This window comes from Canis lupus, chromosome 6 (assembly GCF_003254725.2).
Source record: "Canis lupus dingo isolate Sandy chromosome 6, ASM325472v2, whole genome shotgun sequence".
NCBI classification, from domain to species: domain Eukaryota; kingdom Metazoa; phylum Chordata; class Mammalia; order Carnivora; family Canidae; genus Canis; species Canis lupus.
In genome coordinates, this window is record NC_064248.1 from 6239246 (window position 1) to 6444361 (window position 205116).

At 51.4% G+C, this 205116-nt stretch overlaps 12 protein-coding genes, 3 long non-coding RNA genes, 1 other non-coding gene and 2 pseudogenes across 29 annotated transcripts in view; 10 read left to right on the forward strand and 8 right to left on the reverse strand.

Annotated features, from left to right (window-relative positions):
* TMEM270 (transmembrane protein 270) overlaps positions 1-548 on the reverse strand; it is a 2574-nt gene extending 2026 nt beyond the window's left edge. The window contains exon 1 of the mRNA XM_025425802.3: positions 395-548. Within this exon, the coding sequence (XP_025281587.3) occupies positions 395-466 (72 nt within the window). The 5' untranslated portion in view covers positions 467-548. The remainder of the gene's footprint in view (positions 1-394) is intronic.
* Positions 545-4194, forward strand: LOC112646145 (uncharacterized). Its single transcript, XR_003127496.2, has 3 exons — positions 545-615; positions 2637-2773; positions 3978-4194. It is a non-coding gene; the product is annotated as an uncharacterized LOC112646145 (long non-coding RNA).
* A 995-nt stretch (positions 4195-5189) lies between these two features.
* LOC112646048 (prefoldin subunit 5-like) lies at positions 5190-5609 on the forward strand (annotated as a pseudogene).
* Positions 5610-13512: 7903 nt separating this feature from the next.
* METTL27 (methyltransferase like 27) lies at positions 13513-17432 on the forward strand. Its single transcript, XM_025425803.3, is given in 7 exon segments — positions 13513-13595; positions 13861-13987; positions 14557-14685; positions 14902-15037; positions 15334-15426; positions 17022-17142; positions 17144-17432. Coding segments are annotated over 6 exon segments (870 nt in total). The 5' UTR covers positions 13513-13595; positions 13861-13864; the 3' UTR covers positions 17412-17432.
* A 790-nt stretch (positions 17433-18222) lies between these two features.
* Positions 18223-21670, reverse strand: CLDN4 (claudin 4). The gene has a single exon (XM_025425804.3). The coding sequence runs from the start codon at positions 19660-19662 to the stop codon at positions 19030-19032; it is 633 nt and encodes a 210-aa protein (XP_025281589.1). The 5' UTR covers positions 19663-21670; the 3' UTR covers positions 18223-19029.
* Positions 21671-59397: 37727 nt separating this feature from the next.
* On the forward strand, positions 59398-60777 carry CLDN3 (claudin 3). The gene has a single exon (XM_025425806.3). The coding sequence runs from the start codon at positions 59731-59733 to the stop codon at positions 60385-60387; it is 657 nt and encodes a 218-aa protein (XP_025281591.1). The 5' UTR covers positions 59398-59730; the 3' UTR covers positions 60388-60777.
* Positions 60778-61566: 789 nt separating this feature from the next.
* Positions 61567-73367, reverse strand: LOC112646149 (uncharacterized). The gene is made up of 2 exons (XR_003127497.3): positions 73149-73367; positions 61567-62203 (listed from the first exon to the last, which is right to left on the reverse strand). It is a non-coding gene; the product is annotated as an uncharacterized LOC112646149 (long non-coding RNA).
* A 1138-nt stretch (positions 73368-74505) lies between these two features.
* LOC118355069 (uncharacterized) lies at positions 74506-76061 on the reverse strand. The gene is made up of 2 exons (XR_004816753.2): positions 75412-76061; positions 74506-75004 (listed from the first exon to the last, which is right to left on the reverse strand). It is a non-coding gene; the product is annotated as an uncharacterized LOC118355069 (long non-coding RNA).
* Positions 76062-76096: 35 nt separating this feature from the next.
* On the forward strand, positions 76097-78681 carry ABHD11 (abhydrolase domain containing 11). 2 transcript variants are annotated; one of them, XM_025425807.3, is made up of 6 exons: positions 76097-76396; positions 76564-76699; positions 77364-77537; positions 77710-77880; positions 78004-78185; positions 78418-78681. In XM_025425807.3, the coding sequence occupies exons 1-6, from the start codon at positions 76278-76280 to the stop codon at positions 78548-78550; spliced, it is 915 nt and encodes a 304-aa protein (XP_025281592.1). In that variant the 5' UTR covers positions 76097-76277; the 3' UTR covers positions 78551-78681. The 2 variants fall into 2 exon arrangements, with proteins under 2 accessions (XP_025281592.1, XP_048967018.1); XM_049111061.1 differs by lacking the exons at positions 78004-78185; positions 78418-78681 and having other exon boundaries at positions 76201-76396; positions 77714-77866.
* Positions 78682-78905: 224 nt separating this feature from the next.
* LOC112646049 (BICD family-like cargo adapter 1) lies at positions 78906-80342 on the reverse strand. The gene is made up of 5 exons (XM_049111031.1): positions 80330-80342; positions 79994-80211; positions 79563-79657; positions 79195-79315; positions 78906-79111 (listed from the first exon to the last, which is right to left on the reverse strand). The coding sequence occupies exons 1-5, from the start codon at positions 80340-80342 to the stop codon at positions 78965-78967; spliced, it is 594 nt and encodes a 197-aa protein (XP_048966988.1). The 3' UTR covers positions 78906-78964.
* Positions 80343-91643: 11301 nt separating this feature from the next.
* On the forward strand, positions 91644-108458 carry STX1A (syntaxin 1A). 2 transcript variants are annotated; one of them, XR_003127498.3, is made up of 10 exons: positions 91644-91763; positions 100179-100256; positions 100416-100515; positions 103177-103251; positions 103941-104014; positions 104115-104223; positions 104320-104393; positions 105071-105208; positions 106613-106788; positions 107074-107112. XR_003127498.3 is itself a non-coding variant. In XM_025425813.3 (10 exons), exons 1-10 carry the CDS (start codon positions 91734-91736, stop codon positions 107149-107151), a joined length of 867 nt encoding a protein of 288 aa, XP_025281598.1. In that variant the 5' UTR covers positions 91644-91733; the 3' UTR covers positions 107152-108458. The 2 variants fall into 2 exon arrangements, 1 of the variants encoding a protein (XP_025281598.1); XM_025425813.3 differs by having other exon boundaries at positions 106678-106788; positions 107074-108458.
* Positions 108459-109079: 621 nt separating this feature from the next.
* BUD23 (BUD23 rRNA methyltransferase and ribosome maturation factor) lies at positions 109080-121991 on the reverse strand. 2 transcript variants are annotated; one of them, XM_025425811.3, is made up of 12 exons: positions 121899-121991; positions 120360-120397; positions 118937-119032; positions 118766-118848; positions 118578-118674; positions 115781-115877; positions 114678-114728; positions 113870-113955; positions 113605-113650; positions 113375-113442; positions 109415-109504; positions 109080-109322 (listed from the first exon to the last, which is right to left on the reverse strand). In XM_025425811.3, exons 1-12 carry the CDS (start codon positions 121974-121976, stop codon positions 109268-109270), a joined length of 885 nt encoding a protein of 294 aa, XP_025281596.3. In that variant the 5' UTR covers positions 121977-121991; the 3' UTR covers positions 109080-109267. The 2 variants fall into 2 exon arrangements, with proteins under 2 accessions (XP_025281596.3, XP_025281595.2); XM_025425810.3 differs by lacking the exon at positions 121899-121991 and adding an exon at positions 120496-120738.
* Positions 109997-110127, reverse strand: LOC112646407 (small Cajal body-specific RNA 20). The gene has a single exon (XR_003127636.1). It is a non-coding gene; the product is annotated as a small Cajal body-specific RNA 20 (non-coding RNA).
* On the forward strand, positions 120751-123404 carry DNAJC30 (DnaJ heat shock protein family (Hsp40) member C30). The gene has a single exon (XM_025425814.3). The coding sequence runs from the start codon at positions 120751-120753 to the stop codon at positions 121429-121431; it is 681 nt and encodes a 226-aa protein (XP_025281599.1). The 3' UTR covers positions 121432-123404.
* Positions 123405-128361: 4957 nt separating this feature from the next.
* On the reverse strand, positions 128362-132244 carry VPS37D (VPS37D subunit of ESCRT-I). Its single transcript, XM_025425823.3, has 4 exons — positions 132049-132244; positions 130545-130716; positions 130015-130097; positions 128362-129445 (listed from the first exon to the last, which is right to left on the reverse strand). The coding sequence occupies exons 1-4, from the start codon at positions 132184-132186 to the stop codon at positions 129083-129085; spliced, it is 756 nt and encodes a 251-aa protein (XP_025281608.1). The 5' UTR covers positions 132187-132244; the 3' UTR covers positions 128362-129082.
* Positions 132245-142867: 10623 nt separating this feature from the next.
* On the forward strand, positions 142868-177657 carry MLXIPL (MLX interacting protein like). 10 transcript variants are annotated; one of them, XM_025425820.3, is made up of 17 exons: positions 159207-159553; positions 163483-163589; positions 167630-167712; positions 167874-167963; positions 168276-168320; positions 168820-169021; positions 169147-169227; positions 172489-172658; positions 173945-174491; positions 174769-174836; positions 174916-175066; positions 175223-175338; positions 175430-175549; positions 175736-175863; positions 175945-176068; positions 176470-176599; positions 176872-177657. In XM_025425820.3, the coding sequence occupies exons 1-17, from the start codon at positions 159261-159263 to the stop codon at positions 176988-176990; spliced, it is 2574 nt and encodes an 857-aa protein (XP_025281605.1). In that variant the 5' UTR covers positions 159207-159260; the 3' UTR covers positions 176991-177657. The 10 variants fall into 10 exon arrangements, with proteins under 10 accessions (XP_025281603.1, XP_035573977.1, XP_035573975.1 ...); XM_035718081.2 differs by having other exon boundaries at positions 174919-175066; XM_025425818.3 differs by lacking the exon at positions 159207-159553 and adding an exon at positions 142868-143174 and having other exon boundaries at positions 174916-175338.
* Positions 177658-181622: 3965 nt separating this feature from the next.
* On the forward strand, positions 181623-186357 carry TBL2 (transducin beta like 2). 2 transcript variants are annotated; one of them, XM_025425824.3, is made up of 7 exons: positions 181623-181811; positions 183291-183421; positions 183672-183856; positions 184330-184481; positions 184842-184968; positions 185346-185498; positions 185726-186357. In XM_025425824.3, exons 1-7 carry the CDS (start codon positions 181682-181684, stop codon positions 186186-186188), a joined length of 1341 nt encoding a protein of 446 aa, XP_025281609.1. In that variant the 5' UTR covers positions 181623-181681; the 3' UTR covers positions 186189-186357. The 2 variants fall into 2 exon arrangements, with proteins under 2 accessions (XP_025281609.1, XP_025281610.1); XM_025425825.3 differs by lacking the exons at positions 181623-181811; positions 183291-183421 and having other exon boundaries at positions 183694-183833.
* Positions 186358-190429: 4072 nt separating this feature from the next.
* LOC125755223 (ATPase inhibitor, mitochondrial-like) lies at positions 190430-198552 on the forward strand (annotated as a pseudogene).
* Positions 198553-205116: the final 6564 nt, after the last annotated feature.

Below are 205116 nucleotides of genomic sequence, written 5' to 3' on the forward strand. Positions count from 1 at the left end.
GAGTGGGACCCAAGATCTCCAGGCTTCTGTCCTGGGTGACAGGGTGGATATGATGCTTCCCATCTAATGGAAGAAAAGTGCAAGCTTGAGTGGGGAAAGAGACTATAACGGGAAAGTTCCACCATTCCTGGGGCTGAACGGGCCCTCATCAGAGCCCTAAAGCACCCCATCTAGACCCCACACACCTTTGTCCAGAGGACCACCTGGAGCCCTAGGGGGCGGCATGGGAGACGGCCATCTGGGACTGGCTATGTACCCCACTACGGGCACTGTGGCTTGTGGGTGAGGCTTCTGAGGGAGGCAGTCACCTAGTTCCACCGGATGGGACAGGTCCATGGGGTCCAACAGCTCTGAGGTAACTGGGAAGGCCTGGGGGCCCCCATTTCCCACTCACCAGCACTGAAAGCTTCACTACCAGCAGCAGAATTTCCAAGAGGCTGGATCTGACCGGAGGGACGGCCTCCATATCTGCCCCTTCTCCCCCTCCTCCAGCTGGGAGAGGAAGGGTGACCTCACAGATACTGCAGGGTGGGGCTGAGTTACCGTGGTGACCCGGTTGCCATAAAAGACCCCCTTCTACCTGCCTCCCCCACCCTGCAATGTGCAAAAACTAAGGTATTTGTCTTCTACATCCTGTCCCCTTCCTGGTTGGAGACTGCCCAGACACCCACACAAGCGCCAGAGAAGGTTCTCAGAGGGACAGCCTCGGGGCCTGCAGTGGGAACTGAGGCAGTCCTTGTGTACAGAAACTGTGGCTGAGGGTGGCTGGGGGCTGCACCTGCCCACGTCTGTGGAAATCCCAAAGAATCAAAGGCCCAGGAAATAGATATCTTGACACCATCCCAGGGCCACAGGGGACACTGTATTTGGAGACAGATAGGAGCCTCAGCTGCCCAAACCTGCAGACCCCTACCTAAGCCCCTCTATGCATCCCCACATACGCACACACCCCACCACAAAGCAGAGAAATGAAGTTGCTAGTTTTCCCCTCAGATCTTAGTGACACCTAAGACTCCGTTACAGCAAAGCAGGGGAGACAGAGTGTGCTGACCTGAACGCTCCAGAGAGTTCTGGAGAGAGGCAGGGGGAATGAAAGAAAGGCAACAATTTGCTGAACTCGCCCACTCCAAGGAGGCCACAGGCTGCCTGGAGCATCTTGCAAAGCTTGCCGGAGGCTGCAATTAGGGTCAAAGGCTTAGGATTTTCTGGGAGAATCCAGAACTTTTAGTACAGAGTGCCTCAGATTGCTTTCCTGTCTGGGTCCCCCCCCCCCCGCCCCTCCCCCCTCCCCCCTCCCTCCCCCCCCCCCCCCCCCCCCCCCCGCAGGTGCTCCAGGAGGCCACAAGAGGAGGCTCTCACAGCCTTTTAGAAATTTTTAGAAGCACGCCCTCTTCTGGAAAGGCTACTGTAATGCGGGGCTCGGTGACTAGAGGGCACCCTGGTGCAGGTTGGAAAGGGTGGTTGCCACCCCAGCGCTCGCCCACACCATGTCTTCAGTCCTCATTTGCCACCTCGGCCAGGCACCCTTGTGCAGGATGTAACCTGCCCAACTGGACGTGGGAACCCAGTCCCTGCAACATCAAGGATGACCTCAGCCCAGTCTGTCCACCAATTCCTTTCCTCTCCTGGGACAACAGCTGGGGTCTGGAGGGTGAAGTGTGCAAAGTCCCTCCACTCTGTCCTCTGCCTTTCCTATCACCCACCCTCCCTCTGTACCCGCGACATTGTGGCACTAAGGGGTCACCAGGGCTTCGAAAAGGCCTCCTTGCATTAAGTTTTGAAGGATGGCTAGGAACTTCCCATAGAAACTGTGAAGGACGGTCCGGACAGGGAAAGCAGCATGATTTGAACACTTCTGAGAGCAGAAAGCGGGAGGCAGGGAGGAGCACAAGGCAAGTGGTGAGGTCGGCAAACGCCAAATCTTTAAAATAATAAAAAGATTTTATTTATTTATTCATAAGGCACAAAGAGAGAGGGGCATAGGCAGTGGGAGTAGAAGCAGGCTCTATGCAGGGAGCCCGATGTGGGACTTGATCATCAGGACCTTGGGATCATGACCTGAGCCAAACGCAGACACTCAACCACTGAGCCACCCAGGCGTCCAGCCACAGAATATTCTATCACACAATGAAAGCCGTAGAAGAGCTGAGGCAGCAAGGAGATTCCTGTGTGCTCTAGGACTGTCCCTCCTCGGGAGGAGGAGAGACTGGGGAGAAGGGGTCTGGGCTGGCGAGGGTGGGGAGGAGGTGGGGCAGGGGACGGATCAGCTAGGAATCCACAACAATAAACCCCGGGAATGGAGAGAAGTGGACAGATGCCAAAGACACGTAGAATGTAGAGCAACATGGTGGGAAGCAGTCATGTACCAGGAAAGGTCCAAGGTGGTACCCTACCTGCAGGTTGACCAGCCAGCCTCCCCGAGTGCCTTGGCTGCTGGCAGAAGCATGAGATTCCTGGGTCAGAGAGGAAGGACCATCTACTGCTCACAGCACTAGCTGCCAAGGGTTTAGCATTGATTCCTCAGAGTCCCAAATCCCACAGGGGGATGTGGACAGGACCATGTGACACTTGTCCACTCAGCAGGTATATTGTGAGAGAATAAATCTAAGCTTACAGAACCCAAATCTTTTTAATAGGCAGTAAGCAAGCCAGCCCTTTGCTCCTGGGATAGACATCATCTTCATCACGCTGGAGCACACCTGTGCTTTGCCCCAGAGGGGGACACCATATATTTATTCCAAGGTTGTCTGACACACAGATATCCTGAAGAGAGGTAAAGCAAAGCAGGGGTCAAGGGACCCCTCAGAAGGTTTGAATGAAGGGTGGTTGGTGATGCTGTCCACCAATGTGGCGGTGGAGAGGAATGGTGGGTTTGGGGAAGGGCCTGACAGGTTGCTGGGAATCACATGGTAGGGACAGAAATTAGGATTTGTGAGTCTTTTTCCCCTCTTTTGTCTCCTCCCCTTCTTGGCTTGCTCCCCTCCTCCAAGCTATCACCCAGCACCTCCATACCAAGAATTCTACTATCACTAAGCTGAGTTGATGGTCTTCAATCTCACATCAACCAAACTCCCTGGTCATGTGGTCCAGGCAGGAGACGGGATCACAAGGACCTCACTCTGCCCCAGTGCTGCCAGGGCAGCCCCTCGGGGTATCTCTCAAGACCAAGCTGGGTCTCAGTCCCAGCTCCATCAGCTGTGCCCTCCTCCCTCCAGAGCTTGGCCCCCAAGCAAAATTTCGGGAAGTCTTCTTTGTGGCTCTGTACTTGCTAACACAGTCCCCCCATAGCCTAGCCTCAGCCATGCAGTACCAGTTACCAGAAGCCCCAGAGTCACCCCTGTCATCTTCCTTCCTTACCTTCCTGCCACGCCACCTCTGAAGGCCAGGACCAAGAGCCTTGCTCACGACAGTGCTCCATGCCTGGAACAGTGCCAGGTGCACAGCAGGAGCTCCAGAAGTATTTGTTGAATTAACCAATGAATAAGGGAGTAACTGCCTGGAGATTCAGCCCCTTGCCAGGCCAAGCTGCTGCATAAGGAGCCCCTAGATGTGGGTTCTTAGGCTAGGAACCCTCCATCCTCTTTTCTTTCCTACTCAACACCTAAGCTCAAGGCCATCCGTGCACTATCGTGTATGTGGCCTTGGGCAATAACCACCTCCCCTCCCTGGCCCTGTCTACACCTTGCAGGTAACAGGGAGGACCAGGTGGGTTAACCCAGTTATCAGTGGCCCCGCTGCGCAGACTCCTTCCCCAGCCCAGGACCCAGCGCTAGAGGAGGGCAGGCAGTCTACCTCGGCCTTGCTCCCATTGCCGGCAGCCCAACGGCTCTCAGGTGCGCACAGGTGCGCTACCCTGCAGGTGCAGGACAGCAGTGCGGCCGCGCGGGGGAGCACACACCGGGGGTGCAGAGCCCAGCGCACCTGCGCTCGCTGCTGGACTTGGAAAACTTTTCATTTGCTATTTTGTCCCCTGCCAGTCTGGGAGGCTGGTTTCCCCGTGACAACAACCGTGCGTCATCCAGAGGAGCTGGCCTGGTGCGAGTCATGTCATGTCTGGGTTACTGGAGGCGAAACCACGGGGAATGATCCAGACCACTTTTCTCCTTTCACATACCAGTGTTAAAATCTCACTTTATTTCAAATCATTATATTCCCCCCCGCAGAAGTACATAAAAATGATAAATATCCCTTTCATATGTATTGTGATTTGTATTTTTGACTTTCCAAAAATGGCTTTATCGGAGCCACTTAAATACAAAAGTAATAATTAAGAACTGATGGATGCAAGAGGAGCCTATCCTGGTTAAAGGAAAACATTTTGCCCTCGGTTTGAACTGACCTATGACATTTAATCACAGGTCCTTGTTTCGGCCCCAAGTTCCCTCATCTGGAAAACTGGGATACATTTTGTAGAGTCAAATGGGTGAGGTTATGGGGAGAAGTCATTCCAACAGGGTCTGGGAAGTGCTTGGAGCAGCACCCGGCCCCACACCAATGCTTCGGGGTTGATGAGTCAATGAAGCCAACCCCTGTGGATTGGAAAGTTAACTCAAGAATTTTTAAAAACAAGGGGCACCTGGGTGGCTCAGTGGTTGACCGTCTGCCTTCGGCTCAGGTCATGATCCCAGGGTCCTGGGATCGAGTCCGACATCAGGCTCCCCAAGGGTAGCCTGCTTCTCCCTCTGCCTCTATCTCTGTTTCTCTGATGAATGAATAAAATCTTTTTTAAAAAAAGAATTCTTAGGGATCCCTGGGTGGCTCAGGGGTTTAGCGCCTGCCTTCGGGCCAGGGCGTGGTCCTGGGGATCAAGTCCCATGTTGGGCTCCTTGCATGGAGCCTGCTTCTCCCTCTGCCTGTGTCTCTGCCTCTCTCTCTGTGGGTCTCTCATGAAAAAATAAATAATTTTTTTAAATAAAAAAAGAATTTTTAAAAACAAAATAAGCTACAGGCTAGGCAAAAATGCTTTAAAACATGCACAAATGTGTAAAAAGAAATGGCCTCCAAGTGCACAAATTGTATTGATTCATAAGGCAATATGTGGAAATTTTTCATCTCAACCAAACCACTTTCTGGCGATTTACTTGGAGGCTGAGACTACATTTTGAAATTCCAGAACAATCTGACTAAAGAAGGGTCCTTGATACCTTAAAATTAACTAAAAAAAAAAAAAAAAAAAATGCCTCCTTCCCAACATGGTGCAGTCAGTTAACATCACCGAGCTGAACCTGCCACAGCTAGAAATGCTCAAGAACCAGCTGGACCAGGAAGTGGAGCTCCTGTCCACGGGTCCATTGCCCAGCTCAAGGTGGTACAGACCAAGTCCATGGGAGCAAGGACTGTCTGAACGTGCTGAACAAGAACAACAAGGGGAAAGAGATACTCGTCCCACTGACGACTTCTATGTGTGTCCTGGGAAGCTACATGATGTGGAACAAGTACTCATCAATGTGGGAACAGGCTACTATGTAGAAAAGACAGCTGAGGATGCCAAGGACCTCTTAAACCATGTTGTTGAAATAAATTCTGCAGACATCTTACTGCCACCACCAGCCACTGGCCATCTAGCTTCTGCCCTTACACCCCCACCACCACTGTCCTGGTCCAAGTGACTGATAAGCTCTTTACTGCTGAACCTGGTATGGAGACACCATGAGCAAAGCCAGAAGGTAGCATCAGCCTAGGAGAAATGTTTGCAACTCATGAAACAGTCCAAGAATCAGTATCCAGAATACACAAAACATTTAAGGAACTCCTACAAACATAAAGATAAATAAGACCAAATCAAGTGACTCAATAGAACACATAGGCAAAGACAATTCACAGAGGAAACCCAAAAAGCCAATAAACTTATGAAAACTTGTGCACCTTCATTAGTAATCAAGGGAAATGCAAATTAAAATGAAATACTCTCTCCTACTCATTTGCAAAAACCAAAAAGTCTGATAAAGTGTGTGAGTCCATGGAGGCAACCAGAGCATCTGATGTGATGTGTGCCCCCACCTGGCACTTTCATGTTAGTTCTCAGACTCTGAGAGCCAACCATGCTAAGAAAGGTATTATTCACAACTGCCCGTTGCACACATATGTGAAACTGAAATGAGCTCACGACAATAATTGCCCTTACTATGTGCAACGTGAATTTTCTATTCATTCTCTTTTACAATGAACTAAATTGTTTTCGTTACCCCATACCAGGAAGCAAACACCATTCTGTAAAGCACTACTTCCAGAAGTATTCATTTGTGAACAACAATAACACACAAAAAAAAAATATGCAAGGCTATTTGTGGCAGCATCATTTTCCATCAGTAGGAAAATGAATAAATGAATTGGGTGTATCTGTTTGAGGGATGACTAAGCAGTGGTTACCATCAATGCAACCTGTACACACCAATGTGGAAAGATCTCAAAAACATAGTAAATAGAGAGGAAGTTAAGTAAAAGAGGGAATTTTCAGAGTAATAGCTATAAAGCGATAGCGATCATATACATGTTCTTAAATCCATTAAGCAATATTATACGTTCCAGACATATATAGTAAAAATATAAAAACAAGACCTGGAAGGTCCCAGCCATTCAGGGTGGTAGCTGGGTCCCTGCAGCAGCAGAGAGAGGAGGGAGGAATTCAGAAGGAATTTCAGTTTAATCTGTTATCTTGTCTTTTTCTACATTCACATATTCTGAAGCAATAATGACAAAATGCTAATATTTGTTCATTCTAGGTAGAGGATGCCTTGTTCTCAACCAAGCCAATCAAGCAGAGATCTGAAGGAAGAGTGATCTGGGCCCAAAAACAGAAGTGCAAAGGCCCTGAGGTAACCATGGCATGTTCTAGGAACAGCAGAGACAAGGATGGTGGAGTGAGGAGAGAGGTTAGGGATGAGGTTGGTAAGGAATTTGGATTTTTTTTTAAGATTTTATTTATTTATTCATGAGAGACACAGATAGAGGGGTGGGGCAGAAATATAGGCAGAGGGAGACACAGGCTCCATGCAGGGAGCCCGATATGGGACTCGATCCCAGGACTCCAGGACCATGCCCTGGGCCAAAAGCAGGCACCAAACCGCTGAGCCACCCAGGGAGCCCAGGAATTTGGACTTTAAGCAGGGGAGTAAGCTCAACAAATTTGTACTGTAAAAACATCATTCTGGTTGGGTGTATTTTGTTAACTAAAACTTTGAAACTGAGTGATGAACCAAAACATGGGGCTAATCTCTTATGTGTTTGGAATTTTCCATTAAAGTTTTGAAAAACAATAATCAATACTACCTCTGGCTACTCTGAGGAAAATGGACTGTGGGTGGGCCCAGAAGGGTGGCAGGGAGGCCAGTGAGGAGGCTGCAGCAGGGGTCAGAGTGAGAAGAAAGGGTAAACAGGACCAGAGTAGCAGAGGCCCAAGTAGAGGGATGAGGCCACGGGATTTGCAGACACAACAGAAAGTGGGATGGGAAAAAGCTGGCTTGGGCTTAGCCTCTGGGTGCACAGTGGTTCTGGAGGATGAGGAGGAGGAGAACAAGGAAAACTGGATTTGGAAGCGATGCCAGAGAGAGGCTCATGGCCTCCATGGGGAGATAGCAGGGGCACAAGTCCAGAGTTCAGGGGAGAGTCGCGGCTTGGAGTCACCTCTTTGGGGATCACTGACATATAAAAAGTATTTGAAACCACAGGACAAGATGAGATCACATAGGAAGTGCGTGGAGCTAGATGCGGAGAAAGGGCCCAGGACTGAGTCAGGGGTGCTCCCTGACTGGAGGAGGAAGAGGAGAGAAGAAGGAAGAGGCAGCAAAGGAGACAGGAGACCAGAAGAAGGGAAGTTGCTCTCTTGTCCCCAACCACCCTCCGACCTGTCAATCCCATGGCAGCCTCAGCTCTTACCCGGATCATTACAACAGGCTGGGAACCCAGGACGCACTTCCTAGGCTGCCTTCTGGGTGCCTTTTGAAACACAGATCTGACGCTATAACTCCCCGCAGCCCCATGCAGGGTTAGAAAGCCAGTCCCAGCCTGGTGACCTCGGGCCCTGAGGCCCGGGCCCTGCACACGTACCCTGGGGATGTTCCCACCCATCAGACTCAGATGCAGGTGGAAGCGCACGTGTTTGCACACACCCGTGAGCAGGGTCTTCACTTTGCACCAGCAGCCACACCCCCACCCCCCGCCAGACCACCACCCTGGCCTGCCCTCTCCCTGTTTCCCACAGACAGGGCTTCGCTTCCCACGCCCGAGCCTGGAAGTACCAGGCTTTCCCAACCTCTGGGGCTTCTGGGAAAGCGTCCTCCCTCCAAAGAAAGAAAATGAGAGAGAATCAAGGAGACAGGGCCCAGCCTGCCTTGGGGTTTGTATGTGAGGACACACGAATGTCAGAGCTGCTGCCACCATCCTGTGACCGGAAGGAACCCTCGTGGCAAACACACAAATAGGACACCAGAGCCTAGGTCCCTGGTGAAATCAGTGGGCCACGGGGCGCCTGAGGGGCTCAGTCGGTTGAGCATCCAACTCTTGCTTTCAGCTCAGGTCATGATCTCAGGGTCGTGAGATTGAGCCCTCATCAGGCTCCATGCTCCGTGAGGAGACTGCTTGAGATTCTCTCCCTCTCCTTCTGCCCTTCCCCCTGCTCCCTTGATCTCTCTCAAATAAATAAATAAATCATTAAAAAAGAAAAATCAGTGGGCCCCAGGGCCAGCCTTGTACTGTGGACCACCAGACTTCTCATATGACTAAACAACAAACCCCAATTATTTAAACCATCTGGGGGCAGCCCCGGTGGCTCAGTGGTTTAGCACCGCCTTCAGCCCAGGGCCTGATCCTGGAGACCCGGGATCGAGTCCTACATCAGGCTCCCAGCATGGAGCCTGCTTCTCCCTCTGCCTGTGTCTCTGCCTCTCTCTCTCTCTCTCTCTCTCTCTCTCTCCCTCTCTCTGTGTCTCTCATGAATGAATAAATAAAAATTTTTTAAAAAATTTTTTGGGATTAGGATTGGGATTTCAATCCCAGTCCAGCACTTGCATCTAGAAGCATCCCAACTGACCCGCACATCCTCACGCATGTAAACATCCCACCCTCCCACACCTGGCTCCCAAAAGTCATGCCATCCCCCTCAGAACTCTTGCCCATTGGCATCCCTATGTCTTGCCTGTGGGCCATCTTGACGTAACATGGCCTCACCTTTGTCCACTTGACCCTTTCCTGTCACTCACTCTGGCCACAGGGTGACTCACTTGGCCTCAGCCACCTGCAGTCCTTGACCTCTGGCTTGCCCATCTATGAGGTCATGCAATAGTTTTGAAAAATAAACTGCTCCTTTTCACACCCTGGTTTTTGGAGCAGACTGGATGGTGTCCAGTGTTTCGGGGGAGGGTCTTTGTCAGCAAAAGACACAGGAAAGGCTTTGGGGTTCCAAAGTTTAGGATTTAAGGGGGCTGATAACAGGAAAAAGAAAATGTCAATAGGTCAGAAAAATACCTCCTTCCATGAGGATAGTTTCCTGGGGCTCTGGAGAGGAAGAAATGGAGTGGGTTCTGTGGCAAGAAGTCAGTGGGGCTTGGGGTCCATGCTTGGGAGTAGCAGAGCACATCCTGAGACCACCAGCTCCCACCAGGACCCCGCATGGCAAGTCTCATTCTCCACCAGGGCCTAGGAGCCATTGTTACAGGAGCCATGTTGGTGTCCACAGACCATGCAGCACCCCATCAGTGAGTGGGGTACCACTGAGCAGAGGCACTGAGGGACTCTGGGGACAGATATGCAGTCCCTCCAGGGCCTCCCCTAGGTTCTATCCTGGAGCCAGACAGGCCACCCTCTGATGATCCAGCAGGACATCCTTTAGGGCTATCCACTTTACATAAAGGGTCAATCCTGGCATGCCTGGGTGGCTCAGTGGTTGAGTGTCTGCCTTCGGCTCAGATCATAATCCTGGGGTCCTGGGATCATGAGATCAAGTCACATATCAGGCTCCCCACAGGGAGCCTGCTTCTCCCTCTGCCTATGTCTCTGCCTCTCTCTGTATGTCTCTTATGAATAAATAAATAAAAATCTTTAAAAATAAAAAAGAGTCAATCCTTCCAATAACATCTTTCAACACCACAGCCCCTACCACCAGACAAAAGAGGGGTCCTGGACACCAGAGAGGGGGCAAGTGACTTAGAAGGAAAATCCTGCATTCAGATACTGAGGAGATAGTGACTAGAGCCTGAAGAGGAGAAGACACCCATCTCCCCCACCCCACTAGACCAGGGTAGAGTGGGGGCTGTTTCTGACTCATCTCTGACTCCAAGTGCCCTGCCCAGGGCCTGATAAACAGTAGGTACACAATAAATATTTATGGGCCTAAACAGAACAGGAGGCTGTAGAGATGGGGCCCACACTGTCAGCTGACTGAGCCAGTCCCCATTCCCAACCTCTCCCTCCCGACTCACCTGCTAGTGATGGCTCAGGGGCAGCCATGTGACCCAGAGTGGCCAATAGGATGAAGTAGATTCACGATCCTGTGTTTCCAATAAAGCTTTTGTGATGATGTGTAGTCTGAGCTGGCCTAGCTTTCTGCCCTTTCCTCTGCCTCCTGTCCTGTCGGGAGGTGCAACAGCCATGAGATGACAGTCATGAGCACAAAGGCTTCTGTGCAAAAGGTGGCAGAGAAGGAAGATGACAAGAGTGTGGGTCCCTGATGGCATAACTGAGCCTCTGATTAGACTGCCCAGTCTCAGCTTCCTTGATGAACCCAGTCAATCTCTCTCTGTGTGTTTCAGCTGTAGCTGTGCCCACGCTCTGTTATTTGCAGCTGAACACATGGATTCACAACACACTCACTGTACACTTTTGGACTGAAACAGATCTGGGTTTGGATCTTGGGAGGTGACAGCTGAAATTTGGGTTTCCTCCACTACCTCCACTCCCCCAAAACTGCTCTTGCCAATGTCACTGTATTAATTGAGAGAAATGACAAGTTATTGTCACCGACAATCCTGAAATCTCCATGGCTCAACACAATGAAATTGATTTCTTGCTCATGTTACAGTCCGATGTAGGTTGGTGGGGAGGGCACGGCTATGCACAGTCCTTTAGGGTCCCAGATTCTGTTATCTGGGAATGGGTGCTTGGCGCCCCTCCACAGAGGATCAGATAGGGGATGTTTATGGTCCATGTCTGGAAATAGAGCATTTCATCACCATCTGCCTTTAATTGGCCAGAATTCAGCCATACGGCCACACCTACAGATAAGGGAGGCTGGGACACGATGTCTAACTAGGGAAGAGAAGGTAAATAGTGTACACTTACAAGGTCTCTCTCGGCCCCAAAGACCTCCACATCCCTATAGCCAGTGCTCACTTCCAAAGCCTCATTTTAACCACCTCGGTTGGCCATTCCTCGTCTTTTTGAAACACTCTGTTCTTGGCATCCTTCCTAACTTTGCTGGGTTTTCTCCAGCTCTCCCAGACACTCCTCTTCTTCCCTGAAAGGTTGGGAGTTCTCAAGCTGGACCCTGAGCCCTATCTTCTTCTCTTTCTCTTCTCTCCCTGCACATCTCACCTTTACCGGCTGCCTCAATCATCACCGGTTTTACTCATGACCCTGAATCTATCTCCGGCTTGATCTCTCTCCTGAGCCCACGACTGGCATCAAACAGCCTCCTGGACATCTTCACGTAGACACCTCAAATTCAACACCCCCAAACTGTTATTATCCTCTTTACCCCAAATCTGCTCCTCCTCTCCGGCTTCCCTTGTGAATGGCACCACATCAACCCAAAGGCTCAACTCCCCACAGCTTGCTTCCCCTCCCCACACCACTCACTCAATCACCAAAGCCCTGCTACTTCTACCACCAAAACATCTCTGAACTCCATCCACTCTTCTCTACAGCCATGACCACTGCCCAAGGTCATGCGACCATCGCCTCCCTCCTGGACAACTGCAACAGGCTCCCAGACTCCGCCTGCCCAAACTTTGATCCCCAAGGGTTCTTTAACCTAGTGCTTCTGAACCTAGAGGCACAGAAATCATGAGAGGGGCATGTAGATGGCTCAGTCAATTAGACATGTGCCTTTGGCTCAAGTGATGATCCCAGGGTCCTGGGATAGAGTCTTCCGTTGGGCTCCCTGCTCAGTGGGGAGTCTACTTCTCCCTCCCCCTTTGCAGCTCCCCCTGCTCATGCTGTCTTTCTCCATCAAATAAATAAACAAAATTAAAAAAAAATTTTTTTTTTTAAAGAGGGGCACCTGGGTGGCTCAGTTGGTTTCTCATCTGTCTTAGGCTCAGGTCATGATCTTGGGGCCCAGGATGGAGCCTGCATTGGGCTCCCCGCTCAGCAGGGAGTCTGCTGCTCCCTCTCTGTCTGCCTTTCCCCCTCTCCATCGTGCCTGTGTGCTATCTCAAATAAATAAATAAAATCTTTTTTTTTAAGATTTTATTTATTTATTCATAGAGATGAAGAGAGAGGGAGAGGCAGAGACACAGGCAGAGGGAGAAGCAGGCTCCATGCAGAGAGCCTGACTTGGGACTCGATCCAAGGTCTCCAGGATCACGCCCTGGGCTGCAGGCGGCACTAAACCACTGCGCCACCGGGGCTGCCCATAAATAAAATCTTTAAAAAAAAAAAAATTTGAAAAAGAGAAATCACCTCACCTGGTGAATCTGTTTCAAGAGGATTTTCTGGGGCCTCCCTACCCCCTTACAATCTGATTCTGATCCACTTGGTCTGGGGTTGGGCTCATTAATTTGCATGTCTAACAAGCTCACCTCAGGACATCCCCTGGAGCAACCCAAGCTAAAGATGCTGGGACAGAGGCTGCAAGTGTTTGGACTGACTTTAGGTAACAAGAATCCCCAAACTGTCCGATATGGAGGCCACTAGCCACAGATGGCTATTTAAACTATTAAAACAAAACTTAAAATTCAGTTCCTCAGGAGCACTGGCCACATTTCAGATGTCCAACTGCCACATGTAGCTAGTGGCTACTATATCAAACAGCGTCGAGTATAGAACATTTCCATGGCCACAGAAAGTTCTACTGGATCGTGTTGCCCAGACCAAGGTGACTGTTCAAAAAATGAAGGCCGATCTTAGGTCCCCCTCTTGTCCATAAGATTTCAGAGGCTCGGGGCACCTGGGTGGCTCAGTGGTTGAGCGTCTACCTTCAGTTCAGGTGGTGATCCTAGGGTCCCGGGATCTAGTTCCGGATCAGGATGCCCATGGGGAGCCTGCTTCTTTTCTCCCTCTGCCTATGTCTCTGCCTCTCTCTGTGTGTCTCTCATGAATAAATACATAAAAGCTTTAAAAAAAATTTTTTTTTCCAGAGGCTCTCACTTCCTAAAAGTAAAGGCATACAAAGGACCTCGAGAGGGAGCCACAGAGATGCTCCTAAAAGTGGAAACCCTGCAAGTGCGTCTGAGTCTGATCTTCCCGGGCTAGAGAAAGGCCAAGAACTTTGAGCTCATTGGCTGGTGGCGGAGGGGCGGCTGCCAGCGCTTTCCTTTGATTGGGTAGTTGCTCATAGCGGAGAGCCAATCACCGTGGGCGGTGGGGGAGGGGCCAGGCTCGCTCTGCAGGCCCCGCCCCACTTCCGGGGCTCCCAGCCCTGCAGGCGAGTGGGATCCGCGGTGAGTTCTGACTCCCTCGACCTTCTTAGATCCCGTGGGTGATGGAATCCGGCTCACTGCGTCAGGCTCGCGGCCTCGGGAGCGGGCAGGTGCGGGCAGGTCCTCCCTCCCGCTGCAGGGAGCACCCCCCCGCCCAGCCCTGAGCCCCACGTGTCCCGTCTCGCCCTGTGTGTGCTGTGGCCGCCCATGCAGTGGCCTTGCAGGTGTCGGGCGGGAATGGGAGAGACCGCAGTGGGCCTCGAGACACCAGGCTATGTATCCGCAGGAGGATGGCTCAGGCGGAGGCCGGGAACCTGGCCGAGGCGCGGGCTCGGGTGGGGGCCTTACACGGCATCACCGACCTGGACCACAAACTGCACTTCTATGAGCGCTGGGCTCCGGACTATGACCAGGTAAACTGGCCAGGCTCCTCACTTCCACCTCGTCGGCTCGCGCAGCCCCAACTTTCCTATCTGCAAAGTAGGAACAGTTAGCCTCCCGCCACCCGAGGGTGGCTTGTAAGAATGAGGTGAGCCCTTGCGGTCCTGCCCCCTCAAGGACTAGCCCCTCCTCTGCTCGCCCACAGCAGCCCTGCCCTCTGGCCAACCCCAGGCTCCACGCTGGCAGCCCCTAGAAATCAGGAAGCAGGACCTCGCCACCCTGGGACTGCAGCCCAGCCAGAGGGGCTGCCTGGAGGGAGTGCCACTTGAGGGATCACCGTGGACTAAGGAGAGAGCACTACCTTGGCCCAGCAGTGGGCTGGGTGCCGACTCTCTAATCCTGGCCCCTTGACTGAGGAAAGCACCTCGTGCTGTATCCCCATGGGGCTGGAGCCCTAGTGAGCCCAGCACACACACATACACACCACACACCACACACATGCACACACAGTTTGGACTGCCTGACTCCTAGACAATCTTACACTGAGGTCCCCCAAATGCTGGGGCAGAGGGTGCCAGTTGGCTCAGCACTCTGTCCCCAGGACGTGGCCACCCTGCAGTACCGTGCCCCATGCCTCGCAGTGGACTGCCTCACTCAAGCCCTTCCAGTCCCACCTCATGCTGCCCTGATCCTGGATGTGGCCTGTGGCACCGGCCTGGTGGCTGCTGAGGTGAGGCCTCCCCAGATCCCCTGCCCTCTCTTTACCCACTTGCTCAAAATTTTCCTTTCACCTCTGGCCCCAGAACTCTGCCTCCCCCATCAGACTCACTGTTCCCAAACATTTGGACTACAATTTATTGTGGGCCCACTGCCCCCCCTAGATGCAGGGACCCAGCTGAGAGATGACAGGTGTGAACTGTGACTGTTTCCCCCTCCTCCATCTCAGCTGCAGGCTCGGGGCTTCCTCCAGCTGCATGGAGTGGACGGGAGCCCAAAGATGCTGGAACAGGCCCAAGCCCGGGGCCTCTACCAGCACCTCAGCCTCTGCACCTTGGGCCAGGAGCCTCTGCCCAGTTCTGAAGGTACCTCCTCTCCCAACCAGACAACTTGACAGTGCCCCTTTCTCTTGCCCAGCCCCCAGACCCCTGGCTGAACCCTCCACAAGCCACCTCCCACACTGAGCCCCCCAAAGCCTCACTGAGACCCTCTCTGAGCCCCTCTGTCTGAGCCCTCCACCCCATGATCTGACATCAGCCCAGGATACGGCCACACTTATCATATCCCCCTGCCATAAGTGGCAGGCCTGGTCCCTTCTGATGGGCATCATGAGGCCATAACAAAGACAAACCCTCACACTGCATCTCCATCTTCTGCATAGGGACCTTCGATGCGGTGCTGATAGTGGGGGCCCTCAGTGATGGCCAGGTGCCCTGCAGTGCCATACCTGAGCTTCTGCGAGTAACCAAGCCAGGTGAGGAGCAACCTGTTCAACCCCAGGCACACACCTCCCCCCCCTCCACATGAGGAGACACCAGCCTCAGAACCTCCCAGGGAAAGTGAGGGGCAGCACCCTACCCAGGGTCACATAGCCTAGCCTCACATCCCAGCCACCAGCAGCCACCATCAACAGACCCAGGCAAACAGACAGGGCAGGCAGGTAGCCAGCCTGCCTCTTATCCATTGGGCAACTCCACTCTCCTCTCTGGCTCTATCTCCTCGCCTACCCACCTGCCTGCAGTGGTGGAGCCCCTTCCCCCACAGGACTGGGGTGAGTGCTTTCTGTAAACTCCCCCATAGGGGTCGATATGCAGCTGAGAATTGGGTTTGCTTTGCTCCAACCGTGTGCCTTGTCCCTCACTGGCCTTTGCCCTCTGGGCTTCCATCACCAACCCACTGCCAGACCTGAGCTTTCTGTGAGTTGCCAAGCCAGGTGGGGACCTGAGGAAGAGGGCCAGGCCACTCTGAGCACCCAGAGAAGAACGGCACTTCTGGGTGCTGGATGGGGACGGAGGGCAGCACACACAGGAATGCAGCCACAGGCAGAAACAGGGAAGACAGCCACAGGAAGTCACAGGCAGGAGGGAGAATGGCGGAGTAGGAGGATGCTGAGACCCTGCCTCAGCTGTGGGACAGGATCGGAAAGCCCCAAACGTGCTCCGATTGCAGCAAGGCTGCATCTTCTCCCTGCCCCCCCTCACCCCCACTGGGCCCAGCAGGGCCCATGGCTAAGCCTGGGCAGGTCTGGGCAGGTTTCAGCCTTGGGGAGCTGTGGAAGCTGACAGAAGTAGGGTCTTGAGTGGGGTCAGAGAGAAAGGTAGTAACTGGGCTCAAGAGAACAGGAAGCTCCCATCAGAACCAGCTCAGCCCGTGCTTGTCAGGCCCCTCAGCTGGCCAGAGCCCTGTCTGTCCAGCCACATCATACAGGCTCTTTGGAGCCTTTCCTCTCACAGAGCCCCATCTACCCTTCCTCCAGGAAGCTCTCCAGACACCATCGCCCCTATGTGTATCTGAGCCCGCACTGGGCATGCTGTGGGTACCTGGAGAAGACTTATAGCCATAGGTCAGTCATTCATGCAGCCAGCATTTAATGACGGTGCAGTCGTTCCTATGACACCAGGGGAATCAGCCCCACTCCATAAGCTGGGAAAACAGGCTCAGAGAGGTGAGGGGACTTGCCAGAGGCCCAAAGTGCTTCCTTCCTGTGTCTCCAAACACAGCCACATCCTCCAACAGAAGGGGCTGGGTAAGCAGTAAGGACAGAGTCCCCTCCATCCAAGGGCTTAAGCCAAGAATTCCCAGCGTAAAGGACACATCAGCCTGGAAGGGTGTGTAGGGGGCTGTCAGGCTGAGGAAACAAAAGGGTATTCCTTGGGGCAGGAGCAGTGAGCGCCAAAGGCATGGAGGTGGGGAAAGTCTGGCCCAGGGACAAGGCTGGGAGGACAGAGCCCTTGAGGGCACCCTTGAGGGCAGGAGCAGAAAGGGACCACCCTCCCCAGGAAAGGGTGAGCCTTGAGCCTGGAACCATGGCTCCTGCCCCTCCCTCACTCAGCCCGCCCCCTTCCCCAGGGGGGCTGGTGTGTCTGACCACCAGGACCAACCCATCCAACCTGCGCTACAAGGAGGCACTAGAGACCGTGCTGGACAGGCTGGAGCAGGCCGGGGCATGGAAACGCCTTGTGGCCTGGCCTGTGGACCGGTGGGAACTGGCCACCTCCGAGCTTGAGATGGGCCCTGGAACTTCTGACAGGGATGGCTTCATCTCTGGCATCATCTACCTGTACCGAAAGCAGGACATGGCCCAGGAGGAGGGAGTGGGCCCCAGTCCTCAGCCCCCAGCTGACCTCTGACCCTCTACCTGACCTCAGCCAGGCCCGTCCTCGGGCCTCCTGTGCTTCATCTGTAAAATGGGGCCCCTGTGTCCACTTGCCCCTCCGGGAGTTCTACTCTATTAAATGAATCCCAGAAGGGGTCTCAGGACTCTGGCTCTGCTTCTCTCACCCAGGAACATGACATCAATCCCTGAGACAGAGAGAGGTTGACAAGAAAACAGATGACGCCCTATCATGCCAGGCTGTCCCTGAGCCAGGCATGATAGGGCCGCAGATGTGATGTGACTCCTCCCGGGGTGGCAGGTCCTCTAACCCTAACAGGAGGACCAGGAAACCCGTGCCCGTGCTTCTGGCCTTTGAGCAAATACTTTGGCGTGTCCAGGATTCTGTTCCCTCATCTCCAAAGAGTTGGGAAGCCTGGCTCCAGGTGTGTCTTGGAGGCTCATTAGGAAGGAGCCCTAGAGCCAGGACTTCAGGACAAGCAGGATTCAGAGGGCTGGAGAAAGGGAACGGGACATTCCAGACCCACAACAGGGACGTCCTAGGCCAAGACCAGGACAGGGGACCTGGAGGGTGAGCGGACCACCATGGCCTCCAGACAAAACCTGGACAAAGAGGGGAGAACGGCAGGTGGCCCACTCCCCAAGGTTGAGTGTTCTCACGGAGCCTCCCTCCTGGGGTCCCCAACCCTTTACCACAGTCCTGGGCATACAGTGCATTTCCTACATAGGGCTTCACCTTCAAACAAAAGAACGGCTTTGAGCAAGGTCGTTCCAAAAGTGAGGCTAAGTTCTGATTTGTCACAATTCCTCCAAACCAGTTTTTTTAAGTGTTCTTGTCCTGGCCACGACACAGTGGTCCTGCTCCTCACTGACCCCCTGCCCAGGCTTCCAGCCCTGCCCTGCCCACCTTCACAGCAGAAATCAGAAACAATAGTCTTCCTGTGCACAGGTCCCATTTATTGTAGAAAATAATGGTAATTACCATGACAAACAGATCTACATAAGTTACAAAACCAACTACAGAGGAGGCAGCAAAGAGGCCCAGGACTTCCTGGGAGTGAAGGCCCGAGAAAGACCATCCCCCCACCCCCCCACAGCAGGTCCCCAGGACTCCCAGTGACCTTGGCAGGGGTGGCAGGATCCAGATGTCGCCCAGTCACAAAAGGCCTGGGGGTCCTGCTGCTGAGGCAGAGCCCTGAGGCTGCAGGGTGGGGGCAGGAAGGGGTGCGGGCGGTCTGGGCAGCCTCCCCGGCCTCCTCCCCACCACTACCCAAACCAGTTTGTGGCACCTTCACCCCTCCCCTCTAAACCCGTCTGTCAACTCTGTGTCAACTCTGGCTCCATGGTCAGGTGGGTAAGTGAGGCCCCAGCCATCCTCCTGGCCAACACAGGAGTGGGCAGGGCCCCATGGGGAGGCAGAGCCTGAGCCAATTCAGGGCTGAGCCGTCCTGACCAGCAGGAGCCAGCTCTTCCTCCCCAGCCACACCCTGTCACTTCTGTCCCCTTTCCGTATCCGCGGGTGGACGGTGGCACAGGAGTCTCTTGCTGGCGTAGAGGGGGCCTCGGGTAGACGTCCAAGGGGACTAGATGGGGCCCGGCTCAGTCCCTGCTCGCCCAGCCCCGGGCAGCCTGTGGCCTACGCAGGGCCATCCTGGGCTCGAGGGCTGCACCTTCAGTCGGGGGAGAAACGAGGCCGGCGGGACAGCGCAGTGGCGGGACAGCGCAGTGGCGAGCGGCCGCACCCTACACGTAGTTGCTGGCTGGGGCGGAGCGGGCTGCGGCCGAGTACTTGGCCGAGTAGGGCTTGTCCGCGCGGGGAGGGCAGTTGCAGCAGAGGAGGGCCCCGCCGAGCAGCAGCAAGCCCGAGGCGGCCCAGCCCACGTAGAGAGAGGCGCCCATCTCCCGCTTCTGGCCGGAGACCACCAGCGGGTTGTAGAAGTCCCGGATGATATTGTTGGCCGTCCAGGACGCCGGCACCATGACCAGCAGGCCGGCCAGCAGGAACACCACGCCTGCCACGATCATGGTCTTGGCCTTGGCGCTCTCATCCTCCACGCAGTTGGTGCACTTGCCACCCACCACGGACAGCAGCACGCCCAGCGCGGCCAGGATGATGCTGACGACCATGAGGGCGCGCGCCGCCTGCAGGTCCTGCGGCAGCGCCAGCAGCGAGTCGTACACCTTGCACTGCATCTGGCCGGTGCTCTGCACCACGCAGTTCATCCACAGGCCCTCCCAGATGGTCTGCGACGTGACGATGTTGCTGCCGATGAAGGCCGTCACGCGCCACATGGGCAGCGCGCAGCTCAGGATGGCGCCCAGCCAGCCCAGCACGGCCAGCGCGATGCCCATCACCTGCAGCCCCATGGAGGCCATGGCTCGCCGTCCGCTGGGGTCTACGACCTGGAAGCCTGTGCGGGTCCGACCCAAAGGGCTGTAGGATCCAAGCGGTGAGGACAGACACTCTGCGTCCACAGGGAAGACTTTCACTTGGAGTCCAGAGGCAGAGGCGGTTGGATCAGCTCCCCAGCTCTCCGCAGTCAGAAGGACAAGCCAGGTGAGCGGACCCAGACCAGTTCCTTTCAGCCAGTGGCTCTCGCCCCAAGACAGGAGCAGTTATATGGCTGTGTGGGAGGGCGGGAGCAGAGGGAGGGGTTTCGGTCCCTGGGGCCTGCCCCCTGACCAGTTTATCTGGATTCCTGAGCCAAGGCCAACAAAGGCACTGCAGGACCTCAGCCTTGGGCCCCTGAGTCAAGATCCTGGAGAGCCAGTCTCAGGGGAAACTGCCCTGTCTCCCAGCCCCCAGGCCCATGCTGAGGTCAGCCTGGAGAAAGACACTGAGTCACAGACCACAGGCCCCTGGACGCATGGGGTAGCCAGCCCCAGCCAGGGTCGGGTCCTAAAGACCAGGATCCCCAACCCTAGGGGCACCCTTGTTCTAGGCTTGGGTGGGCAGACAGAGTGGGGAACCGTCAGAGAGAGGATCTGAGGGCAGAGTCCTGGGAATGTCAAAAAGCCCCACCCTGATTACTGTAGCCCCATCCTTATCACCTTCCCCTCTGACCTGATCACTCCTATTCTGACTCTCATCATCTGTGCACTTGCCTCACCAGCGATTTTGGTGTTGGCCTAATGCCTAATGAGGGCACTTTGGGGAACTCAGCTGGGGGGGGCGGGGGCGGACTCCTGGGTCTGTCACCTGTTGGCCCTTCCCTGACCACCGCCAGACTTCCTAGCCCTGCCAGAGGAATGAGGTCTTTTGGTGGAAGAGATAAGGAAGCCTGCCCTCCCCCCCCCACCAGGAGAGTTTCGGCTGGTTGCTGCCAGGATGGAGGCCACTGGGCCAGATTCTGGGGGAGGTCACCCAGAGCAAGCCGTGGCCCAGACCCTGGGAGCACAAGCCCAGCAAAAAGCTGTTTACTCTGTGAAGACACACAGAGCGGTGGTCAGATAAAACCAGGTTGGGGGCAAAGTCCCACGGGACTTGGAAGGGGAGGCAGGACTCCTACCACATGGAGAGAGGGGGAGGGGGCTTGGAAGGGAGAGGAGCCCTGCACCACAACCCCGGCCGTGCTATAGTCTTGGGTTCTGTGCACAGGTCATCGAGGGCAGGAATCACCACAGATGGGTCCCCTGGGAGTTGTGCAAGGCAGCAGGGCTGAGTGAAGGAGGACATTTGGGGGGAAGAAACATGGAGGGCAAAGGTACGGGAGCTAGGGAAATGCAGCTAGTTCTAGGAACCTGGAGGAATCCAGTCAGACCAGACCTGGGGTTGGTGGGGGGAGGGAGAAAGGGCCAGAAATCTCTGTCCCAAGTGTCACCAAGCCCCAGGATGAGCAAGGGCATTGGATGCCAGGCAAAGAGGTGTCCACACACCTTAGACATCTCTGGAGGCGAAAGAGAGCAGGGTGGGGCTTGCGGGGGTCTTTATGGGGGAGAGTGGTTGGGCCTCACCCCGGCTAGATCAAGGGAACCCCTCACCCTCCACATGGTCACCACCAGACTGGGGGCTCCTCAGGTACCAGGGCTCCAACACATCCCTTAGCTCCCAGCATTGTCCAGCACCGAACCCGGCACCCTGGGGTGGCCACATGTCCTCGTGTCCTAGAGCTTCTTACGGAACAATCAGCAAGCTTGTGTGATTTAGATTGGAGTCATCTGTGGGCCCTGGGCACACTGGAGGCCGTGGAGGTTCCGTGTGGATGGCTTGGGAAATCACAGTGCTGGCTGGGACCACCTGGCATGGTGGGGAAGTTGAGGTCTTGCATTGTGGTTGGCAGTAAACACAGCTGGCCCGTCTGCGAGGTGGGGGGCTCCCCGAGGACAGAAGCAGGGGTGCTCAATGAATGCCCAAGGCACTCAGGAAGGCAGGAGGCATTCTGGTTCCCAAATTCCCACCCCACCCTCCCCTACACTTCCCCTCTCCACCCCCCACAGGCATACACAGCAAGCAATGTAAACAGGGATGGTTTCTGCCTGGACCACACCTACTGGGTTTTCCTTACAAGGCTCAGAGGAACAGCACACGTGGAGGCCTGTGGGCTGAACAACAGAAATAAGTACCCTTCGAGACTGACAATGAGTGCTTTCCTGTGATGACCTCATCACAGCCTCCCGAGAGTAACTAGGGCAGGGACTCTTACACCTTTGTACAGATGGGTAAACTGAGACCCAGAGAAGGCCAAGAGCTTGCCCAGGACAGGATGGGCACTCCGTCATCAGAGCCTACTTACTCAGGTGCCCCTTACCCATGGTCCCAGGCCTTCAGTAAGCTGAGTCCAGAAGTGGGCTGGCCAAATGGACAGACCCCACCCCACCCCTGCCGACTTCCTGCCCTTGTTTTCTTGGGACACAGCCAACTGGCACTTGGAGAAATAGGAGTGGGGGAGGGGGCATACGGGCCCTAGAACTTTCCACTTGTGGCCTAAAGAAGTGACTAAAGCTGTCCTTCCCTGCCCAGTTCAGCCAAGCACATCAGAGGCGGGGGAGGGGCTGTGCACAGGGGAAGGGCAGGTGCAGGAGGGGCCCAGAGCCGGCGAGGTGGACGAGGTGGACGGGAAGCCCAGGTGTGCAGAAGGAATGGGAGCTGGGGGAAGGGGTCCCCGAGGACCGTGAGCAGCTCTGCACATGAGTGGAGCTGGAGAAATATTTGTGGAGGCTTGACTGGTGCCAGGAGGCACTGGCGGGGTCCCACCCACCTGTTGCAGGAAAAACCCCACAGAGACCAGACACTTCCTGCCTGTGCTCTGGCTCCCCGAGCTCGCCACCCCCAACAGCGTGGCTAGCGCTTCCTAGTGCCATCTTCTGATGGGTCTGCCATCCGTCATCTTTGCCTCTGGGGTGAGGAGGGCAGGGTTGGCACTCACTTCGTTTTCTTTCTCCCAATATTCACTGTATAATTTTATGCCCATGGAATTGTATCAGACATGCTGGTTTTTATCAAGGTCATCCCTCTCCCCAGATCAGTTCACCCATCCCTGTCCACCCCATAAGCATCTTGCCAGCCATGTGACCTTGGAGAGGCCGGTTCCCTCTCAGCCTCAACTTCCCTCTTTGTCAAATGAGGACATCGGCGTTCCTCCCCTAACGAAGACAGCTGTCAAGTGAATGAGGATGTGAAAATGCCTTGTCAGCTGGAAAGTGCAGTACCGTGAGGATGACCAAGCCATCCCTCGGCTCTGGTCCCACTCACACCAGGTGGGAGCAGGGACTTCTTAGACTCCTGGTCCCCAGAGCCTGAGGAGCTCAGCAAGCCCAGGATTACAACCCCCACCACCACCACCACCACCCCACACACATACACATCTTGTGCCCTGCTCCCACTCCTGGGGCATCCCTAGGAAAAGGACAGCTACAGTCTCCCACCCAAACCTGGCCATTCTGCTGCCTACTGAGCCCATAGCCTGTGTCCTTCTAGGGACTGTGTCCGGCCCACCAGACCCTTACCAGGATGGCCAGAAGAATCTCTATGGGCCAAGCAGACCAGACCAGGATTGGGACCTTTACTCCTTGTTTCCTAGAGCCAGCTCAGAATTATTCCCCCACCCCTTCCCCACACACCCCAAACATAACATTTCAATCCTTATAAAATCAAGCAGGGTTTTTTGTTGTTTTTTTTTTTAAGAAACAGCTTCACAGCTCAAAAATTAGTCTAGCTGAAAGTTGGTCCAAAACTATTTACTTGGGACGCCTGGGTGGCTCAGCAGTTGAGCGTCTGCCTTTGGCTCAGGGCCTGATCCTGGATTCCCAGGATCGAGTCCCATGACGGGCTCCCTTCATGGAGCCTGCTCCTCCCTCTGCCTGTGTCTCTGCCTCTCTCTCTCTCTCTCTCTCATGAATAAATAAATAAAATCTTAAAATAAAAAACTATTTACTTCTGCAGAAGTTCACAAACTTCTCAGCCCATGGCCAAGTTAAGATCCTGTGGTTTATTTGCTTATTTGTTTTTTAAGATTTTATTTACTCATGAGAGACACAGAGAGAGAGGCAGAGACACAGGCAGAAGGGGGAGCCAGAAGCAGGACTGGATCCCAGGACCCCAGGATCACGCCCTGAGCCAAAGGCCGACTCTCAACCACAGAGTCACCCAGGCACCCAAGATCCTGTTTTTTTAACCACAGACAATGCCATTAAGTTCTAAAATGTTTAAATGTCAGTAAATAATCTGCAATGGAATGGTCACAGTCTTTGGTGAGTGTACAGATAGTGTCACCAGGTCACTTCAGAGCCATCTCCCTGAATTGTTCCAAGGCAGATCTCCGGGAGGGAGGCTTCCAGCAACAGGTGGTCACTTCCAGATCTGGGCTGGGGTGGACTGGCCACCTCCTGCATGGCTCTGGCAGCAACAGGGATCTCCCCAGGGTGGCTCCCACTCCACTAGCACTTTCAGAATCTGGGGGAGGATGTGATGGTCCCTTTGTGGCTCTCATTTGAAATAACCCCAGCCCTCCTTGGGTCGAGTCCCAGGTCTGCCATTACACGTTCTGTGACATTGAGCAACAGAATTAAATTCTCTCAACTGATTTCTTCATCTGGGTAAGGAGAAATATAATGCCTCTTTCCCAGGCACTGGGAGGCTCAAGGAAGACATGGAGTCTTCCTTCCTCAGTCAGCCCACTGAGATTCTTCTGGCCACCCCAACAGCAGTCTGGTGGACCCAGGACAGGCCCCAGAAAGCCACAGTTCCCAGGCTCAGAAGTGAAGGCCGAGCCCCAAGCTGAGTGAGTAGCCCTTGGCCCTTGGCCTGGCAGCCCAGTCCAGCGGCCATCCTCCCCACAGGCTCAGGATGGGGTAATGACAGGCCTGGCTGCCCAGGAGACCTGACTGCCCAGCCTGGCCAGACTGGCTGAGCCTGTGCTGCCCCCAGGCTGGGGCCCCACGTGGGCTGAGGGAGAAGGTGGGGGTGGAGGGTGGCAGCTCCAGGGGAGAGAGGCCAGGCCACACTGCTGCCTGCTGCCAGCGGCAGAGGGACAGGGATGGGTTCAGAGAGAGGAAGGGGCTGGAGGCCCCCTGACCGTGCTTGCTTAGAGGGTCAGAGGGGGCAAGGATTCTGTGAGGGGAAGACTTACGAGAGGACGGGGCTGAATTTTTAAGTATTTCCCATTAAATTTGGGCCTTGGATCCCCGCTTCAGTGTGGTAGTTTCAAAGAGCCCTCCATTTATGGGGACCTTGGCCATCCTCACCATCCCACCCCACTGTCCAGCCGTCCATGGGCTATGGCCCTACTCCTCAGGTCCATCCCGGGCCCCAGACATGAGACGTGCTTCCCACTCACCCCTGTCCCTCCCCCACTGTGCCCCCTCCTCCCTTCAGGGCACCCCTGTCTCTGCGGGACTTGTCTTCATTTTCCAGAAGCAGTGGAAGGAGGATCCTAAAGGCCAGCGGATTCCTGAGGACTCTACTCTGATGGAGGAGTTAGTCTTCCCCAGCCCCACCCCTCCCCACCTGGAGAACCTGCTTCCACCAGACTCCTGCAGTCAGCTGGTCAGCAAATAGTTTTCAAGGACCCGACATGGGCCAGGCATTAGGCTGAGGGCCTTAGTATTATGAGAAATAATCTTCTCTTACTACAGAAGTCTGTGGGAGTATCATCATTCCCATTTTAGAGATGGGAAAACTGAGGCTCCGAAAACTGATGTGACCTGCAGGGCCACCAGAATAATGACAAGACCGGAATTTACAGCTAGCCCTGCCTGATTCTGGGGCTTGTCCCCTGTGTCCACCCTCTCTCCTGCATTGGAAAAGCCCAGGGCTGGACATGGAGCTCAGTGGGGAATCTGGCTGGCACCTGCCCTCAAGGCCCCCAGATCTGACTAGACGATTTCCTACACCAGAGAGGCCAGCTCTGTGTGAACTCTGCAAAGGAAAGGGCCAGCTCCTCCTGGGGGCCCAGGGTAGGCTTCCTGGAGAAGTTGGCAGGTAGAAGAGAGAGTCCTGGGGCGGGGGCCAGTTTGTGGGATCTGGAGCCAACAGATGATGGAGCTGGGCTGGAAACCAAGTTGGGCACCATCAGGGGAGGCCTTGAGTGCCCAGCCCAGGACTCTGGGGGCACCACAGAGCCACAGACAGGCTTTGAACAAGGGCAGGCCCAGCCAGCTGTGACTTGGTGGGGAGGTACCTGGGCCAGTGTGGCAGGTTAATTGGAGAATGAGAGACAGGAGGGCTGCCCTGCTTTCAGGTAGAAGAAGGAGCCTCAGGGCAGGGGAGATGGGGCTGCATGGGGGTAGGAGGACATCATCTTGACCCAGAACCAGCCTGGACCCCCAGAGCAGCCCACTGGCCCTGGGCTAGGCTAGGCCCTGTGTCCAGTGGGCAGAACCAGGGGCTGGGGTCGTCCCAACCTGCTTCCTCTCCACCCCTGCTGGTGGGAGCCTCAGAGGACCCTGGAACTCAGCACCCCTGCCCTCCAAGCAGCTGGGGCAGGGTACACACCTGCTGACAACAGAGCAGAGAAGTCATTGTTTCTATGACACATCGAGAGGGAGAGAGAAACCAACAGGCTGACCTGGGGACTCCCAGTCTGGCAGCTGGTGAGTCAGCAGTGATAGGCCAGGGACAAAACTATCCATAGTCTAGGAATCCTGAGTGGCATCTCACCCCAACCCCAGGTGACTCAGAGATCACATTGCACTACCCTTCCAGTGCAGAGGCCCCAAGGCCTGGCCTTCCTCCTTCAGCCTTTCTCCCACTTGCATGCCTCTGGCCCGGATGGGGTGGACCCCACCCACAGATCCTGGCCACCACCACCACCACCCCCCGCATCTTTGGACCCCATCAGTCCAGCTGCCAGATCTTGGTCCTCCTGCCAGGTGCACCCATGGACCCAGCCCAGCCAGCAGCCCTCATTCCCTGTGGCTCCTGGCCCCTGAGAGATCTAGCCCCGAGGAAGGGCACGCGACCAACCTGCCCCAACAGCTGGGGAGCGGGAGGTGGGGTCAAGCCTGGGGCAGCCACACTTGTGGTTTGAACTTTTTTTCTTTTTCAATATTGTTTTTATGGCAGGGCCTCACCTGCATGGTTTGAACCTCGGAGGTGTGCCCAAGTACCCACCCACAGCATTCAGTCGTGCCCTCCCCTCTTCCCTCCGCACACCCTCCTGCTTCTCTCCAGTGAGGCCAGGGGAGCCACAGATGCCCAGGGGGCAGGGTCTCACCACCCTCACTCCATGGCTCCCCCACCCCCACCCCCGCGCAGCCGACCCAGGCCAGGCCTTGCCACCCAGGCAGTAAGAAGCTCCCTACACACACGTGGGCATGCAGCCAGGCTCCCGAGTTTTCCCTTCTTTGCTTTCAATCACCTTCTTCCAGCCTTTACCATCTTGGCAGGCTGGCAGGAAATCGAACCTTGCTCCTTTCTGCAGCTCCTTCTTTACCCAGGGATCCCCTCCGTCCCAGGACCCCCAGGAGTCCCTCCTTGTCCCATCAGCAATTGCCAGGCCCTGACTTCCAGGCCAGCTGTGTGTGGCCTCCCAGCTACATGGAGGAATCAGAAATCACTGGCCAGGAACCATACGGCCATCACCTAAAAGGTATCACCTGTTCCTGAGAATAGCACTGGCGGGCGTGTAGCAGGAGCACACAGTGGGGGCTTCCCTGTCACGGCCCACAGCCCCCTAAATCTTGGCCTCCCCATGGAGGCACCTCTTCCCCGTCCTTTCAGGCTGTCTCTACTCCAGAACACCAAACCCAGGCTCTTCTTGACATTGGCTTCTACGTCGGCGAGGGCTTCTGCCTCTCAGAGGCTCCTGTCTCCCTTCCCACCCTAGTCCCAGCCTGGCCAGTGGAGGCCGGCAGCCGGGATAGGAGAAGGAACAAACACAAACTGGTGTAGGCAAGAATCCCCCACCCCAGCCTCCTCACTGGCCTCTGGCGGCCTCATCCTCCACACCCAAGGCCACGGTGACGTTGAGACACACGCTGGCCCTCACTGCAGAAGCCTTCCCGGGTGCCCCAAGTGAGCTACAAGAAGTCCAATCCCGGTAGCAGACCATAAAGTCTACCCAGGCTCTGGCCCAGCCTTCCTCTCCTGCCACATATCCTAATGTCCTGATGTCCTGGCCGGCCACCATGTCCACTGGCCACTTGTCCCTTATCACCTCGCTCTGCGCATACTGCATCCTTCTCAAGCCTCCTACCTTTGCACAGACAGAGGCCTCTGCCCGAGGAGCACATTCATCATTTTGCCAACATGGCAAAGCCCACCTCATCCTTCAAATGCCAGCTCTAGGGCTGCTCAGGGATGGCCCGCGATCTTGCCCACATGCTTGTGATCACCCCTGTTGGAGTGCCTGCCACGGTGCGTGTGGATGTGGCTTCTGTTGCCCCCACCCACCCACCTACTACTAGGCCGGGAGCTCCTTGAGAGCAGGATGACCACCTCCTGCTCCCTGACTCTCCCAAGAGGAGCCCACATGTGTCTGAACAGGTGTCAATGGCTAGCTACTGAATTCTTAGTATCACCGGACATGAGTGAAAAAAACAAGGCAGATAGTAATAGAAATAAATGATTGGGGCAGCCCGGGTGGCTCAGTGGTTTAGCACCGCCTTTGGCCCAGGGTGTGATCCTGGGGATTCCGGATCGAGTCTCACATTGGGCTCCCTGCATGGAGCCTGCTTCTCCCTCTGCCTGTGTCTCTGCCTCTTTCTCTCTGTGTCTCTCATGAATAAATAAATAAATCTTTAAAAAAAGAAATAAATGATTGAATACGTAAAGGGAGGAAAAGAGAAACAGAAAAGTTCCCAAAAAATGTATGTAAAGGCTTCATTCTCCTTCAGGGGAAGCATAACCCCCTCGCCTCAAATGTGGGCTGCAAAGTCACTTCCTTCCAAAGAGAACAGTCCGGGAAGGGGGAGAAAATTTATAGAGTAGAAGAACTTGACAAACACTCTCCCAGCCAGGTGGTCAAGGTCAACACCAACAGCCATGAACCATGTTGGTCGTCTATATCCTGGATAGTATGTGAAAAAAAATTGTACTTTCCCTCTGTGATCTTGCTTCCCTCCAAAATAGTCCCAGTTTAATAATGAGAAAACATCAGACCCATCCCAATCGAGGTGCATCTTACAAAATATCTGATCAGAACCCTTCAAAACTGTCAAAGTCCCCCCAAACAAGGAGAATCTGAGAAACTGTCGGAGCCAAGAGAAGCCTCGCGGGACACAATGACCAATGACTGGACATCATGTGGTGTCCTGGATGGATCCTGGAGGAGAAAAAGACCCTTAGGTAGAAACTGGAAATTGGGGCACCTGGATGGCTCAGTGGTTGAGTGTCTGCCTTTGGCTCAGGTGGTGATCCTGGGGTCCTGGGATCGAGTCCCGCATCGGGCTCCCCACAGGAAGCCTGCTTCTCCCTCTGCCTATGTTTCTGCCTCTCTCTGTGTGTCTCTCATGAATAAATAAATAAAATCTTTTAAAAAATTTTAAAAACCTGGAAATCAAAATAAAGTATGGGTCTTGGTTAACAATAATGTATCAATATTGGCTCATTAACTGAAAAAATATGCCATACCAATGCAAGAAGTTAATAATAGGAGAACTGGAATTAAAATAAAACTGTTAAACCTGAGTGTGGGGATGATATGGGAACTCTTGTAGTATTTCCTCAATTTTTGTAAATCTAAAACTGTTCAAAAAAAAAAAATCTAAAACTGTTCAAGAAAGTACAGTCTATTTTGGAGTGCCTGGCTGGTTCAGTCAGTAGATCATGTGACTCCTGATTTTAGGGTCTTGAGTTCAAGTCCCAGGCTGGGTGTGAAACCTACTGAAAAAATAAATTAAAAAAATAAAGTCTGTTTTAAAAAGAAAAAAAGCGAGCCAGCCAATTAGCTGAGCCCAAGCCCCACCTCCTCCAGGGAGCCTTCCTGGTTTCTGCTTGGGCGCTGAAGGGGCATTGAGGTTGCCAGCGGGCAGGACTCAGTGTTCAGTACTGCTCATGTTCCAGAACCTCTCTCACGGGGACCGTCATGTTTTAGGAGATGCATGCTGAACTAGAGGGCAGTCAACTGTCATGGTGTATTCATGGAACTCTCAGATGGTTTAGAAATTTAAAAAAGTATGTCTGTAGGGAGGGGAGAGAGTGAGCCAAATGGAGCGGAAGACTAGCAATTGGTGAACCTGGGCGGAGGGTGAGTGTTCATTGCACTATTCTTGCAACCTTTCTGTAGGCTTTTAATTTTTCAAAATAAAAAAGTTAAGGGGACACCTGGGTGGCTTAGCTGGTTAAGCATCTGCCTTTGGGCTCAGGTCATGATCCCGGAGTCCTGGGATCGAGCCCCAGATCCGGCTCCCTGCTCAGCGGGCAGGTGGCTTCTCCCTCTCCCTCTGCCTGCCGCTCCCCCTACTTGAGCACAATGTCTCTCTCTCTCTGTCAAATAAACAAATAAAATCTTTAAAAAATAATAATAAAACGGCTTCAAAAAGAGTAATAATAACCACTTTCCCAAAGCCTGCCGAGTGCCGGGCACCCCCACACAGCTGCTGTTCACCCTCAGGAGACTCCCACCTGGTAATACCGGGCTGGCCCACCAATGAAGAAGCCGAAGCTCGGGGCATTACAGAGACTTCCCGGGGACACACAGCTGGTGGAGGCAGAATCTGAACTCAGAACCGACCAAAACACAAAGTCGGAGTGTGGAACCACCACCACAAGCCTCAGGTCTGCTCAAGCTTCTTTCCGAGACATTATGGAGCCCCCAGCTCGCTGGAACTGGGGAGAAACTCAGAAGCCCAGGGCCCTGCGGTCAAGGGCTGCGGGTGGGCTGTGGACGCCGAGGAGCAGGTCCGGGCCGCCGGAGGGGTGGGGGCTGTGGGGCAGGGTGCGGGAGGGCAGCAGGGCCGAAATTCCAGGTGCCTCTGCACACCCCCGCCCACGGCCCCCTGGCCGGAGTGCGCGGGGACGCCCAGCACGGAGCCGGAGCCGGAGCCGCTGCCTCCCCGCGGACAGGTGACAGGTGCGGGCTGTCCACCTCCGGCCAGGTGGGGCCAGCCCCGGCCTGTGGCCTCCCTCCCGGAGTTGCCCCCGTGTGTTGGCCTGTGGGAACTGCAGCCTCCAAAGGCGGGGCGGGGGGGGGGGGGGGGGGGCGCCCCGGGTGCAGAGTTTGGAAAACCGCTCCTATGCTCCAGGGCAGTGGGAGCGCTGTGTCCCCAGTGGTGCGATGGGGCCGCCCAAAGTGCCCCCGGTGGGGTTCAGGGAAGGGAGGGCGTGCAGTGTAAATGGTGAGCCGTAGGTGGGGTTGACAGATTTTTCATCATGATGGAAAATAAAAGCTGATCGGTGCCTTGCGGGGGGGGGGGGGGGGGGGGGGGGGGGGGGGGGGGGTAGGATCCAGCGGCCAGGCCTGGAGTGGGCGCCCTTGGGTGTCTCAGAGAGGACAGCAAGTGTGGCTGACTGAGGCCCTGAAGGAGAAAGTGGGGAGCTGACCATCCAGGGCAGGGCTGTGAAGTCCAAAGGAAGGGAGCAGCCCACACCTGATGGGTGGCCCCAGGCGCAGGGGAGAGACCCCAAGGGAGGCAGGTGACACTGCAGCCCTGGCACTTTGTCCTGGATCGGTGGGGAGGGATGGACCCTGCCTTGGATACCACCTGCAGCCTCCCTGGGTCCCTGGGGAGAAAGAGCTCAGTGAAGAGACAAGGCACAGAAGAAAAAGATATCCCAGAAGAAACTGAAGAAACAAAAACTTATGGCCCGGGGGTAAATTCTGCATAGAATAAATGCAAATAAAAAAAAAAAAAAAAGAGAGAGACAAGGCACAGCATAGGAGGTTCAGTGCAGGAGGGGAAAGCCCTGAGGGATGGGCTCAGGCTGCCCAGTGCCAGAAAGGCTGGGTCCCATCCAGGCAGCACCCGCGGCACCACTTCCAGGCAGCCCCCAGGCTGGGTTTCGACAGGCCAGGAAAAAACGGAAGAAGCCTGGGCAGGGCAGGGCCTCTTTATGGCTTTTGGTGAAACCTGGCCCTGAAGACAGGGAAGTTTCCGGAGCAGGTAGGGAGGGAGAGTGACTCATTCCTCCCTCCCGGGCTCTGTGACACTGCAGAGCCCAGGAATCACCCAAAAGCAGCCAACCAAGCCAGGCCAAGAGAAATCAGCTTCGACCCCACCCTGGCCACTCTCACCTCCCACCGCCACCCACAGGAAAGGACAGACCACACCTGGAACAGTAGATTCCTTGGATGAGAAACACACACCCTCTCACACAAGCACAAACCCACACAGACACACACACCCCAAAGTAAACACTCACCACCCACAGATACTCACCTGGGTGTACATACAGGCGATCCCAGGTTCCCACCCAGAAGCCCACCATCACTAGCTCACAGCCCTCAGTGAGTGACTGGAAAGCCCGGCTCAGAGACACAATGAGACCTGGGAAGGGGGGGGGCACCCCGGCTGGCCCCAAAACCAGTTCTCAGCTGGCCAAAGAGGCTCCTTAGTGAAAGACAGGGAAGGAGATAAGGCAGCAGAGGCGGAGGGGATGCCAAACCGGGGTGGTCACAGCTGAGGAAAGAAGACACACATTGGGTTTTAGACAAGCCAGGGCCAGGCATCTTTTGACCACGAGAAACTGAGGTGCCCTGCCTTCACTGCCTTCACTGACCACCCCCCAAAGTCTCCCTCCCTTGGGCTTAGGTCTCCTATCATAAATTCTTATATCCCAGCTCACACGTCCACAACAAAATCCGGCTGCAAAATCACCCTCCAAGAATCCCTGGAATCGACAGCACCTGACCACACTGGCTATTTCTGTCAGCGCAGCCCAGTGCTGGCCTACAGGCCCAGGCCTCCCAGCTTGTGGTATCTGTTGATTTCTTTGGCAGCTTCTAGTGCCTATGATTCCTTCATATTTTCCCACTTCAAACAGGCTTCCCAGGGCTGGGCCTGTGTCCCCTCAGAAAATTCTCCCCAAATATAAAAAATAGTGAAAGGGAATAAAGGGGAAAGGAGAGAAAATGAGTGAGAAATATCAGAGAGGGAGACAGAACATGAGAGACTCCTAACTCTGGGAAACAAACAAGTGGTGGTGGAAAGGGAGGAGGGCGGGGATGTGGGTGACTGGGTGACAGGCACTGAGGGGGGCACTTGATGGGATGAGTACTGGGTGTTATGCTATATGTTGGCAAATTGAACTCCAATAAAAAAATTAAAAATTTAAAAAAAAATTCTTCCCAAAGACATGGCCACATCTCTAATTGGACCAGGGCCCCCACCCACACCCCCATGCTGAAGATAGCAGGTATGCTAGATATGATTATTTTGATTGACATGATTATTATTTTTATTGAAAGCAACAAAAACTGACCATGTTTAACCTAAGTCAAAAAAATAGTGAGGGATGCCTGGGTGGCTTGGTGGTTGAGCATCTGCCTTCAGCTCAGGGAGTGATCCTAGGGTCCTGGGATTGAGTCCTGTATTGGGCTCCCTGCAGGGAGCCTGCTTCTCCCTCAGCCTATGTCTCTGCCTCTCTCTGTGTGTCTGTCATGAATAAATAAAATCTTTAAAAAAATAGTCAGAGAACTGGGGAAAATGGTGATAGCATGCATACTGAGGTTTCTCATGGGCAGTGAAATGCACACAAAATAATGAGATGCCACTTGACACAGGATGACTAAATAAAAAATAAAAATAAAATAAAAAGTCTGACTCTATGAAGTATCTATCGCAGGGATACTCTCCAATGTGCTGGAGGAAGCACCAATTAGCACAACCTTTTTTTTTTTTTTTTTTTTTTTAGCACAACCATTTTAGAGAATCATTTGGCAATATCTGGTAAGGTCGAAGGTGCATATACCCTGTGATCCAGCAATTCACTTCCAAAGAAACTCTCACGCATATGCACCAATAGGCATTTATAAAGACATGTGTCTTTGTGATAGCAAAACAGTTGGAAACCATCCAAATACTCATGGAGAAAAGAGATAAACTGTGGTATACTCACATGATGGAATGCAATACAGCAGTTATAATGAATAAACTAGAGCTTCTTGCATAAACGTGGATCAATTTTGAAAACATAAAGCCAATGAAAAAAAAACAAGTGGAGAATGATATGTATCATTTAAGACCACAGACGTAAAATTTTTAAAAGCACAAAATAGAGATAGAGCTAAGCATTATAAGTGGATGTATAATTAAGTAGCAAAAATATAAAAACATAAAGAGGAAGATGACATGTCAACTTTAGGACAGTGTTCCCTGGAGGAAGAGAAGGGAAAGGGATAGTGAAGGAACACACAAAAGGGCTTTAGCAGAAGATTTGCAAGGGATGCCTGGGTGACTCAGTGGTTGAGCATCTGCCTTTGGCTCAGGCTGTGATCCCAGGGTCCCAGGCCTGAGTCCCACATTGGGCTCCCTGCAGGGAGCCTGCTTCTCCCTCTGCCTAAGTCTCTACCTCTCTCTCTGTGTCTCTCATGAGTAAATAAATTAATTAAAAAAAAAAAAAAAAAAAGATTTACTAAGTCTGAGTGGTGGAGTCCCATGGGTGTTTCTTACATTATTCTTTGTACTTTCCTGTGTGTTTGAAATATCTCATAACTTCAAAAATATGTTTGAAGGTCAAGAGGGCAATTTTACAGCATAGTGGCAAGATAATGGGTGGGCTTAAAACTTGGTTTCTGCAGCAGATGCCAGGCTGGGCCTTCCCTCCTTCCCTCCACAGCTCAGCTTTGGAGGCTGGGCCAGCACTCTTCTCCCATGGAGATGGCTTGGCCTTCGTTCCTGGGCCTCCTAGCCTCTGGTGGTCTTGGAAGTGGGCTTCTTTGAACATTTATCAGTGTTTATGGCAAAATGTAGATGCTCAGGAGAGTCCTTGAGCTATTACTGCTCCAATGCCCCTCTGGTAACTGTGACTTGATATACGTTCCATGGTCAGTCAATTACCTAATCCATCGTAAAGATTCCCTTTGGCCTGTTCTTATAGGGGCACAAGGAATCCCAAATGGCCAGGAGTCCCCCTCCCTTCCAGTGTAGTGGGCCTGTGATCATGCGGTCCCCCAAGAGAGCATTCCTCCTTTGGCAGTGTTCAGAAAACAAAACTGTTAAGAGTGGACTATTGAGTGATGCTCCCTGGTGTTTGCCCCTCGGTTCCTGGGCCCACATATAACACCAAAATCCTGGAGACCTAATTCAGGCCTGGTTTGATGTCCCATTCACAAAGTATGACCTAGAAGTATGTAGGAACTCCCTACCCCATCCCTGCCTTTTGAAACATGCCAAAAGTATGGAGATACGTGGTCTACTGCAACAGATGAGAACCTCCTTTCCTCTCCTCTCTTCCTCCCTCACACCTCAAACTGATCCTAAGCAGATCAAGAAGCTTCCCACAGAACCTCTTTTCCACCCCCAGTCTAAAGAGCTCTGTCAACATTTTATTATGTATATCCACATCATCTTTCCCCCAGCAAGCAATTCTTCCTCCTTCCAATTGATGAGATGGAGGAGCAAATCCCATTTCAGTTATTGAATCCTCTGTAGCAGACCAGGAGGAAGGAAGTCGATGAACACACTTGTGTTCTACCTACAGGAGAAACAGCACAAGGTGTAAAAGCATCTACCAGGTGGCAGTCCAAGCTCCCAGGCTGTTGTGTCCTGGGTGGAGCCACTGCTGTCTTCTGAAGGCCATTTCATCATCCTGCAGGGCCAGATGCTTCTTGATGATGGTGTTTTGATAAAAGCAGGACTCTTAGGACATTACCCATGCTTCTTTTGCTTAAAGCAGCTTCTAGATCAGAAGCCATATTGCAGGATTCACCAGAACAGTGTATGAGGCATTAATAAGTTCACAAATGGTGCTACTGGCAGAAGCATGACATACAAGTAAAGCAAATACAAATAAGCATCGACTGTGTTATGGACAAATTGCTGACATCGCCCCAACAGGAGTCTGGAGTGATGGGTTTGTTAGGCTAGCTGGTCCCTAAGGAAGGAGGGGGCCACACTGGATTCAGGATCGGTGCTATTTTGCTGCCAGTGGGCACTGGGGTAAGCCTTGGTGAGAGGAAGCCCCTCCCTCCCTGCCATAGTGGCCTTTGCAGGCACAAGCCCATCAAGCCACCACTAGGCTGGCTGGAGGAGAAGGCTACCTTTGGCAGTAGGACTGTCCTTTGCGCTGGAGCTCAGAGTCAGGGCACCAGTGCCCCAGGACTATGCTGACTAGGGAGCGTGGCCTCTGTCAGTGATAAGGCAAGAAACACTAAGGGTTGAGTAACCTCTGATAGAGCCCTATCTTAAATCAACTTCTCTCTCCTTGGGCCTCAAAAGTTGCTTTGTTTAACTTTGTGCTACTTGGATAAAGATATGATAAGGTCCCCAAGGTTTATATAAACTTAGAAGGCAACAGAGTCTATTACCCTCCATCCCCGAAGAGGGAGGCTTCATGAGGTGAGGACACAAGATCCTGCAGAAGCTGAAGATGGAGAGCACGTCCCTCTCTCTACTGCAGCACCCTCAGCCTCAGCCTATCCCCACTGAGTTTCCCTTGGGTTTCTTTCTTTTCCTTTCCGTTTTTCTCATTGTGGTTGCCAGTAAGGGATCCAAGGCCAAAACACAGAACTATAAAAGCTACGTCAGGATCTCAAACTAAAGTGGTTACAGGGGATGGATAGGTAAAGAAAATGCATAGTCAGAGCCAGGTGTAAGATGACAGGTGAGGGACTTCCACTTCTTAGGAGATGGAGTAAATGTATATTTCCCTATTCCTTCCGCCAAGTACAATTAAAACCCCTGGACTTTATAGGTAAAACAAACGTGAGAAGATTTAAAGGTAGAGAGAAGGCAAATCAGCTAGGGACCTATAGACCCATGGACATATTATGCCCTCATTGTCACCATCCTGCTAGCCACCTCCAGGCTCCTTGGGACACATGGTGAGTCTTCTGGGTTTTCTTTTTCTTTCCTGTATCCCAGACATGGAAATGAGGAAGCAGGCAACTGGGAGATGCCAATGGACATAGACAAAGAAAGCCCCAAAGAAAATTCTAGTCAAAGGACCATGAAAGGGACAGCCAAGACAGAGAAATTTTAGACAACCACCACCATACTCACACCATTTCTACCCTCAAAAGGCTGTACCAAAACAAGCAACACCCCCACCAAGGTGGTGTCACAACCCCCACTCCTTCAGTGTCAGTGGAGACCACATGGGGAATTTAGTCGTCTACACTCACCAAGGAGTAAAAAGACACCACATGTGTTCCCTCACTGGGTTGTATCAGAGGAGGTCATTCCCACCATGCCGTTGGTGGAAACTACTGGAAGACCCAGAACTTTCATCCCTGTCCAGAAATAAAGACAAGCCATCTTCCTCCCTGCTCCAAATGCCAATCAAGGTCAAATGGGGAACTTGAAACTTCTACTTCTATGAGAAAGCCCTTTGCCCTTCTCCTGTAGTGTCACAATAAAACACCTAAAACAGAAGGTTTAAATAAGACCCAGACTCTCAGAACATAGTACAAAAATGCCCAGGACTAAACTGAAAATCATTCATCATACAAAGAAACAGGAAGATTTCAAACTGAATGAAAAAGGCAATCAAAAGATGTCAACACCATGGTGATAGAGATGTCAACATTTCCTGACAAAAATCATCCTAAAGCAGCCATGGTAAAAAATAATTACATGAGCAATTATGAATGCACTTAAATAAAAAAGAAATCTTCAGCAAAAAAATATAAGATATAAAGAAGAAACAAATGGAAACCTTAGAATGGAAAAATATGATAACTGAAATTTAAAAACTGAGTGGATGGGGACGCCTGGGTGGCTCAGCAGTTGAGCGTCTGCCTTTGGCTCAGGGCATGATCTCGGAGTCCAGGGATCGAGTTCCGCATCAGGCTCTCTGCATGGAGCCTGCTTCTCCTCCCTCTTCCTGTGTTTCTATCTCTCTCTGTGTGTCTCTCATGAATAAATAAATAAAATCTTTACAAAATAAAAATAAAAAAATAATAAAAACTCAGTGGATGGGGTCCAGGGCAGAAGGGAAAGGACAGAAGAAAGAATCCGTGAGCTGGAAGATAGAACAGAAATTACCCAATCTGAACAACAAGAAAAAACGGACTGGAATAAAAATGAACAGAGCCTGAGGTATCTGTGGGATTATAGCAAAAGATCTAACATTTGTATCATCAGAGTCCTGGAAGGATAAGAAAAAGAAGGCAGAGCTGTAAAAGTAATTGAAGAAAATTTCCCAAATTGGGCAAGAGAGATACACTTACAGATTCAAGGAAAGCAAATCTCAAACAGGATAAACCACCCCAAAAATATACACAAAGAAATGTACTTCAAAAAAACAAAAGACTGAGGGCAAAATTCTTAAAAGCAGCTGGAGAAAAACAACACCTCATCTTTGAGGGAAAACAATTAGAATAACAGCAAAGTTTTCATCAGAAACCATGGGAGCCAAAAGAAAGTGGCACAATAGTTTTCAAATATTGAAAGAAAAGAAACTAGAATCCTGTATTTGGTGAAAATACCATTCAGGGATGAAGGAAAAATCAAGACATTCTCCAATGAAGGGAAAATTAGTGGTGGAGCATACAAATAAGTATACAGATAAGATCCCTACAGTCATTAAGTTTACATTCCATTGATTCCCATCTTTGAACAGAAATTACTAGAATAGGGTCTTGGGACTTACACAACCAGATGTCAATAATGGTATCTTTAAGTGGATGGGATTATAATTTTTCTAATGTTCTTTTCCACTTTGATTTTCCCGTATAAAGAGGTATTGCTTTTATATTTAAATAAATAGCCAAATTCAGCTAATTAAAAATACACACATAAGAAATATAGATAATTTTCACAATAGATTTACTTCTTTGCTTGAGTTTTCTAACTTATGTTTGGCAGTTGAAGCAAAAATTATAAGGCTATCTGATGTGATTTTAAATGCATAGAGAGGGGATCCCTGGGTGGCGCAGCGGTTTGGCGCCTGCCTTTGGCCCAGGGCGCGATCCTGGAGACCCAGGATCGAATCCCACGTCGGGCTCCCGGTGCATGGAGCCTGCTTCTCCCTCTGCCTGTGTCTCTGCCTCTCTCTCTCTCTCTCTCTGTGACTATCATAAATAAATAAAAATTTTTAAAAAAAATAAATAAATAAATGCATAGAGAGGGATCCCTGTGTGGCTCAGTGGTTTAGCACCGCCTTGGGCCCAGGGCGTGATCTGGGGTCCCAGGATTGAGTCCTGCATCAGGCTCCCTACACGGAGCCTGCTTCTCCCTCTGCCTGTGTCTTTTCCTCTTTCTCTGTGTCTCTCATGAATGCATAAATAAAATCTTTTTTAAAATAAAATAATAAATGTATAGAGAAAATATTTAAGATAATTATAAGTGGGAGAGGGTGACAAGGCATAAAGGGAATTATGGTTTCTTTCTTTACTTCACCCAAACTGGTAAAATGATAACACCAACAGACTGTGATAAGCTATATACACATAATGTAATATCCAGAACAACCACTAAAAATGCTATACAAAGTGATACACTCAAAAACCTTATAGATAAACAAAAATGAAAAAAAAAGAAAAAAGATAAACAAAAATGGAATTCTGAAAACCATTTAAGTAACTCACTAGAAGTCAGGAAAAAAAGAAAACAGGAAAACACAAAATAAAACAAGCAGAAACAAAAATAAATCAGAAAAAAAAAAATAAATAAATCAGACTAAGCTTTAACGTATCTATAATTTATACTTTATGTAAATAGTCTAAATATACCAATTAAAAGAAATTAGCAGAGTGGATTTAAAAACATAACCCAGGGGTGTCTGGGTGCTCAGTCAGTTAAGCATCTGCCTTCAGCTCAGGTCATGATTCCAGAGTCCTGGGATCAAGTCCCACATTGGCCTCCCTGCTCAGTGAGGAGTCTGCTTCTCTCCTGCCCTCTGCCCTCTGCTTATGCTCTCTCTCTTTCCTCTCTCTCTCTCTCAACTAAATAAATAAAATCTTTAAAAAATAAATAAATAAAAATAAAAACACAACTCAATGATATGCTGTCTATGAGAAACTCACTTCAAATATAATGGCATAGGCAGATCAAATGGAAAAATATAACATAAAAACATTAATCAAAGGAAAGTGAGACTGGCTAGATTAATGATATAAAGTCAGACACCACAGCAAAGAAAATTACCAGAGACAGAGAAGGACATTATATAATGATAATATAATCTACCAAGAAGACACGGCAAAACTAAATATGGCTGCATCACCAAACAACAGAGCTGCAAATATGTGAAGCAAAAATTGACATAACCAAAAAGACAAACAGACAAACACAATTATATTGGAGGCTTCAAAGTCCTTCTTTTCAACAACCGACAGAACATAGCAAAGGAATAGAATTCAATGTCACCATCAACCAACAGGATCTAATCACCATTTATAGAACACTCCACTCAACAACAAAATATAGTTTCTTTTCAAGAGCCCATAGAACATACACGAAGATAAACCATATTCTGGGCCAAAACCAAACCTCAAAAAATTTAAAATAATTGGAATTACACAGTGTGCTCTCTGAACATAATGGAATCAGACTAGAAATCAATAAAAGAATAATGGGAAAATCTCCAAACATTTGGAAACTAAACAAAAGACTTGTAAATAATCCACAGCTTAAAAGGAAGCCATAAGTCAAGGGAAATTTTTTTAATGCACTAAACTAAGTGAAAATGAAAATAAAATATATCAAAATTGTAGGACTCAAAAAGCAGTACTGAGACGGAAATTGATAGCATTAAAGGCATTTATTAGAAAGGAAGGAAAGTCCCAAATCAATAATCAAAGCTCCCATCAAGATTTTAGAAAAAGAAAAAAAAAGATTTTAGAAAAAGAGAAGCAAAATAAACCCAGTGTACATGAAGGACAAAGATAATAAAGCTTAAAACAAATCAATGATCTTGAAAACAGAAATCAATGAAATAAAGAGCTGGTTCTTCAAAAGAAAATGATAAAAATGACAAACCTTTAGTAAGGCTGACAAAGGAAAAAAAGAGAGAAAAAAAACAATTTACCAACAGGAATACAACAGGAGTTATCATACAGACCCTATGGACATCAAAAGGATAATAAGCAAATATTATGAACAACTCTACACATATAAATTCAACAATTTAGATGAAGTGGGCCAATTTCTCAAAAAAAAAGTACAAACTACAACTCACCCAAGATGAGATAGATAATTTGAATAGCCGTGTAAGTATTAAAGAAATTAAATTTGTAATTTTAAAACTCCTGGGGTGCCTGGGTGGCTCAGGCAGTTAAGCAGCTGGCTCTTGATTTCAGCTCAGGTCTTGATCTCAAGATAATGCCGTCAAGTCTCACATCCGATACCGTACTCAGCACAGAGTCGGCTTGGGATGCTCTCTCCCTCTACCTTTCCCCTGCTAATGCTCTCTCTAAATAAATAAATCAATAAAATCTTTTAAAAATAAAACTCCTGGGATCCCTGGGTGGCGCAGCGGTTTGGCGCCTGCCTTTGGCCCAGGGCGCGATCCCGGAGACCTGGGATCAAATCCCACGTCGGGCTCCCGGTGCATGGAGCCTGCTTCTCCCTCTGCCTGTGTCTCTGCCTCTCTCTCTCTCTCTCTCTGTGACTATCATAAATAAATAAAAGTTAAAAAAAATTTTTTTTTAATTTTTAAAAAAATTAAAATAAAAATAAAACTCCTAAAAAAGAATTTCCAGGCCCAGTTTTCACCAGAGAATTCCTACATTCATCAGGATTGTCCAGAGAAAGGAGAGGGAGGGTAAGAAAAGAAAGAGAGAGAGAGGAAGATTATAGGAATGGCTCACCCAGTTATGGAGACCAAGAAGTCCCATAGTCAGCCATCTGCAAGCTGGATAACTGGAAAAGCAAGTGGTGAGAACAAGGATCTCTGTTCTATGAAAAAGAGATATATGTAAAACAACCTCCGAAGGCCAAAGGAAATGTAAGATTGAAGAAAAAAGCCAACAAGTACAGCTTGACCAGAAAGGGTTTATTAAAAGGACTAACAGAAGGATGTCTTGGACTCCTGAAAGATGAGTAGATCTCCACAACCACTCCACAACCCCAATCCCATTAACACCTGCTTTTATAGCCCTAGAGGCTGGGACTACATGCTAGTGGACCACCCAAGAAGAGAATGTTTAAGAAGCATTTGTGTCGGGGATCCCTGGGTGGCTCAGCAGTTTGAGGCCTGCCTTCTGCCCAGGGCGCAATCCTGGAGTCCCGGGATCGAGTCCCGCGTTGGGCTCCTGGCATGGAGCCTGCTTCTTCTTCTGCCTGTGTCTCTGCCTCTCTCTCTCTATGTCTATCGTGAATAAATAAATAAAATCTTAAAAAAAGAAAATGCTAAAAAAAAAAAAAAAAAAAAAGCATGTGTGTCATAGTCATATCTCCAGTTCAGATCAAGCACATTATGGACCAAGGGTGTACTTAAGGGTATGCTTAAACAAAAGGAAAGAATGGGCAGTGGGGGGTGTTGTACTCAAGAAGGTTTCAGGTCACAGAATGGTCATCATGGCAGATTTGTTAAATTTTTTTATTTTAAAGATTGTATTTATTTATTTAACAGAGAGACAGAGCCAGAGAGAACAAGCCAGGGGGAACAGCAGAGGGAGAAGGAGAAGCAGGGTCTCGGCTAAACAGGGAGCCTGTGGAGGGACTTAATCCCAGGACCCTGGGATCATGACACTTAACTGACTGAGCCAGGCACCCCATCATGGAGTTTAAACTTTTTGTTTCATATTACCCTGATACCAAAACCAGAAAGTTCAATGCAAAAAATTGAAAACTTCAGACCACTACTGCACATAAATACAGATTCAGAAACCTTCAACAAAGTATTCGTTAATAGAATTCAGGGTACATAAAAGGAATTATACACCATGACAAGTGGAGTTTATTCCAGACATGCAAGACTGGCTCATTATTCAAAAATCAATCAATGTAAACCACCACATGAACAAGCAAAAGAAGAAAACACACATAATAATTTCAACCCATGCAGAAAAAGCATTTGACAAAATTCAACACTCATTGATGATTAAAAAAAAAGAAGAAGAAAGAAAGAAAAAACTATCTTGGGATTGCCTGCAAGAGAGTTGTAGAACGTCTTGTGGTTGAACATCTGCATTTGGCTCAGGTTGTGATTCCCGGGTCCTGGGATGGAGTCCCACATCAGGCTCCCCATAAGGAGCCTGCTTCTCCCCCTGCCTATGTCCCTACCTCTCTCTGTGTGTCTCTCATGAATACATAAATAGAATTAAAAAAAAAAAAAAACTCTCTGAAGAATAAGAATAGAGGGGAACTTCCTCAACTTGATTAAGAGCATCTTCAAAACCTACAGCTAACATTCTACTCAATAGTGAAGGACTGGATGCTTCCACCCTAAATCAAGGACAAAGCAAGAATGACTGCTCTCACCACCCTCATTCAGCTACTGACCAGAGTTATAGCCAAAGCAGTAAGGCAAAAAAGAAAATGCAAGGCGTACAGATCAGAAAGGAAAGAATAAATCTCTCCCTACTTGCAGACCACGATTGCCTATGTAGAAAATCCCAAGAAATCTACAAAAACACTCCTAGAATAAGTGGAGGGTTTTTTTTTAATTTTTTTTAATTTTTATTTATTTATGATAGTCACAGAGAGAGAGAGAGAGAGAGGCAGAGACATAGGCAGAGGGAGAAGCAGTCTCCATGCACCGGGAGCCCGACGTGGGATTTGATCCCAGGTCTCCAGGATCGCGCCCTGGGCCAAAGGCAGGCGCCAAACCGCTGCGCCACCCAGGGATCCCCAGAATAAGTGGAGTTTAACAAGGTCTCAGGATACAAGATAAATGTATAAAAATAAAGCTTTTGCTCTTTGGAAGACCCTGTAAAGAGGACAAAAGGACAAGCTAGAGTAGGAGCAACAACTGTGTTAAAATTAATAAAGAGTAACCTCACTAAAATGGAGCCAGGAAGCCACCAGCAGGGGGAGTTCTCTCATGTCTACCACGCAGGGTCAATTGCAAATAGAGCAGGAAGAGACTTACTTGCAAACTAGTTCTGCTTCACTAAACCTGCAGGAGCAGGAAAGGCTTTCCTCCGCCCCGGCAACAGTCCAGCCAATGAGAGACTGTCACTGCTCAGCCAATGAGAAGCACTACACTCTGAGCTCCCAATGTCCTCCGATGGACTTGTTTATTACATCATTCTCAAATTTTCCCTCTTCTATAAAAAAGTGTTCCTCTCCTTTGTTCCATGGACTCCCTTATGGTTTTTTTTGTTTGTTTTTTGGGGTTTTTTTTTTTTTTTTTTTGGTTTTTGCATAGCTTGTCATAGGTTGTAATTCTCCATTATTCTCGAATAAAGCCATTTTTGCTAGTCGTTTTGGGGCGCCTGGCTGGCTCAGTCAGGAGAGCCTGCAAATCTTCATCTCTGGGTGTTGAGTTCAAGCCTAACATCAGGCAAGGAGCCTAATTAAAACATAATTATAAGTAACTGGCAGTTTTATTTTTTTAAAGTTAACTGTTGTAAAGCACACACTCAGTAAAGGATTACTATGTAGGATATATAAAGAACTCTTAAAACTCCATAGTTAGGGACACCTGAGTGGCTCAGCGGTTGAGCGTCTGCCTTCGGCTCAGGCCCTGATTCCAGGATCCAGGATCTAGTCCCATATCCAGCTGCCTCTGAGGAGTCTGCTTCTCCCTCTGCCTATCTCTGCCTCTCCCCCACCCCCACCCCCGTCTTTCATGAATAAATAAATAAATAAATAAATAAATAAATAAATCTTTTTTAAAAACCTCAAGAGCTAAAAAGCAAGCAAATTACAACATGAACAAAACTATGAACAGAAATTTCAATAAAGAAGTCACACAGATGGCAAATAAGCACATGCAGAGATATCTAACGTCATTAAGGAAATGCAAATTAAAACCATAGCAAAAAAATAAAAATAAAAAATAAAACCATAGCAAAATACCATTACGCAACTAACAGAATGACTTCAGTAAAATACAGGGACAGTACCAAATGCTGCTGAGGATGCAGAGAAACTGGATAGCTCACACATTGCTAATGAAAATTAAAAACCGGGGGATCCCTGGGTGGCGCAGCGGTTTGGCGCCTGCCTTTGGCCCAGAGCGCGATCCTGGAGACCCGGGATCGAGTCCCACGTCGGGCTCCCGGTGCATGGAGCCTGCTTCTCCCTCCTCCTGTGTCTCTGCCTCTTTCTCTCTCTCCATGTCTATCATGAATAAATAAATAAATCTTTAAAAAAAAAAAAAAAGAAAATTAAAAACGGTACAGCCACTTAGGAAAGCAGCTTGGCAATTTCTTAAAAGTTGAACATAGTAGTACCAAATAACCCCAAAATTGCATCCATAGGCATTTTTCCCATAGAAATGAAGACATGTTTGCACAAAAACCTATACATAAGTGTTTTTTCAGCAGCTTTATTCATAATAGCCTCAAACTGGAAACAATCCAGACGTCCTTCAAGCACTAGATGGTTATACAAAAGATTTATATCCATACCAGGTGATATCATTCAGGAAAAACAAGGGACAAACTATTGATACACCCAACAGAAGAATCACGCTGGGTGACCAAAAGTCACAGAACATACTATGTGATTCTATTTATAGAACATTCCTTTTAAAAAGTTTTTCTAACTTACATAATCTCTACACCCAACTAAGGGCTCGAACTCATGACCTGAGATCAAGAGTAATGAGCTCCTCAGACTGAGCCAGCCAGGGGCCCCATTCTTGAAATGACAACAGGTGAGTCATTGCCAGAGGCAAGGAGAATGCGTGGCTATTAAAGAGCAGATGAGGGAGCCTTGGGGTTTGGAAATGCTCTGTATCCTACCAATATCAATATCCTGGTTGCAATACTGTACTTTAATTTTGCAAAATGTCATCATTGGAGTAAACCCAATAGAGGGCATGGGGCCTCTGCATTGCTTTCTACAACTGTATGTGAAAATCTATGTATTGTTTTTTACGACTGCTTGTGAATCTACAATAGTCTCAAAATAAAAAGGTTAATGAAACAAAGATGATAGGTACTGGCAGCAACTGTAAGATGCCCCACTTAGAAGCATTCTAATTCAGGCTTCAGAAAAACTTTGTGCTGGTCAAACACAACTCTGCAGGCTGAATTCTGCCCCTGGGCTGTGGTTTGCAACCCTTGGCCATGCACTGGGCACATATATCAGCACTGTGACCGAGTGAAATTGATAATAAAGTTTAAAACACACATTTAGTGATAGGCATAATCATTACTGTTTATTTCTCATCCTCACACATCCGGACACATCACACACAAATACTGCACACCCACACCCACACACACACCCTCCACCACACATTGACACCTAGATACTGCAGCCAGTTAAAGAGTGACACTTCCTGTAAGGACTCAGCAACCACAGTGGCACAGACGGGCCCCCTGTGTACCCTTGCCCCTGGGCTCCACATGGTTTGCCCCCAACCAAGGGCATCTGGGCTCCCAAAGTCCTCAAGCCTTAGGCTCTCCCCTCCCCCACACACCCCACCTCTGCACACAGCTCTCACGGCATCCCAGGCTGGAGATTGCAAGAATGTGGCGCCAGTGGAGACTGAATACCGAGGCGCCGGTGGGTAGAGGAAGGGCCAGAGCCTGCCGCCGAGGCCGCCGAGGGCGAACCTGGTCTGGGGCTTTGATGGGGGATTGGACACTGGGCAGGAGATAAGGAACAGGCTGATCTAGCTGCAGGCACTCTTCTCTACCTCCCTCTTTTCCTAGCGCTTTGCTCCTTGGAATCTCTCTCTCTCTCTCACACACCCCATTCTACCCAATCTCACCTAGTGTCTTCAGCAGCCAAATCCTCCACCCACTCCTCCCCAACCTTCTATGGGATGCTTTCCTGGATCAACAGCCTCAGGACTCCCCTCCTAACATCCATCACTCAGCACTACAGGGTTCCATCCCTGGAACGTCAGTCTCACCTTGGGTCTTGCTGCCACTTGGGGACTAGAGGCTCAGGAGTGGATGCATTGTGCCTGGAGCCTCAGCCTCCTCCTACCTCCCGCCCCCACCCCCACCACAGCCTTCTCCCTTCAAAGAGGGTGTCATCCCAAGTCCCTTTCCACCCTCTGGGGCACATACACCACATAGACATGCTGCAGGCCCTGAGCACAATCGTGCCTTTTGTTCTAATAGCTTTATTGAGACACAACTTACATACCCTACAGCTCACAATTTAAATTGTACTATTCAGTGGTTATTAAGTATATGCACAGAGTCAGGCAACCATCAGCACCACCACCTGTAGAACATTTTCATCACCCCCAAAAGAATCCCCGTACCCATTAGCAGCCACTCCTCATTTCCTCCCAATACCCCCACCCCAGCCCCTGACAACCACCAATCTTATTTATCTATATATAGATTTTATTACTCTGGATATTTTTTCAAAATGGAATCGCACAGGGCACCTGGGTGGCTCAGTGGTTGAGCATCTGCCTTCGGCTCAGGGCGTGATCCCGAGGTTCTGAGATTGAGTCCCACATCGGGCTCCCCATAGGGAGCCTGTTTTTCCCTCTGCCTACATCTCTGACTCTCTCTCTCTGTGTCTCTCATGAATAAATAAATAAAATCTTTTACAAAAAATGGACTCATATAACGTGTCATGCTTTGTGACCAGCATCTTTAACTTATCATAAAGTTCTCAAAGCGTATCCATGTTTCAGCGCATTATCCCTTTTTATGGCCAAATAATATTCCATTAATAGATATACCACATTTGGCTAACCATTCACCAGCTGATACTTGGGATGTCCCACTTTTTGGCTATTATGAGTAATGCTGCTATGCACAGAACATTTGTGTTCAAGCTTTCACATGACTATATTGCTCATTTCCCTTAAGTAAATACCTAGCAGTGTAATCACTGGGGGCAAATAATAACTCGGCCTTTTGAAGAACTTCCAGACTGTTTTCAAAAGCAGCCATGATATTTTACATTCCCAACAGTGTATGGGGGTTCAGTTTCTTCAGCTCCTTGGCACCACCTTCCCAAGTCTGTCTTTTTTTTTTTTTTTTAAGATTTTATCTACTTACTTATGAGAGACATAGAGGGAGAGAGGCAGAGACACAGGCAGAGGGAGAAGCAGGCTCCATGCAAGGAGCCTGACGCAGGACTTGATCCCGGGCCTCCAGGATCACGCCCTGGGCCGAAGGCAGCACTAAACCGTTGAGCCACCGGGACTGCACCAAGTCTGTCTTTATGATTCCAGCCATCCTTGTGGCAATGAAGTGATATCTCTTTGTGACTATTGGGTTTTGTTTTGTTAGGATTTTATTTTTTATTTTATTTTTTAATATTTTATTTATTTATTCCTGAGAGGCACAGAGAGAGAGAGAGAGAGGCAGAGACACAGGCAGAGGGAGAAGAAGGCTCCATGCAGGGAGCCTGACGTGGGACTCGATCCCAGGACTCAGGATCACGCCTTGGGCCGAAGGCAGTCGCTAACCACTGAGCCACTCAGGGATCCCAAGATTTTATTTTTTTCCCAAGATTTTATTTTTAAATAACCTCTACACCCAACGTGGGGCTCGAACTTACAACCCTGAGATCAAGAGTCTCAAGCTCCATGGACTGAGCCAGCCAGGCGCCCCATGTCTTTGTGGTTTTGATTTGCATTTGCCTTATGGCTTTGAACATTTCTTGAAGTGCTTCTCAGCCATTTGTATGTCTCCTTTGTCTATTTTGAATGTCTATTCAGATCCTTCGGCCATTTTTAAATTGGGTTGTTTGTCTTTTTATTATTGAGTTGTAAGAACCGTGGTAGATATTAAGTACAAAGCTGATTGGAGCTATTTGCCCAGAGCCAAAGTCTTATTTGCAGAGTCCCTGAAGTTTGGCCCCTGGGCACGAAACTTCCTGTCCTACTGCCCCATAGGCTCACAGCCCTGCCCAGCATGCCCCCCCGCCCTCAGTCAGGAGCGAGGCACCTCTCCTTCCTTGCTCACCCCTCTAACCCAAGCAATTCAGAACAAGCCCCTCCTCACAGGTGGGGAACATGAGGCTCTGGAAGGTAAAGCCCTTGCTCAAGGTCACACGGTTGGGGAGGGGCAGCTGGGCTCACACTGAGGTCCATCCAACTACACCCCACACTTCCTCCACAAATTTACTGCACATTTACGTGTCCTGCCTGGGTCATTTCTCCTTTACACTCATGTTGCATCCATTCTCATCCCAGCCACTCAAGGTAGGTCATGCAGACAGTTTTCCTCATTATACAGAAGAAGCAGCTCAGGTAAGAGAGGTAAGGTGACTTTCCTAAGCCTCACAGCCAGCAAGAGACAGAGCACACAGCACCATACCCAGGCACCAGCAGCTGGGGACCAGTCTCTGACCAAAAGCATCTGACGTCGGGGATCCCTGGGTGGCGCAGCGGTTTGGCGCCTGCCTTTGGCCCAGGGCGCGATCCTGGAGACCCGGGATCGAATCCCACATCGGGCTCCCAGTGCATGGAGCCTGCTTCTCCCTCTGCCTGTGTCTCTGCCTCTCTCTCTCTCTCTGTGACTATCATAAATAAAAAAAAAAAAAAAAAAAAAAAAAAAAATTAAAAAAACAAAAGCATCTGACGTCAATCCCCCTAAACCCAGCCACGCTGCCTGGGGGCTCTGTTTCTCTTCTGGATCAGAGCCACCTCCACAAACCAGGAAATTGTAGCAGCCAGCAGTCCACTGAAATGGACCCAGGCTACCCAAGGTTCCTCCAGGGCAGCCCCCACCCAGCACCAGCTGGGTCCTCTGGCCGGGCACTCCCAGCCCTGCCCAGCCCAGCCCCGCCCCATCAGGCCCAGCCCCAGACCTTTGCCCCAGCAAGAAGCAGGACCCTAGTTTTCATGGGCCTCTGGCCCTGGTTACCTCATTCTTCTATCACCCCAGGACCTGGGCACTTGGGGAAGAGGACACAGGCTGCATGCATGTGGTTTGCAAGATGTATACCAATCAGAAAAACCCTTAGGTCCAGCTCCATGAAGTGTCTCATCCCACCTGAGGTTGCCCTTGACTCCTACTAGATTACAAAGCTCCCGTTGGGCAATTAAAATTAGGACATTCTAGATGCCCCACTGGAGCTGACAGACTAGACAAGACAGAGAATGAAAAATGAGAAAAATTGAGTATGGGGTGCCTGGGTGGCTCAGTCTGTTAAGCGTGTGACTCTTAATTTTAGCTTCAGGGCATGATCTCAGTGTCGTGAGATTGAGCCCTGTGTCAGGCTCTGTGCTGGGCATGGAATCTGCTTGGGATTCCCTTCTCTCTCCCTCTCCCTCTGCCCATCTCCTCCCCCTAAGAAAGAAAAGAAAAGAAAAGAAAAGAAGAAAAGAAAAGAAAAGAAAAGAAAAGAAAAGAAAAGAAAAGAAAAGAAAAGAAAAAAGAAGAAAAATTGAGTATGACAGTGTTAAAACCTAAGGAGAATCTGTAAAGGAGACAGGACCTTGTGGGGTGAGTGGCCACAGTTTTAAACAGTGTGGTCAGGGAAGGCCTGGCTGGGAGCAAACACTTAGAGAAGAAGATATGGAGTCAGGACAGCTACAATCAAACAGCACTAACATCGTGTTTTGCAGCTTAGACAGGACCGTAGTAGCATTCTGCTTTGCAGCCTTTGCAGAAATGACTTTGGCAGAATGTCCTAAAGTAAGATGGTTAACCGCAAAGCATTTGTCCATATCATAGGCAATGGGCAGTTAAGACCTAAGCCCCCAGATGTCAGCAAAAGACCACCTGCACATTGACCTTAACCTAGTAGGTAGACAGAGACGTAACCAAAGCCCCAATCTCAGCACAACTTTTAGCACACTCTGGTTGCTTTAAGAGTTGCTTTGGTTGCTTTGGTTCTGCAAAGGGGATCCCTGGGAGGCTCAGTGGTTTAGTGCCTGCCTTCAGCCCAGGGCATGATCCTGGAGTCCCGGGATTGAGTCCCGGGATCAAGTCCCACATCGGGCTCCTTGCACGGAGCCTGCCTCTCCCTCTGCCTCTCTCTCTCTCTCTCTCGAATAAATAAATAAAATCTCTGCAAAAAAGCTCATAAAACCCCTAAATTTAGAGACTCCAAGGGAAATCCATGCAGGCCCCCCCTCCCTCTCTGGGAGCTTTATACTTTTACCCAATAAACCTTGCTTTGCTGCCCACCACTCTTCGTCTGGTTCGAAGTGGCATGACCAAGAACGGCAGGCACTGAGAGGACAAAAGTCCTGTAATACCACCAATGCCAATGCCAAAAGGCTCCAAGCAGGGTCAGGGAGAGCTCAAGTATGGGAGTGTTACAATTAATAAAGGGAACCCTCACTGAAGTAGACCAGGCATGTAGGAGGGGAGGCTGGTGGGGGAGCCTATCACTCCGTGTCAATTACAGGAAGAATCCTCAATTACAGACCTCAACAAGGAAAGATGTACATGACATATTTCATCTCCTGTAAGAAATCTACGACTCCTGGGACACCAGAGTGGCTCAATGGTTGAGCGTCTGCCTTTGGCCCAGGTCATGATCCCGGGGAGCTGAGATGGAGTTCCACATAGGGTTCCCTGCAGGGAGCCTGTTCTCCCATTGTCTATGTCTCTGCCTCTCTCTCTATGTCTCTCATGAGTAAGTAAATGAAATCTTAAAAAAAAAGAAAGAAAGAAATCCACGACCCCTGAAACTCCACAGATGAGATACCATCATTGTCCTGAGCTCCTACTTGTCTCCTATCTCCAATGAACTTTGGTTCAAAACAAGCCTTCCCAATTTCCTCCTTCTTCTCCATAAAATAATGTTCTTCTGTTGGACCTGTCTATTGTTGGTTTTGCTGTAGTTGGCTTGTTTTGGATTACAATTCCCTATATTCCCAAAGAAATGCATTTTTGCTGGTAAACTATTTGGCAGTAAGGTCAGCACTACTTGGTGATGAGAGGTGGGATCCAGAGAAGACCCCCAACAGCTCTGGGGCTGGTGAGCAGACAGGCACCCGTACCCATAGAGCCCAACTAGCAGCGTTCTCACTGACCATGGAGGTTGAGGGCACATTTTCTCCTGGATTTCAAGCTCTGTGCTTTGTGTCCAAAATCTCTAGGCTTTACTTGGGAGCTGTTTTAAGGCTTTAGTCTTTGTTGATTTTTTTTTTTTTTTTAATCTCTGAGGGCATTCATTCATTGGCCTCCAGAGCTCCTGGAATGGAGTACCCATCGGGCTCCCAGCAAGGAGCCTGCTTCTCCCTCTGCCTGTGTCTCTCTTTCTGTGTCTCTCATAAACAAATAAATAAAAATCTTTTAAAAGTAAAAAATAAACATAAATAAATATTTAAATAAATAAATAAACCTCCAGTTTCCTGCATTCCCTGGACTAAGGCTGGATTACAAGCTTCAGGTAAAAGAGATTCCTAAAGTCACTGAGGACCCCGGTAGCTTGCTGAAGAATCTAACATAGTTATTCAAATCTACCAACCTGGTTTCTCAGAGTTATATCAATCGGTCTACATACCTGTAGGTGAGGACCAGGCCAATCACTGGATAAAACAAACTGGAAAGTAACATCCTGAAGGGGATTTCGAGACAGAAACCCCCAACTTTTGGCAAGATGCCAGAACATTCTGCTGGAAATCCCCACCAAGCAATTATAGTGGCCACCTGCAGACTGAAACAAGATTCAGGCTTGCACACAAAAATCTGTTCATAACTATTACCGTCAACTCCAAATTGTCCTTTAAGGATATTCTGGGGGGACCTGGGTGGCTGAGTCCATGAAGCATCTGACTTTTGATTTCAGCTCAAGTCTTGATCTCAGAGTAGTGAGTTCAAGCCCCACATTGGGCTTTAAAAAACAAACAAACAAAAAAAAAGAGTATTCTGGTCTCCCTTTAGATGTTAAGTCCACCTGGGGAAATTTTAACTCTACGTTTATTAACAAGCTGAACCAGGATCTTTCTGTTTCAGTTAGAAGAAGGACCAAGGTGAAATGGAAAACTGACCATTCCAGATTTAGACTGGCTCACTCACATCCTAGATGAGTCCTCTAAAAGGAAAGTCACTAAAAATTCTCAATTTTCAACTCTGGCAAATGAAGTCCCTCAAACCTTCTAGTTTTTATTATTATTGCAAAGAACCAGGGCATTAAAAGACAATTTTTTAAACATTGTTACAAATTTAAGCACTCCAGTAGACTTTAGCCCTCTGGTGGGTCTTTCCAGTGTCCTTCCAATTGCCAGGGGCAGGGGCTCTTCCCAATCCTCACTCTTAATCAGTTTGGAGAAGATACTCTCCAGACTGGGAATGAGTCTGTCTCTGTCTTTATTGATACCAAGTATATTCTCAGGATCCAACTTTTCTGCTATAAAGCAACCCCTGTCTCAAAGTACTAGAATAATAGGGGTTCAAATAATAGGGATTCCTAGTAAACCTCAACAGTTTCCTGCCTCTGAACCTACTCCCTCTTGTCCAGGCCCTTTGACAGATATGCACCCTTTTCTCCTTACTTCCCCTGCTCCCTCCTTTCCCTGAGCCAATATTTTTTTTTTTTTTCTGAGCCAATATTTTTTAGAAAAGTACCATGCCAGAATTTCTTTCTCTGATAAGGGAGGAATAATTCCAAAAGTTGACAGTGGTCACTAAATTAGCCAACCAGGAGAAATAAAGAAATAAAGAATCCTTTGACATGTTTCTGTACTTTGTCTCTGATGGTACTATAAGTCAATCTGGGGACACTATCGGATCAGTGACCATCTTCTTTATGGGCAAAATCTTCAACTGCTACTGGGAGAATTCACAGTGCATCTGCCATCAAAATTCAAAGAGATGCCTCAAAACCTCTTCCCATAATTAATCAATGCCCTCTAAGAGGACCTTCAAGGCATCCAGCCCATAACAGATAAATGACAAGGCTCAGGGCCTCATTATGTCCTGCATGAGTCCCTGTAACACCCCCATTTTACCAGGGAGAAAACCCAACAGTCAAGCATGGAGATTTTCCCAGGACTTCAGGGCAAGAACTAACAGTTATCTCTCAGCATGCTGGTGTTCCCAACCCCGATGGGCTACTACCAACATCCATTCCCAGTGAAAGCAGATTTTTCACTGTAATTGATCTGTGTAGTCATTTTTCGTATTCCGCTCATAAGGATAGCCAATATCTTTTTAAAAAGATTTTATTTATTTATTCATGAGAGACACAGAGATAGGGGCAGAAACATAGGCAGAGAACCAGGTTCTCTGCAGAGATCCCCATAAGGACTCGACCACAGGACCCCAGGATCACAACCTGAGCCAAAGGCAGATGCTCAACCACTGAACCACCCAGGTTCCTCTAGTCACTATCTTTTTGCCTTCACTTGGAAGAATGGAAATATACCTGGACAGTAATATCCCAGGATTTCACACAGTGCTTCTTATGTTAAAAGCTGATTTGGATAATAGAAAGTTTTCTGCAGGGGCACCTGGCTGGCTCAGTAAGCAGAACCTGAGGTCGTGAGTTTGAGCCCCATGTTGTCTTAGAGATTACTTAAGGAAATAAAAATACATTAAAAATTTTTAAAAGAAAGTTTTCTGCAGGATCTACTTTGTTGAAATACACAGATGGTTTTCTTCTCTGCTCCCCTCCTCAAACCTCTTCATGGGAATGAATACAGCACCCATTTCTTAAGACTTTTGGTCTTGGAGGGACATAAAGTCTCCAAAGAAAAACCATAGCTTTCCCAAGTTTAGGGTAGATACTTGGGGCATCTGATCTTGGAATAAGGTCTAAATACGGACCCAGATGAAACCCCTCATAATTGCTTACCATTGATAGATGACCTTTTTTTAAAAAAATATTTTATTTATTTATTCATTAGAGACAGAGAGAGGCAGAGACATAGGCAGAGGGAGAAACAGGCTCCCTGTGGGGAGCCCGATGCAGGACTCAATCCCAGGACCCCGGAATCACGACCAGAGCTGAAGGCAGGCACCCAACCACTGAGCTACCCAGGCTCAAAAATAAATAAAATAATAAAATAAAATAAAATAAAATAAAATAAAATAAAATAAAATAATAAAATAAAGATTATCACTCCCTGGGAACCCCTCTCAAACATTACAGTGATCAGGGAACCTATTTTACTGGTCAGGCGCTTTAACAAGTCTGTGCTGTTTGGCCAGTTCTATGCTTTCAATCTTCAGGATTAGTGGCATGTAATAAAGGGTCTATTAAGACTTGATTGGTGGGGCAACCCAGATGGCTCAGTGGTTCAGTGCAACCTTCAGCCCAGGGTGTGATCCTAGAGTCCCGGGATCGAGTCCCACATGGGGCTCCCTGCATGGAGCCTGCTTCTCCCTCTGCCTGTGTCTCTGTCTCTCTCTCTCTGTCTCTCATGAATAAATAAGTAAAATCTTAAAAAGAAAAAAAATGTAGAAACCCCCCCAAACATCTTGACCTAAAGCTGTTGATCTTCTAAATCTCAAATCCACCCCCTTGGGAACTCAGACTCTCACCCTTTAAGATAACATCCAAAATACTCAGCCTCTTCCTCCTTTGACCCACAGTTGATAAAAGGAGATATACTTTAATAATATAAAGGCCTAATTGCTTCTATTAAAAATGACCATGCTTTGATAGGGCAATCTTTTCACAGTGCACTCTCAGGAGACGATCGATGCCCTTATGTATCACACCTTGCACCCTGGAGACTTCGTCCTTCCAGAAAGACCCATCATCTTTGCTGGAAAGGCCCATATCAGAAACTGCAAACCAACCCCGGGACTGCCAAACTCAAGGGAATAGGCTCTTGGATTCACATGATGCATCTAAATAAAGCATCAAAACCCTGGGGTGCCTGGGTGGCTCAGTTGGTTGAGGGTCTGACTTGATTTTGGCTCAGGTCATGTCTTCAAGTGTCATGGGATTGAGCCCTGTGTTAAGCTTCACACTTAGCATGGAGCCTGCTTGTTCCTCTCCTTCCCCCTGCTTTCTCTCTCTCTCTCTCTCTCTCAAATACATGGATAAAATCTTTTAAAAAATGCATAAATTCGGGATCCCTGGGTGGCGCAGCGGTTTGGCGCCTGCCTTTGGCCCAGGGCGCGATCCTGGAGACCCGGGATCGAATCCCACATCGGGCTCCCCGTGCATGGAGCCTGCTTCTCCCTCTGCCTGTGTCTCTGCCTCTCTCTCTCTCTGTGACTATCATGAATAAATAAATAAAATATTTTTTAAAAAAATGCATAAATTAAAGGCACCAAACCCTGATGGGACCTGTACATTATCTGGTGACCTGGAAGCAAAGATTTCCCAGAATTGAAGCAGAGGGCATCTGACAAGACAATTTTTCCAGGATGTCCGGACCAGGCCTGTATGCCTTTTTCTCTTTTACATGGAATGGAAATGCTTTTCCCTGCATTTCTCAATCCTTTGCAAAGGGGAGAACCTCTTCTTTTGATTATGGGTCTTCAGGAAGAGCCTCAAGATCCCAGGACAAACTAATTTTTCACTTGCCTTTTCTGAAGGCTTAGAAGGTTCAGAATTCATAAAAATCCTTCTTTCAAACTATTAACTGCAAAAAATTAAAAATTTAAAAGATAAACTATTTAAAATAATAATAATTTGGGCAGCCCAGGTGGCTCAGCAGTTTAGTGCCACCTTCGGCCCAGGGTGTGATCCTGGAGACCTGGGATCAAGTCCCAAGTCAGGCTCCCTGCATGGAGCTTGCTTCTCCCTCTGCCTGTGTCTCTGCCCCTCTCTCTCTCTCTCTCTCTCTCTGTGTGTCTCTCATGAATAAATAAAATCTTTTAAAAATAATAAATAAAAATAAAATAATTTTTTAAAAATAAAAACCAACTGTTAACTGATGATGGATTCTTATTCAAATCCACGGTTTCTGAATTTACAACTTTACAGACTGTATTATTTAATAACATTTGTTTTCAACCCAATTTTTTGAAATAATATTTTTATTTATTATTTTTTATTTCTCTTTTTTATTTTTTAAAGATTTATTTATTTATTTCAGAAGGGAGGGGCAGAGAGAGACAGGGAGAGACTCTCCAGCAGATTCCCCATGGAGCAGGGAGCCTCACATGGGCCTCGATCTCATGACCCCAAGATCACTGCCCAAGCCCGGTCAAGAGTTGGAGGCTTAACCCACTGAGCCACCCAGGTGCCCCCCTTTTTTTAATATTTTATTTTTAGGGGCACATGGGTAGTCAGTGGGTTAGGCATCTGTCTTCGACTCAGGTCATGATCCCAGGGGTCCTGGGACTGAGCCCTGTATCAGGCTCCCTGCTCAGTGAGGAGTCTACTTCTCCCTCTCCTGCTCCCCCTGCTTGTGCTCTCTCTCTAATAAATAAAATCTTTAAAAAAATATTTTATTTTTAATCACTGAACTTTACCTCTGTAACTAATAATACACTATGTGTTAGCTAATTGAATTTAAATAAAATTATTTTAAAGATTTGATTTTTAAGGAATCTCTACATGCAACATGGGGCTCAAATTCAAAACCCTGAGAGTACAAGGTGCATGCTCTTCTAACTGAGCTAGCCAGGAGTGCAGAGATAATTTTATATATATATATATATATATATATATATATATATATATATATATATACTTTTAAGTCCCTGATGTGTTGCTGCTCTGCAAAGACATTAGATATTGCTTCGTGTTGATACCTGCACTGTATCTTCCCAATGCACTTGATTGGTTCTTTCCAATATAATGCTTTTATAGTATTTACTATTCTGCTTTCATGGCTGCTGTAAGCAGTGACTTCCCAGAGGCATCCATGGTCCAGGTTTGCCTTCATAGGGAGAAACTTTTCTTCCCTAAATTGGAACGAGTGACAACAAACATGTTAAGTTGGCTACCTTCAGATCTAGGGTCCCAATGTAGAACCAACATATAGTTTGAAATAGTCGTGTTACTTTTGATTTTGTACTTGTTGCCTGTCAATCTTTCATAAAAACAATGTATCCGACAGGGTGATGCTGGCTCACCCCTTCAAGATGACCTCCAATGCTCATAACCTTGAGAAGATACAGATTTCAGATGGGAAGTACCTGAGAGCTCCCCCTCCTTACTCTCCTTGTTACTCATATGTGGCCCTAAGTGGTTTCCAACTGCTATGCATCTTCCTTCCAATGTGGGACATGACAACCAGAAAAGGTCCTTCCAGGCATGGAGGGACAAAGCCACTTTGTACAAAACACCTGACTCTTGATCACTGATGCTTTCAAAGAAAGATCTTGATCTAAAAGAAGGAAATGTGAAAGTTAATGAAGAGAAACCGCACTGGATTGTACCTGGGATGCTGGAAAGGGAGGCTGGTTGGGGAGCCTACTGCTCCATATCAATTACAGGAAGAATTGTCAATTACAGACCCCAACAGAAGAATCCCAACAAGGCGGAATCATCAGTTATAGGTCCCCAAAAGGTAAGATGTACATATTACATCTTCTATAAAAAAAATCGACCACCCCTGTCACTCAGCCAATGAGAAATCATCATTACCCTGAACACTTGCTTCTCTTTAACGGACTTTTAAAAAATATATTTTATTTATTTGAGAGAGAGAGAGCACGGGCAGGGGGGAGAGGGAAAAGCAGGCTGAGCAGGGAGCTTGGGGGGGGGATCTAAATCCCAGGACCCTGGAACCATGACCTGAGCCCAAGACAGACACTTAACCAACTGAACCACCCAAGCACCCCTTTAATGGACTTTTGTTCAAAACAAGCCCTCTCTACTTCCTCCTTCTCCATAAAATAATGTTCCTCTCCTTTGTTTGTTGGATTTGACTGCGGTTTTGCTGCAAGTTTGCTCATCTTGGGTTGCGATTCTCTTTTCTCGAATAAACTCATTTTTGCTGGTAAAATAACTGGCAGTTTTACTTTTAAAGTTAATAGGAGCAAGGGCACTGCAAGTAATATCTCGGATTTTCCACTTTTGTCTAGATCAAACCTTTCACCACCCCTTCATTCAGGTGGATCACAGCACTCACTCTGGCCCAGAGGGAGGGAAGACAAAGCTCTGCTGGAGGGGAATCAGCGAGGAGGAGGGACTTCTGGGAGGGGAATGCAGCTCTGCTCAAGTTACCCAGGATCAACCGAGGAGTAAGACCTGAGGGAGCTGCAGGAGGGCTGGAAGTGAATTTGAGTTGAGCACTGCTTTGGGGCATCTTCCCGGTGCCCTTGTGGGGGAGAGGCGGGCCCCTGGCTTTTGGGCGCAGACCTCCAGGGCCCGCATCAAGTCCGAACTGGGCGCCAGCTAGTGCTGCTGCCGCCGCGGCCCAGGCCGGAGGGACCGAGGAGCAGGTGCGCAGCCCCGGGGGCGGCCGCCCACTCCGGAAACAGCCCCGGCCACGCCCACACTGGGCCCTTCAGGCCCCCAGGATCCCAGCCGGCTGGCAGAGACCCCCTTCCCCGCACCGCCGGTGCCGAGGGCGCCGAACAGGTCGGCGGGTCGGGGAGCGTCAAGCAGACTGTGACTTGCACCCGGCCCCTGCCAGCCCCGGGGAATTAGCTAGTGACCAGTCGGCGACGAGGAGCGAGGGGCGGGGTGGCAGGCCCCGGCCCCGCCCCCCGGCCCCCCCTCCCCGCCCAGCCCTTCCTCCCTGGGCTCCGGGCTCTCGGTAAAGGTGGGAAGAGGGGCCACGTCACTGTCCCCAGGCCGGGAAACGCGGCTCCGCCCCTCCCGCCCCCGCCGCAGCGCTGGGCTCGGATCTAAGAAACACCGGCCCCAGCCCCGGGCCAGCCCAGTCGCCGCCGCCCGCCCACAAAGCACAGGCAGGTGCAGGCGCTGCCCCGGCGCCAGCGGGCAGAACGGAGCCGTTAGCGCGCGCCGTCGGTGCCTCCGTCCTTCCGTCCGTCCGTCGAGGCATCGGTCGGCCGGCGCGCGGCAGCTCCCGCCCAGGCCCAGCGGCCACGGCCCCTCGTCGCCCCGCACCCTGAGCCGCCGGGCAGAGCCGGCTTTGGCGCGGCAGCCATGTCCATGGGCCTGGAGATCGCGGGCACGTCGCTGGCCGTGCTGGGCTGGCTGAGCACCATCGTGTGCTGCGCGCTGCCCATGTGGCGCGTGACGGCCTTCATCGGCAGCAGCATCATCACGGCGCAGATCACCTGGGAGGGCCTGTGGATGAACTGCGTGGTGCAGAGCACCGGCCAGATGCAGTGCAAGGTGTACGACTCGCTGCTGGCGCTGCCGCAGGACCTGCAGGCGGCCCGCGCCCTCATCGTCGTGTCCATCCTGCTGGCCGCCTTCGGGCTCCTCGTGGCACTCGTGGGCGCCCAGTGCACCAACTGCGTGCAGGACGACACGGCCAAGGCCAAGATCACCATCGTGGCGGGAGTGCTCTTCCTGCTGGCCGCCTTGCTCACCCTGGTGCCGGTGTCCTGGTCGGCCAACACCATCATCCGGGACTTCTACAACCCGCTGGTGCCGGACGCGCAGAAGCGGGAGATGGGCGCGGGCCTGTACGTGGGCTGGGCGGCCGCGGCTCTGCAGCTGCTGGGGGGCGCGCTGCTCTGCTGCTCCTGCCCGCCGCGCGACAAGAAGTACGCGCCCACCAAGATCGTCTACTCCGCGCCGCGCTCCGCCGGCCCCGGCACCAGCACAGCCTACGACCGCAAGGACTACGTGTGAGGGGCAGCCGCGGGGAGCCCCCAGCACCCGTCGAGCTACAGCGCCCCTGTCCGGCGTGCAGCCTCTCGGAGACCAACCCACTCCAGACGCCCGGAGCTCTCCCACGGGGACTGGGAGGGGCCAGCCCGGCGGCCCCTTCCCCAGCGGCAAGCAACCTCCCCCCCCCCCCACCCCCGGCCCGGGGCCAGGAGTGGGACCACGGCGCGGGGGGTGGGAGGACCAGCCCGCACGGACAACGAAACCTTGCTCCTCTGGAGCGCGAGGCTGGGGTGGCCGCCGCTGCTCGCCAACCCCGTCGGTGGCCGCGGCCCCAAAGCCCGCGTTGGGCAGGGACCGGCAGTCTTGAAAAGGGCCAGTTGATATTTTTCAATAAAAGCCTTTCGTTTTGCATTTGCGGGCGCCTCCTTGTCCTGAGGGCCGACAGGGCCTCCAACCTCCCTGCAGAACACCCCACACACTCAACCCCCCCACCCCCACCCAGGGTTGGCCTTGGCTGGATTCTGCTCTCCCGTTGCCCAGAATGAAGCTTAGAGAGGGCAGAGGTTGGGTAACCGAGAAAGTGGGGTTGGAAAGGGCTCGGTGCGCCCTAGGTGGCCGTCTGGCCTTCTCACTGAGGATTCAGATGTTGAAGGCCCGAGCTGGAGAGCCGGGCATGGCTAACAGCGCGCTCGGTGGACCAAGGCGTGGGGGAGGTGGGAATAGTGTGTCCGGGGCCCTTGTCTCTAGCCTGTGCCACCTGGGTTTGTCCTCGGAGTCCTCCCCGGTGCCGCGGAACAGCGAATCTTCCCTGTGCCTGTGAAAGAGCGCATTCAGTGGGATGATTTCATATTTGGAAGAGAACAAAACGTCCTATTGTGTTCCTAAAACACAGCATCAAGAGTAAAGCTGGGCAGGATCTTCTCCCCTAGAGATGAGAAAGGGCCCTCATTCCCTTCCCTGGACCAGGAGAGACAGAGAGAGAGAGAGGATTCGGGACCCTCTGGCGGCACTCTAGCGCTTGAGTTTAATGAGGCTTGGAAGCACTTGTGTCTGGGAGACAAGCAGGAGGTTTAAGCAGAAGGAAAGGGGGCCTGTACCCCAGTCCAGGGAAAAGTGATCCCTTAAGGCTGGACAGACAGCAAGGTGTGAGAGAGAGTGGGATAAGGCCCAGGGGCCCAGAGGAAGCCAAGTCATGGAGTCTCATGTGCAGAATTACAAACTTTGGACTTTATTCCAGTGTTTTGGGAGTCATGGAAGGAGATACCTGGTCAGATTTATGCTCTAAAATATTGTCTCCAGCACACTCCAGAGGAAGTGGGATTCAAGGAGGGAGATGAAGGTGGGGATACCATCTAAGAGGCTCCGCAGCCATCTCTATTGAGATGGTGCAGCCAGAAACACAGCAGGGGCAGTGGGGCCGGGCATGCAGCTTGACCGGGCCTGTGAGGAAGCAAGGGAGCAGGGCTTGAGAAGTATTTGGATATATGGGGTGAGGGAGAGGGAAAAAATTAGGGTAACTCCAATTTTCTGCCCTAGGTCACTGATTGAATGGCAGTGCCATTTACCAAAACAGGAGACCAGGTTATTGGGGCAAGATGACGTGTTAGGTTTTGGGTTTTTTTGTTTTGTTTTGTTTTTTGTTTTTTTTTTTTGTTTTTTTTTTTTTGTTTTTTTTTTTTTTTGAATGCACAGAGTTTGGCATGCCTGGGGGACCTCCAGGCAGAGACTTCCAGGAAGTGGCAGAACGTATAGAGAGAGCTGGGACTCAGGAGTCGTAAACATGACTGTTATTAGCACACAGGTGGCACCCGAAACCAGGAGAGTAGATGAGGTCAGTCTAGAAACAAAAGAGGAAAAAAAAGGGTTTCAAGAGATGGGCGTTGGTAAGGGTGTCCAAGGTTGTGGAAGTGGTCAGGCCGGACAAGGCCTAAGGAGTAGCCCTGGGATTCAAAGCAGCAAGGTGATCCCTGGTGGCCTGGGCAAGAGGTGTGTGGCAAGCAGAAAAGTAAGTGGAGATGAAAAGTAATATCAGAGCATGTTGACACCATGTGTCCAAGAGCTTTGCTTAAAAAGGGAATCTAGGGACGCCTGGGTGGCTCAGCAGTTGAGCGTCTGCCTTTGGCTCAGGGCATGATCCTGGAGTCCAGGGATGGAGTCCCACATCAGGCTCCCTGCATGGAGCCTGCTTCTCCCTCTGCTTGTGTCTCTGCCTTCTGTGTGTGTGTGTGTGTCTCTCATGAATAAGTAAATAAAAACTTTTAAAAGGGGGGAGGGGAATCTAGGCCAAGTTAGCAAATTGACAGGGAGCGAGAAGGGACAGGTATTTGGGATTGGAGAGATTTGGGATTATTTCGAAATAGTTATTGTATCTCAAACTTCTTTGCCTGCAGCAAAGCTAAAGCAAAAGGTCCCAGGGGTTGCCAGACTTTTCAGTAGAATGCTCCTCCACTCAGCTCCCCCCCAAATTCCTTAGTTAAGAAATACTGACACGTTTTCACCCTTTATGACCCAAAGAAGAGAAAGGAAATTACTATGAATAGTAAGAACATCCCAGCTTTAGGTCATTCTCTGTAAGATTCCAGGAAAGGACGAGGGGTTGGGGTTGGGGCTTTGATTAGCTTTGGGGGAACCACTCTTCTAGCCTGGGGGCAGGGGGAAGAAAAGGGGAGAGTGACCTTGAATCTGAAGAGGAGGAAATGATGAAGCGATCCTAGGGAGACCTGGAGAAAGGGGATGTGGGCTCTGGAAAGGGGGAGGACTCAGAAGGGGTCTCAGTGAGGGGAGGGGGCCCCGTGAGAGGGAGGGGCTCAATGGGGGGCTCAATGGGAAAAGGGTCAGAGAGGGAGCAGATTTGGCAATAGGAAGTGAGAGAAGTTTCTCTGGGCTCATCTGGGATGGAACTGGGCAGGGGAGTACCGAAGAGCTAAAGGGGTTGCATCTGCCCTAAACCTCCACAGTCTCTGGCCAGGGGAATGCCAGGGGAGTGTCCGGTTGGGCCAAGTCAGAAGTGAGGGGCACTGAGTGACTTCTCTGTCCCAGAGAGCCCTGCAGGTAGGAGCAAGATTATTCATTCACCACCAGCTTCCAGAAGGCAGCCTGAGCATAATGTCTCCTGGCCACACTAGGGCAGAGCTGCAGCTGGGGCCTGCGGTCAGCCTGCCCACTGCAGCCCACCCTCCAGGACCACCCCAGCCAGAGGATTTTAGCGGAAAAGGGAGACAGACCCTTGGGTGGGTCAGCCCCTCCCCTGGCTCTCTGGTGTCTCCCCGAATCTGGGCTCCCCTGGGGCCTCCTGGGTATAGTGAGGTATCCTACCCCATCCAATGCTCCCCCAACCACATGTACACACACCCTTGCCTGGCTTCTGGGTCTGTCCTAACTCAACCTGTTTTTATACTTTTTGGAGTTTAGGATCCAAAGAGGGTGGTGGCACTTGAAGCAAACAGACCACCAGCTGAAGAGAGTCTCACAGGAGGGATCCAGGAAGACTTCAGCGGGGGCGGGAGGAGAGACAGGCATTTGGTGTGAAGGAACAGCCCGAACTGGGAGTCTGTGGTTTCTAGATCGTCCCTTTTCCTATGTGACTCTGAGCACTTGTCTTCCCCTTCCGGGTGTCAGTTTCTCCACCATTGCAACAGGGGGGTTGAACCAGATGATCCATCAGGGCCCCCTAACTTGTCTTCTCCATCCCCATGTTTATCCTTATCACCCCCTGCTGAAGAAAATTAGAACCAAACTGACTGGGTGAGCAGGGCAGTTCACTCCTCTGATCCTCTGAGCCTCTGAGCCTCGGCTTCTTCATCTACAAAATGGGTGTGGTAATAGCATGAGGCCATGTTGAGGTTTAGCTGAGCCATCGTCTGAGTTCCTGTGCAGCCTATTCCCACCCCATCACAGCACTATGTGGTTTTGTTTCTCGTCAGACTTCTCCACCAGGAGGTCATCCTCCAAGGTCAGGGGCACTGTCCTGAGCTTCTGTCTGGAGCTCCGGGCATAGGCCAGCACCCCTTTGTGGAAAGAAGGCACACCTGTGTGCTTTCGTGCCTGGCCCCATGCTAGGTACACAACAGGACCTGGCATGCACTAGAACCTCAACTAATGTGAGGTGGTACTGTGAATGTTTTGGTTTCTTCAGCCAGGCAGGAGCCTGGGAACATGAGGGCAATGGCTGGCTGGGTTGTGAGAACATTCTGGGTTTCTTCAAAATCCACAGCCCCGACACCCCTGCCAGGGCCTGGGGCTCTGTCCCACTCCCCCTCCTACTGTTGTGCCTCAGGCTGCCCTGCTCTAGCCACACCTGTTCTAGCTCTTCCTCCTGCTCAGACCAAAAGCCAAGTGCTTTATCAAACAAACACAGCATTTATTGTGGCTCCCTCAAGGTCTGTGGCAGGCCTGGAAGAACAGACAGTACGTTCCTTCTCCCTCCCTACCAGGGCTCCATTAAAGGTCATCTGTGCCAAGACCAGTATGCTCTCCAGAGCAGGTAAAAGAGAGCAAGAGTACTGCTCAGTGCTCACTGAGCGCCCTTGGGCAAGTCACCGGCCACATCGCACTCTCATCTGTTAAAAGAGGTGATACTGTCGCTGCTCTACTTGATCCCCAAGAGAACCCTGCAAGGTGGGCACTGCAAAATGAGACCACCAAGGCTCACAAGTTGATGGGAGTAGGCTGCAGGCCCTGCCATGTCCTGCCAATTACCAGCTCCTCATCTGTCAGCCTGGTCATTTTCAAGAAGTACCCACCTGTCTTCTTCCCCACTTGCTGCCATGAGTCCAACCAGGCCACCATCGTTCAGGAACAGCCTCCAGAGGCTCTCCTGCCTCCAGGCTCCCTCTCCACACCCCAACCTGGCTATGTCCCTCTCCAAGCCACTCACCTCAGCATAGCCAAGTAACTACTTGTGTGACAAAGTCCTGAATCTGACAACATCGGAAAATCCTTCCAGTTCCCTACCCCTGTATGGCTCTTAGGATCCCATCCAGACCCCATGGCATGCCTCAAGAGCTCCTCCAGAGGTAGAGCCATGGTCACCTCCATATTGTCTCCTCTCCTCCCCAGCCCAACTACCTAGGACCAACTCCTCCAGACACCCTTCAATTCTGCATGAACCCTGCCCTCTCTGGGCCCTGGGCCTCACTACAAGCTCCGTCTCTGTTCTTGGCAATTTCCCCACCCTTACCTCACCCCTCCTGGCAAGCTTAGAGGTCATTTTGTGTCTTTGCTGAGGGAAGCTTCCCTGTCAGCCAGCCTGTTCCTACAGAGTGCTGTCCCTCCAGGACTCCATCATGGCATTTGTCTGGACCAGAATCACTTCCCCCTTTTAAACAATCCCACAGCATTTCTTGTCATCTGGTAATAACATAAGCATAATCAGAACAATATGACCGGGGGGCCTGGGTGACTCCGTTGGTTAAGCATCCAACTCTTGATCTCAGCTCAGGTCTTGATCTCAGGATCATGAGTTTAAGCCCGTGTGGCATGGATCATACTTCAAACAAACAAATAAACAAACCACCAATATGAATAAATGTTTCAGAACTACACTCTCAACAAAGTACATCTAAAAACAAAAACAAACAAAAAAACCCCTGCATTATCTTCTTAACAATTTCTCACTTCATTGACCATTTCAACTGAAAGACACTTTGGAACAGAGTAATATGCTCTCCCTTTAGCATGATTCAACCCACTTGTTTTCTTGACTTTGTTTTAGAATGAATCTCTTCTGCATCAGCTAACATGAGGTGCAGAGACTCATCAAAACCAATGATACAGCCCTCTACACACATGTTCACTTGCTCATAAAGCCACAGCTAAATCTGAAGGATCTAAAGATGAGTTACACCATCGCCTTCTGCATTTTGGCAGTGGCCACAACATACCATGGTGGAAGTTCACGAAGACCACACTAACCTGCATGCTGCCTCCCAGAATTACTTCTTCATTTTGTCTTTCCCCTGCCCTAAAACATTAGCTCTGCTGGGAAGGCACCCTAAGCACATGTTCACCTTTGAATGCCCCAAGCTTAACCTAATGCCAGCATGGCACTGATGCTCAGTAAATGAGAGACAAGGTTCATATCCAGGGTGCCAAAAGAACAAAGTTGAAGGACCCACACATGTAGATTTGAAACCATATCACAAGGCTATAGTAATCGAAACAGTATGGTACTGGCATAAAGACAAACAGAACAATGAAACAGAATCAGAGAACCCATAAATAAACGGTCACATATGTGGTCAAATGATTTCCACAAAGGTGCCAAGAACACTTAATAGAGAAAGAACACTCTTTTCCATAAATGGTGCTAAGAAAACTGGATATCTTCATGCAGAAGATGAAGGTAGACCTTTATATAATACTACACAGAAATTAACTCAAAATAGATCAAAGGCCTACACATAAGAACTAAGCCTACTTGGGGCTCCTGGGTGACTTAGTCAGTTAAGCACCTGGATTCAGCTCAGGTCATGATCCTAAGATCCTGGGATGGAGCCACACATCAGGCTCCCTGCTTAGTAGGGAGTCTCCTTCTCCCTCTCCCTCTGCCTCTCCCCCCACCCTGCTTGCTCTCTCGCTCGCTCGCTCTCTCTCTCTCAAATAAATAAAATCTTTAAAAAACAAAAAACAAAAAAACAAGACTCTCGGGATGCCTGGGTGGCTCAGCGGTTGAGCGTCTGCCTTTGGCTCAGGGCCTGATCCCTGATTCCCGTGATAGAGTCCCTCATTGGGCTCCTTGCATGGAGCCTACTTCTCCTCCCTCAGCCTATGTCTCTGCCTCTCTTTCTGTGTCTCTCATGAATAAATAAATAAAATCTTAAAAAAAAAAAAGCTAAGCCTATAAAACTCTTGAAGAAAACACACTGCAAAAGCTTTACAACATTGGACTTGGCACCAATATCTTGGCGGTAACACCAAATGCACAGGAACAAAAGAAAAAAAATAGCAAATTAGACCGGATGAAAATTTAAAACTTTGTGCATCAGAGGATACTATCAACAGAATGAGAAAATAACACACACAATGGAAGAAAATATTTGCAAATCATATCAGCTGCTAAGGGATAAATATCCAAAGTATATAGAGAACTCCTAAAATTCAACACCTACAAAAAGAATCAATTCAAAAACAGGCAAAAGATGTGGACAGACATTTTTCCAAAGAAGATCTATGAATGGCCAACAAGCATATATGAAAAGATGCTCAACAGTACTAATAATTAGGGAAATGAATATCAAAATCACAATGAGATACCATTTCACTCCCATTAAGATGGCTAATATGGGGCACCTGGGTGGCTCAGTAGGTTAAGCATCTGACTCTTGATCTCAGCTCAGATCTTGATCTCAGGGTCATGAATGAGATCAAGCGCTGTTGGACTCCACACTGGGTATAGAGCTTACTTAAAAAAAAAAAAAAAAAAGGCTACTATAGAAAGAGAGAAAGGAAGGAAGAATAAAAACTGTTGTTGAAGATGTGGAGAAATTAGGACCCTTGTGCACTGTTGGAAAGGTAAATTGGTAGAGCTGCTGTGGAAAGCAATATTGTGGCTCCTCAAAAAAATAAAAGCTAAGGAAATAATATAAATTAAAATTTTAAATTAAAAATAGAACTACCATGTGATCAAACAATTCTACTTCTGGGTATTTACTGAAAAGAATTAAAAGCGGGGCCTCAAAGACATGTTTGCATACCCTTGTTCATAGCACTATTCACAATAGCCAAGGAGTAGAAGCAATGCAAATGTCCATGTAGGGGTAAATGGATAGCAAAACGTGGCCTATCCATGCGATGGAATGTGATTCAGTCTTAAAAAGGAAAGAAATTCTGACACCTACTGCAACATGGATGAACCTTGAGGACATTATGCTCAGTCAATAAACCAGTCACAAAAAGGCAAGATGTAGCTTTTCCTATTGCGTAAGTCAATTTGACTTGGGTTTTGTTTTTTTTTTAATTTTTATTTATTTATGATAGGCACACAGTGAGAGAGGGAGAGAGGCAGAGACACAGGCAGAGGGAGAAGCAGGCTCCATGCACGGGGAGCCTGACGTGGGATTCGATTCCAGGTCTCCAGGATTGCGCCCTGGGCCAAAGGCAGGCGCCAAACCGCTGCGCCACCCAGGGATCCCCAACTTGGGGTTTCCAGCCAAAGATGTCCTAACCAGTACAACTGGGCTGCCATAAAAAAAAAAAAAAAAAAAAAAAAAAAAAATCAAGTACAATGTCTCTTGTGAGGTAATCTTGCAGAAAAATAAACAAATAAATAAAATATGAATCTCATCAACCTTCTATATCCACTATCAATTTACAGGGCTTGCTAAAGAGGAGCACAGTACCACAGAGGTCAGCAAAACAGCAACTGGGCTCTTCAATAACAAAAAAGACTTTTTTTCAAGGAAAAAATTGAGATGGAGGGGAACCTATATATCAAAAGTGACTTAAAGATATATCAGGCAATCACAATTGTGGCCCTTCATCGATTTCTGATTCAAACTCTTAAAGTTGATGGCATGTATGAGAAATTCAACATTGGAACACTGAGTAGATAATTGATAATCTTAAGGAATTATGACTTCTTAAAGTATGTAAATGGTATGGTGGTTTATGTTTAAAAACAAATGAAAAAAGCCCTTAGCTTCCAGAGAAACATACTGAAATATTCACAGATTTAATGGTATGAGCGTGAGATTTAGTTCAAAATCATGTGCACGGGACGCCTGGGTGGCTCAGCAGTTGAGCATCTGCCTTTGGCCCAGGGCGTGATCCGGGAATCCAAGATCGAGTCCCACATCGGGCTCCCTGCGAGTAGCCTGCTTCTCCCCTCAGCCTGTGTCTCTGCTTTTCTCTCCCTGTGTCTCTCATGAATAAATAAATAAAAGCTTTTAAAAAAATCATGTGCAGGTGGGAGAACACATACATGGGCTATAGATGAAACAAAATTGATCTTGAGTTGATCGTGGTTGAAAATGGCTGATAGGCACAGGGGGATCCACTTTATCCCCCTTCACATATGTTTAAAAATTTTCACAAAAAAAAGTAAAAAAAAAAAAAAAAAGGTAGATCTGCATTGACAAAAATATCCCTCAGAAATACCTTCTTTCTCTTGCAAAAAAAAAAGAAAAAGTTTTCTTGACTTCACATCTCTAAACAAAGGCCACCTCATTTCTCTGCTAACTCCTGATTTTGCTTCCTCCTCCCCTCCCACATGCCAATCAGCCTCTCCTGTCTGCTCCTGCCCCCACTCTGTCACCACTCCAAGCCGCTCCTGGCAAGGTCCCCAGTGGACTCCAGGTTGCCATGGCCAACGGTCACTTTTCTCTCTGGAGCTTACTCTCAGCAACTTTTGACATAGGTGATTGCTCCCTCCTCCTCAGAAAACCTCAGTCCCCTGCCCTTTGTGACACCTCCCTCCCCAAGCCTTCCTCCTCCCACTATTCTTTCTTCCTGGGCCCCCTTCTCTTCTGTGATGTGCTTTCCACCCTTTGACAGTCTCACCCATTCCCAGGGTTTTACCACCCTCCCGCTGCCCGACCTGTCCTCCACGCTCCCCACGCAGGCATCCTGCTGCCTTCTCAGTGGAGGTGGTGGAGCACGGTGGTTTAACAACAGCGTGGCCCCCAGAGCCCACCACTTGGGATTGGATCCTGGCCCGATCCTGGCCTCGCAGCATCCAAGCTTTGTGATGCTGGGCAGTTAATTAGCCTCTCTGTGGCTCAATGCTCTTAGCTCTAAAGAGGATCAATAAATAATACAGCGCTTATGAGGATGAAATCTGTCCATAGACATAAAGCACTTAGAACAGTGTTTGGCACATGTTAAGCACTCAATAAACGTTGACTATTATGATATCTCATGGGCCTCTCGAACTTAACACACATCAGGTACAACTCTAGATTGTCCCTCCCTACTAGTGCCTTTTGGGGAGGGGGGTGGATTTCCTCACCAGCCTTGCCCAGCTCAGTAAATTGCACAATTACCCATGTGGTGTGTCCAGAAACCTGGGACTTGCCTTCAACTCCTTCCTTTCTCTCACTATCTTCCTTTCTACCCATCATCCAATTCTTCATCAAATCCTGCTGATTGTAACTCCAAAACATATCTCATAACTACCTTTCTCTACCTCCAGACAGTCCTATAAAAATGCATGTCTCTCCCTCCTTAAACCCTTCCCTAGCTCTCATTTTGCTTAGAATAAAGACCAAAACAAGACTGATCTTGAGTTGATCATTGTTGAAGCTGAGTGATAGGTATAGAGGGGTCCCATTTTATCCACCTGCCTGGACTAACACCAGCCTACCTCTTGCCTTTCTCCCCTTGCTTCCTCTGTGCACCTCAGGGCCTTTGCATATACTATTACCTCTGCCTAGAACACTTTCTCCCAGTGTTTATATGACTGCCTCCTTTTTATCCTTCAGATGTCACCTTACCTGAAGCCTTTCCTACCACCCTACTTAATATCTCCCAACCTAATGACTAGCAAACACAGCATTCTTCTCGCAGAACTTTCATATTTGTTTGTTTACAGACTGTCTCCCCCACTGGAGAATAGAAAAGCAGAGGACTTGGGGTTTGGGTTTTTTGTGTTGCTTGAGGAACAGGGCCACATAATTGCCCTATCCCTAGCTTTAAAGTTCATACTTGGCAAAAAAAAATAAATAAAATAAAATAAAATAAAATAAAATAAAATAAAATAAAATAAAATAATAAAATAAAATAAAATAAAATAAAATAAAATAAAATAAAATAAAATAAAATTCATACTTGGCATTAAAAACAAAATTCAGGGAGCCTGGGTGGCTCAGTAGGTTAAGCATCTGACTCTTGATTTTGGCTCAGGTCATGATCTTGGGGTCGTGGGATCGAGCCCCACGTTGGGCTCTGTGCTCACACCTGCTCACATTCTCTCTCTCTCTAAATAAATAAGTAAAATCCTTTAAAAAAATCATACTTGGCATTAGCACGTGCTCGGTAAATATTTGTTAAATGAATTATTGGACTATTGATTTAAAAAGAGTTGGTTGTGGACAGATGTGCAGGGCATTATCACAATTATGAAAGTCAGTCTATGAACTTAGACACACAATGCCATGATTTCTGTGATGCTCTGTTCTGCCCGGGCAGTTGAAGACAAGTTGAACTTCAGTCCTCCTGAGTTCAGGCCACAATTCTAGGATATTCAGCACAGCCAAATTTGCTGGGGATGGGGGGGGTGGTAGTGGCTGAAAGAGGGGCAGGTTGGACAGTATCCAGCCCTCAGGCAACAGCGATCACTGCTAAGACACTGTCATCTTGGTTCAATAGCGCCTTCAGTCCTATGCCTCATACTGTGTCTGCTTTGAGCTTGGAACCAGGGGAAATGCTGCAATCTGCCTGCCTCCCATCCTGCCTGACTTTAGATCCATGAGCTGTTTCTTCTCTGGGGAGCCTGCCCAGAAGCAGATGGCAGACTTCCCCCTCTCCCATTCTGGGCCAAGCTCCTGTCTCGGCAGAGGAATTCCCTTCCCCTAAGGGCTTCAGCTTTTGAAACACACAAACCAGCTTTTCTACTCTTGGGTCAGCCATTATGCATCCCCAGAGGCAATGAGCACAGAAAAGTAGGAAAATGTAGGAAGGAATCAACTAGATTAACATAGAAATACATTATATGCTTGGGAAAGATCAGGGTGACCACCATGTGGAGAGGTGACTAGAAAGGCCAAAATGGACAAGTCCACTGAAGAGTCGGCTACCCCGAAGAGGGATGGGGTTGTGAATTTGGTTGGGAGAGGATGGATATCAGAGTTATTTGGAAGATAAAAATCCATAAGAACTAGGTGAGGGATTGGGTAGGGGAGAGGGAGGTAAGGAAGGCACATCTAGAACAACTCCTAGGATTCTGCCTTGGGAGAGGGGATGCCTCTGCCATTGCGCGTGGTGTTCCCACTTCTGAAACACCTTTCCTCCTCTGCTGTAAGCCCTTTGCCGCCCCGCTCCTCCTCATCCTCTCAGCCTCCATTCAAGCATCACTTCTGTGCAGCTGCCCTATCCGATCCCAGGGCCAGCTGGATTCCTCCTTTTTATGTCCACCTTCCTTTGCATATTTACTGGGTGTGCGATTACACGTCCATTAGTATTCTCTCCACCAGACTGTCAGGTCTGTGAGCAGATCTGGGCTCATCCTTGCATCCCTATTGCCTAGCATATAGTAGGTACTCAATAAATAAAGGCTGCAAAATGCAGTCAGGGTAGGGAACTGGAATATGCCCTGCAGGCTGGTGTTTTTTTCAGGAGAATGGAGGTTGCTGGGTTTCAAAATACATAGACTCCCTCCGCAGCTCGACCCCTCACCCCACTATTCTACGAATCTGTGCTTGTGAGGAGGCTTTAACCAGGGGTACAGTGTACATATGGTTCTGGAGGTAGGAAAAAAGTTGACAGGGTTGCAGCTAGCAGGACCTGTGGGCCTTTCTGGAGCAGAGGAGTGAGTGGAGGGAAGCAGGACATGAAGGTGTGTGGCCAGGGAAGCTTAGAGGGGAGGGGTTATGAGGAAGCTGGAGGTGGCAGAGAGGGGCCCCACAGGTGCTCTGGACACCGGAGCTACAGGATGACCCTGTGCACTCCCTGCTTTCTATCCATGACCCCGGGAGCCTCCCCACATGCTTTGCAGAAAAAAAAAAAAAAAAAAAAAAAACCTCCACACAGTCCGCTACTGGAAGTGCTCGGTGAGTCTGGGGGAGACACGGGGATTACCATGCCCCTGTGGGAAAGGCTGCAGTAGGGATTAGACAAAGATAATGTACGTGGAATTCACCGCAGCTTCAAAGACGCAGGATCGAAATCTGAGAAGACCGAGCGGCCAGCGCAGGTCGAGGCTGGGCAGGGAACCACCCAGGGGCCCCCCTCGGGACACGAGCAGGGGTCTCCTGGGAGCCCCGCCCCCGCACGACTGACATCTCGGCCCCGCCCGGCCAGCAGGCAGGAATTTGCCCTGCTGACCTCCCCTGGCACACTCCTGTCACCATGGCGACCAACCTGGAAACAAGCGGCCCGATTGTCCCTGCTCAGCGGGGCAGGTGAAACCCTGGCCACGTGACCGATACTGGGCCAGGTGCGGTGACGGGACGCTCGCCGCCTCCCTGCCTTAACCCCTAACGCGCCGCCGCCCCCGGGGCACAGTGTCCCCGTCGCCGCGGGCCACACCCCTTCGGGTCCCGGGTTCCCAGCCAGATGGGCGGTGGCTACCGGGAGCACTGCGCTAGGAGTCACATTCCCGGGAAGGAATTCGGGTTGGGCCGCGCACGTGTTGAGTGATTGGAGCTGGGTTATTCCCCTCTCGCGTCTCCATTTTCTCAGCAGTAAAATGAGGATAACACCCTCCCACTTCACAGGGACTTGGGGACTGCTGGGAACAGGGATGCTGGGAACAGACTCCCTGCACCCCTTTTCTCCCCCCCGCATGATCTCCGGATATCAGGGGCTCCAGAAGGCCTCCCCTACCACACCCCCCTCCAAGAGGGAGACCCCCACCAACCAACCAGTTAGGAGTTGGCCAGTTCCTAACAAGCTGGGAAAGGGTGGGCAGCCCGCAAGTTGACCCCTACCCAACAGCCATCACCAGAGTCCTTCCCAGGTGGCAATCACCCCTCTGGGGCCACACCAATTGCTTCGGAGTATGCAAGGGGAAACCTCAAGCCAACTGGTTTTTCTGCTTGCTGCCAGGCCTTAGCCAGCCACGTGACGGGGCTTGGGCCCAGGTCTCAGGAATGTCTCCAGACTGCTTCTGCCACAGACCCAGGGCTCTGAGCAATGATCCAGGGTCAGTGGGCCAGGCTCAGTTTCCCCAGCTAGACAGTAGGCCCGGGTGGTGGTGGGGGATGGTTTGAATCCAGATTTGAAATGCTACCTTTCTGAATCACCAATGTTATGTCAACCCCATGCCCCTTCATCAGCCAATTCTAGAAAAACACCCTGCTTAATGTTTCCTCTGAGGCCCCCTCCCATGCATTGGACCAGCCCCCATCCAGGGCTCAGATGTCCTCATTACTCCCCTAATGACTATGCTGGCAACAAATCATTACACCACCTGGTGTGCTTAGCTTCCCCAGCGACCTCAAAGGCCTCCTTGCCTTAAAACAAAACAACTGCCAGTCCCCAGGCTGACGCAAGATGGGGGCGCTTTATTGGGCAAGGTATTTATTACACACCTTGGAGCTCAGACGCATCCTACTGATTGACTTCATCAAGCCTGCCCTAACTAAAGAGGGAGAGGCATGGCTGGTCTGGATCTCATCTCCTGGAAGGGGCACTGACCCAGGCATCAGATGAACCTTCACCTATGCCTCAGAGAGTGCCCTGAATCTCCTCATGATCATTCAGTAAAATGATTACTATTGCACTTTGCACCAGATAAACAAAACATGGCTCCCGTCCTCCAGGAGCTCCCAGAGTACGGTGGACCTGGAGAAGGCGATTTCTATGATACTGGACAGTAGATTCTCACAAATGTTTTGAGAACATAGGGTAGGAGAGATTGGTTTCAACTGGGGAAATCTAGGAAGGCTTTTGAGGTGGTGGCAGTTATCCTGGACCTTTACAGTTGTATAGGAGTTGGGCCACTGGCTATCTGGAAGGCAGCCACAGCATCCCAGCAGGAGTCCTGGGGGTAAAGACCAAAACCGAGGTGTGCAAATACAGGCAAATGTAGTTCTCTGGTTGGGGAATAAGGAAATAAGAAGCATGGGTGGAAAGCAGGCAGAATCAGACCAGGGTGGGTCCAGGATGCAACTCTCAAGTTTAAGGAGGGGGAATCTCTTAAAATTTCTGAACAGAATGCCGTAAAGGAGCAACTATTCTTCGTAGCCGCTGACGGGTGGACTGCAGTGGAAGCCAGAAGACACCTGAGACAAGACAATGCCACCACTGCCACCAATGCAGACTGGGGACAGAAGATGGCAGCCGGTCAGGCTTCCAAACGGTCGTTATTTCTCTGCAGGAGGTGCTGAGTTCCGAGGGTGGGAGGATCCTACTGGTAAAGAGGGGTGCTGGTAAAAAGGGTGAGCACACCTGACTCATTTCAGCTCAAAGCAGCAAATACCTTCCAGTACAAACACCTGGTCTCCCGCCAATCTCATCAAGAATGGCAGACGGGGGGCGGGGGGGCGATCAGACAGCGATGCTGGTTCTGCCTCCTGTACAAGCCACTGGCCTCAGTTTCCCCATCTGGAAAGGGCGGGCAGGGATGGAGGTTGGAGATGAGCTCTCTAGAGTCCCTCCTTCTCTTTCTAGAGTCGAAGACTTCAAGACGGGTAAGAGGTGCACCCCTGGCCTGCCTGGGCCCCCGGCTGTGGAGCACGGCGCCTCCAGGCTGGCGCCCCGACGACGGGAGCCACTGCTGGCGCCTCTCCGCGCCGGCCCTCGGCCCTCGGCACTGAAAGTGTGGCACCCACCCAAGGCGGTGCATGAGAGCAGAGGCGCTGGCCAAGGCAGGACCTCCTCGGCTTGCCAAGGACGTGCCCCGCGGCCGCCCAGAGCTCGCGCCCCAAACCCAGGGCGTTACGAGCGGCGAGGGCCGGTCTCCCACGCCCCGGGACCCGGACTCGCCGAGAGGATCCGGCGCCGGAAGGGGCCGGGCACAGCTTCGCGAGGGGCGTGGCCAGGACTTTCGGTGGCCCCGCCCAGGGCGTGGCCAGAGGCGGCTTTCCCGCCTGCCGGATTACGCAATGACGCAAGGGGCGGAGCTCGGAGAACAGACTGTACTCTGGGATTACGTAAGGAAACGAAAGCGGGAGCGGGGAATTCGCGGTAGTGGGCGGGGCAGAGGGAGGAGCTGCAGCCGGAACCGGGCGGGGCTCCGAGAGAAGGCGGGAGGCGGGGCGAGGGGGCTGGACTAGGCGCGCGCCGGTAGCTAGCGCAGGTAGCTAGCGCCCGACATGCTCCGCTGGGCCCGCGCTTGGAGGCTCCCCGTCAGGGCGCTCGGCCCATGCAACCTCAGCTTCTCCGGGGTGCCCGTCGCACACAGCAGCAGCGGCCGAAGCGGCGCCGAGCCGAGGTCAGTCAAGGGCGCCATGTGGGAGACCGTCCATCGCTCCTCCCCGTTCAGTCCGGCCGGGATGGCCCCGCCTCCTCCGCTTGCGCCCGCCCCCGCCCAGGTCGCGCCCCTAAGCCCGGTCCCCAGCCCGCTCGGACCCCCTCCTCCATCCTTGCTCCTCTCGCCAGGTCGGTGCTGCTTTCCTACAAGCTTCTGGACGGAGAGGCGGCTCGCCCGGCCCTCGTGTTTCTGCACGGGCTCTTCGGCTCCAAAACCAACTTCAACTCCATCGCCAAGGCCCTGGCCCAGCAGACCGGCCGGAGAGTGAGCTTCCGGGAGAGGCGGGGTCCCGCAGGAGGTGGGGCCTGGCTGGGCGGGAAGAGGGGGAGGCCGAGGCGGGGCCCGCTTCTCTGCCCTTCCTGCAGGCCACCTGCCCAGGAGTACCGGCGCACCGGTACTGACTGACTCTGGGTGGACTTCATTCATTCTCTCAGGCTTGCATCTATCCTGTCCTTCATTCGTGTTATAGACCTCCACGTGTGTGCTCCACGCTGAGCTTAGATGTCCTCATCATAAGGCTCAGCCGTCCAATGCCTAAACGCCAATAGCTTTTCGGTTAAGGGGGCCAGCCCCTGTTCGTTCACCCGGGATGACAGGGGGCTTACCACCTTTTACAGTAGTCCATCCTTCTGTGCTCCAACTGTTGGAAATTCTTGGCACCTGCTTACTCTGGGTGTTCACTCAACCAGGCCAAACCTTTAGAGACAGGGCCACACTCCTTGGGCCTTCTCTAGCTGAGTGACTCCATGTTCTTTATTTGGTCTCCTAGGTCTGAGAACTGGGCCCCCTCACCATTGGGTCTCTTCTTCCGCTTCAGGATCTTTCTCCAGGCTCTCTACTCCCCTCAGCCTGCGCAAATGTCATGCCTTAGGCTGTCTGTGCCCTGAATGTGGGTGCCAGCTCTGCCCACCCTCACTGCACTCTGCAGGTGCTTACAGTGGATGCTCGGAACCATGGTGACAGCCCCCACAGCCCAGAAATGAGCTACGAGGCCATGAGCCAGGACCTGCAGGACCTCCTGCCCCAGCTGGGCCTAGTGCCCTGCGTCCTCATTGGCCACAGCATGGGAGGCAAGACAGCCATGCTGCTGGCACTCCAGAGGGTAAGCTGTCCCTATACGGGTTTTCCTCCCACCCAGCGTATACCCTGAGTGCCCAACAGGCAACCTGGGACTCGGTTGAGCCTCTGATGGCCAAATTCAAGATCTGGGAACTATGCATGAGACCCAGTGTGCCTGCCCTAAGGCCAGTCCTAAGTCTGGTTCTCCCACCCAGCCAGAGTTGGTGGAACGCCTGATTGCCGTGGACATCAGCCCAGTGGAGACCACATCCAGCTCGGACTTCCCATCCTACATGGCAGCCATGAGGGCCGTAGACATCCCAGATGAGGTGTCCCGCTCCTCTGCCCGAAAACTGGCCGATGAGCAGCTCAGCACTGTTATCCAAGTAACACACCCAGGCCCTGGGTTCTGCCGTGGGCTGGGACCTGTCAGGGGAAGAGTGATGGCCCCAGACCTCATATAGAGACTCCCCTCCCCCAATGGCTGGACACCCCCCTCCCCCCAACAGGACATGGCTGAGCGTCAGTTCCTGCTCACCAACCTGGTGGAGGTGGATGGGCGCTTCGTGTGGAGGGTGAACTTGGAGGCACTGGCTCAACATGTGGACAAGATCTTGGCTTTCCCACCACGACAAGAATCTTACCTTGGACCAACCCTCTTCCTCCTGGGTGGAAACTCTCAATATGTGCAGTAAGCCAGTTTTACTGGTGGTGGCAGGAGGGGCATGCCTTACTTACCCAGGCCCCAGCCTGGGGCTCCTGCTTGGGGAGGGCTTGCATGCAGGCAGGCAGTGCCTGAGAGTTCAAAACACCACTGGGCATGTGGGCTTATGTAGCTCTCTTTTCCCTGCTCTCTTCTACTTCTCTCTTTCCCCATCTTCCCACTTTGACCCCTTCTGGGTGGCCTTCTCTTCGATGGACAGCCCCAGCCACCATGCCGAGATTAGGCGGCTCTTCCCTCAAGCCCAGATGCAGACTGTGCCCAATGCTGGCCACTGGATCCATGCTGACTGCCCACAGGACTTTGTGGCTGCCATCCGAGGCTTCCTGGCATAGGAATTGCTGGCAAGAAGAGGAAACTCCAGGTTTCCGGGCCCTGCAGCCTGCTCCGTGTTTCTGCACAAAAGGACTCAGGCAGGCACTGAGAGAGCGTGAGGATACAGAGGTGTTTAGATCTCAAGCTTTTATTTTTTTTTTTTTATTTTTTTTTATTTTTTAAATTTTTTTTTTTAATTTTTTATTTATTTATGATAGGCACACAGTGAGAGAGAGAGAGAGAGGCAGAGACACAGGCAGAGGGAGAAGCAGGCTCCATGCACCGGAAGCCCGACGTGGGATTCGATCCCGGGCCTCCAGGATCGCGCCCTGGGCCAAAGGCAGGCGCCAAACCGCTGCGCCACCCAGGGATCCCTAGATCTCAAGCTTTTAATGAATAAAGACATTGCTCCCAAGCTCCTGGGCTGAGCTCTGTTACCGCCAGCGTCCCCACCGACCCAGGGGGAATCGGACCTGCAGGGCCCTGGCAGTTTGGGGGTTCACGGGGGCACCCAGAGTGCACTGGGACTCTCTCTGCAGCTGACTCTCGACCCGCTGCCTCACCATTTGATGCATGTCCTCCTGGGGGCAGGAGAACAGGTTCAGGGCCAACCCTGTGCTCCTCTTCCCATGCCTCCCAGGCCCGGCTGGCATTCCCACACTACCTCCCAGGCTTCCACCTCCTGCCTCAGCCTCAGTTTCTCCTCCAGGACCTCCAGCAGCTGGGCCTCCACAGCTTGCAACTTGGCTCTGCATGAGTCCAGCTCAGCCTCCATTGCCTGCTTCCTGCAGGTGGTGGGAAGAGCAACCTGAGACTGGAACCCTGCACATCTGCTCTGGGCCCCAGGGTTGGGGGGGGAGGCAAGTGTAGCCACAGCCCCTGCCTTGGGACAGGGTGAGTGCTTTCCTTGCAGGAATACCTGACTTCTCACCTCCTTTCCTGTAGTAGGACAGAGCCCTGAGGGTGAGCCACCCACTGCCCTCCCAACACCCCTCCCCTCCACCCCCCACCCCCCCCAGGCATCTGTCTCACTTGGCAATGGCTTCATCCCGCTCCTGGAGGACCTGGTCCAGTGAGGGCTCTGTCTGGATGTCCCCCAGTGCTCCAGCAACTTGGAATTCTGGGTTCTGTTGTAGGGCGACAAGAGAAGGGAGCAGGGATCTAGAGCTTGTCTGGATGAGGTGTCCCGCCTCTGGGCCCTTCTGTCCTTTCCTTGGTTCTGATATTAATGTCAGGAGGGGAAGGTCTGGAAAGTTCCATTCCTGCCCTCCCAGTACCCATCTCATGGGCCTCCGAAGGTAGAGCAGGAAGACTGAAGACTGTGCCATGCTGAGGGGGTGGCAGGTGTGGCCTCTGCCTGGCACAAGGGTAAACAGAGAGGACAGGGTGTTTGGACCCTCAGGGAGGAAAGAATTCTTACCCAAGCCGCAGGAAAGAGACAAGGTGGGTTTCGGGACACTTACCCCTCTAGGGCCCCAGACAGAGAGGGTGGCCTGGTGACTGGGACTCTTGTCAGTGGGGTGGGGCAGGCGGACAACATAGCCCTTTGCCCTCCCTTCCGGGCTAGGCACTCCCTTGTAGGCTCCGCCCTCAACTGGCTGGCCAGGCCCTTGCCTCCCCTCCTGGATCCTGGAACCCTCTGGAAGCTGAGGCTTCCCTGAGGAAGCTCCAGACTGGCTTCCTCAGCCCCTTCCTGCACCGTCATACGTATCCTTCACCCCAAGGGGGCGCTCTGTGCACGTCAGGAGATGAGAAAGGGACCCAGCCAGGACTGCTTCAATGCTGAGGGGCAAAGGTACCCCAGCCCCCCATCCTGAAAGGTTGGCATCTTGGTAGCTTGAATAGCATCATCCACACATATCTTAGCTCAGCAGAAAACAGAAGGAAAAACGTTTAGCCATTCCTGACAGACTCTTGAATGTCCATCATTCCTATCAATATTGCTCATTATTCCTCCAGTATCCTCAATATTCCCATCCTTGAGCCTGGTGGGTCTGCTGTGCTGGGAGTGGGGGAGGTGTGTAGGTAGCCGCTGCCTCCCCTAGTGCACTCGACAAGCATACCGTGACATCAAAGATGTGAAAGAGAATTTTCCCCCTTGAGAAGCCTCTTCTGCAAGGTCAAATCGAGGGGATTAGATCCTCAATTCCACCCTAAACAGTAAATATTTCTTTTTTTTTTTCTTTTTTCTTTTTTTACAGTAAATATTTCTAACGGAAACTCCTGGCAGGCAATGATTCCTGGTTGTCATGGGTGCCACTGAGACGTGTGCCTCCAACGGCCAGACTAACAATTTCTTTGCTTGAGCCCCAGGTAAAGAGGTAGGGTTGGACTGTACCCTCAAAGATACCCTTTTGTGGAGGAGATTGATTCAGTGTGTTTTGAGAGGCTGATCTGTGCCATGATCCAGACAGGACTCGGGGACCTGGTCTCAGGGACCCCCAAGGCCAGCAGGGATAGAGCATAGATAATCAGAGCAGCATATCAGGGGGCCCAGGAACAGTGGGAGCCCAAAGGAGGTCACAGGAGATCATACTGAGTCAGTCACAGGATGTTCTCTAGGATCTTATCCAAAATGAACCCTGCAGGCTGGCAGGAGTCGGCCAGGAGAAGCATTTCTTTTAACTTTTTGTTTCGAAACAATTTCAAAACTGCTCTTCGGTATCCAAAAAAAATATCCTTTTAGGGCAAAAAAAAAAAAAAATCTAATATGGTATCAAACATTGTGCCCAGTTGTCACATCTCTCTGGTCACCCTCGGTCTAGAACAATTTGCAGCCTTTCTTTGAATTTCATGGCCTTGACATTTTGAAGATTACAGGGAAGTTATTTTGTAGACCGTCCTTCAATTTGGGCTTGTCCACGCCTTCCTTATGATTAGACCACTGTTATCCATTTTGGGCAGAAATATCACAGAAAAGATGATGTGTTCTCATATCCAATATCATTTGGAACCATGGCTGATGGGATCAGTGCTGATATCTTGACCACGATTAATAAGCACTGGGGAAGGGAGGTATTTTGAGACTATGACACATCCTTTCTTTTACACCACTTCTGCCTATAGAGTTCAGCAGCCACCAATGTTTCTTGCCTGGATTAATTATTACTGCAGTGATTCACAAATGGGGGTCCCTGGATACCTCAGTCGGTTAAGCATTTGACTCTTGATTTCTGCTCGGGTCATGATTTCAGGGTCATGAGATAGAGCCCCACATCAGGTTTGGGCTGAATGTGGAGCCTGTTTAAGATTCTTTCTCTCCCTCTGCTCCTCCCCACTTCCCTGGTTCTCGCTTATTCTCTTTCTCAAAAAATGAAATAAAATGAGAATCAAGACCTGTGAGATGTGTTCATTACAACTAGACTAACCTCTACTAGGCCCACTTCGTAGACACACATCTATATATACACACATAAACATACACATTTATATTCTGTTTATTTCTTTATCCGTGTGATAAATTTTTGTGTCTATTGGGCCATGGAATGCTCAGCTGTCTGATTAAACATTATTTCTCAGTGTCTCTGAGGATGTTTCTGGAAGGGGTTAACATTTGACTTGGTGGAGAGGGTAAAGCAGATAGCACTCCCCAATGTGGATGAACATCGTCCAGTCCATGGAGGGCTTAAATAAAACAAAAGAAGAAGAATGTTTGAATTGTGCTCCTTGGTCTCAGGCCTACAGACTGGGACTGGGACCACATCCCTTTCTGAACCTCCAGCTTCACGTTGAATTGACCCAAATCAATTCCTCATAATAAACCTCTCTCTTAGGGGGCACCTGGGTGACTAAGCCAATTAAGCAACTGATTCTTGCTTTTGGTTCAAGTTGTGATCTCATGGATGGTGGGATCCAGCCCTGTGTGAGGCTCTGCGCTGAGCAGGGAGTCTGCTTCTGCCCCCCTCCCCACTCATTCTCAAAATAAATCTTAAAAACAAAAACAAAAAACCTCTTTCCCAGTGTTCATCCTAATGGATCTGGTTCCCTGGAGAACCCTCACTAATAGAATCTACACATAGTAAGGAAAAGTTCACCAAGACCTGAATCCCAGTCCACCAGCACAGGTTCATCCTAGCTTTTTCCCCATTCCATATTTCATCCTCTTTCTCAATTGTCTTCGTGCATTTCTTTTTTTTTTTTTTTAAGATTTTATTTATTTACTTATGGGAGACACACACACACACAGAGAGAGAGAGAGAGGCAGAGACACAGGCAGAGGGAGAAGCAGGCTCTGCACAGGGAGCCCGATGTGGGACTCCATCCTGGACTGAAGGCGGTGCTAAACTGCTGAGCCACCCGGGCTGCCCTTCAGTGCATTTCATAATCAGTTCGGTCTTCCCGTTGCAGCTAATTCCCTGAAACAATGGGCCTCCTCCTGACCTGGATGCTCATGTGGGCTTGGCTCCTATGGGGCTGCCTCCCCGCACCCTCAACTCCAATGTCATCCTCATGTGTGGCCCTGGCTGACACTGGGCTGTCAAAAATATCTCCGCTTTACAGCCATTAAATGATTTGTTCGCACCACAGTTGTTTACTGAACACCTATTATGTTCTAGGCATGTTTCCAGAGGGTGGACATGAAACAGGAAGACAAAATTCTCTGACCTCACCAAGCTCACACTCTAATGAAGGTAGATAGACCACAAACCAGGTGGTAAGAAGTGCCGTGGAGAAAAGAAAGCCAGGAAAGATGATGAGGACCAGGAGACTGCTATTTTATATTCTGTGCTACCTTACAAAGATCACAAATAGTAACCTACCACTTAGATGAAAAATCACCTCTCTCTCACGACTTGGAATGTTTTCAGTGACAGCATCATTCATGCATTCAAAAAGTTCTGTAATTCCAAGCACAAGCAAAAGTGATATGTTTGAGAAAACCATGCTAAGAGAACTCAAAGGAGATGCCCAGAGTGTCACGAGACATGACAAAGAAAGGCAGAGATGCAAGTGAAAGGTTTGAATAAATGTTCACAAACCACAAGAGAAGAAAATAATTGTGGGGAGCCCAGGTGGCTCAGCGGTTTAGTGACGACTTTGGCCTGGGACATGATCCTGGAGACCTGGGATCGAGTCCCATGTCGGGCTCCCTGCTTGGAGCCTGCTTCTCCCTCTGCCTGTGTCTCTGCCTCTCTGTGTGTCTCTCATGAATAAATAAATAAAATCTTAAAAAAAAAAAGAAAAGAATTGTTTTGAAATAAACTTGTTCTTAAAAACAAGTGGCTGAAAATACCTGTTAAATATTTCAACTAAGTATAACCAGGAAGTCACCAATTTCACCTGCATCCCCAAATGTTTAAACTAGAATATTGGGCCAAAATTCTTTTAAATTTTTTCATTGGGAAAAGGAGGGGACAACTTTAGATTCAGGCTTACAGCCAATTCCATCACAAAGCCCTATCTCAAACACCACACACTGAGGAGTAGGGCTCATTCCCCAGCTGCCCATCATCCAGTCTCCCTCCTCCCCTGCTTCCTCAGGATGGCTGAGCTCAGGCCTCAGGGCTGAGCTGAAAGATGGACAAAGTTGATGGTGCGCTGGGGTGGTGGAGGCTGGAAGTGGGAAAGAGAGCTGCCGGCTGGGCAGGGGGCTCTGTGATCAAAACAGCTGGGATTTGCGGGGCAGGGGCAGGTCACTTACAAACTGTGTGACCTTGTTTGTACTTACTTCCCTGAGTCTTACCATCCTCATCTGTGAAAAGGAACTAATGGGGGACCTCCCCAATAAGGTCATAGTAAGGGTTAAGTAAGGTACCTCATATAATGACCAGTGCTTTGCATAGTAAAGGACGAGGGCCAGACATCCCAAGAAAGGAGAGAAAGCCTGACAGAAAACAACAGAAAAGAAAAACTGGAGAACATCACCACCACACATACACACTCACTCACTCTCCCTCTTTATGTCAGCTGCCCCTTCCTGTTCTGCTTCCCTCCATGGGCTCTGCCCAGGGACACTTCTGTTCTTAAAATTCTACACGAGCTGCCTCTTCATCTTCCTCCAGACCCCTACAGCCCCATGTAATTCCCCATAATAGTCTTGTCACTGTCAAAGTGTCTCTCCCACCAGCCTAAGGGCTTCTAGAGGGCAGGTGGTGACTCATCATCCCAACCTGGACACTCAGGTGCTCAGCAACAATGGGGTCAGCAAAGCAGCACCGGCCAAGCCCAGCAGGTGGCAGCAGTTCCCAACCTCAAGGATCCGGTAGGCAAGGGGCCCTCCCAGCCTGCGGGATGGAAACCCCAAACTGTCCCTAGGGGCTTTGGGATCTTTCAAGTGCCCAGCTTTTCCCTCAGTGCTCCTTTATAGGAACACTGCTCACTCATATTGCACTTTCTGGGCCAGCTTTGGGAAATTCACAAGAATGAGACCTGGTTCCTTCCTTTAAGATGTCCCCACATAATTAGGGGACAGACACCTGACACAGACCATAGCCATACAGCACAATCAGTGCTACAATCAGGATAAATACTGGTCTTTGTGGGACCACACAGGAGTCCAGCCCTCATTCTTGGGCAGTCAGGGATGAATTCTTACAGGAGGTGATGTCTAGTAGGGAAGGCATGAAAATTAAGGGCCAGGTGACTGCGGGAGGAAGAAGGAAACAGGGAGGAGAGTGTCCCAGGCCTGGAGAACTATGGCAAGTGCAAAGTCCTCAGAGGAATGTGCCAAGTGGGCATCAGGCATCGTGGCTGCATCAAGGGAAGGTGGCCTCCGAGAGGTGACACAGGGCTGGACCACAAAGGAAAGAAAAATCTCTATTGGGATATCAGGATTCTTCCCTTGGGGGCAACAGGGAAACCTGACTGCCATGTACAAGTAGAGTGCAGAATGCCACAGAGATGCCCCTTTGACTAAAGTGGGGACAGGGTTTTATAGGTCATTGGTGTGGACCAAATATCCATCAACTACCCACATTAAAGAATGAGGTGGGGCATCTGGATAGCTCAGATTAAGGAGGTTAAGCATCTGACTCTTGATCTCAGCTCAGGTTTTGATCTCAGGATTGTCATTTCAAGCCCTGCATTGGGCTCCACCCTGGGCTTGGAGCCTACTTCTTCTTCTTTTTTTTTTTTTTTTTTTTAAGAAGGTGAATGTGTATTATGGGGACTGCCTGGTTCCCACAGGGAATAGGCTCTGTTCTCTCACTATGTCTGACCTTGTTCACACCCTTGGCCCAGAACACCTGGCCATCTCCTACACATCCCTTGAGCCTCAGTTCAAGTGCCCCCACTCTGGGAAGCAGTCCCTGATCCCAGGGAGATGGCTGCTCTGGGGATGTATGGCATCTTGTACAGCAGTTTCTATTTTAGCCCTTGCAGTGTTTCTGGCTCCTCTGTCTCTGCCCATCCCTCACCTGTCAGAGAGTATTCCATTCCAACTTCATCCCTTGTTTCTTATTCCATAGACACATGCATGCACACGGAGGCGTGTACTCTGTGGACTGTGGCCCACAACTTCCTCTTCATTCCAAGCCAGACTACTCCTGCCTCCTGAGCTTCCAGCTGGTGTTGCACATGAACTCCTCATTGACCATCTGCATGTCTCCCCAGATATCTGGGCAAGCACCTTAAATGCTCACAGGTGTCTGGTCTGAACTCCTCCCCTGCCCCTGGATCTCTCCTCCTCCAGGAGCCAGTTCTGCTTTTCTCTGTACATGCTCAGTCATCAGCACCTGTTGCTTCTAGTTCATAATATCTCTCATTGTCTTAACGTCTTTTTAATATTTTATTTTTTAAGTAATCTTTATTTAATAAATTTTTATTTATTTATGATAGTCTCACAGAGAGAGAGAGAGAGAGAGAGGCAGAGACACAGCCAGAGGGAGAAGCAGGCCCCATGCACTGGGAGCCCGACGTGGGATTCGATCCCGCATCTCCAGGATCGCGCCCTGGGCCAAAGGCAGGCGCCAAACCGCTGCACCACCCAGGGATCCCTATTTTTTAAGTAATCTTGACATCCAACATGGGGCTCGAACTCACAACCCCAAGATCAAGATCAAGAGTCACATGCTTGGGGTATCTGGGTGGCTCATTCCGTTAGGCATCTGACTCTTGATTTCGGCTCAGGTCATGATTTTGGGGTCCTAGGATGGAGCCCCGCAAGGCTGGCTCTGCGATCAGTGGGATGCCTGCTTGAGGATTCTCTCTTTCCCTCTGCTCCTCCCCCCAGCTCTCTCTCTCTCTCTCTCTCAAATAAATAAATAAATCTTAAAAAAAAAAAAAAAAAAGTCACATGCTGTACCGACTAAACCAGCCAGGCTCGGCTCCCCTAATTGTTTTACTGTTTTATAACAAACATTCTTTTCATAATTGAAATACAGTATAGTAATATTAAATAAGTCTCTGGAACATCTTTGACCCTCCTCCAGGCCAACAGGTCTTGCGATTGTTCAGCTGGTCAAGGTCTCTCTCCTAGACACTACTTCTAGCTGTCCTCCACACTGCTACAAGCTCTTCCCATGCTCCAAGAACTACTTATGCCGGCTGCCTTCAGCCCGGACTGTTCCCATGAAATCCAGATCATGTGGGCAATGACCAACTTGCCCTCCCCAGTTTGGTGTAATGGGCAACTCAAAATTTATATATCCCAAACCCAAATCTTGATCTACTCTCACCCTCAACCTACCCCTCCTCCGGTTCTTCCTCAAACTTTGCAAGCAGTAACAGCATCTTTCCAGGGGTTGGGGTCAAAAACTTTGACTCCAATCATCCTGAATTCTTCTTTTTTCTCAGTTGGCTTGACCTCCATTTATTTTTTTTTAAGATTTTATTTATTTATTCATGAGAGACACAGAGACAGAGGCAGAGACACCGGCAGAGGGAAAAGTAGGGTCCCTGTGGAGAGCCTGATGCAGGACTCATTACCAGGACCCTGGAATCACGACCTGAGGTAAAGGCAGATGCTCAACCACTGAGCCACCCAGGCGTCCCTTGGCTCTACCTTTAAAATGTATGCAGAATATGACCACTTATCACTATCACCGCTGTCACCTTTATCCCAGCCACCCACACGATTGCGGTCACTTCCTAAATGGCATCCCTCCTTCCTCCCCAGAGCCCTTCACAGTCTACAGACACAGACTTAGGATGGTTCAATTTATGATGTTTTTGCCTTTACGACGGTGTGAAAGAGATATGCATTCAGTAGAAACCATACTTTGAATTCTGAATCTGGATCTCTTCCCAGGCTAGCGATATGAGGCGCGATCCTCTCTCGTGATGCTGGGTCGTGGCATCTGCAGCAATCACGAGGGTGAGGAACCTCTGCGCTGACAGCCCTCCCGTGCCCAGACAACCACTTTGCTTCTCACTTTCTGGACGACACTCAGTACATCACATGAGAGAGTTAACACTTTATTATAACATAGGCTCCGTGTTATCATAGATGATTTTGCCCAACTGCAGGCTAATGCAAATATTCTGAGCACGCTTAAGATCAGCTATGGTGGGGACGTCTGGGTGGCTCAGTGGTTGAGCATCTGTCTTTGACTCAGGGTGTGATCCTAGTTCAGGGATGGAGTCCCACATCGGGCTCCCCGCAGAGAGCCTGCTTCTCCCTCTGCCTGTGTCTCTGCCTCTCTCTCTCTGTGTCTCTCATGAATAAATAAATAAAATCTTTCGAAAAAAAAAAAAAGGCCAGCTATGGTGTTCTGTAGGTTAGGTGTATGACATGCATTTCCCCTTAGGATATTTTCAGTTTGCAATGGGTTTATCGGGGTGTTACCCCACTATAACTCAATGAAGATCTGTATTCTATACCCAGCAAACAGAGCAATTCTGTTAAAGCCCAAGATGGATCTCAGCTCTCCTCACGTCCCTTATCTGCTCCTGTGGCTGGCATCCCAGTCAGAGAAAAAGCCAAAGGAAGTGGTCACTTACAAGGCTCCTCCCCAACTTCTCTGACCTCACCTCTTCTAAGGTCTTCCTTACCCACTATGCTCCAGACATCCACGCCTCCTTGCTGTTTCTCCAACATGCAAGGCATGCTTCCAGCTCATGGTCTTGCACTTGATGCTCCTTCTTCCCAGAATGCTCTATATTTGCTCAAATGCCACCTTCTCATGGAGCCTGACTGGCCTAGTCGGTGGGATGTGGGGCTTTTGATCTCCAGGTTGCAAGTTCGAGCCCCACTTTGGGTGTAGAGACTACTTTAAAAAAGAAATCTTAAAAAAAAAAAGTCACTTTCTTAGCAAGGCCCTCCTTGACCGTTGAAATTATTTTGGAAACTTAGGAGTGTCTGGGTGGCTCAGTCGGTTGAGTGCTGACTCTTGATTCCAGCTCAGATCATGATCTCAGGGTCCTGGGGTAGAGCCCCTCTTTAGACTTGCTTGAAGATTCTCTCCCCCTCTGCCCCTCCCCCTGCTCACTCACTTTCTCTCTCTAAAATAAATATTTAAAAATAAAATAGAACAAAATAGGAAACCAACCTCAAACCTAGCATCCCCTACTACTACTTCCTACTTTGTTTTCTCCATAGCATATTATCACCACCTTAGAAGTTATTTATCTTCTCTTTCCTCTCCTAGACATGGACTCCATGAGGGCAAGGACTTTTGTTTGTCTTGTTTTCCACCATGTCTCCAAGATCTAGAATAGTCAGTGCACTGTAGATGCTCAGTTAACTTTTTTTTTTTTTTTCAATAGGCTCTACACCCAGCACAGAGCCCACTCGGCTTGAACTCATGACCCTGAGATCAAGACCTGAACCGAGATCAAGAGTTAGACACTTAAACCAACTGGGCCACCCAGGAGCCCCAGCTCAGTTAATTTTTGGTTAATGGAAGTCAGATCCTTGATACTCTCCTCCTTGTCTGCACAATAAAGTTCAACATTCAAGGAAGGCCTCCCTCACTGGCTTCATCTCTTACCCATGCATACCCTCACACCTGAGTGCCACAGAAGGTTCTGAGGTTCTCCAAATGCTCCCCGCCTCACCCCCAGTGTCTGGGCACACTCCTTCTGTCCCGAACACCTCCACCATTCCCTGCTGCAATCTCACTTCTCCAACACCCAGCTCAGATGTCATGGCCTCTGGGAAGCCACCCAAGATGCCTCACATACTGAAACCATGTCTGTCTCTCCCTTTATGTTACATCTTAAGTGCAAAACAGTGGCTCGAGCATAGTTTCCTAGGTAATGTTTGATAAATGAATGAATGATTGACTGAGGGTAAGACCTCTAACAGAAGAGTTTAAGGTGAAAGGCACACATCTATTCTTTATTCATTTTTCATACTACCATTTAATATGTATATTAATAAGTGATGCGTGGTATGACACTGGGGCCCTCTGAGGGCATAAGCTGTGTCTCCCCCTCCTGCCCTCTCTCCACAGGGCCAGACACTGGGCTCTGAGAGTGCACCCATGACCCACCCCACCGATTCACCCTGTACACGGGAAAGCACTCCGGACTAAGAGTCAGGTAGCACCTTCCCGGCCACTCATTCTCTGTAACCCTGGCAAGTCTCTCTAGCAAATGAGTCCTGGTTGTGCATCTGCCAAATGGGGGGCACCACCAATGCTTGCTCTGTGGGCTGCTCAAGGTTGAGGTCTGGACAACTGGATAGGGTGTGGCTGCCTCTGATGCCAGGCGGCATCTAAGCTAGTCAGTCTCTGGCCAGATTTCCAGGGAAGGAGAGATGGCTGGAACAGTGTCCCTAGCCTGTCTGCCAGCCAGCTAACCTGTGCCCAGTCTGGGAGAAGTGCCAGGCCCAGGCACACTGGGCAGCAGGGGGCTGGCCCAGCTCCAGAACACCTTGGCAGCCCTGGGGAAGGGAAGAGGAAGTGCTTGGCTTGAGGTGAGGAGGGTCTGGGCCAGGACACAGAGGGGACAGCTGGGGGCAGTATATGGCTGCTTATGTCAACAAGATGCTGGCAGGGATCAGAACAGAAGCATCTGCTACAGACTAGCCCCCACCTACCAGCCCTCTACAGGCTGCTAAGATCTTTCCATTAGTGCCACAGTGAACTGGGCCCCAGGCTTAACTGCCCCCAGCTATAGAGACAAATAGGATCTCAGGCCTGGGGCTGGGACTCAGGGTTGGGATTGTAGGGAAAGGGGCAGGAGAGCAGGCTTGAGCTTAGATCTCCCTTCCCCAGAGAGAGAAGGGTTCCTGCGTCCCGCTGGGTGTGGACACTAAGGGAAACAGGGTGGTCACCCAGCATCAGACCTATGAACTGAGAAACCCTGGGCAAAGAGGGGCCAGAGCCTGAGTCTGGATGAGGTGTTGGGGGAAAGTGGGAAGGGTAGGGCTCAGAGGGTAGGAACTCTGGAGGAGGTTTTTGGCTGGCGGAGGTTTTTGGAGCGGAGTGCTAGAGGTTCCGAGGCCATAAAATCAAGGGGTTTTCGACCTCCTGCAAATCCTCAGGGATGTGAGGAGCTCTGGGGGTGAAGATCCAGGTGAAGAACGAGGGATGGGCTACTGGGAGGCTGAGTGCAGGGACGGAGCAGGGGCTCTGCGGCCCCATCCCAAGCAGGGAGCGCGCGGCGTAGGGCACGCGACACGCGGAACCGGGTCCCAGGGCTGCGACCCCACGGCGCCGGCCCGGGGCCCGCGGCGGAGCTGGGGTATGGGCGGGGCTGGGTCCCGGGGGGCTGGGGCGGGGCGGGGGCGGGGAGGCGGGGCTGGGCCGCGGTCCGGGGGGGCCGGGGGCGGGGCTGGGCCGGGTCCCGGGGGCCGAAGGCGGGGCGGGGCGGGGCGGGGGCCGGGGGGCCGGGGGGCCGGGGCGGGGCGGGGCGGGGGCGGGGAGGCGGGGCTGGGCCGCGGTCCGGGGGGGCCGGGGGCGGGGCTGGGCCGGGTCCCGGGGGCCGAAGGCGGGGCGGGGCGGGGGCCGGGGGGCCGGGGGGCCGGGGCGGGGCGGGGCGGGGGCGGGGAGGCGGGGCTGGGCCGCGGTCCGGGGGGACCGGGGGCGGGGCTGGGCCGGGTCCCGGGGGCCGAAGGCGGGGCTGGGGCGGGGCCAAGGCAGGGCGGAGCCGGGGCGGGGAGGCGGGCGGGGCCGGGGTCCCGGGTCCCGGGGGCCGAGGGCGGGGCCGGGGCGGGGCCGGGTCCCGGGGGCCGGGGGCGGGGCCGGGGCGGGGAGGCGGGCTGGGCCGGGGTCCCGGGGGCCGGGGCGGGGCCGGGCGGGCGCTGCGCAGCCGCGGGGCGGCCGCCGCGCATGCGGGGCTCACACGGCTGCAGCCGGCGCCGCTGCCACTCCCGGGAGCATGAAGGACCGAACCCAGGAGCTCCGCACGGTGAGTCCGGCCCCCCGCGCCGCCGCTCGCCGCTCGCCGCCCGCGTCCCGCGCTCCGGCCGCCCCCCGCTCGGCCTCGGCGGCCCCCGGGCGACGGCCCCTGCGTCCCCGGCCGGGCGGGAGGGAGCGGTGCGGAGCCGGGGACCCCCTCCGGTCCCGCCCCTCGGACCCACTCCGGGTCACGGGCTCGCGTGAGCTCGGCGCCGTGGGCCCGCGGGCTGGCGGCCGGAGCCCGGGGTCCTGGATAAACTTTTCGGCGCCCCCTTGTTTTGGGGGGTCGGGGGACGATTCTCGGGTGCCGGTGGCGGGACGAGCGCTGACCTCTCCCGCGGCCCGCGGAGCCGGTCCCGTGTCTGTCGCCCCACTGTGCCTCGTCATTGGCCCCCCTGTCCCCCGCACGGGTGTGGACGACGGCCGGGGGCGGTCCCCCGCCTGAGCCCCGCCGCGGGGCGCGCTGCGGAAACCGGGCCGCCGGGAGGGGCGCGCTGCTCGCGCTGGCGCTGTCCCGCGGGGCGCCCCGCCGCCTCCGTCACCTGTGGCTCCCGTCACCTGTGGCTCCCCACCCCCGTCGCGCTCCGGGTCTGCTGCCCACCTCGGCCCCAGAGGGGTCAGATTCTCACCCCCCCACCCCCGCCCCGTCTACCTTCCTGGCACCTGGGGAGCCCCGGTGGGCGCAGTTTTCACACCCTTCCGGGGTTCCTGGTCTGATTCCAACTTGAACCTATTTTTCCACCTGTGCCTCCGAGGCCCCTGGGGTGTGGCTCCTGGGGCGGGGTTTGGGGGGAGTTAGAGGCTGCGCAAAGGCTCTGACCAGAGCCCACCGTCTCCCAGCCCTGACATGCTCCTCATTCCCCCCCTCCCTCCTCTCCCCTGGCGTCTGGCGTCTACCAGACGTTCTCACCTCTGCCCTTAGAGATGGCAAGCCTGGGGGCGTGTGGGGGCAAAGAAGGAAATGAAGCCTGTGTTTGGGGGAGGGGGGCCTCAGGGCTCTAGACCAGGCTGACTCTTGTCTGATCCGCTCGCTGACCACGCTCCTGTCTAGCAGGTGCCCTTCCCACGGTCCTGATCTGGGGTTGGGGGCGGGGGGCAGGTAGCTCAGTGGCTGCGCAGAGCCCTCCCCCAGATACCCCACTTGCAGCTAGAGACTGAGGTCCTCTTATATGGAAAGTTTCAAGTGTACTTTGGGTTTTTGATACCCTGGCTTGACCTTTCCATCCAGAGGTTCCTTACGTTTGTGCCCCGTCTCCCCCATTATACCAGGCTTGTCTCCTGGGCAGTCTGGAGCTGGGATCTGTACTCTCCTGCCTCCATCTCCACCACCACCCCGCTTGCTCTGGCTACCAGCCCCCACCCTCCCATCAGACCATTTATTCCTGGCCAAAAGCCCAGCCCCCAGGGTAAACCTCAGGAGGTTTCAAAGGAAGAAGATGGTCCCTCATGTCATATATGATGTCTAAACACTTCCCCTGCCAGCCCTTGCGGTTGCCCTCAAGCTTCCTGTGCTACGTTGAGTCAAAAAGAATGTTATCTCGGGAATGAATAGCCATGTGGTGCATTTGCTGATGTTTGGGTGCCTGGTGGGTCAGACAAGAGTATATGTGGTAGGGGAACACAGTCCTTTACATGTAACAGGGTCTCTGGTTCATCAGCTGTCATCCTCGCTGCTAAAGGGGAAACTGAGGAACAAGAGAGCAAGTGGGACTCATGGTAGCTCAAAAGGAATGGTAGAGAAGGGCTTTGCCTAGTCCCAAAGACAGATTTAAATCTGTCTGGGACTGGGGAACCACCAGGAGAGCTTGGGTTGTAGGGAGCTTGAACCCAGATCTTTTGCTTTGGTGTGTGTCTCTGTGACCCCTCACCCCTCCCGCCCCCCACACCCCGACCGACATAACATAAACACTAGCCATGGTGGTCCTTTAGATGGTAAGGCCTGGCTTCTCTGTGAATTCACTGAGGCTTCCTCTAGACCCCACCCCTCAGGCATTCAGAACCTAGGGAGGCAACTGAACCCATTGCTGGGTGGCCCTGCCCATTGGGGGTTTCTTGCAGCCCACACTGGGTGGGGTGGGACAGTTAGTCTGGTTGGGGGGGCTGTCATTCCCACAAGTCTCCCTCTGGGCCTTGGGTTCCCACCTATGAAAGTGGAGATAATAAAACCTAAAGCCTAGTTTCTCAGGGTAAGGGGTGGTCACAGGTCTTCTGAATCTGTCTCTGTATTTAGGGGAGACTTCGAACCCCAGGCATCAGAATTCTCAGATCAGAATCCCCAGGAACCAGGAGGCCAGTACTGCCTGGGCTGGACAGAGGGGTGCTTGGGGCAGTGACTTGCACCACTGCCAGCCCTCCCTCCCTCCCCCTTTCTCTTTCCCCACCCAACGCCACCACATTTGGAAGGAAGGCAAGGGAGCTTATTTATAAAAGTCACACTTGGGGAAGGAGCTGGCGCATTTCCTCAGTGCTCTGCAGGCCAGGCCCAGCCCTCCAGCCTTCCCCAGCTCCCGCTTCCCATGCAGCTGATCTTTCAGTTGTACAGAGTGAAGGGATCATCGGGGGCCCTCGGAGATCAGAAAGGCAAGCCAGGGGCTTAAGAGGGGCAAAGACTTGCCCAGGGTCACACAAGCGGAGAGACTTGGGGCAAGGTGTCCCCTGGGCAGCCCTACCTGGCATGCAGATGTTTCCTTCCCCTCATTCAGAGGCCTCCCTGGTTTCCTTTCTGAGAACTTCTTGGAGCTGACCACCCATCCCTGGGCCCAGAGGGTGTTTATCTCTGTGCTGAGCCATGTGCAGCACATGGGGCCTGCTGAGGACAGAGGACAGAGAGGAGGGAGTGTTGGGGCAGCCAGACCCTGAAAGAAGCCTTCCTAGAAGAAGAGAGCCTGGGGTGGTCCAGGAGTTGGGGATAAATGGGAGGAGGGAAGGTGGTCTGAAAGGAGGGACCCATGGGAGTAAAGGCAGAGAGGTTGGAATGCCCAACAAGAGAGAATAGTGGGTGGTCTGATGCCCCCTCACTGGAGTAGGCCTGGGTGGGTAGGGAAGCCTAGTGTGCCCCTTTGTCCATCTGTTCCCCCTTTTCTCTCTCATGGCTGAGAAGAGACTGGGTGTCCTGGGCAACACCAGGGAGGTTCTTGCCTTAACCTCTCTGTGCCCATTTCATCACACAGTGGAGCCAGCCAGATCCGCCTTGCTGAGTGGAGAAATAGGAATATAAGAGTAGGTCTCCTTAGAGTTTCCCAGAAGAAACAATGGGTTAGACACATTTTCATCTGGGGTGCAGCCAGAATGACCTTCAGGGACTATCTAGTCCAACCTCCTCTTTCACAAATTAGAAAACTGAGGTCTGGAAAGGGCCAGGGTCACACAGTGTGTTGTGGGGTGTGGGGCAGAGGCCAGCTCCTCTCTACCAGATGAGGCTACCTCCTGGAGCTGCCCTGGGGCCCTGCTCAGTGGCAGGGATCTGGTGGAGAAGGGCATACATAGAATGGGGAGAGGGTGAGGGGATCAGACCAGGGCCGGGTGGGGACAGGGAGCCCCTCTTTCGTTCCTCGAGACCCAGCTTGACCTCACATACCCCTGACTCAGCTCTGGGTCTCTCAGCTCTAGTGGTATTGACTTTGATTCGTCATTTAAAAGAAGGAGGGGGGGAAAATAGCCCTCGAGGCAGACAACAGCAAGTTCTGCACAGGAGGAATGAATCAACCCTGTTGCCTGGCCTCCCGCCATCCATCCCCGGGGACTGGCCTGAAGGCTGCCTGGCCTTGGAGCCTCTTGGAGGAATCACACTTTTGTTTCCAGGAAGGTATCCTGGAATCCTGGAGCCTCTGCCAGGAGAGACCACCAGAGCTGTCTGGCATCCGCTAGAAGTTCAGGGCTTCTGGCCAGTGCAGCTTCATTCCTGAGTGCCTGGACCAGAGGCCTCATGAGGCCAGAGTCTATCAGAGAGGAGTAGGATCAGACCACTGATTCTCAACCCAGGGTGGAGTTGGCAGGGGGGGCTTTTTGAAAACTTAGCCTTACCAGCTCTACACCCCTAAATTCTGATTGGGTGTCTGTGGGGTAGAGCCCTGGAAGCTGGCTTTGCGGGGCGGTCGGGGGGGGGGGGGGTTCTTTAAACCCTCCAGGGGATTATGGTGCTGGAGCAGGATTGAAACCACCGATGGATGAACAGAAAACACCACAACAAGTCAAATGTTGGATGGATGTGAGAGCAAGAGGAAGAATGTAGATATACCCCAGTTTCTGATTTAGGGAGTCCTTGGGAATGGGAAGTTTCAGAGGAGGGGCACAGGAGATGGAGGCAGAGCCCAGTTTGGGCCAGGTGGCTGGTAGGGTGCTCATATGGTGTCAGAGGCTTCCCTTCAGGGGCTTAATCTTGAAGATGTTTGCAGCTTGGGGCTTATGACCACCACTCTAGCTGCCACCTCAGGTCCCCAGTCCAGCCCTCTCTGAGGGCTGGCAGATTTCCAAGGGAGCTGGGGGCCTCATGATTCAAAACCATACGGGTGCCCCCTTTGTACATGTCGGCGTGGTCCACCCTGACCATCCCAGGACATTAGGAGATGGCATGCCAGCCTAGTTCCTCCTTCCTTTTGGGTCAGGAGTGCATCTGGGCTTGGGGTTTGTCATTTCCTTAGTGTCCAGTGAAACCTGATTGGGGTCTTACTTAACCTTGAGGATGTCTCTAGAAAGGTGCCATAGGGCTCTGGCCTAGATGTGGATGAGGTTGCAGGGGGCAACAGAGTCATGAGCCATCAGAGTCTCACAAAGCCCAACAAGGATCAGAACAAATGAAGACATTAAACAGGAAAGAAGGTCCTTAGCTTGAGCCTAAAATCCAGCCAAGTAGACATTGGTGGGGAAGGGCTTGGGGCTTTTCTGGACAGGAAGTACTACATGATCAATTTTATTGATCTCTGGTTGCATTAACAGAGGTAAACCATGTAAAAAGAGGGAGGGGATGGCCAGCTTTTTGGTACAATTTAGAGCACAACCAACAGTAGATTCAGTTTGTATCATGTACAAACTCTATCATGATAGAGGTTGGACCAAATGAGTCTGGGGTAGGGGCTGCAACTTAGGGCCCTGAGAGGGATCTGAGGGAAAGGGAATGGTCAACTTGAGAAGAAAAACCCAGGGAAAGTGTGGACATTGCCTTCAGATCCCAGGGAGAGGGTACCAACAGGTTCTTTATGGCGTGGGGCCATGCCACAGGAAAGGGACAATCGAGGCAGGCCAGGGTGGGCAGATCTGCCCAGGAAAGCAGTGAGCTCTCCATCACAGGGGGTGTGCAAGCTGAGGCTGGCAGCTGAGGCCAAGGTGACTTTTCAGGTCCCTTAGGGCCTGAGAGTCTGTGGCTGTCGTGTCAGGAGAGATGTGAATAGTGTGTGGGAAACCGGAGGAGCAAGAGACTGATCTGGGGCAGCTGGGGAAGGCTTCTGGGAGGAAGTGGCATCTAAGGATGAGGGGAATGTCAGCAGGTAGGTTGTAGCGGCAGGGAGATGGGTATAGGTGGGGTGTGCCAGGGTCCAGGTTCAGGCTGTGGCAGTGAGGTGATGGGGGGCAGGGGGGCAGTGGGTAAAAAGTCCTGAGGAGGAAGAAGTGCTAGGACTTGGTAAGGAAAGGGTCCTCACGGAGAATCCCCTCAAAGTTTTGCTTGGAGTCACCACTGGTGTGACCGAGGCTCTAAGTCAGGCCCTAAACCCTCCAGTTGACTTTGGGATCAATCTGAATGGTACCTTCGGGGTGGATCCTGACCTGGGAGCCCCAGTCAGGCCCTGGCCCAGGGGTCCCCTTCCTCGGCTCTGCCTTCATTGCCAGAGGTCCTGGAGGAGACCGTGGGCATCTTTCCTGCCATTCCCTGACTTCCCAGAAACTCCCTGACTCCAGCCTCAGTTTTCTGAGAAGTCTGTGCAGGGAGCAGGTTGGAGCTGCTGGTTGCTGGAGAACGTATGTCCTTGTTTTACAGACAGCCAAGCCGAGGCCCAGGGAGAGACTCCAGGCCAGATCCCAGGGGTCTCTGGCAACGGCTCTCGTCTCTGGAAACTCTGATGCCCTTGTCTTTGGCTCTAGCCGGTCATTACTCTTTCTGGGAGGAGAGCTGGAAAATTCTCCTTCTGTCCTTTCCTGTCCATCCCTATCTTTGTTTAGACCCCAAAAAGACAGAGAGGGCAACCTGCTGAAGGCTAGCAGGCTGCCCCAGAGGGGGCCCTGGGCTCCTCCAGACTGTACTCTGCCTCAGTTTCTCTAACAAGTCCTCCTCCAGCTTAGCTCCTGTGCCTGGCAACGTTCAAAAGTGTGGAAATGGCCTCTAGAGTCTCTTTGTCTATAGGTGGGCCTGGCTGGGGGGAGGGGGCCACCTGGTAGCAGCCACAGGCACTTGTGGGAGCGAGGATTTATTTTAGCTGCTGGGGGAGGAGGTGTGATCTCTTGATGAGAGGGGCCTGTCAGAGCCGCCTCCATAAAGCTCCCAGCCAACCCCCTCTCCTGTCTGGTCCCACTCTGGTGGGGCAGTGGGACCCTGAGAGCCCCAGGGGCACAGCCCTTTACAGACCATGCTGTGCCTTCCCACTCCGTCTTAGCCTTCTGCAGCCAGGAGTCACTGTCCCCACCGCTGCCAGCAGCAGACAGACCCAGGGGCAGGTCCCTCAGCCAGCCGCTGTCTGCGCGGGGCACAGAACCTGTCCCTCCCCAGCAGCCTGCCAGGTCCCTTGGCCTCCGTCGGGCCCTATTTTGGGCTCTGACCCTGACATAAGAGAGATCCAGGTGAAGGCTGGTGCCCAGCCTGCTCAGGTGACCTCCCCCTGGGTGCTGAGACAGGAAGGGGTGTGACCAAGTCTCATCACCCCAGTCTGAGGGGAACAGTCCCACCCTTGGGACCCTGGCCCCTGCCCTTTCAGCATGGTGGGCTGCTCACAGCCGCGACTCCAAGCAGGTGAGGGTGAGGCTGACGGGGGATGAGCTTGGCCAGCACATTGGGAAGTTGGAGGTGTTGTGATTACTCTGCCCCCGGATGGGGGTGGCTTTTGTCCGGCTTCTCCCTGGGTGGTGGGGTGGGGCCTAGGGCAGGCCCTGAGCCAGGTGAAGACTGGCCTCTCAGGCTGGTCAGGGCCCAGCTCTGGGCCTGGCGGGACAGAGAATTGAGGTCTGAGGTCAAGAATGACGGAGGAAGGCATCCCTGGGTGGCTCAGCGGTTTAGCGCCTGCCTTTGGCCCAGGGCGCAATCTTGGAGACTCGGAATCCCACGTCGGGCTCCCGGTGCATGGAGCCTGCTTCTCCCTCTGCCTGTGTCTCTGCCTCTCTCTCTCTCTCTGTGACTATCATAAAAAAATAAAATAAAAATTAAAAAAAAAAAATGACGGAGGAAGGGATGCCTGGATGGCTCAGTGGTTGAGTGTCTGCCTTCGGCTCAGGGCATGATCCTGGAGTTGCGGGATGGAGTCCTGCATGGGGTTCCCTGCAGGGAGTCTGCTTCTCTCTCTACCTGTGTCTCTGCCTCTCTTTCTTTCTGTGTCTCTTGTGAATAAATAAATAAATAAAAATTAAAAAACAAAAATGACGGGGGGAGAGCTGAGTTTGCAGAGCTGCACACACACAGGCTGCATGCAGGCAGTATCTCTCAGGCCTGCTTGAGGTGCAATGGGATGGCCCTTGTGTCAGCATCCCACCTCTTTGGAGGCAGGTGTGGGTGGCACTCAGGCCTCTCACTCCTGACATACCCCCCCACCAAAGGGAGCTTGGGAACTTTGAGCCCCATCCCAATTAAAACCTTTGGGACCAGGGACACCTGGGTGGCTCAGTGGTTGAGCATTTGCTTTTGGCTTGGAGCATGATCCTGGGTTCCTGGGATCGAGTCCCATATAGGGCACCCTGCAGGGAGCCAGCTTCTCCCTCTGTCTGTGTCTCAGCCTCTGTCTCTGTGTCTCTCATGAATAAATAAAATATTAAAAAAAAAAAAAAAAGCTTCAGGACCAGAAAGTAGAAAAGGCTGGTGTCCAGGCAGCCTGTCTCAGGCAAGGTCTGTGAGTTGGGGCCCCTAGCCAGGGAACCAAGCCTTCCCAGCTGTCCCCTTGGGTGAGAGCCATGCTGGGAGGACCCCAGTCCTGTGGGGAGGGGGCAGGCAGCTGGGCCAGGGAAGGAGTCCCTGGCCTAGAGGTAGAGACTTTCCCCATCACCAGCTCGGCAGGCAGGGCTTCTGTCTTTATGCTGGGTCCCCTGGGGTCCTTGAGGTCTCGCTGTGGCTGGGAGCTGAGGGCACAGCCAGACCTCATTCCTGCTAAGAGGACACAGGGCAGCAGTGAGGGCCCTGGACCTGAGCCTGCAAGCCTGCAGTATGTGGATGCTGGGTAGTTTATGGTCCCAGGTCCAGCAGGACCCTGTGGGCCTACCAGAGTTTTGCTCACGTGTACACACCCCTGTGCAGGCCAAGGACAGCGATGATGATGACGATGTCACTGTCACTGTGGACCGGGATGGCTTCATGGATGAGTTCTTTGAACAGGTGGGAACCAGCACACCCCACATCCTCGAATACTCTGGCAGACCTTGGTGGGGGGCCCATGTCTCACCCCCACCCCACCCGAAGCCTGGTCCAGCCTCTGCCCAGGGCCCACGGGCCTCCAGCTGGATCTCCTCCTGACCGGCTGGCCTTGGTGTGCAGGTGGAGGAGATCCGAGGCTTCATTGACAAGATCTCAGAGAACGTGGAGGAGGTGAAACGGAAGCACAGCGCCATCCTGGCCTCCCCCAACCCTGACGAGAGTGAGTGTGTAGGACTGAGGGGTGGCTTTCAGGCCTCCTAGAAGGCGCTGCTGTGGCGGGGGGGCAGGGGAGGGTGGCTTCCTAGAACCCCAGCACCCACGCTGTGTGTCGCCTGAGGGGTACCTGGGCCTGGCCCTCATGGAAAGCTTTGGGGAACACAGCTGGCCGAGGCCCGGGGTGGGGGTTAGTGCCTGGGATCCCCTGTTGGACCTGGGTCTCACACAGGTTTGTGTGAGTGGGGCGGCCGTCCTCGGGCCAGCCCTGCCCTCTCCAGGTAAGCCGGGTGGGTGGGTGCTGCCCAGCTCAAAAGGAAGCCTCTCCGCCCAGCCCCTCCCTTTCCTGAGCCTCCCCGGGGGAGCAGATGGCAGCGCTGAGCCTCAGCACCGTGGGAGGGCAGGCCGGCCAAGCAGGAGGAGCTTCCAGAAAGAGCTAGCAGCCCTGGCACCTGGCCCTGGTACCCCAGAGCTGGGCATTCTCAGGGCTCCAGGAAGTCACCTTTCTCCTTCCGCACAGGGAGCCTCTGTGTGTCTGCGTTCCACTCTGTCCCCACACAGGTCCCCCTGACCCTGCTGTCCCAATTCCTGGGGAGGTGTTGATGACTACACTGCCCTGTGCCAGGCTGACAGCATACAGGCCTGAGATTCCTTCCTCCCAGCCTGGGGGAGTCAGTGACAGCGCTGGGGGCCCAGGCCCATAACCTGGGCAAGTGCGCACTGCTTCTGCTTGCTCACCTCCTCTCGCTGCTCCAGCGCCTCTGGAAGACACCAGCTCACGGAGCCCCAACAATGCAAGGGGGAGGGTCCTAGCCATGGGAGGGCCAGGGGAAGCACTCAGGGATGGGTTTCTCCAGCAGGGCCTTCCTATCTGTGGCCCCTCAGCCCCAGTCCACTGGCACCCTCAAGCCCCCACAAGAAATCTCTCCACAGCCCCTAAAGTGTGTTTGAACCTGAGGCCAGTGCCAAGCTAAGCAGGTGCAGTGCCAGGCCCCTGGAAAACAAAATGAGTCCGCAGGGAGCCGGGAGACTGTCCTTGGAATGCGTGGGAAGGAGAGAGGGGCTACCCAAGGCAGAGCACACATTCAGGGTGTCCATCACGCGTTGCCCCTGCCCCCAGACATTTGTTGGGGATGGCAGCATGTGACATCTTATGTCTTTATGTGCATGTGTGTCTGAGTTCGTGTGTGTCCCTCCTGATGAGAGTCAGAAGGGGCTACCTGTGGGAACAGAGTCCTATAAAGAGCGAGGGCATTCACCTGCTGGAAGACGGGGTGAGCACAGGGCAACAGATGCCTGTTCATTTATCTTAGCTGCCTCGTGCCACCTTCCGCACAAAGTCTCCTCGCGTCGTACGGTCAGTAGCAGCTAGTTCAGATTTGCCACCGTGAGTCAGGACCAGCCGGTGGTCACTGATGTAGGGAGGGGGCTCCCCGGTACCGGTTCTAGAGCAGAGGGAGCAGTTAACAAGGAGTCACCGGGAAAGGTGGCAGCAAGCAGGGGGCTCTCCCGGCCGAGGCCTGCTCTGCCTTCCCTGGGGGCCGCCATCCGGGTTGGGCTATTTTGGATCTGAGCAAAAGAGGCAGAGACGTCAGAGCAGCTGGTAAGTTTCCTTTGTTTGTACGAATGAAGCGCCTTCCTCCGCTCCTCGAAGCCCCCCACCTCCCAATCCATTTAGTAGGTGCCCACCCAAAGTAACTGCTGTAAATGCCCTTCCAACACCCTCTAGGAGAGGGCCAGCCCCAGAGGAAAGCAGATGGTGGGTAAGAAAGGCCGAGCAAGAGCTCAGTCCTGGTTTCTTCCGGGAAGCAGAGTCCTGGGGTTGCCCTGAGCTGGGGCAGGTTGCTGAGGGAGGCAGCCACCTTGTCCCATTTGGCCAGCTAACCCCTCACTGGGGTGGAGCAAGCTGGGTACCCCCACGGCCTCCGCCAGCTTTAGAGAGACAGTTCAGCTGGAACAAGGGCCAGAAACACTAGGCTGTGGCCATCCCCCAGCTTTGCCGTCACAGGACCAGCCACCTGCTGCTCCAGGGCCACCTGTGTGCCAGGGGGCCCACATCCCTGAGGTTCTTTTCCATCAACTCCCACACAGGCCAGGTGCCTCATGCCCCCATCCACCCACTGGTACTCGGCAGTTGGTCTCCATTGAGCTCAGCACCTGGAAAGGGGGAGCAGTGACTCTGCATAGAATAGGGTCTACCCCACCCAAGGTGCTCAGTGGAGGGGGACCCACTTCAGCCTCCCTGGCCCCTGGCTCTGTCACCCTGGTGGCTGGATGCTCATCCCCCCAGAGCTACCAGGTAACTCTAGGTAAGCCCGCACCCCCCCCCCCCCATCCGACTCAGGCAAGCATCAAGTAAATGTTCCCCAGTGCCAATGCCAGCATTGCCAGCTGCTCCACAATTATTTCTGCCTTAAATTTAGACCCGTCTGTTATCCGCAGGGGGTGGGAGAGCCAGAGAAGGAGGAAAGGAGGCTCCTCGGAAGCAGCACAAGAGGGGGTGAGGCTGCAGCTCCTGTGGCCCCAGGCCCAGGGCTGGAGGGGCAGGCAGAGCCTTAGCCCGCGGAAAGGGGAAGGCTTGGGACCTGGGCCTGCCCGCGGGCTGAGCCTGAGCATCAGGTCACAGGGGGAGCCCCGGGTTTACCCTGTCCCCCTTCTCCCTCCCCAGAGACAAAGGAGGAACTGGAGGAGCTCATGTCTGACATCAAGAAGACAGCAAACAAAGTTCGCTCCAAGTTAAAGAGTGAGTCTAAGCTCCAGGCCTTGTCTGGGCAGTAGAGGGGCACTCTGGGCCCGCTTCCCTGCGTGGCCCTGGGGTCTTGCTGACTCTCGGGTACATTAGGTCTTGGTCTCCTTTTTGTGGGTGCCGTCATGTGCCCACTCACAGCTGCTTCCTGGCAAGGCTTGTCTGGGGCCAGGCTCGGGCCGTGCCTTGGGACAGATGCCTGAGGCTTCAGTGAGGGAGTGGCCCCCCCCGCCCCGGGCAATTGTCCCTCACTTCAGCAAGAGGGGGTTCAGGGGGCGGTCAGCACTGCCTGGTCCTGCCTGGAAGCCCTGGTGTGTTTGTGTGAGCACAGGTGCAGAGCTCCTGCAGATCGGGGCCACTAGACTGACCCTACTGGGTGTGGGCCCTCGTTGGGCACATGGGATTCCTGAGCAGAAGGCATGGTGGGCCTGAGCTGCCCAGCCTCACACAAGCAAGCACTCACACGCACAGCTTGCTGTGTGCCGAGGCCTTGCAGATGCCTGTGCGTGTCGGCCCCCATCAGTGCCTGGCGCTCCTGCTTCCCCCTGCTGCCCACAGACCCCCTCACAGTGCACACTAGACCCTCTCCTGGGGAGGTCCCGAGCCAGATCCTGGCTGGGGATGGGGATGGGGAGGGGACATTGGTGAGGGGACAGGTATGGCTCAGCAGCCCTCCATGCCTCCAGGCATCGAGCAGAGCATCGAGCAGGAAGAAGGCCTCAACCGCTCATCCGCAGACCTGAGGATCCGAAAGACACAGGTGCTGCGGGTGGGGCTCTGGGGCGGGCCATCGGGCACCGGAGGCCCTGGTGCCCTGCGGGTCTGGGCCTGACACCTGTACCCCCAACTCACACCCCCAGCACTCCACGCTGTCCCGCAAGTTTGTGGAGGTCATGTCCGAGTACAACGCCACACAGTCGGACTACCGCGAGCGCTGCAAGGGCCGCATCCAAAGGCAGCTGGAGATCAGTGAGCTGAGGGCGTGGGGCTGGGGCCGAGGGCGGGGGCGGGGCTGCGGCCGAACCCTGCGGAGTGTGCAGGGCTCACTGAGACCCCTGCACGCAGCTGGCCGGACCACGACCAGCGAGGAGCTGGAGGACATGCTGGAGAGTGGGAACCCCGCCATCTTTGCTTCCGGAGTGAGTGTGAACTCCCCTCACCCCGTACCCCTGCTGTGTGTCCAGAGTGCTGGGGCTGGGCAGTCTCTGGACACGCCACCTTGTGAGGCAGGTTTCAGAGAAGGCTGAGCCCCAGAGGAAGAGGGACCAGACTGAGGCCACGCAAATGACGTGGCAAAGGTATAATTAAGACCTGTCTCCTGGTTCTTCCCAACTGGGTCTACTTTCTTGCTTCTCCTGTTTGCCACTGGCCAGGGGCTCCTACTACCATCCTCAGGGCCCTTTTCCTCTCTTGGGAGACATGGGTGCCCTTGGCCATCTCTACATTCAAGTGAAGCTTGAGCAAGCGGGGACGGCATCCTGGAAGAGGTGGCACACAGGGATGAAGGCAGCTAGGGTCTGTGGGTTCCAGGAGAGGAGGGAGGGGCAGTTACCCTGTCTGGGAGGCTGACCGGAAGGAGTGGGGAGAAAGGTGGTTCAAGGCCTGGGTCCTTGGGGCAGTCAAGTTGGTCTCTGTACAAGGGTGGTGAGCAGTTACTGTGTGGCAGGCACAGGCGGGGAGTGTCACTAGCCCCACGTTAATACTGAGAAGTCCAGCTCAGATGCCTTTGCTCTTGGCCTGCTGTCCTGGCCCTGGCACCCGTCCCTACCCCCTGGAGCAGGCTCCTGGGTCCCAGCCCACTGCTCCCACCCTCTAGATCATCATGGACTCCAGCATCTCAAAGCAGGCTCTGAGCGAGATTGAGACACGGCACAGTGAGATCATCAAGCTAGAGAACAGCATCCGTGAGCTGCATGACATGTTCATGGACATGGCCATGCTTGTGGAGAGCCAGGTGAGAGCCTCGGGCCCCACTGCCCTCCACCCGCCCTGAGCCCACAGCAGCAACCCAGGGCTGCACTAACCCCTACCCTTTTTGCCTGACATGCTGCCCTGCTGGGGAGGGACCAAGGCTCCAGGTAACTAACCACCCCCTGTTGAAACGCCTCCAGGGCCGTGCCCATCTGAAGGACCCCATCCTCTGCATGGCTCTGCTACTGGGCTCTGGGTGCTGCATGGTCCTGCATGGCCCTACACCCAGCCTTGTCCTGTCTTATCACCCGTTTGTCACGTGAGCACTGCGGACAGCCACTTTTCTAGGAGCTGGACATCGAGCAGTGACCAGGACAGCTGAGGGCCTGTGCTAATGTGTGTTGGGTGAAAGGCAGCATAAGTAAATGACAAATGGAATGTTCTTGAGTTGTGCTGGGTGCTCAGGAGATGTTAGGAGGAGGCAGTGTGATAAGGCAGTGGTCCTCCAACTGGATAGGGCCCAGGAATCACTTGGCAGGCTTGTAGGTTTCCTGGTCCCTATGCCCAGAGCTTGGTAGGTCAGAGTGGGGACCCGTGAATTTGCATTTCTAACAGGTTTGAGGGGGATGCTGATGCTGCTAGTCCTAGGGCCACACTTGGGGTAACACTGTAAGAGTCCCTGTGGTGGCCACTTTGGATGGAGGTGGTCAGGGAAGGCCTGAGGAGGTGGCATTTGGGCTCGGAAGACTTCCCATGGTGTGTGAAGAGTGGGACCAGCAGCAGCACAGTCCTGAGACTGGCAAGACCCCAGCTCATTGAGGAGGTCATACGGCTAGAGCTTAAGGTTAGGGGAAGGGGGTGTGAACAAGAGGGAGACGGCGGTTCTGGGCTTCTGGATTCTCTTCTAGACTGAGTATGGGCATGGTATGAACTGAGTCAGGAAGCCGGGGGGCCCCGAGGAGGCTGCTGCTGCCATCAGCTAATAGACCTTGGGGATACGGACCCCAGAGGAAGCAAGCAGTGGACTTGAAGGGAGTGGTCATTTTTCACATCGCTGCTGCTGGGGGATCTTGGGCAGCATCATGGTTGGAGTGGCATCTAGGGGCTGCTGGGACCAGATGGCTCAGAAGGGCTACAGGGGTAGGCAGGGTATCTTAAATGTTGAAGACGGAAGACAGAGCTGAGTGGAACCACCATGCCCACGAGGAGTGGCACCCTGTGCAGAGCACCAACTCCAGGCCCTGCCTCCTTCCGCCTCACTCCTGGCCCAGCTGAGCGCCCTTTGCATGGTCTCTACCCCCTTGGCTGAGATTGCATGGCCAGTTCCTCCCCAGGATGCCTGCTCCCCAGGGAGAGGAGGAAGCTGCCCAGGGAACCTGGCCCGAGGGGTACAGGTGAAAGGTGGCACCCCATCCTTATGCCTCCACTTTTCTTTCTCTGATCTCAGGGTGCTTTCCCGGAGTCCTGCCCTGAGGGGGACCCCCCTGGAGCTCACGGACACCGGCCCTGCAGGGGGAAATGATTGACAGGATCGAGTACAACGTGGAACATTCGGTAGACTACGTGGAGAGGGCTGTGTCTGACACCAAGAAGGCTGTCAAGTACCAGAGCAAGGCGCGCCGGGTCAGTAGCTCCCCTCTGCCCGTTAGAGCCCCAAGGTCTCTCCCCACACTTGACTCCATCTGAGCCCTCACCCCAAGTTCTTCAGCTCCCTGCCATCACCGCCTCCTGGGTCCATTCTGGGCGGCACCTTCCCCAGGTCCAATTTTATTTCCATCCTCCGGACCCCCAGCCCTCAGTGCCACTCAGGGGCTCTTCTCCCTTGTGTGCCCCACTCCTCTAAGCTCTGACCCAGCTCTCAGCCTCAGCCTGTGTCTGAGGCCACTCCTTCCTGCCTCCCCCATGCAGAAGAAGATCATGATCATCATCTGCTGCGTGATCCTGGGCATTGTCATTGCTTCCACCTTTGGAGGCATCTTTGGATAAAAATCATCCCACCTGCCACTCTACTCCGGATGGTCTGCCCTCAGGAGGCCCCCTGGCTGCTGCTGCCTTCTGGCTGGGAGCCCCTTCTTTCCCATACTATCCTGCTCCTTTCTCTGCCATCGGGCCCTCCATACCCACCCCACCCTGAGCCGTCGTGTGCATGATCTCTGTGACCGTGTGTGTCTGTACTGAGGAGCCGGTGGGGTGGGGCAGGTCAGCAAAGAACAGACTCAGGCCCTGGCCCAGGCCGCCTCACCCTTCCCAGGTAGCACTGCCCAGGGTAGCCATGCTCCCCTCTCCTTGCCTTCTACTCCAGCCTGGGGTCTGCCCTCTCCTGGGACCAGGACTCTCTCTGGACCCCAACCTTGCCTCCTACTGCCTGGCCCATCTGCCCTGACCTCTCCAGCTGTCCCAAGCCGAGCCCCCTGAGGGGTGGGGACCAGCTGGCCACATGGTGCTGCTTTTCAGGTTAGGGGAAGGGTGGCCCTGAGAGACAGCCCAGCTCTAAGCCTCTAACAGCTCATCACTGCCAGGGAGGCTCAGGGTGCTGTGGCCAGGTGGCTTTTGGCTGTGTCAAGACCGGGCTCCCTCCCCTGCCTAGGGGCAGAGTCCAGCGGGTCTTGGCATTTCCCCTTCCCATGTTCCCACAGCCCCAGGAGCAACCCCTTTGGGCTCTCCCTGACCCCAGGTAACATACTTCCAGAGGCTGTCTGGTGCCTGGTTTCCAGCCACCCTTGGAGCTAGGGAAGCAGATTGAGCCCAGAGGGCCTCTGCCATAGCCAAAACCCACACCCTGGGCCAGCCACTCTTCCCGGCAGGCCTTGGTCAGGTTCTCAAGCCATCGTGCGTTGCATGTTTGGGACAGTGGTCCCTGCTCCCTTGTGCTCTGGGAAATCAGACTTACTTCAGGCCTGCAATCACATCCTGCCCTTGCTGTCCTCCACTGACGTGCCACGTGGGTGTCTGGTGTCTGGGATGCAGTATTCAGCAGCCAGCCAGGGAGGAGCACCTCCCTCCTCCCCGTCTTGGGGGCTTCTCAAGTCAGAAATGTGCCCCTGCCCGAGACCCCTCTTCCTCGTTGACAGGCTAGGAGTATGCATGCGAGTGCATGCAGTAGGGGACGGGGCCCCATCTGTGCCCTGCCTTCCCCTCAGCTCTGCTCCTACCCAGTGACTGTGACCACTGTCCGTTGTTGCCTTCTCTATCAGCCACTTCCCTCCCCGCCTTCACCCCTTCACCAAAGGTCTTGGTACAACCAGCTGCCCATTTTGTGAAATTTTTATGTAGAATAAACATTTGTATCTGTACCGTGCCTCTGCTGTAGATTTTTTGCTACCAGTATCCTAGCCTTAGAATTTCAGGGTGAACGTGCACAGCACTAACAGGAAGGAGGGGCCCGGAGGGGCCCAGAGGGCCCCTCCACCCCAGCTTAAAGGCTGATGATGCCTGTTCTGTCCCGTGGGCCATATCCATACCCTCCTCCTGCTTTTTCCCAGAAGTCACAAGCGATCCCCAGATGCCCCCAGTCTTAGCATGCTACAGCCCACTAGTAACCCTGAAAGCTGGCCCGATGGACAGCTGGTGCAGCTCAAGGCCAAAAGTCAGCCCAGGCCACGGGCTGCAGAATGCCTTTAACTAGAGGGCAACCAGAGGCCCGGTGGTAGCTGCAGGTCAGTGGGTCCCACAGACACATTTCCGCTTGCCTATCCTTCCCGAATCTGCCTCATGCTGGAATAAACAGCCCGAAATTAAATCTACCGGTGTTCCTTGTAGGTTAAAAGAATGCTTTTCATACATTTAAGTTCTTCAAGCCTCGTCTGGACCTGGGGAACCTGGTGATAGTCCCCCACAGCCCCCACCTCCGCCCCCCAGTAGAAACTCAAGAAATGTGTTTAGGATCACAGAGCTGGAAAATGCCAGAACCGCAATTCCACAGGAAGTGGTTTATTGCTTTTAGAACAAAATAAGATGCTATTAAAACTTTTGTTAAGTGAAGAGAAACTGTTAGAACATGAAAACTTTTCTAAAACAATATTTTTGTCAGCTGACGGATGTAGGCACTTCAACAGAGAAAACTTCTTGCCTGTAATAACCGCGTGCAGCCTAAGCAAACCACCTAGAAGCGGGGCTTGCGCTTGCGGCCGGTGTACTGGGTGTCAGGTCTGACTTCCCTGTGGCAAGGAAACAACAAAGTCTCAGAATAAACAAAGAACCCCCAGGACACCCTCCTCCCTCAGCAGCCCAGCCTGGCCACAACACTCACTTGCCCTGCCGCCTCCGGCGTTCCTTCTTCTCCAGCACCCACTCACGGCTCTTCCTTACTACCCCGCGGCATGCGATCCTGTATGGGATCCTGTGGGGGGAGGGAGGTTAGACAGCTCTGAGCAGATGGGTGGAGTGGCCTGGCTGGCACCCAGGCTAATCCATGCGGGACAAAACTGGTGATCTTCCCCGTGTCGGGTGGCCTCAATGCCCCTTCTGCAACAGAGGTCCCCACTCTCAAGAGACACTCTCCTCCCCAGTGACATCTCCTCAGGCCAGAGCTGCTGTTCGGGAGGAGAGTGGGAGGAGAAGAGGATGGGAGAGGCCCGAACTCCCTCCCAGGCATCTCCGTGTAGAGGACTACCTGGCTCAGGTCGGTTTGCTTGTTAGGTACTGCCTGTGGGACGGGCAGGGAGGGAACCACGGTACTTCTGAGGCAACAGGCCAGGATCAGCTCACGAAAGCCTGCCACCATCCAAGGAGAGCTGAGGTCCTGTGCCCAGTGCCACCACTTCAGACCCTCGTCTCGCCTGGCTATGGAGCTGGCAAGGCTGGCAGACGCCAAGCAGAGGCTCCTGGCAACAAATGTCTGAGGCAGGGTAACGGCTGCCAGCTCATGGCAGCCCTGACAATGACCCTCAAGGGCCGATCTTGGCCTCCAGCCCTGGCTGAGAAGAAAAGGGACCCCTCATAAAGCCCCACGAGAGAGAGGCCCTGAATATGGGGCGAGCCTCTGCCCCCAAACCACATCCCCACCTGCCAGCTGGGATCAAACAGCTTCCAGCCTAATTCTTGCCACAGGGGGCTGCTGGTCATTTGAGTTAACCATTTCCTGAGCACCTGAGTACACGACCCATAGATGTCCTACAGTGGGTATGAACCAGGCCTGCCCTTGAAGAGCCCATGCCTGGGCCTCGGCAGGCACCAGTGACACTAGGCAAAGCAAGTGCCCGGCAGCTGCTGAGGGAGTGACTCAGAAAGGAAGAGCAGTCTGGGAGAAACAAGAGAGCTGCTGAGACAAGTGGCTATTCCTGCAGGCAGAGATAGGGGCAGTGCCGGGACCAGAGTGCCACATGGGGTGTGGCACCGAAAGGACAGAGCAGGTCAGGAGCAGAAAAGTCCCATGTGTGGGATGAGAAGGGGAGGAGTCCCGGTGGGATACCAATGGGAAGAAGCACACGTTCCCTCCTTGGCTCAGGGCCAATGCAGGCCAGACTGCAACATGGACTACAACACGGACCCTGCTTGCTGCTATTTCTCCTCTGTTCTGACCTAATAACAAAAGTCAGAATTAAAAAAAAAAAATCTTGGGGGTGCCTGGGTGGCTCACTCAGTTGAGCACCTGACCCTTCACTTTGGCTCAGATCATAATCTTAGGGTCCTAACGTTAAGCCCCACTTTGTGCTCTGCACTTAATGTAAAGTCTGCTTGAGATTCTCTCTCCCTCTGCTCTTCTGCCCCCTACTCTAAAAAAAAAATTCTGAGAATCTCACTTGGCTAGGCTAGTTCATGAAGATATGAACACGGGTAAGGAGTGAATATGTTTTCTCCTCAGTAAGCAAGGAGCAGTCACTGCTGTCTCTTGGCAAAGGACTGACAACAGGACTTATACCCTTCGGCATGGACAGGCAGGGTACATGAATCAAACGGAAGAGTGCCTACAACCAGAGAGCAGGGGTCTGAGAAATCAAGTGCAAAATAGGCAGCTGCCAACATCGGGGTTGAGAGCACAGGACACAGCAGCAGCCAGTGTGTACAGAAGCAGAAGTGGGGGCCAACTGTGAGCCACAGAAGGAACGAACCACGGGGGAGAGTCATCACGGCAAATAATGGAGTGGGTGGAGGCCGTGAGTGCCCCAACCCAAAGGTGCCAAGAGGGAAGGTGGTCAGTAGCTGCAAATGCCACAGGTGGACTGAGTTCTCAGAGAGGCAGAGACACAGTCAGAGAGAACAGTTAAGATAGAAAGGACAAGAACGGGAGAAGCCCCAATTATCCTGCCAATGGACAACAGCCTCCTGTCCCCCGTCCCCCAAGCGGAGGATCTGCAGAACTGGGGAGACAAGTCTGTGCTGAGCCTGCACACACATGCCCTCTGCTCGACACACTGCCCAAGCGCTCGCTTTACCCCCTCAAGAGATGAACAACAGTTGCTTACCTAACTTTACAGTTAGCGCATGTCATCTGGAGACACCAGTGTGAGGGCTAGAGGGACTACATACACAGTGGATGGAGGAGGTTACACTGAGGGCAGATCCTCTGGGAGGTGGGAGAAAGGGTACTACTCACTGGGATCAAGTGGTGGGCACTTAGAACAAAAAGCATCTAAAACCACCCCACAATCCCCCTACTCCCCCAGAATGGACCCAGGAAGCTAAGGGAGATGACTGTGGTGAGAGGTGGGGATAAGGAGTCAGAAGAATTCAGTCTGTGGTGGACATGAACACACTCATGATCTTCACCACCCATGGCCTTCTAAATTCATTCTCTACCCATTTTTCTTCTTCAACGTCTTAAAAATTTTTAGGCTTTTCACTCCCATCAACCAGAAGGGAGAAATAACCTCCTTCACTGCCTTACCATCAATTATCCAGCCACTGAATGCTGGACACTGTTCACTGACAAGATCTTGCTCTGACATCGGGGACATACCAGTGATATCCAAGTTCTCCTTCTGGCTGGGGAAACCCCCTGACCACCCAGGAAACAAATACATAGGATTCAGAGCACTGAAAGGTGGAAGGAAACAGAGGGTAAAGAGAACTCAACCAAGGACACTGGAAGAGAAAAATGGCAAGATACATTTACCCGTTTTAAGAAATGAAAGGAAGAACGGATTTGTCTTACTACCGTGTAGGAGAAATTCAAATGGGCAAAGATCAAGAGCAGAGGGAGGCCAGCACAGCAATGTCCACACCAGGCAAAGGTGGTGGGGGCCCAGGGAGAGGAGGGGGCTGCCCCCTGGACAGACTTGCGTCAAAGGTAGCAAGATGTGAAGGCCTGGCTGGAGAGAAGGTAAGAGAAACAGAAACAAATAGGGAGAGAGCGGAGGAAGTCTTGGGGTGAAGAGCAAGAGAGTGGCTTTGTCCACACCGGCGAAAGTATCCCTAAAGCAGATACTTAGGGGACGGTTCAGAAATTGGAGGTGGGGTAGAGGCCACAGGCCTAAGTCCGGAGCAAGGAATCTAGAGTTGGTGGCTAAGGCAGCAGAGACGGGGGTGGTGGTGGGGGTGGGGTGGTGGTGGTGTGTGTGTCCAGGCTGGGCCCCAGGGTGCTCCAAGAAGGAACAGCCAGAGAGCCGAGGACCAAACTGAGATGGGGGTTGAGGGAAGGCTTAGGGGAAGCTGGACAGGGAAAGCAACAAGGGAGCGAGGTCTCAGTTGGTGCCTACAGAGCAGGCAGGTTAAGTTAAGGATAGCAGAGAAAATAGACTGAAAAGTAGCCACAGCCTTGGCAGGACAGAAGCTGGTGTGGCCTTGAGGAGAGCTACCAGTGGGGCCAGTGGCAGGAGCAGAGAGCAGCAGTGAGAGAATGGTGCGTGGGGCAAGACAGGTGCCAGATCTGACCCAGAAGGGAGGCCTACGCACAAGGCTGGCTACCGGCGAAGACAGGAGAGCTGGTACAGTGCATGTGGGAGTGGGCAGGAGAGCAGACAGGAGGATGCAGGGGAGCGGAGGGAGAGCCAGAGGGGAGGGGGTCTGGGACGCAGTGGGGGCAGCAGCCTGAGGGAGAAGGGCGCCGCAGACATGCTGGAGGGCCCCCACTGCCCAGCGGGCGGGCGGGAGCAGGCATAGGCCCAAAGTCTCCCATTCTGTCACCACTTTGGTGCCACAGCCACACCTGGTCCTGAGAGCCCTCGTGAAAGCAGAACGCTGCCATCTTCCTTCCGCCCCGTCTGCCAGCCCTGGCAGCAGCAAGACCCCCACACCCAAGGCCGGCCCCAGCGACTGCGGACTGCTTTACCTCTCTCTTGTGAACACGGACTCCTGGACCTCCTCTTCCTCATTACTCTCGTTACTGTCATTCAGGGGCTGCAGAGACCAGAGGACTCTTAGATCATCCCCAGGGTCCCTCCACCCGTCTGCCCTGCCCTGGGAGGCCAGGCCACCCAGGCCTGAGCACTTTCAACAGGTACGAGGCCCCACAAGCAGGGAATCCAAAGGATACAAACCAGCAGACTCTGGGTCCCTCACCTTTGGCATAAAGGTCGAAGGCCCAGAAAACAAGCAGAGGTAGAACCTGAAAGCAGAAAGGAGAGTGAGGGCTGGGCTCATAAAGCCGACGGGGGTGGGGTGGGGGGACGACAGACGACACACAAGTCCTCAAGCACGTCCCCTCTCACACACAGGTGCAGAATAGGAGGGCCTGGGGGACCCAGCCTAGCAACCCTCTGGCTGGCTCGTCACCCCAACAACCCTGCTGCTTGATGCCAACAGCACACTAGCCCTCAGCACTTACTTCTTTGCCTTGGCGCTATTGGGGAAGTCCACAACCACGCCACCAGTGAAGCCAGCCTTGGTGGCCTGGATCGTAATTAGCTCCAACTGAGAAGAGAATGGTGTGAGTCAGGCATGGAGGCTGGGGGAGCACACAGCTTTTCCTCCACTCCCTTCCAGGAGCCAGTCTACTCCCAGGACTGCCTGGGAGAACTGAAGGTCTTCATAAGACTGCTCTCCATTCTGAATCCCCGAAAGCCACACAAGGAAGTGTAGGCTGGAATCAGCAATTCCCTCAAGTCTCCATTTCTATCTAGCCCAGGGACCCATCTTTCCACCTACCCCCTTCCCATCTCAGGAATGGCCACCAGTCAGGAGGCAAACTCACTCATGTTTCATGTTAGGGGCTGGGGACAGCTCCCCACTTGTCTTTCAGGATCTGTACCTATACTCATCCCCATGGCATGACGTTCTACAGGACAGCTTTGCTGTTCTCTCAAATCCTCTCCCAACTTCTATTTAATTGTGTATATCAGAAATAACCTATTAACTGTTAACACCAGATGTCTGTCAGGAGAAAACAAATGCCCTACCCTACCCCCGCAGGTACCGCTACTCTTGCCTAGGACACCAGGTCATAAAACATGCCATCAGGGGCCACAGGGACCTCTCCTGGGGGCTCATTCCCTACTTTTCCCCCCAGTCAGCAACGAGTTCCTTGTCTTGTCACCTCCCAGCAGCGCAAGGGCAGGTGAGTGAGGAGCAGGACAGCTTACCTGTCTTGGGTTTACTCCCCCCTTCCCTGCAACTCTAGTAGCCAAGGGGCTCACCTGCTCGGAGTTCTCCGGGTATAGCTGCAGGACGGCCCGGGCTCCATGAACCTGCAACCAACAGAGACCTCACTCTCCTACAATCATACCATGGGCTCAGGGCCCAATGCTTCTCTATTCCTTGCTCACTAGATATCTGAAACCCCATTAGGTATAGGACACTGTTCATAGGGCTTGGGACATAGCCGTGAACAGAGACAGCCCCCAAACTTTCAGAGTTCACATTTTAGCATGAAAGGCTGCTAATTTACAGCATTGATTTAATGCCAAGAAGAAAAATAAATTAGAACAAAGGAATAGCTAATTTCAAGAGACTGTTGGGTTTACTTTTGGCTCAAGGAAGGCCTCTCTCTGAAGGGACACTTGAGCAGTGTCCTGAATGTAGTGGGGTCCTGGCTAATCACAGGAGGGAAAACCACTTCAGCAGAGAGAAAGGCAAACACAGAAGCCACCAGAACCTCAGGTTAACTCCAGGGCATGTGTATGAGGAAAAGCACATGACACATGAGACCAGCCAGCCAACTGCAGAAACAACCCATCTTAGGAAAACTAGGGATGAGGTGGGGAGATACCAAGAAATACCTGGATCCGTTCATTCCTAGGACTTAAAATCTCAAACTACTGTCTAATCCTACTAAACAACTAAAATCTAGACCGTTAGTCATGAAGACAGATAAAGCTAATAAAGGCTCTGTGATAAATAACCACCCTGCTCCCCACCTGAGCATCAGCAGTAGCGGGGAGAAAGGAGTAGGAGTCAGAGGATTTCTGGGCACTCTGTGAGCTCTACACACAATGTCTTTGTCCTCCCTCTGTGGTGTCCATGCCCCTAAACCAACTTACAATTAAAATTCAGTGCAGCTGGGACATAGGAATTATAATCGGTCTCAGATTTTGACACTGACGTGTTCTGCATTTCATTTGAGGCATCAGACTGCTGAGATTTCTCTTTAGGGCTTAGACCTGGACAGAAATAACCACAAGGTCCTGCGACCCCGGGCAGGCCTACGTGAATGGCCTTCCCGTGGAATACTTCCTACTCCATCACTATCCACAGGAGGAATAAACAGCCAACCCAAACAGGTAGGAGATCTCATACTCACCAGCACAGAGTAAAGCGAAGAAAAAAAGCAGTATAGGCGCTTTGCAGGGATGTCAGACTTCTTGTTTGCATTACAGAGCCACTGTATAGCAGAAATGCTGAGAAAAGAAGGGACCCAGTCAGGAGAGGGACCAACATGTGGTACTCTCCCCAGGCTCTGTGAGACTCTATCACCATGCACACATCCTTGAGCTTCAGGTGAAACCCTCCTGCCCATAATTCTCTTTCTGGGCATGTGCAGATCCACTTCAGCTCACCGTTCTACAATATTGGACAGAGAAGGTTGAATGGAAAGTCAGCATTAACTTCTGTGCAGCCAGTCCAAACAAGTATTTTCTCAACCTTGTTTCACACATGCATCTCAAATTTAAAATTACACAGTATGTCAAGCCTCTCTGCCACCTACCCCTTCTTTCCCTTCCTCTATCCGAGGGAAAACTGTTAGAATAAAACACCTTCATTCATTCGTTCTCCTCTGCAATCAGTTCACTCGACTGTACCTGTTCGTTGTCTTCACCATTCCCAGATTTAAAAACCTCAAACGGTTATCATACACTCCTCTCAGGTACATCCCCCACTCAGGCCTGTGAACATATATCCACGGAACTACAAACCCTACTGGTCTGTCCCACTGCCTCTCCCAGTTTTTATTTCTCTCTACCATTCTCCTGGGGCAACACTACCACCGCCTCCATTGCTTCCACAATCTCGGTTCTCTTCTTGTAAATAATCTACCCAAAATACAGTTCTGATCTGGTCACTCACTCCCTAGCTTCCCGACTACTCAATAAAGCCCAAACTTCTCAACATGGAGCTTAAAAATCTCTCATTCTACCCCCACGGGGATCTATCAGGTGCCACTCTCTGGCCACTTTCTGTGGCTCTGTTCTCACTGTTCTTCACTCAGACACCCTCCCCCCATGCCTAGCGCAATTCCTCAGTTTTCAAGGGCCAGCCCCAGCCCCTCCTCCTCCAGGTTTCCCTGTGCTCTCTGGCTTCTCTTCACCGCTCTGGTGGGTCCCAGGACTCTCCATCACACTCCACACTCAAATTCCTGTTCAGTCGTGTGGCCCGTGTCTTAGAGCACCTCATACACCATGCGGAGTCTTAAAAGCAGGGACTATGTTGTACTTCCACGAGATCCACAGCACCTGGTACCATGTCTTACATATATGAAATGCTACAAAAAGAAAAATAATCAGCTTGCCATATCATCTCTTTAAAAAAAAAAAAAAAAAAGAGGACTTATTCCTAAGATATACAGACCATATCACTGACCTTTGGCTTTCTGCAGCTCACCCAATCATTACTAAAAAGCAATTGCTATCATTGAAAGGTGTTTTCTCCCCTCAGTCTTGTTCCCAAATTTATTTATTTATGTATTTATAATATTTTATTTATTCATTTATTTATTCATAGAGACAGAGAGAGAGGCAGAGACACAGGCAGAGAGAGAAGCAGGCACCATACAGAGAGCCCAATGCGGGATCCAATCCCAGGTCTCCAGGATCACACCCTGGGCTGCAGGCGGCGCTAAACCACCGCGCCACCGGGGCTGCCCTTGTTCCCAAATTTAAAGTCCTCCTTTACCCTAGGAAAAAATTTTCAATTCCAAATTTTTACTGTTCACATCCAGATCCCCACTACTCAACCCATAATCACAGGAGGAGGTATCCCCCCAGGTAAAGATTAAAGATACGACTTCTCCTTCATCCCCTACCTCCACCCCATCATCAACACGTTACACCAAACATTTAACAGAACTTTACCACAGAAGACAAAGAACAACTTCACGTTTTGAACAGTCATTTCAATGTTGTAAGGTCTGTTATCAAAGCACTACATGAAACTTCAAAACTTGACCCTGACAACCCAGAAATGATTAAGCCACTGAAGAGACTGTTAAATTCTGGACCATTCTTCACTGAAGAGCTTTTTTTTTTTTTTTCCCCCCTCACTGAAGAGCTATTAAAAAAGAAGGCAACAAGCTGGCTCCTGAGGCCAACAAGATGGCTGCTGGGGCCAACAAGATGGCTGTTGGGGCTAAGATGATAGCTCCTCAGGCCAAGATGGCCGCTGGGGCTAAAATGATGGCTGCTGGGGCCAACAAGATGGTCACTGGGGCTAAAATGATGGGTGCTGGGGCCAACAAGATGGCCATTGGGAGCTAAAATGATGGCTGCTGGGGCTAAGATGATAGCTCCTCAGGCCAAGAAGATGGCCGCTGGGGCTAAAATGATGGCTGCTAGGGCCAACAAGATGGCCACTGGGGCTAAAATGATGGGTGCTGGGGCCAACAAGATGGCCATTGGGAGCTAAAATGATGGCTGCTGGGGCCAACAAGATGGCTGCTGGGGCTAAGATGATAGCTCCTCAGGCCAAGAAGATGGCCGCTGGGGCTAAAATGATGGCTTCTGAGGCCAACAAGATGGCCGCTGGGGCTAAAATGATGGCTGCTGGGGTCAACAAGATGGCCGCTGGGGCTAAAATGATGGCTGCTGGGGCCAATAAGATGGCTGCTGGCACCCACAAAATGGCTCCTAGAGGTTGAGAAGACCACCCTCCCCCACCCCCACCCCCACCCCCAGAGAAGAGAATCTACACCAGCTGTACCTAAACCTGGAAGTCCAAGATGATCAAAGGAGTAGTTTCAAAAATACAAAAAAATAGACAACTGGGACCACTACTCTAACCTGGGGGTGTCTATTTTTTAGTTTCCTGTGTAACTCTGCTACACAGCTAGTTTGGGAAGCACTAACCTGCAGGACTGAAAGCAGTAAGTGAAAAACTCTTCTCACCTGATACAACCATCAAAGGAGCCTGGTTTGAAGGGGATGCCTTGGCCCATGTCCCCCAGAAGCAGGTCTCCCTCAGTGTCTCGGTCCAAGGCTGCATCTGCATCGGAGAAGAGCACATCAGGGAGAGAGGATGCACAGCTGCTCCCTGCTCATGAAGAAAAGTCCACATTCAAGTAGGACATACTTACCCAGCATGGCAGGGCTGATGTCGATGCCCACCCAGTAGTGCCCTTCATCTGAGAGATAATCTCCACTCAACCCAGAACCACAGCTGGAAAACATCAAACAGGAACTCAACAGTGTGAGCAGCAAAGACAGTCCTTCACCTGGACTACTTAAACCGGGCCCCAGGATCTCACCCAATATCCAACAGGTAACAGGGCTGACCCTCGGGCAGACAAAGGAGCTCCAATGCTCGCCCAGCCATCTTGGTCTGGACATCAATCATTCGTGAGCTGGGAAGGCAGAAAACAACAATCAAGTAATAGAGAAATTCTGAGCTAAAATATCACTCAGTTTAAAAAAAAAAAGGCAAAGAGGAAAAGAAACAATCATCCTGAGGTACTCTCTCCCAGTCACCATACTCAACTCCAACTGTTTAAAACTGACCCCAAAAATCCACGTAATACAACATCAGTTATTTTGGGACACAAATTATAACTCTACCAGTTATGATGCTAATGTGAAGGGAACGAATTACTTGGCTAAGTGACTAATCACTGCAGATTTTCAACTCAGTAAGGCTCTGATATAGTTACTACTTAACGTATTCTCTGGAAGAACTACCCCACCATAGTTACTCTCACATATAAAACTCAACAATGCACAACAAAAACCCAAACCAGTATTGTTTGTGAGAAATATAATGCAAGCCACGTTGGGCTTTCTTAGTACCGTATTTAAAATGAAACCTGTAAAATTAACTGTAATAACACTGGATAACGTACCTTACTTAACGTCTTAGTTTAATACGCCCTAAATATTTCAACACATTACCAAAAAAAAAAAATTCAACAAAATATTAACATATTTCCATACTAAATAATTCAAACTAAGTATTATTTCAATAAATGACTACATCTAATAAGAACAGGTCTATTTTGGGGTAGCCCTATCTACCCCAAGATCAAGAGAAAAAATCACGCAGAGCTCTGCAGCTGGAAAAAAAGTTTATATGGAGAGGAGACATAATGACAATTGAGCCAGAGATTTCTGCTGGCTAGCTTGGTCTTGGACTCTAATTTGAATGGAAAGAAAGAGAATAGTTATATCTAGACTAGTGTATCAGAGAGGGAAGGCTTGAAGTCCCTGTGCTAGCCATCATTTGTTAAATGACTTTACAGTGGCACAACTACCCTCTGAAATGCAAATCCTACACCAACAGTTCTCACGCGAACTTAATAACGTGCGGCATTCTGTGAGTACGCTCTCCTTCCCCGCAAAACCACTGACCCCTTACACGTATCCACGGCCCCCTGCCGATTTTACCACAAGCTTCAACAAATTATTTTGAAATTTGTTTGAAAACCACCTAGAGAAAATAGGTACGATCCACCCCCATTTTAATTCCAAGTTTACTGAGGCCCAAAGGGTTCGAGGTTTGCTTGACGCTGACCTTCCCACTTTAGAACTGCAGTCAGTCCTCGTCCCTTCCTTACCCCACCGCCAAATTCCGCGTGCTTTCCAAGCAATGCCCGCTGTTAAGCCAACTTGTCGGTTCCCGAATCCCCTACCCCCCCCCCCGCCCCCCGCGACACCCGGCAATATGCAGGCTCCCCTTACTTGCGCACGTATTTCCGGGCTTCATTCTTGTCGTAAAACTGCGGGGAAAAAAAAGAGAACAGCGGTAGAGGAGGAATCAAGACGCGGGGCACGCACCACAGGCGGGGAGAGAGGTGAGCCAGAGCCAAAGCCTCACCAGCTCCGGGGGCCCGCCGTGTTCCGGCCTCCTGCCGCGGAACGCCATCTCCACGCCACAGCCTGGAGACTGAGGTGGGCGAGCCAGGAACCCGGCTTTTATGCCATCGGTCCCACGCCCTCCTCTTAGCACGCATGCTCCGCCCCTCTCCCCGCCTCCTGCTTTACTCGATTGGCTACAGGGCCAACGCGCCGCGACCAACACGCGCCTCCCATTGGCCAGTTCGTCTTGCACCGCCCGCATGGTCCTTTCAAGATGGCAGCCAAGCGCGATCTGAGGTGGTCGCGGCGGTTACTGTGGAGGTTGTGGCTGCTGCCGAGCGCTCCACAGACCCCGGGATCCGGCCTGGGCATAGATGTGAGGACTTATTCCCAGGGCGACAGACCATACTCGCGCACGGCGCTCTATGAGCTGCTCGGCGTCCCCTCCACGGCCACGCAAGCGCAAATCAAGGCGGCCTACTACCGGCAGAGCTTCCTGTACCACCCGGATCGCAACTCGGGGAGCGCCGAAGCTGCCGAGCGCTTCACGCGCATCTCTCAGGCCTACGTGGTGCTGGGCAGTGCCACTCTGCGTCGCAAGTATGACCGCGGCTTGCTCAGCGACGAGGACCTGCGCGGACCTGGTGTCCGGCCCTCCAGGGCGCCCGCCGGCGACGCCGGCTCGCCGCGCGCCCCGCCACCTGCCTCTCGAGCCCACGGCCGCGGTCAGGCCGCGACCGGCGCCAGCCGCACCATGTTCGACTTCGACGCCTTTTACCAAGCGCACTACGGGGAGCAGCTGGAGCGCGAGCGGCGCCAGAGGGCCCGGCGAGAGGCCCTGCGCAGGCAGCAGGAGGAGCGGGCCAAGAAGGGCTTCCGCTGGGACGAGACCCGAGACACGACTTTCGTGTTCCTTCTCCTCATGGCCTTCATCATTATGGGCTTTCGTTTCTAATCAGAGATGGGAGGAAAGGGGAGCAGCCCCCAGCTGGCCCCAAGAAAATGGCCTTTCCTGTCTTCTTGAACCCCTTGCCTTCCATAGTCTACCTCTGCTGGGGTCCGAAGGAACTGCTCTTCCTTCCTCGTCCCCGCCCGCCCGGCTTAGCCATCCACCTGCACGTCCCTCCCCTACGGCCCGGAAAAGAAGGCGTTTCAGTGGCAGAGAAACAGGCCCCAAGAAGAAGAGTCCCGAAATCCCGAGAGTGAAGGGTTTTCTGGAGTCCCTTGGGTGCCTGCTTCCAGAGGTTGCCTTCCTGAAGTTGTCAACTTCTGGAACACTTGCTCTGGCTCTATTGTAGAGCTCTGAGCAAGAATGGTCTGCTCCTGCCCCACGTTTGTACCGTGGGGCTCCTGTGTAACCTTGAACCGTGCAATGTGACCAATTGTTGGCTGCCAAAAGAAAAATTCTGGGGTTGTACGAACCTTGTCTTTCTGTGAGTTCCCCAGCCACAGGTGAGACCTGGTGTAGGGTAAGAATATGATCTTTGGAAACCTGGCCATTCTTGTGTGATCAGCCCCAGACCCCACTCCCCCTTCTGCTGGTGGCATGTGGGAGTGGGAAAGCAAGGTCACCCCACGTAAGGAAGGGGCTGTTCCTGTGCTTGTACTTATCTAATGCATGACCTCAGAGAAACTACTGTGGGCATGGCAGCAAAGGAACAAATCATTTGCTCCCTTGAGGTCTGTCACACTTTACTATCCATAATCCTAATGGGCTCAGTGATTAAAACATGATGTTAGTAAAGCAGGTTTATCTTTGAGGCAGTAGGCCTGTCTCCTAGTCACTGCTCTGCTAGCCAGCCCCATCACTTAACTGTGCAGCCCATCCCCTCCCAGAAGCAGCAAAAAACTGGGAGTTTGAGGTCAACAAACTGGGAATGTGGCCTGTCCTTTTGTTTAGCCCCATGTGGCAAGTCCTCGAAACCTGGCTGCTTGAGTTTGGAGTAAATGGTACTTCTAAGGGACTGGAGGAATGTGCTGGAAACGGTTCTTTATTCAGAGCACTGGCTGAAGCTTTTTTCTCTCTGTTTCTAAGTCAAGCTAAGCAGTTGGTCGTTACTTGGCTGGAGCAGTAGTCGTCAGGCTCTCCACTCTGTGTCCTTGCACATGGTGTATGTGTTGGCTGTGAGATTTAGCTGCTCAGGCATTTATGCCCTGCGGCTAAGTGTAAAGCTGTACAAATAGGAAAACCTTTGCAAGAGATCTACCACAAGAGTGAGGACAGAAGTATAGGTTCTAAACAAACCCAGAGGTGCTTTGGTATATTAATAAGAATTCCTGCTCTTGTGAAATCCTTGTAATTAGGATAAGGCCACAGCTAGTTCAGCGTCGTGTCTTGGAAATGATTTAATTCTAGCCTAGTAGGTCTGGGGCAAACTCTTAGTACTTTCAGTGACCATACAATTCAGTGGTAAAGATTTGAGCCCACTTTGGATTCGGACTTGGTGGCTCAGCTAGCCTTGACTTGCGGGGAGGGGCATATGTACTTTTAAAAAGAACATTTAATGCTACTATGTTTCATATTTGGAAAACAAGTTCTTTTTGAAATACAAACAACAGGAAGTGTTCAGCCTCCTAAAAGGTACAGAAACGTGAATCTTAACCAAGCAGCTGGGCGCACAGCAGTGTCCTTGGGGCAGGATTCTATGAGAATTTCTATCAAAAACAATTGGGGTTCTTAGCGGGGTTTGGTTGTAAAAGCACTATTGGTATATAATAGTGGTATTCTCATGGGCTCCTTGATATAGCTGCCTCAAGTTTGTTTCCTTGCAGTGAATATCAAAGGCAAGAACATTCCCTGGGGCCCCAGAACATAGAGGTAGATAGAAAGTTCCAGAAGGTTGTGGGAGTAGGAAGACTTTGTGAAGCTTCTGGAACATTCCATGCTACTTTAATCTGGTTAGTCAATAAAGTTTATTAATCATCCAATTGTAAGCCTCTTCTTAGGCCTAGAACCAAGCTATTCTTATAGTGCCATCCTGCCTGCCTCAGGTTTTTTGTTTGTTTTTCAGTCCAGAGCTGAACTCTTAAGTTCCCACTCACTACTCTCCTTGAAACAGAACCTGGGCTCCTTCTGGAAGGGGAGATGTTGAAGGACCCCTAAACTGGTTCCCATGGTATTCTCCCTTCCCAACTATCCCCCACCCCCCCAAGATTGCCTTAGGTTGTTCCTCTCTGTTTCTCACCTGCCCTGGGAAGGAGAGGCTGAACCAGGCCATAGACATTATCCCCTGACTTCTTAAGGGCTGCTGCCCAATTCCTGATAGTGGAGGAAGGCTCGAACATGTTCAACTTTAGTCCTTTTTCTCCTTTTGATCACAGACTAAACCAAAACTTCCTTGAAAGTTGGACCTCAGACCAAGAAGGATAAGAGCAAACCAGCCTGCTTTGGGCTGTATTGTGGTGAGAATGGGGTTGCAAGTACAGTATGAGGCTGAGTGAGCAGCACACACAAGTCCTAATGGGGAGAGATGGACAATAAGACAGCAGTCAAATGTGTGCTTGTATAGGCAATTGTGATATACTGTCTTTGGACTTGATCAGGACTTTATTCCTCCTGAGCCAACTTTGCCCTTTGTTGCCCTTTGTTTATTCCTGGGTGAAATGATCCTTTACAGATCTCAGCACTGAGTAGGATTTCGTCCTTTCCTTCTAAGGTTCTGGCATTTTATTCAGTCAGTGCACCTTGCCTTCCTTAATGATCCTAGCATGAGCCAAGATCAGTTAAGAATAGCCTACCTTTGGGCAGCCCAGGTGGCTCAGCCCGGGCTCAGTTTAGCGCAGCCTTCAGCCCAGGGCCTGATCCTGGAGACTCGGGATTGAGTCCCATATTGGGCTCCCTGCATGGAGCCTGCTTCTCCCTCTGCCTGTCTCTCTCTCTCTCATGAATAAATAAAATCTTTAAGAAAAAAAAACAAGAATAGCGTACCTTAGACTAATGAGTTGTCCATCTATTTGGGCACTATATAGGAGTATGTGTGTGTGTGTATAATTTATAACATATACATACATATATTCCTTAGGGTCCCTTATATATATGTATATTCTTTATGATCACAAGCTGAGGCACAAGGATGGAGCCCAAGTGAGTGGCCACCATACTTCCTTTTGGGGAAATGGCAGGAGGGTGGGGGTAGTATATCTTAGGCCTTCCTTTTTTTTTTTTTTTTTTTAATCTTAGGCCTCCCTGGAAGGTCACCAGATCCCAGGAAAAGAGGCTGAGAGACAGGACAGCTAATAAGTGGTGGTGGTTCTTCAATCCACTGCCTTGAATTTGAATAGTGCACTAGAATGGGCTCTATCCTGGTCTTTGCCTCCTCTCAATTCCTCAGTTTTGTGACAAGGGCACACACTGCCACCTGCCTATGATCAGGATCATAGGAGAAGGCCTGCCTTGCTTACCTTCAGTACTTTGGTTCTTAGGCCCAGCTTGGGCAGAGCAGTTACTTTGTGAGGATGACTGAGACTTGAGTCTCGTCCTCAAGGGAACTTGCATATACTGAGAACACCGAGTGCCATCATCCCTAAGAACCAGGTGCAGAGAGGTCCTCTTTACAGTTTGCTGTGAGATCATAGCATCACTCTTAATCTCACCACTATCTCTCTCTCTTTTTTTTTTTGTCTTTTTTTTAAGCTTTTGTTTATTTTTTTCATGAGCGACAGGGAGACAGAGACATAGGCAGAGGGAGAAGCAGGCTCCTTGCAGGGAGCCCGTTGCAGGACTCCATTCCAGACTTCCAGGATCCTGCCCTGAGTTAAAGGCAGAGGCTCAACTGCTGAGCCACCCAGGCATCCTCTCACCACTATATCTTAAAGTTGTCTGAACCTGGGGTCCTCTAACTAGACTTGAGGTGCGCTTGCCCTCCCATCCTGCTTTTGCCCCTTCAGCATTCACACTCTCAGTTCTGGGAGTGGACAAGAGAAGACCTGTTTCAGGAGGACCAAGAATGGGCTGAGATTCATGGTCCCAGGGGCCACACAGCCAACCTGCACACAGTGTTTGGCCATGGCTGGCACAGTGTCTTCAAAAACTTCAGCCAACTTTCAAAATTTGGGAGACTGTATAAAAGTCTAGATTTCTGACTTCTCTCAAAAAATGAGAAAACATGCCAGTGCATTCACTCACACACTCGTACTACCACCTGGGAGAAGCTGTTAACATCTGCCTTTTAAAGAGGACATGGCTCCTAGTTCACCATGCTCCCACCAACAGAGGGGAAGTGGTCTACACAGTTGGCCATTTTTCTAATAATAGAGAAATCTCTCTCTATGCCCTGTGTTTATCAAGAACAGAAAAAAAGGGACCATGCATTTTCAAAAAAAAAAAAAAAATGAGAAAGGAAATATTTATTTGTAGAAACGGACTGCTTTGCATGCCTGTGACCTTCCTAGCCCCTGCAGACATTTGAGTTTGCAGATCCTCTAGGCTACATCATATGTTATGAGAGCTCACACTTTTAACCAGGGAAGGAGAGTGTAAACCTTATTTCATTGTGGGACAAGAAAGATCTTTTGAGAAGTCTACAGCAATGGCAAGGTCCTGGACAAAGCCAGAAGTCCTTTGGTACATATAGTAACATCAGTTCCTACACCATCAATTCCTGCATCAATTCTTTTGTGTAAAATCCTTGTATAAATTGGGAGAAACCAACACCTACTCTAACTTGATCTCAAACTGTTTGATTCTAACCTTGGAGGTGAGGTCAGGGGTAAGTTGTTAGCCCTGGCTTTGCAGTGACCACACCACAATTCAGTGGTAAAGATTTGAGCCCACTCTGGTTCAGGCTTGCTTGGTTCAGTAAGTCTTGATTGCCGCCCCCACCCCCACAAATTATGTTTTATATTTGAGAAACAAGGGAGGAAACTTAGGAAAACACTCAAGCTAGTGATTCCTGAACAAGATGTGGACATAACAAACTTTCTTGAAGGGCAGAAACTCCTTATTTTTATCAAAAAGGGTTAGAAGTTTTGTTATTCGGACAACTTTTTGGTTTGGGTTTGTAAAAACACTGGTGGTTGGTAATAGGTGGGACCTTTCTTAGGGGCTCCTTGATGTACAAGTTTGTCCTCAGAGCATTGCAGCCAGGGATGTTTCCTGGGGTCCTGAAACCTGGAAACAGAAAGTTCCAGAATTTGTTAGGCACCAGAGAGCCCAGACTGTCTGGAACCTTCCAGAACATTCCATGTACCTTAAAGCATGCGGGTTAATGAAGTTTATTAACCATCCAACTCAACAACTTTCCCATAGCCCAGAACAGCCCACTCCACTCTGTCAGTATCTGTACCCACCTACCTCAAGTCTTTTTTATGCTGGAGCTGAATACTACAGGGCCTTGTTCCTTACCCTTTCTAAAACAGTTTCAGCTATTTGAGGAGGGTGAGTGGTGTGTAAGACCTTCTGAAGGATATCATCTGGTTCCCTTGGAAACAGTTTTTTCCCCTTCCTAGTCCCTCCCTTGGGGTCATTCCTTTTTTCTTCTTACCTGCCCTGGAGAGGGGAGGCTGAACTACTAGGCTGTGGACATTAGCCTCTCCCTTCCAGAGGCTGCTCCCCAATTCACGATGATGGAGGAAGGTTTAGACACCCCCAATCTCAACTTTTTCTCCTTTTGGTTATACACCACAACCCTGGAAGCAGGGACTGGGAGTGGAAAGCCAGGACAAGAGGGGCCCAACCTGCCCTCATCTGTGCTGAGAATGTGGGAGATCTAACAGAGCTGTTCAGTCTTCTCTCATCTCAGGCAAGTACCCTGTGGTTCTGGTGTCCCTCAACCTCCAGCAGCTCAAGTGCTAGCAGTGAGGACAGTAGGAGAACCAGAATGGGGTAGAGCTGCTCAGGTGGGCACTATCCGTGCATGCTCTGATTGCATCCCTAGCAGGGGTACATCTGACTGTCTGAACTTGAAAGGGCTCTGGAAAGCTCAAGTGGGCCAGTCCCTCCAAGCATTGCTTCAATCTCTACAGCTGCCATCAAGCAGTCACTCAGGCACTGCTTATACATCTTTGTGGACAGACCCCATCCTTCCTATGGTTTTCACCCTTTGGTCTTGACTCTGACCTCTGACTCTACATTTCTAGCCCTTGTGGGTTTGGAGGCCAACCATCACACGGATCTCAGACATCCCCCAACTATTCATCGTGGGATTTAGTCCCAAACTCCTTTTCCACCGTGCACATTAGGGACATGCTAAGGAGACCAAAGGTGGTGGTTTGGGGAGGGTTCTTACAGTGTAAAATTTCAGTGAAAAGTAGAGCCAAGCCAATACTATCCTCTTTCTGGATGGTTCTGTCTCTATTAACATGGACCAAGATCGCATTAGCTTCTACAGCACTCCACCCCCCCTTCTGTTTGTAGGACTATCCATGCTTCCCTACCAAGCTCCATCTCATTAGACTTGACCTAAGCTGATCCAGGGCCTGTTCCTGCTCTCCCCACTTCTTGTCCCAGCCTCATCAGCCAAGGTGGCTACCTAGTATTCACCCTAGCTGAAAACAACCTTCAGCCTCATAGAAGCCCCTCCAGCCCTCAGTGGAGTGGTCATTTGGCAGGCCAGAGCAGGAGCAAGTACCATCCCAATTGGGCTTACAGGCAACCCAGAAAGAGAAGGTGCATACAGATGGGCAGTTGGAGAACAGTGATGGAGCAGAGTATGCTTCTGGCCACAAGTGCTGGGAAGTTAAGAGTAGGAAAGATTCCCACGGAGTTGGTAATCAGAGAAGGCTTCATGGAAGAGGCAGCAGCAGTGCCGGACCTGAAGGACAGCCAGGCTTTGGCTGGGCAGAGAGGAAGGGAGGGCATCTCAAGAGGAGGAAGTGCAGGAGCTCAAGTGTGGAGGCTGCAACAGTAGAGTGGCTGGTTGAAGGAGCAGAGACAAGTCGGGCAGCATATCATCCTCATCATCACATTTATTGACGGCCCCTGGGAGGTGGGGCTGGGGACAGAACATACAAAGACAAGGACCTGCCCTCAAAAAGGTTCCATTCTAAGGAGACGGGGACAGAAAAATACAGAATGGTCTTTCCTGGGGATGCCCCACTCTCATCTGTGCAGGTCAGGAGCCCCTGGCCTACCTTGCCCCAGGGTCCGGAGCATGAGTGGGGCACAGAGTAGCCCCAGGACCATGGTGTCCCTGGCCCCGCAGCTGGGCCTGACCACCTGGCTCATAGGCGGTGGGCCCCAGAACTGGGGAAAGGTAGGAGCAGGACGTGATGGAAAGCGCTCCTGTCAGCCTTGGCATTGTGCTAGCCCAGTGGAGTGGTAGGGTGCGTCAGGCCCCCTGGGGGAAGCAGGCACCTTCCCAGGCCCCAGGAGGAAAGTTCTTTCACTGGGGCTGGCCTGTTACCTGGGAGGCCCCAGCCGGGGAGGAAAAAAAAAAAAAAGGCAGAGCTTCCTCAGCGCCAGAGGCACCCTGCCCACCCCACCTCCGGCCCTCTCTCTGGGCATCTTCCAGGTGACCCTCCTCCCCAGCTCAGCCTCCAGGGCCAGGGCCTGCCTGAGGCCAGGGGGAGGGGCCTGCCCCTCCCCCTACCCAGGCAGCAGGGGGGAGGAGGAGGAGCCACAGATCAAGTTTGTCTGGGCCCCCCACTGGGGGGCCATACCCTGGGTCCTACCGGTGGGGGGGCTCTGGTTGCGAGGGCCGAGGGCTCAGCAGAGGGGCAGGGCCAAGGGGGCACCCGGGGGAGCCCTTCAGAGGGGGCATCGGGCGGGAGTCCAAGGGAGGCAGGCTCCGGGGCACTGCTGGCGGCCCCCGGGCGGCCCCTGTGGGCAGGACAGCTGCAGCGGGGAAGGGTTTGGGGGGCTCTGCAGCAGCAGGGGGAGCCGGCTGGGCAGACCGCTCCCGGCGCCGCAGCAGCTCCTGCAGCTTCTCCGCCTGGGTCCGCCTCAGGTGGGCCAGGGCGCGGCCGCGCTGGAAGGCAGGCAGGAAGGCCTCCAGGCTCTGCTCACCCAGCAGCAGCTGCTCCATCTGCTCCTGGGAGGGGAGGGCAGAGACAGTTGGAGTAGAGCCCCACCAGGGACCTCTCCCCCCGCCCCCCCCAACTGTCTTCCAGGGACGACCCCCCCATAGCTGGGGGATGGGACCTCCGGAGTTCTAGCCTGGGCCCTCCTGGGACTTGCCAAGTGACCGTGGACACACATCCTCTGCTGGGTGGAAGATGAGGCAGAATCAGAGATGGGGACACGCTTGGAGTAAAATTAGGCGTCTCTCATCAAGGCCCCAACTCCCCTACCTCCTTGGACTCACTGAGCACTGTGCTCCCAACCCAGCACTGAGAAGTTAGTCCCGGCTCCTCTGCGGACCCAGTCCACACTGTCCTATGCGGAGACACTCACGGGTGGGGACAATGAGCCTTGTGGTCCAATGAGGACAGCTCGACAGCAGCACAACAGGCTCTACAGGGGCCAGGCACTCAGGGTGGGCTTCCTGGAGGAGGAGCTCTCAACCCCACAGTGTAAGAATGAAGGGGGGGCAACAATAAAATGACAGTAGGTTGGGTCTCCCTCCTTGCTGTCCCCAAGCCCCGCCACCCCTCCTCTCACCTCAGCCTCCTGCTCAGCCTCTTCCAGCTCAGCCTGCAGCCAGCCCAGTGCACAGTGGGGGCTCCAGCGATGCATGCTCTCCTCTGAAGGCCACAGAGGGACAGAGTAAATACCTCCTGCCTTAGGGCCCTTCGTCCAGGACTGACAGGCCAGAGCCCCAGGGCCCATCCTGACTCTCACCCACCCTGTGTGTGGCTCTGTGCCTCTCTCTCGAGCCTCAGGGTTCTCATCTGCACACTGCCCATGGGATCAGTTTGTGAACCGCGCCCCCCCCTCCGCCCTGGGGTTCTGCCCCCATTGTAGCCCAAAAGAGGAAGCAGGGGCTTTGCCCCCTGGAGCCCCCCAGGCCACTTTTTTCCCTTCTGGCCTTTCCAACCCAGTTCTGCTCATCGACTGCTCACTTCCCCAACTCTGTTTCCTAGGAGTAGCACCCCTAAGACTTGCCCAGGGAAGAGGTCTCCCCAAGTCCTGCTGGCAGAGCCTAGCACTTCCCCGGGGCTTGCTGCACCCACCACAGGGACATCCCTCACCCAGTCGCTGCAGCTTGTCCGCACAGCTCTCGGCCACCTCTCGAAGCTCCTGGTATTTGATAGCCAGGGCGGCCCGGCCCATCTCCAGGCGGGGCCGCAGTGCCAGGTTCTCCTTGGCTAGCGCGTAGTTGGAGGCCAGGCATGCCTCGCGCTCCAGCTGCAGGCCCTGGAACTGCCAACACAGAAGAGCCAAGAGGGCCGCTCAGGGGATCTGCCTCTGTTCACCTACGACCACCTGGGCATCGCGGCCCCAGGGCCACGTGCAAGCAGCCCTGCCTTCCTTCAGGTCAGTCGGAGGGCTATCAGGTGGAGGGACCGCAGGAGTCCTGGGTAGGGCTCTGCCTCGAGCTCCCCCTCTGGGCCTCAGTTTCCTCTTCTACAAAGTGAGCTAAAAACATCCACCTTGTGGGGTAGTTGTGAGACCAAGTGAGGAAAACGATGACCGCCTCCACAAATGTTAGTTAATTTTTAATTTTTCAATTAATATGTCTGCTCAGGTCCCTCAGGAGTCCCCCGCCCTCCTCTGTCCCATTTTCCATGCATGGGCAGCTTGCCTCCCGTTCCAGGCCTTTGTCTGCTTCCTCCTCAGGTGTTTGTGGCAAAAACACTCCCCCCTGCTCTTACTCCTCAGAGTGATGTCTTCTCCCTGTCCTCGCACAGCACCCCCCTCAAGCCACCCTCACCCTTCCTCCTGCTGTCCACTGGAATCCCCACACCCCGGGAGAATACACACCCCCTTCCCCTTGATCCCCAGCACCTGCTCCCAGCTTTTCCTTCTCTTGCAAAAAGCAGACCCCCCTTTCTCTCCTGGCTCTGGAGAATGCTTCTTCCTTCTGTCTGTCGGAGGCCAAGCCCCCCTCCCTGCCCCTAGAGAACGCACTACCCTCCATCTGTCCCCTATAGGATGCACATGCCCCTCCTGTCCGCCTCCCTCCCACAAACACTTTCCCTTTCTGCCCCCCACAGACAGGCAGCCCGGGCCTATCTCCTGTGAAATATACAACTTTCTCTTATGGTGGCCTACGGAATACACGCCTCAGCTTCCAGGACCCCTCCCCAGCGGAAGCCACAAAGCCCCCTCTGGCACCCCTAGAATGCAGACGCCCCCCCAGAGGTCCCCCCAGGTGTCACCCAGGCCCCTAATTCTCCCCAATGGAAGGCGCCTCCCCTTTCTGGCCCTACAGAACGTGGTTGTGCGAGGCAGGGCCCCCCACAACACAGCCAACCCCTGTCCCCGGAACACACCTCCCCGGAGCATCCGCTGGAGGACACGCCTCGCGGCCATCCCGGGGGTGCACGGGCGCCTCCCTGGGTCTCCCGCGCCCCACCCGCCCCAGGTCGACTCCGGGCGCCCCCTCCCCCGGGGGCGTCTCCGCGGGGCCCACTCGGACGTGCCAGGTTCCCGCGGCCCCACGGCCCGGCCCGCGCGGCCCTCCGGTGGGTCGGCAGGTCCGGCAGGCCGCGGCCCGTCCCCCGCGCCCCCCGCCCGCGCCCCCCGCGCTACCTTCCTGCTGAGCCGCACGATCCGGTCCAGCTTGGGCTCATCCTGAAGCAGGTCCCGGAGCTGCCCGGTGCTGAGGATCCCAAAGCGCCCCGGGCTGCCGGGCTCCGGCCCCGCCCGCGCCGCCCGGGCCCGGTACATGCCGCCCGCCCGCGCCCCCAGCTCGGCTGCTGGCTCGGCCCGCTCGGCCCGCTCCGCCCCGGCTCCGCTCCGCTCCGCTCCGGCTCCGGGATCCGGCTCTGGCTCCGGCCGCGCGCCGCGCTCTGCCGCCAGAGGGCGCCCCGCCCGCCCTTAAAGGGGCCGCGTCGCTGGGGGTGGGGGTGGGGCGGGAGGGGGCGGGAGGGGGCGGGAGGGGGCGGGCCGCACCCGGGGCGCCCCGGCAGAGCCGCGCCTCCCGCACCCTAGAGCTCCCGGCACCGGGCGGGTGCCTAGAGGCCGTCTCTCTCCGCACCCCTGCTCCCGCCGTCATTCACCACGCCCCCCCACTCCCACCCCGGGCGCGCTCGCTCCCACCCCAGGCGTTTACAGTTTGCAGGGCTATTTCACATTCCTCTCTTGGATTCGCACAACAATTTCCCGGGTTTGGCTGGGCGCCAGGAGCTTCTGCCCTGTTGCTAACTCGGACAAGTCCTTTACCTCCCCGAGACTCAGTGTTCTCTTCTGTAAAATGGGGCAATAACATACCGTGAGGATTCGAGCTCGTGGATGCTGAGTGGCTCACCTGGAGCAAGTGAATACCTAATGTGATTGTTATATTGGAGATGAGGGAACAGATGCACATAGATGATGTCATCTCCCCAAAGTCACACTACAGGTACATGATAGTCTCGATTCTTGCTGCCTGTGCAGCGTGCACGGAGCACGTAGTTCCTCTCTGTGCCTGGTACTGGGCTAGGCTCCGTGAGGGCATGGTCTATGCCCTCAGAGAGCTCATGGATTAAAGCAAAGTCATGTTCTCAGCTTCCTTTAGTACAAGACAGAATGGCAGGTGTCACCCCATAATGTCTTCCTTTGTAATTCCCATGGGATGCCAGAGGATGTCCTGTACCTTATCTTCAAGAATAGGCTTGGCAGGGACTCCTGGGTGGCTCAGCGGCTTAACGCCTGCCTTCTGCCCAGGGCATAATCCTGGAGATCCGGGATCAAGTCCCACGTTGGGCTCCCTGCATGGAGCCTGCTTCTCCTTCTGCCTCTCTCTCTCTCTCTCTCTCTTTCTCTGTGTGTGTGTCTCTCATGAATAAATAAAAAATAAAATCTAGAAAGAAAGAAAGAAAGAAAGAAAGAAAGAAAGAAAGAAAGAAAGAAAGAAAGAAAGAAAAAGAATAGGCTTGGTCAGTGCCATTGTCAGGAAACAGACACTCAGAGATTAAGTCAATTTGTCTAAAATCAAGCAGCAGTGAGTGAGCTTCTTCCAACTCACTGCACTAAGAAAGCACAGAGGTGGGATCAAGACAATCAGAAAACCTCAGAGGATGGGGGTGGAGTTGGGGGAGACACCACAAGAGGTGATATTTGAGCTGGGTTTTGAGGGATGAACAGGAGTTCTGAAGCTGAATGGAAAAATAATGAACCTAAAGAGAAGTTCATAAGCCAAGGACTTTCCCAATCCATCCAGAGCACACTGGACATGGTAGAGATATCAGAGAAGGAGAGGCAAAACTGATGGATTCAGGCAGGACACGCTTGTTGACAGACTATGACAATTTTCCCTCCACATTTTTATAACTGAAATTTGGTTTTCCCCTTCAAGATTCAGCTGGAACACCACCACCTCCAGGAAGCCCTCCCTACCTCCTCTGGCTGGGTTGTGTGCCCCTCTCTTGTGGGCTCCTTCTGGGTTGTGTGTTCCTCTCTTCTGTCCCTCCACCCTGGTCCTGCACCTCTGCACTTCCCAATTTCCTGGCTATGATCTCCCGGATTCTGCTTGGATTCCTCAGGCCTCACCATTTCCACTAAGCTTCCAGGGTTCCCCTAGACACTCCCCCTGCCTGGCCCTCCTTTGGCCCCTTCCTACCCTGGGCTTCAGGACTTCTTCACTCTGGGAGGCGCTAGTAAGATCAGATCTGATGGGAGACACCTGCCCCAGCTCCTCCCCTCTTTCCTGCCACTCCCCTGTTGTTCAGTGGATCATCTGTTGAATGCTCCACAGCAATGCATCCCATAAACTTTCCCCATACTCCTCAGACCCTCACACCCACTCCTGCCCCTCTCAGGAGATAACTCTGTTGCCCATCACATGGAGAAACTTCTGCCAACTTTCTGCCTTGCCTCTTTGGGTTTTTTCTGCATCTGCCCTGGCTCCCTTCCAAGATTTAAATTTCTCCCCTGAGTCCAGGAAGAGCAGCTCCCCTCATTCCAAAACCAACCCAGGTACCTTTGCTATTCACCTTTACCTGCCTCCCCCCAGCTGCCTTGACCCAATATAGTAGTTATGTCTCTCTTCCTCTCTCTGGCTCTTTCAACTTTAATCTCTGCTATTAGGCTAGCACCTTCCTTTTACCAATCCCCCCCCTAATATTTTGAAGTAATGTGTGATGGACTGAATACTTGTGTCCCCCGCCCCCTGCCAAATTCATATGTCAAAACCCAAATCCCCAGTGTGATGGTATTTGGAGGTGGGCTTTTGGGAGGTGACTGGGTTTAGATGAAGTCATGAGATTGGGGCCCCATGGTGGGATTAGTGTCCTTATAAGAAGGGGAGGAGACACTGGAGTTCTTTCTCCATCATGTGAGGACACAATGAGAAGGTACCTATCTGCAAGCCAGGAAGGGGGCTCTCGCGAGAAGCCCCACTTGCTGGTACTTTGATATTGGACTCCCCAGCCCCCAGAATTGTAAGAAGTAAACATCTCTTGTTGAAGCCGCTTGGTCTGTGTATTTCATTTCAGCAGCCCAAGCAGATCAAGACATCCCTGTACCCTGCAGTCCCTGTGCCCATTTCCTCACCCTCCCTGTTCCTTGACTCAGTCTTATTTCACTCCCCTCTCACCACTTTGAGGGCACTGCTCAAAGCCAAGGTCATTGGCCACTTTCCTACTGCCAGGGCTATTCTTTTGCATATGCCTCATCATTGACCACCATCTCTTTCTTGACTGCACTGTGACCAAACCCCAGACATTTCATAGCCGTCAGGTTGGTGAAATTTTAAAAAGTCAGATAACATCAAGTATTGGTGAGGACGGGAAGCAGTGGGAACACTTACACCCTGCGGGATGGAGAGATGATCGATTTTTCGCCCCAGAGAGCAGTCTGACACGCTCACAATTCAAAGACCCTCATATCACACCACCCAGCTCGTCCCCTCTGTCCACAGCCTAAACCCTGGAAAACTGAATATATGTTACCTTACAAGGGCAAATGAGACTTTGCAGACTGATTAAATTAAGGCTCTTGAGATTGGGGGTGGGGGGATTGTCCTGTATCATCCAGGTAGGCCAATATAATCACAAAGGTCCTTATAAAAGGGAGGCAAAGGGTCAGAATCAGAAGAGATGTGGCAGTGGAAGCAGAGGGCCGAAGTCAGAGGGAAATTTGAAGACACAGTTGCTGGTTTTGAAGATGAAGGAAGAAGCCTCAAGATGGAGAATGAAGGTAGCCTCTAGAAGCCAGAAAAGGAAAGAAAATGCATCCTCCCCTCAAGACTCTGAAGGGAGCATGATCCTGCTGACACCTTGACTTCAGCCCAGTGAAAAACCCATTTTGAATTTCAGACATCCAGACCTGTGAGATAACACATTTGTGTGCTTTTAAGACACAAATTTGGTAATTTGTCATAGCAGCCGTAGGAAGCTAATACAAAGGAATTTTTGGTGTCTTGGACCAGGAGACAAGAACGGGAATGTTCACCCTGAGCTGAAGGAGGATGCTCAACTGCTGAGCCACCAGGTGCCCCTGTGTAATGTTCTTTATACAAAGTTTAGAAACATGCAAAACTATACTTTTCTATTGCTTGGAGATATGTACAAAGTAAAAGTGTGGGAAAGAGAAACACCAAATTCAAGAGCGTGGTTATCTGGCAGAAGGAGGATGGAATCGGGGAGGAGACCAAGGGATGTTCAATGGCATTGACAAATAGTCTGATTTAAACTTGGGGGGAAAAAAGCTTGTGGGGATACACAGTATGCACGATATTTTTCTTTATAATTTTAGTAAATCCAAAACCTCTCATATAAAGTTAATAATTTTTAGGGTCACTTTTGGACTTAGAGCCAGATACCCTGGATCCCTTTCTGAACTCTGCCACTTGTTTTTTTTTTTTTTTTAAGTTTTTATTTATTTATTAATGAGAGACACAGAGAGAGAAAGAGAGGCAGAGACACCAGAGGGAGAAGCAGGCTCCATGCAGGGAGCCTGACGTGGGACTAAATCCCAGGATCCCAGGATCACCACCTGAGCCAAAGGCAGACGCCCAACCGCTGAGCCACCCAGGTGCCCCTGCTCCCTTGGTTTTAATTTTTGGAGTACCTACTCTCTGTTAGGGACTTCCAGGGGCTGACCATAAAAAGGGGACCCTTCATCTTCATGGTCCCACTCCCTGGTTCAGTTTTTAAATTCATTATTCTCCAAAAGCCCAATTTCTGCCCTCTTTTAAAAAGTAAACAAACATGGGGCACCTGGTGGCTTGCCAGTTAAGTGTCTGCCCTCGGCTCAGGGCATGAACTAGGGTCCCGGGATTGAGATCAGAGTTCCACATCGGGCTCCCTGCAGGGAGCCTGCTTCTCCCTCTGCCTGTGTCTCTGCCTCTCTCTGTGTGTCTCTCGTGAATAAATAATTTTTTTAAAAAGACAAACAAAAAAACCCCTAGCTCTATTGAGATATAATTCACATGCCATACAATTTAACAATTTAAATTGTACAATTCAGTGGTTTAGGGTACATCAGCACAATTGTAGAATATTCCAATCACCCCAGAAAGAAACTCTACCCATTAGCAGTCACTCCCTATTCCTGTGCCAATCCTGCCCTCACCACCAGCCCCAGCTCTAGGCAACCACTAAGCTACTCCTATAGATTAGTCAACTCTGGACATTTCATACTAACAGAATCCTATAAGATGTGGTGTTTTGTGGCTCGCTTCTTTCTTTCTTTCTTTCTTTCTTTCTTTCTTTCTTTCTTTCTTTCTTTAATAAGAAGGCTTGGGGTTTTTTAAAGATTTTTAAAATATACTTTAGAGAGAGAGAGCATGGGGAGGAGCAGAGAGAAAGGGACAGGCAGTCACTGCCCCAAGCACAGAGCCCGACACCGAGCTGAATCCCACGACCCTGAGATTGGGACACCAAGATCACCTCTGAAGCCGAAATCAAGAGTTGGGCACTCAACCAAATGAGCCACCCAGGGGCCCCGGCTTCTTTCTTTTAACATAATGTTTTCAAGATACATTCACACTGTAACATTTATTACTATATGAGTTCTGATTTTTTTGTAAAATATACATAGCATAACATTTATCATTTTAATCATTTTTAAGTGTACATCTTGTGACCCTAAGCATATTCACATTGCTCAGCGACCATCACAACCATCCCTTCCCAGAACTTGTTGCTTTTCCCAAACTGAAACTCTCCATTAAATACCAACTCCCCATTTCCCTCTCATCCCAGCCCCTGATACCCACCATTCTATTCTCCGTCTCCATGAATCTGCTCTGGGGACCTCATATAATTGGAATCATACAGTATTTGACCTTTTGTGACTAGTTTATTTCTTTTGTGTGTGTGTGATTAGTCTATTTTACTGAGTGTAACATATTTGAGATTCATCCATGTTGTAGCATGTGACAGGATTTTCATCCTCCTTAAGGTTGAAAAATATTCCCTTGTATGTGTATATCACAATTTATCTGCTCATCATTTTTAAAAAATATTTTATTTATTTACTCATGAGACACACAGAGAGAGAGAGGCAGAGACATAGGCAGAGGGAGAAGCAGGCTCCCCATGGGGAGTCTGATGTGGGACTCGACCCCAGAACTCCAGGATCATGACCTGAGCGAAAGGCCAACACTCAACCACTGAGCCACCTAAGGCCCCTATCTGTTCATCACTGATGAACTTTGGAGCTGTTTTCACCTTTTGGCCATTATGAATAATGTTGCTATAAACATTCATGCACAAATTTTTATGTGACATGTATTTTTTCTCTTGGTTATATCCCAATGATTAGATATATGATACCTTATGAGGAAAGGCCAGACTGTTTTCCAAAGCAGCTGTGCCATCCTACCCTTGCACCAGCAATGGATGAGGGTTCCAATTTCTTTGCCAACGCTGTATTGTCTAGGGGATGTGAAGTGGGATCCATGATTTTGATTTGCATTTCTCTGACAACTAAGGATGTTGAACATCTTTTCAGGTGCTATTGGTCATTTTTAAAAAGCTTATTTATTTATTTATTTATTTATTTATTTATTTATTTAAGTAATCTCTACACCCGTCATGGGGGTCAAACATACGACCCCAAGATCAATAGTCACACATTCCACTGACTAAGCCAGCCAGTCACCCTGCTATTGGTCATTTTTATATCTTTTTTGGGGGTCTATTCAAACCCTTTGCTCATTTTTTTTTCCTTTGCTCATTTTGTAATTGGGTATTTGCCTTTTTACTGTTGAATTGCAAGAGTTTTTTACATATTCTAGAAACTAGTCTTTTATCAGATATATAGTTTGTATATCTGTAGGTTGTCTTTTCACATTTTCGACAGTGTCCTTTTTTTTAATTTTTTTAAAATTTATTTATGATAGGCACACAGTGAGAGAGAGAGTGAGAGAGAAAGAAAGAGAGAGAGAGAGGCAGAGAGAGAAGCAGGCTCCATGCATCGGGAGCCCGACATGGGATTCGATCCCTGGTCTCCAGGATTGCACCCTGGGCCAAAGGCAGGCGCCAAACCGCTGCGCCACCCAGGGATCCCACGACAGTGTCCTTTGAAGCACAAAAGTTTTTATTTTGATGACATCCAGTGTATTATTTTTTCCTTTGTTGCCTGTGTTTTGGCATCATATTTTAAAAATCATTTCCTATTTTAAGAGTATGACTCCATGCAGGGAGCCCGACATGGGACTCGATCCCAGGCCAGAATCACGCCCTGGGCTGAAGGCGGCGCTAAACCGCTGAGCCACCCGGGCTGCCCTTTTAAAATTTTTAAAAGATTTTGTTTATTATTTGAGAGAGAGAGAGCATGAGCGGGGAGAGGGACAGAAGGAGAGGTGCAGGAGGGCAGAGAGAAGCAGACTCCCCACAGGGTATGGAGCCCGACATGAGGCTCGATCCCAGGACCCAAATATCATGACCAAAGCTGAAGACAGATGCTTAACCCAGGCATCTACCCTTTTTTAAAAAAAGATGTTATTTATTTATTTGAGAGAGAGAGAGAGAGAGAGAGCCTGAGCGGGGGGGGGGGGGGGGGGGGCAGAGGGAGAAGCAGACTCCCTCCCTACTGAGCAGGAAGCTGGAAGTAAGGTGTGATCCCAGGACCCTGAGATCTTGACCTGAGCAGAAGGCAGATGCTTAACCAACTGAGCCACCAGGCACCCCATGAAGATTTACCCTTATGTTTTCTTCTAAGAGTTTTACAATTTTAGACCTTCTATTTAGTTAATGATCCATTTTGAGTTAATTTTTGTACATGATGTGAGGTAGGGATCCAACTCTATGTTTTTTGTATGTGGATATCCAGTTGTCCTGCACACACAAACATCCCACTTTTAAAATATGGACTTCAGGGACACCTGGGTGTCTCTCATGAATAAATAAATAAAATCTTAAAAGAAAAAAAAGAAATCACAAAAGAGCATAAATGAACTTTTGTGGGTGTTGGATATGTTTCATTGATTCTGATGATGGTTTCACAAACACAAACTCATCAAATTGTAGACTTCATAATTTTTTTTTAAAGTTTATTTATTTGAGGGAGAGAACGTGACTGGGAGGGGCAGAGGGAGAAGGAAAGGGAGAGAGAATCCTAAACAGGCTCTCCCCTAGCACGGAGCCTGTGTTCACAGGGCGCGATCTCATGAACCTGAGATCATAATCTGAGCCAAAACCAAGAATCAGGGAGTCTCTGGGTGGTTCAGCGGTTTAGCACCTGCCTTCGCCTTGGGGCGTGATCCTGGAGTCCTGGGATTGAGTCCTGTGTTGGGCTCCCTGCATGGAGCCTGCTTCTCCCTCTGCCTGTGTGTCTGCCTGTGTGTCTGCCTTTCTCTCTGTCTCTCATGAATAAATAAAATCTTAAAAAAAAAAAAAAAACAAGAGTCAGATGCTTGACTGTGTCACCCAGATGCCCCCAAATTGTACACTTTAAATATGTGCAGCTTATTGTACAGACGTTACACCTCAATAAAATTATTTTTTTTTAAAGTAAGGAAGTGAGAAATCCCAAATTCCGGAGTGAGATTTCTTTGGGTGTGGTCAGGCAGGGTAGGAGCACCCAGATGTAAAATATTGGTGAGATCCTAGTTCTGGGGTTGGGTTGTAGATTCACTGGTACTTATTATACATTAATAAATCCACAAATAAATGAAATAAAAGCAGGATGCATATGAGTGTGTGTGTGTGTGTGTGTGTGTCTAAAGATTTAGGGTTAGTCTATTTCTGGGTCCCTGAGGTCCAAGCTTTTTAAAAAGATTTTATTTATTTATTCATGAGAGACACAGAGAGAGAGAGAGGCAGAGACACAGGCAGAGGGAGAAGCAGGCTCCCTGTGGAGAGTCTGATGTGGGACTCGATCCCAGTACCCCGGAATCATGCCCTGAGATGAAGGTAGACGCTCAACCTCTGAGCCACCCAGGTGTCCCCTCTTTTGTGACTTCTCCCTCCAACCTCTCCCCACCCCTCAGCCCCAAACCCAGATAATCCCTGATCTACTCTCTGACACAACAGATTAGTCTGTATTTTCCAGAATTTCATATAAATGGAATCATACAGTGTACATACTATTTTTTTGTGTGGCTTCTTTCACTCATACTAATTATTTTGATATTCATCCATTCTGTTGCACTTACAGTTTGTTTCTTTTTATTGCAGTTTGCTGTTTCACTGTGTGGATGTACCACAATTTGTTTATCCATTTTTCTGTTGATGGACATTTGGGTTGTTTCCAGTTTAAGCCTTTTACAAGTAAGACTTTGTGAACATTTGTGTACAAGTCTGTGTATGGATATATTCCCTTATTTTTCTTGGCCAAACACCTAGGAGTGAAATGATGGGGCCAGATGGCAGGTGTTTAACATTTTAAGAAAATTCCTGTTTTCCAAACTATTTTAACACCCCCACCCCACCTGCCAGGAGGATATGAGTTCCAGTCACTCCACATCCTTACCAATGCTTTATATATGGTCAGTCTTTTTCATTTTAGTCATTCTAACAAGTGTGTGGTTCCTTTGTTTTGGCAAAAAGGATACTTTTAGTTTGGACACATGCACATCGAAACAATACGTGATTTGTTTTTGTTTCTGTTTTTTTTTTTAAGATTTTATTTATTTATTCATGAGAGACACACAAAGAGAGAGAAGTAGAGACATAGGCAGAGAGAGAAACAGGCTCCCTGTGGGGAGCCCAATGTTGTACTTGATCCCAGGACCCCGGGATCACCACCTGAGCCAAAGACAGACGCTCAACTACTGAGTCACCCAGGTACCCCTAGTACATGATTTGTAGGTGTTTTGAAGGTGAAGGCTTTGACTTCAACCATCTTGTCTTTCTGCTGAGAGGGACACTCTCTAGCATTATGATCGTGTTCCCACTTGCATGGTGTGAGGCACCCAGGAGCCAGCAAGCAGGCTGAAGAGTGAGGCTCCCCATCGGCCTCATCCTGGGAGGCACAGACATTACCTGCCATCCAGAAGACCACAGCCTGCTGGTCGCCACCCCCTGGAGTATCTCCGACTCTGCAAGTCAGTCTCTAGGGTACCCCCTTATTTGGGTTGGGGGGGTCAGTATCCTACCAGGCAGTTAGGCTCAATCCAGGAAAGACTTTCTCAGCCCTGAATCTTCCATCTACCCCCAAACCTTCTTCGTGAAATTCTGCAGGCTCCATGCAGGGAGCCCAACGTGGGATTTGATCCTGGGACTCCAGGATCACTCCCAGGCTGAAGGTAGTGCTAAACTACTGAACCGCCTGGGCTGCCCTCAGGTGGTCTTCATTTCTTTGTCGGACATCTGTGCTTCTCCATGATTCTCTCCCTCTTTCTCATACTCGACCCAGAGACTCTTTCCCAGTCAAGCCAGACATCTGACTGTTCCCCAAGATGTCCCTCCACCTCAAATACCCATCCTCGCAATGCCTTGTCCCAAAGCTATTGACGAACTGACCTATCCTTCTGGGCCTAGCACATACCTCCTCCTCCAAAGGCAGGATCCATCCTTCCTTCCCAGCACTCCTTGTCACAGCCCTGAGGCCAACCTGACCTATACCGGAGTCATTAAAGACTCATCCATTCCCCCTCCTGTTAAACTAAAGGTCCCCCGAGAACAGGAACAGCATTAATCTCATTTTTCCAGTCCCTAGCTCCCAGCAAAGGGTCTATCATACAGCAGGTGCGGAGCCGGGACACCTGCTCTCAAACTCCAGCTCTGCCATCTACCACCTGTATGAACCTCCCCATGCCTCCGGTTCCTCATCTGTAAAATGGGGATAAAATACCCAGCACCCCCTCTGGTCACTGATGGGATTCAATGAATTAGCCCACATAAAGGGCTTAAGAGGTGTAGGCAGGACCCTGGCAAGTAGTCAATACTTGGCAAACATTAGCTAGAAGTGGTAATGATTTATTGAGTTGAAATGAGACCCTGCCCTCGCTCTAGAGAACCTCATGTGAAGGGGGAGATACGTTCTGTTGATCTTCAGGAGACTTCTTAATTGAAGAGACACCCATGCCTCCCCAGCTTCCATTAAGGGAGGGGAGCTATTCACCAGAAGCCATCAAAGTCAACTCCTTTCTTTGTTAGCATCAAAGGAACCATGAACATCTTCCTCCTCCAGGAAGCCTTCCCAGATTGGATTCCTTGGAGGAATTTCTTTCTTCTGCCTTTCTTTGAGGTGAAGGTGCAAGACCACCGCCATCCCCTCCATCCTGCTTCCCATCTTATTCTTGAAGAAACAGGCACTAGGAGGAGACTTAGGAGAGAAAGGAGGTCAGGAGGGAATGGCAACTCTGGAAGGGCAGAGGGTCTTGGAGCGGGAGGGCTCAGCAAGGGTGGAGGAGGGTGTGTGCTTGAGAAAGTGGCCGGCTGCTGCTCAGGGAAGGGATAAGAGCCCAGGGAAGGGAGAGGGTGCTCGGTGAGGGCCTTGCGAAATCCAGGAGAGGGAGAGGGCTCAGGGATGGAGCTGACACGGGGGGTGGGGGGGTGGGGGGGTGGGAATGAATGGGGTTGGGTGAGTTGGATGGGAGCTCAATGGAGAGAGGGAACCCGGGAACCAGGATGAGGTTCCCAGAGGGGCTGGGGCTCAGGGAGCTGACTGCAGCGGCTCAGCCTCTGCTCTGCCCACCTGGGCCATGGCCCCATACCTGTGGCTCCTCCCTTCTCAAACCCAGCCCGAAGTTTGGGAGCCGGCACCAAGCCCCCGGGGAGAGGGGGGTTAAAGGTGAGCGGGGCACGAGCAGGTCCCAGACGGGGATTGGCAGACGCCTGGGCCCGTGGCCCGGGCCATGGCTGTCCCACAGGCCGCCAGACGGGTGAGCGGCTGTTACCCACGTGCTAAGGAGAGAAGGAGGCACCGGATCAAGGGGCAAAGGACATCTGGAGCAGGCGGGGGCCGGGCAGTGCCCAGTCCACACCCGCCACTAAAAGCCGGGCCCAGGGTGCAGTGCATAGAGCCCTCTGCCGCCAGCGCAGAGAAGACGCGGCCGCTGTCGGCCTCGGCCCGGGAGCATCCTGCATGTGCCCCGTGGCCCGGACCCCAGACACCGCTGGAGGGGACTCTGGGGCGCTGCCTGGGACCTGCTACACCAGCAGATAGTGAGGAATCCAGGTGAGGGGCGTGGAGGGCATCAGGTGGGTGCAGGTGCCTAGGCCAGGGGGAGCTGATCCTCCCCAAGACTGGACCTCTGTCTCTGTACTTGTCAAATGGGGAGGGACACTTCTGCGGCTCTATTTGTCCAGAGGGGTTTAATACTCTTGTGTACCTGTCCTGGCTCTGCTGCCTGGAGAAGGAGGCTAGCTCATACCTCAGAGAGAGCTCCGAATTAAGAATCTAAGAGTTCATCCTGCCCACTCCTCCAGGAGCAGAGTGAGGTGTGCATAGGTTCCTACTACTTCCTGGGGTCGCATGCACTGGGCAAGGGTTGAATGATCTCAACTCTCCAGAGAGCTGAGAGTGGGCTGAGGGAGGCAGGAGGGAGGGCCTTCCTCCCGGCTGCACTCTCTGCCCTGGACAGGTGTGAGTGCCAGCAGAGAAACTGGCTCCAGGTGGGTCCTAGGATCAGGAGCAAGGACTCAGAGCTCCCCCTGGCTGGGCAGGAAGAAGCCAGATACCATCCGGCAGGGAAGCCATGTGGATTCATGGCCACCAGACTTCTAGCCAACAGGTAGGGGCTACAGAAGTGGCAAAGGGTACTCCTGCTGATCTGGCCCAGGAAGCCCAGGGCTTCTTTCTGCCTCCCAGCCACCCTGCCCCCACCTCGGTGCCTCCTGAGGTCACCCTGGTGGGCAAAGAAGCTGTGGTCTAGCCTGGACTGGGTTAAGGAGCTTTGAGTTCTTGTCTGTGTCTCGCTGTGTGACCTTGGGCAAATTACTTCCTTTCTCTGGGCCTGGCTCTCCCTCTTTGACAACAGGAGTCTTGTTCCTGGGCCACTTGCAGTGATGATAGGAACAGGATAAAATGGGACACCAGGATGCTCTGGAAGACAGGGCAGCCCACTCCAAGCAAGGTCTCCATGATCCTTTGTCGCAAAGGGTATGGTATCCCAGGGTCAGCTGAATCCGGTTTTGGGTGGGGCTGGGAATCCGGCCCAGGTCTCCATCTTGTCCAGGTGTGTCTCTTGTTCTCTGCATCTGGCCTGCCCATCCCCTGCCCAGACCCCCAGGCCCAGAGGAAGGAGAACTGGGACCTGGGGATCTTAGGCCTTAGGAACCTGAGCAGTAGGCTCATGCTCACCCCAGGGAGGCTCAGCTCCTCAGCCTCAGGACAGGGGCAGATCCTGGAGGAGCTTCCCACTGAGGAGCTCTGTGTTGTGGCAACCTCTTTTGAGAGGGGGGGACCCTTCTGGCGCAACGCCAATCCCCACTAAGGACATGATCTACCCCAAGACAGGATTGTGGAATCACGCACAGGGCTCAGGCTGGGATCAAGACTCGACCTGGGCCTAAGTGAGGGGCGCCAGGGTCAGGGACCCACCTGGGGTGTAGGAATGCTGTAAATGAAGTCCTCTGGCCTGTGTGTGTGTGTGTGTGTGGCACTGGTGGAGGTGACACTTGCAAACTGAGGTGGAGGGCATAGTGAGTTTTGACAAACCGCTGAGTGGGAATGGGAGTGGGAGCCTCCGTGCTTTTGAGGCTCCCACTGGCCACACCTGCCCCAAAGCTCGCTTCTTCCCTTTGGGCAGAAGCCCTACCTGGACCCCCCCCCTGAAGCCATGCCCCTACTGCTGGTTCTGTGGGGGGCACAGGCAGGCGTCTGGGCTGAGAGAGGCCCTCATCAGCCCAATTCTCATTCCCTGGTCAGTGCTGACGAACGAACGGGTTTGGGCTCAGATGTGAGGCAGGGGAGGCAGGAAGGAGAGGCTCCCTCAGGCCCCAGGTAGGCTGGTGGGGGAAGGAGGGACTAAAATTTAAATACATACTAAATTTTAGTGTCTGTGTGCCAGACACTGTGTAGGGATTTTCTGCCACTGTTTCCTTCTTCCTGATAACCTGAGAGAGAAAGGATAGTCTCCACTTAATAGATGAGGAAATGGAGACCCAGAGAAGTCAAGGCATTGACTTGAGGCCACACAGCCTGGAAATGACAGGGCTGGAATTCAAAACAAGGCACCCTGACTCCAAAGCTCCAATTTCTGTTCCCACTGCTGCCTTTGACTTGTCCCCCTGTTGCCTCCTGGGCCTCAGTCTGCTCATCCGTCACTTGGGGCTGAGCGTGCTTACCAGGACTGTGGGCAGCAGGTGTGGGCAAGCATGTGCTCTGCGTCCAGGGAGCAGCACACAAGAGGGGGTGTACTCATGGATGCTCACGGATGTCCACATGGCCTGCCCCCACCTCCCCTTGCATCCACCTCCCCGTCAGAGCTTCGGAGCAAGGCCGCCCACATTTGCCTTTCCTCTTTGAGGTAGGCTAAGCTGACCTTGTATAGGGAGCCCCCAACAGGGCAGGGCCTGGCACTGATAGATACAGAGGTGACGCATCCCTCGGACTGGTCCTGAGATATGGGGCCAGCTGGCCAGCATGCGTGCGGGTCTGTGTCAATCAGCTAGGTCCTGTCCAGAATCTCTAGGCCTCCCTAATGCTAGGAGTCATACCAGCTTTTGTGCCACACAGCCCCCTCAGCCATGTGACTTCAGATGAGAAAGATATCTCCTTGGGCCCCCTTTCTGTGTCCTTTCAGGGACCTGAAGCCCTGATGGGGCTGGGGTGACTGTCATAGTACTTAGCATGGGGAGGCCAGGGGATCCAGGGCAGGGCAGAGCTGACTGTACCACCCTCAGCTGGTTTGAGAAGCTTTTCTCCATCCCCCAGTCTACTGTGGAGGTGGTCCCCACACTGTCTGTGCCACAGCACCTGGTTCTTTCTCTGACCCTGTACTCAGACATGTTGGCTAGGAAGGAAGAGGTGGCAGAGGAAGGAGGGAAGGAGAAAGGAAATCCACACTCAGGTGCCTACCACCGGCTCTCACACATTTCATTTGATTCTGCCAATGAGCCTGTAAATTTAACATCATATCCCCACACTCATTTTAAAGGTGAGAAACCAGTGCTCAAAACCCATGATACAGTTCCTTCCTTGTATGGGAGTCATGCTGAGAGGAACCCAAGGTCACATGCAGGAACATTTTTGAGCACAAGAGTCCCAACCCTGTCCCCATGCCTGGGTGCCAGGGAGCCCCGGATGGCAGGGGTGTCGTCTGACCCAGATGCTCCCCAAGCAGGCAGAGATCTAGGGAGGACCAAGAGGGTTCCACACCCTTCGAGGCACTCCCCATTCTATTCTCCCAGGACTGACTCTGAACAACCAGGCACAGACCCACCCTGGCACATTGAGGTGGCCAGAAATGCCATCCAGGTATGAAGAAGTATGGTTGTACTGCAAGGCACACCTGCTTTCTGGCTGTCTATTTTGTCACCTGTAGAATGGGTAGACTAACACAGTGGTACCTATTCTACTTCTGGGTGTCTCTTGTGAGACTCCAATAGTGCAGCGTGGAGGAGCCAGAGCTGGGAGGCAGGAGACCTGGCTTGGTCACCAGTGTGACACACCAGGTGGCCCGATGCAAGCTGCGGCTCCAAACTGAGTCCCTTGGAGTAACATGAGCCTGTTGCCCTTGCTGCCTCCCACTGCTTATCCCATCCTGACCTGCCAAATTTCCAAGTAGCAGATGTGAGTCCTGAGCAGTATCTGTTTGGTCCTTGCTTTAGTTTCTGGCACCCAGCTCTGAAAGCCCTTGGGCACTCCAGAGCCATGAATGTTCTTTGCGTGCTAAGATGACTGGCGGCTGGCGGCCCCTCATAGTTTCCGGGTGGAAGTTAGTCACCAAGGAGATCAAGGTGGATTTAGAAGGTTGGAACTTTCAGCCCCACCCTCCATCTCTCTGGAGGAGAGTGGGGCTGGAGATTGAGTTCAATCACCAATAACCAGTGACTTAATCATGCCTACCTAATGAAACCTCCTTAAAAACTCCTAAATGAAGGAGTCCGGACAGCTCTGGATTGGTGAACACATCGAGGTGCTGGGAGGGTAGTACTCCTGGAGGGGGCACGGATGCCCCATGCATTCCCCCACCTTTCATACCTTGCCTTGTGCCTCTCTTCCATTTGGCTTTCCTGGGTTGTATCCTTTACGATGAAATGGTAAATGCAAGCAAAGTGTCTTCTTGAGTTCTGTGAGCCTTTCCAGCAAACTGGAGTGCCTAAAGGAGGGGTAAAGGAGGGGTGCTGGGATCGCCTGATTTATAGTGGTCGGTGATACAAGTGATAACCCAGACTTGGGTTGGTGTCTGCAATTGAGACAGACTTGTGGGACTGAGCCTTTACCTTGTAGGACTGGATACTAACTCCTAGTAGATAGTGTCAGAATGTAACTAAATCATAGGACACTCAGCCTGTGTTGGAGAAAAGTGATGTTGGCAAAGACATTTGGTGTCAGAAGTTTTGGGAGTAAAAATTGTCCATTGGTAAATGGTGGCCAGTGACATTTTTGTAGACTGACAGACTCTTGGCATGATGGTTCTTCTTGGCAAAAACTCATCTCCTAGCTGACCCCCATTGTGCACTGCTCAGTTACCACGTTCTCCTCCCTGGCTGCTCACAACATACCTAGAGGTTAGTCTGCTTCTGCCTGTGTTACAGGGAGGGCAGGTGAAGCCCAGAGAGGGTGAATGGTTTGCCTGAGATGACCCATAGGGACCTGATAAGCCAGTCTCCTGAGCCTTGTGCCCTAAAGAGAAAATGTCCCCCATGGCGTCCTTGGGCTCCCTAGATTGAGAAATAGTATTCAAGAGGAGCTGGGGCAGGAGGCTGCACCTTCCCCTTCCCTTTCCCCCATGTCTGGTTAGCCTATCAGGGACACTTTTTCATTTGTTTGGACAGCTTTGATCTGTGGACTTTTGGGTCCTCAAGAAGAAAGGAAGGGGTTCCCATGCCATCATCTACTATGCTCACTCCTCTTCTTTACTTTCTTGGAGAATTTTCTTTTTCTTGTTTCAAAAGTCATGCACAGTCTTATACAACTTCGACATTAATGGAAATTTACAAGCGAATGTCTGTTTCCCACCTCCCATAAAGACCACCAGTGCCATAGTTTGGTGCCTATATGTCCAGACTTTCCTTCTCTTTCCATATGTGAATGTTCACTATTATTAGTTTCTACTCAAATGAGATCACACTTCACACATTATTTTGTAACTTCCTTCTTAAGTCAGCATTGCTTTTTATCTATCTTTTACTATTTCTACACTTTCATGATAATGATGATAGCTAGCATTTACCATCTGAGAACTTTAGAGGTATTGATTCACTTAATCCTCATAAAAATTGTGAGAGGAAGATACTTTTTCATCTCCATTTTACAGACAAGGTTGCTAACAGCTACCTAGTTTTCTGCCATAGGGATTTGCAATATTTATTCAACCATTTTCCTGTTCCTTAGAATTATAAACAATGCCGTAAGGAACATCCCCATATATCTTTGCATATTAGGGAAACATTTTTATTTTAAAATATTTTATTTATTTTATTTTTTTAAAGATTTGCTTATCTTAGAGAAAGAGAGAGCATGAGCAGGAGGAGCTGGAGGAGAGGGAGAGAGAGACTCACAGCTCTCTGCAGTGAGTGTGGAGCCTGATGTGGGGGCTCCATCTCATGAAACTGAGATCATGCCTAGAGCCAAAACCAAGATTGGACACCCAACCAACTGTGCCACGTGGGAGCCCCCTAAAGATTTTACTTTTAAGTAATCTCTATCCCCAATGTGGGTCCCAAATTCACAACCCCAAGGTCAAAAGTCACATGCTGTATCGACTTAGCCAGGCAGGTGCTCCAGGAAATATTTTTACAGATTAGAAACATTTTATAGAGGATGCCTGGGTAGCTCAGTGGTTGAGCATCTGCCTTTGGCTCAGGGCGTGATCCCCGGGGTCCCGCATTGGGCTCCCTGCATGGAGCCTGCTTCTCCCTCTGCCTATGTCTCTGCCTCTTTCTCTGTGTGTTTCTCATGAATAAATACATAAAATATTTTTTTAAAAGAAAAAGAAACATTTTATAGGATAGATTCCTGCAATTGAACCTAAGGAGTCAAGGAGTAGAAATGTTTTTTGGTATAACAGATTTTGCCAAATAGTCATCCAAAAATAACATTTGCATGTTACTTGTTCACCAACAGACTAGGGAAAAGACATGTTGCCCCACTCACATCATTTCTGCTTTTTTCTAGCCTGGGATGGGGTTTTAAGGCTGCCTGGAGGCAGCCAAAGTGTTGGAGAAGGTGAAGTTTCCAGACAGATAACCCCTCTGGTCACACCACTGATTTCTTCCTTCCCAGCTATCCCTGCACATTAGCCCCCCACCCCCACCATGGGCTGTACTCTGGAAATGGCTCCCCTTTCCTCTCCAATAGTCAACTAGTCAAAAAGTACAGGGTCAAAGTGGCTCAGTGGGTTAAGCCTCTGCCTTTGGCTCAAGTCACAATCCCTGAGTCCTTGGATCGAGCCCCATATCAGATTCCCCACTTAGCAGGGAATCTGCTTCTTCCTCTGCCCCTTACCCTGCTCATGCTCTCTCTCTCTCTCTCAAATAAATAAATAAATAAAATCTTTAAAAAAAAAGCTACAGGGTCAGGAATTAGAGCCTTAAATTACTTGCTCTGTAACCTTAAGCAAATAACTTAACTTCTCTCAGCCTGTTCCCTCATATAAACCAAGTAATCATAATCCCTGTTCATCGAGTCTCCTTGAGGGACAAGAGGAGTGAAGCATATAAACATGCTGTGGTTCCTGCCGAGGACGAGACAGAGACTGGTGGTTTTGTTGGCTCAACTTTGGGCAGGCTTTGGAAGCACATGTGGATGGGAAGCTGCATGATGCAGGGCTGGTGTGTGTGCATGGTGGTGGTGGTGGTGGTTGTCTCAGAAGGAAAAGAGGGAAGAAGACAGAGAAGAGACTGAAGCGGGCTGGGCCTGAAACTAACCTCACTGCACATTCCCCCAGATACCAGGGACCTGGCCTGGTTCTTCTAGAATCGTCTGGGGAAGGCCAGACTGACCTGTCCAATCTCCTCTTCCTGTCCTCCCTCAGTCACAGATACTCTGGGATAGGCTCTGCATCCAGGTTCCCAGCCTGTCTGCTGGTCTTTCTCCAGTTGTTTCTCTCTTCCTCCCCTGGGCCCTCCCACCTGGGGCAGAAGCTCACCAGGGGCTGCCTGCCGTGATGTCAGCCATGGGCTCAAATCTCTGCCCTGCCTCCTGGCCATCTGTGAGCACCTCAGCCAGTCGTGCTGTAAAATGGAGATGAAAGTTCTCACCCAGCCCCGCTCTCAGAGAAATGAGATAATGACCAAGAAGCCACTTTGGCAAAGAATATGTATTGTCTACCAGTGTTTCTCAAACTACTTGCAGCCCAAATGAAATGGGCAAAGGGCCCATTTTTGTTTTTAATCTGCCATGGATGTGTAAGTATGCAAAATACAATAAAAAATGAATTACTAGAAAAACTCAGTTGAAGAGGGGCACCTGGGAGGCTCAGTCGGCTGCCTTCAGCTCAGGTCATGATCCTGGGAACCTGAGATCCACAGTGTTAGGCTCCCTGCTCAAGAGGGAGTCTGCTTCTCCCTCTCCCTCTGCCCCTCCTCCATACTCATGCACTTGCTCTCTCTCTTTCTCAAATAAATAAAATCTTTAAAAACAAAAAAGGAAAGAAAAATTCAACTGAAGAAATAAACTATAAGCCTAGTGTTTTTTGTTTTTAAAGATTTTATTTATTTATTCATGACAGACACTGAGAGGCAGAGACACAGACAAAGGGAGAGGCAAGCTCCCGAGGGGAGCCAATGTGGGACTTGATCCTAGGTGTCCGGGACCACACCCTGAGCTGAAGGCAGACACTCAACCACTGAACCACCCAGGCATCTTTGGCCTAGTGTTTTATTATTATATTCAACAGGTATCAGATTGCTCTATTAAATTGATATGGTTCTAGGGACACCTGGGTGGCTCAGCGTCTGCCTTTGGCACAGGGCATGATCCCAAAGTCCCGAGATCAAGTCCCACATCGGGTTCCCTGCATGAAGCCTGCTTCTCCCTCAGCCTGTGTCTCTGCCTCTCTCTCTGTGTCTCTCATGAATAAATAAATCTTTAAAAAAATTAATATGGTTCCTAAACATTTGTTCTCAACTTATATATTCATCTTGTCATGAACTGGTAAGGGAATCCATGGCCTGGCAGTGGTCCATGGGTCATACTTCGAGTGGCACTGGTGCAGAAGCCTCAGTGACCATTGGACCTGGGCTTTGGGGGTAGGGTCAGGGGAGGGGAGCACAGCAGCTTTGTAGGCAGCTAGCACCCTGCTTTCACCCCAGCCACTTGAATGATTTGCCACTCTGTGATTCCACAGACCTGCCATTACCCCTGCTGTTCCCTCCTAGAACACCTTCTCCCCTCTCTGCATGTGTGACACCCACTTTGTCTTTCAAGGCCCATCTCAAGCATACCTTCTAGAAAGCCTTCTCTGACCACTGCCCCATGTGCTGCAAGTCAGCCCTCCCTCCACTGAACTTTCACAGTCCTGGGCACTATTTCTGCCCCCATTCTGAATCTCTGATGGGCATGCCTCAGTCTCCCATGCTGAGTTGCCTAGGGGCAGGAATCATGTGATAAGTGTCTCAGCATCCCCTTGCTTCAATACCCCTGGCTTAACCTAGGGCATGATACCAGCAGGCAAGTAATATGTGTGGTGGATGGGCAGCTCAGGGGGTACTTGGGTGGGAAACAGATGAAGAGATGGAAGGTTAGGTAGATGTGTAGATGGAAGGAAGGATGGACAGATGGAAAGACTGGTACGAGATGGGTGGATAAATAGGTGGATGGAAGAGATAGATGGATGGGTTGGCAGATGATGAATGGACATACAGGTGACGAATGGACAGATAGGTGGGCAGATTGACTACTGGAGGATGGGTGGATGGACGGACGGATGGATGGGCAGGTAAATGGCTACGTACACAGATAGATTCACCAGTGAATAGACGAGTGGAAGTAGCTGATGCTCACTTTATCTCTACTCTGTGGTACCTCCTCCTCTGTATCTCCTCCTCCTCTCTCACAGAGCACAAAAATCAGTGCTTCTTAATGGGCCCAGGGGTTGTTGACATAGGATTTATTTTTACTTGATATTTTCATAATTTAAAAAAATGTATGAACAATACATTTACAGGGGCACCTGGGCAGCTCAGTTGGTGAAGTGTCTGTCTTCAGTTCAGGTCATAATCTCACAGTCCTGGGAACTAGCCCTGTGTTGGGCTCCCTGCTCAGTGGGGAGTCTGCTTCTTCCTCTCCTTCTCTCCTGCCCCCTGCTGTGTTCTCTCTCTTTCACCCTCACTTCTCTTTCTCAAATAAATACATAAAATCTTTTTTTTATTTTTATTTTTTTTTAAAGATTTATTTATTTATTCATTCAGAGAGAGCGAGAGAGAGGCAGAGACACAGACAGAGGGAGAAGCAGGCTCCATGCAGGCCCGATGTGGGACTCGATCCCAGGTCTCCAGGATCACACCCCGGGCTGCAGGCGGCGCTAAACCGCTGCGCCACCGGGGCTGCCCAAATCTTTTTTTTTTAAAAGAGTATATACATCATAAGTATCCAGCTTGTTGAATATTCACAGCCAATGTACCCATGGAACCTGAACCCAGATACAGAAACAAAATGTTAGCAGCATCCCAGGAAGCCTCTTCTTGATCCCTCCTGTCACCTCAAAGTTAACACTAACTTGACTCCTAAATCACAGATCAGCTTGTTTTGGAGCTTTATATAAATGAAGCCTTACAGCACATACACTTCCATGTCAGGCTTCTTTTGTTCAATGTATGATCAGTGAGATGCATCCATATGGTTGCATTCGGTTGTAGCGTGTTTATTCCCATTGCTGTGTTAATATTCTGTAGTGCGGGGATCCCTGGGTGGCGCAGCGGTTTGGCGCCTGCCTTTGGCCCAGGGCTCAATCCTGGAGACCCGGGATCGAATCCCACGTCAGGCTCCCTGTGCATGGAGCCTGCTTCTCCCTCTGCCTATGTCTCTGCCTCTCTCTCTCTCTCTCTGTGTGACTATCATAAAAAAAAAAAAAAAAAATCTGTAGTGCGGCTATACCACCAGGCATGTATCCATTCACCTGTGATAAACATTTGGTTGTTTCCAGTACCAAACTGATAGGAATATTGCTGTATGAATAGTCATGTGCATGTTTTTTGGTGCACATATACACATGCTGGGTTATAAGGGATGCAGATTTCAGCTCTAACAGGTACTGACAAACAGTTTTCCAAAGTGATTGTGCCAAGTTAACCTGGCAGGAGTATGGATGAGGTTCTGCTGGCACCATGTCCTCCTGAAAGATCACTAGTCCTAATGTGAGAATATAGGTTCCTGTGGGCAGGCTGGCATCAAATTGACCGTGTTTGACTCTCAGCTCTCTTCTTACTTGTGACCTTTGGCAAGCCTGTTTCGTTGTCTACAAGATGAGTTGAAATGAGTTGAAACAGCTCAAGGAACTGTTATGAAGATTCCATAGACAGGTTAGGTTAGGCTCCACCAACATTAGCCATTTATAGTCAATTCTCACAACAGCACTCTGAATCACTCCAAACCTCAGTTTCCCCTTCTGTAAAATGGTCATGACCATACTAACACATCCACACAATGCACAGTTGAGGAAATGCCTACCAGGAAATAGAATGTCTAAAAGTGCCTGATTTTTCAGAGATATAATACACTTATATCAACTCATTCTTTTTCAGTGGCTTTTAGTATAGCCACAGAGTTACGAAAGTATCACCACTATCTCATTCTAGAACATTTTCATCACCCCAAAAAGAAATACCATACCCATTAGCAGTCATTCCATTTCTCCACACCCAACTCTTCCCAACTCTGGGCAGCTGCTAATCTACTTTTTCTTTGGATATTACAAGTGCCAAATCTTTGCTTTTCTGTGTTTTTTAACTTTTGTAAAAGTGAAATACCCAGCACTGGAACAGGCACATAATATACACTTAGTAAATGCCATCTGTTTGTGTGGATGGATGGATGGATGGATGGATGGATGGATGGATGGATGGAGCACAGTTAGTAGACAGATATAGCCTAAACTCATTCATTCAACAAAAACCCATTTGCATGTTTGCACTTGGAGGAAACTGGTCTATAGAGAGAACTATAATTCTGCGATTCGGACTATTCGCCATCTAGTGGGACAGGGAGGAATGTGCACCCCTCCCTGGGACTTAATTGCCAAATGCAATTAAAATTTGTGTTGGAGTAGGGTTGTGGGAACTCCAGGAGGATGTTGGAGGTGGAAGTGGCATTGCTAGTTTGGGCAAACTTCCCCGATGAGGAGGGGCAGTCTGGGGGAGGGATCCCACCAACTAAGGCTGGGACACTGGGCAGGTGTGGTGTCAAGCAGGATTGCCAGTCAGGACTTCACAAGCCAATCCAGACCTGGTCCTGGGTCTGTGGGCTGCGAACAAGACTTGGCTGTAGAGAGAGGCTGTAAATGCTGGGCAGTGGGTGACAGAGGCCAGATGGGAAAGGGAGCACCAGGGTGAGCCAGGCCACCTCACACGAGCCTGCACTGTCATCTGGGCAAGGGGACCTTGAACTGGCTATGCCCACATCTAGGCATTCCAGGGCCCCCATGCCACCAGTTGGTTTGACTTTTCCAGTTGACTACAGGTAGAAGCATTTAAAAGGAGAGAGTGGGGCGCCTGTGTGGCTCAGTTGGTTAAGCATCTGCCTTTGGCTCAGGTCGTGATCTTGAGGTCCTGGGATCAAGTCCCGCATCAGATTCCCTGCTCAGAGGGGAGCCTGCTTCTCCCTCTCCCTCTGCTGCCTCCCCTGTCCATGCTCTCTCTCCCCTTCTCTCTGTCTCTCATGAATAAATAAATTAAATCTTAAAAAAAAAAAAAAAAAAAGAGGGGAGAGCCCGGGCAGCCCAGGTGGCAGGAGAGGAGAGGAGAGAGTGGCAGCCTTATGAGTGAAGAAGCCTGGATTTCACAGTCAGACCTGGCTCTGCCCTTTCTCATTGTGGGAACTTGAGCAAATGGCTCCCCTCCCTGAGCCTGTTTCTTCAACTGAAAAATGGAGGTAATATAACTTACTTCAAATATGGTTAGGTATAATGATTGGGGGAGGCTGGACAAGGCAGATGAAGCATACATTCAGGTCCCTAGCAAGCTTGGAGCTTTGATTTATTATTTTTTAAAAAGTTTTTAAAAATATTTTATTTTGAGAGGGATCCCTGGGTGGCTCAGCTGTTTGGCGCCTGCCTTTGGCCCAGGGCATGATCCTGGAGACCCAGGATCAAGTCCCGCATCGGGCTCCCAGCATGGAACCTGCTTCTCCCTCTGCCTGTGTCTCTGCCTCTCTTTGTCTTTCTGTGTCTATCATAAACAAACAAACAAACAAACAAATAAATAAATAATCTTTAAAAATAAAAGATTTTATTTTGAGAGAACGCACACACGGCGCACACATACATGGGGGATGAGGAGCAAGGAGAGAGAGAGAAGCAGATTCCCCACTGAGCAGGGAGCCTGATGAGGCAGGGCTCAATCCCAGGATCCTGATCATGACCTGAGCCAAAGGTAGACGCTTAGCCAACTGAGCTAGCCAGGCACCCCAAGCTTGGAGTATTTAAACTTTTTTTTTTTAAGACAGCTCTTTTTTTTTTTTTTAAGATTTTATTTATCCATTCATAGAGACACACATAGAGAGATAGAGAGGCAGAGACACAGGCAGAGGGAGAAGCAGGCTCTATGCAGGGAGCCTGACATGGGACTCCATCCCAGGTCTCCAGGATCACGCCCTGGATCAAAGGTGGCGCTAAACCGCTGAGCCACCGGGCTGCCCTAAACTTTTTTTTAAAGATTTTATTTATTTATTCATGAGAGACACACACAGAGAGAGAGAGAGAGAGAGAGAGAGAGAGAGAAGCAGAGACACAGGCAGAGGGAGAAGCAGGCTCCATGCAGGGAGCCTGACATGGGACTCCATCCTGGGTCTCCAGGATCACACCCCGGCTGAAGGTGGCACTAAACCACTGAGCCACCCGGGGTGCCCCAAACTTTTTCTTTTAAAAAAAATTTAGTAATGGAGAGATACATATATTTTTAAATTTAGTGTATATATATTCATTCTAATTGAAGGCGTTGTCATGGGAGAATCAGAATTTGTGAACGTCCTTGCATTTATTGTACAATGTCATGTTGTTTTGTTTTGATTTACACACAGGATGATTGTCTTTTTGGGACTCCATCCCCCAAAGGTATTATCAGGCCCTGAGGAGGGCAAGAACAGGTTGCAGGTGCTTGTTGAGAGCCAAGTGATGGCTGGGGAAAGGAAGAGAAATGGGGAGACATATAATCCACCCTACTGAGACTCAACTCTCGGGAAAGTCTCTTGAACCATAGGAGACAATTCTGAGATTTTATCCTGGGGACAGGAGACCAGTGGGAGCATAGTGGGGTGAGTTGGGACACTGTAGCACAGACTCAGAACCAAGGGTGTTGACAGTTACAGAATCCTAAGAAATCACTGAATTCAACTGCCTCATTTTATAGGTAGAGAGAAAGAGCCCCAGGAAGACAGAGATTTGCCCAGGGTCATTCATGGAATTAGTGGCAGAGTGAGGATCAATTCAGATCTCTGCTTAAGCCAGGGTACCTGAAGCTAAGAGTCTCCAAGGGAGAGGAGCCCTATTTCCCACCCCTGTCCTGCACAGTGGCCACCAGTTCTGCTTATTGTCATGCCCTTCTCCCTGCATTCCCCCCAAGTCCCTGCATGCTCAGCATGGGGGTTCAGACACCGGAGGAATAGTGCTGCATCAGGGCCCACAGGCCAGGGGCAAAGCCAGACAGGCACACAGGGATAAGGAACAGCTCTGTTGGTCTCTGTGCCAAGGATCCCAATAAAGCCACTTAGGAATGGCTCTCTCTCCAGAAGAGGCCAGCTGAGGTGGGCACCTGAGGCCCCAGAATGTGGCTGAGATGAGCAGAGAGAATGCACCCCTTGTAGAGAACATCAGGGGACAAGGGAAGATAGCACCTGTGGCTCCAGGGACCAAGAGGTGACTGTGCCAGGGAGAGGTATCTGGCCAAGGGACATGGGTGGGTGGGAAGGTAGGCCTGTGAGCAGCCTGGGATGTCATTTCAGCGCCTCAGATGGTCACAAGGGCCCTTGAAGCACTGCCATTTGATTTCGGGAGCCTGGGCATGGAGGAAACACTCATAGAACCTTTTCTGAGCTTCCAGCCCCAGCTGACCACCTCCCCCTCTTTCCCTCCTGTGACCGGACATAGGTCACACCTCCCACCAAACCTAGGGAGGTTAGCTTTGGCCTCTACCCCTCCAATCCCCCATCAGAGATAGCCCTGGTTGGGAAGTCTGGAATTCTAGATTGGTTTATAGCTGGCCCTCTGTAGCTACTCAAATGTGTTTCCACTTCTGTGGACTCTGGTGACACCCCCTGACATGGGGCAAGAATCCCAGCTCTGAGGACTGTTAAAGATGCCAGTGAGGTGACAGTGTGAGTGCCTCAGATCAAACACCCCAGTTCATGTTCTTAGGGTGAGAGCAGGGACAGGAGCTGGACCTCAGTGCCCGGGAGAAGGGGTGCTCAGAGCTGTTGAACAGGTGGCCTGCCTGGAGGATGCCAGGGGAGGGTGACCAAGGCTCCACTTTGCCACCTGTCACCCACCGCCACTGGATTCACACTCATTAATCCTCTGGGGCCTCTGTGCAGGTGTAGTGATGATCATAATGGCAACTGGGGGTGCTGAGACCTTCCCGTGGGCCAGGCCACACAAGACTTCTGAGAGGTGGGTGCTTCCAGCTGTGTGCAGGACTGAGAGGGAGTGAATGTGAGCCGAGAGATAGAGAGGGCGGGGAGGGAGGGGTGTAGTTAAGGTAAGGGGCGTTAAGCGGTGGGGGGTGGGACCCTAGAAGCAAGGAACGCCAGGCACTGAGGCGCTTTCAGGCTCAGCTGTGAACGACTGATAATGAACTCTTCTTGAGACCCCTTTCGGACGAAGTAAGGGCACCCCAAAAGGAAGGGCGGGAGGGGAGATAAGGATCTCTTCTTCCTCTTCCAAACTCTAGACCCACAGGTAGAGTGGGGACGCGGGCGCTCACACTAGTGTGTTGATTATGCTAATTTGAGCCCCGCCCCGCCCCGCCCCGCCCGCTCAGGAGGCCCCGCCCCTCGAACGACCTGTTGCGCCGGAGGGGCGGGGCCATGCTAATGAGGCCAGTCGGACCTCGCCTGCGGCGCTGGCGGCTCCCGCGAGCTGGGGCGAGGCGGCGGCGACGAAAGCCATGGCCGGGGCGTTGGCGGGTCTGGCCGCGGGCTTGCACGGCCCACGGGGGGTCCCCAGCCAAGACTCGGACTCAGACACAGACTCGGAGGACCCGAGTGCCCGGCGCAGCGCGGGCGGGCTGCTCCGCTCGCAGGTCATCCACAGCGGTCACTTCATGGTGTCGTCGCCGCACAGCGACTCGCTGCCCCGGCGGCGCGACCAGGAGGGGCCCATGGGGCCCGCAGACTTCGGGCCGCGCAGCATCGACCCCACACTCACCCGCCTCTTCGAGTGCATGAGCCTGGCCTACAGGTGAGGGCGGCTCCGGGCCCGACAGCCTCGGCCCTCCGTGGCGGGACCACGCGCTGGGGCCCCGGACACCCGACCTGGCCCCAAACTCTCGGAGACTCCGACCACGCCCTGGACACCCCTCTGCCCCGGCCCCGAGCGTCCTCCCACCGCGGCCCAGCCCTCCGCCCGGAGCGCGCACCTGCAGGTTTCCGTGGCTCACCGCCCGCACTCCCCGCCAGGGCACCGACCGCCTGCCCTCCACCCCGACCGCCGGAGGCCCACCTCGGGCCCCTCTCCCGTCCCGACTCGTCTGCCCCCAGAGGAACGCCAGGGCATCCCTCGCACCCTCAGGACCCCAAGCCATCCCCACCCTCCACTCTGGCGGTCACTCCCCACCCAGCCACCGCAGCCCTCCACTCCCTGCGCAGCCGCCGGCCCAGGCCCACTCCATGCCTGCTCCCTGCCGACACCCCTCACGCCCACGATGGCCCCGACTCCCAGTCGCTCGTCCACCCCGCACTCCCCAGTTGCCGGGACATCTGTTCTGGACCTGCTAGGTCGAGGGTGGCGGGAGAAGGGTGCCCCGGGCGGACCCAGGGGGGCGCAGCTGGCACGGTTTCCCAGCGGTCGCCCGGCAGGGGGTGCTGCACGCCGCGTGGGGTCGGGGCCCGGGAGGCCAGGGCTCGCCGACCCGGGGCGCCGCGAGGCTGAGCGCCTGACGCTGCCCAGGACCCCTGCTCCGCCGCAGACCGCGCAGACCGCGCCCCGCCCCGGCTCCACGCCTGCGTCCCAGGGGAGGACGCGAACCCGGGTTCTGGCCCAGTGCCCTGGAGCAAAGTTCCCAGGAGCGGAGGGGCCAGGATAAATTATCAACCGAAAACCGTGGAGGTGAAAGGGGGATCGGCCGGCCTTGATCTTTTCTCTGTGCAAATATTCCTTTTCCTCTGCGGCGCCTCCTCCCCTACTGAGAACCGCTGGACACAGAACGGCCCTTGAAGCTCCGACTGGGAGCCCGGGCTGGGGTGGGGATTGCGGGGGGTGTTGCCCACCCCCCACCGGCAGCCCGGCCGCGACCCCATTGGCTGGAAGCGATGTAACCTTGGCCCACACGCTCTGGCCCCGGGCCCAGGTCATGTTGCAACCTGATCGTCCAGGGCGCCGGACCGATGAGGAAAGTTCAAATTCCCGTCCCTTTCTTCCCTTCCCCCGCCTCCTGGGACATCACGGGACCGACTGGGACAGGGCATTTAAGGTCCTGGTACACCGAATGTGGGCACCCCTCCTCCCGGGGCTCTCTCAGCGCTCCCCATTTCTCAGCTGCTCCCAACTTCAGCTTCCTGTTTTATACCAAATCCCATCCAACCCCAGACCATGGGTGGCCAAAAGGGGAGATTCAGGGGAAGAGGCAAGTTTGGGGCCAGAGCACACTCCAAGAACTGCCCCCACCAAGAGGCTGACTAGAACCTGATGTGACCCAGGGGAGCTGGGGAGGAGAGGGCTGTGCTTTCTCCCTAACACCCAGAATATTCCGTCTCTGTTGCAGCCCAAGCTCCAGGGATGGAGGTGGCTCAGTACTAGAGGAGACTTGGGCTTCCCTCTGTTTGGTAGAGGAAAAAATCTGAGGTTCAGCCTGAGAGAGTGTTTTAGCCCTTGAATACCCCTAATTATAGGTGTCCCCTGGTAGGGAGTGTGTTGGGGAAGCCAGGGTGACCCAGAGAGTGACTGGATGGGAAAGGACAGCAAGGCAAGGGGTCCACAGGCTGCCTGGCCAGCTTTCATCCTCAGCAGGCACTGTGGGCAGACAGAGGACTCCTCTTCTAGGAAGAGGTGCATAGTCCACAATTCTGTGGGTAGAAGCCCCAGGGATACAGGTTCTGGAAGTTCCAAGAAAACACTTGTTTGTGGTCAGAGCTGGCTAGTTACAGAAAGCATGACCTTGGGGAGAGACCAAGCAGGACCCTGTCAGAGAGACTCTCAGGGAATTCCGGTAAGATAGACTGAAGACGCAGTAGGGGGTGGGGGGTGGGGCTGAACTAAGCGTCCTAGGCTTTCTCCAACCCATCTCTGAGATTTCCAGACTTCCTGGTGGTCATAAGCCCTTGAACCCTAGTGCCAAGCTTTTTTCCCAGGCTGGGAACCTCTCCTCCCCTCCTAGCCAATAAGCCTGGTGCAGACCAAATCCTTCCCTTCAGGACTTGGATGTTGTCACCATCTCATCTTCCCGAGCACCACTGCCTTGGCTGCAAACATTATAGCCTTGGCTGGGAAATTGAAAGAGGGCAGGCAGGCTGGGCATGGGGCACTGGGTGATCAGGGTGGGCTGAGAGGTTGCTGGGATACAGGCAGGGGCAGCAAACTCAGGAGTCTCCCCCAGGTGCCACAGAAGAAGCTGGCCCAGGAGGTATCAGTGCACCCCATCCATGACTCCCTACTAGACAGATGGTGTTTATCTAACTTAGGAGGGAGGGGGGCCAGCCAGCAGGCATGGGCTTATGTACCCTATTTGGGTAATGAGGCCTGTGGTACCCTGGGATAGCAGTCCTCCCCACTCCCTGCCCAAAAACAAACACAGGAGCTTGGAGACCAGAGAGGAGAGGGGACCCAGTGACCCATGCACTGAAAGGGTTGTAGGAGTCAGATTGCCATCCCCCCACCCCATACCCCCAAGATGAGGGAGAAGCCTCAGAAGAAAGCAGACCTGGTGTTCTGAAAAACTAAGCCTTGGGGCCTCAGCCTCCCATGTGAGCAAGGGTTGGAAAAGGTGGGCCAGAGGGGGCTGGTGTCCAGCCTTGGCTTGTGGACCATGAGGAGGGAGGGAGAAGGGAGGGACCAGTGGGGGTATAGATGCTGAGCATCTTGACCTCCCAGGTCAGCTCCTTAGGGGTGGTACACTCCGCCTGTGTCTAGCACATCCTGACTGTGAGAATCAAGTCCCTCACCTGTGTGTAGAGCCCTTCTTTTTTTTTTTTTTTTTTTTTTTTTAAAGATTTTGTCTATTCATGAGACACACACTGAGAGAGAGGCAGAGACATAGGCAGAGGGAGAAGCAGGCTCCATGCAGGGAGCCCGACATGGGACTCGATCCCTGGTCTCCAGGATCAGGCCCTGGGCCAAAGGCAGCGCTAAACCACTGAGCCACCAGGTCTGCCCTTCCATCTCATGGATTTGATTGACTGCTAGGATTAGGGTCAGGGTTAGGGCCGGGATTAGGGTGCTGCCTCCCCACTGCCTACCACACCACCATCTCAGACTGCCTTCCTTTGGAGCCTGATGGCTATTGTCGTGCACACACCCCTGAGAAAGGGGCATCCCTTCCAGCTCAGGCCAAATTGCCATCCCTGGACTCTGGAGGGGGCAGACGCCAGAAGGGCAGTGAAAAAGCAGCTGGCTGCTTGGAGGCCACTTCTGGTTTAGAGACTCCCTCCCCATACCTTATCCATCCCCTGGGGGGACAGTGAGTCAGGTGGAGAAAAGCCATAGGGCCTGAATGAATCTCCACCAAGTGACCTTGGGCATGTCCCTTTGGCTTCCTGACACTCAGTTTCCTTCTGTAAGAAATGGGTCTGGGAACCCTCCTGAACAGGCATACAGACAGATGTCTGTGAGGCCACTGGCATTATTGTCCTGGTAAATAGGTTTCAGCCCTGGCTTTAGTTTTGGTGGTAGGTTAATGAGCAGCTTCCACCAGAGAATACAAGGGCTCCTAGCAGGGACCTTGGGGGATATTTTTTAAAGGTCTGAGACTCAGGGTAGGAATTTCAGGCAGGTTAGAGTGTGGGGCAGGATTTGCAGGATTCTGGGAGCGGGGAGCCCTTTGATGGCCCGCATGCATGAGTACTCAGTGTTCGGAAGAGCCGGGGAGCCAGCCCTGCAGGAGGCCCCTCTTAGCTTCCCCCGTAAACCCCCCCCCCCCACCCTCCCTGCCTGACCCAGCCTTCTCCCTCTGACAGTGGCAAGCTGGTGTCTCCCAAGTGGAAGAATTTCAAAGGCCTCAAGCTGCTTTGCCGGGACAAGATCCGCCTCAACAACGCCATCTGGAGGGCCTGGTACATCCAGTGTGAGTGGGCATCAGGGGCCCCCCCAGCAGAGGGGCTGCAGTGGGAGGGGCGGGCGCCCAGGAAACACCCACGACCCTTAGGGCCAGGACCGGCATCTGACCTCCAGAGGGTCTCAGGGAATGTGTCCCAAAAGGTGCTCTCCACTGGGACGCTAGGCACAGCAAGGGTCACCCTTTGGAAGGTGGGCAGAGGTTTGCAGGGCAATCCAAGGCCCTTTCTACATTCCATCAGTCCAGACTACCTCAAATGCCAGGGTAGGAAGAGGTGCTAGATGCTGTCTGGGCCAATAGCATCACATCGAAAATAGGAAATAAGGATCTTACCTGGGTCTCTACCAACCTTTCACTGAAACCCTGATGCAACCCCTAGGAGGTGCCCCCATGGAGACTGGGGGTGGGGACAGGGGGCCCAGAGAGGCCATGTGGTAGAGCGGAGGGGCCTGCAGACTTGGGAGTTGCCCAGAGCTTCTTTCCTACCTAGTCTCTGCCCTTGCTGGCTGTGTGACCGCAGGCTATGTGACTAACCTCTCTGAATCTATTTACTCTTTTATAAAATAAGGCCAACAGTCCTACTTTTCCTGGTTGGCCTGGGGATAACAGGTATGAATGGGCCTGGCACAAAGCACAATAGCTGGTGCTAAATAAATGATGGTTGAATCTGATATACCATTGAGGAGGTCACAATCATTCATTTGGGGACATGAGCCCCCACCATCACCACCACCACCATAGCAGGGGAGCAGAGACTGAGCAGCCTCAGACCAGTCGGCCCTGGATTGGGACCTTGTCTGACTGAGTCAAGTCTTGCTACAAGATCAAAGGCTGCCCTGAGCTGGGAACATACAGCCAGGAGGGGCCAAATGCAGTATTCTCTGTCCTGGCTCCACTGGATTCCATCCAAGCAGAGAGAGGGAGGGTTTTCTGGTTTCTATTTATCTATGGCACCTGGTACTTCATAAACCATCTTATTTGAGGCTTCCTGGCAACCCAAGTAGATAGGTATTATTACCCCCATTTTATGGATGAGCAAGTAAGGCCCAGAAGGCCAGTAACTTGTTCAGGGTCATGGAGCAGAAAAAGAGCAGAGCTGTGACTGGTTGGAAGTCCAGGGCTTTCCTCCTCTGAGCCCAATGCTCCTTCCACTGCTCCCAGCTGGCTGGCTTCCAGTCCTCACCTGAGAACTTGTAAGAAGGGCCCTACCCAAACCAGGAAGCTGATATGCCAGAAGGAGTCACTCTGCCCCCGCTACCCCCGCACTCTCTACCCCTCCCCAACAAAGCTGGATGGGATGCCAACTCCTCTCTGCAGAAAAAATTTCTGATGCCACCCAGGGTCGTCAGCCAGACAGGCAGACCCTGGTCTCTGGCTACTGTCTGAGTTGCTGGAAGCACCCCAGGTTCTGTGTCAGACAGAGAGGGGTTGGAGTCAAGTTCTAGGATGCTCCCACTGTGTGACCTTGGGAAAGTCCCTAGCCTCCCTAGCTGAAGATCACTTATCTGCAAAGTGGGAGTAACAGTAGGTCCTGCTCTGAGGTTTGCTGTGAGTTTTCAGTAAGATCGTATCTCAGCACAGGGCCTGACACACACAAGGGCTCCCTGAAGGTGATTATATTATTGGGAAAGGGAGAGGAGTGGGGACTGCTAGATAGCTGCCTGGCTCATCCCCCTCATACCTGCCACCTGTCTGCCGGTTCCTGGGCTCCAAGACCCCCCCTCCTTTCCTGCACCCCCAAATTATCCTGGCGTCCTCTGAGCTCCCAGAGCACTGTACACCTCTTCTGTTTGGGCTCCCCGCCTTGCTCATGTTCTGTGTGTATTTTCCTTATCTCTCCAACTAAGCTGTGAGTGCTCTGATTCATCTGCGGATTCCCTGTCCCAGCATCTGTCCCAGCATAGTGCAAGGGGCTTCCTGAATGGGTGAACTTAATCAGTGTTCAGTGAAGCCTGCCCCAGTCCCAGGAGTCATGTGGTCGCTGCCCTTCTGTCTAGAGTATAGGGTCCTTGGGATGGGGGAGGGAGGGCCCAGCCAGGCCAGGTCTGCTCGGACCTGACCCTCTGGGGACCCTGGACAAACTGATTGTTTCCTGGTGCTCATTCCCTCTATCTGGGAAGCCAGGGCAGTACTGTTTGAGACTCTCCTTGCTGTCACCCCCTGGCAGTCCACATACACCCAGAAGCCCATCCCTTTGTTTTCCAAGCCACTGCTCAACCACCAGGACAAACCCCCTCCCCTAGTCCCATGGGGATCACTTTGGAGACTGTCCTTTAGGACAGAATTTCATGAATCATGCTGAAGATCCCAATATATTTCATGTCTGAGTAGTAGCCCCACCCCCACCCCTACCACCCTCCGCCGTCTTAATTGTCCCAGAGGGTCTGCTGAGGGCTGAGGTGGGAAAAATCACTGCATGGGGATCCCAGGGGTCGGAAGCCCTACTGTGTGCCAAGCTCTGTGCCAGGTTCAGGGATTTGAGGCTACGGAGCAACAGCTTCTGCTTTTACTCTCAGCAGGGAGGCCAGCATGCAGAGAAATGGCCAAGGCCAAGTGCAGAATGAGGCAGATAAGACTGTGGGGTTTCAGAGGAGGGGGGGCTTCCTGGAAGAGGGAACTGCCCTGGGCTCTCCTGATGGGTGGGCAGATGTGAGTGAGGCAGAGGATGGAAGGGAAGGGCATCTGTGTAGAATAAAGCCAGAGGGTGGGCTGTGGCTGAAGCTGTTTGGCTTCAAGGTGGAGCATGTGAAGGAGGTAAGAAGGGGGCAGAAGCAGAGAGGCCAGTCATGGAGGGCTTGGAAGCCAAGGTAAGGGGTGTGAACTTTACCTGGGAGGTACAGGGAGTCAGGGAGGGTCTACCGGCCACAGCAGGAAGGTGGGCTGGAGAGGGTGAGGCTAGAGGCAGGAAGGTCCAGGTGAGAGATGACACCAGACCCTCGGGGTAACAGAATATGGAGGGAGGGGACAGTAATGGAAATGCTACACAGCTCAGGAGTGAGGCAATTAGTCCACACATAGGAATGCTGGGGGTTGATGGAACAGTTTCTGTGATTGGGAGGCAGTGTTGGCCTCTAGAGGAGGCGCAGGCTTGGGAGGGATGTTTCCAAACATCTGAGAGTGGCAAGTTTTGGGACATCCTTTTTTTTTTTTTTTAAATTCCCCCTCCCCCCAAGTTTTGGTACATCCTGATAGAGATTCTATGGGCAGCTGGAAAATAAGTCTGCAGCTGGAATGGGGCAAGACGAGAGAGGTTTGGGGGCAGGACTTGCAGAAGAGCCAGTGAAAATGGTCAAAGAGGCAGGAGAACCAAGGGAAGGTTCAGTGCTCCAAACCCGAGGTCCAGGAGGAAGGGCCCGGGGAAGGCGGAAGAGTAAGGGTCTTGGCTGGGCAGTGGGGGCAGGTGCTGAGTTACAGGAAGTGAAGAGGAAACCAGGAGGCACCAAGTGGAGGTGCTGATGACAACTCTTCCAGAACTAGCCGCAAAGTAAAGGGGTGAAAGGAAAGATTACCTTGTTGGTGTAGCAAGGGAAGGGAAAGTTTAGGAGGCACATGTGGTATGTGTTTATGGGCCCCAAAGAAGGAGCCTGGGGGAGAGGGAGATTGGATTGGAGAGAAGGAAGGGAGTGGAGGAGGTGTTGAAATGGCTCAGCTAGGTGGCCTGAGCGGACAAGAGGTGCTGGCATCAGATTGGGTAGTGTCAAGGAGCCTGAGGCAGGGGACCAAGGGCTCCAGGCCCTGGCCTGCATGCCTGGCTTTGGAGCAGCTCAGTTCCTGTGGTCCCACAATCCCATTCAGCCAGTGTTACCTGCACCCCTACTGGGCTCCCAAGGGAGGCGGAGGAGGAGTAGGGAGGTTCCTTTCACAGGGTCCCATCAAAAAGGGAGTTCTGGGAGGGCTAGAGCAGGCAGGAAGGCTTCCTGGAGGAGGTGGCACTTAATCTAAACATCAGAAGCTAAGCAGGATTTCATAGTGTGGCCCTGGGGTCCTAGCCCCCTTGGGGTGGAGGTGAAGAAGCTGGGTACCCTCCTGACCTGGCCCCCTTCTCTCAGATGTGGAGCGGAGGAAGAGCCCCGTCTGTGGCTTCGTGACCCCCCTGCAGGGGCCTGAGGCTGATGAGCACCGGAAACCAGAGGTAGCAGAGCCCAGGGACCCCGAGCCTGCAGGCCTCCCTGCCACGCGCCCTTCTTCAGTCCCTCGGAGCGCGGGGCAGGAGGGGCTGGCCCAGGTGGGGACTGGGTGAGGGGTGGGCTCGGTGCCGGCCGTCTCACTGAGCCCCTCCCCGACCCTCCCCAGGCCGTCGTCCTGGAGGGCAATTACTGGAAGCGGCGCATCGAGGTGGTGATGCGCGAGTACCACAAGTGGCGCATCTACTACAAGAAACGGGTCAGTAGGGGAGGGGCACGGGGGTGGGGGGTGGCTGCTGACCACTGCTGCTCTGGGAAGAGCCGGTGGGTCTCCCTCCCACCCCCACCCCGACCCAACCCCGACCCCGCCTCCCATTAAGACCCAGGCTGACAGCGCCACCGTGTGGCCCAGAGTCTCTTCGCCACCTCCGTACCTCCAGGCGCAGGGGAGCTCCTGAAGGGAATTGGGGATCCCGTTCGTCCCGGGGAGCTTGTGAGCAGGGGAGGCCTTGGCGGGCAGTGATAGAAGAGGGACAGGCGATCCAGTGTCCACCTCTGTGTGTTCCTGCAGCTCCGTAAATCCAGCAGGGAAGGGGATCTTCTGGCTCCAAAGCAGGTGGGTGCTTCCCTCCAGGTGGGTGAGGCAGGGGCCAGCGAGGGTCCTGGAGGGACTTGAGGGCAGTGGGTGTGACTGCTGTCCTCTAGCTCATTGAGCCCTTCACTCCGGAGGAGGGGAAGTCTTTGAGCGCAGTGGTGGGAAGACCCCAAGTCTTCTGGTTAGCCCAGCAAGTGGTGGGAGGCATGGAGGACCCAAGTCCCTAAAAACTGGGGTTCCAGGCAGGAAAAAGTATAGGGGCAGGAAGCAGATCCTTATCCATTCAGCAGGCCCTCCAGCTCTATCTGCTGGGGGTCAGTCATTAGGAGCCAGTGGGGTGACCATAGGCCTTCCAGGCAGCCAACTGAGTCCTCCAGAGAGAGGTGAGGAGGGCCAGGCCTGCAGAGGCTCCAGACCTGCTAAGCATGTCATCCTCTAGGTGCAGGGCACATGGGAGGGTGAGGGGCAGCACGAGACCCCTGCGTCCCTCCCGTGGCTGCTGAAGGCTCTGTCTCCCTAGGCCGAAGGGGATTGGCAGCCACCGGAGCGATGGTGCGAGCAGCTCTTCTCCAGCGTTGTGCCCGTGCTGCTTGGGGGCCCGGAGAAGGAGCCCGGTGGCCGGCAGCTTCTGGACCTCGACTGCTTTTTGTCCGACATCTCCGACACGCTCTTCACCATGACGCAGCCCAGCTCCGCACCCTTGCAGCTGCCCCCTGAGGATGGTGAGGGCCTGCATCTGGAGAGGGAGGCCTTGAGAATCCGGGAAGCCGAGGGAGGATGGCCAAGGGTGGACGGCCCCCACTCCATCCTGCCTTGCCACTCCTGACCTCACCACTGCCCTCTCCAGCCTATGTGGGCAATGCTGACATGATCCAACCAGACCTGACACCTCTGCAGCCCAGCCTGGACGACTTCATGGAGATCTCAGGTGAGGCAGCGTCCCCTGCTGGGTAGGGTGGACAGGTGGTGGGGGGAGGGTCAGCATGAGGATAGTTCCTAGATGACCACCAGACCTGAGGCCCCGTCCTAGGCCCATCTGGGAGGATGGATGGTTAAATGATTTCTGAGGGCCCTTCCTGGTCTTTCTTTGTCTGGACGTGGGATACAACTGATACGGCCACAGGTGAGAGCAGGGACAGACTGGGTGCCTAGGCAAGGGCCAGGGCCCAGGCACATTGGAAGCTAAAGGCTCTGTGAGCTCCCAGGAAAGTAGTGGATGTTGGGAATCTCAGGAGAGAGAGGGACTTAGTGGATGTTGGGAATCTCAGGAGAGAGAGGGACTTTGATCTGTTTGGGCCTGTTTATTGTTTACACAATTCTCCTTAAAAACTATTAAAGAATATGCATCTGGGTGGCTCAGCCCATTAAGCATCTGCCTTCGACTCAGGTCATGATCCCAGGACCCTGGAATCAAGCCCCATGTCGGGCTCCCTGCTTAGTGAGGAGTCTGCTTCTCCCTCGCCCTCTGTCCCTCCTCCCACTCGTGCTCGCTCTCTCAAATAAATAAATATTTAAAATATTAAAAAAAAAAAAGAACATTCCAAACATACACACAAGTAGAGAGAGAGTGGTTCACTGAACCCTCATGTAACCATCACCAACTTCAACATATATCAACTCTGACCAGTCTGGTTTCATGTAGACCTCACCCAGACCTCACCTACTTCCTATGTTGTTTTTAAGAAAATCCCAGGAATTAAATCTTGTAAAGCATTTTTTTTAAAGTAACATGTAGAAACAAGTACCTCCCTTTCCTGACCCCAGGGCCACTAGGTCACTGGTTTCTTGTATCCTCTTGGAGATACCCATGTCTGTATAAGCACCTGTGCACAAAGGTTTCCTTTTGTTTTCCAATAGACTGCCTGACATCGCTTTCTTTACTTAGCTGTAGATCTTGGAATCTGTCCCTGATAATCATTTTTTCAGGGGACTCTGGAGCCATGCTCAGGGTCAGGTAGCCATAGAGGCTTGTCTTGTTTCAGCCAAAGCCCAAGGGGGTAGAAAGGGGGTTTCTGGCATAAAGGCTTAGTTTCAATGGCCCCTCCACTTCTTCCCCACAGGGTCCTAGGCCTGTCAATCAAGAGGTGGGGCGGGAACTAGGGAATGAGGAACCACCCCCACCCCTGCCTCAGCCCTGGGCAGGGTAGGGGTGGTGGGGGCAGAAGTGTTGATGGCAGTGCCCAGAGAGCAGACCAGCCTGGGAGGGCAGCGGTCCTGTCTGGGCACACACACCCCTGCCACAGGTAGGAAACTGCCTCCACCGTGGACTCTGGGCCAAATCTGGGGCTAAGAAGCCACTTTTCTCCATCCAGGGTGGCTGCTGGGGTGGAGGTGAGCATGCAACCAAGGGTAGGGGATGTGGGTCATGCAGAGGAGGTGGCTAGCGTGGCCCCCTCTGGCGCTCCACGCACAGGGAGGGCAGGGAGTGCCAAGGCCAACAGGGCTACTGCTCTGATTGTCCCCAAGAGCTTCTCACTTGAGAGGAAACCCGGTGAGAAGGCCAGAACTCCATGGAGGGAGGGGGCTTGAGGAGGAGTGTTCAAGGAAGGGGTGGAGGCTTGGAGCAGGAGAGGGCCTCAGGGAGGGATGTACATCAATGTATAGAAGCTGGGGGGGACCAGGGCTCTGTGGGTGATCAGCTAGGGTTAGGAAGAGGGAAGGAATAATGAAGGGGAGACTATGACAGGGGGTGGTAGTGACTGGGCTCATTACCCTGTGAGCCCCACAGAGCGCTGGGAGCTAGGGAGCAACAGGGTGCAGGCCAGTATGTGGCTGGTTCTAGAGTTAGACCTCAAGGGGCCTAGCGATGAGACCCATGGTCTCTGCCGGCTGAGGGGGCCCTCTGCCACCCAGTCCCTCAGTTAAAGGGAGGCAGTAGGACAAAAAGATCCTTTCTGATTGGGTGGTCAAGGACACACATGAGTCCCTGTGTGCAGGCACACATGCGCACCAACCCAGACGCGCATACCTGGGCACAGAGCAGCTATGCACATGCGGAGCACTTCACATCAAGGCAGGCACATACAGACCCAGACAGAACTACAGACATTGGGGCAGGCACACACATGCAGGGAAGTGTTTTGCATGAGATCACACATTGACACCCCCAGAGCCAGCCTTCCAGCGACACATGGTCACCAGAGTCACATAAGATGCACATACAAGTTTAACCCCCATCAGCCTCCAGGTCTGGTGTGGGCTTATCTGTCCCAGGCCTGGGTCTCCTTCAGAGTGGCCTTTGGGAGAGAAGTCTGACCAGCTCCCCTGGCCAGGGAGCCAGGGCCCATTCAAGGCCAGTGGGGCTGGGTCTGACCAGACCAGGAGGCCTTGGGAGCTGGTTCAGGCCAAAGGCTGTCAGGGTCAGAGAAAGGTGCCCGGAAGGGAGCGGGTGGGCGGGTGGCGCCCAGGCCCGGGATGTGGTTAGGCCACAGGCAGCTGCTTCCCAAAACCAGAATAGCCTGGGGCTTACACAACCCACACCTCAGACAATCTGGCTGCCCCCTCCCCGCCAGCTCTTCCAGGCTTTCCAGCCCTCCCTCACTCCTGCCTTCACCCTGAGCCCACCCGCTTACCTCTGCTATGACCCCCTTAGCCCTCCACCCCACTCCTAGGCTCTACTTTTGAGGCCCCACTGGACCTTCCAACAAACCAACTTACTCCAGACCCACTGACCTCCTGACCCCTCTCACCTCTAACTCACCCCTGAATTGCTGTCACCCTGGGGCTCTTCCCTATGCCAGACCTCCACCCCTTGCACCCCACCCCTCTCCCTCCCTGGCACACTCTATTACCCTGCCCCTTTCTATGGCCCCAGCAGAGCTGGTAACAGAAGCAAAAGAGAGGAATGTCCAGGGTTGGGATGGGAAAAGGGGCCTCATGAGCCAAGTGTGGGGTTCAGTGGGAGGACTATTTCCCGGGGTCCCACTCACTCCCCCACCCTGCCTCTGCTGTCCTGCATGCAGGCCCATCCCACCCGAACCTCTGTTGCTGCTTCCCCTGAGACAGACAGAAACTCTCCCAATTTCACAATCTCCTGTGGAAGCCCCCCCTCCCCCGCCTACCCCCACCTCACTGCCAGTCAGGCTGGCCCAGCCTGGGGACAGGGCACAAGGCCCACTCTCCTCCCACAGCCTCCAGGCCCGCCTGGCCTTAACCCTAACTACCACCGCCCTGTATGTCTGAATTACAGATTTCTTCACCAGCTACCGCCCCCCACAGACGCCCACGCCTTCACATTTCCCGGAGCCCCCCAGCTTTGGCCCCATGGCTGACCCTTTCTTCAGCAGTGGGATCCTGGGCTCAGAGGTGCCCCCTGCCTCATCAGGCGTGACCCACCTCTCAGGGCATAACCGCCTGCAGGTGAGCTCCCGCTCTGCTACACTCAGTCCTGCCTAGGTCACCTACCTGTTTCTGGGAGATAGGGTACTTCCTGAGTGCCCAGTCCTGTGCTTGGTTGACTGAGAGGGACTGAAGGGGGAGAGAGAGCCCATCTCTGCCCTGTGAGAGGGCACCATTCAGCTGGGATGGAAAGATCGTGAAGCATTACTGGACCAGGTGGTTGTAGAAGGGAGGCTGGGGGTAGGGGCATGGAGCCAGGGTACCACTGAAGAGTGGGTTGCTTGTGAAAGGCTTCCTGGAGGAGGGGAGGTTCTGGGCTTAGTGAATGGATTGGGTTTGGACAGAAAAAGAGACCAATAGAAGGCAAGCCAGATGAGGAGACAAGCACAAATGAGCCCATGGAGACAGAAAGCTCAGTGTGAGTGTTTAGGAAATGGTGAACCTGCCATTGTGGATTGGGAACTCACAGGCTCAATTCAGATGTCACCTCCCTGCTGCTTGGTCAGAAGCCTTTTCCCTCTATCATCAGCCTGTTCAGGCATTCTTGTAGTTCATCGTTGAGAGATCTCCTCAACTAGACAGTGAGCTCCTTGCTGGAAGAGCTAAGCCTTGCTCGCCACTCCATGTTCCATACCTAGCACAGTCCAAGCACATTGGCAGCACTGGGTAAATGGTTGCCCAATGAGTGTGTAGATGGATGGGGTGTTGATGAATTGATAGATGGGTTGTAGATGGAGGTGGTTGCTTACATGGGTTGGTGTACATTTAGGTAGGTGAGTGGTCGGTTGGATGGAAGGGCTGGTAGATGGATTTGAAGATGCATAGTTTGATGGGTTGATGAATAGGCTGGTGGCTGAATAAGTGGCTGGTCAGGGAACAGATGGTGGATGGGTGGATGGATTATGAATGGGTTGGTGGATGAATTAAGGAGAGACGGTTGGATGGATTGGTGAATGGGCTAATACCTGGTGGGCTGGAGGACAGAGCAGTGAGAGGACATATAGGTGAACGGAGGATGATGGGTTAGTGGATGGATTGGTGGCTGGATGGAGAAATTATCTGGCAAATGCAAATATAGGCAGGAAGACTGATGCTCTTTCTCACACCTAATAGGTGCATACGTGTGTTCCACTCCCACCTCTCATTAGATCACAATTTCCTTTGGTGTGTGGGGGGTGGGGACAGGAGGGACCATTTCTCCTGTCTCTCCCAGTGCCCAGTCCAGAGCTCAGCCAGGGCAAGAGGCTGCCAGGGTGGCTACAAAAGCCAGCTGTTCCCCCCCTGCTCTCTGTTTGTTCCCCAACCAGGCCCGGAGCAGCTGCCCTGGCCCGCTAGATTCCAGTGCCTTCCTGAACTCTGATTTCCTCCTTCCTGAAGACCCCAAGCCCAAGCTGCCACCCCCTCCAGTACCCCCACCGCTCTTCCAATACCCTGCCCTTGCCAAGGGGCCTGGCCTAGAGCCCTGTGCCCCCCCCACCTTCCCTCCCATGGCTCCTCCCCCTGCCTTGCTGCAGGAAGAACCTCTCTTCTCTCCCAGATTCCCCTTCTCTACCATCCCACCTGCCCCAGGAGTGTCCCCACTGCCTGCTCCCACTGCCTTCCCACCGACCCCACAGCCTGGCCCAGGCCCTGCCCCTCCCCCCTTCCCCATAGACCTTCTACCCTCGGGATATCTGGAGCCCCAATTTGGGCCCCACTTCACAGTACCCCAAAGCATGCGGCCCAGAGGCAGGCCCCCCACCCCATCCCCTAGAGGGCGGAAGCCCAGTCCCCCAACCTTGGCCCCTGCCACGGCCAACTCCACTGCCACTGCGGGAGGCAGCAACCCCTGCCTCACACAGCTGCTCACAGCAGGTGAGATGGGAAGAGCAGGATCCCACAGAGGGAAAGTGGGACCAAATGTAGAAGTGGGGAGCCTGGGGAGCAGAGGGTGAAGTTTAAGGGGCAGGCTCAGGCTCAGCTGGCAGGATGGGGAGGTGGCAAGGAATTAGGGACATGGGCCCTGAAACCAGAAGGGGAGCAGACTTTCTGGAAGGGCGAGACGGGGCCTTGGGAGTTGGGTCCCCCCAGTGGATGGGGGGACGGTCTTGAGGCTGGCCCCAGTGGCGCTCATAGTTCTGCCTGTGTACAGCCAAGCCTGAGCAAACCTTGGAACCACCACTTGTGTCCAGCACCCTCCTTCGGCCCTCAGGGTCCCCGGTAAGATGGTGGGCACTGGGAGGTGAGGGTGGGCCCCAGGCTTTACCTCCTTTTAACTCTCTGCCCTTCTCCACCCCAGCAGGAGATGGCCCCTGAATTCCCCTGCACCTTCCTCCCCCCGACCCCGGCCCCCACACCGCCCCGGCCACCTCCAGGCCCAGCCACATTGGCCCCTCCCAGGCCCCTGATTGTCCCCAAAGCGGAGCGGCTCTCACCCCCAGCACACAGCGGTAAAGAGAGCTTGCAAGGCTTGGGGAACTCCAGGGGATGGAGAAAGGGGAAGGAAGAAGGAGGGATGACATCTGAGGCCAGGATGAGAGGAACAGGGCAATGGGACCCTCTCCCCTGTGTTGGTCTGTCTGTGGGTCTGTCTGTCCCTGTCACAGGTGGTAAGCGGCGGCTGTCTGGGGAGCTCAGCTCCATGCAGGGCCTGGGGACTCTGAGCGTCCACGTCTCTCCCCCTCAACCCATCCTCAGCCGGGGCCGTCCAGACAACAATAAGGTGGCACCATTCCCTCATCCCAAGATCTGTTTGCTACCCCTAGGCCCTTCCATGCTCCTTCCTAGGCTCACCCCACTGTCTGCCCCCCAAGACTGAGAACCGGCGCATCACACACATCTCTGCAGAGCAGAAGCGGCGCTTCAACATCAAGCTGGGGTTTGACACCTTGCACGGGCTGGTGAGCACACTCAGCGCCCAGCCCAGCCTCAAGGTGAGCCCCCAGCCCCAGCTGGCACCCCCAGAACCATAAGGCTCCTTCGTAGGCCCCCCTCCCACCGTCCAAGACCCAATCCCAGGAACCTCTGGACACCCAGTTTCCACCTTCCACCCAGTGCCTCAGTGGGCCACAGAGTGGGGCCACTTCTAGCACCTGAGCCTACCCTGGTGATGCCTACAGGTGAGCAAAGCAACCACGCTGCAGAAGACGGCTGAGTACATCGCCATGCTGCAGCAAGAGCGGGCGGCCATGCAGGAGGAGGCCCAGCAGCTACGGGACCAGATCGAGGAGCTCAATGCTGCCATCAAGTAGGTGGGGGACCAAGGGCACTGGGGCAAGGGGGTAGGCTGCCCGACTCCCCAGCCCTGACTGGCCCCCCTTTCCCCCAGCCTGTGCCAGCAGCAGCTGCCTGCTACTGGGGTGCCCATTACACACCAGCGTTTCGACCAGATGAGAGACATGTTTGACGACTATGTCCGCACCCGGACGCTGCACAACTGGAAGTTCTGGGTAGTATCCTCATTCGGCCAGGGGTGGCGTGAGTGCTGGAGCCAGACCCAGCTGTGCCTGACTGCAGGCTAGCTCCACAGGCCAGGCAGGGGCCCAGAGCTGCCCCCAGGGGAAGAGACTCAAGTCCTTCCAGGTCTTTGGCATCCTGGCCAGCAGGAGTGCCCGGTGTTATGATGGGAGCAGAGGGAAACTCAGGAAGGAGGCCCTGGGTGCAGCCCAGAAGGGCAGAGAGGGCCCCCGACAGGCCATGGCAGGATGGGGGGCGGTGGCTGCAGCAGGCTTCAAAGTTCATGATGCCACAGTGGCCAGGCCCTTCCCTGGGTTTGAGCCAGATGTCAGGGCTACACATGAGCAGGGCGAGGGTCCTGGCTGATCAGCAGGCCTGTTCCTTGACCTGGGCCCAGTTCAGCATCCTCATTCGGCCTCTGTTCGAGTCTTTCAACGGGATGGTGTCCACAGCAAGCTTGCAGAGCCTCCGCCAGACCTCACTGGCTTGGCTGGACCAGTACTGCTCCCTGCCCGCTCTCCGGCCAAGTATGTGAGCCAACTGCCTGCCCACCATAATGTCCAGGGGTGTCCACCCTGCTCAGACCACAGGCCCAGAGTTTTAGCCATCCCACCACATACGCTGAATAGTCCTCTGCCTACCAAGTCACCTACAGACGGAGGTCTTGGGAGGGGCTGATGATCTTGCTAGCTAGTATATCTCTCTCATCCCTTTTGTCTTCAGCATCCAGGGGAAGGGCCCTGACCCCAGGAGGTGTCTCTCCCCCTCTCTCTTTCATTCTCTCATTGTCTTTCCCCAGCTGTCTTGAACTCTCTCCGCCAGCTGAGCACATCTACCAGTATCCTGACAGATCCAGCCTGTATTCCCGAGCAAGCCACACGGGCAGTCACAGAAGGCACCCTTGGCAAACCTTTATAGTGTTGGCCAGATGCTGCCGCTCACTCAGCTGCCCAGGAGCTGCTGTCCCTGGGCATGGGTTCCAGGGACGACTTCTGGGCACTCCCTTCCTGCCCCAGGTCTGGCTGTGCCCTTTCCTGAGGGTTTAGCAGGGCTCAAATCTCTTCCACCTCCTGGAAGCCAGGAAGAGCTATGTTCCAGTTGCTGCCCCACAAGTGATGAACACTGAGACCTGAGGGGGCAGGGGGGACTCATACTCTTTCTTTGGACCTTCATTTTCTAGTCTGCAAAATAAGGGTGGAGAAGCTTCAACCAGATGATGATCCCTAGGCCTTAGCAGCTGTGACACTTGGGGCCTAAGCTGGCAATTCAGGGAGCTTGTAGGAGGAGGGGGGACAATTGTTTCCCCCACCTGCTCCTCTCCCCACCCCCTTGATGGGGCTCAGGCCTCTACTTCTCGGCAAAGGGGCAGAAAAGGAAGTTCCCACTCTCTGCTCCTTTGCTGGTAGCCCAGTGTGGGGTGAGGTGCTGCAGGATGGCATCCTTGGGTGACGCCAGGAAGGTCTGACCCCAGGAGAAAGCGGGGCAGGTGGTGGCCAAACCAGGGCAGGCATCTTGTATGCGTGTGAATGCGTGTGTGTGGATTTTGTAAAGAATTCTTGCCAATAAAAACAAAAACTGTTTGGGACCATCAGTGTGTCTCATTCGGGAATGGAGAGCCAGTTGGCTGTGGGAGGTGGCCTTGAAAGGACCTTAGCTTTTCCTCTGAGCTGGAAGGCACTGGAAAGTTTTGAGTAGGTAGGGATAGGACAAGATCAGATGTAAGTTCTTAACAGGATGCCTCTGGGTGTGGAGTTGAGAATACACCACAGTGGGGCCCTTAAGAGCAGAGGCAGGGAGTACAGTTTTAGGCTATTGCTGGCATCCTGGTGAGAGGTGACAGACACTCATCCTGGAACTCCTCTTTGCATGGGCAGGAAAAGGTTCAGGAAAGCTTACCACCTTCTTTAAAAATTTTTTTTTAAATTTACTTGACAGAGAGAGCACAAGCAGAAGGGGAATGCAGGGAGAGGGAGAAGCAGGCCCTCACTGAGCAGGGGCTTAGTCCCAGGACCCTGGGAACGACCTGAGCCAAAGGCAGATGCTTAATCCGCTGAACCACCCAGGCACCCCGGCTTACCACTTTTTATGTTGGGAAAGGGCAGAGCTGAGTCAAGAAGTAGAAATGACAGGGCCTTCCACTGGAAACATCTGAAGAGAACATGGGGGGTGGGGGATAGTGACCTCTCCATTATGCGAGATGTGCAAGCAGAGGGTGGATGGCCACTTGGTTAGGATGTCTTAGAAGGAACTGATACCTCAGATGAGGAGTTGGGGTGAATGGCCCTGATACTTCATTGATTTTTCTTTTTTCTTTTTTTTCTTTTTTCATTGATTTTTCTATTGAGCCATTTAACAAATCTTTTCTGAGGGCCCGCTGTGGACCAGGCGATGGTCTTGGTGCTGCGGATTCCATTCACGGCTGGATCCCTCTCCCCATGGAGCTAGTTCAAGCCTCTCACATCTCAGGACTTCTGTGGATGCTTGTGGGACATAAATAGCAGGCAGTCTTCTGTGGCCACTTGCCCTCATTTGTGTGTTATCATAACAGGGATGACAAAACTAACTGCACACTTATCTAATGTTTACTGTCTGCTGAGCACTATTTTAAGCACTTTATTTATATTAACTCACTTATTATATATTAACATCTTCCTCTATAGGCCAGTTATGAGAATTTCAGAGTAAATATATATAAAGCACTTAAACAGTAACTAGCATATGACACCATGTAAGAGTTATCACCGGGGCGCCTGGGTGGCTCAGTTGTTAAGCATCTGCCGTTGGCTCAGGTCATGATCTCAGGGTCCTGGGATCCAAGCCCCACATTGGTTCCCTGCTCCATGGGAAGCCTGCTTCTCCCGCTCCCTCTGCTGTTCCCCTCACTTGTACTCTCTAGTTCTCTCGTCAAATAAATATATAAAATCTTTAAAAAACGTTATCATAATTACTGATAATCCCAATTTCACAGATGAAAAATTGAGGCACAGAGAGGTTAACTAGCCCAGGGCTGTGTTGGTTAGTGAGATGCCCACTCAGACTGTGTGATTCTAGTCTCTGCTTTTAGCCATCTCTCTCTACTGTGCAGGTAACAGGGGCACCTAGGTGTTAAGTGCTATTTGTTGCTGCAGACAAAGTTTTGAAGTGGCTCTCGGAGAAGTAAAATCCTAACAGTGTGCTCTGCTGTTTTTACTCACACCCTTCCAGAAAGGGCCCCCTAAGACATCCCTTGGACCCTGTGTCCCCCCGCCCGATGCCACCTTCCCTTGACAGAGCTACCTACACTTGCTCTCCCCCTCTTTTCTCCCCTCCCACTCATCCCCTGTCTTTGAGGTCCCCACTTCCACCCCAGCCTCACCCCTACACTGACTTGCTCTTACTAAGGTAACTTGACTCCCTCATTGCAAAATCCAATGACCACTTTGCAGTGTTCATCCTGCCTTCCCCCCGGGCCCTTGGACCCCATTCTAGAACTACCCTTTCCCAGTGAATCCAGAATTCTCTCCAGGCTCTCCCTCCTCCCTGACTGTGCCTTCCCAGTATCTGCTGTGGGAGTCTTTTTCTCCACCTGCCCCTTCCTGGACCACTTCCTTCTCATTATGTGGCAAGCCTCAGGGAATACCATTCCCTTTGGCTTCTCTGCCAAGGATCCACTCTTCTGTATCTGCTTTGCTCTGCCCTTGGAGCTGCAAAAGCATATATCCAACTGCCACCCTGACCCCTCCTTCTGGATGTTTCATAGCTTCCTTAACCTCAAAGGAACCAAAACAGAACTCCTCATTTCTGAGACTATAGCCCACTGTCCCTCCTAATACTTGGTCCTCTTCATGTTCCCCATCCCCAGGAATGATGCCACCATCCAGACACTTGTGCAAGCTGAAAACAGTATCTTTGGCTCCTCCCAACATCCCAGGGCCCTGTAGTATCTGTGACCAAGGCCTGGCCCATTGACCTTATATGCATCCATCTCTACAGCCATCACCCTGGTCCAACAGAACATCCCCTTCTACATAGTCTTGTATTAGCCTACCATATCCTTGACAGCTGCTTCTCAAACTTAAATGTGCATTTGAGCTTAAAAAGTCTTCACAACCAGGTCCTGTCTAGACCAATTAAATCAGAAGCCCTCAATGTGGAAGGTTTGGCACCAGCCTACAGCTGAGTCAATGCCAACCCCACCCCACCCCCCAGGACAAAAGGGAAGGAAATGAGGCCACACTCCATTTGCTCTCTGACTGGATCTATGTCCTTAGTCAAGCTTTTATGGGTGTATCTGTCCCCCACCTGGTCTCTCCAGCAGTCCTTCTTCTTAGAAGGTCCTTCTAAAGGCTGGAGAGCCTGCACTGTCAGTAGAGGCTCCTGGTGGGCATGGAAATCTTTGAATCTGGAATCTCTGACCCTGGTAATTCAACTCATTCTGGATTGCAGGCCTGGGAGGCTGATGGGGCAGTGCTCCCTGTTCTGGGAACATTTCCTTTCCAGGCAAGCAGGTCTAACTCAAACTTTATCAATAAGTCTTTCAGAATATTTCCTTTTTGATTAAATCTAGATGAGCTCTGTAGATCATATCAATACCAATTTCCCAGTTTTGATATTGCACTATAGCTATATGTTACTAAGTGGGGGAAACCAGGTGAAGATACAGGGAAACTTCCTGTTGGTTCTCCCAACTTCTCATTAATCTATAATTTCAAAATAAAAATATCTCGCTAAAAATCTTGTAAAGTTTCTTTCCACTCCCCAGGCCACACCTAAGTCTAGGTCCTTATCACCTCCCTCTTAGATCCTGGCAACTGCCTCCTGATTTTCCTTTTGTCTTTGGTCTTGGCGCCCACTGTTCCATTATTCTCTGCCTTGCCTCCTCGAAAGGACCCACTGTGGTGATGGCTGGAACAGCGCCTTTAATAAACGATTATCAGTGAATTACTCAAGAGGAGGACTCAGGGCAGCCCAGGTGGCTCAAGCGGTTTAGCGCCGCCTTCAGCCCAGGGTGTGATCCTGGAGTCCTGGGATCAAGTCCCACGTCAGGCTCCCTGCATGGAGCCTGCTTCTCCCTCTCTCTCTCTCTCTCTCTCTTTCTGTGTGTTTCTCATGAACAAATAAATAAAATCTTAAACTGGGGGATCCCTGGGTGGCTCAGCGGTTTCGCGCCTGCCTTTGGCCCAGGGCGCGATCCTGGAGATCTCCCTCCTCCTGTGTGTGTCTCTCTCTCCATGTCTATCATAAATAAATAAATAAACAAACAAACAAATAAACAAATAAATAAATAAATAAATAAATCTTTAAAAAAAAAAAAAAGAGGAGGACTCAGCAAAGCCTGCATATCTCGGCCTCGAGCTTTGGAGACGACGCAGCCAAACCCCAGAAGAATCAGGCCCCGCCCCCCGGGACGCGCCAGCGACAGGCCCCGCCCCGCAGAGACACGCCCACCACAAGGCCCCGCCCCGGGACGCTCCGCCGGTCAGGCCCCGCCCCATGGGCTGTCCAACGGCCAGACCCCGCCCCTCGGGGCGCACCAACGGCCAGGCCCCGCCCCGCGTGCGTGCGCGGTCCCGCGGAGGCGTGCCGGCGTCCGCGTCGTCGGAGGCTGAGGTGGCAGTGGGCCCGGCAACATGGAGCTACCGCAGATGCCCGAGCTGATGGGCCTGTCGCTGTTGCTCGGGCTGCTGGCCCTGATGGCGACGGCGGCAGTAGCGCGGGGGTGGCTGCGCGCGGAGGAGGAGACGGGCAGCCGGTCCGCGGGTTAGTGGGGCGGGGGCGAGTGGAGGCACCCCGCGGGGACCTTGCTCCTGGCCTCCCCGTGGTCCGACGTGCGGTTTGGGCCGGCGGGGGTGCCGCGGACCCTCTGGGCCTCAGTTTCTCCCTTTGTGAAATGAGCTTCGCTTTCCGAGACGAGTTACCGAGGTAGCGAGTTACCTCAGGAAGCGCTAGTTGCAGGCTGCGTCCCGCGCTGCCGCTTCCTCGGAGGCCGGGCGGCGGGGGTGGAGGGGGCCGAGGCGCTCGCTGCCCTCTGGGCCTCCGGGTCTCCCGCGGTTGCTTCCAGAGCTCTTGTAAGCTCTCGGGTGCGCTGCTTGCTCGTTATTTTAGGAAAGCGGGGAGCGGTGAGGGGAGACGCGTATTTGTAAGCACTCGGACTAGTTCCTCGACAGGAGCAACGTTTGTTAAGTAGCTACTACTATCTCAGTAGGTGTGAGGAATTTTTCCTTTAGGGAGCTCGCGGTTGCATAAGGGAGATCATCCGAAAATGTAGGTGAAACATAGAGTGGAATAGGTTTCAGAGAGGAGGTCAGTACTAGCAACCAGGAAACCCAAGGGTGGGGGTGGTCAGCCCTGCTTTTTTGGGTGGGGAGGGACTGGTGAAGGGAAGCTTCACTGAGTAGGAAACACATGGTGTGGGGTCTCGAAGGACAGGTGTGTCAAGAGTTTGGCCAAGGAGGAAGGAAGAGCATCGCTGGCAAAGGCAGTGTGCATGGAAGCAAGCAGTTCTCAAAGGGCATTTGGTGGGGTTTTAGTGTGAGGGGAGAGGAGGGCAGGATGCTGACAGGAGAGGGCAGGTTGTGGTGGTCTCTGTTTATGGGCCTCAGGAGTTTATTCCCTGTAGGAATTGAGGGGCATCTGGAGTAATGTAACACATGCCAGCTTTGCACCTGGCCTGACTCTCAATTAAAATGGCTATTTTATGCACAAGTGACTGGCACCATTCCCGGCACAGGGTTGGTGCTCAACAGGGGTTGACTACTTATCATCCCTGAGTTCTCTCTGGGAGTCCTCTGAACCTTTAATGCTTGTGTTGGGCACTCACAGCTTCTCTTTGAGGAAACTAAGGGCCAGAGCAGTTAAGGAACTTGCCCAAGGCCAGGCCCACCAAATTGGTTGTGCACATAATTCCCTACCTAGGGATGTCTGGCCAAGGATCTGCACTTAGCCGGCTGTGCTATGTACCAGCGAGCTGCACAGGCCCGGAGAGTGCCTTTTCTAAGTTGCATTGAGGTACTGTATGGACAAACAGCAAGTAATCTCCTCAAGGTCACTCAATGGTAGAGACACAATCCAAACCCAGTCTGATTCCTAAGCCTCTGTTTTTGCCTACCTCACTGTCTCTTCTCAAGCTTGGGGCCTTATCTGGTCGTCTCTTGCTGCTCCACTCAATGCCTGGTCACTCACAGGTGGTCAGAAATGCTTAGTGAGTGAATGGGTAGATGACACAGTCCCTCCTCATAGGCCAAAAAGCAAATGGATTTCCACCTGACAAGTCCTTGAAGTCCAAGAAGCAGAAACAGCATCAACGAATTCGCAAGGAGAAGCCTCAGCAGCACAATTTCACTCACCGCCTCCTGGCTGCGGCATTAAAGGTACATGGATACCCATGCTCAGCATACATATACAGAGACTCACAGCCCCCCCCCCCCCCCCCCCCCCCGCATAGACTTTTCCTTTTTAAGGCTCTGCACATGACAGACCCTTCTGCCTCTGACTAAAGTTAGTGGGGATGCCCCATCCAATCCCTCATCATACCCCATCAGCAGCTTGTCGTTAATCCAGGCAGCAGACCCCATCTGCCCAAGGGGTCCCTGTTCATACTTCCTGCAACCCTTCCCTTAGAGCCACAGTGGGAACATATCTTGCATGGACTTTAGCAGCAATGGCAAGTACCTGGCCACCTGTGCAGATGACCGCACTGTCCGCATCTGGAGCACCAAGGACTTCCTGCAGCGGGAGCACCGCAGCCTGAGAGCCAACGTGGAGCTGGACCATGCTACCTTGGTGCGCTTCAGCCCTGACTGCAGGTGGGACAGGATGGAGCCTCAGCTTTGCCTGCAGAAGCCCAGTCCCAGGCTTATGTCTTTCCCATACCTGACTTGGGATAGTGGGGGTGGGGGTCTCCCTGGGGATGGCAGAAAGAGTATCTGGACAGCTTAAGCACTGCCTGGGGCTCCCTAGAGGTCTCTGCATTTTACACAGAAAGGAAGCAGAGAGGGGAAGATATGTTCCTACTTGGGAAGTACTGAAACCTGGCTCCAGATTCGTCCTGGAAATTATAATGGTTTTCTAAACTCTAGAGAGACACCAAAGGAGCCAAAGCTATGCGAGTCCTATCTTCTGAGAAGTATTAAGAGGTTTTGAACAAAGGAGTTAAGTTGCAGGGCTTGACTGGGGCATGAAGGAAGACCATGATTTTCCTCGGAGCCTAGCATACAAACCTCACACATAGGCCTCCGTGTCCAAACAAATGAGTGACTTGTCTGCTACCTGCCTCTAGAGCCTTCATCGTCTGGCTGGCCAATGGAGATACCCTTCGTGTCTTTAAGATGACCAAGCGAGAAGATGGGGGCTATACCTTCACAGCCAACCCAGAGGACTTTCCTAAAAAGCACAAGGCACCCGTCATCAACATTGGCATTGCAGACACAGGTAAGAAGCATTCAGGAAATGGAGCTTACCAAGGACTAGAAGGAAGAGCCCCATTTATTTGCTGAATGAGTTAATGCTGCTTGAGAGTTATGCTCAGCTCCAGTGTGACAAAGGGGCTCTGGCTCTGGGCTCTCCTGGAGTCCTAGAGCCATAGCAGCTCCCCAGGGGAGGCCAGTAAGACCCATAGGCTTGAACAAAATCCTTATGTCTGGGGACCTTTGGCCCAGGAAGGGCGCATGGGTATTTGAGAAAGCAGAGGCCTTCTGAAGTGTCTCCTTAGGGAATGACACCTGGTTGAGTCATTGACTCAGTTCATGTCACCACCACCACTCCCCCTACTTCCTACCCCCCCACCCCCAGGGAAGTTCATCATGACCGTTTCCAGTGACACGACGATCCTCATCTGGAATCTGAAAGGTCATGTGCTGTCTACGATCAACACCAACCAGATGAACAATACCTATGCTGCTATATCCCCCTGCAGCAGGTGAGGAAGGAGGGCCTTAGCATCTATGATGGGCAGAAGTTGTGGCCAAGGACAGAGCAGAGAGCCAGCTTCAAATAGCAGAAAGAACATACAGTGTGGAATCAGCACACCTAGATTCAAGTCCTTAGTCTCCCTTTTTGTCATCTATAGTTTTTAAAAGGTTGGGATGGGGTACTATGTATCTTATACCATGGGCATGAGGATGAACTGAAATCCTGTGTAGATAAGCGGTTTTAAAAGACACAATGTTGTTTACATAGAAGATTACTAATTTTCTCAGGAATGAAGTTTAGTGGGTTGGCAGAAATGAGATACTCTTTTGGGTTGGCAGAAATGAGATACTCTTTAAGTTGTAAAGGAACCTGGTTGTGTGGCAGGTTTGTGGCCTCTTGTGGCTTCACCCCAGATGTAAAAGTTTGGGAAGTCTGCTTTGGGAAAAAAGGTGATTTCCAGGAGGTCGTGCGAGCCTTTGAACTGAAGGGGCACTCTGCAGCCGTCCACTTCTTCGCTTTCTCCAATGATTCCCGCAGGTGAGTGCCTCCTCTCTCATGGGTTACTGGGGGCTCTCAGCCCCTCTTGGCAACCAGGACTCTTTGCCCATCTCTGTGGCAGCTCTGAAGTGGGTAGAGTGCCTGGCCCTTGGCAGGAAGTAGCCCCAGCAGTGCAGTTGGCTTCCTAGCTGGAGCCCCTCCTGCTGTCCCAGTGCCTTCCCCTCCAGCATGTGTTGGGGCTAGAGCCGTGATTTTCCATGCTGCAGGATGGCCTCAGTCTCCAAGGATGGTACGTGGAAACTGTGGGACACAGATGTGGAATACAAGAAGCAACAGGATCCCTACTTGCTGAGGACAGGCTGCTTTGAAGAGGCGAGCACCATGCTCTGCCGCCTGGCCCTCTCCCCTGACGCCCAGGTCTTGGCTTTGGCCAGTGGCAGCAGTATTCATCTCTACAACACCCGGCGGGGTGAGAAGGAAGAGTGCTTTGAGCAGGTCCATGGGGAGTGTATCACTGACTTGTCCTTTGACATCACTGGCCGGCTTCTGGCCTCCTGTGGGGACCGGGCAGTGCGGCTTTTCCACAACACCCCCGGCCACCGGGCAGTGGTGGAGGAAATGCAGGGCCTCCTGAAGCGAGCCTCCAACGAGAGCACCCGCCAAAGGCTACAGCAGCAGCTGACCCAGGCCCAGGAGGCTCTGAGAAGCCTGGGTGCCTTGAAGAAATGACTCTGGGAGGGTATGGCAGGAAGGATCTGGCATGCTGCTGCCGCCACCACTGCTGCCACTTTTCTTCCCAGGTACTCAACCAGCTGGAAACCTTTTGAAAGGAGTATTCTGATTTTCTCGGTGACTCCTCTCTCCTTTTCCCCATTGAAACTATTATTGCCTACTTTGATATCTCTCTCTTTGTCTCTCCTTACTCATTATGACTCCTGGCCTTACTTGACCCTCCAGTCTAATGACCAAGGTGCTTCTCTTTCTCCTGGGCCCATGGGAGGAATCTGTCTTCACCAGGCACTGAGGGAAATAGTACATTGAAGAGAGAGAGGACATGGCCTTGACCTTGTGGCAACTCACCGTGGTACCCAAAGGAGTCTGTAATTGTGGAGACAAAACCATGGGGACGCCTGAGTACTGACCAGTAGTTTTGCAGAGATAGGAGCCTGGGATACCTTCCAATTACAGAACTGTGGTATGTTGTCAGGGAAGAGCTAGTTTTAATACAGGCGAAGCTTCTAACTCCATCAAAAAAAGAATTAAGGTTTTCCATTCTGTGCCTCAGTTTCCTAATTTATAAAATGGAGACTAATCCTCTCTTGATCTGCTTACAAAGATGGTGTGAAGATATGCCTGTATAAAGTCTCTAGATTTGGAGGTGGAAAAGAGTAGCAACATATGTTATCTGTCGGCCAATCTCATTTATCAACTACCAGGTAAAAGTAGGACTGGGTGTAGTTTGAAACTAAATTAAAAGAAGAGAAACACATCTTGGAAAAGCAAAGTTTGTGGAACTTGATGATATATTTTTTATCCAGTTCTGCTTTAATTTGTGTAGGGAATCACAGGATTCCAAGATAGGACTCCTCTCTTTTAAGGTTATATCCTGTTTGAGGAGACCTCTTTGCATTTTGTCAGATATTTGTATGCCTGCTTTGTGCCTAGCACAGCAGTAGGCACTGGAGATAAATATGAACAAGACATGATCTCTGCCGTCAAAGATGGCCACTGAGAGAGAAGGAAACATGGCTATTAAGTGTTTTTTACTAGTTAATTCATAACTGTAGAAGGCTGTTGTAAAAGTCAAGGCAAAGGGAGGATTGAATCAGGATATAGGCAGTGAATTTGAAATTGAAGGGATAGAGTTGGTAAGAGATTAGGCATTTAGAAGTTCAAAGTTTTTGGATCTGAGACTGTGGATGTCGGAGAATGGAAATGAGGATCCAGGGTGATTTGAATCTTGGCAAAATTTATTCATCTGAAATCACATTCTTGCTGTCTCTTCCTGTAAAATTGGGGCCTCCCCTAGACATCCCCAACTCATAAATGTTTGAACAAGCACAACCTCGGAGTTATCCCTAATTACTCCTTTTTTCATTAATCCTTCTGGCCCATTGCCACTACCAACCATCCACCCCACCAGAAAATTATTTTGGTTAGACTCTAGAATCTATATCCTGAATCTGATTCTCCATCTTTCTGTTACCATCCTGGTTCTAGCCACTGTCACCTACTGAACTGTGATAGCGTAGCTTCCTCACTGATGCCTCTGCTTCCTCTATTTCCTTGTTAAGTCACTGTAAACTAGCAGAGTGATTTTTGAAAATGTGAACCAGATCACATTGTTCCCAAGCAAAAACCTTCCAAAGGCTTCCCATCGCACTTGGAATAAAATCCAAAATTCTTGTCATGGCCTAAAAGGTCCTATGTAATCTGGCTTCTTCCTTCCTCTCTGATCTTGTTACCACTCTCCCAGCCACCCCAAACTGGGTGTTACAGATTTAACCAAGCCAATTTATATCCTGCTTCAAGCAGAAGCTGTTCCTGTGCTGTGTTCCTCCTGCTTGGACGCCTTCTTCTTTTCTGTTGGCAGACTTGTCATGCTTGTCGTAATTCAGTTCTCCATTTCAGTTATACTTCAGAGAGACCCTCCCTGACCATCCAGTGTGAAGTAGCCCTTTCCACCAATCATATCACACCTGTCACGTTAGCTTACTTTATTTTTATTACCTAATGCTTTCTGAAATGATCTTGTTTGGATATTTGTTTGCCCCAGGGGTTTCAGCTGAAATGCTTATGGATGTCAGGTGGAAAATGCAAATGCATGAATGGGGCCACAGTTGCCTGGGTGTAAGATGGTGGGAAATGGGGAGCACTGAAGTGATTTCTAGAGGTCATGTACTGGGGTGAGGGGTAGGGGTGGCTGCTACTTATCATTCAGGAATTCAGCAGAAGTTGCTTGTTAGATAGAAGCTAGCAGTTGGTGATTTATTATACAAAGACAAAAACATTGTATAGACCAAACAAAGCACTTGGGAGCCAGATGCAGCCCACCAGTCTCTCCTTGGCAGCTTCTGGATCGTTCATTAAGCCACAGGAATGTGAACTCCGCAAGGGCAGGATCTTTTATCTTATTTGCTCTCTATCCCAACCACAATACCAGGGACAGTAAGCACTCAATAAATATTGAAGTCAAATCAGGGGCAGTTAAAAGACATTTCAGTAAGCCTCATCCCACTCAGTTTTCATTTTGGGTTTATGCTCCTGATAACAGACTTCTGGTTAATAAGACTATGCACACGGGTCTCTGAATATTTGCTTTCAGGTTGTCAGAAGAATGAAGCTAAAACACTTCTTTGCATATCTGTTTGGCTCTGGCTTTACTCTTACTGTGTATCCAGGAGGCAAGTGACTGTAGTATGTTGAGTTACTGAAATCAGAAGTCTTTGGTTCCAAGTTGGGCCGGTCACTTACTGCCTTAAGGCCTTGAGCAAATAGATCACTGGGCCTCTCTGAGTTTGTTTCCACATCTGTAAAATGGGAATAAATCCTGTCCTGAGGGCCTTATAAAGGGCTGTGAGTTTCTAATAAGACAAGTGAAGCACTACAAAAAAAAAAAAAAAAAAGTCCTCACAGATTCCCTGAGGACAGCGCTCCTCTCACTTAAGATGAGACTGGTTCTGTTGTAAGCATGGAGAAGGTACCTGCATATTAACAGAGCAGGTACCGTGATTCAAACTGTGTGTGTGTGAAGGCAGCATTAATATTTTAGTATTACTATCAACTTCTGTGGGTTTGCAATTTTTCAAAATAAAAAGCCGGGGAAATATTTTGAATGGTGGTATATAGCCTATTTTTATCAGTCATCAAAAACAAGACAATCTTTAAGCCACAAAAGTGCACATTTAAAGGCCTGTCGATAGTCTTGGTCAATTTCGATCAAGGAAAAAGGATCTTCCTATGTAAGAAGGATCTTCCTATGTAAGATTGTTCTGTGCCTGGAGGTGACAGGAGGCGAGTAGGAAGCACATCCTGTTATCAATGATAATGGGTCACCTCCGACAGTGTTGGATAGACTGAACGTTGCCCCCAAATTGGCCACAGACCTAGAAACTTAATAATTCGGGGATTCGTGTACTTTCTACACAATTCCAGAGGAGTCTTCCTGGTGAGCATGGCTTGGTTTCACACCCAGCTCTCGAGGCAGAGGCACCCTGATGGGTATCGGTTGGCATTGCAGGATTGGCCATGACAACTGAAAGCATGATTTCTGCACAAAATTCCCATGTGTCTTCTAAGCCTGTCAGTGCATTTCCAAGTCTCCAGTTCTTCAAGCTGCCAACTCTGATTGCAGAATTTTGGGCAGTTGGAAAGTGAGCGTGAAAATTTCTATTTGCTTCCCATTCTGCACACCCTGTTTGAACCCCTCTGCATTTTTGTGATCGCATTAAGTAGTGGCTAACTTGAGTACTATGCATCTAATCCCCATCAACTCATTTTTTTTTTTACCGCATTTTAATTTTTATCTGGTGAACTACGCTTCCATGACTCTTAATCCATGTGACTTAGAGGAGAGAGACCGAGACCCTCCATGGTGGCCATGTAATCAATCATCAGGCCCCTGGACTTTGCCAGATCTGTAGAAAAGTGGTGTCTTGAATTTTCTGTGGAGATTGCTTAGTAAGTAGGTTGGATGGTTATTACGGTAGGTAGTCCTGCCCAAGAAGGAAGCTAGAGACCGCATGCCAGGGAGGCTGTCGGATGCAGACACACCTGAAGTGTTTACCACTGGACTTGTCAGAAGAACCAATAAATTCCTATTTATGATTAAGTCTGTTTGAATTGGGATGTTCTTACTTGGAACAAAAGAGCCTTAACGTCAATTAAAGAGTTCAAGTAAATTGCCCAAGGCACATAGTAAATGGCACACTCCAATATTTCAGTCGAGGCCTATCTGATACTAAAGTACATACCTTTAGCCATCAGGTGCATCCCCAACATTTGTAAAGCCAGAGGTAGGAATATGAATGGAGACTCCTGTGCTCTATCTTAATATTTCAATTATAAGTCAAGCTGAGCCCAAGTATGTTCCATCCTCCTAACCTCGACATAACATTCTGGAAAGCCAAGTTTGAATTTAGAATTCTCAGGTCCAGTCACTGTGGTGTCACAGCTGGCCATCCCATGGCCTAGGCCTCTTCCCACCTGGTTCTTTGCAACATCGTAAGGGAAACTCCAGCACACACTTCCCAAGTGTCGTCATCACTGCAAACCACTCTCCCTTGGCTACCCAGCACATGGGCCTTAAGAGTGTGCATCATGGGGCAGCACCATCTTTGTGAAAATGGACCCAGGGGAGAAGTTCCTATAGGCTTTAAAAGAAGCAGGCTTGGGTAGTTTTGGACAAGGTGTAAAGTGGGTAAGAGTAAACTGTGGTCTGGTGGGTAAGATGGGGACACAAGCATTGGGTATCCCCATGTCCCTGGTCCTGCAAATCGTTTGTCTCATGGAGAGGGACATAGCTAGAGGAGGCCAGGACAGGTTCCCCAGAAGGAGTTCTCTTGGCCTACATCTAACATTGTTACCCGGTTAACCACACTTTTTTGCCTGCAAACTAAGCTCTCCTTAACCCATCAGAAATTAAATACAGTGAGTATTGGGAGTTCACAGGGTTTAGCCAAGTATGTCTCAGAGCTCTTCTAGAAGTTCTGGATATGTGGAAGCAGCCCTGTATATTAATTAACAGGTTACTGATTACTTGCCTCTTCAGTCTCACCTTTAAGTTCTTCCAAGATATGCCACAGAGCAGCCGCAGCCAGGCACCTTTATGGAAGCCTTTCATACCTTGTTCATTCCTCTATTATGCCCTAGGATCAAGCCCACCGGTTAGGAAGGAAGCCATGGGGCTGGATAGGGGGGTGGAAGGTGGGGCTTGGTTGCTGAGCTTTCCAGCCTTCAATAAACCCATAGACCTTTTCCTCTTGTGGATTTCCTCTTTGCAACATGGGCACTCAGCTTCTTGCTCAAAAGTCTCAAACTGCTCACTGGCTAGTAGCATATGCTAGCTAATCGAGTAGGACTTTTTTTTTTTTTTTTTTTAAGATGTTATTTATTTACTCACGAGAGACACAGGCAGAGGGAGAAGCAGGCTCCATGCAGGGAGCCCCACGTGGGACTCAATCCAGGGTCTCCAGGATCACGTCCTGGACTGAAGGCAGCGCTAAACCGCTGAGCCACCTGGGCTTCCCTCGAGTAGGACTTTGTTTTTGTAAACATCTCAGTTACATGTATTGAATATCCTGTTGACCCTCTAATCCCTTCCTTTCATTTTTTTTTTTTTTCTTCTCTAATGGCACCTTCTTGCCACAGCTGAAACAGGCCTGAGAATGGGTACCATTGCCAGAGTTTAACTTTTAGTCAGACACCCTTCTCGGTGCTGTGCTCCTAACAACTCCACCCTGCCAGCAGTTCTGAGACAGGTACTGGTAGAATTTCTGTATCCCAAACAATCTACAGCATTGCCAGAGTCGCTGAGCAGGCGCATGCCTGAGCTAGGATTCAGATCCACAGAGTCTGTGTCCAGAGCTCGTGTTCTTGGTTCTAAGGCCATGGCAGGTGTCAGAATCACCTGAGACCTGGGTATAAATACAAAGTCCCAGGCTCTATACTGCTTCAGCAGTCCCGGGCCTCTGGGTTCTTTATTAGCTCTCAGGTGATTCGGATACCAAAGTGTGGGAGGCACTGCATTGTGCTTTTCTGCCTTGATTTGGAATATTCTTCATACACTACTGCCTTGCCTGAGAATGTATCCTATTGCTATAGGTGAGTGTTAATAATGCTCAACAGTTAACGAGCTCACTATGGCCTCCACTTACCCCATTCACTGTGCCACTATGCTGCCAATAGAAATCGTTCCATTACTTTCTGAGATGACAACATCGTGAGCTCACACCCAAATGTGATACTCCCGGGGCTAATTGCTCCCAAGGGTGGAAATCATTAAGCCTCCAGCACTGGAAGGCCAAACCCTGGGGTTTGGAGGCTATTGCCACCCTGAGCACCTTCCAGAATTTTAGTTCACCTCCATCATATCCAGAAAATTTGAGTTCAAGACACTAGCTACCAAGATTTCCTGCCCATACAGTGAGGGTGGAGCGGGGGTAGCTGCAATCCACAAGACCCCTCAGACCTACTTGCTCCATTGGTCTCTCTAAGACTTTCTGGGATCCCTGGAACCCCCAACCATTGTCTCCTCCTATATTGATTCTGAGGAATCAGCTGATGGGAGCAAGGGGTGAGGGGCCCATTCCTCATCAGTGACAAAACATCTAGAGGCCATGGTGAAGTTGGAAGATTCAGCACCCAGTCTCTGGTGCTGCTGGACAGCGTCATCACTTTTCCCTCTCTGCTAAAAGGTCCCCCTTCTCATTTACTATTGTGTCTTTCAGACCCAGCTAATTTATCAGATCTTACTTTTTAAATTTTATTGATTTATTCATGAGAGACATAGAGAGGCAGAGACACAGGCAGAGGGAGAAGCAGGCTCCATGCAGGGAGCCTAATGTGGGACTCAACTCCAGGACCCCGGGATCATGCCCTGAACCAAAGGCAGATGTTCAACAGCTGAGCCACCCAGGCATCCCTAATTTATCAGATCTTAAATGCACAATTAACTCTTCTTCCCTGGCATTTATAGGAAAAATGATTGTCAGGCTGGGACATGGACATGTACACAAACCATCCCCAGCAGCTGAGGCTGCAGATGGTTGAGTCAGTAGATGGAGGGAACCTGGGCCTCTGAATGACTCTGTGGAGCAGGTCTTCCCTGACCCCAGCATTGTATTGTGACCATAAACAAGAAATAAATTCATATTGTGTGAGGGACGCCTGGGTGGCTCAGCGGTTGAGCGCCTGCCTTTGGCCCAGGGCATGATCTTGGAGTCCCGGGATTGAGTCCCTCATTGGGCTCCCTGCATGGATGCATGGAGCCTGCTTCTCTCTCTCTCTCTCATGAATAAATAAATAAAATCTTTAAGAAAAATTTCATATTGTGTGAAAAGGCATGGAACGAGTGGGGTGGTTTCTTATAGCAGCTAACCTATCCTGATTAACACACTTAGTACAGCCTGAAAAGGGCCTTACTTTTTTTTTAATAAAATAATTTTTTATTGGTGTTCAATTTACCAACATACAGAATAACACCCAGTGCTCATCCCGTCAAGTGTCCCCCTCAGTGCCCGTCACCCACTCACCCCCACCCCCCGCCCTCCTCCCCTTCCACCACCCCTAGTTCGTTTCCCAGAGTTAGGAGTCTTTATGTTCTGTCTCAAAAGGGCCTTACTTTTATGGAGGAAAGAAAGAAGTTGGAAGGGGCTGTTGACAAAGAGTTTAGGATAGTAATGGGTTTTCATTGCCTGAGTACATTCACTGGACTGGGCAATGGTGCTTTACTTGTTTCCACACTGCTTTTACATAAAAACAACACCCAGCATTTCTCTTGGTCTTCAATCATGGCTCTGGCTCACAGCTGCCACAACCCTTGTCATTTTCTAAGTGTTTAGAACAAAAGGGACCACTTGTTATAATATTTGGGGTTTGTTTGGGGCTTCAGAAGTAGCTCCATTATTCCTTATGCTACACCCTGCCCGAGGGTGTGTCCTATTTCTACAGGTTAGTGGGAGTAGCAACAGAAGCTTGAGAAGAAGAGAGAACAGGGTCATTCAGGGAGGCAGATGGAAAACTGGGCAGACCCAGTGTCAGGAGGATGGTAAGGAGAGCTCCATCCCTCTATCCCTCCCTCCTCCCTCCCTTCTTTGTCTCTCATTTCCTCCATACATAGTTGCTGAGCCTTCTGTGGACTATGTGGAAATGAGATATTTCCTTCCTGTGGCTATGGGGAGAAGGCAGGCCCGGCTGTACATACTTAGGTTACAAATCTCAAAGGATATTTTTGTTTGCTTGTTTTTTTATGTAAGGAGAATATTTAAATAACTAATGAGCCAAGTCAGAGCTCCCTACTCAAGCTTGGATATTTTTTCTGAGCTAGGGTCCAGTCTGACTTCCAAACTGGGCTATACATAAGATCATCTTTTAAAGAAATACATCCTCCCCAACAAAGAAAAGAGGCCACCTGGGTGGCTCAGTCAGTTAATTGTCCAACTCTTGGTTTTAGCTCAGGTCATGATCTCGAGGTCGTGGAATCAAGCCCCATATTAGGCTCCACACCAAGCATGGAGCCTGTTTGAGACTCTCTCTCCTCCTCTTCTGCCCTCCTCCCCCATGCTCACTTTCTCTCTAAAAAAAAAAAAAAAAAAAAACGAACAAAACAAAAACATTTTTCCCCTAATATGGACAAATATTTATGATGTGGTAGCAGATGTCCACCTCCTAATCTCCTAATCTCTGGAACCTGCAAATTTGTTAGGTTATATGCTGTCTTTGTTTGGGCTGCTATAGCAAAGTGCCATAAACTGGGTGGGTTACACAACAGAAATTTATTTCTCATAGTTTTGGAAGATGGCTAAGTCTAAGCACTATTAAGGTACTGGCAGATTTGATGTCTGGTGAGAGCATGCTTGCTGTTTTATAAATGACCATCTTCTCCTTGTATCCTCACATGGTAGAAAGAAGGCAAAAGAGCTCTCTGAGGGACGCCTTGGTGGCTCCGTTGGTTAAGCTTCAACTCTTGATTTCAGCTTAGGTCATAATCTCAGGGTCATGAGATGGAGCCCCGCATTGGGCTCTGCACTAAGTGTGGAGTATGCTTAAGATTCTCTCCCTCTGCCCCCCCACCTTGCACTTGCTCTCTCTCTTAAAAAAACAACAACAAAAAAAAACAAAGCACCTTTCTGGGGTCCCTTTAGAAAGGGCACAAATATCATTCATGAAGGCTCCACCCTTTTGACCCAAACACCTCCCAAAGGCCCTGCCTCCCAACACCATGGTGGGCCTGTGAAGAGATCGAGGATTTCAACATAAGAATTTTGTAGGAACATATGCCAAAGGGGAATTAAAGTAGCAGTTAGAATTAAGGTCGCTAATCAACTTGCTTTAAAATAAGGAGATGATCCTGGATTATCTGGGTGGGATTAATGTAATCACAGGGATATAAGATCCTTAAAAGTGGAAGAGTGAGGCAAAAGAGGGAATCAAAGAGATGGCAGCATGAAGGGGACTCAACCTGATGTGGTTTTGAAGATGGAGGAAAGAGGGATCCCTGGGTGGCGCAGCGGCTTGGCGCCTGCCTTTGGCCCACGGCGCGATCCTGGAGACCCGGGATTGAATCCCACGTCAGGCTCCCAGTGCATGGAGCCTGCTTCTCCCTCTGCCTGTGTCTCTGCCTCTCTCTCTCTCTGTGACTGTCATAAATAAATAAAAATTTAAAAAAAAAAAAGTCAAATGAAGATGGAGGAAAGAGCCATGAACCAAGGAAAGTGGGCATCTTCTAGAAGCTGGAAAAAGAAAGGAAACAGATTCTCCTTCAGAGCCTCTAGGGAGGAATGTACTTTGATTTAGCCCAATGAGATCCATGTCAGACTTCTGATCTACAAGACAATACACTTGTGGGACTGTAATACCTCACTTACCTCAATTAACAGATCATCCAAACAGAAAATCAATAAGGAAATAGTGGCTTCGAATGACACATTGAACCAGGTGGATTTAACATATATTCAGAACATTCCACTCTATAACAGCAGAATATACATTCTTTTCTAATGCACGTGAAACAGTCTCCAGAATAGATCATATATGAGGCCACAAAACAAGTCTCAAAAAACTCTAAAAGATAACAAAGTCATTCCATGAATCTTTTCTGACCACAATACTCGGAATCCAGAAATCAATCACAAGGAAAAATCTGGAAAGAGCATAAATACATGGAGGTAAATAATATGCTATAAAACAATGAAGGGGTCAACCAAGAAATCAAAGAGAAAATTTTAAAAAATACATGGAGACAAATGAAAATGAAAACAACAGTCCAAAATCTTTGGGATGCAACAAAAGTGTTTCTAAGAGGGAAGTTTATAGCAACCCAGGCCTATCTCAAGAAGCAAGAAAAATATCAAATAAACAACTTAAAATTACACTTAAAGGAGCTAGAAAAAGAAGAACAAAGCCCCAAACCAGTAGAAGAAAGGAAATAATAAAAATGAGAGCAGAAATAAATGAAGTAGAAACTAAAAATATCCCCACTAGAACAGATCGACGAAACCAGGTGCTGGTTCTTTGAAAAGATTAAAAGAACTGTAAACCTTTAGCCAGATTCATAAAGAGAGAGAGAGAGAGAGAGAGAGAGAGAGAGAAGACTTAAAATCAGATGTGAAAGGAGAGGGGTGCCTGAGTGGCTCAGTTGGTTAAGTGTCTGCCTTAGGTTCAGGTTGGGATCTAGCCCCCTGCTCAGTGGGGAGCGGCTTTTCCCTCACTCCTGCTCATGCTCTCTCTCTCTCTCTCTCTCACTCACTCTGTCTCAAATAAATAAATGAAACTTTTTTAAAAAGTAAAAGAAATGAAAGAGTAGAAATAACAACTGACACCACAGAACTACAAAGGATTTTAAGGGAATATCATGAAAAATTATATGTCAACAACCTGGACAACCTAGAAGAAATGGATAAATTTCTAGAAACATATAACCTACCAAAATTTAATCAGGGAGAAAGAAAATTTGAACTGATTAACTACCAGCAATGAAATTGAATCAGTAATCAGGGCCCTTGGGTGACTCAGTTGGTTAAGTGTCTGACTCTTGATTTTGGGTCAGGTCATAATCTTAGGGTCATGAGAATGAGCCCCACATCAGGCTTCATGCTCAGCAGGGAGTCTGCTTGAGATTCTCTCTCTGCTCTTCCCCCTGCACTCTCTCTCTCTCTGTCTCTTTCAAAATAAATAAATCTTTAAAAAAAAATTGAATCAGTAATCAAAAAACTCCCAACAGGGGTGACTGTGAAGGTCTACTCTGACAATGGCTGTCATGGACGTGTCCACACAGATGTGGCTGGGCATGTGGGGCTTAGGGCACTGTAACCTGAGGCTTCGCCTCTGAACGATCAGAAGACTCAGAGGATGCCAGCACCGCCAGCTTGATCCAGGAGGCAGGTGGGGCCTTTGGAAAGAAAGAGCAAGCTGAAGAGGAATGATACTTCCGAGTACATACTAGAGAACAACTGGCAGCCTTGAAGAAACACCATGAAGATGAGATCACTCATCATGTAAAGGAGATTGAGCATCTGCAGAAAGAAATTGAATGGCACAAGAAGAAAATTTAAAAATCTAAAACATGATGATTAATGGCACACAGTTACCATAGAATGGCTACATATCATCACCCATTTCTATAGAAACATAGTTCTGGTTTTATTAATATCTATCTGTGTGCTGCCAACAGATTATAATAAATTGTCACCAGTGGAAAAAACAAAAAAACAAAACCTTCCAACAGACAAAAATCTAGGACCAGATGGCTTCACAGGTGAATTCTACCAAACATTCAAAGAAGAGTGAATACCTATTTTTCTCAAACTATTCCAAAAAATGGAAGGGGAAGGAAAGCTTCCAAGTATGTATATATAATGGAATATTACTCAGCCAGAAAAAGAAAGAAATCTTACCATTTGCAATGACATGGATGGAACTAGAGAGTATTATGCTAAGTGAAATAAGTCAGTCAGAGAAAGACAAATACCATATGATTTCACTCATGTGGAATTTAAGAAACAAAGCATATAAGCAAAGGGAAAAAGACAGAGAGAGAGAGAGACAAACCAAGAAACAGACTCCTAACCACAGAGAACACACTAATGGTTACAGAGGGAAGGTGGGTGGGGGATGAGTGAACTAAAGGATGAGGATTAAAGAGTATACTTGTTGGGATGCCTGGGTGGCTTAGAGGTTAAGCATCTGCCTTGGGCCCAGGGTGTGATTCTGGAGTTCTAGGATCAAGTCCTGTTTTAGGCTCCCTGCATGAAGCCTGCTTCTCTCTGCCTGTCTGCCTGTCTCTCTCTCTCTCTCTCTCTTTCTCTCATGAATAAATAAAATATTTTTTTAAAAACTGTACTTGTCATGGGAAAAATAAAAAACAATACATTAAGCCCCTGAGTTTCTTGTAATTTGCCACCTCAGCAGCAACAGAAAACAAATACAATGGTACATTAGGTAAAATCAAAGCAGAGAAAAATGCATAGCATGTGCTATAATTTGAGTGGAAAAACAAAACACTGAGTACTTATGTATGTGTGTTCATAATTGTGTGGACTAGTAGCTCTTAACCTTGGCAATACATTAGAGGGATCCGAAAAGATTAAGAAACAACCCTAGTGTCCACACTGCAGATTCTTAAATCAGTATCTCTGGAGGCAGGGTGGGGGTGGGTGAGAGGAGAGAAGAACCCAGGCCTTCAACACCTTTTGAGGCTTCCAAGGTGTGGCCAGGTTGAGACCATGGGTGTAGACTGACTCTAGAAGGTGAGGCAGTGAGGCACAGGATGACTGTGGGACCTGGGAGGGAAAAAGAGAAAGACCTGTTTTATTGTTTTAACCTTTGAACTTCACTGTGTACCTTAAAAAAATGTTTTATTATAGAAAGTTTCAGAGTATAATAAAAATAGAACAATATCGTAAGCCCCTGCATATCCATCACCCAACTTCAGAAGTATTAACATCATTGTACTCTTTTAATTTTCCAGCACATGGAGGTATTGTATATTAAGATCAATATAACAAAAATAAAATATGTATGCCCAAGCTGAACCACAGAACTATGGAGATAAAATCTTGGGGACAGGGATGCCTGGGTGGTTCAGCAGTTGAGCATCTGCCTTCAGCTCAGGGTGTGATCTCGGGGTCCTGGGATCGAGTCCCACATCAGGCAGGGAGCCTGCTTCTCCCTCCACCTATGTCTCTGCCTCTCATAAATGAATAAATAAAATCCTTAAAAAAAACAAAACAAACAAAACCTTGGGAACAGGGCCCAGGGATTTGCATTTTAACAAGCTTCTTGGTGGTGGTGGTGGTGGCAGGGAGTTCCTCGTAGTTGGGAACACCACTGGGCTCTCTATAGACTCTCTCAGTGCCTATATATATATATATATATATATATATATATATATATAAATTTAAACAAGCTCTGGCCAGTTTTATTTTTATTTTTTATTTTTTATTTTTTATTTTTTTTGGCTAGTTTTATTAAGAAGAAATTTTGTGTGATTTACTTTTCACCAGCATGATTCTTTTTTTTTTTTTTTAAGATTTTATTTATTCATCAGAGACACAGAGAGGGAGGCAGAGACACAGGCAGGGGGAGAAGCAGGCTCCATGCAGGGAGCCTGATGTGGGACTCAATCCCAGGACTCCGGGATCACACCCTGACCCAAAGGCAGATGCTCAACCACTGAGCGACCCAGGTGTCCCTTCTGGTATGATTTTAATGAGACTGGAATCACTGTGGTCAGTGATTCCTTTGTAGAATTTCCCATAAGCTGTGCCCGATTCCATATCATTGCCATTGTAGAGATGGACACCAGTTTTGGCCAATAGGGCTTAGTATTCTATTTCAGATTTCCTCAAGGCTGGGCAGTTGTTGGTGAGGATGACTAGCTCTGCTTTGCCATGTCTGATCATTTTCGGAGTCTCATGCCCCAGCGTGTACATTCCACTTTCCATAACAAGTTGGAGCCTAGAATTGATAGATGGCAGCAACTTTTTCATCTTTTTGGTTGCCACCTTCCTGCCTTAGGTGGAGGAGGGCCACCGCCAGGAGCAGCTACCAAGATGACCAGGAGGGAGAAAGGAGAGAGCTCCCACAATGCAGAGCTCTTCGCTGCTGGCTATTCCTTGTTCCTCACTTCCTGGCACTGCTCATTAGCAACGTGTGAAGAACCTACCTCCTGTGACTGTTTTGAAGCCCTCATCGAACCTTCCACTTTTAGTCCATATGAGCTCTCAAAGAATTCCAGAAGGTTCACTGTCCCTGCTTACAAAGGCATGGGGAGGGGATCCGTGGGTGGCCCAGCAGTTTAGCGCCTGCCTTCGGCCCAGGGTGAGATCCTGGAGTTCCAGGATCAAGTCCCACATTGGGCTCCCTGCATGGAGCCTGCCTCTCCCTCTGCCTGTGTCTCTGCCTTTCTCCTGTGTCTCTCATGAATGAATAAATAAAATATTAAAACAAAACAAAACAAAACAAAGGCATGGGGAGGTCTTCACACCCCCTATAGGTTTCCCTTACTCCTTAGGACTGGTTCTTGGGCCTCTGTGGCTTTCTAAAGGAGCACAGCTCCAAAGTCCTGGTCCTCTGTCTTCTCCTTCAACCGGTCTTTTGACAAAACCCAAGAAGGAGGGGAGAGAAACTCCAGCATAGTTCAGGCTCTTCCTCCTCGAGGCTTGTCTTCAAATAGGTTTTCGGAATTACCAGTGTGTGAAATGAACACTCAGGGTTCCAGGATGGAACCAACGGGCATCACCAGGTTCCTTGGGCCCTGTCCTCTGCTGAATCAGCCCTGTGAGGATCTCAGCTTTTCAGGAGGTAAAATAAAAGGAGAGGGCTAACAGGGGTGAACTCGGTGCTCTGAGGGTCTAATTAAGGGTGGGATTAATCATGTTTTGGGTACAACTGTGGAGCAGGCTGATTCTTGAAAGATGAATATTTCAAAAGGGGGAAGATGAGAGGGGAACAGGGATCAGGCCTTGTTTAGCTAGAATTATGAACAGGTAGGAGCGGTGATGCCGGAAACCAAAATAAGTATTTCCCCTACTAGGCACAAAGTTCACCCACTCCTCACCTCACCAGATCCTCAGTACAACCTATGAAGTACAGAGCCATTATTAGTGAACTCATTTCACTGACAAAGGAAATGAAAACCAAGAGGAACCGGGGATTCAGTGATCAAGTGACCTACACAAAGCCACGACACAAATATGTGGCCGAGCTGGGCTTCCGACCCTGGCTTCTGTCTCCTAGCATTCTTTTCCCTGTGACCAGGATTATACTGGGGTACCTGAGTAATGCTACAGCGTGGGTTTTGAATGGAGGCAATGGGGAGCCACAGAAAGGATTTTAGAAGAGCTGTGGTTGAGGTGCCTGGGTGGTTGAGCGTCCGACTCTTGGTTTCGCTAGGGTCTTGGTCTAGGGGTCATGGGATTGAGCCCCATGTTGGCCTCCATGCTCAGCAGGAAGTCTGCTTGGGAACCTCTCTCTCTCTCCCTCTTCCCCTCCCCCCCTAAAGTAAATAAATAAATCTTAAAAAAAAAACAAATAAGAGGGACACCTGGGTGGTTCAGCAGTTGGTCTGCCTTTGGCTCAGGGCGTGATCCCAGAGTCCCGGGATCGAGTCCCACATCGGGCTTCCTGCATGGAGCCTGCTTCTCCTTCTGCCTGTGTCTCTGCCTCTCTCTCTGTCTCTCATGAATAAATAAATAAAATCTTTAAATAAACAAACAAACAAATAAATAAATAAGAGCTGTGATAATCACAGGTGTGCTGGGTCTTGGGCATGTATGCTGTTGAGGGAGACTGCTATGTCAGGCTACAATGTTCTGAGAGAGAAAGCAGGGTGCTCTATGGGTCATGTGGATAGAGCAGGGAGGGAGAGCACAGCTGATGTGGGCTCTGAAGAGAGCCTGGGGGGAAGAATGGCATTCCTCATTCATTCATTCTCCCTATCTCTCTTTAGTAAGTACCTCCCCTATGCGAGGTGTCATGCTGAACATTGGGGATGTAATGGTGAACTGGACAACAGGGCCCCCACCCTCACAGGACTGACACTTCAGGGGATACCAGATCATAAGGAGCAAATGAACAAATATAAGAACTTCAAACTGTGGTTAAACATAGGATCTTCAGGACATATGAGGACATACAGCCAGTGTCATGTGGTCCTCAGGGTGGTTTCTCTTGCCTTCCCTGGAAATCCCTGCCACTGAGTATAATGCAGACTGTGTTCAGGGTCCTGTGGGAGTTCAGGGAAGGAAGGCATCCTTTCTCCTGCTCAGAGTGATCTGGGGAAGGCTTCATGGAAGGGATACATTGAGGTTGGGCTTCATTCAACAAATACGTAATGACCATCTACTGAATATCAGGCTCTGTTTTATTATATTTTTAAATGTTTTATTTTTAAATAATTTCTATACCCAACTTGGGGCTCAAACTCACAACCCTGAGATCAAGAGTTGCATGCTCTACTGACTGAGTGAGCTAAGTGTTCCCAGGTTCTGTTTTAGATGCTGCTAGAGATAATCATTGAACAAAACAAAACAGACCATGTTGTACCTTCTCAGAACCACTGAAAAGAGGGTAGCTAATAAGCAAGAGAGACAAGAAAAATAGCATTTCAGGGGGTGATGAATGCTCTGGAGAATAATAAATTGTGGAAGGGGGATCCAGAGTATGTGGGAGGATAGATACTACATTCTTTGAAAGGGGCTAGGTGGGATCCCTGGGTGGCGCAGCGGTTTGGCGCCTGCCTTTGGCCCAGGGCGTGGTCCTGGATATCCGGGATCGAATCCCACGTCAGGCTCCCGGTGCATGGAGCCTGCTTCTCCCTCTGCCTGTGTCTCTGCCTCTCTCTCTCACTGTGTGCCTATCATAAATAAATAAAAGTTAAAAAAAAGAAAGAAAGAAAGAAAGGGGCTAGGAAAGGCTTCATTGAGAAGGTAACGTTTGAGTAAAGACCTGAAGGAGGGGACGCTTGGGTGGCTCAGTGGTTGGGCATCCGACTTTGGCTTAGGTCGTGATCCTGGGGTCCTGGGATCGAGTCCCGCATCGGGTTCCCTGCATGGAGCCTGCTTCTCCCTCTGCCTGTGTCTCTGCCTCTCTCTCTCTCTCTCTGTTTCTCATGAATAAATAAAATAAAATCTTAAAAAAAAAGAAAAAAAGACCTGAAGGATGTGAGAGTGAGCCATGAAATACATATGGGATGGGTGTTTCAGGTAAAGGGGCCTGCACTGCAAAGGCCCTGAGGCAAGAACTTTACTAGATGTTTTCAGATGAGCAAAGAAGGGCAGTATAGTTGGAACAGAGACAGCAATGAGTATAGTTATAGGAGGTGAGGTCAGAATTAAATGAAGGAGGGCAGCCTGGGGTGGCTCAGTGGTTTGACACTGCCTTTGGCCCAGGGCCTGATCCTGGGGACCCGGGATCAAGTCCCGCAGTGGGATCCCTGAATGGAGCCTGCTTCGCCCTCTGCCTGTGTCTCTGCCTCTGTGTGTGTGTGTGTGTGTGTGTGTGTGTCTATCATGAATAAATAAATAAAATCTTAAAAAAAAAAAGGAATTAATGCAAGGAGATATGGGACCTGGTGGGGCACTCTAGGCTATGTTCTCTTTTACTTTGAGAGGGGAAGTCACTGCCTTGAATGCAAATTGCCCAAAGCAGAGGTCTTGGTTGGGTCATCTTTGTTATCCCCCTCAGCATCTAGCACAGGGTTTTCATCTAGAAAATGTCAAGATGCATTTAAAAAAATTTTTTTTAAAGATTTATTTATTTATTTGAGAGTGTGTACATATGTGAGCAGGGGGAGGAGCAGAGGGAGAGAGAATCATTAAGCAGATTCCCCACTCAGCACAGAGTCTGACATGGGGCTCAATCCCAAGACCCCAAGACCATGACCTGGGCTGAAATCAAGAGTCAGACACCTAACCAATTGGGCCACCCAGACACCCCAAGCTGCAACTTTTTTTTTTTTTTTTTAAAGAAAAGGCTGTCAACAGAGGGCATTTGTGTGGCCTGTGGGGAGTAGTTGGTAGGTGCCCACTTTAATCATTCTCTTATGTAGAGAGAGCTCCAGGAGAGATGAGGTAGGGAATAGGGCTAGGTGGACAGATGTGGGCAGAAAACAGGGAGATCATGGAGTGTTCAGAACAGGGGATGGCCTGAGGAAGGTGGATGACTGGCTAGAGGACAGCTGGGTGCAGGATGCTAGTGCACTGCTGGAAGGAGCAGTGGGCCTTGGAGTAGGAAGAAGCTATAGGCAAGAAACTCAGAGGGGAGGCTGGCCAGCACTTAGACGAAGGGGAGAGAGAAGTTAGACATAACTGCCAGGGGTTGTTAAGCTGTGTACTTGCACCAGCGGGATCTGTGAACAGAATTGGGAGAATCCTAGAAAGCTGGCCTCTTTCACGACACCTGGCATGCATGTTCTGCCTTGTGTTTTTTCTACTGCGTTCTTTATCCTCACCTCAAGGGCAGGGAGTGTATCTTACTCATCTTGGCATCACAGTGGCCTACATACTCTAGGGCATATAACAGGTGCTCAGGCTGTACTTGCATTGAGTTATTTTGGATCAGTTGGGCTTGAGAAACAGATAGGCCACCTCTGATCCCATTAGTTCTAGAATCATCCCTTCTCTCCACATGCTGGTTCAGCTCTTCCAGTCCTCAGTCAGTCAGATGCTATTCCCAGGCTTCTCATTAGCAAGACAGCATATGCTTATCAAATCGTGATGTTAGTCATGAATGCCTGAACATAGTCAGAGGCTGTGTCGAGTTCGAGTTAGCTAGGCATTTTTCTGAGGCATACAGAAGGAGGTTTCTCTAGAGGTGAGAGAAGTAACCACTGCCAATCAATCAATGCAAACTGTCACCTGCTTCCTTTATGTCTCCTGAGGCTGTTACTCTATGAAGCCTCCCTAAATACCGCAGGCATCAATAAATATGGGGGAGG

What these genes read in the sequence shown, in the direction of transcription:
- VPS37D (XM_025425823.3), bottom strand. Translation starts at nt 132,186, where the DNA reads ATGTACCGGGCCCGGGCGGCGCGGGCGGGGCCGGAGCCCGGCAGCCCG. An exon ending in GGACAAGCTGCAGCGACTGG is followed by an intron (nt 130,098 to 130,544) that starts GTGAGGGATGTC and finishes TGTGGCCTTCAG; the next exon opens with AGGAGAGCATGCATCGCTGG. An exon ending in AGGCTGAGCAGGAGGCTGAG is followed by an intron (nt 129,446 to 130,014) that starts GTGAGAGGAGGG and finishes CTCCCCTCCCAG; the next exon opens with GAGCAGATGGAGCAGCTGCT.
- TBL2 (XM_025425824.3), top strand. Translation starts at nt 181,682, where the DNA reads ATGGAGCTACCGCAGATGCCCGAGCTGATGGGCCTGTCGCTGTTGCTC. An exon ending in GACGGGCAGCCGGTCCGCGG is followed by an intron (nt 181,812 to 183,290) that starts GTTAGTGGGGCG and finishes CCCTCCTCATAG; the next exon opens with GCCAAAAAGCAAATGGATTT. An exon ending in TCCTGGCTGCGGCATTAAAG is followed by an intron (nt 183,422 to 183,671) that starts GTACATGGATAC and finishes CCCTTCCCTTAG; the next exon opens with AGCCACAGTGGGAACATATC.
- STX1A (XM_025425813.3), top strand. Translation starts at nt 91,734, where the DNA reads ATGAAGGACCGAACCCAGGAGCTCCGCACG. An exon ending in GAACCCAGGAGCTCCGCACG is followed by an intron (nt 91,764 to 100,178) that starts GTGAGTCCGGCC and finishes ACCCCTGTGCAG; the next exon opens with GCCAAGGACAGCGATGATGA. An exon ending in TGGATGAGTTCTTTGAACAG is followed by an intron (nt 100,257 to 100,415) that starts GTGGGAACCAGC and finishes CTTGGTGTGCAG; the next exon opens with GTGGAGGAGATCCGAGGCTT.
- BUD23 (XM_025425810.3), bottom strand. Translation starts at nt 120,738, where the DNA reads ATGCGGGCGGTGCAAGACGAACTGGCCAATGGGAGGCGCGTGTTGGTC. An exon ending in CTTCGCTTTACTCTGTGCTG is followed by an intron (nt 114,729 to 115,780) that starts GTGAGTATGAGA and finishes TGTTGGTTGCAG; the next exon opens with GTTCATGGAGCCCGGGCCGT. An exon ending in CGCCGGAGGCGGCAGGGCAA is followed by an intron (nt 109,323 to 109,414) that starts GTGAGTGTTGTG and finishes TCCTTGCCACAG; the next exon opens with GGAAGTCAGACCTGACACCC.
- CLDN4 (XM_025425804.3), bottom strand. Translation starts at nt 19,662, where the DNA reads ATGGCCTCCATGGGGCTGCAGGTGATGGGCATCGCGCTGGCCGTGCTG.
- CLDN3 (XM_025425806.3), top strand. Translation starts at nt 59,731, where the DNA reads ATGTCCATGGGCCTGGAGATCGCGGGCACGTCGCTGGCCGTGCTGGGC.
- ABHD11 (XM_025425807.3), top strand. Translation starts at nt 76,278, where the DNA reads ATGCTCCGCTGGGCCCGCGCTTGGAGGCTCCCCGTCAGGGCGCTCGGC. An exon ending in AGCTCAGCACTGTTATCCAA is followed by an intron (nt 77,881 to 78,003) that starts GTAACACACCCA and finishes TCCCCCCAACAG; the next exon opens with GACATGGCTGAGCGTCAGTT. An exon ending in GGAAACTCTCAATATGTGCA is followed by an intron (nt 78,186 to 78,417) that starts GTAAGCCAGTTT and finishes TTCGATGGACAG; the next exon opens with CCCCAGCCACCATGCCGAGA.
- LOC112646049 (XM_049111031.1), bottom strand. An exon ending in CTGTCTGGGGCCCTAGAGGG is followed by an intron (nt 79,658 to 79,993) that starts GTAAGTGTCCCG and finishes GCCCTACAACAG; the next exon opens with AACCCAGAATTCCAAGTTGC. An exon ending in CGGGATGAAGCCATTGCCAA is followed by an intron (nt 79,316 to 79,562) that starts GTGAGACAGATG and finishes CACCACCTGCAG; the next exon opens with GAAGCAGGCAATGGAGGCTG.
- DNAJC30 (XM_025425814.3), top strand. Translation starts at nt 120,751, where the DNA reads ATGGCAGCCAAGCGCGATCTGAGGTGGTCGCGGCGGTTACTGTGGAGG.
- MLXIPL (XM_025425817.3), top strand. Translation starts at nt 159,261, where the DNA reads ATGGCCGGGGCGTTGGCGGGTCTGGCCGCGGGCTTGCACGGCCCACGG. An exon ending in TGCATGAGCCTGGCCTACAG is followed by an intron (nt 159,554 to 163,482) that starts GTGAGGGCGGCT and finishes TCCCTCTGACAG; the next exon opens with TGGCAAGCTGGTGTCTCCCA. An exon ending in GAGCTCAATGCTGCCATCAA is followed by an intron (nt 175,864 to 175,944) that starts GTAGGTGGGGGA and finishes CCTTTCCCCCAG; the next exon opens with CCTGTGCCAGCAGCAGCTGC.